Source organism: Mytilus trossulus, chromosome 6 (genome assembly GCF_036588685.1).
Source record: "Mytilus trossulus isolate FHL-02 chromosome 6, PNRI_Mtr1.1.1.hap1, whole genome shotgun sequence".
Lineage (NCBI taxonomy): Eukaryota > Metazoa > Mollusca > Bivalvia > Mytilida > Mytilidae > Mytilus > Mytilus trossulus.
In genome coordinates, this window is record NC_086378.1 from 28354117 (window position 1) to 28642474 (window position 288358).

Here is a 288358-nt window from a genome sequence, read left to right on the forward strand (position 1 = left end):
CGTTTTCCTTTTTTGCCATGTCAATGACTCATTGTCGGATTTACTCGTCTTATTATACGAGCTTTGAATGTCCATTGGTATCTCCCGCCATTTAACAAAAATGATTTTTCCTTAACCAGTCTAAAGGAACAGAAAACCGGTACCAACAGAAGTGCATTACTAGCCCATAGTAATGGAATACTGATACTATTAAAACTGAACAGAAGTATAGACAAAAAATTATAAATAGACTATTTAACCAAATCAACTGATGATCGCAGTTACTGAAAGCAACCTCGTGGATGAATGCAATATTATTTCAATAACAAAAGTACAAAAGGTAACCAAACCAAACCAAGAGCAGCAGAACTTCAATGTAGAAAAACCAAAAAAAAAAGAAGGCATTCTTGAACTATAAATAAGCGATACAGCACATGTCAACCCTCAAAATATAACCAGAGACTACTATAACAACACTTTGAGTCTCCGATGTAACTATATATATAAGATTAGTTTTTAAATTATTTTTTTTAATGATTTTTACTAGTATATATGTGTCACTGCCTACTGTAAAACTTTCACTGATTCAGTTAAGTTAAACAAATTCTATGTTAAGTGAAAATCGAGACATCACGGTCATAAAAGTTAATCAAGAAACGGAATATTAACTATATGAAAGACTGAACAGAGTCGTCCCGTTTGTCAGTATCTTAGCCTATGGCGGCGTAATATAAAGATTACCATGATAAATACAAATATATAAATATAAAAAAGACATCCGTCAATACCAGTTTCTTTGATTTAGCAAGAGTGTGTTGAATTGGATATATATATGCCATTGATGAAACCTTGAGCCATACTGTGATGTGGCGCCGTCTCTGTGGTACTCGGTTGGCTATTTCTACATATTTGCATGTAACTGGTCTTATTCATCAATCAAGTGGTGTTTCAAAAGCTTTTTAAATTTCGTCATTTACATACAGTCAGGATTCTGCTTCGTTAAAATTATCTCCCGATTACGCCAGTTCATTTATACAATCGTAGAAATTGAAGCCATTGTAGGGATGACGCTCTACCAATTTTGCTCTTGGAAACCGATACATTTATCCATTGCGCCATTGCGATCCTTATATGTCAGTTGTATTTTAATAGACAAATGTATCAACTCGCTAATGTGCATCAGTTAATGATCTTGTCTGCATTGATTCAACTGAAAAAAAATATTGTCTGATCGGTTGTCAGGTGGAATTCTCGAAAATTCATAAACATTTAAAATAGTTCTAATTAAATATTTCGTGGAAGGGCAGACTAGATTTGTTTAGTGCGTGAAGTCTATAAACTCTTGTTATCACACACAAAAAAATCGAATTTTTCGAAGATTTGCATTTTCATCATTCAACTTGAAAGTCTGTCGTCAAGTACTTTCAGTAAAAAAAAAGAGCTATTCGAACACACCATCTCTGTTTTTGTGACTCATTAGATAGGTATTTCACTTGACCCATATATTTCATCTTTTCGTACTGCATTTTTTGTGTGTTTTAAAGTCAACCTGTAGCTGTAATATATAAAAATGATAGAATCTGAAGCGAGACGATGTATGAAATATTCTTACTTTGTACGACATCAAGAAAACATATGTTACTCAAACACGCCCTAACACAAAACGGTGCACTCGATTCTCTCTTTTCGATACAATTGTTACCCATTTTTGGAATTTTTTCTTCAGTCACATAATGGAAGGGCAGACACGAAAATTACTAAACTTATAGATTGATATTTTTTCCGTCCGTGGTAATTTTTTCGAAAAAATCGGAGGTTATGCATTTTCTTTATCCAACTTGAAAGATAGCCCTGTCGTCGACTTGATATCTAATTGTTCTGCTTAACTATGTACTTGATAAATTGAAAATTTATGCAAATGGTGTTTTTAAAATGAAACACCTCGTTATTGAGAAGAAAATTGCAATTTTGCTTGTTTCTATTAACTTTTAAATATTTTGTCACTATAGTAAACAATACAGTAAACATTTATCGCCTTCTCTAACAAAGAGCTTCGATTCTTTTGTTCTATTTCAACCGGGTTCTGACTGCATAACAGTTAATATGTTAAGGTTTATGACCCCTTCTGTAGCTATCATGAATTACGAAATTTTCAAACTGCAATAGTATCAAAACAGCAAAGATAATCATGGAATAGGATAGATAGGCCATTTCGTACATATACCAAGGGGAAACGTCCTTGAAAGCTTTATTTTTTTATTGTTTCGTTGCACTAAATAGCAACATTGGATTTTGTGGCAAATAAATCCATGATTTTTGTAGAAAATCCACAGCCTTTCTCCTTTTACTTTCATATTTGACAATTCGGTGCTTGATAAATTATTGCATGCAGGCTAGGCTAGCAATGATTATGATTTCCATAAAACAAGTCTTTAAATTAAGATATTTGTTGAAACAAATATAAATATGGACCATTTCAAGTACACCTTCTAGGATGCGCTCGACTTTAGTGATTCAGAACGATTTTTTTTAATTTAAGGCACACCATAGAAAAGCAAGTGGGTAATCTATGTTTAAAATTTTTTAACTAAAATTTCTGTATTAAAGTCTTTGGATTTTTGTAGAAAATCTTGGTTTTATTTGCCACAAATCCCATTTCTATCAAATGCAATTAAACCGAATGCAAGATAAGGCTTTGCATAATGCAGTTTCCTCTTGGTAATAATCTGTACAAAATGAGCTATATGTATTATTCTTAATCTTTGCTCTTTTGATACTACATGTATTGCAGTTTCAAAATTTCGTAATTAACTTCGGCTACAGAAGGGGCCATATCCTTAAACTGGAAATTGGAATAAGTGGGAGCACACAAAGGCCCATCGGAACACCTTTTATATCATGATAATTGGTAGACAAAACGAATGATGAATAGAACACGACAGTACCTAATGACTTTAATCATTATATACTTGTCCGATTAGAGTACTTTTTGTAAGTCGTAAGTGAAAGGCAATGTTTTATTTCATTCCTGAAAACTCTTGCTTTGAAAAAATAATGCAATCTTCGGATTATTTTTTTTGCTCTAATTTTTATTTCTAGTTGTCAATAAACATTGACCATGCAATGCCCCTTAAAGTCGATAAAAAATATTAAGCAAACAAAAAATAAACAAAATGTTTTCTTTTCCATTTTGTGCGAAACTGTTATTGTAGTTCTCAAATACCAATAATCATAAATCAGTCCGCGAAATCCATGTTGATTTTGTGTTTTAACTCGCAACAGAATAAAATATCATAATTGTTTTAATGATTGAAATATTTTCCAACAGGTAACATATATTTATTTTTATTCATACGTTTAAAACCTGGAAAATGTGAATTCCTCTAGGCGAACTTTTTTTACGCGTACTCCAAACAGGTACCTGTTGTGTTGTAAGGCTCAAAAGAAGAAGTGAAAATCTCAAGCTTCTCAGCGATAATCGAAGTTTTTAACACGTTATCCCAAGAATCTGGCGTTTAACGAAACATTGCAAAACTTATAAACATCCAATATTCAATCTGTATGATTTGACATTATGTGCAACTAAATTACAAACACACAATTATTGGCAAACGTCTTACTCTACAGTATCTTGCAAAATCCTTGGATTAACATCCTCAGCATCCAGAATATTGGTGAAGATTGGTGCAAGTTAAAGGTCATCGATACAGTCTTGATGCTGTAACAGCTTCAGAGCATGTCCTTTTCAGACAGGTTTGTCATTGTGAAAACTTTTATTTGTACATTCATGTAGCGGGTACTTCAGGTACACAGCAGGAAGTTAGGGGTTCTAAAAAAGTAAACACACCTTCATTTCAGGTAAAATTGAGAATATTTAATCAGTTATCTTAGGTCTTGTGTTTTCTTGACAGGAAAATAAAGATCTACAGTATCTTGCTAAATCCTTGGACTAAAAAGTAGAGAACAATGCTCTACTACAAAAATCAAGTTTACGTTGGTATTTCCTAAATACTAATTAGACTTTAAAAAATAAAATAGGACACTTTAAAATACAGTTTCATACCAAATACCATCAATGACTGAAACAAATTACCACAGGATATTTTCATCAAGATTCAGACAGTAGAAGAACCAACTAAATCCTTAAGCGAAATTGTAAGGTGAGCCCTATTTGAGTAAATTACTTGATGCACACATACATGTAGTGTATTAATATCCTTGGATGTATCACTGTACTCCTATTTGTATGAAGATCAAGATTATACTAATAGTACATTTTGCAGTAATAATCCTGGTTGTTTGCACACTGTCACTGAGTTGTTTTGCTCGAATTTCCATAAGCACCTGCAGCGCTGGCTCTTTCAAACTGATTTTTTTAAGATTTGCTTGGTGTAGAATGCATACCTTATCACTATTCCTGACTGACCCGTGAATCTGTGCCACTTGAACTATTGACGTTATACAACAAACACTTTTCCATTTTGGCGTCAGATATTTTGTATTATGAAGTCAAAATTGTATGGGAACCTGTGTGATGTCTAGTAAATAGCGATAAGGTGTATTGTTCAATGTTATACATTTACTTTGTACAATGACCAAGAATATTTACATTTTTTAAACAAATACATGTACAAAATCAGTTGTGGATTAAAATCGGGGCCCGCTACCTGCAACTGGACAATACGCAATCAACATTTTGAAGTTAATAGATACAGTAAAAATTTAATTTGCAATTAGTAAAAATACATTTTTATTGTACCATTCTTATCTAGTGTGTTTATTTGAAGACAGAAATCTGTTATATCATCTTTAAACGTGTAAAATGTGCCTGGTCTAGGACACTAATGTCTTATCTATTTGTATTACTACAGCTCTTCGCTAGAAAACGCTACTATAAAAAGCAGTCCCTTTATTCATAGCAGGATTGATTCTGTAATCAACGATATCTCCTTTATTGTAATATTTGTAGCTTGTCATATCGTCCAGGGAGTTTTTACTAAACAATTCCACAGGATAAATTTGTTCACTATCAAAGTACTGCTTGATACATGTACCAGTGTTGACAAATGTGGACTGGCTCTCGGTATAATAATACATTTGTAGAACCTATCTAAGTTTTTACATGATGTCAATCAAATAATGCATGAAATATTTACCATTGGACGTTATGATTAATCGTGTGTCTTAATTTATGATTTGATGAGCTTTTAAAATATCAGACCTGTTGAATAAATGGAAGTAAATTTTGCTGAACGATCGCCGTCGAACTGATATAAAAGACATCACCGGAGTTTATAATACACAATTAATTTACAAAGTAAACAATTAATTCAACTACCTTTAATTTTTTGTATATGTTCGCTATTAATGAGCATGAAATACTTGCAACTGGACAATAAGCAATTTCAGTCAAAATTTAATTCATATGATACAGATTTAATTTACAAAATCGACATTGAACAAAGTAATGCTAATAAATGGCTACCTCATGAATTGCTTCCCTCTTAATAGAATTGCCGTAAACGTTATCGATTTCATTGAGGACATCCATGTATTTGCGCTGAAAGACGTGAGACGTTCTGGCGTTAAATATTGGACACGTTTTTGCGAATAACAGTTATCGGACACGTTTGGGGGTTCTGAAATCGGACACGTTTGGGGAATATTGAATATTACGGACACGTTTGGGGAGAATAGACACGTTTGGGGTAATCGGACACGTTTGGGGGGAAGGACACGTTTGGGAGTAATTAGTTTTTACAGATTGATTTTTTAATTTCATTTATCCTCTCTACCAACTTTGGTTGATCTAGTGACACAGGAAGTACTACACACATATGGCACATGTCATGATGCTCATCATGGTAAAGAAAAATTGAGATGGTACATGTAAATAAGAACAGGATAATGGCTATTAAAATTGAAACATTTCCATGGTCAGTCCCGTCATCTACAGAGACAGACAAAAAGTTTTCTGTCACAATGGCAAGTTATTGACTAAGGGGGTAGATTCCGGGGGTTGGAACCCTACTTGTTTTGAGACGATCGATTCATTTGAATGGGGACATATACAATGTATGGCTTGAATGTTTACATATCTCAACATGTTCATAAGTGTTTGAACGTTCTAAATATACAGTGCAGGAAACGCTTACCCTTTGGGTGCACCTGATTTTACTCTTGGTTTTTAGTGGAGTTTGTGTTGTTTCTTATTTATTATTTATAACTGTTGATTTAAATGTCTTTTGGTTTTGTGAGTCTTTGTTTTTAATACTCCTTGGTTTTGATTGTTATTGTCCCCTTATAACCATGCAGGATTAATGTTATGTGTGCATCTTTAGACTGCTTTACCTAGACCAGTTTCAATCTAACATAAGAACTATTGTTGTTAATGTGTTATCTGGACACTGCAGTTAAATACATCTTGCACCATCCCTTGGTCAGCCAGGTCAAGAATTTAATAGGATGAAAAATTATCAAAATTGATGGTTTTTGCACCTGATGATCAACTTTGGGTCAAACTAATTCCCATCCATCCACAACCTGCTCACCCAAACTATCTCCTCTACATACATTGTATAATTAATATGAATAAGGTAAAATTACTAGTTTTGAAAATGATAATCTTGAGCTCTATCTACATGTACAATTTCAATATCAAACATTGTGGAGTGTAGACAAACCTCACTGAATCAAATTTTTCTCGTTCTTTGTGCCTCTGCAGTGGCGAAGTGGTCTATATAGTTCTACTACTGTTATCATTAGCCAGTCAACACTGAGGTTGTAAGTTAAACTCCTGCTGGTGTGGGTGAACTTCACTCTAATCTTAATTGACTAGGATTGTTGGTTAGTTTTCCTATCAAAGAGTTTTCTTCAGGCGCTCCAGCTTCCTCCACCAATAAAAACTGGCTGCCAAGAAATAGTCATTAGTGGCGCTTAAAAGAGATATTAAAACACCAACAATCAACCAATCAATCTCCTATTTCTTGCTTATTGTACTCAGACCAAACCCCTCTCTGGCCAGTTCAATTTTGCAGAATAAAACTGAGGACTATACAAATCCCAATTCAGTTCTTATTAATTAAATCAACAGGGCTTTAATCAGTTGACTAAATACAGGAGCTATTGCCCTTGAATATGATTTTTTTACACATTTGTTTAATTTGAGGAAACTATAACAGATAGGGAAATCTGTAAACAGGACAAAAAGACAGCAAATTAAGACCAACTAAACACTGACATGCCAAAATCAGCATTTGACTCTTGATAAGGCCAAAAAAATATACTTGTCTGTTTACGCTTACCTGACCGACCCTATTTTAAGCGCTGACTCTAAGCCATTTTATTTCCGACGTAAAGTGAAAAATAAACTAAATTCGTCTATAAGTGCTGGCCCTCTGACTGCCTAAGAGGGGGGCCACTCTTGTCACGCTTCATAGATTATCTATAAAAACCAACCAATTTTTTCCCTCAATAAGGGGGGGGGGGGGGTCCCATGCCTCCTGGGCCTCTCCCCTAAATCTGCCTCTGGAGTTTTTTTGGTTAAGTTTGTTTCTTTGCTATAGGTCAAATATCATGATAATGTTATTTTGATTAAAGAATTTTACCATAAAATTACATCATGCTGACATGGACAGACAGGACAGTACAACGGCTTGAATTTTTAGTGTGTGTACTCTATTTATAGTTAATTTATGTTTGTGTTAAAGAATGAAATAAATGACACTGTATACTGCTCTAGACATTTGAGATGATTTTTGTTTGATTTGTTTTGCAATGTGGATTATGAAATATAATATACATAATAATTAACCCCAATGGCAATGTACATGTAATTACATTCACTGAAAAGTGTTGTGTAAACAAGATTGAATTGTCTCCCTTTAGCCAAAATAAATCCATATTAAACAAAATAAGTTGTAGAAAGGCAGAAAAGAAATATAAAAATCATTTTGATATCAAAATTGATTAGACTAGCAACTTATAAATCATAAGCCCCTTTGTCAAACCTCATCCAGTGTAATCTTTTCATCTAGTTTTTCATGGTAGGTAAAACAATACAGGGGTGGAATCAGATTACAAACAATCAACAGATTGAAAAGATTGTCTGCCAATTAGTGCTTGAAACTTTAAACAAATTCTATTTTACACCCTTTTCTTTGTTTTTCTGTATATTTTGCAGATTTTGATATTTCTGTACATTCATGTACATGTATGTTTATATTTCGTATTCACAAACACAGTCCTGCAGTCAGTGCACTGAATGAAAATGGAGTAAACTGGGTCATATTTTGAATTTGAATGAAATTTATTAATAGAGAGAATATATGATTCAGTATTGTTGCTTGGATTTATTTAGGTCATAAATAAATATAGTCTGCAGTTTATGATGACCTTCAAATATCATTGAAATAAATACACATCTTTATTTAATATTATGTAACATTGTTGTTGTAAATCATGATTAGATTTTATTTACATTTGGATTGTACAAAAATATGGGCTTAAAACTTATTGATTTTGTTTACTAAGAAGAAAACAAACAAAAAAGAGGCCACATAACATTTGTTGGAACATTTTATTTCTTTCTCTCTATCCTCCTGACTTGCTTTTATTTCATTCACATCCATACATATTATGATAACCACTGTCCCAATGAGTGCTCTGCTCAGTCTGTCCCATTTAATTTGGGGAGAAATTCAAATCATTAAGTCTTCCAGAAATTTGATTTCAAGCTCTATGTGAGCACGCTTTATCATTTTGCATTTTTATTTGATCCCTCAACAACTTTTTTCAAAACTTTCAACTGAATCATGGCATGTCTAAAATCTTAATACTGCATTTTTATGAGGAACTAAACATTAAATCTTAATGTACTAATTCATTAAGTAAGATTTTAGAGAACAAGGCTAATTCTGATAAAACAGTAACAAAAGGAATATAATACTGTAAGGACTTGGAACATAATAGTTGGAACTCTGATTGATTTTCCCTGACATAAGACTCTATCTCCTGTCCTTACTTTCCGTGTGAAACTTAGAAATTTCTGTGGATTCATTATAATCATAATGTTTGTTGTATTACAATTTTCACGGTCGTGGGTAGAAGGAAACCATGAATTAAAATGTCCAACAAATTTCAAATGTTCCATAGAAATATATGTTTTCTAAAACGAGACCATGAATTGAAATGTCCACAAAAATGATAGTTTTCCTCAATTTATGAAAATTGGTAGCCACGAAAATAAATAAATCCACAGTAAACAATATATGGACCTGAACTACATGCAAGCAGTATTTGACATTGATGAGCTTGTAAGACATTGTTGAAAATTGTTGGTCATAAAGGTGCATTTGTAAAGCCAGACATTAAAGGCAACATACTGGACTTATTCTGCAGTATGTTGTTAGTCTCAGTCATGCAGGTTTAAAATGTCACTAACCACCTCTTGGGTAAATGTCCTGTAATAAATAATGATGATAATTCAAAATAATGACATAATATAAGCTGTGTTTAGCTTTTAACTGACATAAAACCCCTATGAAAACCAAATTTGTGACGTAAAAATAAAGTTTAGTTGTCATATTGGTGATAGTACCGTGATACGTACAGTATTAAGCAATAAAGGGGTAATAACCTTTCTCTATTGAAGCATGATACCCAGGCTATTGAATTATTTAATTTTTAGAAAGGATTTGTAACACAACATTGAATTTTAATTTAAGGAAAGCAGCACAACATTTTATACAGGAATGTGTTTACGTCATTCTTTTTATAGCCTATTTTTCAAACTGCATTTTATGTACCTATACAATTTAATTTACAAGCTGTACATGTATCTGCAAAATATTATAATAGCCTCATTTCATAAAAAAAAAACACCTTCATTTTAGTGAAAATGTATAAACCATTTTCAACTGAATTTTCAATTACTTTACCTCATTGGAGGTTATTCATCAAAGACATTTTACACCTTAACTCTGTATAAAGTTCAGGTTAAATGTCAGATCAGGTCATTGGACATATTCTACATGCTTGACTGATGAAATGTAACATTACATCTGTATTAAACTATATTCGGTAAAAACTGAAATATCCTATTTTTCTTCATATTTTGTCGAGAAATAGAAAACACCTGAAGGCTACAAATTTTTACACAAGATATATTTATGTCAGGTGACATTGTTTCTCAATGTGACAGTCCTCTTGTGTATTTGTTTTTATATCAGTCATTCACAGGGAATATTGATTTCGATTATTATTGGATTAGTCAATATACCTTTGTAAAAACGGATTAAAATATGTGTGATCAACATTTGATATAATAATATATTTGTGAATAGGATGATAAGTATGTAACAATAAACCATCAGTTAATCATGTCGATGGGTTTAGTGGATGTTGAAGGCTTTTTCGAGAGGATTATCAATTATTGAGGAAATTTGTATCCAATTTGAATTTGAAATTTACAGAAAACCAACCATATTGCGACTAGAAAATAATTACATAAAACATGTAATCAAGTGCATGATGATTGCATATGATGAACTATAAGATTTACTGTGTACACCTTTCTAATTAATTTACCTGATGTATGATAAACAATAGAGGTCAGAGGTCAACATTAATCTCAGCATGGAACAGACAATGTGAAATTTTGAAGGTCAATTGTTGTTGAATATTCATCTACATGTAGTTAATTGAAGATTCAATCATACATCACATCTGTTATATCAATAGAAGATGCATCTGTCCTCCATTAAAAAGAAGGAATCTATTTTGCAACAAGTGCCTGAATGTTTCTATTCTAGTTGATTGATGTGATATTCTAGACGTACGGAATGTATGCTGAACCATCGTTCATGTGTTTGTTTTTAGCTTCTTTTCACCTTGTATATCTTGTGTAGTTCTGTTCAGATTTTTTTTATGTGTATTTTCATATCAGTTATAATATGCATTTCCTGAAGGAAATTATTCTAAGTATTGTTTGAATGGTTTTTATAGTGTGGCGTTATTAAGAGGAGAATACAATTTTGAAGATAAATATTGTAATTGCTTGACAATATTTTTATTACATTAAAATGTCTCTCAAAAAAGGAATGAAAAAGAAATGGCGGTCTATGGATGTACTTTTCCGTTCAGGATCAAAAGAAAATTTGAGTGGATTGTTACGAGGATCTAGGGAAAATCTCAGTTCTATAAGTGGATCACGGGAGAAAATAGATAAAATAGGTCGTCCAAGTTCTATAGAAAAATTAACGGATTTAGATTATAACCACAACAGTCCAAGAAGCAATAGAAGCTTTAAGTTCAGGTTGGTAAATAAATCACTGGTGCTTAGGGGAAGTCCTTATGATGTAGGTCATTCTCCTTGTAGTAGATTGACTTCATAGGTGTATAGTGCAGGGTGAAGCCAGAATGACGTCAGACATTAGCAAAGAAACACGACATATACATGTATAATGTACAATACAGCAAACCATAAATATTTGACAAAACTCATAGAATATTCAGATACAGCACATGATATAGATTAAGTTTAAGTTTTGAAATGTAAGAAAATTAGTTTTTATTTGGGGAAATAATATTTCAATAAAAGTTCCCTTTTTTGTCCGTAAATATTGTTTCACCCATTATGGCATATTGAGCAAAAGTTGAATTAGTCCAATGACTCAGCATTATTTTTCTAGGAATTGTTGACTTCGTTTTATTTTGTTATCAATCATTTTAAAGATGTTCAACATGCATGCATTTGACTTTTATTAAAGTATTTTTTTAGTATGAGTGGCAATTGAAAATTTGTATTGGTTGGGTTTTCTTTAAGGGTTGGGGGGACGGAGGCTGTGAATGATAATTTTTTTCAAAATAAAAAAAAACATATTTTGAATAGTAAACTGGTCTCTATTCCACAGTTCCTGTCGTGATCATTGATTCAAATTGAATAGCTATTTTAGCACATCCTTCAAAAATTTAAACTTGACATCAATTGTTTTACACAATTATGCTAAAATTGTAACAACTATTGAACAGGTTCTGGTCTAGTTTTACCTTTTTACAGAAATATGTCTCAAGTCACCTGGTACACATTTTTCACCTTTTCAAGCATAACTATTCATAGATTTGTATGATTTTATGGATCTTTAAATGTTTAATTTTAAAAAAAATATCTTATAGATTTGTATTGCATGTTCTTTGATTTCCTATATATTATTTGGGACCTCAGTTTCCAAGTGGTCTATGTAGTCGAACTACAGTAAGTCTACTGTATCACTAGCCTGTCATAACATAGAGGTTGTGTCTTTGAACATGTTGAATCCAGCAAATGTCAGGTGTGTTTGACTTCAATCTTAATTGACTGGGATTGTTAGTTTTCCTACCTAGGGTCATAACGGTTCTCTGCAGGGACTTCAACCTCATCCATCAATAAAAAAACCCAACTCTCACCCTAATCATGGACAGTGGTGTAAATGTATATTGTAATTGTTTTACTTTCAGTATAGAAGTAAAGAGATATATATACATGTTTAACCCCGCCTCATTTTTGCGCCTGTCCCAAGTCAGGAGCCTGTAGCCTTTGTTTTGTCTTGTATTATTTTAATTTTAGTTTCGTATGTACAATTTGGAAATTAGTATTGCGTTCATTATCACTGAACTAGTATATATTTGTTTAGGGGTCAGCTGAAGGACGCCTCCGGGTTCGGGAATTTCTCGCTACATTGAAGACCTGTTGATGACCTTCTGCTGTTGTTTTTTCTATGGTCAGGTTGCAATCTCTTTGACACATTCTCCATTTCCATTCTCAATTTTATAACCCAATCCATCTAACCCTTTCAAAAATGAAATTAGGTATTGCTGATTATAGTGCAATGTAAGTTCCAAGAAATAATTTTGGAACTTAAACAAAAAGATAGGAATTAAATTAAGTATCAGACAGCACAACAGGCCATAGAAAGCACCATCAACGGAAACTAGATGTACTAACAGAGAGACACATACGTTGTTTTATAGATAGCCCAAATTGTCACTTTTGTACTTTTACCTGTACACACCTAGAAATTCTTAGAATTATCCTGTTGGTTTTTCCAAATTTGATAGCCTTCTTTCAGTTGACCACTATTTGTTTTGAGATTTACCCCATCCATATCTTATCAGCTGTTGCAATATATCTGAGATACTCCCTAAACATCTTTATCAGCAGTTGCAACCTTGTTGCCATGGTATTTTGACTTAAACATAATAAAATATGCATTTAATATGCATTTTCTGGCATTACATAATTTTAATCTGTGGGGTAAATACTAATGACAACAACCCAGCAAATTAAATTAGCGGGAAAGAGAAAAATCTGAAATGTTTATATTAAATACTTACATGTTTTACCTATATATTGTTGATCTTGCTAATAGTACTAATAAGTTAGTTGTACTTTAAAAGTATCTGTGACTAGATATTGATCTGCGTAGGTATTTTTGTGAATTAAAATGTAAATAAAAGGAAATACCTATGATTATTAGCATTAGACAGCAGTTTGGTCTGTTTTGATAGAAATACCTATGATTATTAGCATTAGACAGCAGTTTGGTCTGTTTTGATAGAAATACCTATGATTATTAGCATTAGACAGCAGTTTGGTCTGTTTTGATAGAAATACCTATGATTATTAGCATTAGACAGCAGTTAGGTCTGTTTTGATAGAAATACCTATGATTATTAGCATTAGACAGCAGTTAGGTCTGTTTTGATAGAAATACCTATGATTATTAGCATTAGACAGCAGTTTGGTCTGTTTTGATAGAAATACCTATGATAATTAGCATTAGACAGCAGTTTGGTCTGTTTTGATAAAGTTTTTGGTTGAATTGACATTCCGTTCTTACTTTTACCCTTTTGATTATGTTAGTACATGCAATTTCTTATAATATTGATTATTCATACCATTGTACAGCTTTTATAACTATATTACTATCATTTCAAAATGTCTATCATTAGATTTGAAGTAATAATTTCAAGCTCTCTTAAGGAGGTAGCAAATGACTAGTTATTGCATACTAGATATTGAAGTAGTTGACAGTTGGATGATAGATGCAGGGGGAGATCCCTTTATACTTCCTGGAACTTTGAATGGCCTGTTGTCGTTACAATTTAGCAGTGGACTAGAGGTATACCAGTTAATCCTGTCACTGCTTATTAGTCACCTTAATTAATCCAAAGAGAATATATATATGGAACTTGTATATGTATGGAACTCGTATATACAACTCGTCTAAACATCAGCCAAACAATGTTAGAACTGTAAATTTGCTTTCGCAAATTTTTGTTCTTCCTCGCTGGGACCCGAACCAATGCTTCTGAGATATTGCGACACCAAATCGCCTGCACTGTAGCCATCCCGCTAGACCACACAACCACCTGGGCTTCATAAAAATGAAGCTTTCCTTGGCCGGGTGTTACCTTTCCACGTCAGTTTTAATCTAGCGTCGTACTACAGTACATGATGGATTACTCGTAAATTAAGAAATAATTCATGGAAGCCATAGATTATTGGAAATTTACACATGGCCTGGGCCGTGATATTCGAATTTTATCCTGAGCGTTAGCGAGGGATAAAATTAACGAATAACACGGCCCAGGCCATGTGTAAATTTCCAATAATCTATGGCTTCCATGAATTATTTCGATTCTAATAGGACAAATACGATCATTAAAAAAACTGAAGCGAGCGTTGGTAAAGCTGTGTGTGTGGCTGTTCTTTTTTACTCCCTGTTAGATAAAGCTCAAACATTCTAATAGATCCGTAGCTTGCATGGATTATTTCGTAAACAACCGCTGAAAAAAATTTGTTTCATTCTCAAAACCAACAATTGTCATTTTGATTTATATGTTTTCCTCGTGAGCTACCGTCAAATCTAAAGTAGACATTTCGTAACTAAGGAGCCGCCATGTTGACATGCTGAAACCAGTAAATATGCGAATAATGCAATCGAAAAGAAAATCAAACAAAACCTATCTTGGTAATCAATTTTAATACAATAGTAAACGACATTTTAATAGTTTACGTAACAGAAAACTTTCAACTCTAGCGTTTTTATTTGTATGACGTCATGTTTTGAAATGACTTAAATGCGCCCAAAACATTAATAGACTTTCGCGGAGTTTTATTTTATTTTTATTTTGTTGGTTTCTCCAATCTCTTGTGTATTACTTCTTTTTATGATGCATCCGAATAAGAATAAAAGTGATTTTGTCTTTTTTTATTTGCAATTTTAAAAACAATAAAATCGACAAAGGGTTTGCAAATAGGTTTCAATACATGTGGATTTACGTGGGAAGTATATTAATGTAACAGCCATTATTATGTACACCACGGAGTCTGCGCTAAGTATAGATATATCGAGAATTTTATCACAGTGTTGTTTACAAAGCGAAAGAAGCACGTCATATTAGAATATAGATTCTTACATTGATACCAGTGGATTATCGGATTTATCCAATCGAGATAGTTAAATTATCAATTTTAAAGTTCGAGCCGCCTTGGCGAGTACTTAAAAATTTATAATTTAACTATCGAGATTGGATAAATCCGATAATCCACAAGTAACTATGTAAGAATCTGTTTCTCTAATGATTAAAAAGACATTTTCTTTTTTTGTTTACCGAAAATCTCCTTAGAATGCCTTTCACATTGCACGAAGTTGTCAATTTCATTAACACCTGTTATCATATTTTGGTTCATCCAGTCAGCCAAAAAGGTCATGACCCTTAAAATCATCCAATGATCTTCTGAGATCACCAGCAACCACACGTTGATTAAATCTTTTTATACAATGGGTTCGAAAAGGGATAAATTTCCATAGAATTATATATATATATCAAGGGGTACAATCAAAATCACGTGATGGATATACATACACCGGAAGTCACAGTCGAACTCGCCGCTTGAAAGGTTAGTAGTTGCATTTTCTTGTTTATATCAATTAAATTTTGATTAATAAGTTGGCACACCGAATGTCGGATAGTATGTAGTTTTAAAATACACAATTGTTTTTGCTAGAAAGCGTGCAGTTATTGCAAACACTTCGACACAGTTATCTGGTGAAATTTTGGAACTGTGTCGAAGTGTTAGCATTAACTGCACGCTTTCCAGCAAGGATAATTGTGTATTTCAAAACTAAATAGTATCCGACATTCGGTGCACTACCTTATTTATTAAATTCATTGATATAATAAACAAGTAAATACGACTTCTTACCTTTCAAGCGGTCTGCTCGACCGTTACTTCCAAGTTCCGGTGTGTGTATATCCATCACGTGATTTTGATTGTACCCCTTGTATATAACTGTGACATTTAAATTGAGTCAATTAGAAATAATTTGGAATGTTTCTAAGAGTACAAAAACATGTAAAAAAAAGCATAAGTTAAGATCAATTAGGGCCTCCGTGGCATGTAGTAGTATAGTCCGTTTGATTTCTATTAATCTTCAGAAATTTTAAATTCTTAAAAATTCATTTTTACTAATTAATATTATGGTCATGTGATTACTGAGTTTTCTGTTTGCATGCTTTTGTATTTCTCATTGCATACAGAAAGCTCAGTAATCACATGACCAGAGTTATTTAAATGAGTAAAGTCACATGGTATAATAAAACAGGTTTAAAGCACATGTCTAATGTTTTTGTTTTGAATGGAAGGCTGATACACTACTCATACTTACTCCATTGAGTATTTTATATTAATTTGAATAGAAATAACATAGAGACCTAATGAGTAACTCTTTTGATTATTGGTTCAAAATTATGATTTTCATAGTCAGAGTTCATATATATATATATATCACACATTAACACACATGAAGAAAAAAATTATTTATTGGTAAAAATGAATTTTTAAGAATTAATTTCTGAAGATTTATAGAAATCAAACCCACTATACTACTGTAATCATAAGTGATGTTTCAAGTTCAAACCCAGCTCTTGCAGGTGCACTCCAATCTTAATTGACTAGGATTGTCAGTTTTCAAAGGTTGGTGGTTGTCTTCAACCACTGGGGCTCCCTCCACCAATATAAACTGTCTGCCATGAAATAGCCAAAAAGTAGCGGTTAAAAGTGGCTTAAAACACCTGCACTCAATCAATGCAACCATTATAAGCTCAATTAAGACAAATTATAAAATATGTTTGAAACAGTTATAAAGGTGGAATATTAATGAATATTTAGGTAGTAGAGTTATCACAAGAGTGGCGTTGTCAAAATAATCTTAAAACCATTTCTTATGTATAATTAACTTGTGGGATGTAAAAATTTGCTGCCACATCATTAAATCTGATGCATATAGTATCCTGTTGAGAGAGTGCCATGCTCTTTGCATGCTATGAAACTTTGCAACAACTCTGAGCAGTCCGTAAACCGTAGTTAACTTATTGCAATGTCAATTTTCTGTCCCTTTCTAATTTACCCTCATTTTTCTGTGGCCGTCCAAATTCCCCCCCCCCCCCTCCTGGACTATAGGCAACCGTCAATCAATCAAGGAATCACTGAAGCATGACTGGAATGGGCCCCCCTTAGGTCAGTCAGCGGGCCCCCCCTTAGGAAAAGTTCTGGATCCGCCACTGAAAACAAACGTCAGCTGGGAAATTTATTAAAGGGCAGTAGCTAACTCGAATAATTCAAGCCCTTTCCGTGTCCGATTTTCTCCCACACGAGGGCTTGAACTCCTTATGATAATTGGTCTCGTCGCCTGCTCTCTGTGAGAGAGAGCCAATCGGTGGCGATCAGGATAATGAGTCTGCGCAACTGTCTTGTAATTGTCTTACCAAACACGAGTGTTCAATTAACACAAATCCGATAATAATTAATTAACATCAATTAACATCATTTAACATCAATTAACATCTGGAACTCCTCCTTCCTTAGCTGCCAATTTAAATAAAAATTCCCATGTGGCATAGCGGGGTGTATTTTCCGGTTGACGGTCTTGATCGAGGAAGACGTTCAGGCGTTAATGTAGCCTTCATAGATCAGCGGAATATAACGACTGAATTATTCGGGTTAGGCAGTAGCAAGAAGGCTGATTTCTGTGAACAGCTTAAAATTCAGTCATATGCTAGTTATGTGTTACGTAAAACATTTATCTGTTTTTATCAATATATGAAATGACATCAAACAGAACTTAGAAAATGGACCTTATGCTGTTGCATAAGTGCTAATAAATATTTATCTGTCTGTTTATATTTATTTATTAATATTATGATGTGATTGCATAACAATCAACAGTTTTTCTGGGTCATTTTCTGGGTCATATTCATTTATTGATATTATATTTAATAGATAGTGTCCCGTTAATAATACACATGAAATGTTGATCAAATATTCTATAAGAATTCCATATAGTATGTAATTTTTGTTCCCATGGAATTTTGTAGTTTTTAAAATACATGTAAAAATTCTTTGTATAAAATCTAATTTTAAAGTTTGAATAAGTTTCATGGGCATAAATTTGGCAGCTTAAATGTACCTTCAAACATTTAGGAGAAACATATTAGTGAACATGTAGACATTTATTCAAATAATTTATGCAGAAACAACATATGCACCTAGACAAACAAGATGATATATATACATGTATAATATCTAAAGAGAGAAAGTAAAATATTACAGATTTTGAACATGGTAATTGAAAGTATACAATGTATATATATATAAATGTCAAGTGTGAATCATTCTTTTGATAAATGGAAAGTGACAGTATGTCTCACTGTCAGAAAATGTGTATTGTTTTCATAATCAATTTCCTGGATGTACTTATCTACACATTTCAAAATGATAATTGATAAATGTGGATCTGAAAAAATATGCTGCATTATCACATTTAACATAGCTTTACTGATGGAAATACATTGTTTTTATGCCCTATCAACAGTAATAAAGGGGTGGTGGTGGTGGGGGTTGGGGTGGGGGGGTTGAGTTGTGGTTACAGGTTACAATACACCATTAGATTTTATGGGCGCAGCCATTTTATGAGCATAACATGGTATTCAGAATTAAGAGTATGGCGAATCCTGATTGGTCGATATGTGCTCCCGTTATTTTTTATTTTTAGAGACTTCGTGCACTCTGCTTTATACAAAAGGCAAAATAAAAATTATTCCGTAGCCCTAAAGGCACTGAGATGACTTTTCAACGCTAGGACAAGACCCGTATTTTTAAGGGCAAAATTGATAGGCATGGGAGATAAGTACAAAATACGCTAAGAAAAGCAACGCGACCCTATATTTTTTAGACCAAAAAATACTGTCCTAATAACTTTTCTTTGATTCTAGCAAGGTTTCGTCAAGAAAATCAACTTTCTAAAGTCTGTATCTCGAAAAAGGCTACCATTGTCGCCTATGGGGAAATTAATTGTTTATTTCAATCTATACAGCATCGACATTTCTTTATAATAGTGCTCAAAAAGTGTCAAAAACAGTAATTTTACTTGACATTTGATGTGAAACGGTATTTTTTGGTGACAAATGAAATATTGATTATCTAGTTTTTAAGCTATAGTCTGTTTCATATTGGTATTGCATTTTACCTTAGAAACAAGGGTGGGCTCGACTTTTGACTTACTGTGGAACGAATATGTCATTTTCTGAAGTTCTGCTGATTTGTTTGAATAGAGCAAGTACACGTCTAGAGTTTGTGTATATAAATCAATTTTTAAACATAACAATCTCGACCCAAGTGCTGTTATCGAAATTACCAAATTCAGCGAAAATGTACGGAAATGATCTACTTCGAACATTGAAATGTTCACACGAATATCAAACTAAAAGAATAAAATAAGCATGCCATTTTGTAGTTAACAAACAGTTATCGATGTCAAAACACAAATATTAACGCATATTCCATATTTTGAAATGCTATAGTCTGTTTCAAAAATGTACTTTTTTACGAAAACGGTTTCATTTAAAACTGTTGTTCAAAATTCACCGTAAAAGTTATATATTGGATTGGTTTTGTTATCAATATAATCAGTACTTGATGATATATAAAGAATCATTGGAGAAAGTGGGCATAATATTCAGTCCCTTTTTAACAGAACCGCATTTACTCCAAAAAACTGATTTGTTTTCTTCACATTTTTCGACTGGGGTCACCTCCGATAAAAAATTCTGAAAATTCAGAGCGTAAAGCCAGAACGGTTTGAAGATGATTTATTTGTGGCATATATATTTGTGCATCTAACGCACTATGAATTGCACGATACAAGAAAGTATTAAATACCGTATAGGTTACAATACACCATTAGATTTTATGGGCGCAGCCATTTTATGAGCATAACATGGTATTCAGAATTAAGAGTATGGCGAATCCTGATTGGTCGATATGTGCTCCCGTTATTTTTTATTTTTAGAGACTTCGTGCACTCTGCTTTATACAAAAGGCAAAATAAAAATTATTCCGTAGCCCTAAAGGCACTGAGATGACTTTTCAACGCTAGGACAAGACCCGTATTTTTAAGGGCAAAATTGATAGGCATGGGAGATAAGTACAAAATACGCTAAGAAAAGCAACGCGACCCTATATTTTTTAGACCAAAAAATACTGTCCTAATAACTTTTCTTTGATTCTAGCAAGGTTTCGTCAAGAAAATCAACTTTCTAAAGTCTGTATCTCGAAAAAGGCTACCATTGTCGCCTATGGGGAAATTAATTGTTTATTTCAATCTACATCAACAAAGAGTTAGTGCACAGGTTTATTTCCCCATGTGTACTGTTGTGTGGGTTGCATAGGAATACTGAGTGACCTTCAGGTCTTGTTAGCACTCTAGTTGATTTCGTGTGTACAATTCTGGTCTTATTTTCATGAAACATACTTATATCATTGGTTTATATTAAAATCTGATCACACTTTAATAGTTTATACCCATAGACGGATCCAGGGGGTGTGGGCTCCCTTTGGTGGGAAAAATTTGGTTGATTATATAGGGAATCACTGAAACATGACTGGAGCCCCCCTCTAGTGAAAATTTCTGGATCCGCCACTGATACCCATTATAATAAAGCCTATTGAAAAATTAAAGACTTAAATTGGTATGTGTGAGAGAAACAAATATTGAATTATGAAGGTAATACAAAGAACAACTTAAAGATAAGTTGTCTGTGCATAGTCATCTTATGAATCCAACCCAATACTACCAAGGGTAACATTTGCTCACTCATCAGTGTATTTAGTAAAACAAATGACCTTTCTGATGTTTGGTTTGAGATATGATACATGCCTTGCTTCAAAATTACTGCCTTCCCCAATAGTCTTGCTTTAAAATTTTATGCTGAGATACAGCTTGCCTTGTTTTAACTTACTGTGGATTCATCATTATTCGTTGGATACCAATTTTCGTGGATTTCGTGGGAATAGTTGAACCACGAAATTAAATGTTCAACGAATGACAAATCTTCTCATGGCTTGTACGCAGACTTTGGCAAAACCACGAAATCAAATATCCACGAACATGTAAGTTTTCCTCAATCCACGAAAATTGGTACCCACGAAAAATAAATGAATCCAAAGTATACACTTGTCATTGGAAAAGTTGTACAAAATGTTCTGTTATCATAAAATATGTGGTATAAGCAAAATTTCTGCTTTCTGAAAGGATAAACTATTTACCTTTGACTATATTGTATATTTCAGACTTGGTAGTCTAAGTAATGTAAAAGAAGACCCAGGATCACAGAAAAGGGATGAAGGTGGAGGTGTCAGTGATAAAGACCTCAGTAATGGTTGGTATCAAAATAAAATGGGGTTAGAATATAAAAAAAAAGGTCCAGACTTGGAAAATACTATAATATTTCTGTAAATTCAGAAATTATTGTGAGGTTTTTATTATTGCGAAAAATGCGACAGTTGTAAACGCAATAATTTAAACTCGCAGTTTGAAATATTTTATATAATATAATTAAACAGAATTTTTCTCAAAATCCTAAAAATTAAAATCGCATTTTAGTCTTAACTGACAAAATCGCAGTAATAAATGCACGCAATAATTTCTGAATTTACAGTATTTGATTGATAGATCTATTGTCAGCACATTTAAGATGCTGGATGATAGTAATGGAATATAGCAAATTCAACACATACAGTGTAAGCCCTAAGGGTCACTATCCTTGTGGTCATGAGTATGCATGATATCATTGCATTAAGCCAATACAAATCTTCATTGATCTGGTTTCAAATTCAATCCTAAACTGGTCGAAAACTACTCTGACAGTTTGGTATACCAATGCAATGTCCTTTCTGTCTGTCTGTCTGTCAAGTCACAATGAATCAAATTTGCTTAAATCAATCTTAATGTAATTTAACTCTATATTAGATATGACAAAAGGATGCTAGCTGCCTTTTGATTTTGAAAATTTTCCATGTTGTCCTGGGATTTCAACTTTTTGAAATAACCCTTTCCTCAATGGAATTTTTCTTTTTGCATACTTGATTTGCATAGGATTTTTTCAATAAAATGCTAAAAATATGCTTAAAAGTATTAATGCATTGCGAAAATAAATATTTCAATAAATGAATTTAAGTCAGATATTTCTATGAATATCCTTTTCATATTGGATACAAATTTTATTAAGTCTGATGCAGATATTTGGTGGACAGAGCATTTCAACTGATGTACTACACAGGCGTCAAAAGGCGTTATTATGGAGTAAAGGGGGTGGCGTCAATAGGCGTTATTCTGGAGGAATGGGTTACGGTAATTTTTCCCAAATCTGAAAAATAACTAAACTGACTAGATTGATTTCCTCAAAGCTTTACATTATTGTTTGGATTTATAAAATCAAGCTCCTGTAATTTTTTTCAATTTTCTGACTTGTTTGTTTCTGAGTGAGAGTAACGAACATTACATTGTTTTACAATGATTCATCTTTCATCTATTTCGTTGTGCTTAACTTGCACATTTGGATGAAAGGAGATGTGAAGTATGTATATGTCTATGTGATAGGAACACAATGACACTAATAACATAACAAGACTGTTCTACATCAAAAGTTGATGTCAACTCTTATTTATGATCAGACAAATTTCACGGTTTCCCTATTGTCAAACAGGAGTTATCAAAGTGTTTTTCTAGATCAGAGTTTACCATTCAGCAAATACATCTAGCAGTTGCAAGATCGGTTTTGTAACATACTGTGGTTTCAATTATTTAGTTTGTACATGTACCTATATATATATATATAGCTATTTTTCAAGGATTAAGGAAAATTTGCTTGTTCGTGGGTATTTATTTTCATGATTTTGCTTAAGTCTGCATACAAGCCTGTAGAAAATTTGTCATTCATTAAACATTTAATTTCTTGGTTCACCTGTAGTGTACCCATGTAATCCACGAAAATGGTATCCATCAAATAAGAATGAATCCACAGTAGAAGCACCAATTCTACAAATTCAAGTACTGTGGATTCATTATTTTTCGTGGGATACCAATTTTCATGGTTTTCATTGGTACTGGTGAACCACGCATTTAAATGTTCAACGAATCACAAATTTGCTATTAGGTTGCATACAGACCTGGACAAAACCGCGAAAATGCAAGATTTCCTCAATACGCGAAAAATTAATACCCACGAAAATAAATGAATCCACAGTAGTTAGAAATGCTTTTTGTACAATTTATTCTTAACAACAAAGTTATAATGTTCTGATATGGATCTCAGATGATAAACAGTCTATGTTACAGTGATTGTTTAACTTGGCAGCACACTAAAGCATGCTGATTACAGTACCTAAACCACAAAGTTACAGGAGAATTATTATAGGTGTAATTATTATTGTTAATCAGGGATAATTATCTAAGTCGTTACTGGCAGGTGATTGTCTTTGTATAAATGTAGTTTCTAGATCTTCAATGCACAAACAAGAGGGGTCTTCTCGATTATTACAAGATAATATTTGCCAAACTTGTGAAGTGATATTAACTAGAGATAAGGTTAAACTTTTGTTTTGTTCATAGAATCAGGAACAAAAGTTTCATAAATGATATTCAACAGTTAGCATTTAAAGGCATGTTTTCAATTTATTTGTTGAAACTGAAAAGGGACTGATTGGTCTAAGTTATCATTTACAGTAAATGCTAGCCTATATGTATCAACACTGATTGATTGTTGGGGTTTACCATCACTTTAAACACACCCGGCAACATGTGCATAGCCAGGAGCTGATCCAGCCATTTTAATAAGGGGGGTTCCAAGTATATGTCCCCATTCAAATGCATTGATTGGCCAAAAAAAGGGGGGGGGGTCCAACCCTGACACCCCCCTCCCCTGGATCCGCTAATGATAGCATGGCAGTTGAAATGAAAAGTTTTATCAGTGGAAGAAGATGACAATACTCAAAAAGAACAATTGACCTACAGTAGGAAAATTGCAATCACACCTTTGCCTAACTAACTCACAACTTCAATGTTGATAAGATGGCATTCACTGTAAATGGGGTCAATAAGTAGGTCACAAAAGCTATACAGCCTTATTTTCCAAGAGGTATCCACATGTTTTATAGGATAGCAATCACTGCAAATGGGGGTCAATAAGTAGGTCACAAAAACTACACAACCTTATTTTCCAAGAGGTATCCACATGTTTGATCATTGTAGGTATTGCATATGAAATAAGTGGCTGAAATTGCTAAAAGTTAGTACATTTACAATGATTTATAATCTGTTTAGATCTTCTTTTTTTTTCTTTCGGTTTTTTCATTTGATAGATATTATTGGTACACAAATTCTTGAGCATGTGGCAATGAAGTCAAAACAGCACCACTTATTAAATTATGGATTGATAAATTTTCAAAGTGTTAATTGACAGAAAAATCAGGTTAATAGAACATTAAAGTAGGTGTGAAGCTGCCAAACGTGATAACAAGTAAAGCATAAGCTAAAATTTGACTCTTTTATAACTGTTTATCCGTCTCATAGATACAAATACATATTTGTTTCAGGTGGTTATATACAGAGGTGTGTTATAATACAGCGTGATGATAAAGGATATGGTCTGACAGTTAGGGGAGATAACCCAGTCTATGTAGAATCTGTTAAAGCAGGCAAGTTAAAAAAATAATTTTGCATAATTAAAAAAAGTAAAGTTGTATTTACTGTTCATATGCATTTTGTGTTTTTTGCTGTGCATGTACTGATTTGGCGTCATAGATGGATTCATCATTTTATTCTCTAACGTACCGGTACTTGTTATGAGACCTACATCTCGGTCTCCATATATATGATCACTGAAAATTGATGTCAAATGGCAAATATTTCATACATGTACAGGATGAACACCAAAAATGGGTTCTAGTCAAAGGGTAAATGAACTGACCCAACAGGGTGTGTTAAGATAAAAATCATAATAGATACAATGTCATTCTTGGTCATGTAAGGAGTTCTTTATTTCTATAGATCTGAATATGGTTCTCAAGTGAAAGTATTTGGAGAATATTATAAAAGCTAACTACTGCTGCAGAATATGGTTCCCAAATAATTGTTTTTACAGAATATTAAATGTTCATTTAATTATAGCTAGAAGATTCTTACAGTTAGCCTCTGACACAGTTTGATTTTTTATTCCCTGGATGTAAAATTATTGATCTATTCAAATTAGAATGAATTGCCTCCCTTTGAATGTAGACTTGTAACAAATTGTGTTGCACCTCTAACTTGGCAAACATCAAGGAATTTATATAAAAACAACTTTTATGTAAATGAGATTTTCTTCATGTTATACATTATAAGAGACTACAATGCAAAAGTAAGCCATGTATAATTTAAAAATCAAATAAGGAAAGGTTGATAACTTACATATCACAGACATGTATATTTATAAAACGTGAGTTCATTATTCTGTCATAGGGCAATAAATGAATTACATAATATGGTTAAATCTAAAGGTGTTTTTCAAGTCAGGCATGAATGTGCATCAATACAACAATTTATAATCATTATTAAACAGGTATATCATTTTAGTTTTATATTGTTTGGTTCAGGTGTGGTTCAGAAAATATTGAAATTTATCTTTCCAGTTTTACTTTTAATTAGATAATACTTATAACTGTTGTGTGTCTTTACCCTCATTTAACTGATGAAAAACACCTGTAAACTCATGTCATAAAAAAAAAGTGTATAAATATCTTTCTTGCAACTTGTTTTATAAACTTCCCTAGGCTTATGTCCTGTACTTTAAAGTATTATCTACGTTCTATTTGAACATCACAGGAGTAGTAGTATTGCTGTTAGTTTGATAACACCATTTTGCTCTATATTTTACAAAATATTATAAATTTTGTGACTAATTTATTCAAATGGTAATTAAGATGTTTGTTTATTTACAGATGGGGCTGCTGCAAGAGCTGGGGTTCAACAAGGGGACAGAATTGTTAAGGTTTGTATACATTGGATTTGTTTACCATTTTTGCTTTGTGTCCTGTGGCAAATAGTTGTGCATCGTAATTAAGGACAAGAACAAAAAATGAACACCAATTTGATTTATTTCCAGGCTTATTACAGACTGAATTATTGTAAAATGTTAATATACTTTAGAGACGCAATGAATTCTCATTTCTTTAACAATATAAACCAATGTGAAGGGGATGTGTATGGGATGGAGTTCTAGGTGATTTAGCTATCAACACCAAAGAACTTTGGGGTAGGAACTTTTTCAGGACGTTGGGATCAGGTGTTTTTAAGCTCAGGATTTTGGGATTGATCTTTTCGGGATCTGGGAATTCTTTTTTCAAAGCTTGAGATGTCGGGGATTTAAATTTTTTTTAATTTAGGACTTGGGTTTAATGTTTTTTAAGACCAGATTTCAGGATCAGGTCCCCTCTGACCCCTCCTTACCGAAGTAGAATCTGTTATTGTTGTCTGTTGAGTGTTGGATATTCAGTTTCAGTTATTCAGAAATTTTATTTGCACCTAGAGGACTTGCAAATGAATGTTCACTTTTTTGTATTTTGGGAAGTTTTTACAACTATACTGGTCTAAAGTGAAATCATTACTGTATCTGAGGAATCATTTAGTCATAATTCCTGAAGGAATTAATTTCTGATCAAACTGATCCACCACCCAAATTGCACAACTGTTATATATAATAAATCATTATCAGAAAGTGATTGTTGTTGTTTGGATAACAGTTATCCTTTTCAAATCACATGATAATATTTACAATTAATGATATAAACAACTGTGAAAGATTGATCAAAGATCTCATTGGTTGTTGTTTAGGGGCGTGGTCAGACATGCTCATGCTGCAACAGAAGATAATAGAACTTGACGAATTTATAGAATCATCATGATCATAAACATATCTTGCATTAAAGTTTTAAACAAAAACCTGGATTCATGTCAGATATTTTGTTTTAAGGAATTTAATCTCTGTTTTCCATCGATATCAGTAGCAAGATTTTATGTCCAGTTTTACTCATCAATGTGTTGCTCTAGAAATGGAATAAAAGTTTTACACTATACTCTTGTATGAAGACATACTAGTACAAAGAATATTATTTTATGAGAAAATGTACAGTACTGCAGGTGTTGAGGCAGGTTACACTGTAGTGTATTTGATCAGCCTCTCATCAGATCATTATAACATCTGTGAATTTGAAGTGATTGGCTTCCATTCAACAACTGCAATAAACTGTCAGTTCTGGGTTAATTTTCTCACCTGGTCTGGTTAATTCATTTTCAACTTACATGTAAATCTTTCAAATTTTCTGTTTTGTTTCAGACTTTCAGTAGAACTTGCTGATGAATAGTTCTTCACATTTCACAAAAATTACGAAATATCCTTTACAATTCTTTGTAAGGCAGTTTATTTTTTAGCCAAACTTAAAACTTGGTCAATTAATTTCAATGGAAATGCAGTCAGTTCTTCATAGACCTTTCACCATTTTTGCCCTTTGAATATCAAGCGTATAAATACATTTTTCAAAAACACAAAACTACTTTTTTAAGGTTTTAATTATATGGTAATGATCAACAAATTTAAGGAGGAATAAGCCTTGGCCTCTCTTCTCTGTTAGGTCCACATACTGCATAGCATCAACTTGTGTGAATAAAATAGGCTTGACGTAATAACCACTTCAGTTAGCAGGCCCTAGTGACGCCAAGGCTTGAATTAATAACCACTTCAGTTAGCAGGCCCTAGTGAGCCAAGGCTTGACGTAATAACCACTTCATTTAGCAGGCCCTAGTGAAGCAAAGGCTTGACGTAATAACCACCTCAGTTAGCAGGCCCTAGTAAGACCAAGGCTTGAAGTAATAACAACTTCAGTTAGCAGGCCCTAGTGATCCACGGCTTGAAGTAATAACCACTTCAGTTAGTAGGCCCTAGTGAAGCCAAGGCTTGAAGTAATAACAACTTCAGTAAGCAGGCCCTAGTGAGCCAAGGCTTGAGGTAATAACAACTTCAGTTAGCAGGCCCTTGTGAGCCAAGGCTTGAAGTAATTACCACGTCAGTTAGCAGGCCTTAGTGAAGTTAAGGCTTGAAGTTATAACCACTTCAGTTAGAAGGCCCTAGTGAAGCCAAACATTGGAATAGTAAAGTATGTGACAGTAGGATCAACTCTCATGCCGTCTTCACCATTCCTTAGAAGTGCAGACTTAAAAAAAAGGATGAAAAATTGACAAAAATTATGTGCTTTTCCAAAGATGTTCAACTTTGTTTACAACTGATTATTGGTTTGTCCCATCCTGTCTTCATTCAATGCTATATTATTTTATCATCTCTGTTATAATGTGATCACAGTTTGTAGGGATTGTGATTTAGATATTGTCCTTGTCCAATGATAGAGACTACAGTCATATCTACAAAGTAGATGTTTCTTTTGTGGCTAGCTATTAACCCCTAATCAATTAGGTACTGAGGAAATATTTTGTTATCTTTTAAGGTACAAGAGAGGTATGTGACAAAAGTTGAACGTCTTCCTGTGGAATAAATTACAGTGAATATTTATAGAATGCTTGTCACAGATATATTTTACTGCTTTTAAGGAAAAAACATGCTTCCTTGTACATGTCTGTTCTAAGAACTATTTTATAAATTTTTGGCAAGTGAAGAGTAAATTTTTATTATAACTGACAATTTCTATTTTAGGTGAATGGGACCCTTGTGACAAACTCCAATCATATAGATGTGGTGAAGCTGATTAAATGTAAGTACACAAAATTGTTTTATTTTCAGGAAGTTCGGAAAACAAATTTATTTTAACTTTCTGTGTTTTGAACTATCAAATGAATTGTATTACCAGTGATTGTGTATTAATGCATAATTTATATATAAACAGGTGCAGGTAAGTTTAGTGAAAACAATGATGACCTTGGCAGTGTCTCTGATGAGTTAGCTGTATACTATTTGTCTGTCTAAACTCATCAGGATATTGTTGACTGTCTTGGATGTGAGTAAATCTAACATCTTGACTCCAATTTGACCATTGTGAGTACGATTGATAAACTGTTTAATTTTCTCAAAGGTGAGCAGTGAAAGAATTTCAAAAAGTAGAATCCAGATGATGAACAAAAAACAAGGATGCAGAAAAATTGGAATATAATTATTTGTCTTTTTCATAAGTGAATGTTGATAACTGAATATAGTCAAGCATAAATAGTAAGTTCTCAGATAAAATAAGAAAAACGATAAGGATATGTCAGACACTTCATCCTTGCTGTTTTACAAAAATGATCAAAAGTGAACAAATGTTCCATCCTATTTGAAGAACTTTGGTAGGGGCTGATCCAACCATTTTTAAAAGGGGGTTCCCAACTCGGGATAAAGAGGTGGTTCCAACTTTATGTACCCATTCAAATGAGTTGATCTTTAAAAAAGGGGGGTTCTTATATAAATAAAATAGAACAAACAAAACTTGATATTACCGTGGAAGTACAAAGGTATGTTAGTTTGTAAGTAAATGATCACCTATATAACTCATCCATTACTTTCTTGAATACTGTTGGCATCGTTGAAGCTACAGCAGAAATAATAGAATTGTATTAGAGAAAGATGATGTATAGTTATTAGCCTAATAATTCAAGCAGTACATTTTTAGTGTTAGCTGAAAATCCTATCTGCCAAAATCTGAAGGCCATATCACTTCTTCAATAGTCTATAATTCTTCTGTTTACTCATTTTGGCTCTCCTCTGTGAAAACCACTTTCTGTAGGTGTCCTTCAGGGATAAAGGAAAACAAGGTAGGGAGAAAATGGCAATGAGATGTAACACTTTATTCTTATTCTTGCTTTGACCTTTGCAGTAAATTATTCTTTGATTTCATTGGTTCATTTGATGGTTACTTTAAAGGTTAAGTTAAGGAATACCAATAGTGTTATTCATTTTACTTTGTATGGTATAGGACATCTAAAATAAGAGGTCTTAGTATTTGTTAGGATGTGGCATGAAATGAAAAGAACAGCTATTATTAGAGAGTGGCAGTAGGTAGACTCTTAGGCTTTCATGAACTCATTCATCATCAATGTTGGGGGAAATCTGGCATTTCATAATTTTGCAAACAACATGCAATTAAGCGGTATGGGCTTTGATCATTGTTGAAGGCCATACAGTGACCTATAGTTGTTAATTTCTGTGTTATTTTGATCTCATGTGGAGAGTTGTCTCTTTGACAGTCATACCACAACTTCTTTTTTTGCACCATTTATGGGTATTATGTTTTCTGGTTTATGCATCCGTCCGTCTGTTTGTCTGTCCATCTGTCCCTCTTCAGGTTAAGTTTTTGGTCAAGGTAGTTTTTGTTGAAGTTGAAGTATGTTCAACTTAAAACTTAGTAAACATGTTCCCTATTATATGATCTTTCTAATTTTAATGCCAAATTAGAGATTTTATCCCATTTTAAAAATGGACAATATCAGTTAATTTTGCAGCATAATTTGACCTAGTAGGGTTGAACATTGTAACTATATTTCTTTTTCATTCAAATATTTTCTTGAAGTGAGAAAAGTCTACCAAGTTGCATTGATTGGCAGTATATGAGTGCTAACTGTCTTGCTTTTGATTCATTTATGGCAGGCCTTGTCAGCCAAATGTTTTAATTTAACAGATAAAATTGAGAAAGAAACATTGTCCTATCTTTTACAGAACTGCAATATTAATGATCTGGCCATATAATACCTCTTTTTGTAAAATATCTAAAATTTTGGACGTCCAGATGTCAACTCAGCTCAACTAGGGCAGGGAAAAAAGTATTTAGGGCCATATTGGGGAAAACGATTGGCTGTATAAATCACAAATATAGTAATGATGGCAGATCATCCACAATTGAGTAAAAGATCATTTGTTAATTGTTACATTTACAGATATAGATTAGTCTTTCTATAAATATAGACATTATTTCTTGTACATTCATGGTAAATACTTTGAACAAAACAGGTTAAAATAGTCTCTTGGGTGTATGGATTCTTATTTCGGCTCTAATTTGGCATAGCACATCTCCCAAAGAACATGTGCATCACTGAACATTTAACTGGTATAAATTGATGTTTACCCATAGTCTGTTATTCACTTTACAGGCAGTATTGATGTGTACTGCACTTTGATTGAAGGGATCTTTGGACATAAATCTCTTGATCTATTGCTGAAATATTGATGGATTATTTCAACTAGTATTTTTTTAAAATGTACCAATGAACAATTTATAAAATGAGATGAATTGATAAGAACCTTTTCTACACTAAACAATATGATGAGTTATACAGATACATCTTTTGTCTTCTTTGGATGGATGTGTTTATCTGATATACACACGGTAGAAGCTATATCTCGTGTGATTTATAACGTTGTGTAATAGTGTTTGATCTATAGATGGGCCCTTATGTAATCATTCTGTTAAACCTATTTTACAACTGCATTTAAACTTGAGAAATCTTTTCATCCTTGTAGTTTATGATTTCGATGTCAGCTGTTCAAAAGTAGGGCAGGTTTTAATGTTTGTATATAAAGTTTTCACAGTATAGTTGGGTTAAGTCTGGTGATGTTAGCTCTGGAATCAGGATGCTCAAATCTTTGTGAAATTTATAGAATGTGTAATCAAGATTTAGTTATGTCAAGTGTTATTTTGCAGAAAAGCATTTTTTTTATAACAAAACTTCGAAATATAGTTAATCTTTTACAATTTCTTTATTTTTGCATAAGAAAGCATATGACTGCTTTATCTGTCTATTCTTTTGTTCCTGTTCATCCTTTAGTCCTTCTGTCCACCTGTCCCCCTCTGTCCATATGTTGGTCTGTCCATCCCTCTGATGGTGTGATGGAACCAAATGGTTTGTAACTTTAATTTAATGTTTGCTTTATTGAAATGAAATTTATACACATGAAAGACACAAGCAAGGGGCAAAATTGTATCTTCTTTGGAGTGAATAAGTCAAAGTTCAAGGTTACTAAGAAGTCTAAAAATAGTAATAGGTAAATAAAACCATTGGTTTCCTTGGCTATGTGCCCCTACACATGGTTTCTTAGCCAGGACCAGTGAAACCCCTGTAAAGTAGATGTGCCAAAAGTTTTTTTCTGCATGTTTGGGTCTGTCAAGGAGGAAGTATTTAAAAGGTACATGTAGCATCTACTGACAGTGTCAAATTTTCACTTGTTGGTTTTATAATTGCTGTGCTCTGATTTATATACAATGTAGTACAATAAGCCAATACACATAGATGCCAACCATTACGATTTTTGCATAGTTTTTCCGATTTTGCGATAAAAACTACGCTATTACGGTCAAAGTCGAATAGTTACGGATTACCAATCATCGTCGTTCAATTTTGTAAAACGTGGATTTTTATCATTACTTTTCCGTCCTGGTCCCGTATTTAGAAAACGCCAATATAATGCTTCTGGTTTCTCGGGAGTTATCAACCTATTGTTGAGTAACTAACTGACTTCCGAAAAGACAAACTTGCATTTCCCCCTTTCTCTACCTTTCCTTGACAAAACGAAAATGTTCGAGTCGAGAACATCTGAACAATTAATTAATGGAATACATACTACAGACAACATGTTAAACGACAAATTTTAGTGCACATCACTATGCAACCACTCGTCAGTAATTTTTATGGATAAATGCACGTTTATGAATGATTACTGAAAACATTTCAAAAATACGGAAAATTTGATAGCTTGTTACTGATTGTGTCAAAAGGGGGTTGGCATCTATGCAATACATTAGAAATGAGAACATCTTGGAAATATATATCAGTATAGAAATTAGCCTTGTCACTTTCTTTAAATCAAAGTTGATTTGATTTTCAATGCTTCCATTATGAACTTGAAAGCTTTCCTAAGGTCAACATAAACACCATTGATTTCAGGATTTTAGATCAGTATGTAATTTTATGTCACTTATGTCTAAATGTTACCCAACAAAAAACTTATTGGAAATCCTATTAATTTGTTAATAAAAAGGGATCCTCTTATTCATTTGGAACTCCAAACTATTAATGGTGTCTTTATATGATAGGAAACAAACTAATAACAAACACTATTTGATTGGTATTATAGAAAACATTAGTAATTAAATGTACAATATCAGAAAAACATTGACAAAAACATTTCTAACAATTGGAACATCAGGTGTAATTCTCGTTACCCATCATGCACTAATTGACACAGTGGTGGATCTTGTCTATTGCCAAACTGCAGCAGTAAAAATAAGTTCAATTATTTTCTACTTGGATGTTGTTTAGATGCCAGCTTCCGCTGATTAAAGTCAACTTTTTGTATAAAATGGATTTATAAACAGTTCAATATGGAGTGTAAGTCAGATTTTTTTTTTATCATTTTTGGAAAACTATATATTTGCTGTTTATATATTTAAAGTTCTCTGATTAGGTAATTAATTTGTATGAAATATAATGGGTTTTTTTTGGTTATTTTTCTTGATTCAGCTTCTACATTGTATTATTGCACTTAAAAATAAAAGCTTTAGATATTTAAAATGAATAGAATTCAAATTCTTTATTTGAACAAATGTATCAAGACTTTTTCCCTCAACCTCAAATTTTAAGAAATAGTGGAAAACAGAAAAAAAAAGGAAAAACAAAAGAACAAACATATAGAGAAGTTTCACTGAAGTCAGAATAAATGTATTCTTAGGTTTTGTTTTTAACTATTTATGTGGATTTCCTTGTATTGCTATGTTAACTGAATGAGTTTGAAATAATGTACACAAAAGTATACCCTAATGGTGTATATGTATTGTCTAATAAGATGGATGAGTTTTGGGTTGTTTTGGTAAATACATTTGGATGATGCCAATAATGAATTTAACATCTATTGCACTATGACGTTTGAAGGGGTATATTTTTGTAAAATAATCAGCCATTTTCTCTATCTGTGCCAGTTTGTTTGTATCAATGTTTAATTCCTGGTTTACAAGAATATAACTTTGATCTCTTGTCTTATTCCTGTGACTTACCCTTATGAAACACTTGGTCAATACAGGATGCTTCATGTATCTGGTGATGCCTCATTTTATGAAATTTTTGTCGGTCATGTGTCCATTGACCATGTGTCCATTGACCATGTGTCCATGACCTCAATTAATAAGTGCTGTTCTGCAACTTTAAAAAAAAACCATTTTTGTTTGTGACTGATGTGAATTTCAAACTCATTACAAGTACATTGTAGTAGTATAACTATAGTTGGTATATGGATTCCTTGTAAGATTTACATGTCTGTCAGACAGGGTTCACCTGAGCTTGGCCTTATTTAAGGGATCAGGTTGAAGCTAGATATGTGGCCAAATCCATATCTCAGATACTATAAGATCAACTCTATTTGGTGCATGAAATGATTTTAAGGTGTTTAAGCCTGTTTAGAAGGGTTCATCTGAACATTTCCATGGTTCTTTGTATAATTGTAAAGTTTTCAGCGAGTGCACTCTTGTCTTGACCTATTGTGACAATTGCAAATTTAGTCTAACTTGATTTTGTGTTAATTCTTGGCCTTTATAGTTAGTCATGCTGTATGCCTTTTGCTGATTGTGGAAGGACTAAAGGCAACCTATAGGTGCTAATACCTTTGTTATTTGGTCTCTGGTGGAAAATTGTCTCATTGACATTATCATTTTTGTTGCTTTAAGACCTGTGATGGTTGTTCATAGCATTGCCAGGACTTCAGAAGTTATGGCTTTTAGTTTAAACACATTTATTAAGAGTGGATTGGGAAACCAGTTATTGCAACTTATATTAATCCCTTTTCACTTTGCGAGTACGAGTGCCTCCTTGTAGCGGCATAAGCCTGCTCTTTTTTGAAAACTTCAAGGGTATCTTACATTCAAGAGATATGGCTCTTTCTTTTCAGGGGTCAACCGTTTATTGTCCCCTTCAGACTGACTATCATTGTTTCTTAAGTCCATACTCGCAAATGATGTTCAGGGAGTTGTGGCTTTTATCTTTTATATTTTTATTTTTGCCAGACAGTAAGAATTCAGATTAAAGTAGGTCCGGTAAGGACCGATTTTGGCCTCAAATTTCAGTTTCATCTGACGAAAGATTTTGACCACTTTTTAAACACTTAAGTGTCTATTTCATATGATTCAATTAATTTATGTGCAAGATTTTAACTTATCTAGTCATTAAAAACAATCTGATTCAAGCTCAAATATGAAAAATCTACCAAATATGTGAAAAAAATTACACTTTTCAGATGTTTTTTGTCAAAAACGAAAGTGGCCGCATCCGTGTTCATCCTCAATCTTTACATATGTTATGTATTATCATCAAATACCACTTCAATTCCAATATTTTGGATAAACACAAATGCGGCCACTTTCGTTTTACCCGGAAACCGTCTAAAATTTAACTATAATGCTGGAATTGTGAAGATTTCAGTAATTTAGCACGACTTCATGGTGCTAGTACCCAATATATGTTCGTTGTAATGTCAAAAACAGCCCATATTTGTGTAGCAGAACCATTCTATTATCCAATAACTAAGTAAAAGTTTACATTTTGACAATTTTGTAAAACTGCTATATTTTGGGGTCAAAAAGAGGTCTTACTGGACCTTCTCCTTTCCTTGAAATAAAAAAATACCTTTTTAAAAAGACTGATTTGTCCAATAGTTGAACTTTGGTGTCTTGGAATTCTGGCAAATTACTTAAGATATATAAGGAAGAACATCTTTTACTCAGGTAAAAATCACATGCTTAATTTTAAAAGAACCATACATGATAAACATCACATGCCTCAGTTAAAAGAACCATGCATAATAAGATGGTTTAGAATTCAAATTAAATTTTGACATGCTTGATGAACAGTTATTTTACTACTATTCATGTGCCTTTTTAAAAGCTGTATAATTTTTTCCCTACTATTTAAGAATTTTAAAATGAAAAAGATATGAATTTATTTATAGGTCTGAGTATTTTATTCAGTCTATATCATTTGGTTTCTCGTATCAATGGGGCTCTTAAGGGATTGATAGAAAATTAATATCTTTGATAAAGATGAGAATAAAAAAATATTAAAAGTTTAATTTAATTTTGTTTAGTAGGTCAGTGTATTACTTAAATTTTAATCTTTCAATTGAAGTAAACAGATTATATAGTTGTTTTGAAGACATAGTTTCTCCAGGTAAGAAGGCAAACACCTTTGAAATGTTTTACCTGTATGTGTATTGCATTTGTACAAAATAACATTCTGTGACGAAAAATGATAGATTAAATTTTTTTTTATTATCTCCTGCTTGTTTACAAAAGAAGAGGTAAATATCTAATAGAAATTTACAATTTGAACACATCAAAAACACTTTTGCTTAGTTTTATCATCTATCTTAATTTGAGATAATTATAAATTAACAGGTGCTCTAATTATGTCATATAAATAGGATTTAATGTCTTGTGGGTCAGTGCATGTGCATTTATATGACCTTGTCAATGAAACACAGAGGACTGAACTACTTGTCACTGTCAGTGTTGTCATTTAAATTGTTTATCATTAAAAAAATAACTTTACTTGAACATGCATGCCAAAATATATATACATTAAGTAAAAACATAGAGTTATATTCAGCAAGTCAGTACAACTACATCCAAAAGGTTACCTTTGATAAATAAAAAAAAATAGAAATGAAAATTCACAAGACCAAAAGTTTCAAACACTAATTCAAAATCCTTATGTAATTTTCCAACATTCACAGTGTTCTAAACCCTTACCAGGTTGGGGCCGTAATATTACTGTTGTACCAAAAACACTGTGTTTTGGCTCTAATGGCAGTTCAAACATTTAGAGGTCGTGTAATGCCATTTATTTCGAAGTGTATACATGTGTTTCCTCAATCTTACACTATTTATTTTCATGTTTCTCAGTTTTTATGTTCATTTTGAGCTCAAATACAATTTTCAGAATTGAAATCTTTTAAAATTGTTATTTTGAGAGGTTGGCAGGACCCTTCATGATTTGACACACGAAGTTCTGAGGCCTAAAACTTTTGCAAATAGTGTAAACCCGTGTTTATATAGCTACTGATGGTGTTTATTATTGAAAATCACATTGTCACAGACTATTTCTAGTTGCAAGTCCAATTTAAAATACAAAGGCTTTTTGTACCTGAGGACCAACATTGGGGAAAATTTAAACTTGTGCAGTAAAAAATCAGTAAAATAATAACAAAATATCATGTTTTCTTTTGGTTCTAAAATTGAATAAAAAATGCAGTTATTGCTAAAAAAAATCACCAAAACATGTTTTTGAATGGAGGACAAATTTAATTATTTGTTTGTAGTGTTGAAGGACAAAGTTATCAGACCTTCTTGTCTAGTACTTTGACATGAAATGATTTGTCATTGTATGTTAAAACTTTATACAACTAATTTGTACTTACGAATACATAAAAAACAATAAATGAAAAGAGAGTGTTATGTATGTTTTTTTCTGATGACTTTTATGCAATTTTACGATTTTCTATGAATATTTTTGAGAGAAAGGTAAGCATTGCTTTGCTACTAGTATATACCGTCTTCAAATACAAGATTAGGCATAGGAGTCATAAGTTAATTACCTCATGGAAGCATGATATTATACTTCTGAGTTTATTTGATAGAAAGAATTTTTGCTTTATCCATTTGCACATATTCCTTAGATATGAGAAGATGTGGCATTAGTGCTGATGAGACAACTCTCAATCCAAGTTACATGCATGTTCAGGAAAGTTATTTGCAACAAATGTGAAACCAGTTGTAACAGGACTGACAATGTGAAACCAGAAGACCATGTTTGAGTATGACAATGAAATTATGTCTTTTAATAAGTAAACTGGATTTGAAAAAACAAATAAGAATAGACCAAAAACCATAATGATAAGTAAGTAAGACAGATAGCACCATGATCAAAAAGCACTGAAAGAAACACACAAAACTTAACACTAAAATCATCCTAGGTTCTAAAATTGTGAGTTGAAAACTAGGAATTGATAATCCTTACTTTTTGTGGAAATGAGCTTGTTTTAAGAACTTTAATGTTAATAAACAGAAAAGTGCATTGAAAATTAGTTCATAGACAAATTATGATACTTGGGCATTCTTCATCTTAAAGTATTAAACAATACCTTCAGCTGCAAATACTATAACTCCTAACATCAGTACAACAAAGTATTCCAGTGATCAATACTTTTTTATTGTTGTCCATCTGCTCGATTACTATTGATTTGTTTAGCTGGACAACTTGTTTATTTCTGTTTTACGATATAATTTTGATTAAAATCCCTTTTCAATTAGAACTATGGCAACAATTATATTCCTGTAAACCACATGGTTTGGTTAATTCGTCTGTTTAGAGAAGTTTTGACTAGTTTTCCAGCATTGTATGCATGGTATAATTCATTTATTTGCCATGTTACATGTAGATAAGTCATTCACCCATGCACACATGAGGGCGTTAGCCTGATTGGGACTCTTCAAGCAATTATGTCTAGGAAAAAAAGATAAGTAAAAGAGTATATGCAATTACGTTAATGACATCTTGGTGTAAATAGGTTAAATTGCAATTGTACAATATAACTTGAAGCTCTGACTTCTTTGATTCGTAGACATCTTGTGCATCTTACTTTGTTCTGAAAATAGACAGTTTTAAAGTTATATAAGAAAAGAGATTCTCCTTTATATAATCTGTGTTGAAGACTGAACTATGATAGTTTACTTTTATAAATTGTGACTAGGATGGACAGTTGTCTCATTGGCACTCATACTACACCTTCTTATATCTTATTAGTAACTCTTATTTTCTGCTTCTAATAAAGCAGTCAGTGTTTTGCCTCAGTAAGGTCAAAATCATGCAAGCAAGTGTGATGTAAAAAATTTATGCACTTTAAAAAACTTGAGAACATGTAGTGGGTTTAAAGGTGACTATGTAGTATGGGCTTTGCATATTGTTGAAGGCCGTACAGTGACCTATAGTTGTTACTGTCAGTGTCATTTCGGTCTTTTGTGGATAGTTGTCTCATTGGCAATCATACCGCATCTTCTTTTTTATATATATTACAAAGATTTGAGGGATCATTTTGATTCATAAAACGGTTTTTGTGTGTAGATATCCACCCAGCAATGAATAAAAGTTTCTGACATTGTTCCAATTCCATTCCAAATTTTTGGAAACTGCTGAAGACAAGTCTAAAAATGGTACTTTGAAGGTCTAAAAATGGTACTTCGAAGGGCTAAAAATGGTAATTCAAAGGGCTAAAAAATGGTACTTCAAAGGGCTAAAAATGGTACTTCAAAGGGCTAAAAACACAAGTTTACAATTCAGGGTTTTCATGTCAATTAGAGGAGCTTCTTTCTTTAAAGTGTTTTGTCCAATGGAATAATGACTTTTCATTAGTAAGGGAAAAAAAGAGGAAATTGTCTGCACATCTCAATTGAAGTATATTTAACAAGTTTCCTTGCAATTAAAACATGAAGAAAATGCTTCTAAAAATTTGGCAAAAAGCCTGATCGCTGTCAGAATGAAAACACCCTTTACTGCAAAAGCAATAAAATCGTCAAATTAGAAAATAACAGCTATCATCAAACTTACCTGATGTTTACCCTGAATATCTATAAATAGATAATCTTTTACCTGTAATATACTGTTGAATGTTTACTGTTCCCTTGATTGTTACTGATATTAGGTTAAAAAGAGATAGTTTATTTTATCAAAGTTCAAATATTGACTTGCCTCTCCAATAACAAACCCTATCAAATTTCACCTATCCATAGATTAGGGAAGATATTAGTAAGAAGTTTATACCTCCACTTCCCCTAAGACTGGAACAACAGGTGACAGGTATACTAGTTTGGGAAATTATCTGGGACTTCTTTAGAATTACTCAAGATTGCCCAGTAATCTTTGTAACATAACAGTGAAAATTATTCTTACTTCAAAAGTGGGCAGTGACCATTTGTGGATATTTTTACAGAACCAGTCTATATAAGGTTTGAATGTAAAATATGTGTTATATTTTTGCAATTTGGGTGTGTGTTTTATGTTGTCAATTATGAAAAGTTGAAGGAAATGTACATGTATCATGCAAAGTTCATAAACATGCAAGACTCAGAAATGAAAGATAGGCATGTAAATATGTATAACGCATTAATTGTTATGACCTTATGAATATGACCTTAGAAATCAATTTTTAATTGTACTTATTTACATTTTGACCCAAAATGATAGGAAACAAATATATTAATTGTCATTTTAACAGGAAACAGACAGTTTTTTCCAATTTTTTTTTCAAAAATATTTTCAGAAATGCTTGTCATAAATTCAAGGCGTTAACATGTGGATATGATTGTTTGTTGTATTTATCTTGTATAGTACAGTTTCTATTGTGTGTGTACTGATAGCAGATTGATAATATGGTCAATAACAAGTCAGAAGGTGGTACAAGGGACTAGGTACATAGGAGATTGTACAATTTCATGAAAGAATAAATAAACTACTTTGCTTGGAAATATAAAAATTAACCCACTGACATGGCAGCATTGGCAAATATGTTTCAGCTCAATAATTTGTGCCTTCACTTTATTTATAAAAATGTATTTGTTTGTTTAGTGAGCCATGAATTCTTTATAAGTTATCAAATATATACATTAAACCAAACACATTATAAAAAAATACAAATAAATAAGCTAACTACAGTAAAATCGGTTTGTAAAGGTCACTATGAGAAATAGAAAAAAACTCACTTTATTAGAGAGATGACATTTGAAAAAAGGTTCAAAAAGCAAAGTTATTTCTCCAGTGGGACAAGAAGTGGGTGATCTGCCATTATACAAGTGTATGCTTAAAAGAGGTTGCCATTAAAGCCAGTTTGACTAGTTAGGTCAGTAATAGAAAGTTTTGTTTATTTCCAATGGACTCAGTTTTGTAGTTAAAAACTTGTATGTTTGATGAGATTATAGATCCCCCCTTGAGGACGACCCCCCCTTGAAACCAAATAAGTTAAAGTCTACGTTCTGTTCAAATTGTGACTGTTAAAGTCGAGTTTGTGAGTCCAAAAAACACCCTTGGAAATTTCTGGCTATGGGCCTATCATCATATAGAAGAAGTGATTAACGTGACGGTACCCAAATTGCACCTATTTTGACAGTTTTTTCACCTACGTTTTATTATGATAAAGAAAAAAATATCCAAACTGTGTTTATTTTGAAGCCCTATCCTTCTTTATTGTTTAGGTACACCAATTTATTTTTTAATCCATATTGAGTCATAAAAAATGGGTTTGAATCAACCTCCAAACCTTCCATGATTCTGTAATGAGGAGTACCCAAATTGCATCCATGCTTAAATTCACATCGTCAAAAGTCTAATAACCGAGCTTTTGTTTAATTTCTTCAAATATTTTGAATAATTTGATATTAGTCCATGCTCACTTTTCATATTTTTCGAAATGTATAATCATAACATATTGTATTTGCTAATTTTAAAAGGATGACGTTTTGATGACGTCGCATGGTGACGTTAACGTACATTTTGCTTTTTCAGTAAACAGTCCATCTGTTGATGAATACTGTGAACGTTTTGTGTAAATCTAAATATGTTTACCTATGTTGAAAGACGTGCATAGTATCAAATCATAAAAATACAAATTGTTTAGTCTCTAGGAAATCTTGTAAGAATACCATTGCTATTTTTTCTAAATAGGTGCAATTTGGGTACTCGGTGCAATTTGGGTACCCTTACATTATATGTATTATGGATTTTCCTATGTGAACAGGTTTAGGAAATCAGTAAAGAGGTACAGAGACTGATTGTTTGTTAAGGTTTAGAAATATGTAGTTCATAAATTTATTGCAATATTAAAGTGTCATCTTGTCTCTGCAGTTTATCTGATTCTCAGTAATGTTATTATTTGTAAAGCTCTTGAGAAAGAGCAGTTAAATTATAATGTATACATTTAAGTAAATAATCAATTATATTTAAACATCTGGTTTGAACTGAAATATGTGAATTCACTACAGTATAATTTAGACATAGATTCTTTTTGAATTATTCTTATTTTATATATAGAATTGGTGATAAATTTAAATAGCTTTTTGATAAAACATATCTTCCAATGACAATATAAGATCCTACTCACAAAAGTTATGAACTTTTAGATTTTGAAACTTGGATTATTCAAAACCTTGCCAAAGATATATGGTATATAGACAAATAAGCAATGAGATCAGATGCCTTCTGAGGTAAAATAAATCCTGTAGGGTTATGATTGTGCCTGTATTGGATGTTGAAACAGGCGTTGCGGTCATAAAACTTTTGAGTCAGTTTTTTTGTACTCGTACTCGAAAATCCACCAATCAAAATGCTGGATTTCATGTTTCGAGCATGATTTTTGTGCTCCAACCACTGAGCAAAGTTTAATGACTTCAACCCCAGGGCTCTCGGTCATAAAACTTTACTCAGTACTCTGAGTACAAAATAAGTGCTCGAAACACAAAATCCAGTATTTTGATTGGTTGATTGTTGAGTCTGAGTACAAAATTTGTGCTCGAAAGTTTTATAACCGCAAGGCCAGGTCTTGATTATACTAAGACACCTTTTCAATTGCTATCAATCTTGCATTGTTGTCGCTATAATGTGATGATACAGTGTATAGAAAACACCAATCAACCAATATCTAACATTGAGCATTATCATTTTTCATGGAACCCACTTTATTGAAACAATTCAGGCCCGTAGCCAGGAAGTTCATTGGACTCACAAACTCGACATTAACAGTCACAATTTGAACAGAACATTGACTTTAATAGTCAAATTGAGAATGGAAATGGGGAATGTGTCAAAGAGACAACAACCCGACCAAAATAAAAAAACACAACAGCAGAAGGTCACCAACAGGTCTTCAATGTAGCGAGAAATTCCCGCACCCGGAGGCGTCCTTCAGCTGGCCCCTAAACAAATATATACTAGTTCAGTGATAATGAACGCCATACTAATTTCCAAATTGTACACAAGAAACTAAAATTTAAATAATACAAGACTAACAAAGGCCAGAGGCTCCTGACTTGGGACAGGCGCAAAAATGCGGCGGGGTTAAACATGTTTGTGAGATCTCAACCCTCCCCCTATACCTCTAACCAGTGTAGAAAAGTAAAAGCATAACAATACACACATTAAAATTCAGTTCAAGAGAAGTCCGAGTCTGATGTCAGAAGATGTAACCAAAGAAAATAAACAAAATGACAATAATACATAAATAACAACAGACTACTAGCAGTTAACTGACATGCCAGCTCCAGACTTCAATTAAACTGACTGAAAGATTATGATTTCATCATATGAACATCAGGCACAATCCTTCCCTTAAGGGGTTTAGTATCATACCATCATAACATATATGAGAAGAACATAACCCGTGTCATGCCAACAACTGTTTTTAGAATAAATGTGTTTAGTTCCGACGCAAAGACCTTATCAGTGACTCAATATTAACGCCAAAATATGCAATCTTTAATGACTTGACAACAGTATCGTAATTATATCCCTTCTTAATAAGTCTATTCAACGGTTTTGTAAGTTTATGAGGTGAATACTGACACCTTTGTGCTTTATAAAGAATATTTCCATAAAAAATTGGATGTGAAATACCTGAACGTATAAAAAGTCTGCATGTTGAGCTATATTTACGAATGATGTCTTTATACCGATGATAAAATTTAGTAAATGTTTTGACTAGTTTGTGATATCGAAAACCCTGGTGTAATAATTTTTCAGTAATACATAAATTTCTCTCGTTAAAATCTAAAACATTGTTACATACACGAGCGAATCGTACAAGTTGAGATATATAAACACCGTAAGATGGTGACAAGGGAACGTCACCATCTAAAAACGGATAATTAACGATGGGAAATGAAAAATCATCCCTTTTATCATAAATTTTAGTATTCAGCTTTCCGTTAGTGATATAGATATCAAGATCGAGGAAAGGGCAGTGGTCATTGTTAGTATTAGCTTTATTTAAAGTGAGTTCACCAGGATAAATTTCATTAATATACATACTGAAGTCGTCATTATTGAGAGCCAAAATATCATCCAAATATCTAAAAGTATTATTAAATTTGTTTATCAGATGTTGTTTTGATGGGTCTTTGCTTATTTTTGTCATAAATTGTAACTCGTAACAATACAAAAAGAGGTCCGCAATAAGTGGTGCACAGTTAGTGCTTATTTGTTTTCAAGGGGGGTTTGTCCGAACCCCCCCTGGCTACAACTCTGCAATTGAGCACACATTTACCAACAGTGCTCTACCAAGGGTCCTTATTAGTACTGTGGTACCCTGGTGATAATTGATTTCATGTATAAATACATATTTATTAATGTGGTGCATTAATTTTACGAAAACAATGCTATTTTTAAATGGCATGGTGTTAAATTTTCAAATTATGGGGAAGAAAAGTGACTGATTTAAACAGTTTAAACATGGGTGATTATATTACAGTGAACCTTGTCAATATATTGTAATTTTTGACAAGTTATTATAGATAACACCTGTATAAAAGGTGTGCACTTCCTCAAAAGGGTGGAGACCATATTAGATGAGTAAGATCGGGACAAAAGGCCTACATATGATATATATACATATGACAGTTATAAACATTACACATGATAGTCCAACTATTGTACTCCAGTGAGGCGGATAATTTTAACTTTTAAACTTTAAATGGAAACCCCTAAATAGATATGGGTGGTCAGATTTACAACTTTAATGATGAGAAAAGTTAAGAAAAACTTTCAAGGATTTGTACGACTTTTAATGTGGTTAAAATTTGATAAATCAGGATTTTTGCTTTTGTTGGTAATGTTTCCTATTATCGTTATTTACCAATTTGGCAAGAATTGGGACTTCCTGATTACCGTGTGTTTTGTTCCCTCCCCTCCCTCATTACTTAATGTTACATCACATGTGTATAACATATATCAGCCTCTAATTGAAGGCTTTGTTTATGTTTTTAATCAGTAATGTGTTTTTCTTATGTCTATTATCTATTGCTGGTATAGACAAGTGCAGAAGAAAAAGTAACCAAGGTTAATTTTGCAATTGAGACTTTTTGCCATGTAAGTATGTAAGTACCAACTGTACTGAGTTTAACATTTATATCAGAATTAGTAGTGAATATGATGCTACACACTAAGCATTTCAATTTAAAGGATTTCTATATTTTTGTTATCTTAATTTGAGGATCCTTAATTCTCCCATGACACAGTTGTTCCATTGAAGAAATTTGTCAAAGGTTTTAATTGGTTCCCTCTCTAGTTGTCATAGGCAATTCATTTCCCATGATGAGACAAGAGGCTAAAAGATTGGAACAGTCTGATCATGGATTCCCAAGAAACTTCATTTAGAATAAATTAGGGTTCTGACTACTTTTTTCAAGTTCAATTTTGAAAAATACTCGAAAGATTTGATACATAATTTAACAAAATCTTAAGTGTTGATACAATTTATTGAAATAATATGATTTAATTGAAATCGAGGAGTTGATATGATTTAGTGGAATCGTTGATATCAAGATTCTTATAAAGTTGTACGAGGAAAATATATTAGCTCACACAGATATTTGCTGAAGCTAACAAACTTTGAAATTATATTCATTGGTGGTACACTCAGTATTGTTAATCAATTAACTTGTGTATTCTATTAAGAAGCAGAATAAATATTTTCTGACTTTGAAACGATAATCAATTATGAAGGCATAAAAATTCTTAATTTCTTGAGAATATTCAAGGTCAAAAAGAAGATATGTGGAAACATGTGACCTGATTTGTCTTTTCTGAGTAGGTCACTAACCTCTAGATTTCTTTGAGAGTTTTACCCTGAGGTAGTTCTTCTTGCCAATATACAAATGACATAAAATTATGGAGGCTTATACAATTTATACACAACTAATAATAGTGTGCATGATAAATGTTCAAGACTTTGCTAAAGTTTATTGTTTTTCCTGACAAATGTTTCTCCTAGCATTCTGATCATGATAGATTGAGCAGACGGTCCAATCGGAAAGGCAATTTGATACATCCATCAATAGTATTTCTTACTGGAAATTTTATTTTGTATCAAGTTTGAAACATGAATTTCAGATTTTATCTTTGCTGTCCAAAGTTCCTGTTTCAAAAAAAACCTTACTGGAAATTTTATTTTGTATTCAGCATGAAGCATAACTTTCGTAATTTATCTTTGCTGTCCAAAGTACCTGTTGACCTGAGATAATTACCTGTATAAATTTACCTGTAATGACAAAAAGGTCAGGTGTTTCATGATACCTAATGACAAAGATATTGACATAGTAGAAACAAAACAAATAACTACTTTATAGACATCTTTTATGTTCTCTACTTATGTAAAGTGTACTGATCTATTAACAGTCATTCACTTACTTTCTTCTATTGTTCAACTCCGTTCTGGGAGGATATAAGCTAAAAGAAAACCCAGTCAATATCCAGATGTACGTTTACAATAGATTTTAATCTGCATCAAATGAAAACAGAGGTGAATTTAGGCAGGATTATGTAGGTTGGTAAAGTTAAACATTCTGTTAAAAGTTTGTGTGTACACACAGAATGCATGATAATAAAATACTTAGAAGTTAGTTCTAATTGACCAGTAAATTGACTCTTTAGAAAGACTGGTTAAAACCTATTTCCTTGAACTGGCAGATATCAGCTGTTATAATTATCCTCAAGGGGAAAACTATATTGGTCATTTTACTGGCATAAGTTTGGAGGAAAATTAAAATCGACTTCAGTCAGAATAGAACAATGGGACTTTAATGTGGTGAAGTCTAGGAGACACATTGTGTTGATACACACAAGAAGACCCCTTGATATCTGGAGCCATTTAAATATCTACTGACCAAAGAAGCTATTATCATTACAGTTGTATATCAGTCTATATGCCAAGTTCTCAAGTAGTTCTAATCAGATGCAAACAAGCCTAATACTTGTGTTACATTGAATTTAGGATCATCTCGGGTTTTATCTTACAATTAACTTGAAATGATCAGGTGTAACTCCACTATACTTTAATGCCAGTAGCCATACAGTGTTTTAATGTTACGCTCTATTGATCAGCACTGTTCTACCAGTTCGATACATGATCTCTTAGTGAAGTGTTGTGTCCAATTCTGATATAAAAAGAAGTTTACAATTATTGATTCCATATTGGAGGCCTGTGTATAAAACCTGTTGCCGTGTTACGGGATTAAAATATGTGTAATAGTTAACAAATACAATTTTATTGGGAAAAAATACACTACTTAATATTATAACTTGAACCACACAATGGATGCATAGAGATGGAGACTGATTAAAATTGAGATATTTTCTTAAGATATCAGCGTTTGTTTAAACGTTGCATTGAACCTATCACAGTTAATTGCACAGTTCCGATAGAATTTACTGTTGAACATGGAGAATTTGTTGATGAAATATTTATTATGTGTTATAATGTAGAGTTCCAATACTTGTTCAGGGAAAGTTAGATATTTTATGGATTAATTTAAACGTTCACAGTGTTGAGTATGAATTGAATTATTTCCAATATTTCAGAGGAAAACGAAATTTATTGCAATATATTTGTGTATATTAGTGAGATAGCTATATAGATACTGATGGGAGTACATATGTTTGTTACATAACTTGGTATTGTCTAAGATATGACATGATGTATTATATCTTTGTTAGAGTGGGACGTTCACCCAAATCATATCTCTGTTAGATAAGGATGTTCAAAGAAACATTCCAAAAAAATATTCAAGTGTTTTCAATTTGTGACTTGGACTCTATGTAAGACTGCACACCATGTCAGTTGGAGAATTACTTATAGTTTCAGAAAGTTGAAAGACATTGTATCTTCTCAATATTGTATGTGAATAAGAATCATTTGAGAGGTTTTATTTAAGTACTAAAACAGTTTCGACTTTTCGACATAACCATATGCTATCTTTAAAAATGAAGTGAAGAGTAAAATCTTAATACTAAGAAACAATACAGGATATATTAAAGTGATTATTGTTAATCATATTTGTCCATAATTTGTTGGCGATATCTATAAAAATTAATTACTGATTCATTGTGTTGTATCATGTGCAGATCAGGGGGAATAACTGTGTAATATTTCAGGAAAAGTCATCATATTTTGGAGAAAAATGATTATATAATGAGAAGAACTGTGTATTGCTTGTAGCTCTGGATAATGTGGAAACCATAACTAAAGGGAGATAATTTACACCATTATCGTGTGATTCTTTGAGATTTAATTTAATTATGTAGAGAAAAAGTGCAGGTTTTTGATGCTATAATTGTGGAATTTGATCTTAAATTTTGCTGGCTCAACAAGTATGTATTTAGGTGAATATTCCAGAAGAATTTAAGTGGAAAAAAATGTGCTAAGAAGTGGAAATTATGATTTGATATTTGTATTGATAACACTATGCAGTCAAAACAAAAGCTTCGTAGGAAATCTAGTTTGTTTGGAGAGAAAACAAAGGGTAAGTCTACATGTGATGGATGTGTACACATCAACTAAACACACAACCTTCATTTTATACACTGTATGTGTGATATGTGTGTGTTTGATGAATGGTGTGTATTATCTTCACCATGGGTTTGATTAATAAATAGAGTATTAATAATTAATCCTACCTAATAATTGGCTCAGTATATATTGTTGATAGTGTTCATGTCTGACCTTTCGTGACCCTCATATGTGTTTGTTGTTGTATGGTGTGTAATATTTTCTTCTGAAAGGCATTGGTTTAATAAGTAAATGGAATATTTAATTCTACCCAGGAATTGGCACAGTAAATTGTTGATATCTGTCTGAACTAGTAATTGTGTTCATGTCTGACCTTTCATGACCTTTGTGTGTGTTTGTTGTTCTTTGGTGTGTAGAATTATCTTCTGAAAGGCATTTGTTTCATTAGTAAATGGAATATTTAATTCGTTACAGGAATTGGCTCAGTATTTTGTTTGTATCTGTCTGATCTAGTAATGTGTTAATGTCTGACCTTCAATGACCTTTGTCCTTGACATTTATACCGGCATGTTTTTTATAATGAAAAATGACCATTCCCTGTGTAATACACACTTTTAGACAGCTTTCATTTATTAAATTCTCACATTATTCATTTCTGTTCATACATTTTTCATATGCAACTTGGAAGTTAAATATTTGACTAGATATCAATTAATGCATTTGTAATGGTACCAAAGACATGAAAGAATTGTGGTCCAAGAAAGACAAAAGAATAGATATGTGGATTTATAATCACTAAACGTAGATTTAGACCCTCATCATTGTTTTGGTTGTCTGTTTGTTTGTTGGTGTTAAACACCACCTTCAAGTATCCTGAGGCCAGTTTGTATAGATGGATGCAGAAGGTGTATTGGGAGAACCACAGACTTTTGGCAGGAAAATTGGCAATCATTGTCAATTAGGATAGAGCTGAACTCATAACCTCAGGTCATTGTGCTGTATTAATCTGGCAAATATTGTAATGTTGCATAATTCTAACACCTTAGTATCATTACATGGAACTTTAGGATTTTTTCTGAATAATAACACAAATTTGTACAGTTATCTACCCCAGAAATTCTTATTTGACAGTTCTTGTTAAAAAAGGAAGATAACTCTTATTTAATTTACTTACAAATATTTCATTATCTATAATTTTTAAAAGTTATCTTATTTTCTTTTTTTTTTTATTAAAAACAATGCCATCTCTCCCTGTTGTTATAACAGACATTGATAAAGGGGCAGCTTAAACCATTATCTTGTTAAGTAAACAGTAAAAGAAATCCTTGGTAGCACCCTCTAACTACAAAGAAAAATTATCTGTTGAAGAAATCGCCACCATGATTAATTCAATTGTTTCCCCTGCACCAAGAAAACAATCCAATATTTATTTAATTATTTATTTTTTAAAGATCATCTCGATAAAAATAGAAAAATTTCATTTATCATTTAAATCATGTGAAAAAGTTACATGTGAAAAAGTTAAAGAAACAGGATAATGTATATGTATTAGATGAATAAGTAAATAAGTAATAATCTTTGGGGTTCCCTAAGGGAGAAAATAATTGACGTGTTACCTGTTTAACAAATATGTCATTTATACCTGTGCATAAAATCTGTACAGGAAGTTGTTAAATCCTCCCTGATATCCTGACTAGTAAGTGATAGGGATGAAAGATGTGTATCTCATAGGCTACTATTACAACAATTGAATATAAACTTCACAAGAAGGTAAGGGGTGGGGGTGTAACCAAAGTACAAATTGCCCTGCAGAGACAGGTTTTTCAGTTTGTAAACAAACATGATTCATATTTTAAAAACTTATCATTTGTGTTTTTTTAATGAATATTTAATATAAAAAATATACATTGTTGATTAAAGAGAGATGTTTTCTTGGAATATTAAAATATGACACAGAGTGTTAAATGTGTAATAATTAAATATTTGGACAATAGGATAGGAGAATCTGGACAGTCATTCAATTTTCTCTCTTTTCAGACTAGTAAGAAAAAAAATGTTGATTGAAAATCTTACAATCATAACAATAATGGGTCAAGTTGTTTTGTTAACAAAATTATTAGATAATTATTGGTGTTAAAGACATTTATTATGACACTTTCAAATTATTTGTAAAAATAAGTAATTCCTGGTATAGTATAAACATTTGTACTCTATGTTTTGAAGTTGTCACATACATGTACCTACGTGAATGTTTACCATATATACATTGGATGGGGGACCATGTGACAGTTTGTGTAGTATCTGAGATCCATATAGTTTTTGGCAGACGACTGATCAAGCTGAATGGCCCATTAACTATACTTTAAGCCAATTTGACAAGAACTGTTTGTTATAATAGTAAAAGATATCAGTCTGGTCATTCTGAAATTCACAGAACCCCTCATTTTTATGTTGTGGTCCGAGTTACTCAGTCTGCCACTTTCTATGTTGTGGTCCGAGTGGCTCAGTCTGCCACTTTCTATGTTGTGGTCTGAGTGGCTCAGTCTGCCACTTTCTATGTTGTGGTCCGAGTGGCTCAGTCTGCCACTTTCTATGTTGTGGTCTGAGTGGCTCAGTCTGCCACTTTCTATGTTGTGGTCTGAGTGGCTCAGTCTGCCACTTTCTATGTTGTGGTCAGAGTTCTCAGTCTGCCACTTTCTATGTTGTGTTTATTAGAGACAAGTCAAACAAGCATGCATTATATAATGATCATGAATTTCCAAGTAACTGTCATGAAAGATTTCTTAAACATGTGTAAATCATAGAAACCAAAAAATGTGCCATACTCTAAGGTAGTTATAGAGCTAAAAATAAAATATGATTGACAAAAATATAAACACATGGATGTTGACAATGACTAAGATTCAGTGAGATTCTGAATAAGGCTTTGCTCACTGTTGAAGGCCGTACGGTGACCTATAATTGTTAATGTTTGCGTCATTTTGGTCTTTTGTGGATAGTTGTCTCATTGGCAACCATACCACATCTTCTTTTTTATAAGGACTTATATATATTGATAAATACTTTGGGGGAGTGTTTGTTATGAATATACTATCAGTTAGTGTTTGTGAAGAATATTTTCTGATGAATATACTATAACTATCAGACTGTTTTTGAGATGACTATACTATCAGGGGGTGTTTATTCATGTCTTGATACTAGTAATCCTCTCAAGGTATACACTTATCTAAAAGTCCTGATAGTTATATAATTTGATAGTATTTTTATCTCTGACTGATAGTATTATTATACTTAAAACAAGGTGTCAATGATATCACTTCCTGTCACAAGTTTAGACTTTCAGACAACAATGCTGAGAAAAAAATCCCACAATGAAGCTACTATCAGCAACCCTCCCTAATAATGCTAATAGTTAACATGGTTAAGGACATTGATTGTGAAAAGTCACACTTAAAAAGTCTTATATACTTTGACTGCATATAATTTTACCACATTATATGTTCATTTTACAATCCTTAGTTCATTTGGTTGTTAATCTCCACAAGAGACAAAAACACAGAAATTAACAACTATAGGTAACTGTATGGCTTTCAACAATGAGCAAAGCCCATACTGCCCCCCCTTTTCCCACACAAGAGACATTAAGGTCTCTCTGGGTACCATACCTTTCTCCCCAAATAAAAATTGGCTGCCATTATAGTCAAAGAGTGCAGAGGGAGGCATTAAATACTAACTGTCAATCAACCCATACCTTTTGAAATAATAAGGTGTACAACACAAATCTTTTATTGACCCAATGTTTCATAACAGTTATAAATGGCAGAGAATGAGAAACTAAGAAAAGATCATCATTTACTATATCATTGAACAACCTTCACACAACTTATCTGTTTGATAAGCAATTATATATTATTATGACCAACACCCTAGTGAAGTAATTACTGATGAAGAATGACCTTAGACATGAACCAGATGCTAGCCTAGCACCTTGACTTGTTCAATAAAACAATGTAATAATTTCTATAGAAAATCCTCCTATTAGATACAGGATATGCCATGTATATAACAAAAACAATGTTTACACTGCATAAAACCTTGAATACAAGCCAAATCCTGCTCACTTATCAACATGTATCATCTTCTAAATATTCTCTGGCTTAAAGAATGGTGTGGATTTACAGTTTTCTTCTGTCTTCATACACTATATATAAGCTTAAGATATGTTGTTGGTAAATACAAATATCAGCTTTATATTTGTTTGTTTATGATGGACCATGATTAGATGGGTGTTATATTGACAATGAACATTGAACGATTGTGTATCCACATTCAAGTTTAAACCCTACCATATTCTATAGATGTCTGTCCCCAGTTAGGAACCTGTATTTTAGTGGTTGTTTTTTGTGGCTATATATTATGTGTTTTTTCGTTTATTGTTTTGAACATAAATCTGGTCTTTAGTTTTCTCTTTGAAAGTTGTCTCATTGGCAATCATACCACATCTTCTATCTGTTTTGTGTATATATCAATCCAATGTCAATAATCAGCTTCCTACATGTAGACAAACAAATGTTTTACTAATCATCACTTCTCTCCATATCTTTTTATAAAGCTTTTGCACCATGATTGCTAGGAGATAAACATTTAGGCACACTATTTTTATGCCATGTATACAGAACTGTACTATAACTGTGCATCTAGGATAAGTTTTATGCTAAAGTCTGCAAGCTCTTTTCACAAAAATTGTAGAACTCAAATTGGTAGTAATTATACGGAATTTGTATGACTTGCAAGTACTTTTACTGTATGATTTTTTGTGAAATGCACAGAAAAATGAGGATATCTTCCTGGTGACATAAACCCATTATAAGAAACTCTTTGAACCCAATGAAATATTTGTATTTTTATGCTTTCAATTATATTTTTTGAAGTGGTTATGGTAATATAGAGATGAATTAATAATTGTTGTGATTGGAAAGTACATACTTGATCAGGCTTTGGAGGGGAAGTGATTAACCATAAAGAAAAGTGCAGTTGTTTGATGGGTTATATGAGAGATGACTGGGAGATGAACATACAAACAGCTACAGTACAATCATACTTAACAGAAATATAATAACTGTGGATTTATTATTATTTGTTTGATACCAATTTTCTTGGGTTTCGTGGGTACAAGGGAACTGGTATTCAAATGATCAATGAATTACATGGTTTGTATGCAGAGTTTGGCAAAACCATGGAATCAGATATCCTTGAAAAATGCAAGTTTTCCTCAATCTGCAAAAATTGATTCTCACAAAAATAAATGAATTCATAGTTACAGTGGCTGTAATATTTACAGAAAGTCTTATAGGACCCTCCAAAAAGGGGGATACACATGTGTTGAGAGCAGAACTTAGCCCCTTACACTTCTATTGTCTGACTACTTGAAAGTAATGACAAAGCTTTTAAAAACCTGCATATCTATAAGTAGGTACTTCGTTGTCCTTTATGCACTGAACATTTTGGATACTTATATTAACATTATCAATAATAGATTTAAGCAGGAAGTGAATTTCCATTTTCAGAAAATGAACAGGGTTTGTTACCTGAAATTTTGTGATCACCTGAAAGGGTATCATGGTGGGATATACACATTTGGTAAGGGAGATATTGACAACTGTCTTACAATGGAAGGCTTAACAAGCTTGAAAACAAGTTCCTAACATCTTCTCTATAAATCTATAAATACCTGTACCAACTCATGAACATGATCATTGTTTTTCCAAGAGTTCCATTGCCATTTGTTTTTTGTCTGTTTTTATTGACTCAACCTTTTTTGTGTTAACCTTGGAGTTTTGTTACTACTTTATTATTGATTAGGCCTATACCTGTTCAATGTTATCAAAATTAAAACATTCTGTTTTATAGGTCAAATAAACTTCCTTGTTAACAATGACCTAGTTTTGCTCTCGATGGAATGTTCAGACAATGGTGTCCGTTTTCACAATGAACTATAACGGACTACTTTTCCTTAAACTACTGTTGTAGGCCAAAATGTTTATTATGATTACACTGTATATTTTCACTCAGTTTGTGGGTACTTGGAATTTGTTTCCTGTTTCGTGATCACAATAGAAGAAAAAAAATATTAACCGAAATGATGAATAGTAACGAAAATTTTGACATCCCTCGTTTAAGAAGGACTAGGCCAATTAAAAGGAAAAGACCATCTATATTGGATATGGACTGTAAGTTAAAAATCAATCATTTTATTGGATGGTATTGTATGATTTATCAAACTTCTGTTGTACTTTGATCTTTAATGGCCCATGTAAGTATATGTAATCCATTATGGGGAAAACCCAAACTGATTCCTGTACTGAGTGATTTATTTACTCTCCGGTTTTTATATTATCTGTAACAGCTTGTCTAACTTAGCCTGTTTATAATGCACACACATGCAGTAGTTGAAAATCACATTGATTTCACACTTTATACCAGATTTTGTCCTTCTCAGTCAGTGTTTACTAATCCCTGTGTTAGTTACTTCCTCACCTAAAATTGTTACTGTTTCCTTGTGTGAACACCTAATTGCAGGTGACTTTCAAGTTGACATAAAAACTAGCTGAACTTGCTGAAGTTTAACTTGTAATGATTCTTGTGTTTCTTCCTTGCCTTGATAAAATTTTCCTTGGTCAACACCTAATTACAGGTGACTTTCACATCCTTAACCATTCACATGAAAACTGGCTGAACCTGTGGTAGTGTTATTGCATCTTAACTTTTATGAGAAATTAATAGTTTGATGTTCTTGCTGCAACAAACATTGACAAATGTTATTCTGAAAAATTCCAAATGCTATCTCCCAAAATTTCATGCTAAGAAAACTCCCAAAGCTTCTCTGAAATTTTCATACTAAGAAAACTTCATATGATTCTCTGAAAATTTCAGACCAAGAAAACTCCAAATGGTTCTCTGAAAATTTCATACTAAGAAAACTGACCAAGGGCCTCCTAGCAAATGTTTAGTCCTGCTGATTATGTATAACATACATGTTGTTTAAAAAAACCCACAATAAATATCTAAGTTTTCAGATGTTTTACACATCCTGTGGTATATGTACAATGTACATGTATCTGGAATGTTTCAATTACTTACTTTTGAAATCATTGGCTTGTTTCTATAATAAACCTGATATATGTAATATTGCTTTTGTGATGCAGTTTGGTTGTTTTTAACTTTAGCTACATAGGCTCCTAAAACCCTGATACAGGTTGGTTTGTACCCACACAACTGGTGTGCTTGTATCAGATCAACTACTTTTAGAAAGGGCCTAGTAGTATTCTGTTCTAGCTTTAATATTTCAGACCATCATGTTACTGATGGTGTAAATAATAAATTGAATTTTTGTTAACCCAGTTTCATATATATGTATATATATCGCTCTTTATACTTCTAACAACTCATGTGAATTAGATTTTTGAAATCTCACCAGAAATGTTTAAAAATATCATATCACTCTTTCTAAAATAAAAGTTCTAATTTTACTTAATGACTTTAACTTAGTTTTATTCTAAAAATAAAGAATTGTTTTGCTATGTCTGTCAGACATAAATGACTTTAAACTTTATTGAGATAAAAGAAGAATTAGATGGCACCCACTGTCTGATTATGTAATTGTGATACTTCCTATGAGGTAAATTGTTTTCAAGTCAAATTGAGCTGCACTGTTGATGGATGAGAATATGTAAAACAATCTATAACAGCAAAGATGCAGATGTGAAGTTTTGATTCTCCATTGACCATCACCAATTCTTTCCATTGGATTTCCATTGACCATTGCCTTGACCATTACATTTCTTTCCATTGACCATTTTCTTGACCATTACATTTCTTTCCATTGGATTTCCATTGACCATTACATTTCTTTCCATCGGATTTCCATTGATCATTATCAATTCTTGCCATATGATTGCAAACAAAACAAGTGCACAGTACCAATTTTTACAAATTTTCAGACCCTTACTATAGTATTCCTAAGGTCAAGTAGATATCAAGATCTCTGTAGTACTATAATATATTTTGTGAGATTGCTGTAGCTAACATTAGAATACAGCTTGCTGTGTTCCATTCATTAAAAAGTCATTTTCACAAAATGGGGGTGGACACCACATCAGTATCTTCACTTTGTTTACTTAATTATCATGTTATAACAGTTTTGCAAGGAAGGGGTTAAACTCCTTTGAATCCTTGAGTGCAATACATCACCAGTATTAGAAATCTAATTCTAAGAAGAGACATTAATTAATTCCTAGAGTCAGATGTCATCATTATTGTTGACAAGATATTTTATGTTGCGATAAAACTACTTTTCCTGGAAGTGAAGTCCAGTTCATACAGTATAGCACTGGATATTTTCCAATAGTATCTCATTGTTCCTGTACAAACAATGTAGAGCAGTAATGATACTTCAGACATGATAACGTTGATTACATGTGTACTTGTTATACCCATTGATGTATATGTATACATATACCAGATATGGTTCAGAATTTTTGAGATACAAAGGCAGGTTTCTCAAAAGATCATTTTGTTGGTAACTTTTGTAGGGTATGAATTGTGATTTTAAATATTGTGATAATGAAAATGGACAAAATTAGTTTCAATAGATAAAGGCAGTATATTGCCTTCTTGTTTTCTTTTGATTGTTTTGTCATTGGGTTGCTGTCTTGTCGACATAGACCCCCTATCTTCCTTTTTTTTTATGACAGTGTCGAGGCTATTGTAACATAATTCATATTGAGAAGAATTCATGTATTAAATATATGCATCTTAAATTTGGTTGAACATCTAACACAAGAAACATAAACCACTGAAACCATCAATAATACAAGATTAGTCTAATGTGTTGACTTTATCTTTTATGTGGTCACAGAGCTTAGGGAATGTCTGAACCATAAACTGATCTATTATCTGTATTAGCTTTGAGTAATATGTACTATTAACTTAGAAAGTTCACATGACATCCTGGTCAAATTTTCCAAATACACTTTTTTGGATAAAATCTATATGATCAGGGTAAGTAAAGTATTAAACTGAACTTTACAGAAAATAATTCTTAACAGGATTAAGGTAATTAGGTACCATGAGGCTGCATCTCTGGAGGAAAACATCCTGTTTCATCTGGCAGGGACTTACCTTTCTGGAGCACCTGAGATCACCCCTAGTTTTTGGTGGGGTTCGTGTTGCTTACTGTGGATTCATTATTATTCGTTGGATACCAATTTTCGTGGTTTTCCTGGGTACAAGGGAACCACGAATTCAAATGTTCCACGAATATCATATTTTCAATAGGCTTTGTATACAGAGATTGGCAAAACCACGAAATTAGATATCCACGAATATGAAAGTTTTCAGCAGTCCACGAAAATTGATACCCACGAAAATAAATGAATCCACAGTATTCTTTAGTTTTCTATGTTGTGAGATGTATTCTATTGTTTGTCTGTTTGTCTTCTTTCATTTCTAGCCAGGCGTTGTCAGTTTATTTTCGATTTAGGAGTTTAACTGTCCCTCTGGTATCTTTCGTCCCTCTTATAGATTTGAGGGACAATGAAGTCTGTTTGGTGTAGATAGTAAATCAGGCAATGGCTGGTCTTTTGAATGGAAAGAAAGGATATAACTCCACTAATTCATGAAGCAAAATCCCTACACCCACTTGAAATAAAACAAAACACAGGTACAACATTTCTATTGCTGTTCTTTGTCTGAGGTTAAAGATGTCTTCAACCCAAAGCAAAAGCTCCTATCTCATTGCAAGTTGAAGAATACTAAAGCACTTGTTGAAGTATGTACAAGAAATGGCTACTGCTACATTTGTTTTATTATATACCAACCTATCAATGCTATGACTTGTCTTTTGAGATTAACTCAAGTCTGTTGCAAATGGGTGCATTTTTTCACCAGTATGTAACACAGATTGTCAGTTTCCACACCAATTGCGTTTACTGCTTCCTAATTTTTCTCTGTCAGTATATCACATCGCCATAAAATTTGGCATTTGTATAGAAATTGTGTAAGGCCCCAACAAACAAACATGGATTTCTTTGAATGGTAAATCCAAAAACTTAATGAATTCTCGTGATGGCATGTACATGTATATATATATGCAATTTACTAGTTCAACATGTTATACAAAGGATTTTGTACTTTCTAAAGATTATACTGTAAATTCTATTTCAGATTTTTATTACAGATAAAACAGATCTAAATATACTCTGTCACAATCTAATTTTAGCTGTAAAGTGATTTGATAAGCTTCCAAATTGTTGAGATTAAGTGGTTCATTCTTCTTTTTCAGCTGGTTCTTTTGTGGCCTTAACCTTACTAAATAAACCAGCAACAGGAGGGGGAGCAGTACAAGCTAGTGATCAACCACCAGGAGGTGTCTCACGGAGAGTAACAGCACCACTTCCTGTTGATGTATGTATCATTGATGCAACAGAAAATAGAAATCGGAAAGAACATTTTTGTTTTGTTTTCTTCCTTATTTGAATACCAAGAAAATATTACAAAAATAACCAAAGTTACAACAAGATATCATGTTTATGTTCTTCTGAATCTAACTGTTAAAATAAGCATACTTTGGTCAGATTTTTGAAAACATCTTAAAAAAACCCTGTGAAGAGTAGACTTAGATGTGATTTTAAGCCTGATCTATGTGTTTGTTTGAAAAACACCCCACACTGCATGTTAATGAGCCTTTATCACTTGTATTGATAGTGTATAGGGGTCTATAAAATGATGTTCCCCTGTATATATGTGTTAGGAAAATACCACAAACTCTGCATGTTAGGGGTCGATAAATGACCGGTTGTAGATGCATGTTTAAGAGCATTAAATATTTGAGCCAATGATATTAACATCCTGGAGGGGTCTAAAGATGAGCAGTTGTAAAACAAGATATCTGGTTTGAAAAAGAAAAAGAAAATTCCAGTGGCAGTTGAATTTTTGTGCCCCTTTTCTACCCAATAACAACAATAATAGAATGGACCATAATGAAATTTGACCCAATATTTTCATCAAAATGCCTTTTTTACAAGAACTAACTATAGCAGTTTCTTATGGTATTATCACAGTTTTATAGGTATACATACATAAATCAAAACCTAAATGCACTCTATAGAAATGTACTGTGCTTCATCAACATGTAATTGTGTGCCTTGTTACCAGTACAAAACATATGAAATCTATTTTAGTTCTGTTATCATGTACTTAATCAAGAAAATAAGGTTGTTGAATTCAAGCAATGTGCTGCTGTTATTTTAATAATATAAAGCGAATAGTTAGTAGTGCATGTTATGTAATACAATTTATGTATTGTTGCACACACACACACACACATATACATACACAACAACCTGAGGGACGATAATTATGATTCATTTAAATACGATTTTTTTCTGTCAATTTCTTTTTAACTGTTTAGCATATGACATTTAAAGATTTATACAATATATTTATAAACCTGTTTTATTGAAAACTAGTCTGTTTACATGGTTGTGAAATTTACTTCAATTCAAAAGATGGATTGAATTTCAACATAAAAAATATATTAGTGATTTTGTTTATGTTGTTAGATTTATAAGATAAAAATACTCCAACTGAGGATAAGCTGATTTTTATGACAGCATCGTGTCTCAAGTTTTAAAAGTTTACAATTTGACAATAAGGTGATGACATGGTTAATTTATGAAAAGAAGAGTTTATGGTGAACTTACATTTCTAACATCTAATAAATAGAACTTATTTCATTTAATTTTGTATATGCCACTGGAAAACTAAGCATGTAAGGGTGTTTTAAATAAAATTAGTAATCTTGTTTTACACCTGATTATATATTTATAGTGTATTTGCCAAAAATATGGAGGGGGAAAAGGGAGGGGGAGGTTGTTATTTTTTTCAGGCACTCCACTCCATTTAGTGTTCTCCATCTTCCTAAAGCAGAAAAATGAAAAGTTCAAACCTTACAACAAAACTAACAAATATAATTTACTTCGGTTCATCTAAATTTCATTATATAAAGTTGAGTAATTGCATATTCATATTTTATACAGTAAACAAGCAGATAAAGATTCAACTTGAATTTTAATGAATAATTTTAGTGATTTTTTATAGTATTTAATGTGTAAAATTTTAAAATTCCCACAGATTTTTCCCAAGGTAAGAAGATAACCTGCTTCCAACCAGTCTTAAACTTGATGTCTAGGGGCAATACACCAAAAAGATGAACATGTATATAGGTTTAAATTAGTACATGGAACAGATTCCTGCAGTATTATCACAAAATACGTAAACAAATTATGTATGATATGTGCACTTCATTTTTGCTGGTGTATTGCCTTTAGATGCAAGACATAAATAAAACAAACTTTGACAGTTCTTGAATTTAACAGGGCAAATTCTGGTAAGGTCTCTCTTGTCAGATTCAATTGTTATCTGAAACTGTAGCACTGCAATACTTATTTCCAAGTTATTCACAGTTCTACATTATATTATACAGACCTGCATGAAGAAGACATACTTAACTTTCAGAACTGCATGTACGAATTAATGAAGACTAATTTCTCAAGTTACCTTTGGCTCATTGTTTTTCTAATGTTTAATCTTTACCAGTATCAACTCTTAACTTATAATTTTTAGTTTTACATTTCTTTATAGAAGTCACTTTTCTATTGGTTAATATAATGATCACATGACTATCTGTGTCTTTCATATGTCAGAATTAAAAACCACTCATAGATATACTAAGTAGCAATTTTTGGTTAAAATAAAGTCTGAATGTTTACGCCAATAATTATGGTTGTAGTAAATCATAAATGTAGAAATATGAATAGAAAAATGATGTTGGTATATAGTAATGCAACGACTATCCAGTTCAATGGTAAAATTTTAGCAATTGGTTATTGATTTTGTGAAGGATATAAAACATTTAAAAAAGAAATATTTTATGTTTTGTGGAAAATTTTTCTACATTACTGTTTTTCGTATGGCTTGTTGCTTTCAAATTTGCACACAGTGCTGAAATCTCTCAAGATCTTATCAAGTTCCATTAAAATGACATCCATCATTTTGGTTAATGTAGTCTAAAACCCTTTCAGATCACATTGTCAAACTGCTAATTGTTTTCCAAAGATATATATGGTCAGTTTGGGAAAGTATTTCTTGAAGACTTGACTTTAATAGATTATATCACCTTATATGACCATTGTCCAAGGACAAATGTAATGGACCGTCACTTATTCTTCTGTTATCCAAATTTATTCCGAATCTGATTATTCATGTACTAAGAATTGACATTTTGATGTGTTTGTGGTCTTTGTGGTCTAATACATTTACATACTCTCTTCATATTGAGATGACATGTACTAGAAGTTAAGTCTGGATGCCTGGAAAATCTTAATATGGATTGGACCGATTTTCTCTGACACTCAACGGAATGATTGAATTATGTGACACTTGATTTCAGTTGTAATTAGATTGATAAAACACATTAACTTATAGAGAACAAAGTCAGCAGTTAATTCTCTATTAATAAATCCAATCTTTCAAGTTTTAACATTTTCTAAATGAAATTTTATTGTTGCTTTTGCTTATGTTCATAGTATTAAATACAGTAAAACCACATATATAATGTAAAATCAGTAAACTCTATAACAACAACAGCTAATGTTGAGCTCCTGCTTAATAATGGAAAGTTGGGTGCTTAAAGTATAAGCTAAAATGATATTCAGAGACAGCCGCTTGTGATAGCTTAAGTTCTTTGTTGACAGGAATAAATATATGAATCTGTCATTACTAATTGGAAACTTTATAAACTTGAATTACTTGTTCACAGGAAATTATAAATATCAAAAATCTTGATTTAGTATCTGATAACTTAAGTTGTTGTTTGATTTTTACATTTGATATAAATAAGGAGTGTGGTACGATTGCAATGAAACGACTAATTTTCAAGGTACAAATGACGTGGATGTTAGCTACTATAGGTCACTGAACAACCTTCAATAATGAGCAAAACAACTAGCAAATAATCAGCTATATGTGAAATAATTAAAAAAAAAAACCAATTGCCCTATTAATGACAAAGCTATTAACTAATTAATCATGTTAAAATATATCATCTAAAACAATAGATTAAAGAAATCTGTCAATGAGACAGCAACCTAACAGTACAATTCTATAAACCACAAATGAAGTCAAGAGATTTTATGCTGCTGAAAGCAAGGGACTATTCAGATTAACACATCTATGCAAATACTGTAAAAAAGTTACTGTTGTTGGTATCAGACATTACAACAAAATGTTCATATCATTGTTAATTAATAATCGGTAGAAATCTGACATGGTTTATACATGTTTTGATATTATTTATCGTCAGACCTATACATTTATCTACGTCATAGTATGGTTGGTCAAAGAAAAGACATCTTTTATTTTCTATTTATATTCGCAGACATTAATTCATATATTCCGTATCATTATTTCATATAATTTCAAGTAGAAAGATGTAACAAAGAAGTAATAAGATGTTGTGGTCATATCTACTATGGACTTATTTTTTTAAGTGGAGTACTAATTTTAATGTTTTCACTTGGACATATAAATTATACATTCCAGATTCTAAATATTTACAGTAGGTTTTCATTATACATTGCATAATATGGGTTCTCATTGAGTTAAATACATGTCACATGATGTTATTATATGGCTTTCATATTGTATGAAAGAAAGTTTTTTTTTTGTGATTTGAATAAAAGGAGGTGTGGTGTAAACACCAAAGTTTGGAGACATCAATCCAATGACACAAATAGCCAAATACTTCTGTAGACTCTTGCATTAACCATCATGGACAAATGGTGGATGTTGTGCTGATCAAAATAAAATAAATTTTTAAATGATTTCTTATCACATTTATTTGTACTGTTTTATTTGTTTACCTATAAATAAATATGTAAACATATGGAAATAAAAAAAATGATAATTGATTATAATGAAAATACATATTACATGTCATATAATTATGCTTTATTTTGTGGTAGCTCATGTTCATTATATATGCAGTTATATTTATCAAGATGAGTCTAGGCACAGATTAATGTGAACCATTAAGAAAGGAAGTTTTACATATTATTTTTTTTGGTGACGATTCATATTGACGGCATGCTACATGGACCACTAACCATCTGTGCAATACAATGAGACATTGACAATGTAATTTATCAAGTAAACAGTAAAAAAACTTCTATCGTTGATGATTATGTTTAACAAATTTTGAGCGAATTTATATGTAAACAATTTTATAAATATTATTCATTGGTATATTTTGTTCTTTTTTCAGGACCGTAAATCCAAAGAATTAGCCTTATCTAAATTATCAGAGTTAAAGAGATATTATGACTTGGCTTTAGAAGATCTACAGGTAGTATTAGCAGTTTATTTCCAATCATTACTCCACCATAATTTAAATAGGTTGTCAGTCCGTCTGACCGCCTCATGATTGTTTTTTTCACATTTTTCTGAGGAACTACATTATAAGGATTTCTGAAATTTGGTTTTAGGGTTTATATGATTCACTTATACCGTTTGATGGATTTTCAGATTTATCACTCACTAACTTTCTGTTTACCATGTTTACTGAACACTTGCATTGTTTTACACATTACATTCAAAGTTGAAAATTTTCATCAAATTTTTCTCAGGAACTATATTATAAGAATTTCCAAACTTTGGTTTCAAGGTTTATATAAGTCAGCTTTACTATGTGATGCATTTCAGATTCATCACTCAACAACCTGTTACCATCAAGTATTTGGGAGGGGGTATTATTATTGAGCAGTAACTAGTTTCACTTGTTTCATTTTGAAAATCAAAAATATTATTCATACTGGCTGACAAGGTGCTAATTTTCCTTTTTTATTTACAGCAAATTAAAAAAGAATATAACAGAAATCCATCAGCCAAATTAGGATCACAGATAGTAGACAAAGAAAAGACTGTCAAGAAATTAGAAGAGCAGTTAAAGGTTCTTACTCCTCTTTCTGTTACTTCTCTGTCCCATGTAAGTCCGTTCTCATAGAGAGCATGACTCGCATGGTGAGATACCCTTCATACTACATAGTGCTTATATTTGTGGTAGAAAAAGATAAAACTAAAACAATCTCAAAAATAGAGGCATTGGTCATTATAACAGTTGAAGTTTGGAGACGATGGGGTTAAATACAGTGTAAACTGTGTTCTGACACACTGGAGAATCAGAAAAAAATGTCCGATTAAGCAGGGTGTTATAATACTCAAGTTTTATCTGCAAGGATAGGCATATTTTGGGACCATGAAATTTGTCTGTTAAAGCTGGATGTTGGAATTATACTCAGGTGTTGGATAAGGCAGGTTACTCTGTATCATGATTCAAAAAAGAAAAAAAAGGATGCAGTTCAAGGCAATCAGCCCAGAGGATGAGAGAAAAAGATGAATCTGAAAACAATCTTTCCAAAATGAGAGGAAATCAACATTAGTGTATCTACCTAATCTCTAACATCAAGGATTTAAAAATGATTGAATCCAGTTTTTATTCATCTGGAATTAAGTGACACTATTCTGTATAAAGTATGGCATTTCACCCATTGGTGACCTTTGGCTGTTATCTGCTCTTTGGCCAGGTTGTTGTCTCTTTGACATATTCCCCATTTCCATTCTCAATTTTAATGGAATACAGGAGAAAAATAAGTGGCAAAGAAGAACATTGCCTCTATTTTGGAGATGTAGTTATAGAGAATATATTATATTATGAATAGTGTTAATGGAAATTCATCATGTCGAATGAATGATTAAGTAGAAAAATAATAAGCTTTGGTTTATACCAAAAATTAAGCACTATGTAGTATAATTTTTTTTATGGCTGAAAATCCCATTGAACAGTGGCTGAAAACAGATCACTGCCACATGTACCCTAATATATATACATATACATCCACCTTTACACAATGCATGGCTTCTATTTGAAAGAAAATGGAAGATGTTGAATAAAACAGTTACTGTGGATTCATTATAATTCGTTGGATACAAAAAGTTTTGGTAGGTTTCCTTGATACAGGTGACCCACACATTTAAGTGTTTAACGAATTTCTAATGTCATATGTATGCCTACATTGGTAAAACCACGAAATCAAGAATCTGTGAAAATGCAAGTTTTCTGAATCCTTGAAAATTGGTATCCACGAAAATAAATGAATCCACAGTATATGGTATTGATGAAACATGAGATTGAATAATCCTTTCCCATGTAAATATCCATGTCCACATATAGAAGTTGCATGTCCACCAAACCACTACTGTTTGACCTTTGCTTCAAAATATACAATAAATTGATAAGGCATATTAGTATTTGAATGTTTAATATTTTTTAAAGTATTTTGATAGTTGAATTGAGGTTTTATAATTACAGGGTTCATGCTGCCACCGAACAAAATCCTAAATTGTGGAGAAGCCTAACCAATTTTAGCTATTCAAATAACTTTTATTGCTGTTTAAAAAACTAAATCTATTTTTATCTTCCAATTGTTTTAGGATTTCAGTTCATTACCTGTAAACCTTAGGAATATCAGGAAAACTTCAAAAAATATTCTGGTATTGTCTCTTTTCAAGTTGACAATGATACTTTTTCTGCCAACATTTCAAAACACTTATAACGTTTTTTTGTCATGTAAGACGATAGGGGAATTATACCTTTTTTCGATCAAAATTGCAAAATTTAAGACATGTAGATTAAAACTTCATGATGAATACCACTCTATTTGCAGACTTTGCAGACTTATAGCATTCACTCCCAAAATCATAATTTATAAATCACTTCAGTTTCAAAAGTATATTTTTATATGGTAAAGAAAGCACAGTTGTAATTTTATATATTTAAAATGTTCAAGCTTTAGAAAAAGAGCAAGTCTAAATAAGAATTAGAAGATGTAGTAAAATTGCCAGTGAGACAACTCTCCACCAGAGACCAAATTTACAATTATAAGTCACTCTACGGCTATCAACAATGAGCAAAACTAATACCACATAGTCCCCAAAATGACAAATTAGAAACAATTTGAATGAGAAAAAAAACAATTGATAGAAAGAAACAAGACACAAAATTTGGAATTGAAAAGTCAGAGGATGAATAGTTAATAAGGCTTAAAAGGGGAGAATGATACTTAAGAAAAATCACGTACAGTGCATATATATTTATTTGTATTTTACTTTGAACAATGGAAATAATTTGTTGTTTCAGGTCCAGCATTCAGATTCGGCCCCAGAGTTAGGTCAGCTTGATCCGCAGCCAGTCTCTTCATGGGTAAATATCCAAAATATTTTATTCCTTTTTCAGTGATAAAATATGTTTATTTAATGGTTTTTAGGTTTTCACATGCTTTATATATTTGCCATTAGTGATTTTTTGTTTTTAAAATTGAATATGTTATTTATTAAATGAAGATTTATTTTTTATCTTTTATATATGTACATGTATCATTGAAATGGATGAAATTAGATTTTTTTTTTTTATGTCAAACTGTTTATTTTACCCTTTCCTCCATTTTATGATCTTTTATGATCTGAGTCTTATATATTGATACTGTAAATGATATTTAAAGTCACGAGGGACTTATCCTGTTTAAGATTGTACTTATTTTAATGACAGCAATGAAGTACATTTGATATAGTCTAATCCTGATTAAATGTCTTTCAAAAAACCTGTTGAATTTACATTGTTTTTCCCTTAGCTACCTAGTGGACCCCTTCATGTTAAACAAAGGTCCACACCGGCTTCTTTTAACAATAAGCCGAATCTTGGAGTATCAAGATCAATGTCAGATGCTGGCACTCGCAGAGCCAAACTACAATTACCACGCCATCACTATAGCATCAAATCAGCTGATATAAGCCCGGAGGTAATCCCCCTTGTCATGCTCACTAGTTTACTGCACTAACTCCATGACAGATCCAGTCCGTTCCATGAACACTATACATGTATATGTTTTAGTCAATTTCTGCATAAACTTTCCAAAAAGTAGTTAAAATATTATTTTTGCCATAATTTTAGTTTGAGACCAACTCTGAAAATATATTTGCATTCAATGAGAGATGATCTGTGTTGATCTCTGATATTTTGTTAATGTGATTTTTGTTTTTGATGTTTTATTGAATTGATATGATTTTTAAAAGATGAAGATTAAGACTCACAAGAATCATACTTCAGTTACTCCATGGTAGAATTATTTTAAATTCTGGCCTAACATGGAGTATTAACAATTTAAAATGAGGTTATGGAGTACCTATCCTACCCATGCTCTTGCACACAACTGTCTTTTGCATGCACATCCTATAAATAAAGTCCCACAATAACTAAAATTTGAAATTTGACTTCCATGAAATTTTTATTAAGTTTTGTAAATGCTAGAAAGCAAAGGGTGTAAGGTTTGCAATAAAAAAAGTATTGCACTCATAATTTATAAAGAGATTCTCCTTCATAAAATTTTCACAATTGCATTAAGTAGGTTTTGCATTTTTGACAGAGGTCAATGATTTTACATTAATAAATGCACACATTAATTTCTGAATTTACAGTACATGAAATACTGTTTTTCCTGGCAGACAAAAATTACCAGAAAAAAATTCAAGTAGAAAAACAACCAAAAATCATCTTAGAAATGTGTTGTCTGAAAAAAGGGAATCAAATATGAAATATAAAATGTCGTACTCTTTGTCAGTTCTTCTTGTGACATAAGATCTATGGCTTTCCTATTATAGTTACAAGAAACCTTCAAGCTTACTGGCCTCAAAATTAGTTTTTCACATCTATTTGGCTTAAACTCTTCTTTGAAGATACTTTTTAGTGGTGCTACTATCTTCACTGGCCTATGCAAACAAATTGCTGTTGTTCATGTAGAATGCTTATGTTTATGAAGCTATATTCACAACTACTAGTAATATTCTCATTAAATAACTACTGTCAAGATATTCAAACATAACAGATTTAAAAGAACCCCACAAAGAGTACGTTATTCTATACACAACCATCTTTAATCAAGGGATGAACAACCTGTCCAATCCCCCCTTTCAGAATCTAAAGGACTATGGGTAATCTAGTTGTTCGTACACCAAAATGAAAACAATGTTACATCATTGGTTGAATTGCTATATTCATCACGTTTTAAACCAATCTCAACATTTTGGGGTAAGCTTTAGAAAATTTTACCCAGAATGCATTAGATTCTGAAACGTCCAAATTCCTGGGTATCGGCTAAATAGATATAAGAATTCTGGATCTGTCGCACTTGTTAAATTGCACGGCATACATCATTGACAGCAAACTAGATTTAACCATGACTTAAAACCAGTTTTGTTTCTTTGAAAAATATTTTGTTTGACTTTATTGAGATATTTTGAGGAACATGAAATTTGAGAGTTATTTTCTGTTTATTTAAGAGTTATGTTCTGTTATTTGAGAGTTATTTTCTGTTTATTTGAGAGTTTAGTTGCCATAACAAATGCAGGATGCTTTTCTTTTAATTTGGAAACATATTTCATCAATTATTGAATTTTGAAAAGCATGAGGAAATATTTTGTAGAAAGCATTTTAAACAAATGAGCATATATATATTCTTAAGCATTTTAATGCATTAGCAGTAAAAAAAAAGCTAATTAATAATTCAAAATTACATAACTGTATGTAGATGAATCCCCAATTAAGATTCCAAAATTGAACTTTTGACATTAAAAAGCAACTTTTTTCACATACTATGTACCAATGAATGATAAGCTATGTGTTGATAAGCGTGAAGCATATTATTTTCTTCTAAAAAAATTCCATACAAAAGAATATCATGAATAATATCATGAGTATAGAAAAGACTTTGACTAAACAATTGTATATATAGAATGGGACCAAGAAAGTTTGATGGTTTTAAGCTTCTTGTTTTATGATAATTTTAGAATAAGATATATTTATTTGAAATTAAATTTATATTTTACATATTCATATGTGTGATTACTCTGCAAGAATTTATATATTGATGATAGTATTTATATTATTTTGCATACAAGATTTTATATTGATCACACATTTTCCTGGAAAAGTCTGAGTGAATGGTTCAAATTAGTGTAATGAAGATTTTTCATTAGTTTCAAGTTTCCTGGAATATTTTATTTTCCAGAGGAACTTGGGACTGCAAAGCTATAGGTGTAATTTTTTGAAAAGAATTAGGATTTGCTTATCATTAGGACGTATGTTTAATTAACCTTTTGTTGAAATTTAAACCATTACATAATTACATGTATATGTACATGTATTTGTACCAATATACAGAGCTACATGAATGATAAATAACATACCTATATCTGATTGTCTGTAGCGATATGTGATTCCCTTTGTATCCAAAAGGAGGTATGCTGTTAGAAGGGATAGTAGACCTATTAATTACATTGTAAGAGGTTCAAAACTTAACTTTCGCATTGTTTTAAGACATAATGATGGTACTGGAAGATGTTCTATAATTAACGTCACAATGTTTTTTTATGTTCATGCACAGTGTTAATTGTTATTATTGAAATATTCACATGAAGTTATTTAACTTTAAATGCAAGACTGACTTATAGGTTTCATATCTCTGTTAAACAGAGTTAAAATAAGATTTGGTCCATAAGACTTGCAAATCAATTTGTCTTTCTGCATTTCACATTTAAGGACACTGAATGCTCCCTTGGATAGAGTTATTTAACCAAAGAAACTTGATAAGTTAATGTTACTTATAAATGATGTAAATATTGTGATTGGTAATGTTATCCCCCCCCCCAATTTATAAAAGTTGAAAAAAACCCTGTCAAATCTTCTGTCTATTATAATGATTGTTGTATTGCTAAAAAATCCAACAAATATCATTGTTTGTATTTGATGTACAAAATAAAAATATACTACCACACACATTTCTGCTATTATATTTCCTTGTTTTTGGTGGGAAAGGAAAAGCCTTTTGTCGTTCTATGGATTTGATAACATTTCTATCTGTATTCAATCAGTAAGTAGAAATAAAGTTGATATCAGTATGCTCTTAGTCAGTGGCTGTATTGAAATTATTTATTTTAGTAAATTGAATGTCAAATCATAGGCAAATATTCTAAATGCATATATATTTCAGCAAAAAAACAAGTAGAATTTTAATTCAACAGTACTTCAGTAAAAAAACATTACGGTTGAATTGATTATACACATATTAAATAACTTATTTCACAATGAAGTCTTTTTATTGTGGGGTTGTTGTTGACTTATTGTTATATACCCTATCTTTTTTTTTATTGATATCAGAGTATTTTAAAGTCTTGTATCCCCAATTTTAATTATAAATTACTGTTGTATCAACATTAAACTAGGCTATACTGGGTTTTAATTTTCAGGTAAATTAGAATAAGTTGATGCTGAGTAGATAAATTTTATGTAACACTTAGGCCACACTTAAAAATATTTTGGTTTGCCCAAACCCTACCCAAAGGTTGAGACAGTGGGTAGGTAGGTAGGCATTTTCTTTTTTTTTTTTGAAAAAAAAAATTGGAGTATCAGATGTTTATTAGTCTTCATGCCTATTTGATTAAAAAAAAACTTCTTCAAATCAGGACAATAAAAGAATTTGAGTAGGCAGCTTTTTTTTGGGTAGGTAGCGTTTGGGCAAACAAACCTATTATTTATTATGGCCCTAAGGGGGTAGACCATGGTCCAGGGAGATAACTCTTTAATTCAGTGATGCGTTTGTAATAGTCAAGTTTTATTAATGTATTTTAAGCATTTACCTGAAACAGATTGAAAATATTCTGTGTATCCTAGAAGCTTAGAAAGTATATATGAAAATGTCTGACACAAACGTACTGGTGATTTTAAGAGTTATTTCCCTTAACCTAGGTCTACCACCTTAAATTTACAGAAAAAGGTATTTTTAGGAACTTCTATTTTTTTCAACATTAATTTAAAAATATGTAGAACATATTGTGTGTTATTGACTTTTTTGAAATTGTTAATGAGGTAAAAGAAAATTTGTATTCTAAAGCAAACATGAGAAAGTTAACATTATTAAATAAAAAAAACTATTTTCATGGAGCACTACAAGTGAAAGATAAAATTGCAAAGTTATATGTTTTTCTTATTCAATACTATTACTTTTATAGTATTAAGAGAATACAAGTACTAAATTCACAGAATTTAGAAACAAATTTTCATGTTAAATTATTTTTCAAACAATGAATTAGTACAGTGTGTCTAGATTTCAATTCCACAGCCCAGAGAAATTTTTGAGAATGTAATGGAAGGCACCAAGTTTTACTGAATTTTTCTCCAAAGAATTCTTTAATTATATCCTGCTTTGAAAGTTTATAATGTGAGTGACTCATTTATTGTTTTGTTTCAGCCTACAACAATTTTAGACGGCGGTAATACTTCAGAATCTCCTACAATTAGTCCAAGTTCATCTCCCACACCGATTCACGCACGAAACTTAACTATCCAAAGTGAAGACAACGATTCGGTTTCATCTGGTACCACTAAAGATTCAGGTTATGATGTAAGTAGCTTAAATATACCATATATTTAGTAGACATCAGCCAAACAACTAAAGGTCACTAAAACAAACATTTGGAGATCATCGCAGGTTTTTCAAAGATAAGCCGGTCAACATGTGTTTAAATATATCTAGGTTGATTCCTACACTTTTTTGAAATGCTGTTACTCCAATTCTTTCTTTCTATAATCAAGTAAGAGTCAGTATGTTTATCAACTCATGATTTTCAGATAATTAAACTCAAAGGTGTAAGTATTACTTGCAAACAACCTTAGGTTTAATTCACAACAGTTAATAGTGGATGTCCTGGAAGACAGTTAGATAGGTTCAATGTATTACACACTTGAATTTGCTATTTAGCCACTGCCTTGAAGTTTCTCTTTCCATTCTTGTCAATTCCATTAAATTGCAAATTTAAAAAAAAAAATCTGACAGTGTTTAAAAATTGAAATATCAATATATCTATCAATACTTTAAAATTTGCATCAATATTGCAATATTCCCTACCCTTTTGATTGTAACATAGACATTTTACAGTTCGATTGAAATGAATATTGAAAAAAGTTTGGTCAGAAAAAATATCTAGACTAGCTATGAATATGGATAGATCACAACATCAGCAAGACTTCTATATTATAATTGTCAATAGACGGGATAAATAAAAAAAGTCATTTGATTGGTTTTGACTATTACATCACAAAATATTAAGGTGTTTAGATTACTCACTTTTAGATATTTTAAAAATAACACTGCAATATTAATTTATACTGTTTTAAGAAATTACAATTTAACATGTGACATGAATATTTTTTTGCAGGAATGCACTCAAGCTGGTTCTTTAGGAGGTAGTGGTAAAGCCCAGCAAGACATTATTGCTATGGAGGACGATGAATTTTCTGACGAAGAGCCACCAGGCACAGTAAGTCTAGCTTGCTTGAACAAAAATAGCTGTCAATATTCAGAGAATCTAAAACAAAATGTTTTCCATTCTTAACAATATCCTCTGCAGTTTACAGCCAATTATATTCAAATTATATTTTTTTGGCAGAACGGGTCATTGTCAAAAGAAAGAAAAGGGAAATTTATTGAAATAGTACAGTGAATTATAACTGCTTTCAAGCTTTAAAATGCTTGTGCAATAACTGTGTGATAATATATTTCTGATCATTAGTAATTATTGCACACATTTTCCTAGCACTTCACAACTATTCATTGAACCGCTTTATGACGATTAATCTACCTTGAGAATTTTTTTTTCAAATTCATTAAAGTAGTTGTCAATGGCAGAAAGGAAAAAAGGAGATTAGAATGATATAGAAATTAATAAAAGATAAGATAAGATATGACATTAGCCAGAGATTTTAAATATCACTACTGCTACCGTGAAATACTTTTCACATATGATTGCCATAATTACTGTAAATTCAGAAATTAATGCGAGGTATTTATTATTGCGAAAAATGCGACTGAGTTGTAAACACAATAATTTAAACCTGCATTTTTAAATATTTTTATATGAATTTAACCGGATTGTTCTCAAAATCGTAAAAATTAAAATCGCATTTAAGTCTAAAATGACAAAATCGCAATAATAAATGCACACAATAATTTCTGAATTTACAGTACTCACAGCTAAAGATGTTAAATAAGTCACATATATTACTGAATTTTCTACATTGGAAAAGTTTATGTGGATTTACCTTATTTAAGAACACTCAAGAGTAATACTAGTGTATGTCTCCAGGATGTATTGTACATAGGAGAGCTACAGAATTGACACAATAGCCATAACTGTTTGTCAACTATGTCTGAGAGTTGGAACCTAAGTTCCTGCTAAAATTAATCAACAGATTGTTTGTGTGTATTTTACCAAAAACATAGTTTCCTTTATTCGAAGACCAGTTCTGAAAAAATAATTATGGCATTACCAAAACATTAATTGTGATAATGCTAAGATAAGTTATTTGTCTAGTTTGATATTACATGGATAATATAATTACATTTTTGTTTACTTCTTTGAACTAATATAGAATTAATTTTTATGGAATCTTTTAACTGGCTTTTACTTTTAAAATCATTGAAAGCTTATAAAAATTGATTTTGACACTGCTTTGGTGATGGTTTCAGTATATGGAGAGAAGGAAATCATCGAACTCTAACGCCTCTCATTTCCTGACACGGTTACAGAATTTAGAGGTTTTATTTTTTACTTTGTAGCACTAACAACCTCCTATAACTACCTCTCTAAATAACTCCTGAGTGATTGTCTAAATCAAAGAAAAAAAGGGGATACTGATCGATGTTTAGATATTCATTCAGAGCTTAATCCAAAAATGCCACCTTTTATGATATTTTATTTGTTAATGTTTTGAATTTGACATGTCCACCATGCTGTCAGCAATCTTCAAGGTCTCATTCATATCTCAATTATTTTAATTGCTGGTTTACACGTTTAAGAATAAGAACAGTATTTAGAATCATTTTGATTCTTCAATTTATTATTTTGCTCTTGTTAGGACAGACACAGGATCAATATCTTAAAGACATTTAAGGATTATATTTTGATGTCAAACGATGTCTTGTTTAATTGTGAATACTATTGATGAATTATACCAAACAGATTTTTAAAGAACTTTCCCCAATGTTTTATACTCCATGAACTAAGAATAGAAAATTAAGGTAGAAGTTTTAGTTCTTATATGAGATGTGTCCAAATTCAAGAAGAGTAATCTCATACATTTTACATATTAGTATGAAACTCCTTGTTTCAATAATTCACTACTAGAATCACTGATCATAAGTCCATTGTCTAAATAATAATTTGATTGGTTATTGTTTTATTTTTTGACACTTCAAGACCACCAAAACAGTCACTTGGGTAGTTAGTTTGCAGCATTTTTGCCTGAATAAAAGGGTCATAGGTCAACTATATATTCATATAACTAGATTGAACGATTTGTGTATAAAGAATACATTATATTTATTTTTTTTATCTATGAAGACTTCTTGTTTACAAAAAAGGATGAAAAAAAAGATTATTAATAGCTTTTGTTCTTATAAATAGTAAATGCACCCAGTTTAGATGCTTTGATATATATTTTTTATTGCTTATTTTAGTTTTTCCAACCTTCATTTCCACAGCTTTTAAAGTGCTCTGTCAACCCTTTTCCAAATATTTATTTTTTTCATTTCAAAATAAAAGAAAAAACCAACGTTTATAAGTGTATTAACTGGAAGGTGTTTATTACATCTGTTGCATGATAACCTAACTTTTAATAAAGAAATGATGAGTGAAAATTTATGCCATCTATAAAAATTGATAATTTATGATATAATTGTATAATGTATAATTATTTTATGGTTAGAGAATATCCTTTAGAATGATTTTTATATTGCATGACTAAATTATTTTCCCAATACACAATGTACCAATAAAAACAAATACTGTTTTTCTTCAAGCATTTAGGTATATTGGTATATTAAGATTAAATACTTTCAATTAGAATATACTGTTCTGGGTGATGGGGTCAGCTTTCTTATGCTTTTATAAATCCTTGCACATGAGGATTTGAAAATTATAAATATATATGCATTTATGGAAGATCAAACGATTTCCCATGCATTTAGAATGTTTAAAGTATTCATTGTCTTTTGTCTTTTTTCTTTTGAGTCAGTAAACCTAAAAAGAAATTTAGATAGTAATTTAAATAGAAAATAGTTCTGTTTGTGGATTATATAATATATGAAAATATCAGATTTCAAAATTTAGAGATTTATTTAATATCGGAAAATAAAACAAAATACTATGGAAGGTAATGCGTTCATTGAAATAAATCATTAATGTTATTTATTTGATAAGCAAAGTGATCTATATTTGTAGAATTTACATATATCATGCTTGAAAATTTTTCTCTATAGGAAATGTTTGGTTGTACAGTGGTGATGTGATCACTGTCAAATCAATCATACCTCATCATCGAATTATTTTACTGTCATGTATGAATGTGTTTCACCGATCTTTGTTTTGTTCTAGGTTAACAATGGTGCTTTCAGCAGTCTGAAGTTGCTTGAAAGTAGACCTCCACACCTGGCTGTCTTTCTTAATTATGTTATGACTCAGAGTGAAGACCCATCAAGTCTGGTAAGTCCGGGTCCCAACCGTGCAAGGGCTGTTCAACCACTCAAGGTTGTTTAAAACTTCAATCATCGAATCCAGGTGTAAGGTGTAAGAAAAGTCAAAATCACTTCCATGAAGTTAAAATTTTGCTGCTGTCATAGATATAAGAAGATGGGTACCAATGAGACAACTATTCATCTAAGTCACAATTTGTAAAAATAAACTATGATAGGTCAAAATATGATCTTCAACTGGGAGCCTTGACTCACTGAACAGCAAGCTATAAAGGGCCCTCAAAATTACTAGTGTAATACCATTCAAACAGGAAAACCAATGATCTATGCAAATCAGGCATATTTCACAATTTTATGAATTGACCTAGTTGGTTCTACAAAATATTTTGAAATTATAATTGATGTGGATGCTCAATATTTCAATGAAGATTATTTGACCCTATCCTTTGTTCATGGTATATTGACTTTGATGATTGTGCTTAGTTCATATGTTAAAAGTTCTGAGATTCAAGTTTCAACAGTTGCATTATACTATCAAAAATGCATACAGGCAAGACATGTATCTGTGTCAACAATTTTTTATATGTTTAAATACACAAGCATGTTGTCGTATGTTGAATTACACACATGTTTTGTTGAATGTTCAATTACACAAGTTTGGTTGTATGTTGAATAACACACATGTTTTGTTGTATGTTTAATTACACAAGTTTTGTTGTATTGTTAATTACACACATTTGTATTACAGTTATTTTACATAGTGTCTGGTTACTATCGGACTACTCCTGGTACGTGTAAAGAATTAAAGAAATGGGCCTTCGAAATTTATTCCACGTTTCTTGTGGCAGCAGGATCGGTAAGTTTACACAGAAATGAAAACAATAATATTTTATGTATTTAAAGTGAACATATTTAGGGGATGATCAGTTTTTACCACAGTAATCCTGATTTTTTTGGGGTAAAAATAAAAAGATACATTACAAATATAGCAATGCCTTTTATTTTACAAACATTTTTTTACAAGTTGATTCAAAGAATGAAAATTATCACCAACTTTACTGAATCCAAAATGATATAAAGATACAAAAGAGACCAAATGATATAGAGGTTCACAACTATAGGTCACCATACATCCTTTAACAATGAGCAAAACCTTTACAGCAAAGTCAGATATAAAAGCCCCCAAAATAAAAAATGTAAAACAATTCAAAAGAGAAAACTAATGGCCTGATTTATGTAGAAAACAATGAATGATAAAGAACTATGATATACAGCAACAAACTACAATCACTGAATTACAAACTCCTGCTAACACAGGCACATACAGAATGTGGCAGGTGGAATAATTTCCTGGCACAAAACCCTCCTTTCACCTTGAACTGAGTACTCACTGTTACTGACGGCTAGTTCAAAGCTTAAAAAGAACTTATAAAAAAATCATGCATTTAAGACTAAGTTATTTTGTTTGTTTTTATCACTCGATGCATTTGAATACATATACTTTTTCACAAATGATTTTTTTGTTGTTGCTGATACTGCAACTTTTTGTCTAGCAACAGCTAACATAAATGTTTCATCCTTATTGTCACTGAATGATATTGTATAACTATGGATTCATTTATTTACATGGGTACCAATTTTCATGGAAATTTGATTCTTTGGTTTGTCAAAAGTTATCCCACAAACCTACAGACAGTTTAAACTTTGTTAAATAATTAAATTCTTGGTTTCCCTGAACCAAAGAAAAAAATGCATAAAATTGATCCGCCAAAAATAATGATAACGAATCTACAGTATCATATTTTGTTCTTATTTTAAATATTTAAATATTTCTATATATTCTGATCTGATTTCAGCCTTTAAAACTGAATGTGGATGAAAGTATAAGTGTAGAAATAGACAATGTATTAGTGTATAGAAATGATAAAGAGGATATATTACGGAAAGTGTTCGATCATGCACGAGCTAGCGTACAGACAGAGTTACAAAACATTCTGCATGATTTTTGTTCCAAAAAAGAAATAGGTAAGACAATTACTAAGGATTGGAGGTTGAATAATTACCATTTATATGTTTAAATCATTAAGGGCCATTCCATTAAAATGTAAGCGAGAGTGTAGGAAGGTCTTTTCAAAATATCCCTATAAACAATGATGAAGAAAAGTCATTTCTAGATTAATTTTGCTTAACGGTAATAGATGCACAGGTAATAGATGCACACTGAAAAAGACTCATTCAATAATTTAACTTCCCTTCCTACCTTTCCACATACACTCAAATTGATTTTGCTAAGAAAAGATCAGACAAGTTCATATAAAGTTTATTGTCAACTATTTATGAATTTAAAGAAGAGTGGTTTGGTGTCAGAATTTAATATTTTTTTTGGGTGAAGATCACACAAGATACAGCCAAAGGCTAGAATGATTTCAAATCGATCACACACTTGTAATTTGTGAGTACACACAAGATAGTGTGTTTAGATGTGCCAATGAGACAACTATTCACCAGAGTTCAAATGGAGTGGAGTCGAGCAACTATAGGTTATTTTTATGACCTTCAACAATGAGAAAATATATTTTATAGATAATGATAATAATAAAGAATTCTTAATTTGAAGAAGGTCAACATAGTAACTAGCAGGACATGATCACCATTGAGAATTACATATACATTATAAGAAAGAATAATTGTGTACTCATGTAAACCCTCATGTAAGATATAAGCAAAACAGATCTTTATGCATATAGTCCCTCATATACATTACAAGAATGAATAAATCTGAACACATGTATGCCTTTTATGCATATAGTCCCTCATATACAATACAAGCAGCAATTAATGCTAACATGTGTAGTCCCTCATATAAAATACAATCAAATCAAATCTTTAAACAAAACAGTTTAAAACAAAGGTCAGCTTTGCATGTTGGAGTTGCAACCTTAGCTAAGGTTTAATCGAATATCTTATAATCTGAAGTTTGAAATTAGATATAAGTCCTGCCTGTCAGTATTACATCCATATTTTTATCAACCTCCACCTACTTCGTCTTTATAGATATATTTGCAGAATTCAATGTAGGGTATATATTTTGTAATTTGTTGATGTATACTTCACACCTCTCATTATTCATATATAATAAAAGTATTTTGATGTTTTTAGGGTTTGGTAATATGTATGGCATTCATGAGTTAAAAGACATAATGAAGAAAAATGAAGAAATAGCCGTTGTAGAAAAATATGTAATGCCTCATCTAGATAGGTGCTTGTAAGTACTTAGATAAGTAGACAAACAGAGTGGTTATGTTCTTATAATGCCTGTATATCAATGATATATCAATGATATGGAATATCAAAACATTGTGTTAGAATAACTGAAAAAAGATGAAAGTAGCAAAATATGAATTTATAAAACAAAACAAATTTATCTGTAAAAGCAAATTTATATCAGCTATTGGACATTATAATCTTCTTTCAAATTAGTTTAGGTGTTTGTCTCTTCATTCTGATAAATCACTTTACAGATACCTTAAGTTACATTTAAATACTGTAAATTTAGAAATTATTGCGAATATGTGACAGAATTATAATCGCTATAATTTAAACATGCATGTTGAACTTTTAGGTATGAATTGAACAAGATTTTTCTCATTAATGCAAAAATTATAACCGCATTTTAGTCTAATGACAAAATTGCAATAATAAATGCATGCAATAATTTCTGAATTTACAGTACTTTGTTCTCATCTTGATCAACTCATTCAAAAGAACCCCCCTAGTACATTAATTGTACTTTTTTTTGATAGATTCATGCATGTATAAATTAGAATGTTCTATGTTTTCATGTCAATTTTTATTACTATTTTGCAGCAAGGGAGATGGTGGAGAAGATACAATAAAATCAGAACGAGAATTAGCAATGGGCTGGGCCCTCAATACATTCCTACGTAATGTTGGTGTTAATAGACACAACTCATCAATGGACAGAGTCCAGAGTTTTATAGCCAAAGATAAACGATTATTAAAGATAGGACAACAAAAGAAAAAGGTAAACAAAATTTAAATAAAAAATAAGATCTGTTCATATAATGTCGTCAATATTGCTGAGTTAAAAAGTAATCTTTTTGATCTGAAGTAAAAAGTAGGCTAGATAATTGGATTTAAAAGATCTACTAGAGAGTAAAAACTATCAGAAAAACTCTTTAAATGAGAGATCTGAATAGTATTCTTTTGTATGGAGATTTGTTTGTGAATTTAAAAGGAACTTGTAATTTACCTGATATAAAAATGTGAAAAAGAGGCTGACCAAAAGTTAAAGAGATCTGACAAAGTCATGGTAAAAGTACAAAAAAAGATGAAAAGACGAATAATGGTTAAAAAAAAATACAAGATAATAACTAAAGACTGATGCTTCTAAAGAGTAAGAAGATTCTGTGCTTGATGTGGCACCCATGTAAGAGGGTAGTAATGCCCTTTACCCGCAGGCGTCAAACGGTCATTTTCAGCTATCTTTAGCGTCAAATTGGTTAAATTTTTACTGTGATTCGTCAAACTATAGTTATTGTTATTGGTCAGAGGTCTCAAAATAATTATCGTTACCGTCATTTTTGGGGAACATTTAAAGTGATTTGTCAAAATCAGTCAATTTTCTTATCGTCTAAAAGAAAATGTACATTTTATCATCATGCATCAAAAATTACCGTTAACGTCACTTGGCAAGATTTTTACCGTGAATTGTTATGAAGGTACCCCCATTACCACCCTCATGTAGATAAGGGAAAAAATTATTGGTTTGTTTAGTCAGTTCCAATCTCTTCATAAAAAAATGACTAAATATAAGGTGTTGATCTTATAAAAATCATTTGGGTAAAGATTAGACAAATTGGACACAAATTCCCATAGTTCCTGACTGGTTACCTATATTTCAAACTTATCTCTTCTGTGTATTATGTGAGCGAAAGGAATAGTGAGATAGACTCTGATAATAATGATAATAAATTCTTTATTTAAAGAAAGTCAGCACAGTAAGTAGTACTAACTTATCATCGATGAGGACCTCAGATACAATAAAAGCATAAACAAATCTTTTCACATATATATAGGCCAGCATACTGAATACAACTACGAGCAATTCTTTTCACATATAGGCCCTCAAATGTTTTCAAATATACAATAACTGCTTACCATGTAAGAGTGACAATCTTTCTTTTTATGATTAAATATAAGATTTGGCTAACTTAGCACATATTTACTACATTTTATACTACATTCTTTTTCATGGTTTTTGAAATAACTATGCATGGTTGGCTGACCACAACCGAAGCCCTTACAGCAGATTTTATGGTCAATGCCTTTTTCGTCACAGTTCTTGAAAACTTTGTAATCCCTCAGTTCTCCTTGATGAAAATCTGCTGGTTCTCATTGCTCTTCCTATTGCAAAATGCACACATTGTATTGGTCCTTTGTAAAATATTGGTAGCCTGGACCTCTCGGACCACAACTTTTTGAGAATCGCTTTCACTTGACTAAACTTTACATAGAATAATGCCCATAAATATATGACCCATGATAGGTTTTTGTTATGAAATGATTTTATAGTCTGTGTTGATATATAATTTTTTATGCACAATTTCATATGGAGTCTTTTGGTTATGGCTTTGTTTTAATGGTGTTGAGAATTCTTGTATTTTGGGGAAATTAGAAGACACAACAATTTGATAAAATGGTAGGGATTTAAGTTTCCTCCATCTTATAGTGTTAGTGATATCCATCACTATATCAAGCAATTGAAATGCTAAAAAATTCCTCAATATTATTAGGAATAAAGTGTCAAAAAGTAAAACCTTCTTTTATGAACAAAGGGAAATAACTCAATCAGAATATTGTCAAAATATGTTTCTTTGCTTAATACAATGCTAAGTTTACTGTGCGAATTGAAATCAAAACCCACTTAATGCTTTGATTGAATAATTAGTCTAGAATGAAATTCATCCTTTACTGTTAATTTTAAAAGATTTTGGAAAAAATTGTAAAATTGAAAAAAAAAAAGAATATTGAAAAAAAAAGAGAAAAAAAATGTCATGAAAGTGCTTTACATGTTTATCTTAAAAAAAATCCTATGAACTTATCTATTTGTATGCTTGCTCAGAAATAAACTGGCTTGCTATTTGAAATTATGATATAGGTTGCATGTTTCTATAAACACATCACTGGAAAGTATATTTTTAGGAAATAAAATCATGTTTGAGGATTTTTTCCATTTATTTAAAAATAAATATGCAGCACCGATTAACATTTTTAAAATTTCAGTTTAACAAGCTTCTAATGCAATTATCTCAATATCTAATGAAACTAAGAAATTACGTATTTGCATGTATAATTCAATATTTTAACAGATAATTTCTTATCAAATATATGATTATGGTTTAGAAATAAGATTTAATCAGAATGGTAACCTGTGTAAACAAACAAATTGATTTTTTGGCCTTTTGTAAGAAAACTGTAAAATTACAAAAATACTGAACTGCAAAGAAAATTCAAAGACCTATATCTCAGCCATTAGAGTTTATCTTTTGTTCTCTTGTCATTGATTTTCCCATGATGTATACAATGAGATAACAAAGATATATATGTCAATATTTAAAGTTTGATAAACTGTAGACTTCCTGTTGCCCTATAGCTGTTTTTGGTGATTTGTAAGTTTACTGTGAATTCAGATATTATTGCAATGTTTTTATAAGTGTGAAAAATGCAACAGGGTAATAATCATTATAATTTTAACTCGCATTTGAAATTTTTTATATGAATTAAACAGGATTTTTTTCTCAATTTCTCAAAATTGAGATAGCATTTTAGTCTAAAATAACAAAATCACAATAATATATGCATGCTCTTATTTGTGAATTTACAGTATACTGGTGTGTTATTGATGTTAATCTTACATTCTTTTAATTTATATTATCTATTTTTTACAGGTGCAGCAACACCAGTTTCAGTTACAGCATTATTATAAAGTAGAAAAATGTATTCACTGTGATAAAGTTATTTGGGGAGTTGGTTACCAAGCATATCAGTGCCAAAGTAGGTCACCATAGCCCAATTATATATTATCATTGTTATTTTTTATGCCCCACCTACGATAGTAGAGGGGCATTATGTTTTCTGGTCTGTGCATCTGAATGGTTGTTCGTCTGTCCATCCGTCCATCCGTTCGTCCAGCTTTAGGTTAAAGTTTTAGGTCAAGGTAGTTTTTGATAAAGCTGAAGTCCAATCAACTTGAAACTTATTAAACTTGTTGCTTATCATATGATCTTTCTAATTTTAAAGCCAAATTAGACTTTTGACCCCAATATCACGGTCCACTGAACATAGAAAATGAGAGTGAGGTTTCAGGTTAAAATTTTTGGTCAAGGTAGTTTTTGATGATGTTGAAGTCCAATCAACTTGAAACTTAGTACAGATGTTCTCTATGATATGATCTTGCTAATTTTAATGCCAAATTAGATTTTTTACCCAATTTCACGGTCCATTTAACATTGAAAATGATAGTGGGAGTGGGACATCCGTGTACTTTGGACACATTCTTGTTTCCTAATGATGTAAGATAAAATTCATAAATGTTCCTACTCTATATACTCTTTTATGATCTGCAATTAGGACATTTATATGACATGATCAGGCATGCTTACTCTTTTACATAATGTCTTATGCAAAATTAAGATTGAGGCTGAAGAAACTTGACAAACACAAATGAAGAAAGAGAACAACTGAGTCACCATAATGCAGAAAAAGAAAGATCAGGAAAGAATTAACAAAAATTATCAGATGAGTCAAGGATTTTCTAACCATGTCATCTGTAATTGTATAGACAATTAATAGCATGTCAAATAGTTGAATCACTTCCATTGTGGCATGTAAGAATAGCATTAGTGAAATAGTCAATAACTTTTCTCAAACATAATTATTTCAAACAAATATGTAGGTATGTAAGATGGAAAAAGTGGAGGGAAATTGTTTCAAGCATCAAACTTAATTTGAGGTAGAAGGATGTATATTTAATTGTACATAAAAGGATGTTTATTTTGACTTCTTTTTCAGCATGTGACTTGAGTGTACATAAAGCTTGCATAGATGAATTGGATGAGCCGTGTAAGAAGCAAAGAGGGAAAAGTAAATTTCGTAACTTCCGGCCAACATCTACTGCAGGTAAAACAACCATTGCCAACTTTAAATGTGCTTTAACAGTAACCTTTGCCCTTGTATACTAAAAAAAAATAATCTTGTAAACAAAGGGAAAGGTTATTTCTTTTTGAGAAGTGAGAAAAGATATGTTAATAATAATAAGCAGAACTATTGCTTGCATGGTTAAAGATGTTCTTATAGGCAAATCAGTTATCACATAGTTATATTGCACCAACAGTAGTTTTAGTAAGGCCTTCAAGATTAGATGAGAAACTATAGGATATCAGTGAGATAATTAGATAGAAAATTTAGGATAAATTTGAATTGCTTTTAAGGTTCAATTCTTTATATGAAATTTATATCTGTTAGAATTGCAAAAACTGTCCTGTCAATTTTCATACCATTTACACATTCCTGCCATTTTCCTTACAACAATAATATTGATTTTTAATTTTTATCCTATTGAAATTTTTACATCATCATATGCAAAACTTATTAGTTCTGGCCAAACCAGGTTTAATCATTTGTTGACATTATTTTAGGTGGAAATGCTTTAGGTGGGGTCGTTAAAATGGTCATACCAGATTTATTGACAACAGGTATTACAAACGTAGTCACTAAAACTCTAGTCATCTACAGTGTAGTTGTCTTCTGCCACATAAAATCTGTTGCTGGTTTTTTTATTGTAGATTTGTTCGCTAATTTTATGAGCAAGGGTATAAGGTCCAGTTACATAAAGTTCCTTTTTTGTTTAAACACTTCTTTTGTTACACTCTATTCCAAAAAGTTCATTTGATTGTATATTCTGTAATTTTTAAGGAATAGTTTTTCTATTCAAAAGTTTAAAATTTTCTGGTCATACCAAATTTTTCCTATAGAAAAAAGACAAATTCCTAAAATTTGAATTCTGAAATATTCTTAATACATACATTGGAATAGTAGTTGCAACAGAATGTGCTCTCAGTTAATACATTTATTAAATACAGAGGGAAGCATGTAGTTATGAATTATAGCCAGAGCTTTGTGTGTCTTAGAATATATTTTAACTCCATAGAAATATTAGAGAGAAAAGTTAAGGTGTAATACTAGAGTTATAGTGATGTGGATATGGTTTTTGCATATGCCATTTTAATTAAAACTAACATTCTTCCCAGTTATATAGCATTGACATGTATCTATAAGGGTCACAACACTCAATCATACTGTTAGTGTTATTGACCAGTTATGACGGGATAGATATTGCATATCAGTGTGGAAAAAATATCTCCTGCCAATGTGTATTGATATATATTTCCCCACCCATCATAAGCACTAACAGTACCATAAGATTGCAGGAGTCCTATTATATTCCCAAAGCTTTAATATATTTTTATCCATAACTGACTACATTTTCAGAATCGTAGGAATATGGGTGATTTCTTTTAAACTAAAGAAAAATAATGTTAAGCTTTGGTTGATAAACTTTAGTTTTGATAAGATGTTCGTAATGTTGTGTAATACTCTATGAAAATACCCAAAGTTCTACTGATTCGGAATGATGTGTTTCACAAATATGAATGCAAGTCACTTCTCTTATTGCACCACTCAACATTATTCATTTTTTCTAAAGATAATTGTTGTTTTTTTGTTTTTTTTAGAAGTGGATATAAGCTAATCAAAAGCTACACAGAGCTTTGTAGATTCTGAGTAGATCTTAGACCAATTAATTGTTGTTTGTTTCAGAATACTCTCCCTTCTCCTCCAAAAACAGATACCAACACCAGTTCTGTAAGGAAAACAATCCAATTAGTTTTACACAGTATAAGCACCTAGTTGATTTGTTCTTATCCCTAACAGACACTTTGTAGTAATTCAATAATACTCCATGTATGTACTGTCTTTGACATAACCAGTGTATAGAGTAGTTGTTCTCTTTAAAACTGACTCTGAAGCACAAATTTGATTTTTTTCTGAAACTATTTGTCTTTCTTTACCAAAATTATAAAGAATTTTAGAGAGTTTTGAAAATGTAGGATTTCTTCAGATTTGTTGAAAGATTTTAGTGTTAAAATCTAGAACCAGTTAAGAACACTTATATGAGATAATGCTCTGAATCCAATGATTTTCCTGTCAGATAAAAACAAATCTTATTGCCTATGGAAACATGGAGTGTTTTTGATGCTATGAAACTGTGGTATAAATCTGTATTTAAAATATTTTGGTGAAAGTTTCATTTAAGATTGCTTAGCTTGTTTTTTTCCACAACATATTTCTTTGATTTTATATAAAAAAAGACCACACCAAAGGCAGTAAGTTAAGAACAGAAGAATACTTTTAATATGAGATGTAGTATGTTTGCCAAAGATGATAAGGTCCATATTGGAACCTGTTAAACCAGAGTCTTAGGTGTTCCTTTGCAAAAAGGTGTCCTGGTTTGTAAAATTGATCACCAAAGCCTTAGCAAAAGCAAAAGTTATGTATAGGTTGACCAATCCTTTGACACATGACATCTTGAAAATTGTTAATTGATTTATTCTTATTTATCAACAGGCCTAAAAGGTAAAGATATGAAGGGGGAGGAGCAATCTGAATGTAAATGCTTTATTCAAAATAATGCTGATGCAATTCTGCTAAAAAAAATTAACTTGCCATAATAGACATTCTGACATGTGTCACTTGGCCACTATCAATATTAATATTTCTGCAAAAAAAAACTTGCTTCAGATTGCCTTAAACTTTCTGACAATTTGTCACTTGATCACTTTCAAAATTAATATTTCAATAACTTGCTAGGGGGGCATTAAGAATAACACTTGTCTATACATATGTATGGTCCTCTATACATTCATTATAATTTTACTACGTGTTGGATTTTAATCAATTTCTCAAAGACAACTTAATGGTTTATGAAGGACATCTATTAATTCTAGTAAAAAAACAATAATCAACAATAATACAAGTTTTACTGATCACCATTTAATTGATGTGTTTGACTGCTGAAGAATGGATATACATTGTTTCTGCTTTTCTATCATCACTTTCATTGATATTCATTTATCTGACTTCATTTCAATGAAAATGTTAAAGAATCTTTTAATACTTTACTAGATTTATTAACTTTCTATTTTATATCTTTAATCAAGAGGAATTCTGGGGATTTTTTTTTTTTTTTTTTTTTAATATATATACAGATAATGGACATTGCTGTATCTATACAAATAGGAAGCAGAGTTATGATATTGTGATCTTTAATGTTTTGGTTAATTTTGTCAGAACATTTCATTTCCATGCCCATCTTACATGATACAGCATTATTCAGTTTTATTAAGGTCACTATAACCTATTCAGTTTTATTAAGGTCACTATAACCTATTCAGTTTTATTAAGGTCACCATGACCTTTACTTTATTAATAAATTGAAAAAAGATTTGGTATTTACGTACATGCAGAAGTCTGTAAGGTTTTTGAATGAAATGTTATTGTTACAAATCTTTTATATCATACAAAACAATATTTTTCATTTGGTTAAAAAAAAGACCTACATTTTTCATGTTTGATCAAATTTGGATAGATATAACTTTTAATTCTGTTTTATGGACATTTTTGCCCATTAATAAATTTAACTATATGTTTAATTTTTTTTTGCATTAAAGTATATGTTTCCATGCTCTGCTCTCCCAATTTCAGTTATACATTTAGAGTGTGATGGAAGAAGCATTTTCCAACATTTTGAATATTTCAGGGCATCTGTGTCTGACAGAATCTTATTTATCTATTTATGCTTTATCCACATTTGCTTTTACTAAAACTTGGTTTATGGTCTATGTTGCAATTATTTTGATTTGTTACAGTAAAACAAATTATTTATGACCTAATTTGCCTTTTCAGAATCTTAAAAGGACTATGGGCATGATGGGTAATCTCATTGTTCATACACCAAAATGGAAATAACCTTACGTCATTGGTTGATTTTCAATATTTTAGAATGTTTGAAAAACAATCACAACATTTGGTGTACCCTTTTGAAAACATTACCCAGAATGCATTAGAACCTGAAACAGTGAATGACTTGTGGAGATTAAATAGAAATATGAATATTTTGTTTAATATAATTTTAATGTTAAAATACTAAATTTAATAACAGATTTTCTTCTTAATGATTTAGAACTTTGCATTGTGCATGTTACAAATAAGTGTGAAATTGTGGACTTACAGAAAAAATAGAATATCTAGATTCCAATGTGAAAAAAGTTGTAAATCATTACGTCTAAACCATTTTGGCTCAGGGTGAGTATGAGATGTGTGAAAACCAGATGATATTAACACTTGTATATATAATTGCTGCAGCTTAAATGTTTTTTATACCATGTTGTTTTTAACTTTCAGCCTATCCACCAGCAGCTGACAAAACAGATACATTGTCGCCTAGTCCCAACCAGAATACATCTTTTAATATAGAACCACCTAATGACGAGGATAAACCAGGTAACAACAGACTATCAAATAGTCTGGTAACGTATCCAATATCATGTCTTAAACAAAGATGTCCAACAATTTGTATCGAATGTTTCATCAATTTCAAAAGAAACTTAATGTAATTTCTCATTTTGATTCATGGCATATATTGTCATTTGTGTGATTTAAAGGAGAGTGAATTCAAATATACATAAATAAATCTTTTCTGAAATGTAGTTATAATTCATCATAAACAGAACCTTGATTTTCTGTTTCAGTCTCTGATAATCATGTTTAGTTTCTGATTAACAAATGTTGAGCCTTGTATTTTTCAGAACATTCAGTAAATCGATTGGTTCAAAACTTTGAAGATTTACAGGGTGATAAACGACGAAGTCCAGGCCTAGAGCCTACTGAACCTCAAAAGTATGTAATAGGGAAGAATCCACCTAAACGAAAGTAGGTAACAGGGTTGCTGTTATGTTTGGTAGTTGTGTTTTAATAGTGTTCGATGTTCTCCTTGGTGTCGACATGTCTGTTTTATGTCCATTTCTGAAAACAAAAACAAAAACAGCCCCCATTTTTTGGTGTTTATTTTAACCTAGAATGAAAAAAATAACCAAATTTTAGGTTTTAGATATTTCCAGCGTATGAATTATAAATATGCAAAATTTAAGCTGTAAAAAAAATTAGTCTGCTTTTGAAAATCTTTTATTACAGTATTAATACAGATTCTTTGTATGCTGGTTATTTCTAAATACCAAATTTATGATATAAAGATTTAGATAGTGTTTAAAATTTTGTAATAGTCCCTCAAATAAAACAAAAAACATGACAAACCAAGGAATTGTTAATAAACTTACTTTGTTTCAGATGCATTCTCTTTATTTTATCCCACCATTATAGCTTTTGTTATTTTATAGAAATATTATTTATATTATTTTCATGACGGTGTAGACATAACAATTCTAAAGGAATTCAGTATATTGTTGGACCTCATTTTAATACGTGAAGCATGGATAGAGTAGATAATGAAGACGGTGAAGTCAGATGCAAGTCAAATATTTCTCTCTTTTAAAAATTTATTTACAAGAATGTATTTTGTTTAAGCATAATTAATGTTTTGTGTTTCTTTTGAATAAAATCAAGTCTATTGGTTAAAAGAATAGGCAATTATATGAGAAAATTTGAACTAACTTTTCTGTTGAATACTAAGCCACAATCCTAGACAAATTCCATCAGCTTTAATTACTTGCCAATCAAATTATGTTGCTAATGTGTTTTCTTTTGGTTTTAAGGAGAAATGTTCAGATAGAATTTGATCATTAAACATGTTAAAAAAGATACTGAAGAGATCAGTTCAATAAATTGAACATAAAAAAAGGATATTTTGAAAAATGAATATGTATTTGCAAATAGGAACATAAATAAAGACATGTTCATTTCTAATAAGGGAAGATAGTTGAGAAGGTTACTTGTAAACATTATGTTAAAGAAGACCATCTAAAACAAAAGCAACCACTGAATCACTGTCAGAAATTAGATGGTTAATGAAAGTTCTACTATCATAATTATGTAGGGATAAGAAACTTGGGCCCCAACTTTGTATAACTGGTTTAAAATGTTTAAGAAACATGATGAGGTAAGACACTTGGGCAAATACTTAATAAAACTGGGTTCAAATGTTCCAGAAACATGGTGGAATAAAAAATCTGGGCCCTAAGTTTGTAAAACTTGGTTAAAATGTTCTAGATTCATGGTGGAATTCAAAACTTGGGCTAAAACTTTGTAAAACTTGGTTAAAATGTTCTAGATTCATGGTGGAATTCAAAACTTGGGCTAAAACTTTGTAAAACTTGGTTCAAATGTTCCAGAAACATGTTCAAACAAGAAAGTTGGGGCTGAATTATTTGGTTGAAATGTTCCAGCAATAAAGTGGTGTTAGAAACTTTGTATAATTAGGTTTAGATATAATAAAAGATTTGACATTACATTAACTCTTTGAATTGAAGATCTGCAGCATTGGGCCTTATCTACATCTTCTATGGCGGTTACCTTTGCATAAAAAGGGGTTGGGGGTAAAGGTTCATCATGATGCTCCTGTACATTAAATCTGGTACTCGTCATACAACTATGGCATTGAATATTGTTATTTGAACCTATGTAATTTTCTGTTTTCAGTTCAGGTTTAAGCCGGTCCCAATCTTTCCTCTATGTCAAAAACAACATGTAAGCAACAAACAGACAGCATTGTTAAAGTAGTTCAGAAAAATAATACTGCATAAAATCAACATATGCATGATTAAATTACTACTTTTAACTGTGTGGGTTTCTTCAGATTATGCATTCCATTAATATATACATTTCAAAAGTTCATATTCATATAAATTTCTTTTTTCTAATTTCTTAAAAAAAGATGTCAGAGTAAAATTGTTATGAAATTTTCAACAGTTAAGCAGAACTGTAAAGTGACTGCTTAACTGATAGCTGATGAAGAGAACTAACCATGATTTTTATCTTACAACGGACAGCCCATTCAGTTATCTTTGCTTTCTAAAATTAATTTTTGTTTGAAATGTTTACATGTTGAATTTATTTGTTTGCTAGATAAAACATGGAATTTATTTGAGAACAATCTGTGTTAAGCAAGCTATTGGCTGTCTTGTTGAAATTCTTAGAATATCCTCCAGATATATACAATAATGACCTTTTATAGTTGCATTAAGAAAATTTCTTTATCTTCCAAATTTTTTACAAGTACTGTGGATTCATTTATTTTCGTGGTTACCAGTTTTCGTGGTTTGAGGAAAACTTGCATATTCATGGATATTTAATTTCGTGGTTTTGGCAAAGTCTACACTCATTCCTTTACAAAATTTGTATTTCGTTGAACATTTGAATTCGTGGTTCTCCTGTACCCACGAAATCCACGAAAATTGATATCCAATGAATATTAATGAATCCACAGTAGTCCATTTCTTTAGGAATTTTTGCAATAATAAAGACATTGCAAAAACTTGTGAACAAACAGTAGTCTGTAATTGATCAAGTGGAAAGAAAATGACAGATATTTCACAAATGAAATAAGATAATACCTTGTATGAAAATTGTTGATGGTGGGATAAAATAATATAAATGAATGAATATGAAAATTTTTTTTTTTTGTGTTTCAACTATTGATATCAAAGCAGGAATTTGTATTTTATAAAACATGAAATAGAAATTATATAAGCAACCCTGTTAGCTAATATATGTAAAAATATAAGCATGTTTCATGAAAAGCATGGATATATTCATATACAATACTTTATTTAATATATACTTAATTTGAGTGTGTATATTTATATCTGAATGACAGTGAATATTATTTATAGGAGTGTGAATTTACCTAAGTACATATATATATTCATATGCAGGCTATAATACAGCAAGCACAATATGCTAAATATGAATAAATGAGTGTTTCCTCCAGCCCTCTGTATTAAACAGTTATGATTCCCAATTTCTGTACAGCATTGAAGCTAACATGTTACAAATCAGTTATATTTTGCAGCCATTAATATTTTCCCCACCTTTTTCTGTTGACTGAAAGAGCATTTTTGTTTTGTTAGTCAGTCCTGTCTGATCTTCCCAAACAATTACTAATATTGCGGCTTTTTTCATGCCGTCTAATTAAGAAATCCCTTACAATACTGCTGATTGCTTTTGCTTTTGAAAATAGCTTCAATCACTTTGCTCATGTAGAAGATTTCTTATTTATTTTATTTTATAAGTTCAAATCTTTTTTTGCAAGTTTTTACAATGATATTAGAAACAGGCATTGCTTAGAATCAGTTACCTACCTTGCTTTGATATTGAATGTTTGGTTTGCATGTTTTGTGCATGTCAAGAACTTTATGCATGTTTAAGATTATAATGTTTTAGTTATTATGTTGATTTGTTTTTGTCGATTTCCAATTGGATTTTTAAAAACACAATATTCTCCAACTGAAGAATAAGACAACACATAAGTTTTTTTAAATAACTTGTTAAAAATAAAGTTGAATGAAACACTGCAAAAATATCACAGACGTTTTTCCATTTGTCAAAAAATCCAAATCTAGGTATAAGATTGGCTTAATGGAACAAGCCTTTAAAACTGATTATTGTTTTTGAGATTTGAAGAGACAAAAAATTCTATCAAAAATTAATCTGATGCAAAGATGACTGCATTGAAGAAACTTGATTTTGTTTTACCTTTTATACCCATAAACCAGAGTAATTTTAGGGTAAAATATGTTAGTTTGCAAATGTATGGAAATGTAAGAGTGATGTTTACTGCTGGATTGCTTTGCATACTTAACAAATGAAATATATGCATTGGTGCTGATGCCGTGACTAACATGCATAGTTAAATTAGAGTTTTATTAAGATTCATGAAATTTACTGTAAATTAGAAGACTTGTTTATGTTATAAACACATTTCCATTGAGATTTAGATCTTAAAATGATAATTTATTCTTTCAATTCAAGGTTTTTTCTATTGATAATATTATAAGGATTACAAACTGTTATCATGTATTAACTTGAATTTACTTTTTTTTTATTACACTTACCATTCTTATTTAATAGAGAAAGACACATTTCATTTCCTTCTTTCCCGCCAAAATACTTTTTAACATTTCCGCTTATAGATTGTACTTTTATATGAATAGATGTTATCTGTGTTTTTCAAACCTCTTGAGTCTTACACAATATTTTATTGATATTGAACATTCAGATGCTTCATAAAATTCATAAAATGATTGAGAGAATTCAAATGAGTAGAGAAATTTCACAATTTTTACCATTCACAAAAAGGGAGCTGTTGTGGTAGCTTTGCGACCTACCAAAGAGCCTTTGATGCACTTTATACTAATTAACATGCTATCTGTGCTTAGGCTACATGTTGTAAGGGATTTTTATATGCTAACCAAACTTTAATCTAATGCTATAGGAAAGGATCAGACCTGGGAAGATCAGAAAGTATGAAAAGTCGTGGCGATTCTAAAGGTGATCGGCCGGCCAGACGGGCCAAAAGGTAACCACATTTTGACGTGAAATGGCATGTTCTAATTTTAGTTGATGTTTTTTTAACCAACTTGTTTGTGTTTTTTTGGTTTGTATCACAGTTTGCATGGTTAAGGGAGATTCACAATTGGAGAAAAAAGGTATTGTGTCCGATGAATTTAAAAGCACTGTTTTATAGCATTTGTATGATTAAGGAGGCATGTAACTTTCTGAAATATAGCAGTCACGCTTCAATGCAAAGCATGTCTTTGTCAAAAGGGATTTCTTGTCATTCTTTAAAGCAAGTAGCAATATCCCAAAATAGTTTTAATGTGTTATTAAGAGTTATATTTAGGACAAGGTATTTGTATAGTCCCAACACTCTGTAAGTCCAATATTAATTCAAACCATAAAAGTAAGAGTTATGAATAATGAAATACCTTTAGAATTGATACTATAAAGTATAACTGCACCAAAACTATAAGAGCTTTATGCTAAAAAGCTTATTTTGCCTTTCATGCAGTTTTTATCTTAGAGATCAGCAAACTGTTATAGTTTTTGCATGTATCTCTTTCCCTCTAAGTAAATCAGGTAGATTTTTAGAATTTATTTACTCTTTAGTACAACAATCTAGTAGATTCCTAAGTACTTTAAATATTTCAAACAAAACACTTTGTTGTCCAGTTTTCTATTGACTGCACTGTTATTTTATTGGTTTCTACATGAAATCCTCAGTATATAATTCAAAATTAAGAAAGCAAAACTTGAGTAAAGGGTAGATTTTGTAGGTAAAACATAAAGTATCTAACAGAGGTGATAAGTTAACAACTAATTGACTGGACGGAAAATTAATTTCTAACTTTTTTGATAGATTGATTTCTTAATTGTTAATAAATCAATTTATAGATACTGTAAATTCATAAATTATTGTGAAAATATGCGACGTGGTTATTAATCGCAAAACTTAAAATCGCATTTTGGTTTAAAATGATGAAATCTTGATAATAAATGTAAGCAATAACTTCTGAATTTACAGTAGTTTAATAAATTAATTTATAAATAGTTAAATAAATTAATATCAAAAAAGGCCCCTACACGGTTAGTTTGGCCATATTGGATAGGGGCAGATTTTCATAATGAAGGTAAAATTGTGTGAAAAATATAAGAAAATATCCTTAAAACAGAGCAGATGCTTGGAAACTTGAATAGGGTTCCCCATACTTTCATACTATTTTCACCTCTTTCAAGAAAATCTGCCCCCTATTCAATATGGCCAAACTAACTGTGAAGTAGCCTATCATTTAATAAATTGGTAAACAACTAACTGAAGTAGTCAATAGAAATCTAGATAGCAGCCAGAAGAGTTTTGTTTGAAAACAAATCTTAAAGATGGTAGGTAGCTAACTTATGTGTATTAATTATTCAGAAAGCTCTCGGCAGGGTAAGTGTAACAACTCTGGTGATGTTCTATAATTACAGCTTGTGTATAGTTAGACACATGTACTGATAATAAGGGAAAGAAGTGAACACGGTAGTCTCAAAATTTTGGCCGATCAATGCATTTGAATGGGAGCATATAGCTTGAACACCCCCTTTTATTCTGGGTTGGGACCCCTCCCCCCTTCTAAAAGGGCTGGATCCGCCCCTGCTTTTGCTGTCAAGATTTACCATAGGTATGTTGAGTGCAGCCTGGGGTAAAACTAAAGGACTAAATGGTCTTTTGATGGTTAAATCACTTCCAAACTCTGACTGACATCCATTATTTTGATAGTATACACTTTGTTCACAAAACACATTGTGTGTAGTTGATTTGTGACAATGATAGAACATCTAGCATTTTACCTTGCTTTCTTAATTTATATGAGATTTTTAGCACACTATATTAGAATACCTTACTCACAATGTATTTTATAATGCCTTTTAGATAATATATTTTTGTCCACCATAGATAGAAATGTAGGGACATAGAAAATCCTGTTTATTCATCCATCGATGAGTCAGTCTTTCAGTCCATTCTTATGCATACAGTTCTTGACAGATTATTAGTCCCCAACCGACAAAATTAATGGGGACCTCGGTTTGAAAATACATTTAAATAATCAGTTTCCACATTTGTATTTGTCACGCTTCTAAATACTGACTTAATATTTGTTATATAGTTAACATCAAAGGTCAGGAGTACATTGGTTAGATCCTTCATGAAAATAATTTCTTACCATAGGCGGATCCAGGGGGGCCCTGGGGAGCACAGGCCCCCCATTTTGTGGGGAAAATTTGGTTGATTATATAGGGAATCACTGAAGCATGACTGGAGAGGGCCCCCCTTAGGTCAGTCAGCAGCCCCCCCCCCCCTCCTTTAGGAAAAGATCTGGATCCACCACTGCTTACTGAATATCCTGTTCACTCCTGGGGCAAAATTTGGTTATGGTTTTATATGTTTACATTCCTGGCACACACAGTGCAAAGCTTTTAATAGCTACCAACCCCATGATCTTAGGTCTTTATGACATTTGGTAATATCATAAGGACCTAAGAGCTATGGGGTCTGCAAATTGTCAATAAATATCATAAGGACCTTAGAGTTCAACAGCAAGGCTTTCAAAACTTTACACTGAATTTTCAAAGCCTATGGTTTTTGAACTTTGTGTGTGATAAGTTAAGCAGAAAGATAATCTGCGATGATGATGTATGTATAATTTTCAGACTACCTGTTCATTTCTTCCCCTGAACTGATATCAAAGTGATCATTTAGTTTGCTTTCTGGTCTGTTTCTTTAAAGATATCTTTTTTTATTATTACTGCATTTTATTTTATGTATGTATTACAATTTGTTTGCTTTCGATCTGAATGAGAGGTTAATAATATAAGCGAAAACACATTTTATAAGTTTTCAATTCTGTGTATAGTATGGTATAGACGCATTACAAGACACTCCTATCATTAAAATATCCTTAAATAATTTGAATAGACCCTTCCAAGATATTTACAAGCATTGTCAGTGTTTAAATGATGGAATGAATTTCTTTGTAAAACATGGTAGAAGTTTTGAAACTGAAAGTATTACTAAACCCATCACCATTAAGCACTGAGAATGTCAAGGTAATATATTGGCAGGGTCTAAAGCATGGTACTAATATATTATCCTTCCTTTTATAACACCCTCCCTGAAGGCCTGGGTACCTGGTATTGTCTTTGACAGGAAGCACAATTCTGTTTTTTTTCAGAACCTTTTTTTTTAAATTCTGGTGAATTTATCAAAATCATACTCTAATACGCTGTTATAAGATACAAAAAAAACAAAAAAACCCAATTAGAATCGTATCTTTAAATAATTTCACTGTTCAATTGAAAATCTGTGAATCTTCAAGGAAAGATTTTAATTGTTTAGTGAAGAATCATTGACCTTTTTGTATTTGTGTAAATTTTAGAATATATGGTAAATTTTCTGCAGAACATTTATTTATTTATGTATTCTGGCAAATTTTTTATTGTCTGCATTCTTTACTTGACCTCTGTCAAGGGTCAGGGTACAGAATTCTGTCTGAATATCTATATTTGTATATTTTAACACAATTCCCATTTATTCTCCTTTTCATTTCAATAGCATGTTCCAGAACAATATCAAATTAAATTAAGACTTGAAGTATTTAAGTCTTTTAATGTTGTCTGCACCATTAGCTACTAGTCTGATGTCCAAGACCTGTAAAAAGTATTATTCTGACTAGTAAGCATTGGCAAAATTTTGTTAAGGCACATAAGGAAATTATAGAAAATATATTGTTGGCCGTGCAGACTGTAAAGAAACCATTTAATGTTGTGGGATAGGGATTGGAGAAATATAGATTCTACAACTGCAATAAGTGTTACGATATTTCTCCACTAAAGATATTTTTGATAATTAAAAAGTTCAATGCTTGCCACACTATTAAAATAAATAAAATTTAACTGTCAAGAGTGGAGAAATATTGTTAATTTACTTTTCTTTTTTTATTATTATCAAACTTTTTTCAAATTGAACAAAAACCCCAAAAAGCAATCAGTTTTATGTTGAAATTCCTTAATCTGTGCTTTAAAAAAAAGAAGCATATACATACCTTAGAACAGGACATATATATATATATATTTCGGAAACCCCTGAATCATATTCATACTCATCTCATACCAAAGTTTTATCCCTGGATATGTTAAATAGCTATAGAAATGGTGATGAAAATTAATTGATTGAATTTGTGTTATTTTAGTGATGTTGATGTTGACGAGAATCTAACCCGAGTTTTGAATTCTGGAAGTTCTTCTACGTCAAGTTTAAAGTAAGTGCAATGGAATTAACAGTATAAAAAAGAAGATGTGGTATGATTGCTAATGAGACAACTCTCAACAAGAGACCAAATGATGCAGAAATTAACAACAAGTCTGTATTTTTTGCCAAAGACTTTTTTTGCCATCTTCAGTGAAGTAATCTTCTTAAATTAGTTGAAAAAAACCTGGAATAAGACAATATTCATGTATCTTTCATTTGGTAAAATCAATTTCAGTAATTCACCGTTTTTTTTTAATTTTAGAAAAATTGTCAATTATAGTTACCAACATTTTTTAAAATGCATTTCCTTGTGTACCAGAAAATGAAAATGTCTACATTTTCCAATTTTGATGTATGTTTGTAGTTAAAGAATTTATAGGAAGATGCATCAATAATTTTCTTGATTCTAAATGTTTTGTATTATATCACAGGAGTGCTGAAAGTCCCAGTAATTCAGTAGAAGCTGTGAACAACATCCCACAGAGTGTAGAGAATGATTCTGATTTTGAGGTAGAATCAGAGTTACCTCCTCTAAAGGAAGTGCTATCGGAGGAAGTATATAGAAAGCTAAAACCAAAGGAAAGAAAGAGACAAGAAGTTATAAATGGTACATACAATACATAAAAGGAAAATAATGGATACAGGGTTTCCATCCATGACACAAAATCAGCACACGCTCAGCAAAAACATAAAAGAAAAGAATCAGAGCTTTTATTGCAGTTCATCATCTCAGAGAGGGGGTAGGAGGGGTCCTGATCCCAAAATCCCAGGTTTAAAAGCACAAAATCCCAAAATCCCGGACTTAAAAACATGAAATCCCAAAGTCCTGAAAGTCCAAAAAAATAATTCCCGGATCCCCTAAGGGTCAATCCCGAAATCCCGAGCTTAAAAACACCCGATCCCGGAGTCCCGATAAAGGTCCTATCCCCCCTCATCTCAAAGTCACATTGTGGCCTTCATGAAGTAGCAAAAGAATTATCACCTCCATGCAATATTAAGACTGCCCCTAGGACCCGTTTGATTTATTTGATTCGAGTTTCACTGATGAATGAGTCTTTTGTAGAAGAAACATGCTTCTGGCGCAAATTCAAAATCTCAATCCTGGTATCTATGATGACTTTATATGAGCCAAATGTTTTGAAAATTGACGATCACGTCACAACAGTGAATAAAATAACAAAGCCATGAAGTTTATCAGTAAAATTAGTCTGTCAAGAAATCAAACACTATAGTCTCATAGTAAATTTTAGATTAGTTAATTATCTTTTAGTATCTGCATTTTAAACTGTTTCATTTGTTAGTTCTTGTAACATGTTCTGAAACAACTCAGAGAAAGTGTTTTGTCTATATTACATCAGAAAATTGTTTAACAGAATATTGTATTTCCTTTTGTTCACATATAATTATTTTCTATTTTCAGAATTATTTTACACAGAAAAGACGCATGTTAAGAATTTGAAGATATTAGAGATGTTATTCTATAAGCCTATGATAAATGACAATGTCAATGAAAATTTGACCAAGGCCTTGTTTCCAAATATTGAAGATATTCTCAAATTACACAGTAAGTTTGTATAGAAAATATTTATTTTAGAAAGTATACAATGTTTCTTTCACTTTCATTTTAATGTTTTATAAGTCAATGAAAGCTTAATGAGTTTTTATACGACTGCAAATTTTGAAAAAATTTTCGTCGTATATTGCTATCACGTTGGCGTCGTCGTCGGCGTCGTCGTCGTCGTCATCGTCGTCGTCGTCGTCGTCGTCGTCGTCGTCGTCCGAATACTTTTAGTTTTCGCACTCTAACTTTAGTAAAAGTGAATAGAAATCTATGAAATTTTAACACAAGGTTTATGACCATAAAAGGAAGGCTGGTATTGATTTTGGGAGTTTTGGTCCCAACATTTTAGGAATTAGGGACCAAAAAGGGCCCAAATAAGCATTTTCTTGGTTTTCGCACTATAACTTTAGTTTAAGTTAATAGAAATCTATGAAATTTTGACACAAGGTTTATGACCACAAAAGAAAGGTTGGGATTGATTTTGGGAGTTTTGGTTACAACAGTTTAGGAATTAGGGGCCAAAAAAGGGCCCAAATAAGCATTATTCTTGGTTTTCGCACAATAACTTTAGTTAAAGTTTATAGAAATCAATGAAATTTAAACACAATGTTTATGACCACAAAAGGAAGGTTGGTATTGATTTTGGGAGTTTCAGTCCCAACAGTTTAGGAATTAGGGGCCAAAAAGGGACCCAAATAAGCATTTTTCTTGGTTTTCGCACCATAGCGTTAGTATAAGTAAATAGAAATCTATGAAATTTAAACACAAGGTTTATGACTATAAAAGGAAGGTTGGTATTGATTTTGGGAGTTTTGGTCCCGACAGTTAAGGAAAAAGGGGCCCAAAGGGTCCAAAATTAAACTTTGTTTGATTTCATCAAAATTGAATAATTGGGGTTCTTTAATATGCCGAATCTAACTGTGTATGTAGATTCTTAATTTTTGGTCCCGTTTTCAAATTGGTCTACATTAAGGTCCAAAGGGTCCAAAATTAAACTTAGTTTGATTTTAACAAAAATTGAAACCTTGGGGTTCTTTGATATGCTGAATCTAAAAATGTACTTAGATTTTTGATTATTGGCCCAGTTTTCAAGTTGGCCCAAATCGAGGTCCAAAATTAAACATTGTTTGATTTCATCAAAAATTGAATAATTGGGGTTCTTTGATATGCCAAATCTAACTGTGTATGTAGATTCTTAATTTTTGGTCCAGTTTTAAAATTGGTCTAAATTAAAGTGCAAAGGGTCCAAAATTAACCTAAGTTTGATTTTAACAAAAATTAAATTCTTGGGCCTCTTTGATATGCTGAATATAAACATGTACTTAGATTTTTGATTATGGGCCCAGTTTTCAAGTTGGTCCAAATCAGGATCTAAAATTATTATATTAAGTATTGTGCAATAGCAAGTCTTTTCAATTGCACAGTATTGTGCAATGGCAAGAAATATCTAATTTCACAATATTGTGAAATACCAATTTTTTTTTTAATTAAGAGTTATCTTTCTTTGTCCAGTATAGTAAGCAAGAAATATCTACAAGAATTTTTTTTAATTGGAGTTATCTTTCTTTGTCCAGAATCAACTTAAATCTTTGTTATATACCATATACAATGTATATTCACTTTTTACTACCAACTGATAAATTTAAATAATCTTTACCATTCAGTGATAACAAGCAGTTTTTTTACATCTTAATATTTTATGATGTATTTAAATGAGTAGTTATTGTTGCAAACTCCATTAGAATATTTTAATTGAAATTAGTTTTGGAATAAGGGAAAGGGGGATGTGATTAAAAAATTGGGTTCAATTTTTCTCATTTGAAATTTCATAAATAAAAAGAAAATTTCTTCAAACATTTTTTTGAGAGGATTAATATTCAACAGCATAGTGAATTGCTCTAAGAGAAAACAAAATTTTTAAGTTCATTTAAATACATTCATTCTGTGTCAGAAACCTATGCTGTGTCAACTATTTAATCACAATCCAAATTTAGAGCGGAATCCAGCTTGAATGTTGTGTCCATACTTGCCCCAACCGTTCAGGGTTCAACCTCTGCAGTCGTATAAAGCTACGCCCTGCGGAGCATCTGGTTATCCAATTTTAAAATAAGAAACATATTTACAATAATACTGAATACTGTAAATTCAGAAATATTGCGTGAAGTTATTATTGCGATTTTGTTATTTTAGACAAAAACATGATTTTAATTTTTGCCATATTGAGAAAAATCCTGTTTAGTTCATATGAAAAATTTCAAAATGGGAGTTTGAATTATTGTGATTATAACCTGTCGCATTTTTCACAGTATTAAAACATCTCAATAATTTCTGAATTTTCAGTAGTTACTTTCTTACATTTGTGGAATATATTTGGTATAAGGTTTGAGGAATGTTTTAATTTTGTGAAGTTTTTAAAAGTCAAAAAGCGAGAAGTATTTCCAATTTAGAGAATCATCTTGAGTAGAGAAGCAGAGAAAATGGTTGGGAAGATATTTAAAGAGACACATTTTGGTACACAGCTGCTTCTGTTATCTTTTGGTAATGTGCTCACTCAAGTGGAGAAGATTGTTGGGTATATCCATCGTCAGGACAAACACAAAGACTTGAAAATGATATTTGCAAATTGCATTTAGGAGTAAGAGTAAAAACTGTTCAACAAAGAGTCAAAATAATATGTTCGTAAGGAACATATCCTTAAAATATCAAGTACCTTCGAAAATACAATTTTTATTCGTTAATCCACAAAAATTAATACCACCAAAATTCAATAAATCCATAGTATATTCTGAGTCTTCTACATTATTCTTTATTTAAGCTTCATTAAATGATGAAATGAAGAGAAAGAGAAAAGAAAATCCAGTAGTTGGAGATGTAGCAGATATTTTAGTGAAGAGGGTAAGGTTTGATCAAGTGGTGTTGTTATTTGATTTTGCCATGTGATTATGGACTTTCCGAATTGATTTTCCTCTAAGTTCAGTATTTTTGTGATTTTACTTTTTTCATCATGATAAGTTTTAATGCCACGATTGCTGATGAGATATCTTTTAAAGCTGCTTTTATATTTCAACTTTTTCTGTTTTTTGTTGTTGTACCACGTCAGATCAGCACTGTAAAATTTCAATTACAAATTTTAATTTCAAACTTGGTTGTGTAAATTGTCACTATCAGGTGTAGTTACAATATATGTACATTAAACAGTTCTAATAGGAATAATTAAAAAAACAAATTAAGAAATTATTGAATATAAATCAAGAAGTTATTGAATACAAATCATATCTTTATTTATGAAACAATGTAAAATATCATACTGTCGGCTGAAATCCACAAGAAAATGAGTAAGTGTACAAAGGAAAAACACAATTTTATTATTATCATAAAAAAACAACTACATAAAGATACATCGACATCAGACCAGAATTACGATACCCAACACAGTTCCTCTAGGATTTCTTTAAGCCTTTCCAGGCAAAGCAAGAGTTGCGTGCCTGGGTCTGTAATACTTTGTGTATTGAGTTGAAATATGGGTATTTAGAAATATTTCTCTGGTCCGACTGACTTCGAGATGATGAGAGTCGACTGTAGAGTATAATCCCTTTTCATTTCAGTTTGACGCAGAGGAAGGTGAAGCATTCCGTAATGGCTGTGCCATATATTGTCGTAACCAGTCACATGCTTTAGAATCATTACGATCTCGGCAGAAGAAAGATTCTAGATTATCAAGTTTTCTTGCTGTGAGTATAACAAACTTTTATATTATCTGTTCATTGTACAGTAAAACATGCATTAATAGGTACTTATTTAACTTTTGCATATGAGAATGTATTGCCAAGGTTTTAATTTGATGATTTTAATATTCTTTCATTTGAGGATTATTAAAACTATTATTCTGGCCTATATCTTTCTAAACATGCATGCTATATTTCCCACTGAACTTAAAGCAACCAAAAATCAATCAGTATCCTCCTGGTCTTCAAAATACTGCTGATGACAATTTTTGTAGGAAATTTGAAATTTTATGCTTTTGGGAAAATTTTTGCATTGAGTTTATATCAGGGAAAACAAAACAGCCTGCTCATGCTCAGATAGTCATGACACACAATGATGTTACACTTGTCAAGAAAATTACATACCTTTTGCAGGAATCTTATATATATGTTTTAAAATTATAAATGATGTCATTGTTAAAATCATCATTTTAAATTTGAAGTTATCTTCCTTTGTCTAGAATTGTTGTAAGATCAATTGCTACCTATGCAATATTTAATTTTACTTCCCACTGATAAATTGAAGCAATCTCTTTACCCCTCAGTGTTTACAAGTACTTTCATTTTTATTATAGGCTGCTGAGAGTAGTAATTTAATGCGACGTCTCCAGTTAAAAGATCTCATTCCTACTCAAATGATGCGTCTAACTAAGTATCCATTATTGATAGAAAGCCTTATGAAATATACAAGTGGTAGGTTATTCTACTGTTGTATTAATTACTGGTACTTATTAGAGTGGTCAAAGAATCAATTCTAAACCAAACTGTACAGATATGACGAACATCATTTGTAGAGTTTCTTCTTTTCAAAGTAAAATTCGATGGAAAGAAATATTTATGTATTTGCTCCTATTGCATCTGGACTGTACTAAATAGTATAGAATATTGTTCAAAAAGGACCAGATATTTAAGTCTCAAAGGAGTTTCTGCCAGGACAAACAATTAAACATCAACTGGATCAAGTATATACTCATATATAAGTATGAGTCTGAAGAAAATAATAAGCAGAAAATTCAATTGGTACCAGATAATTGAGAACTGATGATGCTCCACACAAAGCAAAAAAAAAAGTGCAATCTGAAATAAAAAAAATAAAAATATACATGAGATTCATGTGCAAAATCTTGAAAAATCATTAGAGCTAATTTCCTTATGCTTGTAGATTAAAACTTTGGTAGACTTGTTTGCTTTATTTGCTCAGAGCTGTATAATTTGTAAAAACAGATTGAATTGACAATTTAGTGACCCTTTTGGTCTCATCAAATACATAGATGTGTTATCAATTTATTAATTTTAAATTTGAATATTTGTTGCAGCCCAATCAGAAGAACATACTAAATTAGAGAGAGCCTTACAATGTAGTAAACATATCTTAGAATATGTTAATCAAGCTGTGAAAGAATATGAAAATCATTATAAATTAGAACATTTACAACGCAAAGTGGAGAAAAAGTTAGATGGTCTTTCAACTGAGGAATTTGATTATAAAAAAATGAAGGTAAGTACATGAATTACAGAATAATTGTTAAAAAAAATTGTTCATAAGACAGAAGTATTTATATTTTTGAATTTCTGATATAATTATATTGAAGATTTTCATAGTTTCACATATAAGCCATGATTTATTTTTCACATTATTTCCAAATGGTTTACAGTATTTTAAAGATATTATGAGAATGATGAAGTAATGGACAACAACAATTCAAACTTGTCACTTTTCTGTTTAAGTCCCTGATCATGAATAACTTGATGCAGGTCATAGAATATATATTTTTAATATCTTACAAATAAGAAACTTTTTGTGGATTTTAGCAATAAAATGTAATCATTTAAAATCTATTATCTGGTTAAAAGCAGAAATTTATTTTAGCAATTTGATATAAAAAATTAAACTTGTCATTATTTTATATTTCAGGAATTAGATTTAACGAAACATAAATTAGTGTATGATGGACTTTTGACATGGAATATAAACCAAAGAAAAACTGTTGATGTTCATGTTGTTTTGTTAGAGGATGTATTAGTGTTATTACAAAAACAGGATGAAAAATTAGTGTTAAAATTTCAAAGTACTCAGCTTGTGGCGGGGAAGGACGATAGTAAATACATGTTTAGTCCATTGTTAGAATTAAGTTCTGTTTTGGCAGCTAACAGTAAAGCAACAGGTATGTAAAGAGAAGTTTGTTTACCTGTATAAATTTAAAAGTTTCATTTATGAATGAAAAGACAATGAAATCTTAAGATATTGCCTCAACTGGGCCAATTCGCTTCAGAATCTAATGCATTCTGGGTAATATTTTCTAAAGTGTACACCAAAACGTTGTGATTAGTTAAAAAAGTTCTAAACAATAGAAATTGAACCAATGACGTATGGTTATTTTCATTTTGGTGTACAAACAATGAGATTACCCATTGTCTTTTAGATTTTGAAAAAGCGAATTGAGCTATATTTTGTTGATGTCATCACATTTTTTTATTCAGCCATGTTGGATCTATGTGATATGAAGAATTTTTGTCAATGATTTCTTATCTTGATATCTTCCTTAATATCGATATACTTTATAGCTCATTTTAGCTTGAAGAGTGATTTGGTTCCTATAGCCTGTAGTTTGGAATGAAGTTTGGTCAACTATGGAATTGTTCAATATTTAACTACAAAACAGTAAATCAAATGAAAATTAAAGTTTAATTTGAACGTTTCTATTGTGTAATTTTGAAAATGTCTAGAATTTCTGTTCTTATACTTATATATGTCATACTAGTACAGAAACAGGAATAAGTGCAGTGTCTATGTTAAACACTCAACAATTAGCACACGAGTAATAAGTTGTGCTCAATATATTTCACAACTAAAATTAGTGCTGACTTTATGCTTTTAATGTAAAAGACCAGGTGTAAATCATGAGCAGGTGCTTGCTTGGAATATTGAAGTTATATATCGAGAACCAACACCTGAAGTAGAAATAGTCCTGTAGGGTAGTAATGAACAGTACTGTTATAGTTTTAATAAAAATCTTGATATAGGGAATGTCTAAATTTATAGGTGTAAACCAACCCTTTCTTAGAACAAAGTTCATAAGTTCATAGGTGTAAACCAACCCTTTCTTGGAACAAAGTTCATAAGTTCATAGGTGTAAACCAACCCTTTCTTGGAACAAAGTTCATAAGTTCATAGGTGTAAACCAACCCTTTCTTAGAACAAAGTTCATTAGATATACTTGAGACTAAACTTTTGTAACCAGAAATATACATGATATATAACAAAAATTGAGAAGCTTAAACCCGAAGCATCAACAGAATAGCTAAAAACACATAGTAGATGTCCATTCATAGAGGTTTTCAGCGAATATTCCTTCCAAAAGAAATAAATACAGATTGTTTACACAATACACATGTACCTGATCATTTTTGTTGCATTGAAAACATCACTAAAAATTTAATAGTTTATCAAAAAATCCTCTGATTGAATTTTCAAATGTATATTGTATATGTTTCAGATAAAAAAGCCTTTTTTGTTGTGGCTAAATCACAGATTTATGAGTTATCAGCTCATACTGGGGAGGAGCAAAAAAAGTAAGTTATACAATGATCTATTGTAGATAGCTTATTAACCAATGAAAGTAAGAAAGGAAATTGGGAGCATGATTAATTAAGAAACAGGGATCCATACGCGCATGTATTCAGCAATTTTTTGTAACCTGTTTATAATATTGTACTTGCAAGAACCTTAGGAATTGTGTAAGGGATATCAAATCAGTAGAGTTTCTCTGCCCAAGCATGGAGAAGACCCCTCCAGTATATATTGTTAATACAGGCTGGTGCTTTAACTTAATGTTCTAATTTTGCCCTTCATATATTTCTTGGATCAATTAAATTTCATTCCCTTAAATTATTTCATCTAAAACTGGTGTTCATTTTGTATTAATCACATTGATTTATCCTTTTTACCGGTATACTGTGTGGCATTAGACATCGAACAAGCATTCAATAATTTATGACATAAATTCCCTGATTAGAATTCAGTAACACAAAGTTTCTTCATGACAACCTTAATTACATGGTTGGCCCTTGCATACTTTTTATGCCCCACCTACATTAGTAGAGGGGCATTATGTTTTCTGGTCTGTGCGTCTGTTCATCAGTCCGTTCTTTTGTTCCTCTGTCCTGCTTCAGGTTAAAGTTTTGGTTGAGGTAGTTTTTGATGAAGTCCAATCAACCTGAAACTTAGTATACATGTTTCTTATGATATTATCTTTCTAATTTTAATGCCAAAGTAGAGTTCTGATCCCAATATCACAGTCCACTGAACATAAAAAATGATAGTGTGAGTGGGGCATCTGTGTACTGGGGACACATTCTTGTTTATGACATGTCAACAATTGACAACAAAAGAAAAACAAACAGATGGAAGCATGAAATAAAGTTTGGGGACAAAATCATAGAATCTGTTTTTCTGTCCTGATAAGTCCATACAGCAAAGAGGTGTTTGATTTCATTTCTGTTATTAGTACTACTGAAGAGAAGTGATGGAGTTGTTAAAAGGTGATTGCAATAAACGTTAGTGACTCAACATGGTCAAGTTACATAAACAAACATTTCAATCAGATGAATTGATTGTGTGCATAAATCATGTAAATAGTGACACCCTTTCCTATTTATCTTTGCAGGTGGATAAAATTGATCAAAGAGTCTGCAGATTCACATAAGAGAAATAAATCAACTGCTAATCAACTCAGACCTTCCACAAGTCCTGGCAGGTAAGATAAACCCCTGGAAAAGCATGAGAAGATGCCACTGGTGTTGGTAAGATATGTGGCATCATATGTGTAGCATAAATGACCAACATGTGGTAAACTCAATATAACTTTAATGGTACTGACTTGCTATCTAAATCTTCCTAGGTTTATCACTACTTCTGAGATACAGAAAATATAGTGCATGATCATTGATCATAATATTCTAAACATCCTATCCAAACATTTCCAGAAAGTTATGAATTTTATGATCAGATATTCAAGTTACAAAATTTCCTTCTTGTCAAGAAAATTACATAACTTGTGCAAGGTGCCGGAATCTTAGATCTGTTGTCACTGGCGGATCCAGATATTTTCATAAGCCCCCCCCCCTAAATCCGCCTCTTGTTCTGAAAATATCAATGATGCCATTGTTATAGTAATCTTTAAAATTGGAGTTCCTTTATACAATGCAATGTTTAATTTTACCTTCCATTGATAAGTTAAAGCAATTTTTACTATCTTCTGGCTTACAAGCCCTTAGATTTTTATCAGTATTATGTGCAATTATTGTTAAATTGTAAAAGAGAGGCAAAGGATACAAAAGGGACATTCAAACTGTATCTGTTTATTACAAAAGGGACCTTCAAACTGTATCTGTTTATTACAAAAGGGACCTTCAAACTGTATCTGTTTATTACAAAAGGGACCTTCAAACTGTATCTGTTTATTACAAAAGGGACCTTCAAACTGTATCTGTTTATTACAAAAGGGACCTTCAAACTGTATCTGTTTATTACAAAAGGGACCTTCAAACTGTATCTGTTTATTACAAAAGGGACCTTCAAACTGTATCTGTTTATTACAAAAGGGACCTTCAAACTGTATCTGTTTATTACAAAAGGGACATTCAAACTGTATCTGTTTATTACAAAAGGGACCTTCAAACTGTATCTGTTTATTACAAAAGGGACCTTCAAACTGTATCTGTTTATTTGCAGACTTGAGGAGAACAAGGAACCCACAAGGATCTTTTCTTCTGATATGGTGGCTCAAGCAGATGAAACTCAGGAACCTGAACTAGAACAACCTGATAAATTAATTATTTCCAGTCCTGTTACTTCTGTAGCGGAACCAGTTCTCACACCATTAGGTACCAGTTATATTATTTTTATTCTGATTTAAATTTGAGACTTTATAAATATCTATATTTGATTGAAAAATTGTAAAAAAAAAAGATTATGTTATGAAAGCGACAGATGGAGTAAATTAATAAATTTATCTTTCTATGAAATTTTCTCTTTTAGATTCTCATAATTTTTTCTTTTAAATTTAGTTAAAACTGAAAAAAAACTATATTACTTAGAAATTACTGATGTCCAATAAAAAGTAACTAAGAAACACAGTTTTGCACTCTTTGAAAAAAAATAAAAAAAATAGAAGTTTGATTATCCTGCAAATAATAGAGCCAATATTTTACCATAGCTTCTTTTCATATGGAAAACAACTCTCCTATAGATGTTTTTGTTGTTCTTGCATGCAGTTAATGATTCTCAATCTCAAATTCATGTTAAAGATGAAAAACTTCATTTTTGTTTTCAAATGTCAAGAAATATTCATAATATTCATAAAGTAATGCTCTATTTGATGTCATAGTACTGAATATTCAGAAAGGAAACCAATACTAACATTTTAAACATCAGCATGCTTTAGAAGCAAGCCATTTGTGAGAATTTGATAATCCGTGTATGTTATAACGTTAAAGTAAATGTAGATGTATAAAGTAGAAATTTAGAGTAACTGACGTGTAGAGAAGTGTCTTTAACACATGCAAACCTATATCTGAACTTGTGCGAGATGTTACATTTGCCAGAAAAAAAATCAGTTCTGAATTGATAGCTCACAACTTCGTTGTTCCTGTAATTTTGCCTTTTGGTACACAGATAATTTAACACAGGTGATTTTCACTCCTATAAATAATCATGTGAAATTATGTGAATTTCATGTAAAACTTTATAAATAGTTTAAGTTATTTTTGATTTATTTGAAATACTGTATCCACAAGAAAATTGATGTCTGGATTTTAAGCACCCATCAATTAATTGATCATAAAGTTAATGTGAGTGAAATTTGCCTGTGTATATATAGTATTAAACTTCTTTTTAAAGTTAGATATGTTATATTTTAAGCATTATATTTGGCCAAGTATTTTTCTAGAGCCATTCGTAATGTGAGAACATGATATATAAATATATCTATCTAAAGATAGAAGGTGTTGGTTTTTCGTTCAACTACTTTCTGTACTGTTAATATTGTTGGTTTGTAAGATACCATTCCGTCACATTTCTTTAATATTATTTTTTTTGTTACCAGTTTGTTTTTAATTAAAAAATTGAGTTACAGGAAAAAAATATAATGAAATTTGGAACCCTCTGAAAAAAAATCAAAAAAATCATCTCAATGAAACAAATGCAAAGGTAATGAGATAAATATATATAAAACATTGTTATTATGTTTTTCAATTGCTGCAGTAACTGGCTTATTTGGAATTTTCAAAGTAGCTTCATATTTTTTATTGGGTGAAGTAGTTGAAAGAAATGCAAACACACGATTCATTAAGAGCATGTTGATTTCCTTTCCCCTGCATGATATGTTACATGCTTGTTTTTAACCTGTCTAGAAAGAGCACGGAGATTGGATGAAGCAGTCAAAGAAAACTTGGAAGAAAAACGAAGACTGGTGGCACAAATTATTAATGATGTTGATGAAAGGGATCGTCTAGAACAGGTCAGTTTTGGTCAGAATAAAGTAAAATCACAAAAATAATGAGTGCTGAGGAAATTTTAAAACGGAAAGACGCAAATCAAATGGCAAAATCAAAAGCTTAACACATCAAACGAATGGATAACAACTTCCATATTCCTGACTTGGTACAGGCATTTTCCCATGTAGAAAATGGTGGATTAAACCTGGTTTCATGTTTTCGTAAAGAATTGATTTCAGCTATATTTTTCTTAGATCAGACTACCTTTTTGAATACGTAATAGTGAAAATCTTCTATAATTTTCTATTTTTATCTACTGCGATTGTCTCATGTGAGGTTTTAGAGTCTTTGTCTGGCCCCTTAATATTACATAAACCACCTGGTTAATCCATCTTTACTTATATTTACAAGATAAAACAATTTCATTGGATGAAAGGCAATATAATAATAAATTTAATCAATATATTTTGAAGTTATTGGTAATGGCCTTTATAGAATTTGAACAAGTCAAATATGAGTAGTTTGTTCCATAAAAGATGGAACTTTAAATGTTATACTTTGATTTTTACAATGAAGCAAAGAAAATCTGAAAATTGATAAAAATCAGATTCATGATATTTTTGTGTCTTAATGGATAAGTTCAAATATTTTCTTTTCAACAGATCTCTATGTCTCCTGAAACAGAATCATTACACAACACCATCCAGGAATCAATGGAGGAATGCTCCAGTTTTATAATTGAAATTTGTGATAGAGAATGTATGTTGTCACTACTAACATTGTCAGAAAAGTTAACTTGGTCACGGCACCAAAATATTTATATAAAAACCTATGAAGAAACAGGTTAATTCATTTGAGTACTGCATATATTGATATTATTATGATTATTAACTTACTTTTATTATTGACATATGGTGCAGCAAAGTTTTTTTTTATAAGAGATTAATTACAACTTCCAATTTGAATATTTTATAGAAATTTACATTTGAAATGTTTTTAAATGAATCAGGTAAATGTAACAAAGAAGTCAACAGCATGGATATTGCACTGAACAAAGCATGGTGTGTATTGATAAGCATGATCTTAACAAAACACTAACTCAAAAATTCTTTCTGATAAATTCTTACTTGTGTTGATATGATGGATCCTGGGTAATTGATAAATAATTGTTTAATCATTGGTCTATTGATATTTTCAGCTGGTCTAATGCAAGAGAACATACAGATGCCTATACCTATGGACAAACTGAAGGAAATGGCTAATAGAATGAACCAGATACTTACAAATTTGTTGGTAAGAAATGGCATCCTCATATGTTATCGTTTCATTGGATAAAAAACTTGTTAGGTATAATAATAGTTTGACTTCTTACTTTATTATTGGTAAAGTTTGGATGTCTAAAAAAAAGTCGAAATAAACACTGATTACATGTTAAATCTAAGTTCCTTGTATTCTTTTGTTAAATGTTAAAGGTTGTATCTAGCTACTTAGAATTTTTAATAAGTAAGAATACAAGTATAATTGATATAGACCATGTTATCATTTATGTTTATCTCTATGTACCTAACAAGTTTATAATGAAATGGTATCACAATCTTTTTAGCTGTTGCAAAATTGAGTAGCTTTCAATGTCAATGTACAAATTGTCTGATATGATATGTCAAAGTGTTAAATTATGTTGTACTGGTAGTTTATATTTATGAATATTGAAACATGTTAAGGAAAAAATCAGAGGACAAAAAAAGATTTTTGTTTTTAAGAATGTTAATGAAAAGGTACTTAAATTTTAAATCAACTTTAGAAATGCTCCATTCATTTACATAGAAACAGGATTTTAGTTTTGAAACAATTTTCAGAAATTTTTTCTGTTTTTGGAAATCTGAAATTTTTCAATTGTCTAATGTCAACTGTCACTAAAAATCTTATTAGCTCAACATTTTATAGCTAAAATTTATATGTATTGTCTGAGCCTAACATTGCAATAATAGCTCCTCACACAAATGTTACTTGTTATTTAACTGACATGCTTCATTGATGCTAAAGCTATGACTAAGAAATACCATGGGCTATTTTCTTTGTCAATTTTAATTTTTTGAAAAAATGTCCCAGGGAATGAGATTTTTTATAAAATAAAAATGTTAATCTGATTCTTCTATTAAAAAAACCTGCAACTGAATTCAACATGTCTTGCTCATTTTAAAACAAGGTTTCAAAAATATGTATATGAGAGATTAGGGCCTGTGGATAGTGTTGAATACGCCTTATCGCTAATCCTGGCTGATCTGGCCCCTTGGAACTTTTGATGCACACAACAATCACTTTTCCATTGTGGCATCAGACATTTTGTTTTATGATGTCAAAATTTTGTGAGAACCTGTGTGATTTCCAGTAATGGCGGACAAATAGCAATAATGTGTATATGGACCTTTCATAGAAGTATGTTGGATTTTACAAGATATTTGGCTTGGGTAAATAAAAAAAGATCAATGAAAAAAATGACTTTCAAAGAGGAGAGGTAAAAAAAGGAAAGGAATAAATTATAAATCTTACTAAGAGTCTGAAAGGGGATGCTCCATGCATAAACTTTGTCTAGTTAAATGTATATTGATAGTTTACAAACAAACTCTGATAATTTGTAAAGTTAAGAGGAATTTTTGTCAGATTTAATGTTTTCACTATTCAGGAGAAGACAAGGGCTTATCATGCTCTACGGGCAGCTGGACAGAATGAATCGGGCGTGAGTGATCAGCATTCAAGAATTTGCGATACTAATTATGATATTTTATATGCAATATTTGAATAAGTTTATATTAACACAATAATATTTGCAACAATGGCTTGCCTATTTTTATTTCATGTTGGCATGCTTATGAAATAATTGGTAAATTTTACATGACGGGAAAACTGAAGTATATTCAAGAGAGACATCCCTTCATACAATCAAAATTTGCAGTCCTGAATTTTTTTACTTAGGCTATCGCTAAGCTTGACATGGTTTAAAAAAACACCTTTTTGTACTTGACCAATTGGCAATTGGAAGGAAATAGATTAATACAAGGCAACACTTGTATTTATGCGGTATTGTTTACGTTACTTTCCATAAAAAGGCCAGACCTTATCAATAGCCGTCTTTTGAGTGGTTTTAAATATAGAATATTTATTAATTATGTGTTCCTTTTGTCCATGAATTTCTATTCTTGTTCTGAAACTGCTGTTTCATTGTCAAAGCTTCTTTTAATATTTTCTTTTGCTTAGTCTATTGAACAATATGTCAGTGTACAAAAGTATCACTACAAAACAATGTGTCACATGCCATCTTTTAGTCATATATGACCTTTGACCTTGAGATCAAATTGTTGATTTTTTGTTATGGCGTATTAAAGGGACTGGAACTGTTCATCTTTCCATATATCTTTTTAAAGGCATGTAGATGTAACATATAATAGGACAATGTATGGTATACAAGGGAGAACTTCATTTGACCTTACCTTGGATAGAATTTTACATCTTTTCACCATATAATAGGACAATATATGGTATACAAGGGAGAACATCATTTGACCTTACCTTGAATAGAATTTCACATCTTTTTACCAAGTTATGCAATTTCTATTTTTTTTTTCATGTTGATACATCAATATTCAACAAAAGGTTGAATCTTACACTTGACCTTCATAGAAAAGTTTTGTACTATAACAACCTAGACCTTCAGATTAAAGTTTTGTAATATGAAAAAGTTTGATATGTGACATGCAGGTTAAAAATTATGTTTTATATCTTAAATTTCAAATCTTACCTTCAGGTAAAATTACAATTCATACTTATTTAAAATTTTATAAGGGAATATTTTTTTGTGGGCTAAAATACCTTACTCTTTGACATCCTTTTGAGTGATTTCACAAAAATGCATTTTTTTGCCCCACCTACGATAGTAGCAGGGGATTATGTTTTCTGGTCCGTGGGTCCGTCTGTTTGTTCGTTCCTCCGTTCCTCCGTCTGTCCCGCTATAGGTTATAAAGTTTTTGGTCAAGGTTATTTTTGATGAATTTGAAGTCCAATCAATTTGAAACTTAGTACACATAATCCCTATGATATGATCTTTCTAATTTTAATACCAAATTAGAGTTTTTACCCCAATTTCACGGCCCACTTACAATAAAAAATGATAGCGGGAGTGGGGCATCCGTGTCCTATGAACACATTCTTGTTTGTACCTGTGTGTGTCAGTCATGAGTACTTCTATGAACCCTGTATCTGTAGATCAATTAGAAAGAGGCAACAACTAGTTGGTTTGTCAATATAAAAAGGAGTATTGAATAAATGATTAAATCAATGAATTAACACTTGGCATCAGCAGGGTAAATCTTAATTATCAATATTTATAATTTATTAGAACACAAGAAAATCTGCATGACTTTTATTTCCTGGGTGGTTGATTTTTGAGGAGTGAAGTTTTTGAATTATTTTCATTTTCTGGAGTACACAGTTTATTATTTGAAAAAAAGTTTCTTTTCTCCCATCTTTGCTTTCTACGGATACTTTTGAAATAATTCATTTAGTTGCACATATTTTCTCTAACCATGTTTTTTTTTTAACTCCCCCCTTTTTTTCTGAAATATTATATTTATAATTTCTATAGTGTTAGAAAGGATTTGTATAGTATTAATATACGAATCCTGTTTGTTAGTTATTCAACTTGAGTTTTTAGAAGTAGATGGTCATTTAAGATGGAAGCTTAACAGCATTCAGTCAAGATTTATTTTACATAGAATAGTGTAGATATTACAATTTATTTTCATTTAAAGTTTTTCTAAATAATCAGCATGCAATTCTATATATATAAAAGGACTTGTAGAAACTAAAATTGGATTTAAGTTATCACAAAACTCTATTATTTGAATCAATTCAGTACATGTTGTCAGGTTTGAAAGAAAATAATGTCCTTGTAGTTAGTCATGATATTTTATCTCTTTAATGGATGATTTGAATAGTTTGAAGAAAAAAGACCAAGTTTGTTATAGTCGTAGTCAGTGTTTGAATATTTATACTGCCAATGATTAAGAAACTTAAAATCTGGTAGGATGTTCATAAGCTTATCCCTATGTGACATGTGAACTTTTTTTTGTTTATCTTATTCCATTAAATATTCAATAACTTTTACAAAATCTTCATAAAGCATCTACATGGCCACCAAACACAGAAATACCAGATACTGTTGCATTGTATCAATTTTATGCAAAAAAGCCAGTTGAACTATCCAGCCTTCTTAGAGCTTCTAGTTTAGCATAGTATAAACATGTAGATTTATCCCAGTGTATTCTAGAAAAAACTTTTAAGTTAACAATTTTGATCAACTGTTGAAAAGAATTCCTGTTGGTTCTAAAGAAAATACAGAAGATTAATTTAAATTTTGTTAAGTGGTCCTTTCAATCTTTTCTTTTAAAACTTTATTTGATTGCATTTGTTTTCTACCAAATTTTCAGGCAGTAGTTGGAAATCGTGATGAGGAAAGAGAGAGGTTAAGAATGGAACTTAAAGCTGCTCAAGATGAACTGAACATGCTGAGGGAGATCCAAAGAAAAGTATCGTCAACATCTCCACCAGATATAGTGGCACCACTAGAAAGTGTCAAGCGGGAAAGACCTCAAAGTTTGGTGTCAGAGACATCAACGTTATCTTCAGATGATGGCACACCACAGCAAAGAGATGAAGGTAAGATTGAGAGATTGGTTTATGAAACTTTGCCATCTAAATATGTCTGTTAATTTCCTTTTTGTTATATAGTATTCTAAGCTATCTTGCACAATCAAAATAAGGAACAATATGTACAAAAATTTAGAAGGCTTATTTGAGTTCGGAAATCTTGAATTGTTAGTTTCATACTGGACTAATCTTTATTGGAATTCAAAATTGGAATATGAAATTCAATATCTGAAAACGCTATAATACGAAAATCTTAAAAGTAATTTAGCTATATAGAAATTATATTAGAACAAATGGAAAACAATTGTCATATTCTTGACTGGGTACAAACATTTCTGTATAAGATATGCTCCTAGCCATAAGTTTGAAAAAACGAATGCTGCATAGAAATGTTATAAACTAGTTCATGGAAAATTTATTAATTTAGTACTGTTGATTCATATTAATTTGTGGGGTGCAAATATTATTGATTTCATTTGTTTAGGCAAACAATGATTGAAGACGTTCAACACACTATAAAATTTACATAGTATTGTTTGCAGAAGTAAACAATTGCCTGAAAATACAATTTTCTACCAATCCACAATGGTAACAACGTAAATTAATGAATTCACAGTATTTTTTTTAACACCACATCAACAGTGATATATTGAAACCTCCCTCATCAGTTCAAAACCTTGTATGTCATAATTGTAATGCCATCTTAACTCATAAACACAAAGCGAACACACTTGCAAACATAAACATCAAAGTAAAATAGCATATTTTTTTTTAAAGTTTATAAACAGGAAAGGTGCATTAATATCTTTATAAAAAAAAAAAACTACAGATGTATATGAATTATAGGTAAGTTGCAGTTATGAATTGTTTTGAGTCTGTATATCTTGAAGTGTCAAAGGTCATGAATTAGCACCTTGATCATCCAAGGCACAATTTGTAAAAGTAAACCATCATAAGTCAAAGTACGTTCCTCAACACAGAGCCTTGGCTCATACCAAAAAGCAAGCTATAAAGGGTCAGTCACAAAAATGACATGTATCAATAAAGAACATCTTTATACTTACCCATTATTTCTAAGAATAATACTGACAATATTTTATTTCAGCTGAATCGGATAGTACTGAAGATATCCCAATGATGGAAGAATCCACAGAACTTATTGAACCGGAAGTTGCCATAGCAACTGAAATCCCTCAGTGCATAGACACAAGTGACCTTCAAGAAATTGAACCCTCAGATGAAGAGACAATAGAGGATTTAGATGCTCCCCAAATTCCAGAAAATGATTTACTTCTCGATGCTGAAGTGCTGCATATATCTAATGTTCAAACAGAGTCAGAATTAGTTGAGGAAGTTCAAGATTTAGACTCATTATCTAACGACAATAAACAAGAATCAGATTCTTTAACAGAAGAGGTTAAAAACAAGGACAATACTACAAATGAAAGCTGTGATATTCCTAAAGAATTCCACGACAGTGATCATAAGTCGCTGAATGACGATGTATCGACTGATGTCGATGATACAAATTCTGACAGTGAAACAATATCAAATCAGCCAGATATAGAAACAGAAAGAAAAGAAGAAAACAAATCTGAACAAACAACTGAAGAAAGTAGTGACAATGATTTTGAAAAAATTGAGAAATCAGAAATACCTAAATCAGATGATTCTGAAATGCATGGTGAAACACAGGATTCAAAATCTGAAAACATTTCAAATGAAACGGAAGAAAGTAAACAACAAATCCAAGAACAAAATGATAAATCTCAGGAAAATAATACTGTCACTGAAAGTGAAAGTGAAAGTAGACTCAATGGTGAGAGTAGCAAAATATCTGATACAGAAAAGTCAGAAGCTGACAATAATGAAAACATAGAAAAAAGTACTGATGCAAATATTAGTGATAGCCAGACAATAGAACCTTCTTCATAGTCTTATGTCACATGATAGGGTCACATGCTGGTAATGTGTTTTGGTGCTTGTCATATGACACAAATTTTCTGTTGTTTGTCAATGCCACTTAAAGCCTTGGTATAACATTTTTTCCATTTTTCTGTTCTTGCTGAAAATGCTTCATTTAAGCCAAAACTCTAACTGTAAGTCTGGTTTCCTTAAATTGAACATGTTATGTGTTTGAATAACACAAATGACGTTTAATTGACTTGGAAAGAAAATTGTCAAAGAGATCTTCAGTAAGATGATATAAAAAATATAAAGAAAAGCTTGCCATTAAGAATGGTGAACAAAACAATTACACCATACAAAATGTTTATAAGTATAACATAGTGCTACCAATCCATTTATTATTATAATATATATTCATTTGGTTTTTGAAGAGTGCTTAACAATTAACATTTGTAGATATTGAATGGAAAATGTATTTGAAAATGGTCTCTATAAATGAGTTCATCGTAAAAACAAGAAATAAAACATGAGATCATAAAATCATTTAAACTTGCTTGACAGTGTTGACAAACAAACAGACAAAATTAAATGAATTGTCTCCCTTTTTTCCAAAATGATGATTATTTCCCTTTTTTCCAAAATGATGAGTTTTAGAAGGAGCTTATGTGTTTCTACTGATGCAATAGTTGATCATGTGATAGATTTTATAAATACACGGATCAATCATACGCATGTCCTCATGAGGGACAGTTTTTGTTACTGTTTTACAAAGTTTGAATTTCTGTAGCATGGTCATTATGTTTATCATATGTTTATTTATGTGTTAACAATTTTGACAATTATTTATCCATATGTATATTTGTATCATATGTACAATAGGAATTTCAGACTTGAGACTTTATTGTTATACTGTTTTAAAATTTCTTAGAAGTTACTCACTGTTAGCAATTTATGTGATTAATATGTCATGCAAACCCTATTTTCTCTTTTGTTTCAACATCAATTATGAATTAATTTCACTTTAAAAAGATTGATTACTCTATAACAGTGATGGATCCAGAACTTTTTATAAGGGGGTCCACTGACTGACTTAAGGGGGAGCTCCAGTCATGTTTCAGTGATTCCTTACAGAAACAACTTAATTTTTCTCAAAACAAGGGTTGGCCCTTGACCCTTCTGGATATGGCCATGAATATATACCTTTATTTTAATGAATAAAGTGCATCAAATGAAGTTTTTGGGAGACTGGAAAATTTGGTCTGATTTCTTTTGTTATTTCAACCTGAGAATAATTTTTTTATAAGTGTAAGTTTACTTATTTAAAAGTTTAACCTTACCATAGTGATACCCAGTTTCGATTTTGCTTTAAAAAATTATGATCTTTTCATCTGATTATTTCTCATAATGATATCATAGGTAGTTTAAAAGACGTTTTATATCATACATGAAAATAAAATCATTTCAACAACTTAATTTAAGTATATAAGTCTATTATTATAAAATCAAACTTTTTGAAGCATATATCCCTTTTGAATTTCTGTATCTTTAGTTTTGTTTGTGTGATTTTATTAAACCACTGCTAAAGATAATGATGGTAGTTTGTTTAAGACTAGTTGTACTGTTTGTCATGTGATTATTATTTTAATGTCTTTCATTTAAGGCCCAAACTTAGTTGAAAGTTTTCTATTGCAGTAGAATAAAGAACTTGTCTGAAGGTTGGCAAACGATTATGAAGGTTATTTATGTACAAAGCATTCTATTTGAAAATTTACCAAAATTAAAATCTTGCAATAGGAAACATTTTTTTTAGTCTAATGTTTTTTTTTTATATATTCAAAGATCTAACCTAGTTATGGTTGTGTTTTGATTAATGATATATCAAGTTATAATATTTTGCTACAATTTTTCGTTAATTTCTAACTTTTATTTATTTATATCATGGATGATGATTTGCCCTAATGTCAGCTATTTCTTTTTTTGAGGTTTAAGAAATGGAAAATTAGAAATCAGGATTAAATTTTTAAAGGTCACATTACTTTCAAATATTTATTTTCATAATTAACATTGTTCATGGATTTAAAAAAAACAGTCTTTTTGGTGGACAGTAGTTTTTTTGTAGATTTAACTGATTCTACTTAAAACATGTTAAAAGTGTATATTGAATTTGTACTCTGTTTAACTCATTTAAACATGCAGTATTAAATTCAAACTACCAAATCCATAAAAATTAGTACCCCGGGAAAAACTTGGAATCAGCTATATATTTAAAATTAATTTCTTAAAACCTGGTTTGTTTACAAAATTTATGTTATTAGAAATACATAGCACAGTATATTCTGAATTTTTATTTTAGTTTTAATTAAATTATTTTTATAACTTAAAAATGTTACAACTATTTGGAAAAGGATATATATTTTATATATATTGAAACAAAACAAAGCTTTATATCGGAATCAAGCTGTTGAGAATACAAATTATTTTCGTGATAGTTTATTGACATGGGAGGGACAACCTCTTAATTTTTTTTTAGAGTGAGTTTTATCATCCATTAATTGTGCAATATGTGACCAAACTTTATACATCATTATTTAATCATTACATTAACGCTACAGGGAGCACCTGTTTATAATACACAGGTATTACATTGGACAGGTAGTTCCATTTCTGATTCTGTTTGACTTGTTGTAATTCATTAAATGTTAATTATGAATTACAAAAAATACTGAAATTATGTTGATTTTCTTATCCATATTTAAAATTGTGCATAGTATGAAAGCTTTGATAATTAATCCTTACCATTCATTAGCCTTGAACAAACAATATAATCTAGTTCTTTATATTATGTAAACTGGAATAGCTCTATACCTTTAGCTAGAATGTAGAGTTAATGAAAGGTTTTTATACTTTAAAAACAAGTACTTAACATCATTTAACAAAACAATGTCAATCAAAATTATATTTCCCAATATAACATTGGTTTTAACATGTTCTTACAACTATTTCATAAGATAATGTTTTTTAAGCTTTTTCCCAGTCAGTATTTTGACTTTTTCAAACATTCTTACTTTAATTGATTCTCCAGTCATTTGATTGGTTGAAGAAATGTTCTAGTGTAAATTTTTGCTGCTGTTAAGTGTTTAGAGTAGAATATGACTAAGGTCTACTCAAATATATGACTAATGTCTTCTCAAAAATATATTGAAAGGTCTACTCAAATATATGACTAAAGGTTTTCTCTGATGATGCAAGGTTAAATAATGTATATGATTTGTTAGACGTCTCTCTTTGTACAGTTGTATATAGAAATAATATTATTGTACAGACAAAGAAATAATGGAAAAATAAAATACAAATATTAAGTAAAACAGGCTTTTTATTGATACTTCTAATAATGAACAGGATTCTTTAATTAATCTGTTTACTGTAGAATGGGTTATGTCTACATTAATGTTTAAATTTCGTGATTGCAATGGCATAAATGTTTGTAAAGTTTTATTTTTGTCCCGTATTGTGAATAATATTAAGTAGGTGGTCTAGTTTTAGTGGCCAGGTCAAACCAAAAACGTTAAAAATTGATATTTCCTGCTTCTCTATCCAGCATGCAGCTTTAAGGTTTAATAGCAAAGACTGGTCATTCCCAGTCAGAATAAAGTGTAAGGATAGGGTGATGCATCTTTCAGTGAACTGTGTTACCTTTTGTACTGGCACATTAAACATTAGATTTGGCCTATAGGTACACAGTCTAGTACAAAGCAGGGTTAATATTCATATTTCATCCTGAGTATTAATGCTGTTAATATGTATATCAAGAAAGGAGTCATATTAGAGCATCATTTAGAATTTTGAGTGGTGCACCTGAGATACCCTGCCCCCTCCTCCTCCCCCTAGTTTTTTGTGGGGTTCGTGTTGCTCAATCTTTAGTTATCTATGTTGTGTTTTGTGTACTGTTGTGTGTCTTATTAGCCATGGCATTTCAGTTTATTTTTGACTTATGAGTTTGAATGTTCATTTGATATATTTTGCCCTCATTTAAGAAACGTGTAGATATTTTTCACCTGAAGAACTATTGTCCTCAGTGTCTGATAAGAAAACACAATAAATACAGTACGGAAAAAGTTCTGACATCTAAAAACAGAAACTTAATAAGTCAAACTTGATTCGGATTTGGTATACTAGTATTAAAAAAACTGCAGCTCTGATGAACTTTCCACCAAATAGAAAAACATGTACGGATTTTAAATAAATAATTAATTTTAAAACAATACTGTGAAACGACTGTGAGGTGACCTGGTAGCATAATGAAACCACGAAATTCATATTGCAAAAGCAAGCTAGTTTGAAAACACGAAAATGGGTGGTCATGTATCAAATTATTTGCAAACAATACATTAACAGTCACAACCACTCCTTTAACTCCTTAAATGAACAAAACTTGTAAATGTTTTCAGTCTAAAAATGCCCAGCTTGACATGGAATATCAACAAAACAGAAAAGATTTCTTACAATCTGTGATCTTTCTAGGATTTTAATGCATCTTGTAGTAAAACATCTTGTAGTAAAACACAAGAAATCAAAATTTTCCGGATTTTTTAGGTCTTTTATCCTATTTGCTTTAAAGAGTTTCAAATGATTATTTTTAATCTTTTACTCTCTTTCTTGTATTTATTTTCTAGCTAAAGAAGTTTTCCTCTGTACTAAAATTCTTTCCCAATCACCAATTTCTTCACTTCCCATGATACAATGTTTTGGTGAAATTGAAATGACAAATGTTTTCCAAAGGGTTTTCCATACATCGAGGACCAGAAAGTCATCAGGATTTCTAGCATTTTATTTTCACTGAACCACTCGATGAGCATTGAGGGGGATAGGACCTTTATCGGGACTCCGGGATCGGGTGTTTTTAAGCTCGGGATTTCGGGATTGACCTTTTCGGGATCCGGGATTTTTTTTCAACTTTCGGGACTTCGGGACTTCGGGATTTCGTGTTTTTAAGCCCTGGATTTCGGGATTAGGACCCCTGCTACTCCCTCTCAGCATTTGATGCAAATGACTGTGTAATGTAGATTTGAGACTCATAGACAGAACTGCTGGAAGACAGCTCACTGCTTACTTTAATTTGTTGTTTTCTGTATGAAAAATACAAAATGTTTGGAAACACATTACTTTTATATTTCTTGGTGAGGGTTTCACTCTTGTCGTCCAGTAAAATTAAAAACGTATACCAAATAAACTACCAGTAAAATCTTCAGAAACGCATTTTTCTAGATTTGCCTTCACCAGGAACGATAACACTTCAAAAGTTGCCATACCTAACACGTGGATAACTTTAAGATTGAAAGGATTAAAGGTAACGGTAGTATACCTCTATTCAATAGCGAAAACAAATTCGGGTCCCAAACCAAAAGCGCGGGTAACATCAACTATTCGAGGAAAACATCGTAATAACCAAAACAATAATCTCCTACAAAAATAAAAAGTCGACATACATAGAAAAGGACTTTCTGATAACAACTTTCATATTCCCGAATTGGTACAGAACATTTAAATAAACACTCATCTGAATTTTACCATCATCAGGGAAGCTCACTCAGCAAACGTTGAAAGAAAATGCCGTATGACTAATAAAGTGGATAGCTTTATGACTAAAAAGAGTCGAGAGAATAACCAAACTAGTTCAAGGTCAATATTGCCTGAGGGGGTAGGCACCTAAGTTTTTCTAAATGATTTCCTAATTCATCAACGGACAATAAGTTTCACAAAGTATGTTATAAATCAAATCAGTGTAATAAGTTTAAAATTTCGTTAATTTCATTTCTCTTAAATGGGACGAGGGAAGTATTTTTTTCTAAAATTAGCAAAACGCTACAATGCTAACTCCTGCTTTCCTTTAATTGTGCAGATTCTGAAGGCCATGTCATTTCACAATAACAATTGCTAAAAAGTTTTACAAAAAGCGATGAATCAAAATTACAATCCGATCATTTTCTTTTTTAGAATTTCACTACAAAGGTGTGAACAAGTGCACTTTAATGAAACTAATAATTGCCATCCAAATCGATTTTTTTTAAGGATGCTTCATTAAATTGAAATACGACAATAACAATCAAAACCAAGGAGTAAACAAAGACTCATAAAACCAAGACATTTACATCAACAGTTACAAATAATAAATAAGAAACAACACGAACTCCACTAAAAACCGGGAGTGAAATCAGGTACTCCGAAAGGGTAAGCATTTTCTGTACCGTATAGGGCAACCGTCGTGTTATTTCTTTTTTCACTTCAGTAATGATGAAAGATTATTATGATTGAGGAAGAATATCAGATATGAATTCTGACACACTTTTGTCATAATGGCAAGTCAGCTCATGATGTGGACTTAAATTATAATCCTGGTACCTTTGATAACTATCAATGAAAATAAGATGCTGGAAATCCAGATGAATTTCTGATCCCCTATAGTTATACGATGATGACTGATGTACCCATATTTTGACTATTTTATTAATTGTGACTGTTTATTTAAAAGAAACGCGCGTCTGGCATACTAAATTATAATCCTGGTACCTTTGATAACTATTGACATATAAAAACGTTCCGAATATTGTTAATTCAAGTAGGTAGCATTTTGTAAATAAAGACAACAGTAGTATACCGATGTTCAAAACTTCTAAATTGGTAGATAACAAAAAACAAAACCAGGTCATACACCAAAACCGAGGGAAACGCATTAAATACAAGGAAATGACGACACATCATTAAAATGTAACACACACAGAAACGAACTAAGCATTAGACAAAATCCGATGCGAATAACAAATATAACATCAAAACTAATTAAATGAATTTGGGATAGAAAAGTACCGTGACACCTCTTATAATAATGTGAATTCACACTCAATTATAAGTGGAAACAAACGACACAAAAGAAACACAACGTTTAAATGTAACACACTCAGAAACGAACTATAATATAACATATGACAATGACCATATTCCTGACTTGGTACAGTACATTTAAAAAAAAAAATGGTGGGTTGAACCTGGTTTTGAGGCATGCTAAACCTCCCTTTTTATGGCCATGTACATGATGTAAAATATAACATTAAAATGACAACATAACATAACAGGACTACAATACCGGAAACGAAATATGTATACCTACACAAGCCTACACAAGAAATTCATTGATTTCTTTCGTACAAATTAATAATGTGGATATTTTATTTAAATATGTTATTAATCATGGTTGAAATCGCAGGGCAGTGATTGCATTGCAATCGTATCTGGTAACTATGTACATTGTTTATATCTCCTGCGCCTCTACATCATAACTTGTTCATATTGACCAATCAGGATGCAGCATAGGTACCGTTGATATGTCTGGCATTTCATATCAACCAATCAAGAGCTAGTATTCATATTTCCCGCTTCATTATTTAGCCAATCAGTTTGTAGGTCAATTAACATCGTCTGGCATCATCGTCAGGTTCAGCATTCAAAATAATAACTTGCAGCAGCAAACACCTTGTTTAAACTAAGGCTAAAGATTTTTATTCTCATACTTATTAATTATAAGTTTAACAACCGAAAGTGGACGTTCTATACAGTACGATGGAAAGCTTTCATTTACAGTACTATGTGATGAATTTACGATACTAACGAAAGTTTGATATCATCTGTGAAAAAACTTCTTGATAGGAATACGGTGATCAATCCGAGGACGTCAAGATAATCTCGCGTGGTACAGCATAATAGTTACCGATGAAACAGTTTGGAAATTCGCAGAATTGTATCGCATGTGCAAACCAGAACTTTTAAAGTTGATGAGCATTAAGCTGGAACGTTCTAGACATCCCAATGGATAATACCATACTTAGCGTAACTCCGGAAGCTGACCTGGAAATCATGTTTTTTGTGCAGTAATCAACGACTGGATTTATTAACTTTGCTGTGATATTGTGTAGTCAGTTAGCAAGATGACTTTTGAAGGCTCAAGCTCCAAAACCATGACAGACGTGGAACGGGTTTTGACCTGGGCAGATGCAAAAAAGCTTAGCGAGGCAACGGCAAATGCAGTGATAAGTCTAGGATTTGACTCAATGGAAGCTTTGGCGCTTTTAGAAGGCGAAGATCTTCAGAAGACCAAAATACCGATTGGACAACAGAAGCTACTCCTGAAGAGTATAAGGCAGTCATTTAAAGCAGAAACTGAAAACGCGCCAAAAGGCAGTAATGGTGGACTTCCGGCATGTCCGACTTCAGAAGATGCGTGCGCACCGGAAATTACAGACATCCAAGATGGCGGCAACAATAACAATAACAACCTAACATCCGGTTTGACAGACACATGTGTTGGCAATGTTTTAAACCAATTACAACAGCAGCAAGCAGCATCCGGTGTCATTAATCAAGGTAGTGCTTGTTTTAATAACATTCAGTCCTGGCAGGACCCACAAATATTTATTAAGTCATTAGGAAATAACAAAACTAACTCTAATTATTTAGACATTGTTGATTTTGTCATGTTATCAGGGGTAAACAGTGGGGATAACGATGAACGGATTGTATCCGAATCAGGTTCAGGTCAGTTAATTTTAAAATCTGGACCTTCTAAACCTAAGCTTGAATCGTTAAATGTAAGCCAATGGTCAATGGCAAACTTGGCAATTTTATATAAGTTATTAGAAGAGGGTCATCTAGTCCAGAATAACATACTGGACTACCTATCATATGCCACTCGTACGTACCAGTTGTTTCTTTCACATGATGTTACATCAGTTTTCTTTTATGATAGAGAGTATCGCAGGTTGCAAAAGTTCAGATGGGGAACTGATGTACCACATATTCAAACTGTGTTTTTAAAATCAAAGGGTAGTAATTCTACCAAGTTTTCCAAACCTCCAGTGTCTACCTCTAAGGGTTTCAAACCATTTTCTTCTCACACAGCTGGTGGGAAAGAAATATGTAAAAAGTTCAACTCCAGGCTAGGTTGTTCACTTAGTGGGTGCAAATTTGAACATGTGTGTAATGTCCCAGGTTGTGGACAAAGACACTCTGGCTCAGGGCATCAGTCTAGCTTTCCAAAAAACGGATAGGCCCAGTAAAACCTCTGCGTGACCTTCACCTTGATGCTTGGGTTACTGAACTAAAGTATGACTTTGACAAGGAATACTTACTTCATGGTATAGAATTTGGGTTTGACATTGTGACCTCAGCAGCTAATGAGTTACCATCAGGAATAGTTGGTAAAAACCACCCATCCGCTTCACCTAACAACCCCCTTTACGAAAAAGCTCATTTGCAAATTCTAAATGAAATAGAATGTGGCAACTATGTTTTTGCTGAAAAAACTCCCCGCATAATAAGTCCATTAGCAGTTATACCTAAACCAGATGGGGGAGTTCGTATTATTCATGATTGTAGTAGACCAGAGGGGTCTGCAGTAAACTCCTTTGTTGGCGAAATAGAAAAACAAAGATTTCAAACTTTAGATGAAGCATCAAAATTAGTTACTCCTAACTGTTATATGGCTAAAGTAGATTTAAAAACAGCTTATAGATCGGTGAACCTTAGCTCACAAAGTCAAGAAGTTACTGGTTTAAAATGGACCTTCCCTGATGGAACAGAATATACTTTTTATGATACAAAGCTTCCATTTGGATCAAAATTGGCACCCCATATTTTTCATAGGCTATCCCAAGCTGTCCGTCGTATGATGTCACGCAGAGGTTTTACTATCATCGCATACTTAGATGATTTTCTTATTTGTGAAACAACAAAGCAGCGTTGTATTCAAGCATTGAACATTTTACTCGCCCTTCTTCGCAAGTTGGGTTTTATGATAAATTGGTCAAAAGTGGTTGACCCCACCACTAAATTGACTTTCTTAGGCATAGACATTGACTCTACTGCAATGGAGTTAAGGCTTCCAGGGGAAAAGCTTTCCCTACTTAAGCATGAATTGGCAGAATTTAGTAAGCGAAAAAGAGCATCAAAAAAGCAATTGCAATCTATAGCAGGCAAACTTAATTGGGCATCAGCAGTGGTTCATGGCGGGAGAGTATTCCTTCGCAGAATTATTGACGCGATTACCCCTTTAAAGCATGATTGGCATAAGGCAATCCTCCATGGCGAAATATGGCATGATATTGAATGGTGGAAAAAATTCCTAGAGACCTTTAATGGAAAGTCCCTCATTTTAGAAAAGATCCCCTTGTCATCAGTATACACAGATGCATGCAAGGAGGGGGGAGGGGGTTTCTTTGGTTATGACTGGTTTTATACGAATTGGGAAAATGATTTCCCTGTAGTGAAAAATCTCCATATCAATGAGCTTGAGGCTCTTGCAGTAGTCTTGGCAGCGCAAAGATGGGGGAAAGATTGGGAAAATAAAAAAGTTGTTGTTTTCTCAGACAATATGACCACTGTTGCATGCTTGAATAAGTGCACTTCACGCAGCAAAATTTTGATGTCTTACCTAAGGGGCTTGTTTTGGCTCTCTGCAACATATAATTTTCATATAACAGCCGTTCATGTGCCAGGGAAAGAAAATATTATGGCAGACTTCATATCTAGGTTACATGAGCCAAAGGCGTTTTACCAATTTATGAATTTTTATCTTCCCAAACCACTGTTTGTAAGGCACTTGGAATCCCATATGTCTAACCAAGCCCTATCCTATCTTTTATGTAGGCATTCCAAGTGCAGGGCAGGTGCAGGAGTTGGATAGCCTGGTTTTGTTTTTCCAAAGCAGGATGTTTGCAGACTCAACAAAAAAGACATATATGTTGTATTTTAGAAGTTATGAATCCTTTTGCAGAGGTTTATTAATTCCTATGGTCCCAATTAGCAAAGACAATTTGGCCAGATATATTGTTTTTCTAACGCAAAGGCTTTGTTATAACTCAGTTGTCAATTATTTAAATATTGTGCGCCTCCTGCATGAAGAGGCTGAGTTACCTTACCCTATTGATACACATTTTGTCAAAGGTGTCTTAAAAGGGGTTAAAAGAGTTCTAGGGGCTGAAAAACGCCCCAAATTACCCATAACTCCTAAAATACTGTCTGGCATTTTTACCACTATAGACTTAAATGAAAGTTTGGATATAACTTTTTGGGCAGCTTGCTTAGTAGCATTTTTTTCCTTTTTCAGGAAATCAAACCTTTTTACACCATCTTTACAGGAATTTAATCCTGATCGGCATTTAAATAGGGCATCTGTTAAGTTTTCGAAGGAGGGGGCCACTTTAACACTCAGGAAAACAAAGACCATACAAAATAGGGAAAGAGCTCTCGAAGTACCTTTACCTATAATTCCAGGTTCCCCCTTCTGTCCTTGTCAAGCTTTGAAACTATCGTTTGATATATGTCCTTCCACTCATAATTTGGTGTCAGCTTTTATGTTTTCCTCCAAGTCCAAGTTAATGCCCCTTACATATAATGGGTTTTTAGCCAGATTGAAACAGTCTTTAAAATCTCTGGGATATGACAGTTCTAAGTACTCCGGGCACAGTTTTCGTAGAGGCGGGGCAACTTTTGCATTAGAATGTGGCGTCCCTTCTGAAATTATCCAAACACAGGGGGATTGGAAGAGTGATGCATACAAAAATTATTTAGATCCTTCTTTCACTAACCGACAGACTGTCATGAATGTCTTTGCAAAAGCACTTCCCAAAATGGTATAAAATGGTTTTCTAATCATAAATTTTTTAATAACATTGATATCTAAGTTTTTATTATTCTGTGTACAAATATTTATATACTATCCCCTACCTCTAAATACAGGTTTGGATTTCTATTTTGGAGAACCACAGTTTTTATTACACATCATTTATCTTTTGTATTCATGCATTACTTACATTTTGTATTTGCCTTAATTCATTTAGCATTATCTTCAATTATTGTATAATTGAAATAATTACATGCATACTTAATAAACTGTGGTTAGTTTTCCCAAACCTGTCTTTGTTCAAATATATAACCAACACTGCCTTATGTTCTATTTGGCCGCTGAATCCTTCGGGTGTATCCAAACTTGATATGGGACGTTATATAAGTCATACCATATCAAGCGTTGGCAGGGAGGCTGAAAAGAGGCAGTGTTTAACATCATTGGCAAAGGGGGGAAGGGTGGGTCCTTATTTTCATAACATAAGATTAATGTGGATATTTTATTTAAATATGTTATTAATCATGGTTGAAATCGCAGGGCAGTGATTGCATTGCAATCGTATCTGGTAACTATGTACATTGTTTATATCTCCTGCGCCTCTACATCATAACTTGTTCATATTGACCAATCAGGATGCAGCATAGGTACCGTTGATATGTCTGGCATTTCATATCAACCAATCAAGAGCTAGTATTCATATTTCCCGCTTCATTATTTAGCCAATCAGTTTGTAGGTCAATTAACATCGTCTGGCATCATCGTCAGGTTCAGCATTCAAAATAATAACTTGCAGCAGCAAACACCTTGTTTAAACTAAGGCTAAAGATTTTTATTCCCACCCTCCCAACCCTCATTCATGTATTTATGTAATGGCAATCAGTTCATGAACTGTCTTTTAAGTTTGTATCTTGTCATGTTTATTTTTTTTTTTGTACTGTTTATTATATAATATTGTATTCATTGTATTTTCATGTGTAGTTTAGTCTTGATGTTTGAGAACCACAGTTTTTATTACACATCATTTATCTTTTGTATTCATGCATTACTTACATTTTGTATTTGCCTTAATTCATTTAGCATTATCTTCAATTATTGTATAATTGAAATAATTACATGCATACTTAATAAACTGTGGTTAGTTTTCCCAAACCTGTCTTTGTTCAAATATATAACCAACACTGCCTTATGTTCTATTTGGCCGCTGAATCCTTCGGGTGTATCCAAACTTGATATGGGACGTTATATAAGTCATACCATATCAAGCGTTGGCAGGGAGGCTGAAAAGAGGCAGTGTTTAACATCATTGGCAAAGGGGGGAAGGGTGGGTCCTTATTTTCATAACATAAGATTAATGTCAAGATTTGGACTGTTATTTGCACAGACTGATATTCTTATTGTTAAAAACATTTACTATCTTCTATCATCTTATATTTCAGAGAATACAGGGAGAAAACTAAAATTTTAAACAAATGGTAATGTTTCTGATTAACATTACGATGACATACAGTGGTCAAACAAATGCAGATTACACTTTATAAAGCTATTGACATTTTGTTTATATCAACCTGAAGACACACCTTTGATAACATTTCAAGCATATGCTTATGAAAACTATCTCATTGATGGTTGTGTTCTCGATAACTATGTTCACACTTCCGTGAAGTGTAAAACATTATAAGTGGAATAATTTAGTTTAGAGGTTTTTTTTAATTTCAAAAGCCGTGTAAGAACTATGTAGTACAACAAGTAAATCACACAGAGTTTAAAACCAAAGGAAATCAATTTGTGTCGTGAAATTCTTAAGACATCTAGGTTTAAATTCCTTATGGTAAAGTTTACCTCAGATGATTGTTTTCAAAATTATCAAGCTAGTGGTCACGCAGATGGTAGCAAGACTGTGTAGGTGTATATTTATCTCTATGGAAGTATGATAATCTCGGTATTATAATTTAAAAATTGTTATACGATGATGACTGATGTACCCATTTTGACTATTTTATTTATTGTGTCTGTTTAGTTAACGCATCAATGTAAATATAACGGAATTTGATGAGACTGTTATCAAAGTTAGAGGATTACCGCTATAAAACCAGGTTTAATCCTCCATTTTCTACATTTGGAAATCCCTGTAACAAGTCAGGAATATGACAGTACTTGATTATTCGTTTTTAATGCGTTTTGTTATTTGATTTTGCCATGTTATTATGGACTTTCCGAATTGAAGTTCAGTATTTTTGTGATTTTACTTTTTACAACTGTTAGTAATCATATACAATTTGTCAACTGGTACCAAGTTTAGTATCTGCACCATGTGCTCCACACTTTGTTGTCTGTCGTCGTCAGGGTTTTTACCATAGGAGTCGAGTGTTGATGGTTGGTTGTGATGTTCAACTTTTGTGGTAACTTCTGTATTCGTTTTTATGTGTATGTTTGTATTACCATTATCACCTCATATATATATATACCCTGCACTTGGCAATATTCAATTCCAGCCTGTCAAATATTAAATATTCTTTGGTATTTTGAAGTTCGTTATACAATCAAGTAATTTCACACCTAATTATTAGCAGCACCTTTTTATTGAGCAGGTGATTTTTAAGATTATGTAAAAAATGACCATTTTATAAATTAACTTTTAAATCGAATCGATTTAAGATTCTTTCATATTTCCTTAACACTTGATAAAACGTGACAAAAAAATCATAAAAATACCAGGCTTACAATTAACAGTTTCACCTTTGTATCTAGGCCAAATAATAGAATGAAGATGTAGAGCATTTAGAGCCAACATTTAAAAACAATCTAATGAACATAAAAATAAAGAGATGTAGTATCATTGCGTAATGACAAATAACCACTGACGTGCTAACTGCTGGGTTGGTGAAAACATCGAAAGCGGAGGGTAAAAAACACAACAGTTTCAGGATGTATGTGAAACTCCTTAAATTGTAAGGAATTATACAGAATCAATGAAAATACTGCCTGTTTAAACAATTCAATTGTCAATAAAGGTTTGAAAATGTTCTTTTCCTATCTAGAATAAAAGGTTTCACTAAATCTTGACTGATATAACGGTTTGAATTTTTTTTTGACATTGTAAGAAATAAAAGACATGTTTATAAGACAAATATTGCAAATTACCGTTATGAAGTTTGCTTGATCCAGTTTGGATTATTTCTACTGTAACACAATCGTCATAAACCTACATAAACAGAGGAAATTTTAATCACAATTTTGTTTTATTCCAGAAAAACCACATTTTGTTTTTATTTTAATCCTGTCAGACACAGATGAGATATATATTATAACCACTGTTTAGATAACATGTCCATATTAATAACAATTAGAGTGCTATTGGAAGAATAAATAAACTCAACATATATAGGAGAATTAAATTTTGAATTTGCGCCATACTCGCGTCTACAGGGCCGAGTTCAATTCAAACTCTCGGAGCTCACTCTCGAGTTAACTATACTTACTCGGGTTTCAACAATACGATTTTATTTGAACCACTCGAGTTAACCCCTCGTACTCTCGTTCATACCCTCAGCGAGCCAGGGTTAAACTCGAGGAACTCTTGAATGACGTCAAACCAATGAAAATATTTTATTTTCTAATGCTTGGTCAGGGCCTTACCCTAGAGTTACTTAGAGTTGTTCCGAATATCAACTCAAGTGCGTTCACGTGATAATCTATTAACTCTGAAGTCGATTGTAGAGTTTGAAGTGAACTCGGCCCAGAAGACTCATCAGTGACGCTCGAATAAAAATATGTCAAAAGGCAAAATAAAATACGAGGTTGAAGAGCATTGAGGACATAATTTTTAAAAAAGTATACTTTTAAAATAAAAGTAAAATAAAACTAATGTTATCTATTCCTGAGAAAGAAAATAAACTCATCATAGATACCAGGACTAAATTTTGTATATACGCCTGATGCGCGTTTCGTCTACAAAAGACTCATTAGTGACGCTCAAATCCAAAAAAGGTAAAAAAGCCAAATAAAGTACGAAGTTGAAGAGCATTGAGGACCAAAACTCCTAAAAGTTTTGCCAAATCCAGCTAAGGAAATATAAGCCTTAGTATTTCAACAATTCTAAATTTTGTAAAAATATAACTTATAAATATAACCATATCAATGGTTATTCATGTCAGCACAAAAAGTGCTGACTACTGGGCTTTTGATATCCTTGGAGGAAATAAATCTCCACCAGCAGTGGCATCGACCCAGTGGTAGTAAATAAACTCATCATAGAAACCAGGACTCAATTTTGTATACACGCCAGGCGCGCGTTTCTTCTACAAAAGACTCATCAGTGACGCTCGAATCGAAAAAGTAAAAAAAAAAAAGCCAAATAAAGTACGAAATTGAAGAGCATTGAAGACCAAAATTCCTAAAAGTTTTACCAAATCCAGCTAAGGTATCGCATTAGTATTAAAAAAAAATCAATATATGATTATGATCATATCAATGATAATTCATGTCAACATCTATAGGACTGAAGATACCCTCAGGGAATAAAAACTCCAACATCAGTAGCATCGACGCAAAATTGTCTTTTAAATATTCCCCGATTTAAATCATTTAATCTGTAAAAACTCCTCAAAAATACCAGGCTTATCGTAAACGCAAGACTCGCGTTGCTGCTAAATAAATGTCTTATGTAATAGAAACTTAAGACGGTTTTTAATAATTTCAGTAATTTTGTCAAACCCTTTGTACAATTAAGTGATTTTGAAAATCCCTTATCATTTTAGTAGTGATACAATACTTCTGAATCATTGGAATCATTGTTTCATTCAATCCAGTCACGTCTCAGTCATTACAGCTGAACGGACGTGCTGGGCCAGCTCTCCTTTACCCGCTTTCTTCGATGAGGGTTTACAGTTAGATATCAACGACTTACTACTTAAGATGACAGAAACCAATCCATGCTGTACAGAGAGACGTAGTAGTAGGTGTACCCGCGTTAACATGCACTCCAAAACCATTGTATCATGGGGAGTGTCATGCCGATTAACGTCCGAGGGCTGTATCCTAGACTGTTGGGTGATACGACCTTCATTTCACTGCCTCACGGCTTTGGTCCTGATAACGCTTCCTGTCATCTTTTGAACTACGTCCGAGATCATCTACCAGTACTCCATCATCGAGGCTAGCGGGCTGACAAGCTGACCAGCTGACCAAACTGGCCCTGAAAGCAGCCGTTAGTGAAGAAATAACATCAAAATAGTCAAAAAGAAAAATCTACTCACCAAAACCAAGATTGCGGCCTACATATTGCGACCTCCACTACTTGTTCCTGACCCATGGCATCAAATCATTTAAAGCTCACCAAACGCCTTCGGGCACCGAGCCGACCGTGCGAGGGCTGAAAAGCCAGTCAAGGTCGTTAAACACTTCCATATATAGACTTCTGAAGCTTCATTCATTTTAAGAAATCATTATTTGTAATGTATAGGTCTTATATTTACCAAAATAAGGGAACTCATAATGTATGTTTTATAAGTATATTTACAGCTATCTCGATGAATCAGTTGTCAGAAATATCATAGTAAGTAGTTATTCACACCATTTTAGTATACGATGAAAACAAATATAATTGTCCTTCAAATCTTTCACGGTTTTGGTTATCGTTCACTACTGTGCCCATCTTTCAGCTTAATTTTGTCTTTATATGGTTTTGAAAAATTGTAAAATATTGTTTTGGTCAATGAATGAAGTAAACAAATACAACTGTCCTTCAAATCTTCCGTGTTATAGAATTACATTCAGTACTATTCTTCTCCCACCTGTCAGTTTTTGTTTCTGCCTTGATGTGGATGTTGAACTTAGAAATTCCTTTTTTGGTAAAATGAACATTAAAATTGAATAACTTTAAAGACAGTAGTATTTCCATATGTTAACTGTTATTTAAATTAACTGATATTTTAGGTACAAAAAAAATAGTTTGAATAACAGATGGAATCGTTTATAAAGCTGAAACACATCAAAAGAATTGACATCAACTTTTATATTCCTGACTTGGTACAGGTATTTTCTTATGTAGAAAATGGTGGATAAAATCTTGTTTGATTGCTAGCTAAACCTCAAACTTGTATGACAGTAGCATGCAATTGCATTATATTGACAACAATATGTCCTTTAATTTTTTTGTGTTAAAGGGACTCATTCAGTACTATTCCTCTTCCACCCGTCAGTTTGTTTCTGTGTTTATATGGATGTGATACGTTAAATCATTCTTTTTGTACATTTAAGGAATGACTGTAAATGTTGTCCACACTGAACAATATGCGTAGCGGTTTTTCGTAAAGTGTTCATCACATTTTTTTAATGTTATTTTGAATACCCGGTATACACAAAAAATATGACAGTCATCACTTATTATTTAATTGTAAATTCCATTTAAAGTAGGATTCAATCTTGTAAAAACGATGAAGAGAGATTACCCCCTGTTTTTGTGGGGTCGTGTTGCTTATTCTTTAGTTTTCTATGTTGTGTCTTGTGTAGTATTATTTGTCTGTTTGTCTATTTCTTTTTATAGCGATAGCGTTGTCAGTTTATTTTCGATCTATGAGTTTGACTGTCCCTTTTGTATCTTTCGCTCCTCTCTTTTATGTTGATGAGCTGATAGACAAAACACTGTCAGCCAATCCATTAGACGTGTAATACCCAAAATTAAATTATTGAATGATAGAATTGAATAATTCATGACCAGTAGTTTTTCCATATATCAATAGTTATTAATTTTACTAATTATTTTGATAGCAAACACATATTTTATTATCATATTGAATGATATATAAAACGAGCGGTACTCGTTTTAATTTCGGGCGTACTCTTTATTGTAAGTTTATAAATATAAATCGTATCGGCCAAGCCATTTGTGAAGGGAATCGTGAAAAGTATGTAGTGTCGATTTCATTATTTTTTTTCTCATAATTAGAAATAAGATTTGGTATGAGTGCCAATGAGACAACAATCCATCCATGTCACAATGTATAAAAAGTTAACAATTAATAACCATATTAATAGAATGTATATCTCATGATCACGTATCTTAAATAGTAATTATCGAATTCCATGAAATTCCAATGTAGTCTCAATTTTTATTTGATAATACAATTTGTGAGGACAATACCACTAACAGCTTATTAGTGTCTTCAACTGTAATAGAATTTATGGAGTCAATCTTTACCGACCAGCCTTCAACAAAAACAAACGCGACAAAGATCCCGACAATTTAATGAAGATAGGATGGTAATTAAAATAGCTCTATAATAAGTCAACATAATGTTTAAATACATTTGTACTAACATCTTGGCCTTCAGATATTTGACTTTTAGCTTTCCTGATGAAGGTAAACCATGAAAAGATTTTTTGACTCATGTTTGTTTTCATTTTTGTTATGAGACATCATTACACCTCTTGGCATTGATAACTGCTATTTTTTTTAAAAACATCTTAGTGCGTGACAAAGTCTGGGTATATGCAAAAAATATTGCTCGTATTGTTTTTCTTTGTTTTTCCCTCTCTTATGAGTAACCCTATATAGTAACCAGCCCAATATTCTTTAGGACACCCTATATCAAATTTATATAGTTACCACGTGTAGTCCTTTAACCAATCACATCCCCATAAATTCATAGGAGGTTGCTGAACTATGCAAGTTATTTTTTTACCTAACCAACATAAGGACGAGGCAGGAAAATAGTGTACCCACGTGAAACTGATTTAACCAATACACATTCAGTGCTGGAACAAAGTTCAGCTATCTTCGCCATACATTATGCTTTATTGCTTTCATTAATTTGGAGTTTTCTTCACAAAAGTGGGATGAGGGTCCGACTGTTGAGGTTGGTTTAAGTGTGATCTATTACTTTTTCTAAAGGAGAAGGTCCGGTAAGAACTGAAATGGCCTCAAATTTCAGGTTCATCTGACGATAGATTTTGACCATTTTTTAAACACTTAAGTGTCTATTTCACTTGATTCAATTAGTTTATGTGAAAGATTTTAACTGATTTAGTCATTAAAAACCATCCGATTCAAGCTCAAATATGAAAAATTTACCAAACATGCCGAAAAATGTGCTTTTTGCCAAAAATGAAAGTGGCCGCATCCGTGTTCATCCACAACCTTTAGATATGTTATGTATTATCATAAAATACAACATACATTTCAATATTAAGGATGAACACGAATGCGGCCACTTTCGTTTTACACAGAAACTGTCTAAAATTTAACTAAAATGCTAGAATTTTGAAGATTTCAGTAATTTAGCATGACTTAATGGTGCTACAACTCGATATATGTGCATTTTATTGTCAAAAACAGCCGATATTTATGCAGCAGGAGCATTCTTCTGTCCAATAAATAACTAAAAATCTATAATTTAACAATTTTGTAAAACTGCTATATTTTGGGGCCAAAAAGTGGTCTTACCGGACCTACTCCTTTCTAAATTATCTTTTCCTTTTTCTGTATACATACATGTACTTATAACCATTAAACTCTTATGTGTGTACTTTCACCTGGAAACACTCAACTCCAGTATTTCAAATTAAATGTTATTTTGTAGAACAGTTTGTTATACAAGTGATTTATTTCATTCCTTATAACTAACACCTTACTTTATCGAGCAGATATTTTTATGATTTCGTGAAAATTAACCTTTTCATAAGTGAATCTTTAAAATTAAACGGATCCCAGCTACATGTACTTCCATCTATTCTTACACAATGCAAAAACTAACTAAGTAAGAACCTTTTCCCCGATATTTTCCTATATAAATAATGGTTGTAAATAGTATTGATTGACCGGACAATATCTATTTGTATATATCATAATGTGATTTAAACTTTGTAAACAAAACAAATGAAAATCATGTGTTTGTTAATTTAACAATGCACAGGTTCTTCTGTACTTATAGTAAATTTTTTGAATGTAAACACCGACATATTCTAATTTCTTCTAATGAACCTTAGTTATTTTATTGAACCTTTACCGGCTGTTTAATTTGTCCTTCTCAGTACTGTACTGTATGTCAGGTTATATGCATTGAGCCATCAGGTTCATGTGGATCCGTTGGCTAAATTGATGTTAACACCACACAATTAACTCTGCGTGCAGACATATCTGGACTGTGCTGTTCAATTTGTTCAGTCCTGTAGAAGGTGCTAAACCTCAAATGAGCATTATTGTATATTGAAACTTGAACATGGCTTCCGTAGAAGTCGAAAGAAGTCATATTAAAATGCATTATATGAACATTGTATAGGTTGTATGAATATGATTGTGCAAGCTGTTTTTGCTGAAACTTGCCAATTTTCAGAGAGAAACAGAGCTAGCAGGGGAGTATTTTTTTTATTACATTAATCGTATGTTGTAGAACGGTGAGTCACACCTTTTGTATTGCTCATATAATTTATAGGATTATGTAAAATATAACTGTCTAAGTTTCATTTCATAAATTAACACTTTGAAGTCATATCGACCTATCGATGCAATTTCACAGGAAATCATATAAACACATTGAAAAACATTTGTGCATTGTCTTATTTTCTTGCGAATTTTTAATAAGGCTCTTGTTTTTCAATAGTCCGTTTTTATTTCTGGCTATGTTTTTGTTCGTCTTGTGTCTCAACTAAGCGCCGAGTTAATCGGTGCAATATTTAAAAACAAGTTCACTACATTTATTAACTGAACTGTTTTTGAAATCCTTAACTTTTTTCTAAACAGTACTGAATTAAATAGTGGATGAATAAGAAACTGAAAACCAAACCGATCTGGCCAGACGAAAATTACTAATCAAAACAGACACAAGATACCAATCTGACCAGACAAAACATTAATGTGGTCATTTTTATAAATTTCCTGTTCACAAAACTTTGAACTTATCGAAAAACTAAGGATTGTCTTATTCCAGGCATAGATTACCTTAGCCGTATTTGGCACAACTTTTTGGAATTTTAGATCCTCAATGCTCTTCAACTTTGTACTTGTTTGGCTTTATAAATATTTTGATATGAGCGTCACTGATGAGTCTTATGTAGACGAAACGCGCGTCTGGCGAACTAAATTATTATTTACCAGAAAAAAATATACCAATCCGACAAAACAAAAGATACCAATCCGACCAGACAAAAGTTACTAATCCAACCAGACAAAAGATGCCAATTTAACCAGACGAAAATTACCAATGCAACCAGACAAAAGACACCAATTTGACCAGACAAAAGTAACAAATTATTCACATACAAGTGAATAATTAATCATCAATGGTTTTTAGTTTATTTTAACAGAATTACTGATAAAAAGCGAATTTTTATTTTACAATTTCACTTTCATAAATGATTAAACCAAACAACATCATATTTGATTTTTTTTTATTGATCTCGTAGACCTTTAAGGGTTTTACTTCAATCAATCCATTGGTTTTCTGTTAACTTTGATCACATTCTGGAACCTCTATAATTTACGACACGGTATGGATTAAGGTAATGATTGTAAACCATTAGGTGACTAATAGCCTATTAACGTATTGTTATGCATTTACTTTTCTACATAGGCTAGAGGTATAGAGGGTGGGTTGAGATCTCACAAACATGTTTAACCCCGCCGCATTTTTGTGACTGTCTTTAAGTCAGGAGCCTCTGGCCTTTGTTAGTCTTGTACTATTTTAATTTTATTTTCTTGTGTACAATTTGGAAATTAGTATGGAGTTCATTATCACTGAACTAGTATATATTTGTTTAGGGTCCAACTGAAGGACGCCTCCGGGTGCGGAAATTTCGCCTCATTGAAGACCTGTTGGTGCCCTTCTGCTGCTGTTTTTTTTCTACGGTCGGGCTGTTGTCTCTTTGACACATTCCTCATTTCCATTCTCAATTTAATTGTCCATTTATATTGGTCTTTGCTGGACAGTTTTCTATTGGGCCATCATACAACTCGTTCATTCTTTTTCGTCTATTTGTTGTTGTTGTCTAAATCGAGTTCGATTACTAAAGGAAAAACTCGAATGCATATCAAGCCGTAACTCCTATGTGTTACTTCCATCAAAGTATGTGTAAACATAAACTTTTTTTCAAATTATCTTTTAAACCTAAAAGTAAATAAAGGCAACAGTAGTATACCGCTGTTCAAAACTCATAAATCCATGGACAAAAAACAAAATCGGGGCAACAAACCAAAACCGAGGGAAACGCATTAAATATAAGAGGAGAACAACGACACAACACCGAAACGCAACAGCACACAGACACGGACCAAGCAACAGACAATACACCACGAGAATAACAAATATAACATCAAAACCAAATACATGAATATGGGATAGACAAGTACCGTGCCACGTCTTATCTAAAAAATAAGAGAAAACAGAAACGACTCAACGTTAAAATGCAACACACACACAGAAACGAACAATATTATAACAATGGCCATCTTCCTGACTTGGTACAGGACACTTTTAAAGGGGAATAAAAGTGGTGGGTTGAATCTGGTTTTAAGGCATGCCAAACCTCGCACTTTAATGGCACAGTTAAATATAACATTGAAATGAAAACAAAATATTACAGGACTACAATACAAATAAAAAGCAGAACATATTAGACAAAGAAAAGCATGATTAATAGATAACAAAAAGCATCAGGTTTAAAATTCAATACGCAAAAAACGCGTCTAGTCCACACGAGACTCACCAGTGACGAAAAAAATACAAAATTGTACAGCACTGAAGATCAAAAGTTGAAAAGGTTTTACCAAATACGGCATCGTTTGTATGCCCAGGATAAGAACATTCATATTATATAAAACAAAATTCACACTATAGCAAACAGTAAATTTTAACAAATGAATATGAAAGAGATATACATAATGAAACTGAAGTAAAAACTAATTATAGAAAACTAAACCCGAATACATAACGCCCAGATATACAAGATCGAAAGTGAAAAAAGTACAAAGTTGTAAAGCACTGAAGATCAAAAGTTGAAAAGGTTTTGCTAAATACGGCATTGTATTATGCCCGGGATAAGAACACTATTATATAGAACGATTCATGCTATTGCAAACAGTAAAACATTAATCTTTACTAGTACTTGACTTTCGATTCGAAATTTAAAAGATAACCTTGAAATTGATCTCGGGTTCTAGCTAGAACTTGGTTCTTTTTTGAAACTGAAAAAAAACCAGTCGTCCTATTTTCTCTATCTTCCATTGGATTTGGGACATATTATTAGTCCAAAATCAACTAGGGACTTTCAATAGCTATACCAGCATTGGTAAAAATTTCGTTGTTATGAAACATGTTGTTACACACATTTGTTTTTTAAACTTCTTATTTATAATAGTTATCATAGGTACCAAGATTATAATTCAATACGCCAGACGCGCGTTTCGTCTACAAAAGAATCATCACTGACGCTGAGATCAAAATAATTATAAAGCCAAAACAAGTAATAAGTTGAATACCAAAAATTCCAAAAAGTTGTGCCAAATACGGATTGATCTTTTCCAAGGATAAGAAAATCATATATAAAGAGCAATAGATAATATGTATATTTTGTATTTCATTTTATTTGGTTATTTAGAGATGTCATCCGTACAATAGAATGTCTGGTTTTTGATATAGATGTCTCAGAACGACTTAAACGTCTTATACTTCTTTTAAATAAATGTTTGAACCCATGTCTGTATTTTTTGTTAACCCAGAAATACAATAATGGGTTTGCTAAACAATTGGCGAATGTAAGCCACTGGAACACACACCACGACATGTACACACTCGTTGTTTTGAGAAAAAACGGATTCTCTTCACCTATAACAGTTAGTATCTCCATGGGTAACCATGACACAGCAAAGGTTGTTACCATAGACACCAGTATTTTCACACTCTGTAATTAGAAAAAAACTTATATCACGAAAAATTCCTATAGCATATTAGTCCGGAAGACACCAACAATTATCACTATGACATTGTATTAATGTATTTTCAAATACTTTAGGATACATAATTAATAAAGGTCAGAAGATTATTTTCAAGGAAAACTTAGAAAACAATAAAACTTTTAATCCACTAACTTTCGAATTGGTAATTTTCAAGTTTTTTATGTTCATGGCCATTTCATACTTTTTTCATTGGCCATTTACGAGTTATCTATGTAAATATCAATCCAATAACTTTTTTAATAGGTCATTTTCAAATGATCTGTGTGAATGGTCAATCCATTTTACTCTGTCGGTATTTTTGAAAAAAATCCTTGAGAGTTTTCTATGTCGGTTACTTGGAAAACAAATAATAAAGTTTAATCTCAATTAAAAACCTTAACTGAAAAAGTACTTCAAATATGTAATAGAATTTGACAGATAGCTGAATTAAGCGAAACACTAATAACTGCTTACCTTTCGTTTAGAAGAAGCTATCTTTTTATCTCTTTTTAAGTCTGCTTCACCAGGGGTTTTCTTAGTAAGTAATGTATAAGCTATATGCGTGTTGCAGATAGTCATGAACATTAGTGGTAGGTAAAAATGAAGGAACATTAAACTGTAAGTATAAAGCTTCCTTCGAGACATCGATGACCATATTTCTGTACAAATTCCTATAGAGTCTCCCTTGAACATGACAAATACCACACTCGAGGTTGATGCTGAAGGTAATGCAATTATTCCTGCTACTATATACGTGAATAACACGATTATCTGGGCTTTTCGCTTACTTAATCTCCGTTTTAATGGTCGTGCGACAATCAAATGTCTATCTAGTGTTATTGCCGACATATTAAACGACTTTTGTAAGACTAATATCCATTGAATATATTGAATCATTGAGCATGCAAATGATCCAAAAGGCCAGCTTCCTATGAGAATGGTACTTATTTTGGTGAACGGTACAGAACAAATTATCATTACAATATCACCGATGGCAATGCTTGTCATGAAGAAATTACTTATTGTTGTAGATTTACGTTTCACGGAATACTTCAGAACGATGCAAAATCCTATATTTCCCAAGAATGCCATGGTGAATGTCAACACATATATAATTATCATCACTATAACAAAAGTATATGGCACTTGGTGATGATCCACCATACTTAATTCATTCTCATATAACAATTGTAAGTCAGACAAGTTGTATGTAACATTTGATCCGTTGGGAAAATCCCAGTACAGATCATCCAAAGATATGCCATCCATTTAGAGTAACAATCGTAAGCTGTTTAAAGATGCTGAAGCAACCAAAACTCACACATCAGAATGTGTTACATGTTTAGCACATTTGTGTCAAGTGTTAATTGAGAGTGGGCAAAATCAAGATAGGCACAATTTTATCAAACTGAATTTACACAAAGGTTAGGATGTTTTAAACTATACTTTCGTTTAATCTTCTTCCCTGTTCTTTTTGACAATGAAAATAATGTTTGCAAGTAGCATTAGTGGTACCATTTAAAAAAAAATTAAACTAGATGCGCATTTGAATATTTAATATCTCTTGAGTGGTGCTCGAGGCAAACACAATCGAAAGAACAAACGTTGTAGAATTGATACAACCGAAAGAAGACAAAAAGTAGAGCAACGGTTAATGGAAGCAAACAATCAAGTGTTACGTAACATGTGAAATTTTTCCCTTTCTTCGAGTATTTGGTACCCATATTAAATGTAAAATCTATCCCTTTAGTGAAGTTTTTTGGTTCACATATTACATGTACAATGTATATTTTAAGTTGAGTTTTTGGTACCAAAATAACATGTAAAAAATCTATCCGCTTTAAACAAAAATCATCACATACAGTATAAATTATTTAGCCAATAACCGTCCATGCCTCTCATTTACTACGGAATATTTTTGTATTGTAAACTTTTGAAATAACTGTATTATATTCTAAATTCGAACGGTTGAGAAAGTTATCCACCTACGACGAAAAATCATGGAAGGATGATAACATTTCTAAGCTTAGGATAATACCTTGCGATAATAATGTGTATTCTTTGGTAGTCTCTTTGAGAATATTATCGGTGTACATTTCAGAAGGACAAAACCTTTTGAGGTGTAATCTTAACCGATATAAAATTTCTTCTTGCTTGTACGATGTGCTAACATTTTAATTGGCCATGGAAACAACGCCAGCATGGTACATATGAACATAAAATTTTCTTGCAATAAGCGATATATCACTTTATCTGCCTAGTGTTGCAATATGAATATTTACGCGCTCTTCTTGTCTACTTATATGTCTAGTGTTTAACTAAAACTCTTTCGTATGTTATGTTCTTTTATCGTGTCCTCCTCGTGAACAGGTACTTATATATTTCTAGTGTTCAACTAAAACTCTTTCACATGTTCAAATGCATTTATCGTGTTCTTCTCGTGTTCATGTACTTATATATATCTAGTGTTCAACTAAAACCTCCCACGTGCTTTTATCATGATCAGATACTTATCTACCTAGTGTTACATTAATAACATTAACGGTACCAATTTTCCTGCAACAGATGCACATTTTGACAATACATGTCTCTTCAGTGATGCTCGTGGCCAAAATATTTGAAATCCAAAGCTTATATAAAAGATTAAGAGCTATAATCCAAAAGGTCCATAAAGTATAGCCGAATCCGTGAAAGGAATCAGAGCTTTGCATGAGGAAGATACATTCCTTAAAGTCATATGAAATGAGTGATTGGTGAATTATAACGTTATTCCAATTCTTGAACCAATGCATGTATATATCATAAACCAAGTCCTCTGTGCACGATTTTTTATTTTTTATTTACGTAAATATATCGTATAATCGTCAATGTTTTTTTCTCTCTGTCTGTTATGATTTAACAAATATGGCTGCTCATTAAATGCCGTGTTTTAGTACCTTTGATAACTAATTAAAGCCGAAGTTTACCGATTGTCACCTTATAGTAAACAAATAACAAAAAGCATGGGCATTGAGCACATGTTTAACATGTACAATCAGATAATTGTTTATTTTAATGACAGATCCATGCGTATTGCGATCACCGGATTTTTACGAAGAGGGTTACGCTCAGGTCACTATGCATACGGAAAATATGTCGGCGAATTGCTTCCTGGAAGCAAGCAATTAAAAATAAGTAAACTTCTTCTAAATGTGGGCAAATTGAAGAATTGAAGAAAAAGTATATGTGCATTAGTTTTATAGTGAAAACAATCCATTTTGTTATATAAAAACATGTGCATATTTTTTTTTTAATTTGAGGTTTCTTATGACTTTAATTTATAATAATTTCTAACATTTTGTAACAGCTTATTTTAATAACACCAAAAAAATCCGTATTTTCATGCCAGTACCGAAGTACTGGCTACTGGGCTGGTGATACCCTCGGGGACTAACAGTCCACCAGTAGAGGCATGGACCCAGTGGTAGTAATAACATTAACGGTACCAATTTTCTTGCACCATATGAGCATTTCGACAATACATGTCTCTTCAGTGATGCTCGTGGCCAAAATATTTGAAACCCAAAGCTTATAAAAGATGAATAGCTTTGACAAGCAACAATACAAAACAAGCTTCACAAAACCTAGTATTTACTGGGTGTGGATCTGTGGTGCAAAATACACAAACAAACGACCAAAGGACATTTTCATTTATTATGTTCATAATTGTAAATATTGTGTCTAGCTAACCATATAAAACTAGAGTACATGTCGATTCTTTTAGGTGTAAATCGAAATATAAACAGTCTACGTTTGAATATGTATGATCAAAGTTTAGATGCATTAACGGATACATACCTTTAATTATTGTATCTTGCTGATAGTAATGACACAAGTACTTCAGTGGTAGTTTCAACTGGTTATAAAGCATTGAATGCTTAGGAAATCGGGTTCAATACCAATACTACTGCATCTTAAAACTTTGTATTATGGCAACACCATCTGTCCCATCGAACTAAGAAATTGTCATATCCTGTCTTTGTCTTGACATTGTCAATGATGGTCGGTTGAGCACAAAATTTACTACAAAAAAGATGATTAAGCTTTACCAATTGTGAACGTACTATCTTTATGTAACAAAATTCCAGCAGCGTCTGCATATGGAATATATATATCCCTGTTACTATTCCATAGCTTTCATTGCCTATTATGATTTCATCGATAAAGTGTTGCTGCTTACAAGAAAGTAATTAAACCAAGGGCTCCAAGTTATTAAGTTGAAATCACCAATTCGAAAAAAAAAAAAAAAAAAAAAAAAAAAAACGCCATCACAAGTTGGTTGGCTGTAATCAAATATCTGTTTCAAAGATGGCGACGGATCTGAATCAATTGTCGCTACAACAGTCTCGTTCTGTATTCCACGAATGTGACTTACTACTAGGTTTGTATCAACATAAGCAACACAACGAGTGTCACATGTGGAGGAGGATTTGCTTACCATGCATTCAAAATTTAATTTTTGTTTTAGAATCTACTTACTAATTGCTACGAATTTGGTGATGTATTGTTTTTTTCTCTATCAATTTATGAATTTTGAACAGCGGTATACTACTGTTGCCATTAGATTGAAAACGAGTCAATAACGTATCCGCTATTGTATGATTCCTTATCAGTAGGTATAGATGAACTATTTTGAAAGAGTAGCACGCTGGGTCTGACATATCGAGCAGGATCTGATAACTCTTTCGAAGCACTAAGTCTAAAGAGGAACATAATTAATTCTGACGAACCAGATTTGTAAAATATATACGTTAGAACTATCCTGAACTAATTGCAAATACTGAAAAACCTCTTTTGCACCCGTAATGATAAAAAGGTTGCAGTTTTATTCTTTGTCATATTCATTGACCAATTTTTTATTTTCTTTCCTTATGCTGCTCTTGTTGCACACAATTTGTGCCTTAGTATATTAGTAATAAATATGTTGACATTTTTGGGATGACTTTTTTTTTGTTGGGATCGTGTTGCTCAGTGTTGTGTTTTGTATAATGTTGTGATTCTTTTCATCGTGTTTGTTTATGCATTGACATTGTCAGTTCTTTTTTCAACAAATGATTTTGAATGTCCCTTTGGTGTCTTATTTTGTTTAATCTTTTACCTGTACTACTAAGATTAAATTATAGAATAATGCAACACAAAGTCAATAGAAGGTTTTGAAAGCCAGATTAAATGCCTTCTTAAAACTTAATATTTAGGCTATAACAAGATACAAGACTGAGAGTTCCTGTCATATATATGGGAATTATGGCATACCTCAATACGAATTAAAACGTTACAAAATTTACTGGAAATTTATGCCAACAGACATGTTGATGCCTTCAAATTAAAACAGCTCGATTAAGAAGATGAATTTAGATGAAACAGTTAAAAAAAATGAATTTAAAAAGGCAGAATTTGATAAGAAATTAATATTAGAGAGGAGAGCAGAAAAGACAAAAAAGTAGATGAATTTAAATTAAAACAGACAAACCACCTTTCCTAATTCAGGAACCTGATGTTAAGTGGTAGTCGTTTTCTTGATACAGTTCATAAGTGTTTCTCGTTTTTTGTCGTTCTTTTAATATATAGATCAGATCGTTGGTTTTCCCGTTTGAATAGTTCGACACTAATAAGTGTATCCCATTATAGCTTGCTGTTCATTGTGAGCCTTCGTGCTGGAGACCGTTCTTTGACAAATAATGATTTACTTTTATAAATTGTGACTTATCGGGGCCTTTTTTGCTGTCTATGCGGTATGGGCTTTGCTCATTGTTGAAGGCCGTACGTTGACCTATAGTTGTTAATGTCGATGTCATTTCGGTCTCTTGTGGACAGTTGTCTCATTGGCAATCATATCACATCTTCTTTTTTTATATTGGAAGGAGATTTGTTTCATTGGCACTCGCACCACATCTTAATATATCTATTGAAAAGGTTAGTATTCAATTCTCAATATTTAAGGAACGATTCAGTTGAGTTTGCCATGTAGCTATGGGCGAATACCTCATAATACTGGCAAGTATTGAAAATAGAAGGTCGTCAAAATATCAACAAGTAATGAGTAGATTTACCCAGTTATTTTACTGACAATGGTAAAAATGTTCAGATAAAATGTGTACAATCTGTCAATTTCGTGTCGAGTTCACCGATGCGACACAAAATTACAAGTGCCAAACAAACAAAAAAGCATAAAATGCATGGACTCGTTATAAAAGAGGGACGAAAAAACCCAGAGGGACAGTCAAACTCATAAATCGAAAATAAACTGGCAACGCCATTGCTAAAAATAAAAAGGAAAACAGAAAAACAATAGTACACATGACACAACATAGAAAACTAAAAAATAAACAACACAAGCCCCACCAAAAACTAGGAGTGATCTAAGGTGCTCCGGAAGGGTAAGCGATCCTGCTCCACATGTGGCAGTGTCAGTGAAGTTTTTATAGTGATTACATTTTGATCTTTATGAGTTTCTTGACATTACCTGATTTCAAAGACTTATTCTAGGGAGGTCAACACATCACTTAAAATGACCTCTCAAGTATAATAACACAAAAGGGAAACATTCAAAGACAACGTACTAGTTACGTTAATAACATTAACAAACTAAGTTAGAACAATCGTAATACACAGGACAGTTTGAAACAAGGTATCTAATACACATTCCAATGACCAGCTTCCCAAATATCGGATATTATCCCAGATATAATTAAAAGAAATTCATTTGCGATTACTTTTTTTGAAATTTGACAATGAAATTAACACTTGCGAGTCAGGTCAGTTTTTTTCTGAATTTCAAAATTTTGTTTGTCTTAACCTTAATTGTAGACTAAAACAAGGAAAATCAATGTTGTATTCTGATGTCAGTTTAATCTTTATTGCTTTTCGCGTGACACCTTTAAATATAATGTGTTTTTCTTCATGCCAACATAATTATATTTGTTAGTTTTTATAGGAGTCATTTTCTACTCTTTTTTTTTGTTTGACAATGGTATATCATTTGTAATGTTTGCCACATATTTCAGTACTTGCTAACAGAGAGAAAGATACAATATTGAAGCTTCAATCAAGTAAGATATATTGATATTGACATGATAAAGAACATAAACATTTGACCAACAACGTCACAACCATTGTAAATAGCATTTTTTAGTAAAAGGTTCGGCATGGTTTAACAGAATGACCATTTAACAAAAACCATAACCTTCTTAACTAAGAGGTATAGAATTTTAAAATTATTTATTATTTAGAAGGATTATATGAGATGACTTGGAAAGCATTGAATAACTGGATGATAGCAAGAAGAATAAAAAAAACGACACAAGCATGACGATGAAGAAAGAAGATAAAAAGTATCGAAATCAAGCTAGAAAATGTAAGGTATATTTTTTGAAACATTAAAGCTAAATATGTTGTCCAGCTTCTTGTAGTTTAGTACGGCATGATTAAAATCAACTAGTTAGGTATGATGATCGAGTTTGCTTTGAGTTACTACTAGCATTTTTTTATGTCATTTGTTCTAAAGTGATGCTTGTTAGTGTGTATTTGATTTAATTGTAACGTGATTACAAGTGTGCCTATTCTGCATTGTATTATATTGGTCCTACTATGTACCTTTTTAAAGTATACTGACTGGTATTGAAAGGGCGTTGTGGTTGGTTACCCTTTTCAAAACATGTTAATCAGGTGTATTCCAACTCTATCAATATGTTTTCATAATATCCAGTACTTGTTATACACAAAGTAAACCACTAGATTAAAGCCAAAATAATTAGATGAAACAAACTTCTTGACACACATTTGTAACATCTGTTAGATGAAGTTGCATGACATCCTAATGTCAATTTTGAAAATCTCTTAGTGGTTGGTTAACCTTTTAAAATGTTTATCACGTGTATTTGAAAAATATAAAGGTCTTTTTCTAATAAACTTGCTATACACATTTTGCTACAAAATTACTATACAAACTACTAGATTTTTTTTTTATTATTATGATCTCTAACATGACAGTTATTTGTTGATAAAATCAAACCAATTCAATTAGATAATACAGATTTCTTAGTGGTTAGTTACCCTTTTCAAAAGACTGTTAATCACTTGTCTTTTAAACCCTTTAAATGAAAGAGACCAAAATGACACAGAAATTAACAAGTATAGGTCAACAATGAGCAAAGCCCATACCGCATAGTCAGCTATAAAAAGACCCGAAATGACAATGTAAAACAATTCAAACGAGAAAACTACCGGCCTTATTTATGTTTAGCTGTTAATATCTGTGCCATTTAGTCTCTTGTGGAGAGTTGTCTCATTGCCAATCATTCCACATCATCTTTTTTTTTCATAGTTAAGTATAATGAGTTTGCTTTCAGTTACTGTGATTGATATTTTTAACATCCTTAGTTCTATTATAACACTTGTTCTTGTGGTTTTTTTTTCTCCATCAATTGTGCCCTCATTACAAGTGTGCATTTTATTACATTGTTCATTCAACTATGTACGTTTTCTAAGTACCTTGAATGAGATTGAATGAGAAGAGGGTTGCGGTCTTAGAGAAATACGTTAACCTCTGCACCTATTTGTAGGACACAAATTCTCTTCGATGGTTTTATCAAGTCGTATCTTTAATTTATTTGTCCCCTTTGTGTTAAAGGCGGATATTTGATAAACTGTAAATTTATGCGAAAATTGTCTAGACATTTCGAGTATCACAATTTGGCCAATTGTAAAGGCATTTGTAATTCTTTGAAGACCGGACACTGACCTCCAAATTTCATTTGTATTGTGCCGGTCTTTTTGTTGGTTCATTGCCGTAAATCTGAAATATCCTGTTCTCTTAGTGGTTTGTTACCTTTTTAAAAAAAATGTATATTACGTGTATTTAAAACATATAAATGTCTTTTAAGACAGACAGACAGACAGATACCATAAACTTATTGACATATAAACATGCCAGCCAGAGTTTGAGCTTGTTTTGCTATATCTATAAAAACAAGATTGACGAAAAAAGGTCATTTATTCAAAATCATAAAATGCAAAAAATTACAATTTGCAAATAAAACATTTGACATAAAAGTTCATAATTAATATTAATTTATTTTGTTTTAGAATCACAAGTTATCAAGACGAAAGTTAATGATAAAAGGAAGTGTACACATGGCACGTTAACTTGTGCTGACCCCGCAAGATCATTGACCAATAAGAAGTAAGTGAAAAAGTGTTATACAATTTAGACAATTAATCAAATAATCAAATAGCAATGTTATACAAATCTGACCCACTGGTCACTTCAGAGACATCGTAAAATTTACAATATAAAGTTCTCATTCTTTACATCAGTTAAAGCTATAAAACTACAAAATTAATCTTCCCTGCTGTCTTAAATCATTTTATTCCGCTTCTTAATTAGCAAATAAAATTGTTTTTTCAAATATCTAGTTATCTTGTTAAGCATAATGCAAACTAAATTCATTTTCATTTTTATATTTAACATGACAGTGTTTTGTTAATAAAAGCATAACATTTAGATAAAACACATCTCTAAGTGGTTAGTTGCCCTTTTAAAAAATGTTAATACATGTATTTAAATCCTATCAAAAATATATTTTCCTAATATCAAGTACTTGTTATATACAATGCAAACTTCTAGATTCCTTTGCATTTTAATCTTTAACATGACAATTATTTTTTAATAAAATCTAACCAATTAGATGAAACAAAGTATTTGACACATATTAGTGACATCTGCCTAGTGATATTGTGTGAAAGTTTGATGTCAGTTTTGAAAGCTGTAAAATGCATATTGGCCCCTTTTTAGCTCACCTGGCCCGAAGGGCCAAGTGAGCTTTTCTCATCACTTGGCGTCCGGCGTCCGTCGTCGTCGTCGTCGTCCGTCGTCCGTCGTCGTCCGTCGTCGTTAACTTTTACAAAAATCTTCTCCTCTGAAACTACTGGGCCAAATTGAACCAAACTTGGCCACAATCATCATTGGGGTATCTAGTTTAAAAAATGTGTGGCGTGACCCGGTCAACCAACCAAGATGGCCGCCACGGCTAAAAATAGAACATAGGGGTAAACTGCAGTTTTTGGCTAATAACTCAAAAACCAAAGCATTTAGAGGAAATCTGACATGGGGTAAAAATGTTTATCAGGTCAAGATCTATCTGCCCTGAAATTTTCAGATGAATCGGTCAACCCGTTGTTGGGTTGCTGCCCCTGAATTGGTAATTTTGTGGAAATTATGCAGTTTTTGGTTGTTATCTTGAATATTATTATAGATAGAGATAAACTGTAAACAGCAATAATGTTTAGTAAAGTAGGATTTACAAATAAGTCAACATGACCGAAATGGTCAGTTGACCCGTTTAGGAGTTATTGCCCTTTATAGTCAATTTTTAACCATTTTTCGTAAATCTTAGTTATCTTTTACAAAAATCTTCTCCTCTGAAACTACTGGGCCAAATTGAACCAAACTTGGCCACAATCATCATTGGGGTATCTAGTTTAAAAAATGTGTGGCGTGACCCGGTCAACCAACCAAGATGGCCACCACGGCTAAAAATAGAACATAGGGGTAAACTGCAGTTTTTGGCTTATAACTCAAAAACCAAAGCATTTAGAGGAAATCTGACATGGGGTAAAAATGTTTATCAGGTCAAGATCTATCTGCCCTGAAATTTTCAGATGAATCGGTCAACCCGTTGTTGGGTTGCTGCCCCTGAATTGGTAATTTTGTGGAAATTTTGCAGTTTTTGGTTGTTATCTTGAATATTATTATAGATAGAGATAAACTGTAAACAGCAATAATGTTTAGTAAAGTAGGATTTACAAATAAGTCAACATGACCGAAATGGTCAGTTGACCCGTTTAGGAGTTATTGCCCTTTATAGTCAATTTTTAACCATTTTTCGTAAATCTTAGTTATCTTTTACAAAAATCTTCTCCTCTGAAACTACTGGGCCAAATTGAACCAAACTTGGCCACAATCATCATTGGGGTATATAGTTTAAAAAATGTGTGGCGTGACCCAGTCATCCAACCAAGATGGCCGCCACGGCAAAAAATAGAACATAGGGGTAAACTGCAGTTTTTGGCTTATAACTCAAAAACCAAAGCATTTAGAGGAAATCTGACATGGGGGTAAAAATGTTTATCAGGTCAAGATCTATCTGCCCTGAAATTTTCAGATGAATCGGTCAACCCGTTGTTGGGTTGCTGCCCCTGAATTGGTAATTTTGTGGAAATTTTGCAGTTTTTGGTTATTATCTTGAATATTATTATAGATAGAGATAAACTGTAAACAGCAATAATGTTTAGTAAAGTAGGATTTACAAATAAGTCAACATGACCGAAATGGTCAGTTGACCTGTTTAGGAGTTATTGCCCTTTATAGTCAATTTTTAACCATTTTTCGTAAATCTTAGTTATCTTTTACAAAAATCTTCTCCTCTGAAACTACTGGGCCAAATTAATCCAGACTTGGCAATCATCATCTTTGGGGTATCTTGTTTTAAAAATGTGTCCGGTGACCCGACTATCAAATCAAGATGGCCGCCACAGCTAAAAATAGAACATAGGGGTAAAATGCAGTTTTTGGCTTATAACTCAAAAACCAAAGCATTTAGAGCAAATCCAACACGGGGTTAAATTATTAATCAGATCAAGATCTATCTGCCCTATAATTTTCAGATGAATCGGTCAACCCATTGTTGGGTTGCTGCCCCTGAATCGGTAATTTTAAGGAAATTTTGCTGTTTTTGGTTATTATCTTAAATTTTATTATAGATAGAGATAAACTGTAAACAGCAATTATGTTCAGCAAAGTAAGATTTACAAATAAGTCAACACGACGGAAATTGTCAATTGACCCCCTAAGGAGTTATTGTCCTTTATAGTCAATTTTTAACAATTTTCATAAAATTTGTAAATTTTTATTAACATTTTCCACTGAAACTACTGGGCCAAGTTCATTATAGATAGAGATAAATGTAAGCAGCAAGACTAGTAAAGTAAGATTTACAAACACATCACCATCACCAAAACACAATTTTGTCATGAATCCATCTGCTTCCTTTGTTTAATATTCACATAGACCAAGGTGAGCGACACAGGCTCTTTGGAGCCTCTAGTTGAATATTAAAATCAAACACAAAAAGCAATACAAAAGTCTTTGTGTATTTCAAATGTTAATCTTCATTAACAAAATGTCCTCAGATGAATGCATATTAGCAAGTCAATTGCCAAATTTACAATGCAAAAAATCTAGCTACATAGGATCGATAATGTGGAGAGGTACTAATGAAACACTAAAATTAATAATAACTTATAAAAAGGCCCTAAAGGTTTACAGTTGATATGCACAATGCTGACACGTTTGTTTACAATTAAAAGTTATTTTGTTTAGTTTCTTTTATTACCAATTCTGACACTGGACTCGATTAACTGATTTTTATTTTGCGTATGATTGTGTGTTTGTTTTTCTATTTTGGCTAGAGATAAAGGGGAAGGATTGAGATATAATAAACATGTTTGAGCCCGCCGCATTTTTGCGCCTGCTCTAAGTTAAGAGCCGACTTTGTTAGTCTTGTAAAAAATGTTAATAACATGTATTTAAACCCTATAAGAAATAGATTTTCCTAATATCAAGTACTTATTATATACAATGCAAACTTCTAGATTCCTTTGCATTTTAATCTTTAACATGACAGTTATTTGTTAATAAAATCTAACCAATTAGATGAAACAAAGTATTTGACACACATTTGTCACATCTGCCTAGTGATATTGTGTGAAAGTTTGATGTCAGTTTTGAAAGCTGTAAAATGCATATTGGTCCCTTTTTAAATATTAAAATCAAAAACAAAAAGCAGTACACAAGTCTTTGTGTGTTTCAAATGTTAGTCTTCATTTAACAAAATGTCCTCAGATGAATGCATATTAGCAAGTCAATTGCCAAATTTCAAATGCAAAATATCTAGCTACATAGGATTGATAATGTGGAGAGGTACAAATGTACTAATGAAACACTAACATTGATAATAACTTATAAAAAGGCCCAACAGGTTTACAGTTGATATGCACAATGCTGACACGTTTGTTTACAATTAAAAGTTATTTTGTTTATTTTCTTTTATTACCAATTCTGACACTGGACTCGATGAACTGATTTTTACTATGCGTATGATTGTGTGTTTGTTTTTCTACTTTGGCTAGAGGTTAAGGGGGAGGATGGAGATCTAAAACATATGTTTGAGACCGTCGCATTTTTGCGCCTGCTCTAAGTCAAGAGCCAACTTTGTAAGTCTTGTATGGATTCTTTTTTTTTTTTTTTTTAATTTTTCGGAGTTTAGTATTACGTCCATTATCATTGAAGTAGTATACATTGTCGTTTCGGGACAAGATGAAGTACACCTCCGGGTGCGGGAGTTTCTTGCTGTATTGAAGACTCTTTGATGGCCTTCGGCTTTTATCTGCTCTTTGGTCGGATTTTTGTCTCTTTGACACATTCCCCATTTCCATTCTCAATTTTGCATTGTAGTAAAATAAGATACTGCCTTGGTATTTATTATGATTTCAAGTGATGTTTCAGTAGACAATTTCAGAGGTAACACTTTTTGTATATAACCATGTGGACAGGTGAAGAAGACGGATGCTCGCTGTTATAAGATCTACGGTCATGACATTTCAAAAGCCTGTGATATTGGGTAACTTCATATATATTGAATCTGTTAATGTCAAATATATATTATTTTTCGAGTATATTACACATATATGTTGCTAGTAATTTAAGGCTATGGGCAAATACTACCAATTTGTTTTTGAGATTTGATTATTATCTAAGATATGTTTCAGTTACACAATCTGAAATTTGTAATATATAAAAAAGCCGAACTCTGATGAAAATGCAAAAGAGAACTCTATCATCAAATGGCAAAATTAAAAAGCTCAAACTCATCAAACGAATGGATATACGATCCCTTTATAAATTTGCTTGCTTGAGTTGTAGATGTAAAACTTAACATGCTTTAAAACTAATAATTTCATCATGTGCGAATATATATTCAAAACTGCCACAGCGGAATTCAACACTTCTCGAGGGATAAGTTTTATTCTTATTTCTGAAATTGTTTATGTTTAGTTACTTTTAAAGAAATATAAACTTAATATAATTTTGCAATCTTAGGTCAGTTAAATCTTTACCCTATATTGATTTTCGCTCAATACTTTTTACTTGTAATTCGTTGTATGATGACATGCTCACATGATGGTAAATAATAAAATTGAGAATGGAAATGGGGAATGTATCAAACAGACATTAACCCGACCATAGAGAAAACAACAGCAGTACATGATGGTAAAGATCAGTTGTACTTTAAGATATGTTAACAAGAACTAATAAATAACTCTATTTTGTTTGTCATTTGAGTAGCATAACTTATAACAAATATTTTGCCCCTTGTTTCATCGTACGCAGTCAGAGAGATAAATAAAATTTTGAAGATTCATCAAGTCTCGTTATTTTGGCATTGTGATCGTCACGAATAACAAATTATGACCAACACCGTCACAGCCATAGTATACAATCTTGTGAGGTGAAAATACGACATAGTTCAGCAGGAGTACCATAAAGTAAAAAAACACAAAGAAATAGGCGAAAACAAAAGTCAAAAATGGAGAGTCCTCCAATTAAAAAAAAATCTAATTAAGTAACATAAAAATCTGAAAACTTAGGTATTGAATAACCCGATGATACAAAGCAGAAACGCAAAACGACAAAGGAGTGAAAAATAAAGAAAATATAAATTAAACAGAAATCATACTAGAAATGATAAGTTATTTTTCTTTTCTTTTTTAGTTATTGTCCATCTGATTTATATAAACATTTATCAAATATGTGCAGTTTTCTCTCACTAACCGTGAACAGTATTTCATAAGTTTTTAATTTATTGGTGTAGAAGTATGATTTTTATAAACGTTTACTTGTCATTTGGTATGAAAATTTTTGGTGGTAACAGCTGATTTCATGTCTTTATCGATGTTCATTGTCTATAGATGATCACTCCTGAGTCACATTTTTAACAAAATCGTATAAAGCTCTATCAGAATAGGAATATGTGATATGATTGTCAATGGGACATATCTACAACAGACCAAATGACATGCACGATATCCACCTTGTAGTTCTTTCTTATGGCTTTTCTTATTGTTCTTTTTCAATGTTGCAATCCAGACATTTAGAACTGGGTCTCCTTTCTGTTTCGTAGGAACGTCTATTATATCCATCTGTTGAACATTACAAATACTGTGTATATAGATTGTAGATAATTTGTCAAATACAATCATAAACTTGTTTTACAGTCTGTGCACTTTAAACCAGTAAGTAAAAGGTTTATTAACACTCTGCCTTATTAAGACCGCAATTAGCATTGGTTATGATCTTATTTTTTCTGTCTTGTCCTTTGTAGAGAACAGTTCCAATTCCATTCAGACTTGTATCATTGAAATTAATTTAGCCCCGGCACATGTTCATGTGCCTATCCAAAGTCGATAGTTGTAGGTCTATCGTTTTTATGTCATTTGGTGTTCAAGTAGGATCACTGAAAATCTAATGTTTCATGACTGTACTGAGAAGAATCTGAGGAGAATTACAAATTAATCGAAGACCTTTCGGTGACCACCACATATTTGTTTTTTAGTCATTAGGTACATGGACGTATATCTGACATCTCTAGTATTTGCTATAAACAAACTCAAACTATTAGTTGTCTATTAACTTGAATGTTTGCACATAAAAGTTTTTTTTAAAGTGAAAGTCAACCGATTAGAAAACACAAATAACTTGACACATAATTGTGCCATCTGCCAAGTAAACATGTGCGAAAGTTTGATGCCAGTTCTGGAAGCTGTTTTACGCAACTACTATTTTTTTCACATCATGAAAATAAAAAAAGAGAAAAAAAGCAATTAAGAACCAAGGTCAACTATTTTCACAGGAAACCTTATAGACGCGAGGAAATTCCCCAAAAACTCATAACATACGTCGAGCAGCAGCTGCACCCACGGCGATATCATCAACGATAAGGTCTTAAGACACAAACAACCAAACTAATATGTTATGTTTTGGAATTGCACATTCTCAAAATATTTTATGATTTGAAATAAAAAATTGGATAAAAAACCTAAGTGACATGGAATCGCCCAAAGATTTAAAATCTGACTATTTTACAAATTACATTATATTCTCATTAAGTACTTTATTTATACACGAAACCTTAACGATAGTAACCCTTCCTCTATTGCTACATTGAAGATAGTTATCAAAAGTACCAGGATTATAATTTTATACGCCAGACGCGCGTTTCGTCTACATAAGACTCATCAGTGACGCTCAGATCAAAATAGTTAAAAAGCCAAACATATACAAAGTTGAAGAGCATTGAGGACCCAAAATTCCAAAAAGTTGTGCCAAATACGGCTTAGGTAATCTACTCCTGGGGTAAGAAAATCCTTAGTTTTTCGAAAAATTCAAAGTTTTGTATACAGAAAATTTATAAAAATGACCATATAATTGATATTCATGTCAACACCGAAGTGCTGACTACTGGGCTTGTGATACCCTCGGGGACGAAACGTCCACCAGCAGTGCCATCGACCCAGTGGTGTAAATAGTTATCAAAAGTAAGAAGCATTAACCATTGTCCTTCAGTAATTATAGACACAATTCCGAAGTGGTCTGTTAAAATACTATACAAGGCTCGGGCCTATTCGAATTATCTATCAGAAATGTCGTATTTTTTGTTATTTTATTCTTTACAGAAAGTGATTCAAATTGGTCGAAAAAATAGGTGGTCACGGACCTTTTAAGCTCACAATTTAACTTTTAAACAGGTATGTAAAAGGGACAATTTTTCAATATAATGATAGGGAAAAAAGAGGTGTTGAAATATTTTTATCGGAATATCAAAAAAATGTTATATGACACTTGGTCCAACACTGTAATATAAAAAGCTGAAATATAGCTTAAAAATAATGAGTAAATAAAAAACATAGGTAACCGATAAGGAAACAAAAAAATTTGCCTTAAAACCCAAATTTTAGCGGGAAAATGGTGAAGATGGGTGAAATGTCATTTTGACTCTTTAACAAATATGGATAATAACGGAAATATTCTATTATTTACATAACTACAATTATTTAACATTTCCAATCAATCAAAATATTTAAAAAAAATTATATCGAATTTACCGCAAATACTTTTGTAAATCATGCATAAAAATAAGCGCTGTCGAATAGTCCAGAGCCACCATAATCGGTCCGCATTGCTCTTTATACTTTATTTGTTTTTTTTACTGTTTCGATTCTAGTGTCACTATAGAGTCTGTTGCGGACGTAGGTTTGTCGTACACAATTTTGATCCTGGTATGGACTACGAGTGTATTCACATTTTCTTTTCTTTTTATTTCCCCCTCACACTTGATCTGTGTGGATGGCGATCTTCTAACAAGATGTCACGTATACAAGGTCAATGCATTCAGAAAAGTATTGTCGAATTACAGTATGGGAATTCAATAGTTTAATAGCAGTACATTTTATGAAGATTTTGATAAGATAAAGTATATTCTTTCACATGCAAGTCCCCGTACACTTGTTTTAGATTGAACATTCTAGTACATAAGGCATATTCAACTTTTTATTTAAATTGGAAGTATCATATGACTTTATAAGGGAGTGTGCAGATTTTATGAAGCAGTTTTTTTTTAACTTTAATTGCATGATTGGATAAATGAAATTATCAATCTGGCCAATGAAGCGTTTTAACTGAACACCATTTGATTATTATGGATTTTTTCTTGAAATTAAAAACAAACAGAGAAAGTGCATTATTAATCACATATGAACAGAAAAGTTATGACACCAAAACCATTCGATGCTAATCATCTATTATATGATAGAATTTATTGCAATTACCATGTTATCAAGCTAAGTTCAAACTTATTGCATATGAATTAAAATATACTGTTTTTTTAAGTTAGGTCTAATAAAGTTCAGTGTCTAATTCGAAACTCTACAAAAGGCATCTGGGATTTTATGACTGCCTATGTAACCCGACAGATGACCACATGTACCAGATGTTTTAAATGAACAACTATATGAGATTAATGAAATTTCACACAATTAAAATACGTAGTAGATTTCTTGATCTTTCTTTTATCAACAAATCAAGTGATAGGGCATCATGCGAACTTTCTCACCTATCTATGCAATTGACCGAACAATTTCTGAAAAAAGATAAACATTAAACAGCTATCGAAACAAAGAGATATCGATGCAGAATAATGGAAAAACTGAGATCGTGATTTTATTATGCTGTTTTTTGTGAAATGTCGTAGACTATTGTATATATTTGTTGTAATTCAGTGGATAACATGTTGAAATATACTATTATATTATTTTTTTGTGTATTTCCCTGTCCTGAGTGTGCTTGCATTTATTTGTGTTATATTCCTGACATGTAATAATGTCATTTTAGTGGTTTATCTAACATTGCTATAAAGCGTTAGGTTTGGCTAACCACAAAACCTGGTTCAACCCAACATTTTGTCTTTAAATGTCCTTTATTAAGTTCGGAATATGGCGGTTGTTTTTTTATAGCTCTTTTCTATATATGTTGTATTGTCGTTTGTTTTTTTTGCACTTTAGTGTTTCTGGTTTTTGTAGTTGTTTTCCTTTCGATGACCACCACAAAGATGATTCTGTGTTATTAGGTACATTGACGTATATCTGTCAACTAAAGTATTTGCTATAAACAAATTCAAACTATTAGATTTCTATTAACTTGAATTTTTTGCACCAAAAGGTGTTTTTTTTAAATGAAATCAACTGATTAGAAAACACAAATAACATGACAAACATGTGTGAAAGTTTGATGCCAGTTCTGGAATCTGTTTAACGCATCTGCTGTTTTATTTTTACATTATAAAAAAAGAAAAGAGAGAAAAAAAGCAATTAAGAAGCTTGCAATTGTTGAATGTTTAAAAAAATGTATTCTAAACGATAGTGAGAACGAAGGAAAGGTTCGGGATCATCAAAACTATTCAAAATGTTCATATGTAAAATTACATCTTTTATTTTTAAAAATTTGTAAGAATATGCATTCTGTTCTAAATACAGACAAAAATTGTCAAAATTGACAACATGTTAAATTTGAAAACGAAAAAGCATCAAAATACGATAAATCTGTCTTTTAATAATTAGTTATCAAAGGTACAAGGATTATAATTTAGTACGCCAGACGCGCGTTTTGTCTACATAAGACTCACCAGTGACCCTCATATCAAAATATTTTTGAAGCCAAACAAGTACAAAGTTGAAGAGCATTGAGGATTCAAAATTACAAAATTTACCTTTAGTTTTTTTAGTTGAATTTTTTCAGATTGGTCCACTTCTTCTTTATGGAAAGTATGAACAAAAATGTATTTGTGAAAATTGGGTATTTTCAAAGGGCCGTAGCAAAAATAGAAGTGCATCACCATATGATTTTTGTTCATCAAATTATCTTTTACAGTTATTAAAGAATCAAACACAATAGTTAGACTGTTTATAAAACCATTTTCCTTAAGTAATGATAGACACAAACTCGAAATGGTCTGTATTAAGGATTACGATACAGGGAGAGAAAGTCTATTTTGTTTTATTGAGAACAATGGTTGGTTATACCCATTATACAATAAGGACACAAGAAAGTGCTTCATACACAATCACGTAAAAAGAGGTAACTGTCAACATATAATTCAATTGTATCTCTTTATTTTTTATTAGCTTGACAAATTAGGGGGGGGGGTGTGGTGACTCAACAACTACTCCAAATGATATTTGTTTATTATTTTTTTATCTCAGGAGAAGTTTCGTAAAAATGTAGTTTATAGATTATAATTGTTTCACATTATCTAATCGAAGCCTGTTATAGCATATAAAACGATCTGCGTTTTTATCATTGTTAAAGGCCGAACGGTTGCCTTTAAGGGTTTAAATCTACTTCGTTTAAATTCTAGTGAATAGTCTCCTCATAGGTCATCATACATCTCTTCATTCACATATATATTTACTGTCCAAAATTTCTATACAGAGTTGTAGTAATTTCAAATAATTCGTTAAAAACGAGTATATGTTTAATGATCGACTTAAAATTACTGAAAGTTGAAAATCAACCTTTGTTTTTTTTCAGGAACAAGACGTTATATAAACTTTAACAACAAAATATATTATCTTGAACGGAATGTGACGGAATGAATAGACAAATCACATACAAGTGCTAATTTTGAATAATATGGAATTATTTGGAAGATGAGTGTGTAAATATATAAATTATTCCTTATGTGAATATGAAAAATACAAGTTTTGTTAAAAAAACCTTACAGCTAAATAATTTGTGTTTGTAGTGTTGAAAAAATTATCGAAGCTATACATGCATTGCTACCAAAAGAGGGACGAAAGATACCAAAGGGACAGTCAAACTCATAAATCCAAAACAAACTGACAACGCCATGGTGCCATGGCGTAAATTACGTCCTCATCAATGTATTACTGACAAACAATATTTCATTAAGTGATTGTTGATTGCAGGTTCCTTTTAAAACTATACTTTTTTCATATTTTATATGCGATCTCATTTGTTCATTATATTTTTTATATAACAGTTGCTAAATGATTTTTTTTAAAGTTGTTTATTAAGAACACATGGACATTTTTTTGTCTTATGTAGTAGGTGTAACGCGCGTATGGCATACAAGATTGTAATATCGGTATCTGTGATGATATTATGTTCAACCAATAGGTCAATGCAGCTAATGATGGAGGGTTCAAAGGCGATCACCAGTCATGTAGTCATTACGTCTATATTGCCATGAGTTATTATTGAAATGGTCATTATGATAACTCATTGTTAAAAAAACTTTTTTTTAAATACTAAAATTTTTCGTTCGCATTAACGGTCCCTCATTTTTCTTCGCGTTTGCACTTATTTCAAGTATCACGAAATTGTCTTTTGTGAGTTTTGATCCTTATATCGATGATGAGAGTAAAATTAAGAGTGGAAATGGGGAATGTGTGAAAGAGACAACAATCCGACCAAAGAAAAAAAACAACAGCAGAAGGTCACCAGCAGGTCTTCAATGTAGAGAGAAATTCCCGCACCCGGAGGTGTCCTTTAGGTGTCAGACCACCAATTACTCCCTCCAATTTAGAATGTATGTAAAAGTAGCCCTACTCTGACACAAAATAGTGCTTTTGATGTCCTTGTTTACTTAAAATAACCAACAAATTTGCAGAAATGAAACTTTTGGTGAAAGAGAAATATATCTAGATCATTTTGAGCCAAAATTTACTTGTCTATGAGTTTGCATTAAAAATTGAGGATTAATGCGCTCCATAGTATACTAATTTTAGATTTCCAGAAAACCAGTTTTTTTTTTGGAGTACCTCTATTTGGAGGTCAGTTATTTTGTTAGAAGGCTTTAAAGGTATGGTGAAAATTGGCATGTAGAAAGCTGATACATGTACAATTAAGGATATACCTGGTTTCTATGAAGTTAAACTTAAGGTAAAATATTTAGAAAGCTGTGAAAATTGCAAAATTTGGTTGAACAGATAGGGATTTTTAATTGGTGGTCTGACACCTTTAAGAGAAATGCGGTGAAACCCAAAATTCAGAAAACAATTGATTTTTTGGTCTTAACTGATCATTTGATATAATAGTAGCCACATTTTAATCTTTTTTGGAGCAAAAAGTCACATATTGCAAATTTAGAGCCTTAAACCTGAATGTGTGCTATTTTTAGCTTTTCCCACCCTGACAATATGCTTTCATATAAAAAATGTAATAAATTGTTATAAATGCACAGTAAGTTGTTTCTGTGGTGTTAAACATTTAAACCTAGGTTGATTGCTACCCCAAAAAAATTGTCGTCATGAAGATTTGATGAAATTATTTGATTTTTACCCCTTATATCATTGCGGCATACCATGTATATGGCAGTTAACATAGCCTGATATAAACACTGCATAAACTCACAAAAATCTCATTTATTATCCCAAATGAAAGTTTTATACTTTAAATTTTATTGACTGATAGTACAGAAAACAGTTAAATGACCATGACTGCACTTTTGATCAGTTAATAGTCCCATTACTGACACCAGGTGTAAAAAAGGGGGGTCAATATTCCTTGACTCTTCAATACCTTGGATTTTTTATTAAACTCATTGTAAAAATTGTGGAAAGTCTTTAAAGCAGTAGAACAAACAAGGAAAAATCAACAAAAGCAGGTCTTGATATTGAAAGTTTATGTTTCTCTAGTCCATAATGAGATTTTCAAGTATTTTCTATCAAAGGCTTACATTACAGTCAGTTTAAATTGAGCTGTTAAATTTGTAATATGAGTCGCATTTTGCTCAGAAAGGATGTTTTTAACTTCAAATTGACTAAGGATTAAGAATTAACAAAACAAAAGATTTCAGATCAACTTTTTTTGCTCTTTAGGTGTCAGACCACCAATTACTCCCTCCAATTTAGAATGTATGTAAAAGTAGCCCTACTCTGACACAAAATAGTGCTTTTGATGTCCTTGTTTACTTAAAATAACCAACAAATTTGCAGAAATGAAACTTTTGGTGAAAGAGAAATATATCTAGATCATTTTGAGCCAAAATTTACTTGTCTATGAGTTTGCATTAAAAATTGAGGATTAATGCGCTCCATAGTATACTAATTTTAGATTTCCAGAAAACCAGTTTTTTTTTTTGGAGTACCTCTATTTGGAGGTCAGTTATTTTGTTAGAAGGCTTTAAAGGTATGGTGAAAATTGGCATGTAGAAAGCTGATACATGTACAATTAAGGATATACCTGGTTTCTATGAAGTTAAACTTAAGGTAAAATATTTAGAAAGCTGTGAAAATTGCAAAATTTGGTTGAACAGATAGGGATTTTTAATTGGTGGTCTGACACCTTTAAGAGAAATGCGGTGAAACCCAAAATTCAGAAAACAATTGATTTTTTGGTCTTAACTGATCATTTGATATAATAGTAGCCACATTTTAATCTTTTTTGGAGCAAAAAGTCACATATTGCAAATTTAGAGCCTTAAACCTGAATGTGTGCTATTTTTAGCTTTTCCCACCCTGACAATATGCTTTCATATAAAAAATGTAATAAATTGTTATAAATGCACAGTAAGTTGTTTCTGTGGTGTTAAACATTTAAACCTAGGTTGATTGCTACCCCAAAAAAATTGTCGTCATGAAGATTTGATGAAATTATTTGATTTTTACCCCTTATATCATTGCGGCATACCATGTATATGGCAGTTAACATAGCCTGATATAAACACTGCATAAACTCACAAAAATCTCATTTATTATCCCAAATGAAAGTTTTATACTTTAAATTTTATTGACTGATAGTACAGAAAACAGTTAAATGACCATGACTGCACTTTTGATCAGTTAATAGTCCCATTACTGACACCAGGTGTAAAAAAGGGGGGTCAATATTCCTTGACTCTTCAATACCTTGGATTTTTTATTAAACTCATTGTAAAAATTGTGGAAAGTCTTTAAAGCAGTAGAACAAACAAGGAAAAATCAACAAAAGCAGGTCTTGATATTGAAAGTTTATGTTTCTCTAGTCCATAATGAGATTTTCAAGTATTTTCTATCAAAGGCTTACATTACAGTCAGTTTAAATTGAGCTGTTAAATTTGTAATATGAGTCGCATTTTGCTCAGAAAGGATGTTTTTAACTTCAAATTGACTAAGGATTAAGAATTAACAAAACAAAAGATTTCTGATCAACTTTTTTTGCTCTTTAGGTGTCAGACCACCAATTACTCCCTCCAATTTAGAATGTATGTAAAAGTAGCCCTACTCTGACACAAAATAGTGCTTTTGATGTCCTTGTTTACTTAAAATAACCAACAAATTTGCAGAAATGAAACTTTTGGTGAAAGAGAAATATATCTAGATCATTTTGAGCCAAAATTTACTTGTCTATGAGTTTGCATTAAAAATTGAGGATTAATGCGCTCCATAGTATACTAATTTTAGATTTCCAGAAAACCAGTTTTTTTTTTTGGAGTACCTCTATTTGGAGGTCAGTTATTTTGTTAGAAGGCTTTAAAGGTATGGTGAAAATTGGCATGTAGAAAGCTGATACATGTACAATTAAGGATATACCTGGTTTCTATGAAGTTAAACTTAAGGTAAAATATTTAGAAAGCTGTGAAAATTGCAAAATTTGGTTGAACAGATAGGGATTTTTAATTGGTGGTCTGCCACCTTTAGCTGGTCCCTAAACAAATATATACTAGTTCAGTGACAATGAACGCCATAATAATTTCCAAATTGTACACAAGAAACTAAAATTAAAATAATACAAGACTAACAAAGGCCAGAGGCTCCTGACTTGGGACAGGCGCAAAATTACGGCGGGGTTAAACATGTTTGTGAGATCTCAACCCTCCCCCTATACCTCTAGCCAATGTAGAAAAGTAAACGCATTACAATACGCATATTAAAATTCAGTTCAATAGAAGTCCGAGTCTGATGTCAGAAGATGTAACCAAAGAAAATAAATAAATGACAATAATACATAAATAACAACAGACTACTAGCAGTTAACTGACATGCCAGCTCCAGACTTCAATTAAACTGATTTACATTCTTTCATCATGGTGTCCCCCTCGCACTTGAGCTGTGCGAAATTCTTACAAGAAGTCATGTAGATCAGGTCAATGTATTCGGAAACGTACCGGTTAATTATGGGAAACCCATAGTTTACTCACAGTGCATTTCTGAAGATTTTGATAAGATATAGATATGTCCACGTACACTTGTTTTAGATTAAACCTAGCATTTTAAATACATAAAACATATTCAACCTTATTTTTGAAATCAGAAGTATCAATTGAATTTATAATAATGTGTCTAGCTTATCTGAAAGGAATTTTCATTATTACATTGGTTGAAATGAATTGCATTGATTTTCCAGTTAGATAAAAATCGATAATTTCACATGTGAAATAAACGCGGTTATTTCACTCTCTGACGTCATACAACAATAGACATTGTCAAGACGTCGGATCGAAACAAATTGTGAATGCGTAGGAAAAAATATATAGTTCCTAACATCTTCTACAAAAGTTTCGTAAAAGAAAGACATTTGCCAATGTAATAAAAAGAATAACTAATCAAAGAATTCAAATATCGAAAATACGCGCATTCGTGAATTAATGTATTGTTCGGTCACTCGTTGAATATTTTTCTCTATTTGAATTCTTCAATTAGTTATTCTATAAGTATTTATTTTGATCCAATTATTAAATGTAATCAAATGTGGACAGCCGTGTGTAACTTCGGTTAATTTATTTCTCAAATTCTTGCCTAATTTTAACTCGGGAATAACATATATGCAAACTGTTCTGAATAAAACAGGAAGGTTGAGTACCTATATATTAAAGTGATAATATGACATAAAAAGGCATAATCAAAATAGTTTCGTATTATTTGCCACTAATGTATGTGAATTTAAAAAAGTAAAGTCACAAAAAAATCCGAATTTTACGAAACTTCAAAAGCGGGAAGTTGCAAATCAAATGGTATAAAAAATTGATAGCAACATTCATATTCCTGAATTGGCACATGTATTTTGTTATGCAGAAAATGGTGACTTAAACCTGGTTTTATAGCTAACAATATTTCTCACTTGTATGACAGTTGCATAAAATTGATTATACTGACAACAATGTATGAACAAAACAAACAGACATAATGGTTTAATTTTTAAATTGTTATTTGGATGGAGAGTTGTCTCATTGGCACTCACACCACATCTTCCTATATCTATATAATAGCTAATAAATATTTGTGCTGAATAAGACATAATATTGTCAATAATGATTTCATGTGTATTTTTAGACCAAAATTTTAATAAATATACTTCCAACTGAGAAAGAATAAGAGTACCATGTCCAACTAATTAGCATAGCATAATATGTAACACTGCAATATATATATTTTTAAATTATACATTCTTTATTGAAAACTTTTACATTTTTTGGTATACAACATTAAATAAATTTAGCAAAGTTGGTTTTCAATTGTAAATATTTCAATTGTAAATAATTCATACCAATACAAAACAGTTGTTAAAGAATGTACATGTTATTTTAGGCATAAAACAAGAACAAAATAACACATATACTGGAATATTTTAATACTTATACATCCATTTCAGTTTTGAAAAACTGTTATTCGTCTTAATTTTTATGGAACTACTTCAAATAAATTAAATTAATAACTAAATCAAAATATGAGTAATTTCTCATACATTTGAAATTACTACATATCAGTTTAGTATAATAACATTAATGGTACCAATTTTCCTGCACCAGATGCGCATTTTGACAATACATGTCTCTTCATTGATGCTATCGGATTTAATGAGACATATTTCGAATGAGACAATCCTCTATATATTTTACTACAGATCATACAAGCAAACATGCATACAACGGGTAATAATATCAGTATGGGAAACCATTACCTGTTTTGCATGCAACTTGTACCGCCCATAGTTTTGCCAGTTGATTCGGATTACTTCTATGTTATCTATCCAAAACAGCATTAAGTATATTTAAGTACAGTTAAGGTTAAAACAATTGAGAAAATTCAAATGTGACATTGAATTCAAAATTAAAGAATTAGTTATCAATTGATATGTTGTCAAATCAAACAAATTTGGTTATTGTCAGCCTTGCGTTCGCAATGTTAACCTTAAATATTGTAGACCTGGCAAAGTAATATCTTATGCACTCATTTTAGGGAAATCTAGCCTTATAGTGTATTGTTTCCTCTCTCTATACTTTTTGTCATTTTTTTTTATTAAATCCAACAGTCTCGTTCATATTGCTGCTAAGGAACTTTATTTTATTTTTTCCCCTTAGGATAGACATTTTTTCAAATGCAATAATAACACAAGGAGATGTGTGAGACAAATGTCCAGTAAAGATCAAGGACGCCCATGTGACCATAGAAAGGAAGCAACCAGACCTTCAAAAATGCACTTGAAATATGAGGCTTGTTAAACGTCAATGTTTGGTACAAAATGTGTTTAATAACAAAATTGAATAAGTACTTAATTTCTCACTTTTAGTGGGAGTTTTCACATGAACAGAAAATTTTGCAAGGTTATAATTTCATCATTTTATTAGATTTTTATTTAGTTGTATAAATAAACGAATTTTTACAGACTTCATATTGAAATGGAAATACAAATGTAATGTCAGCAATGCAGTTGAGAGGAAAGTTAAAGAACTGAAGGAGGCCAATGGCCGAAACGTCTTGAACAATTGGTTTATTGATATAATTATACATAGTATATACCCTATTGGAGTTTTTAAAAACCAATATTTTTATTTACCAAGGCAATTTCAAATACATTTTTCTTATTTCTCTCTGATTATATAAATGCAAAGCTTTACATGAGAATAACATTTTGTATAACTTTTGATGGTCCGTTTTGTATAACTTTTGATGGTCCGAGGTACTTTTTACCTTATTAATTGCTTAGTTTATCGTTTGGAAAAAGAAAAAGAAATTAAATACATTGAGATCAAAATTAAATCTATATTCCCCTCCTGATTTAATAATTACATTAGATGCATTTTTCATTATAATACGTTATTTGTCTTGGCTAAAAGCAATCTCGCGCCATTCTGAAATTAACACACATATCAAAATGAATTGTAACATCCATGATGACACACAGGTAAATATAAGAAAAACCTTGATTGTAAGCGTGTTCTCAAGATCTTAAAGAAATATTTAATTATAAGTATTGAATCTTTCGTTAAGTAATGTCCTAGGGTTGTTAAACGTTGGTCATGCGTACATTTTTAGAATGAACCGCTTCCGCATTTCATGCAAATGTACTTCGGTCAACGCTTTAACACCCCAATGAATTTACAAAAAGAAGCATCTAATTCTTAAATGGAAAATGGTTCAGTCAAATAGTCCATACAACTGTTTATCTGAACAGTTTGAGTATGAATGATCTGTTTTTGAATGTTATGCTGGAATTTTCCTAAGATTACTGACTACATTTGAGTAGCATGCCGACTATAAATTATTAGTCGTGTAACTGATTTATTTTTTTTGTATTGGAGGATTTGATAAATTTGGTTCTTCCAAAGCACTTTATATGATTAATCTTCATCAGGAACGCAAACACCCACAATTTGAAGGCCAAATATCCTTTGTTGTATATATAGATATACATTGATTCCTGTGATCTTTAACGAACAGTTGTCTCATTACCAATCATACCACATCTCATAAATTTGTCCTTGTTGAAGACGTAAAGAACTACATGAACCTGACCAGAAGACAAAAACAGAATAACCAATACTGTTAAGGGCATACGATAAAGTTGATGACTTTGCGAACATAGCATGTCCTTTTTGTGACGTCAACCATGACTTATCGAAAAAATGTGTCATTTGTTTCTATAACTAGCACACGCAGATATATATTTTAAAACATATTTATAGTGTCTATGTGAAAAATAGCTTGTATGCAAGTTTTCGTAATGATTAAAAGTGCAAGTTTTCGTAAGGATTTAAAGTGCAAGTTTTCGTAATAATTTAAAGTGGGATAAAAACTGTATAGTTTGCCCTTAAGTATAATTTTGCCTTATGATCGAAAAATAGTACACAGCGAACAAAAAGTCAAAAACACAAATTACTGATCTTCGTGTCCTCGTAGTATCTGAGGGAACCGCACCAATGCGTAAAAGAAGCGGGACTACAAGGGAACACTAGTGAAACCATATTTTGCCAAAGACCGTGCATGCCATATCGACAATCAAATCTAATATCAGTAACATGATCAAAATTACTGGATGATACCGTTATAACAAATTGGTTTCGATTCATTGTGGTTCAAAATAGAAAAAATATTGGTTTTCCCGAATGTTTGTAAAAAAAATATCATAGTTCACTTACGGTTTAACATATCTTAAGTGGTTGCAAGTGAATCGTTGGAACATTCCTGAATTTTCTGCAGTGGATATGTCTGAAAATTTCCTGAAAGACTTAAAATTTGTAAAAAATATATAGTTCAGTCATGTAAGAGCTGTTTGATTCCAACATTTCAGATTAAAATTGGTTTCTTAGTGTTACAAATAATCAAGTCTTTAAAAACTTGTTTCTTCTAGTCAACAGAAACAATTCGTCGCTAAGTCTTGTGAATTGCTTGCAATGCCAGAAACATCAAACGCAAGTTTGAGTCAGTTTACTAATAAAGAGAAGTTTTGTTATAATCCACAAGATGTCACTGTGGATAACGTTTTGTCATTTCCGCCGATGAACTCAATTCCTTCAGTATTTTTTCAGTACGATGCCAAATTCATGTTGCTTCTAACTTGTCATCAGCTGAAGATATGCATTGGTAAAAATATTGATTTTGTTATCAATAAGTTAGAAGAAAACTAAATATTATTGTTATATACATATACAAACTCATAGCTCCTACCTGTAGATACCTGAATCTTCGCATTGCACAAGGTCATGTTTTTCCTTGACTGTTAATGACAAAATCAATATTTTTACCAATGCATATCTTCATCAGCTGATGACAAGTTAGAAGCAACATGAATTTGGCATCGTACTGAAAAAATACTGAAGGAATTGAGTTCATCGGCGGAAATGACAAAACGTTATCCACAGTGACATCTTCTGGATTATAACAAAACTTCTCTTTTTCTATGTTGTGATGTTATGCTATTGTTTCAGAAAAAGGGAGAAGGTTTGGGCCCATTAAAACGTTTAATCCCGCTGCAAATGTTTGCACCTGTCCTAGGTCAGGAATCTGATGTACAGTAGTTGTCGTTTGTTTATGTAATATATACGTCTTTCCCGTTTCTCGTTTTGTTTATATAGATTAGACCGTTGGTTTTCCCGTTTGAATGGTTTTACACTAGTAATTTTGGGGCCCTTTATAGCTTGTTGTTCGGTGTGAGCCAAGGCTCCGTGTTGAAGGCCGTACTTTAACCTATAATGGTTTAATTTTTAAATTGTTATTTGGATGGAGAGTTGTCTCATTGGCACTCACACCACATCTTCCTATATCTAATTAGTCTCATCTTGTTGTTGGGATGTACAAGCACCTTCCACATCCAATAGGTCTTTTTGTTAGATGTATTGCAGGGGTTAGGTACCCGCCGACATGGTATGTTTACATACCTAAAGTCAGGAGTCTGTAAAGTAGTGGTTGTCGTTTGTTGCTATGCTCTTTGTTTTTCGTTCATTTATTTGTACATAAATTATGCCGATAGTTTTTCGTTGAAATATATTTACAATTTTCATTCCGGGGCCTTGTATAGCATACTATGCAGTAATGAATTTGCTCATTGTTGAAGGCCGTACAGTGACTTATGTTTGTTTATTTCTGTGTCATTTTGGTCATTATGGAGAGTTGTATCATTGGCATCATAAACAATTTTCTTCTTTTTCGTTTTTTTTTTTATATCAAAAGCCAACTTTAATCGTCTTTAGTTTATACATGGTAGCCAAATATTCATAAGGTATACGCTAAACCCATTTACATAATATAATTTACGGTTCACAATGGTTTTATTTTGAATATAGATGCATTCACATAGTTCGTGATGCGTTCGGTATTCACTTTCGAAACGTTTTAAAATAGGTTTAATCCACCATTTTCTACGTTAGATAAATACCTGTATCAAGTCAGGATTATGACAGTTATATGCGACTTTTTGTGTTTCTTTGGTTCTAATAACGTGACTCTGTACTTTAAAAATTCCCGTCAGTATGATTTTGTTCTATTATATGTCATTGTGATATATTTCTATTATAAATTAGACAATACGTTGAACTTCAAACGTAAGTTTTTTTTAAACACGTAGTGGAATGAACTTTTTGTGGGATCTTATAAATTTTATATAACTTTTTGATTATTTTAAATCTTTGTCCATTTCTGAAATTAATTCTTACATACTTTTAATTTTTAAACACTGTGTTTATCATTGCCCATGTGAAAATTTTAAATTGTTTGTATATACATTAAACGACAAATATATGTGACGTTTCAAATTTTCTGACGTCAGACACGCGAATCAATGAATGTGTTTGTAGATAGATGTTTTTGTGTTCAACCAAATTTTTCCCTTTAAAATTGTTACACGATGATGACTGCTGTACCAATATTTTGACTATTATATTTATTATGTCTGTTTAGTTAAAGCATCATTGTAAATATAACGGAATTTGATGAGACTGTCATCAAAGTGATAGGTTTAGCGCTATAAAACCAGGTTTAATCCACCATTTTCTATATTTAAAAATGCCTGTACTAAGTCAGGAATATGACAGACTTTCAGGTAAAATTTTCCTCTCAATTCAGAATTTTGTGATTTTACTTTTTACTATTCATTCGTTTGATGTGTTTGGCCATTTGATAAGGAACTATCCTTATTGATTTTTTTGTCCTGCCGATGCACCAGATTCTTTTATAAGTAAATGCGACCCCCAATTGTTTGTTTATGATACCTTGATTTTTCTCTTAAAAATCAAATAATGAGATAAGAACATCGGTAAACTAGAGTGTCTCTGAGTTACATCATACAAATGATCCAAAACATATTGGTTTAAAAAAGAATTCACAATATTATGTTTTTTTATATTTTACTTTACTAGGCGCATAGGTTCATGTTCTTTCACTAGCAATGGAGTAAATGTTATACTTAGAAATAAATGCATCATAGATACCAAACTTTATATTTAACACAAGACAATGGTTCTTGTAGTATAAAAAGTAAAATAACATAAAAACCAAACTTAGAGGAAAACTCAAAACGGGAAGTCCCTATTAAAATGGCAAAAAGCGCAAACACATCAAACAAATGAATAGCAACTGTCATTTGACAGTCTTTGTACCGGCATTACACCTTGTTTTGTAGCTAGCTAAACCTCTTTTTTGTATGACAGTTGCATAAAATTGAAACTTTGGAATATTTATTTATGGATGTTTTCATTTTAAATAAGGAGGTGCAAATCTATTTTAAGATTTGTTGACTACTTTATGTTATTATTTCTCCTTAAATTATCAACTCTATTTTTTTATTCTGATGTTATTCGGTTGAATTGTTGGCGATGGTATTACTCATCATACAAGTACATTAAAGGGAATACGGTTTGTTTACATCAAAATGTTTACTGCCCACTATATATTAACAGTTTAACACATATCAATGAGTGGTTGCGAAGCAGTCTGTATATAAGAAAAAAACCGAAGTACTTTAGTTTTAATACACTTGTATATTCCACGAAGTGTCATATTTAGTATGGAACCGAATTATTTCTATGATAGCTTTTGGTTTCTCAGTAACGAAACAGAAAATTATACGTATTCATATAATACGACTATTTATGACTTTGGTTCACTGAGAAACAATGCGAATATCCTACCAAATCAACTTGTGGTTCTCATAGCGGTATTGTACGGTTTTATTTTTATTATTGGATTAACCGGTAATATATGCACTTGTTGTTATTTATGTTTTTCAAAAAAAGGAAAAACTAAAACTATCGGAAACTTTTTTATGATGACAATAGCCATCAATGACATATTAGTGATAACATTTTGCATTCCATTTATCAAGCTTAATAAACTTTTCTTCGACTCTTGGAAATTTGGAACCGTTTTCTGTGGAATAGTGGGATATCTGCAGTGGGTACTTATCTTACAAAAATCGTTTAATATTGTTGTTATAATCTGTGATAGACATTTCATTGTTGCAAGACCATTAAAGCAAAGGCTTTCGAAACGGACATCACAGTTTATTATATTCGGTACATATGTTTTAGCAGCTGCGATTGCCCTACCAACAGCTTTACATACGCAGGTAGTAGACGTTTCATTTGGTACAAACTCGTCAAGAATCTGTACAGAACTATGGTCTTCGATTGAATCTAAACTTGCGTATACCTATTCTTTGATGAGCCTTCACTTTTTTATTCCACTTATTCTGATGGTCATATCCAGTCTCCACATAGCTTACATCTTACTTACCAGACAAATTCCAGGCGAAGTTGACAAAAGAAGACAAGAAGTTATAAAATCATCAAAGCACAAGGTAAACATTTTAATAACACGTTTTGTTTTGATCATTTTGCATTTTTTTTAAGGATTTAGTTTTTTTAAAATTTAAAATGTATCTATTGTTATAGATTAAGATCTGGAAACTTACAAACGCAAGAACTACCATATCACTAACTCATTGTGGAAAATATAAAAAAAGAACTTCGGTACCAGCAATTGTAAATGTAACAAAACCTCATTAAGTAGGTAGTTTATATATCTACATATACAGAAAATGATTGTCAAACAAACGCATTCGCACATGGCACGAGAAAGATTGACTCCTGTCTGATTAGATTGACCGATCAAACAATTTTTACAATAAGCATAGACTTCATTGGATAATTTTGCACTTTGATTTGAGAGGATAACAATTACACAGCAGTCATAAGTAAATAAATACCTCTATCGATAAGACACATCTAAAATTAAGACTTCTAAATTTGATTAATATTGATTTAATATGAAGACCGTATTGCACCGAAAAAAAAAGTTTACGTTTTTTTTTAGATTATTAATTTCCAGTTTACATGATTCGTATTTTATGTTTTTTATTCAATCGATATAATATTCGTTTTATTTTTATTTTTTCAGAGCGTAAAAGTGCTGGTTTTTATGGCGATAACATTTGCCGTGTCATGGTTACCATTAGCTGTACTTACATTTATAGCAGATGATATGTCTAAAAGCCCAAACATGGGAATGTTATTGATAATATGTGAAATGTTGACATTCATGAACTGCATTACAATCCCAGTGTTGTATTTTTGGACAAACAGACGGTACAGAGAAGTACTAGGCGAGTTTAGTATGAAGATCACAGGACATTATCATATCAAATTCTCAGTTGTACATAGAAGTCAAAGCAAGAACTCAAACTGTAGCATGAAATCAAACTCTTCAGTTGAAATGAATAATTTTTTATCAAATATACATTAAAAATTAAAAAAAAAAATGGAAGCATATCGACTTATATATGACATGACACTGTTTATCACTTCTGGTTACGTTCTAATGGTAGTTCATTGTTCCTTAAATCTATATACCTGATATCACTCCCGACGTGGTAATTTCCTATTATGAACCATATGTCTTCATCCTTATTTTTCTGTATTATATACACCAGGTTTTACTCCTGACACTACAGGCTCCTATGATATATGTATATGGTAAGGAGATGTGGAATGATAACCAATGTTGCAAATATTCCCATTGGTTCAAATGAAGTAGAAGGAAGCTATTATATTCGGCCTTCCACAATTAGAAAAGGGCTTTAAAAGGATAAAAAATGAAAACAAATATGAAAAATTCAATTGGAAGACTCAAGGCTTATTTTATGTCAAAACAAAATTACAAAAAAATAAATATGACATATATGCAGCAAAAACGAACTAACCACTGAACTACATGTACCATACATAATGTGTCGGGTGAAATATGTGTGTTGTAGCTCAAGCCTCTCCTTATCTAGAAAAGTGGTGTGACAGCACACTATCAAAATCAGTTCAAAAAAGGCATCACTCATCAGATCGGCACAATGTAGAAAACATTAAACATTAAACTCCGTTCGGACGTGACAGGGTATTTATCCATCCCTCATCCCTAACAAACAAAAAATACACGAAGCACATATTTGAGAGCATGTACTTTTGTATTTGACATCGAACTTTTCCGGGTAATGTTTCTAACCTCATTCAGGTCAGCTCATAAAATTTTGAAAACCCAGCACTGAACGCTATTTAATGTTACACACTGTTTACAAAGACTCGATAAAATTGATATGATGATAGAAATATTTAACGACCTTGATTGACTAAACATCCCTCATACGGTCGGTACTATTGCTATTCACAGTTTGGTACATTATGAATCATAGTGATATGTACCCTCATCAACTCCAAAGTGTGGTTCAGTCCGTGTAGTTGTTTCATTAAACGTTTCGTGAAAACTTGTGGAAAATATCGCGTTTTAAATGTCAAAATATTATACAATGTTATTCAATTGAATGTATAGCCTTGATTTAAATAAATCAATAAAAAGAAATAACTGCTAATCAGTAGATATGATATAATGCAGGGAACTGCAAAATGATTTCTGTGCTAATCTCTGGCAATCGAAATAATTAAAAGCACCAACAAAGAAGTCAGGTCTTGATGGTATGATATGGTATATTGTTCTGTTAAATATTTAAACTAGGTTTTGCTATACTATGCATGTATTTTTACAAATATTTAAAAATGTTGAATATCTTTAATATGGTCAATTTGATTTCGATAATTTTTTACAAGAAAATACATAAAACACGACCATTGACTGTTAAACAACTCTTGATTTACAATAAAACTGTAAACCCAGCAATCAACCGCAATAAAAAATCCGTCTTTTTCGTCTGTGATATTTAGAGAATTACTACGATTACAATCATTCGCTTATAACTAATTACATCAATTTCACACAAAATCGTATAAAGAACGATATATAGCTTGGTCGTCAAGATGTTCGACCTACCATCTTTCTAAATTAACCTACTAAATCTAATAAAATGTGTGGTGCAAGTGAAATTATAAGTTTACAGAGATTGAGGCTTAATTTCTCAAGATAATACACTTACAAAAGAAATTTCTCTGAAGTTATGTACAAAAAGTCAATTATCTTTTTATGCGTTTTTCTGTGCAAATAAACTCATCATCGATACCAGGACTAAATTTAGTATATTTGCAACGTGCGTTTTGTCTACAAAAGAGTCACCAGTGACGCTCGAATCCAAATTGTTCTTGCATTTGACGATAATAAATTCATGTATTGTTGTCATTTTGACGATCCTTTTTTGCCAGATATGCAGGATGTTTGGCTAGCTATATTTGTATGTAAGTTGATGATTGTTTTTGTTGAACATCAAATTTTCTGTTTTTTTATATCTTTTGATTAGCGGTATACCACTTTTGCCTTTATCGAAATGTGTTTGAAAAAATGATTTAACCTCTTTGTATTTACTCACATTTTTATGTGTACTAACATAAGGATATAAAATCCTATATGGGATATTGTAAACCAGAATTAAATTGTATAAAGGAATTTATCAATAATAACATAACTGAAAAACAGAATATCAAATTATCACCAATATTGACATGTTTTAAAGTTGCAAAATAACGTTTACTTATATAAAAGAGTGGCGAAATATACCAGATGGACAGTCAAACTTACAGATCGAAAATAAACAAACAACGAGGTGACTAAATTTTAAAAAGACAAACAGACAAATAATTGTGCAAAGAGTATATTAATAAAGAATATATAAGTAACACAATTGTGCAGTTTATAGGATGGTAATATATACCAATACCAGTTACAGGTAGATAATTAATAGTATACTGCCAAAAATGTCTATTAGTTACAAAATACAAAAAAGGCGAAATCTACACAAGGTATAAAAAAAAATCATCATAGATACCACAATTAAATTTTGTATTTACGCCAGACGTGTGAATCAATCGTGTGTTGAATATTAATCTCAGAAATGCATTCTTAACAAGACAGACGACACCATAATAATCATTAAAGCTATCAAACCTATCAAACAATGGAAAAATGCATTTACTCAAAATTATAGTAACATACTTTGTAACCTCACCGGAAGATGTTATTTCTCATTATATTTTATTGGATTTAAACCATCTTCTATCAGTTTTTAAAGAGGGGCGAAAGATACCAGCGGGACATTCAAACCCATAGTTGATTAATAAACTAACAACGCCATGGCTAAAAAAGAAGACAGAAAAAACACAAAAACAATAGTACATAAGACACAACATACAAAACTATTGACTAAACAACACGGAGGTGATTTAACTTGCTTTCAATAAATGTCAAGATAGTTGTTAGATTTATAATATGAAGCATTATAGTCTAGACATAAAGCCAAGGTTAAAATAAATGATTGTGACACTGCAAAATGGAAATCGAGAGGGTAAAAACATAACAAACATCAGTTGCAAACACAAATCTGGGCATAATATGAATATAGGAAGATGTGGTGTGAGTGCCAATGAGACAACTCTCCATCCAAATAACAATTTAAAAAAAGGTAAACCATTATAGGTCAATGTACGGTCTTCAACAAGGAGCCTTGGATCACACCGAACAACAAGCTATAAAGGGCCCCAAAATAACTAGTGTAAAACCATTCGAACGGTCTTATCTATATAAAAAAACGAAAAACGAGAAACTTTACTATACTACATAAACAAATGACAACTACTGTACATCAGATTCCTGACTTAGGACAGATGCAAACATTTGCAGCGGGATTAAACGTGATACATGATTACGAATAGCTAGCCTAGATATCAATTACTCTCAGAAATACGAACATTTTGTAAAATTTCAAAATGTAACTAAACACGTGGTAAAAACCTAAAACAGCATGCTTACTGAAAACAAAAGTACATTAATTGTTTCCAAAATCATATACGCATAATTTTTTAAATGACAGCTCAATTAGAATGCCGAAACTTACCACTTACAACATTTCACTAAAGTTTGACTTGGTTGTGAGAATAGTCAAGAATACGAATAAATTCATCAGAAATCTGATATACCGTCACTAACGGCTCTATACAAAAAGGTGAAACCAAGGGTTTCAAATGGTTAAGTTGAAATTATCCCTTCGATATCGCCATCACGAGTTGGTTGACCATTTTGAATATCCGTTTTGAAAATCATATCGGATATGTTCATTATGTCCAACTACAATCCCTTTCCATTTTCACGAAAGTGACCTACCGAATAATACTAGTTACCGTGTTTGTAATAGCATGAGCAACACGACGGGTGTCACTTGTAGATCTGCTTACCCTTCCGAAGCACATGAGATCATCCCCAGTTGTTGTAGGGTTCGTGTTGCTTGGTATTTGGTTTGCTATGTTGTGTCTTCGGTACTTTTATTTGTCTGTGTTCCTCTGGTATCTTTTGACCTCTTTTAATGGCAATTATCATAACCTTCTACTCCTTTGAAAGAAAACCGGACGTAACTGTACATATTCTTTAATTGTATTTTCCCAAAAAATGTTTTATTAATTATGAAATATAAAACTAACTGACTTCTTATAAATACGAATTCACTGAATAATTTTCATCGTTATTAAGTGACTCTCACATCAAAATTAAGTATAATACTATTTGTCTGACCGAACTAAATGCTATTTTTTATCTATTTTCCTTACTGTTATTATTTCTAATCTGAAGTCCTATGATCTTATACTAAAAACTGAATACAAAAGGGTGATCCTTGTATCTATTCAAAACACCCGTTGTTTCAACGTCCATTGGACAATGCTAACATTCGTGTATAGTTTCAAAACAAGAGTGGATTCGCATTAAGCATAATAAATGCATAGCAAATATCGATTCCCCAGTCGACATGTCCGGATCTCTTTATTTGTAAACGTCATGTGATTCAATCACTTGATATAGCTTAAATGAGTTTCTTTCAAATGAGTAATGTAATTGCACCGCTGAATATGAGAAAACAAAATATTTCGACGAGAAAACTTTGCAACCGACTGTATTTTTCAAATATATCATAAAGATCATAACATTCAAACACTCTTCTTTATTTTATGCATGTTTCAAAACATAAAGAAAACAGCTGAAATTTTTTTAACAAAAACGTATCAATGAAAAGTGCTAGGAAAAGTACTTTAATTAAAAAAACGTGATTTCCTAAAAATGCAATGGTCTGAAAGTCATTCCAATACACATTATTGTAAAAAACAAAAAAAAATAAAACAAAAACAAAACCGAAACACAATCTTTGTTAGAAACTAGGCCTATAAAATAACAATGAACTATATTAAATAGTCAAAACAAAACCGTTAAGATTGTATTATAGACCAAAGTAAGACAACTCAGATGTTCGAAAGAGCCTTGTCTCTCGCAACAATAACATTAACAGTTATCATATACGTTTAGAATACAAATATGTGTGCGATAATTATCGAAACCAAAGTTACTTTTGAGTAGAGGTTTTGTCTACAAAGTTAACGAAAAATATTTAGCAAAATGCAAAATAAAAAGGAAAAGGAAAATAAGGAATGTGTCAATGAGACAACAACCCGACCATAGAAAACACAACAGCAGAAGGTCACGAACAGGTCTTTAATGTAGCGAAAAATACCCGCACCCGGAGGCGTTCTTCAGGTTGCCCCTAAACAAATATATACTAGTTCAGTGATAATGAACGCCATACTAATTTCCAAACTGTACACAAGAAACTAAAATTATAAGAATACAAGAGTAACAAAGGCTAGAGGCTCCTGACTTGGGACAGGTGCAAAATGCGGCGGGGTTAGATATGTTTTATGAGATATCAATCCTCCCCCTACACCTCTTGCCAATGTAGAAAAGTTTTCATTAAGGTGTGCAGAACAAACTCTTTCAAATTTAGTTTTAAATGAACTGAATACCACCGAGATAATTCATTATTTAATTTTTATTTCAGCATACTCGACTTGTTTCACAAAGAGATTTTTATAAGCACAAATAACATAGAAAAAAGGATAAAAAGTAAAATCACAAAAAAAGGGACCTCGAGGAAAATTCCAAACGGAAAGCCCAATCAAATGGCAAAATAAAAAGCTTTAATAAATCAAACGAATGGATAACAACTGTTATATTCCTGAATTGGTACAGGCATTTTTTATATATAGAAAATGGTGAATTAAACCAGGTTTTGTAGCTAGCAATACTTATCACTTGTATGCCAGCCGCATTATTAAAATTCCATTATATTGACTATGCTGTTTAGACAAAACAAACATATATGAAAGATAAAAATAAAATAATTAATGATCATTGTGCAACTATATCATACCTGGGAAGGGTACGACAATAATTTTTAACTTTTGCAAGTTAAGTATTTTAACAACCATTAAAGTTGTTATTAGTATTTTACTTGACGGCTGTAATAACCATTAGAATTTTTTTAACTGCAAAAACGTTGAAGCATATTTGATAATGTCTCGATTCGAAATCAAATAGTAAATTAAGTCGTATCTTTTTGAATGTTAAAATAATTATTGTCGACCTTGGAAGAACTAAGTTTGGGATATTGTAAAGACTCGTTGTCCAAAGCTGAAAAATATATTGTCTTTAGCAAAAATGTTAAGTTTTATACATTCTTTGGTGTATAAAAGAAACAGCGATAGTTATCATTAAGTTGGAGTTCATCATAACTTTCGATCCTTAAACAAGACACTTTCCAAATTCCTCATTGACATGCCAATAACTCTGGCTATACAAAATGAGATAAATATCGGCCGAGATATTATATGTTTGTCGAAAGGATACTTTTGAATTAAACAGTCAGGAATATCGCAGTTGTTTTCTGTTTATTGTCTTTCAGCTTCTGGTTTTATCATATTACAACGTACTTTCGGTTTTGAATTTTCCTTGGAGCTCGATATTTTTGCAATGTAACTTTCACCAAGATTGGTGAAAATTCCCTGAAAATTGCGTATTCACTGTACTGTGAATATCGATATATACGAAGGAAACTTCAATCAAAAACTGTAAAGGTATTCGTGATACAATTTTTAATAATGAAATAAGATTTTGAAAAATGCTCCATTTTCATCTAGATCTGTTATCGGCATCAAGAGTGTCGGCGACATTGCAATTGTGCAAACAAATGGTTACCTTTTACTGCAAACCATACTACTTTGGAATAGTAGAAATACAGAAAAAAATCAGATTTTAACCACAGCGATCAGTGTAAAAGGCGATATTTTAGAAAATATACGGTATGGCTTTCAAATAAAAACACATAGCGACCTAATAGTGCAAATCATGTTTGAACAGACAGCCAAAAGACTAAAAGTTCATTTAAGGATTGATTTTGGAGATAGTGCCGCAAACGTATAAATAAAATCATAAATGGAGACGGGGAATCTGTAAAAGAGACAACAACTCGATTAATGAGCTAAAACAGTGCAAGATGACCACCAATTGATCTTCAACTAAGCGAAAATATCTAAAACCCGGAGGCGGGCAATCGTTGGCTTCATGACAGTAATAGATACTCGTTCAGCCAGGCAAACACAATATAAAACTTTGAAACAATACAAAATCACACAAGACTAGAAAAGGCTAGAGATTCTGATTTGAAATTGACTCAAAATTTAAAGGGAGTAACTTGTATATCCCAACTCTTCACATAGCCAATGAGAAAACAAACACACAACAATACGAATAGTAAATATCAATATGAAACGGTATGAACACTAGTCTTATTGTAATAAAATTGGGCTACAAGACTCTAAAACAAAATGAGTTGTCATCCTTTGTCCAAACTTAAATAGAACGTTACGTTTTGTTTGTTGAGTAACTAAATATACATTGATACATTATAAATATTGGTTACATCGTTACCTTGGGCTGGTGGACGTTTAGTCTCGAGGGTATACCCAATGAATAGATTGCCTTTGTCATTGCACAATATCTTTCAATTTTCAATTTTGTATTTCATGTTGTCTTTTAAATGTTTTGAAGCCAACTTCACTAATGAGTCATATGTTGACAAAACACGCGACTGGCTAACCACATTTTTATAAATGAGATTTCCGGGTTTTTCTTGGGGAAGAGGACATTAGATACGCAGTAGTTCTTGTCTCTTTATCATTCATTTTGTCTTTCGTAACAAGATAATTGAAGGTCTTTGTTAAGTCTAAGAGGCATGATTTTTTTATAAGTTGTTAATGACTTTGAACTAGCTGTCAGATAACTGCGAGTACTCTCAGATCTGTTTATTGTGTCTTTTAGTGTCGGGATGTATAAGTACCCGGCCACCTTCACTTTTATTTTTTGTCTATCTGATGAGTTAAGCCTTTTCAACTGATTTTTATAGTTCATTCTTATGTTGTACTGTTATACCACTGTCCCAGATTAGGGGGAGGGTTGGATCCCGCTAACATGTTTAACCCCGCCACATTATTTATGTATGTGCCTGTCCCAAGTCAGGAGCCTTTAATTCTGTGGTTGTCGTTTATTTATATGTTACAAATTTGTTTTTTCGTTCATTTTTTTTACATAAATAAGGCCGTTGGTTTTCTTGTTTGAATTGTTTTACATTGTCCTATCGGGGTCTTTTATAGCTGACTATATGCGGTATGGGCTTTGCTCATTGTTGAAGGCCGTACGGTGACCTATAATTGTTAATGTTTGTGTCATTTTGGTCTTTTGTGGATAGTTGTCTCATTGGCAATCATACCACATCTTCTTATTTATACTTATCATAATATATATCTGTATACTTTTCGATAGCTTAAGCAAACTCCGTTTTTTTTTGTCCATGGAGATTTAAACAGCGGTATACTACTGTTGCATTTATTTATTCATAAACGTCAATACAGTTTCTTATTATTTTTACTGTTCATTCATTTAAGTGCATTTTGCTATTTGAATTCAATTTTAAAATGACCAGATGTATAGTTTTTGTAATACTTAAATAGCTTATAAACGAATAATGTAGTCAATTGTGAGTTTAACTAACTTTTTCGATAATTTTATACAAGTTGAGATGTTAGATGCATGTGGTTAGACAAGATAGATTTTATAATGAAATCCTTGATATATGTCCAGGAAAAATTCTTCTGCAAACAATATCCTGTTTATAAGGACAGGATATGTGATCATTTAAATTTAAAACATAAAAATAACATAACATTCCTTCAAGGATCTTTATTAAAATAAAAAAAAATATTGTCATGCATAATATATACATCACGCATCAGCTACGTTACAGATAAGACATGTTGAAGAGCAGATTCATATATCCAAAGTTATTTATATTTAAGCGCTGTCCAATGCAAACCATGCATTTTCTCTTATTGCCTTCGCAAAGACAACTCATATTGTTTTTAGAGTCTTGTAGCCCACTATTATTACAATACGACTAGTTTACAGACTGTTTCAAATTGATATTTTTGATTCGTATTCCTGTCCACTGAATATAGTTTTACAGATGGTATTGGATATGTTCCGTATGTCGTAACTACAATCTCTTTCCCTTTTTACAAATGTGACCTGATAAAGTATTTGTAATAACATGAACATTGTGACGGGTACTGCGTGTTGAACAGAATCTGCCCATCCTTACACCAGGGATATTCCCCAATGTTTTGTGGAATTCGTGTTGCTCTTGTATCCCTATTTGTGATTGTGATAGTTTTACCTATTGTTTGTTTGTTTTCTTCACATGTCGGTGTCCCTATAATTGAATTTGATGCAAATGGCATACAAGTGGGAGATTAAGCGCTTTAAAAAGTTTAATCCACCATTTCCTACATTTCAAAATGCCTATAGAAATATGACAGTTGTTGTCCATTTGTTTGATGTGTTTTATCATTTGATTTTGACATTTGAAGGGACTTACCGTTTTGAATTTCCCTCGGAGTTCAGTATTTTGGTGATTTCAGTTTTTTCTCATTGTGGCCTTGTGCATAGAAGATTTTGCCTCAAAGTAGATTCATGGTATACCACCGTCTTGGATTGTACTATTGCAGTACACAATCAGTCTAGTTATTTGTCCAAATCTGCAAAGGAGTATGTTCGATAAGGTCCTAAAATGGCCCCCTTTTTAAGCGTAAATTTCAAATTCGGATTTATCGACCAATATCACGATAAATTATAGCTAATACATTGACTAGCTAGGATATAAACCATTTTGTTGAAAATTTTCCGTTTCTGCGTTTCATTATGACGTCACAAGTTGTACTAAAATTGATTTTTCACGAAAATATCAAAGAAAATTGTTAAATTTCCATAGATTATTGCACAGGAAACATAGAGCGCATACATCGACAACAAAGATCTTTTAAAATAATGTGTGTGAAGACATTTTATATGTCTTATTTGAATCTTAAGCTTTTCAACGCCTGCGCTCTATGTTTCCTGGTCCTTTATGTGGTTGAAATCTCGATGATTTTGTCAAATTCACCAAAATCCATTATCTTGACCTTTTGTGGATGTAAAAATCAACGTGTTCGAATTAGACTTTGACAAAAACAGTTCTGTTTAACTTTCTTAGATATAGGAAGATGTGGTGTGAGTGCCAATGAGACAACTCTCCATCCAAATAACAATTTAAAAATTAAACCATTATAGGTTAAAGTACGGCCTTCAACACGGATCCTTGGCTCACACCGAACAACAAGCTATAAAGGGCCCCAAAATTACTAGTGTAAAACCATTCAAACGGGAAAACCAACGGTCTAATCTATATAAACAAAACGAGAAACGAGAAACACGTATATATTACATAAACAAACGACAACTACTGTACATCAGATTCCTGACTTAGGACAGGTGCAAACATTTGCAGCGGGATTAAACGTTCTAATGGGCCCAAACCTTCTCCCTTTTTCTGAAACAATAGCATAACATCACAACATAGAAAAACATACGATAAAATATCAATTGGCAGACTTAACTCAATCAAAAAACGTATGATTACACAATGAACGAATAAATTTGATCTGCGATATCTGAATACAAATGCACAGTTAATTAAATATTAGAGACAAACATTCATGACCAAAAGGCTAACAAACAAATTCAAACACACTGAGAAATATTTAACCAATCAATGTTCACTTTAGAAAAAAACCGTTTTTTTATAATCTTGAAGTTTATACAAATGTTGTAAGAATAAGTGAAAAATTGAAGATATTACAAATAATCCAAGCTGGTATACAGACAAGATCCATATAAATAAAAAATGACAAAAAAGCATTATAAACAGTATCAACAGGTCGAATTAACAAGAAAATACGATTTGAGAGTACTCGCAGTTACTGACAGCTAGTTAAAAGCCAAAACCAATTAATAGTAAAAAATCATGCATCAGAGACTAAAATCGACTAAAACACATCACAGGGATTTAGTATTTTAACGTCATTAATAGTCAAAGAAGACATGACTTGTGCAATGCCAAAAATAAATGTATCGACAGGTAGTAGTATAGTGAAGAGCGACTTCTATAGAAATAAAAGTGGCTGTGTCCCCTATACATCTCGCCTCAAAAGATAATGAAATTTAGTTATGTTTTAATTTGCTAATGACAAAATCAATATTAGTGCCAATGTGAACTATATTCAGAGATCTAATTACAATATTGGTACGATAACCCTTACTCATAAGTTTGTTTAAAGGTTCGATGAGTTTACAAGGATCACATAGTGATTTCCTCGCTTTAAGTACAATATTACCATAAAATTTAGGATGAGAAATACCATTTTTAATAAGCTTTCTACAGGTATAGCCAAATTTACTAATCAAATCTTTGTATCTATGAAAGAATTTAGTAAAAGTTTTAAGTAATTGATGGTATCGAAATCCCTGACACAACAATTTACCAGTGATGCATTGATTACGTTCGTTAAAATCTATGACATCAGAACACACACAGGCAAACCGAACGAGTTGCGATATATAAACACCGTATGATGGAGCCAAAGGCACATCGCCGTCTAAAAAAGGAAAATTAACAATAGGAAATGAAAAATCGTCTCTTTTGTCGTAAATTTTAGTGTGAAGTTTCCCGTTTGAAATTGAAATGTCTAAATCTAGAAAAGGACAACTGCTGCTGTTTATGTTAGATTTAGTTCAAGTAAGTTCGTTTGGGTAAATTTCTGAAGTATATTTAGAGAACTCTGGATTATTCAACGAAAAAATATCATCCAGATAACGGTAGGTATTTTTGAATGTTTCAACCAAACGTAACAATGATGGGTCTTTACATGTCTTTATGGCAACTTTAAACATTTATTGTCTTGTAACTATGAATTTTATAATTGGGGCCAAATATGGCCCTTACCGAACTTACTCCTTTATAGACAGATGTGCAATTTAATGTTTAGACTGTTTATTCATATAAAGAAAAATTTATTGCATTATACAAAATATTTAAACGAATAGCAAACATTACTGTTTTAGAATCGATTTTTTTTTCAAACAAACCATTTAAGCTCTTTTTAGTAACCAATGTAATTCTGGATCGATAGGGAATTTTTTTATTTTTACTTGTAGCAAGAAAACATGTACGGTAACACCCTTTTTTCTTTTTATTTTCTTATAACATATTATAAAACCTATCTTTTTACAATTTATTTTAAACTTCTATCTCACATTTTCTTAATGCACAAAAATGTGTTTTCTCATGATCATTCTATGCAAATTTATACAATTTTCAACGACTCATATCTTAAAAAATAATTCAATTATCCATCCTTTTTATTATCTATACTATTAAACGAGAAGACCTCATTTTGGGTGTCGCCTCTCTTCTTTCCACAATAAATAAATCAACACGCCTCTGTGTTCTATAGGTACAGTGCATAGTCGCATTTGTCACCCATTCATATGATTATTCAGATTGAGTTATTTTGGGAGAAAAATGAGAAAAAAGGCATCCGGATATGGTCCCGTCTTTGGAATAAATTTTAAGTCAGGTTAGACTTCCGGTTTGCGTTTTTCTGTATACTTTGAACATACATGTACTACGAATAAATATTCCCTATTCGTTACCAATTCGTTACCTATTCCCTATTCCCTATTCGTTCCCTATTCGTTACCTATTCGTTACCTATTCCCTACTCCCTATTCGTTACCTATTCCCTATTCCCTATTCGTTACCTATTCGTTAATAATTTGATTTTTAATATCCTTCCCCCTTTTTACATGTACTACGGATAAAGTGTATATTTAGAATTCTATTTGCTATCATTTTCAAGTTTACTATCCATGGTGGTCACAGAGTTTATTAAATAGAGTGGGTCTGTATACTATATCAATGAACACCATGGATCGATTAATAAACTTAGAATTGAAAGTAAATACACTTTATTTATTTAGTAATGAATGTTCATAACATACAGATAAGCGCTAAAATTATTTATGTGACTTTATGATACCTTTTCCGAAATTCTCAAGTCATTTGATATTTTATAAAATTCCTTGATTACAAAAAAATTGGTGGTATGATTGCCATGTCGAGACAACTCTCCACAAGAGACCCGCACAATGACACAGAAATGAACAACTATATGCCACCGTACGGCCTACTCAGCTTTAAAAGTCCCCGAAATGACAATGTAAAAAAAATCAAACGAGAAAACTAGCGACCTTATTTATGTACAAAAAATGAACAAAAAACAAATATGTAACGCATAAACAAACGACAACCTATGACTTATGATACTTTTGCTGAATTTCCCCAGTCATTCAATATTTTACAAAATTCTTCCAACAACACCTTACATACTTTAAACTACGCTCTGAATGCCCGCGATTTCGCAGGTGTGTTCTAAAGGAAACAAATATTGCGTCTGGCGTATAAAATTATAATCCTGGTACTTTTGATAACTAATTGGACTTTGGAAAAAGGGAGATACCTTTTATGTAATTAGCCATACATGATATTTAAAAAAAAATCATCCTACAACATAGTATCCAACCGGTTAAACATTCATTGTGTTGATACAAATCATAACTTTATCTTTAACTTATCATGGTGTCGACTATAAAACAAATATCAAGTAAAAATCTTAAAACATAACAAAACAGACTGGTTAAAAACTGACTATTTAATGAATTTTATAAGCCCAATGACCATTAATCTGCACAAAAGCATCAGACCGGATAAAAAATTAACTTTATCTGTAACTTGTCATGATAAAATAATAAACCATATATCAAATCAATATTTTCAAGCATGACAAAGAAGACAGGCAGATTGCAAACCTAAAGTATCCTTTGTCTTCGTTGATAGGGTATAAAAAAGAGGAAGAGGCATAATTCAAACTTTAGGCACTGTTCTTTAAAAAACCTATATAAACTTATAAACTACGTTATTGCCACTTAGGATTCCTATTGGATTTATGATACTCCAATTATGCATCAGAGGAATACCACATTTCAATAAAAAAAAAATATAAAAAAAATATTCTCAAATTAACTGTGAACACTTTTAAAAATGTGGTTTGCTCATAACCAATGGATGTGTCACGGTCGAAGGCAATGACTGTCTGCAAAAAACGCCAATAAGATTTCCGATTTTTGTTGAGCATGTTTTGATTTCTAAATTGTAACTTCTGATTTTGCCTCTGTCCCATGTATTACAGTGTGTGTTGGCAATTAAACAGACTAATTTCTAGTGCTGAAAGTAGTTTTTTAGTCGATTCTTTGCCATTTTAGTATATGGGAAACATTTTTTTGGTGTGAATTTGCCTGTCATGGCACTAGGTGACTAGATTAGCAGTTGAGGTTGAGGCAGTAAATCTGTTTCGCAAATGAAATTGTATTATCAAAATTATTGACTGGCGATGTCACTAAACATTGATCTTGATCTGGTCATTGGTGCTCAATTATCTACAACCTGTACCTTTATTGTATGGACAGTAAGATGAGTTTCTGACGTGAAATTGTCTTGGAACAGTATGTTCACGTATTTCTGTTAGCTACATTTTTATGACATGAATCAGATTATCATTCCTCCGTCCCTGCAATATGGAGCTGTAACATTTTAATATTCATTCATGTTTGGGTAAGAATTGAATTTTTTTTTCACAAAGAAAAAAAACTGACATAAATATCTATGGGTTTAAAATTTTATCTTTAGAAATTATTGCGACTTCAATCATCTTGTATGCTCAATAATATATAAAAACATGTACATGTATAGTTAGTATAAATAGAAGTTATATGAGCATTAGTCGTGATTTGGGTAAAACAATCACCAAAATGTGTGCTGCGTTTCAAATGTCCGCCAGTAATTGTATACTTTGTTAATAAAACATTTATACTTTGTAGTAATCTATATAACAGAGGGACGAAAGATACCAGAGGGACAGTCAAACTAATTGATCGAAAATAAACTGACAACGCCATTGCTAAAAATTAAATATACAAACAAACAATAATACGACATTACATAGAAAACAAAAGAATAAACAACACGAACCCTACCAAAAACTAGGGATCCGGTAACTTAAAGGTCCATATGCAAAAGTAATAGAAATTTCTACATTTTTTTTATATCTGAAATCAAATATTTAAAAAATAATTTCGGAATTTTGACCCATGAATCTTGAAAAGACATTAACAGGTAATAAATCTGTCAAATAAAAAGCATCAATAAATTTGAGAAGCAGTTAGTTAGAACAACAACTCAATGACACCAAGCCTTATTTAGCTATCTTTTCAAAGGAATTGTGGAGTAAGGAAAATTTGCATGCCGTATCCATGGTAACCAAAACATTTCAATAAATCAAAGTTATGTTTTTCAACATATATTAGGAGGTCCTTCAAATTTATGTTGAAATTCAAAAAAATATGCAACCATGCATTTCCAGCTAATTTTGGTCATTACAGATAATTGCTTTTAAGGAACTTAAACAGTATTCAACAGTAGACGTGTACATAGTTTGTACAAATATTTAATAAGTTATATAAAAGCAACTCATAAATTTATTTCTACATTGATTTTTTTTTATTTTGTTACAAGTTTAATTCTTGCTTTAATTGAATAACACAGTTATATTTTGCTTATTCAAAAAAAGTTGGTCATTTGAAGGCAAATGACATCTACACCAAAAGTCACTTGAATTTGATAATTGTGAAAACAATTTTATTACTATGCAGATCAAATATCAGTTTTCTACAGTGTGAAATTGAAATATTATCACCTTTTTCGTAGATGACGAAACAGTTGCTTAGTACCCATGATTGTAGCAGATATGTGTTTCAAATTAATTTGTATGTTTATTATGTTTAATTGTCTATGTTTGTTTTGGTTGCTAATTTAATATAACAAAATCGTTAAAAAATGTCATACAAGCGGGAGGTTTAGTTTTTTGCTTTTCAAAAATGCATGTAGTTAGGAATATGGCAGTTATTTGTATACTCATTGCACTGATTGATATCATATTATTTTGTCAGCTTTGATAGACTTTCACTTTTAAATTTGACTTTGAGTTCGGTATTTTAGTTCTTCTGTTTATGGTTTGTGCATACAATTTGACATGAGACTTTCTGTTTGATGCATTCTCCAACTTACTAATCAACTTTTCCCAAAAAATTGGAAACACTGTGACTTTACCGTGAATCTTGTCGAATTTGCATATTATATACGTAAGCGCGCCCTTGTTTGGGATATCAGGTGGTGTCTGTAGTTGATTGAATATATTCGTTGTGGTTCTGCGTTTTGTATATTAATGTCAACTATTACATCATTTGTTTATGCCTGTCTTTGTAATAAAAGTTATTGAGTGTGTTTGTGTTGTATTTCTGTCACGTAGCGTTATCATTTTAGCGATATTTGTTAAAACTGTCAAAATTATCATGACAAAAGTGTGTCAGAAATTATATCTGATATTCTTCCTCAGTCATAATAACCTTCTATCATTACCGAACTGAACAAAGAAATAACACGACGGGTGCCGTATACGGTGCAGTAAATTATACCCTTCCGGAACACCTGATTTCACTCGCGGTTTTTTAGTGGAGTTCGTGTTGCTTCTTATTTATAATTCATAACTGTTGATGTAAAAGTCCTTTGGTTTTTTGAGTCGGTTTCGATTGTTATTGTTTTGGCAGTTATGATTAAATAGTTCTTTTCAATGTATGTTGGCGTTTGTTTTTGTTGCAATTCTGATCATCTGTTTTTCCTTTGTTTTCTCTTATAATTGATGTATATCCCTCGATTTGAGGTTGTTTTGATTTCTAAATTGTAACTTCTGATTTTGCCTCAGTTTAATGTATTACAGTGTGTGTTGGCAAGTAAACAGACTAATTTGAAGTGCTGAAAGTAGTTTTTTAGTCGATTCTTTGCCATTTTAGTATATTGGACACATTTTTTGTATGAATTTGCCTGTCATGGCATTAAAATTGAGAAAGGATATGGTGAATATGTCGAAGCGACAACCATTAGGTGACTAGATTAGCAGTTGAGGTTGAGGCTGTAAATCTTTTTCGCAAATGACATTATATTATCAAAAATTATTGACAGGCGATGTCACTAAATATTGTAACTGATCTGGTCATTGGTGCTCAATTACCTACAACCGGTACCGTTATTGTATGGACAGTTAGATGAGTTTCTGACGTGAAATTGTCTTGGAACAGAGTGTTCACGTATTACTGCATGCTACATTTTTATGACATGAACCAGATTATCATTCCTCCGTCTCTGCAATATGGAGCTGCAACATTTTTATATTGATTCATGTTTGGGTAAGAATTGACATTTTTTTTTCATTTCACGAAGAACAAAAAACTAACATAAATATCTATGGGTTTCAAATTCCGTCTTTAGAAATCAATGCGACTTCAGTCATCTTGTATGCTCAATACTATATACAAACATGTACATGTATGGTTAGTATAAATAGAAGGTATATGAACATTAATCATGATTTGGGTAAAACAATTACCAAAATGTGTGTTGCGTTTCAAATGTCCGCCAGTAATTGTATATTTTGTTAATAAAACATTTATACTTTGTAGTAATCTATATAAAAGAGGGACGAAAGATACCAGATGATGAAATAGACAAACAGACAAACAATAATACACAATACATTACATAGAAAAACTAAAGAATAAACAACACGAACCCCACCAAAAACTAGGGATCCGATAATGTCCATATGCAAAAGTAATAGAAATTTCTACATTTTGTTTTATATCTGAAATCTTGAAAAGTTCAGACATTAACAGGTAATAAATCTGTCAAATAAAAAGTATCAATAAATTTGAGAAGCAGTTAGTTAGAACAACAACTCACTGACATCAAACCCTATTTAGGAACTTAAACAGTATTCAACAGTAGACGAGTACATAGTTTGTACAAATATTGAATAAGTTACATAAAAGCAACTCAAAAATTCTCTGCATTGAATTTTTTTATTTTGTTTCAAGTTTAATTCTTACTTTAATTGAATAACACAGTTATATTTTGCTTATTCAAAAAAAGTTGGTCATTTGAAGGCAAATGACATCTACACCAAAAGTTACTTGAATTTGATAATTGTGAAAACAATTTTATTACTATGCAGAACAAATATCACTTTTCTACAGTGTGAAATTGAAATACCATCACCTTTTTCGTAGATGACGAAACAGTTGCTTAGTACCCAAGATTGTAGAAGATATTTGTTTCAAATTAATTTGTATGTTTATTATGTTTATTAAGTTCTTGAGTGTGTTTGTGTTGTATTTCTGTCACGTAGCGTTATCATTTTAGCGATTTTTGTTAAAACTGTCAAAATTATCATGACAAAAGTGATAATTATATCTGATATTCTTCCTCAGTCATAATAACCTTCTATCATTACCGAACTGAACAAAGAAATAACACGACGGGTGCCGTATACGGTGCAGTAAATTATACCCTTCCGGAACACCTGATTTCACTCGCGGGTTTTTAGTGGAGTTCGTGTTGCTTCTTATTTATAATTCATAACTGTTGATGTAAAAGTCCTTTGGTTTTTTGAGTCGGTTTCGATTGTTATTGTTTTGGCAGTTATGATTAAATAGTTCTTTTCAATGTATGTTGGCGTTTGTTTTTGTTGCAATTCTGATCATCTGTTTTTCCTTTGTTTTCTCTTATAATTGATGTATATCCCTCGATTTGAGGTTGTTTTGATTTCTAAATTGTAACTTCTGATTTTGCCTCAGTTTAATGTATTACAGTGTGTGTTGGCAAGTAAACAGACTAATTTGAAGTGCTGAAAGTAGTTTTTAGTCGATTCTTTGCCATTTTAGTATATTGGACACATTTTTTGTATGAATTTGCCTGTCATGGCATTAAAATTGAGAAAGGATATGGTGAATATGTCGAAGCGACAACCATTAGGTGACTAGATTAGCAGTTGAGGTTGAGGCTGTAAATCTTTTTCGCAAATGACATTATATTATCAAAAATTATTGACAGGCGATGTCACTAAATATTGTAACTGATCTGGTCATTGGTGCTCAATTACCTACAACCGGTACCGTTATTGTATGGACAGTAAGATGAGTTTCTGACGTGAAATTGTCTTGGAACAGAGTGTTCACGTATTACTGCATGCTACATTTTTATGACATGAACCAGATTATCATTCCTCCGTCTCTGCAATATGGAGCTGCAACATTTTTATATTGATTCATGTTTGGGTAAGAATTGACATTTTTTTTTCATTTCACGAAGAACAAAAAACTAACATAAATATCTATGGGTTTCAAATTCCGTCTTTAGAAATCAATGCGACTTCAGTCATCTTGTATGCTCAATACTATATACAAACATGTACATGTATGGTTAGTATAAATAGAAGGTATATGAACATTAATCATGATTTGGGTAAAACAATTACCAAAATGTGTGTTGCGTTTCAAATGTCCGCCAGTAATTGTATATTTTGTTAATAAAACATTTATACTTTGTAGTAATCTATATAAAAGAGGGACGAAAGATACCAGATGATGAAATAGACAAACAGACAAACAATAATACACAATACATTACATAGAAAAACTAAAGAATAAACAACACGAACCCCACCAAAAACTAGGGATCCGATAATGTCCTTATGCAAAAGTAATAGAAATTTCTACATTTTGTTTTATATCTGAAATCTTGAAAAGTTCAGACATTAACAGGTAATAAATCTGTCAAATAAAAAGTATCAATAAATTTGAGAAGCAGTTAGTTAGAACAACAACTCACTGACATCAAACCCTATTTAGGAACTTAAACAGTATTCAACAGTAGACGAGTACATAGTTTGTACAAATATTGAATAAGTTACATAAAAGCAACTCAAAAATTCTCTGCATTGAATTTTTTTATTTTGTTTCAAGTTTAATTCTTACTTTAATTGAATAACACAGTTATATTTTGCTTATTCAAAAAAAGTTGGTCATTTGAAGGCAAATGACATCTACACCAAAAGTTACTTGAATTTGATAATTGTGAAAACAATTTTATTACTATGCAGAACAAATATCACTTTTCTACAGTGTGAAATTGAAATACCATCACCTTTTTCGTAGATGACGAAACAGTTGCTTAGTACCCAAGATTGTAGAAGATATTTGTTTCAAATTAATTTGTATGTTTATTATGTTTAACTGTCTATGTTTGTTTTGGTTGCTAATTTAATATAACAAAACCGTTAAAAAACGTCATACAAGCGGGAGGTTTAGTTTTTTGCTTTTCAAAAATGCATGTAGTTAGGAATATGGCAGTTATTTGTATACTCATTGCACTGATTGATATCATATTATTTTGTCAGCTTTGATAGACTTTCACTTTTAAATTTGACTTTGAGTTCGGTATTTTTGTTCTTCTGTTTATGGTTTGTGCATACAATTTGACATGAGACTTTCTGTTTGATGCATTCTCCAACTTACTAATCAACTTTTCCCAAAAAATTGGAAACACTGTGACTTTACCGTGAATCTTGTCGAATTTGCATATTATATACGTAAGCGCGCCCTTGTTTGGGATATCAGGTGGTGTCTGTAGTTGATTGAATATATTCGTTGTGGTTCTGCGTTTTGTATATTAATGTCAACTATTACATTATTTGTTTATGCCTGTCTTTGTAATAAAAGTTCTTGAGTGTGTTTGTGTTGTATTTCTGTCACGTAGCGTTATCATTTTAGCGATTTTTGTTAAAACTGTCAAAATTATCATGACAAAAGTGATAATTATATCTGATATTCTTCCTCAGTCATAATAACCTTCTATCATTACCGAACTGAACAAAGAAATAACACGACGGGTGCCGTATACGGTGCAGTAAATTATACCCTTCCGGAACACCTGATTTCACTCGCGGTTTTTTAGTGGAGTTCGTGTTGCTTCTTATTTATAATTCATAACTGTTGATGTAAAAGTCCTTTGGTTTTTTGAGTCGGTTTCGATTGTTATTGTTTTGGCAGTTATGATTAAATAGTTCTTTTCAATTTATGTTGGCGTTTGTTTTTGTTGCAATTCTGATCATCTGTTTTTCCTTTGTTTTCTCTTATAATTGATGTATATCCCTCGATTTGAGGTTGTTTTGATTTCTAAATTGTAACTTCTGATTTTGCCTCAGTTTAATGTATTACAGTGTGTGTTGGCAAGTAAACAGACTAATTTGAAGTGCTGAAAGTAGTTTTTTAGTCGATTCTTTGCTATTTTAGTATATTGGACACATTTTTTGTATGAATTTGCCTGTCATGGCATTAAAATTGAGAAAGGATATGGTGAATATGTCGAAGCGACAACCATTAGGTGACTAGATTAGCAGTTGAGGTTGAGGCTGTAAATCTTTTTCGCAAATGACATTATATTATCAAAAATTATTGACAGGCGATGTCACTAAATATTGTAACTGATCTGGTCATTGGTGCTCAATTACCTACAACCGGTGCCGTTATTGTATGGACAGTAAGATGAGTTTCTGACGTGAAATTGTCTTGGAACAGAGTGTTCACGTATTACTGCATGCTACATTTTTATGACATGAACCAGATTATCATTCCTCCGTCTCTGCAATATGGAGCTGCAACATTTTTATATTGATTCATGTTTGGGTAAGAATTGACATTTTTTTTTCATTTCACGAAGAACAAAAAACTAACATAAATATCTATGGGTTTCAAATTCCGTCTTTAGAAATCAATGCGACTTCAGTCATCTTGTATGCTCAAAACTATATACAAACATGTACATGTATGGTTAGTATAAATAGAAGGTATATGAACATTAATCATGATTTGGGTAAAACAATTACCAAAATGTGTGTTGCGTTTCAAATGTCCGCCAGTAATTGTATATTTTGTTAATAAAACATTTATACTTTGTAGTAATCTATATAACAGAGGGACGAAAGATACCAGAGGGACAGTCAAACTCATTGATCGAAAATAAACTGACAACGCCATTGCTAAAAATTAAATATACAAACAAACAATAATACGACATTACATAGAAAACAAAAGAATAAACAACACGAACCCTACCAAAAACTAGGGATCCGGTAACTTAAAGGTCCATATGGAAAAGTAATAGAAATTTCTAAATTTCTTTATATCTGAAATCAAATATTTAAAAAATCATTTCAGAATTTTGACCCATGAATCTTGAAAAGTTCAGACATTAACAGGTAATAAATCTGTCAAATAAAAAGCATCAATAAATTTGAGAAGCAGTTAGTTAGAACAACAACTCAATGACACCAAGCCTTATTTAGCTATCTTTTCAAAGGAATTGTGGAGTAAGGAAAATTAGCATCCCGTATCCATGGTAACCAAAACATTTCAATGATTCAAAATTATGTTTTTCAACATATATTAGGAGGTCCTTCAAAGTTATGTTGAAATTCAAAAAATATGCAACCATGCATTTCCAGCTAATTTTGGTCATTACAGATAATTGCCTTTAAGGAACTTAAACAGTATTCAACAGTAGACGTGTACATAGTTTGTACAAATATTGAATAAGTTACATAAAAGCAACTCAGAAATTTATTTCTACATTGATTTTTTTTAATTTTGTTACAAGTTTAATTCTTACTTTAATTGAATAACACAGTTATATTTTGCTTATTAAAAAAAAGTTGGTCATTTGAAGGCAAATAACATCTACACCAAAAGTCACTTGAATTTGATAATTGTGAAAACAATTTTATTACTATGCAGATCAAATATCAGTTTTCTACAGTGTGAAATTGAAATTTCATCACCTTTTTCGTAGATGACGAAACAGTTGCTTAGTTACCATGATTGTAGAAGATATGTGTTTCAAATTAATGTGTATGTTTATTATATTTAACTGTCTATGTTTGTTTAGGTTGCTAATTTAATATAACAAAACCATTAAAAACTGTCATACAAACGGGAGGTTTAGTTTTTTTTCTCTCGAAAATGCATGTAGTTAGGAATATGACCTTGTGATAAAAGTTCTTTAGTGTGTTTGTGTTGTATTTCTGTCACGTAGCGTAATCATTTTAGCGATATTTGTTAAAATTGTCAAAATTATCATGACAAAAGTGTGTCAGAAATCATATCTGATATTCTTCTTCAGTCATAATAACCTTCTATCATTACCGAACTAAACAAAGAAATAACACGACGGGTGCTGTATACGGTGCAGTAAATGCTTACCCTTCCGGAACACCTGATTTCACTCGCGGTTTTAAGTGAAGTTCGTGTTGTTTCTTATTTATAATTTATAACTGTTGATGTAAATGTCCTTTGGTTTTTTGAGTCGGTTTTGATTGTTATTGTCTTGGCAGTTATGATTAAATAGTTCTTTTCAATGTATGTTGACGTTTGTTTTTGTTGCAATTCTGATCATCTGTTTTTCCTTTGTTTTCTCTTATAATTGATGTATTTCCCTCAATTTGAGGTTGTTACCTGGATTTGTTTTCTCTAGATAAATTTTTAACTTTTAAACACCAGTATACTACTGCTGCCTTTATATAAAACCATGTTCAATATACCTTTTTCTAAATAAGAAAATGTCTATACCAATCATGAATATGACAGTTGTTATCCATTCGTTTGATGTGTTTGATGTGTTTGAGTTTTGATTTTGTCATTTGATTAGGGACTCTCCGTTTTGAATTTTCCTAGGAGTTTAGTATTTATGTGATTTTACTTTAAAAATGCACTTGATGATCGTGAAAACAAATTAAACTTTGCGTGTGAAATAACAAGTTTCTCTAGCGTGAAATGTAATTTATATCATCCTTCAATTTGTAAGTGTTATAGAACTTCTTGTTGGTAGACATTACTCTAATAGAGGGAACATTATTATTTAATTAAAAATTTTCACTAACATATTATCGTAAAATCTATAAAAAAGACAACAACTCGATTTATGAGTTAAACAGTGCAAGACGGCCACCAATTGTTCTTCAACTGCATGAAAAATCGGGCTATCGTTGGCTACTTAACAATAATAGATACTCGTTCAGCAAAACGAACACTGTATTAAACTTTGAAACATTACAAAATCATACATGACTTAAAAAGGCTGGAGGTTCCTGATTTGAAATAGGCTCAAAATGCAGAGAGAGTGAACTTGTAAATTCCAGCACTCCACATAGCCAATGAGAAATAAACAAACACACATCAATACGATAAGTAAAACGCAATATGAAACAGTCTGCAAACTAGTAGTACTGTAATTAAGAGTGGACTACCTGAATCTTAACACGAAATGAGTTGTCTAACTTTGTTCAGATTTAAATAAAACTTAACGTGTTGTTTGTTGAGGACCTAAATACTCATTGATACATTACAAGTATTGGTTACATAAAATTGAGAATGGAAATGGGGAATGTGTCAAAGAGACAACAACCCGAGCAAATAAAAAATAACAGCAGAAGGTCACCAACAAGTCTTTCGTTACCATCGTTACATCGTTACATCGTTACCACGGCTACTGGACGTTTCGTCTCGAGGTATCATTAGCCCAGTAGTCTCAACTTTTTACAATAGTATTGCTATGATTTTTACATGAAAATTATCTGATTTAATAATGTTGAATTTCCCGAGATACTAAAGTTTTTTTTATACCCAATGAATAGATTACCTTTGTCATGGCATAACATTTTGAAGTTTTGAATTTTGTATTTAATATTGTCTTCACTGATGAGTCTTATGTTGAAATATGTTTAAAAAAGAGTATATAGTCCAGTCAATCTAACATAAATTTTACCCTAAATCGAAAGTAATTGCAACAGAAGATTTTAAAGTTTTATTCTTTAGCTTTATTCCCCAAATATACACAGAAAAAAGTCCCACAAAATCCAACTTGGGGGAAAAAAATCACCATTTAAAATTCCTATTGAGATTTGCTTTGAAAAGGGAGATAACTCTTGAAAAAAAGGCAGAAATATCAATAAAAATGTATACAAAATTACAACTTTACCGCTTCTATTCATCCGAATGTATTGATTCCTAATTTTTTAGCGGTCTTTAGAGTATAACAAATTACCCTAAAGATGTTTTCATATCTTTTATCAACCTATAATCTAGATTTTTAAATTCATAAGTTGACCATTTATTGAATTTTCAACATGTCAAGGTAAAGAATCTGAAATTTACTAAAAATAATTAAGCATGTAATCTTTTCTCTGTGGTTTAAAGTTTCTTTAGATAAGTATGTTGTTGAAAAAATATAATATAAAGATATAAACAATATCAAATTTTCACATTATTTTTTTCAAAATGATTAGATAGCTTCAAATTTGCAATTTCTTTAATGAAAAATGCATGAAAAAAATAAAACTAGCCATAACACTGCGTTTTGTAAATTTCATTAGCAGGATATTATATAATTTAGTCATATACAAACTTAAAACCCCATCATACATAAATTTCAAGAAAAACAACAACAAACTGACCAAAAAAGACTCAATTTAGCAAGGGTTATCTCCCCTTCCAATGTTAATTTCCATAGGAAATTAAAAATGCTGATTTTGAGTTTTCCTCAAGTTAGATTTTATGGGACTTTTTTCTGTGTATATAAAGGGCATACTACTTTAGTTTAGAACTAAAACATTTTTTGTTGCAATTAGTTTGAGGTTAAATCTTAGATTGACTGGACTAATAGTTATCATAATATATATCTGTATACTATTTAAATGATTAAGCAAACTCCTGTTGCGAAGCATTTGTAGGAATGTTCCATTTGTATATTCAGCGAAAATAACAAGTGTTTACGTTTGATAAAGAACACCTCAATCGTCATATCATACTAGTCTAAAAGAAAAACATAATGTGGATTCCTTATTATTCGTGATATACAAATATGAATGTAGATCTGGGATACAGGTGAATAATTAATTTAAACGATATGTCGGTTACCGCTTTTATGGAATTTTATGCAACTATCATACATGTGAGAGGTTTAGCTGGCTATTAAACAAGGTTTTAGCCACCATTTTCTACTTACGAAAATGCATGTACCAAATCTGGAATATAACTGCGTTATCATCCATGCGTATGATGTGTTTAAGTTTTTGATTTTGATTATGGAATTTTCGTTTTGTTTTTCTCAGAGTCGTTATGTTTGTTACTTAACATTTTTATTAATTTACAATGAATTTTTTCTCTAACGTTTCTGTTATTACAAAAATGTCATCAACGTCAATACATTTTTTTTTTATTGTCATTTTTTTGGCGTAATTTGTCCTTTTTCGATTTAAGTAATGATCAAATGGATAGTTTTAATAATACTTAATAGCTTTTAAACCAAGTATGTAGTCAAAACACTTTAATCATTATTCCTTTTTGATGAACTATAATTATAAGTTTCAACTTCAATTTTTTATGATTTTGCTTTTGTCCCAGTATCATTGTGATTTGGCAATTAGACGGATTACACTTTAGTAATGAAAATAGTTATTTGCAGTCGATTCTTTGCCATTTTAGTATATAGGAATTTTTTTTTGTATGAATCTGCCTGTCATTGCATTCGGCGACTATATTTGCGGTTGACGTTGAGGCCATAAATCTCTCTCGCAAATGACGTTGTATAATCAAAATTTATTTATGTGGCGATTTCACTAAATATTGATTTTGATCTAGTCATGGGTGGTCTTCAATAATAACCTTCAACCTGAGCCGTTATTGTATGGATACTAAGACGAGTTTCTGATGTGAAATGGTCTTTTAACAGTATATTACATTTTTTAGGCATGACTCAGATTTTCATTGCGCAGTCTCTGCAATATGGAGATGTAATATGTTTATAGTGATTCATGTGTGGGTATGAATTGACAAAAAATGTTTCAAGTAAAAAAAAATCATACAACAATATTTATGGATTTCAAATTTCGTCTTAAGAAATTCGTGCGACTTCAATTATACGGTGTACTCAATAACCTCAGGTAATTCAGTTATTAGATTTTTTATAAACGGTAAGAAGTTTTGTAGGCATACATAGTTGGTATATAAGCATTTATCATGATTTGGTAAAGCAATCACCCAATTGTTTGTTGTGTTTCAATAGTTCCACATTATGCTTTGTTAATAAAACATTTATATTTTTGTAGTAATCAATATATTAAAATATACTGCAAAATTCAAAGTTTGTGAAACAAATCATAAAAGACGACACATTCTTATGATTGCCAATCAGTTCCAATATAGGTATAGGTCAAGAAAATGAAAAAAACCTACATTTAAGGGGGCTCGCGCTTCTTTATAATTTTCTGTTATTTAATATAGGATTTCGCTATATTTTTCTATAAATGAACTTCATCTCATACTTAATAGAAAATAAAATAAAAAAAGGGGATCACCATTCATTTACGCTCACAATCTGCCTTCTCAAGAAGCATACAATTTGTTCATGTCCTTTTTTCTGTTGAACAAATATGAGAAAAAGCGGTAATATCGAAATTAAAAAAACCCTAAATTACAGAAATTGCTTAAATTTTACAATTATCTAGTTTATGTTCAGCTTATTCGAAAATAACAATAAAAAATATAGGTCACCATATGGCATTTTTGTACCAAAGGGATATAATTTGGAGCTTTTTCAATGATATCTACATTTTAAAAGTCACCTGCGGTCAACACGAAATGATTTTTTTGTACTATATGATAAAGTTCCAACTACTAAAGGTAACTAATAAAATTAATAATGAAAAATAAATGTTTCATTTTTTTTTCTGAAAATCTTAAACCTGGAGCCTTCTTAATTCATTTCTAATCCAGGTAATTGCCACGTATTTGACAAAAGATTTTTTAAAGATAGTAATGGAGCAATTTTCCTTCAACTAGGGTTTGATAAATCATTTTGTAAAACGGTTACGACTCTATGAAAATGGAATAGCAATTTCATCATACTTTTATATCTGAAATTAAATATTAAAATATCACATAGACTTTCAACTCATGAATCATATTTTACAAAATTCAGACATAAACAGGTAAATAGAACGAAATTCAAAACAGTGTGGCTGTGGCCATTGATTGACACATTAAATTCATTCATTGACTAGGACAATTTAGGTGAACGTTTGTATGTAACAACCACTGCTCACTTTGCACTTTCAAAAGACTCTTAAACTATGGGGTTACCTAAGGTTCTCAACACCTAAATAAAGTAATTCAAAAAATTAATCAGTAATAACACGATGTTTTTTATTTATATCATTTATATAAATCAAAACATAAAGATTATTCCTGATTAATTTTTCGAATTATTTTATTATTAAAGGCGTTTAGAAACCTTTGGTGACCCCACAGTTCAAATGTCTATCGTAGGTACGTCGTGAAAAGTGGTCGTTACAGACAAACGTTCACGTAAATTGTCCCAGTCAATCGATGAATTTAATCTGTCAATCAATAGCCACAGCCACGCTGTTTTGAATTTCATTCTAATCTGTCAAATAAAAGGAATCAATAATTTTGGATGCATTTAGTTAGAACAACAACTCAACGAAACCAAGCTGTACTAATAAAAATAAACAGTCTCCATTGAAATGTTTTGTTCAAAAGTTACATTTTGCTTATTTACAAAAGTTGGACATTTGAAAGCAAATGACATCTACACCAAAAGTCACTTGAAATTGATAAATGTGAAAACAATTTGAATACGATGCAGGACAAATACTAGTTTTCTATAGTGTGAAATAAAAATGTCATCACTTTTTTCATAGATGACGAAGCACTTGCTCTTTGATGTTAGTACCAACGAATGTAGACGATATTTGTTTCTAATTAATTTGTATTTTTATTATGTTTTACTGTCTATGTTTGTTTAGGTTGCTAATTTAATATAACAAAACCATTAAAAGCTGTCATACAAGCGGGAGGTTTAGTTTTTTTTTCTCGAAAATGCATGTAGTTACGTGTATTTCTGTCCCGAAGCGTTATCATTTCAGCGATATTTGTTAATTTTTTTTACAAACGGGAGTATTTGCGAGCAATTGAGCCAGGTTCAATCCACCAATTTTTCTAAATAAGAAAAAAATTTAGGAATATGACAGTTTTTATTAAGACGTTTGATGTGTTTGTTGTGTTTAAGCTTTTCGTTTTGAATTTTCCTCGGAGTTTCACTTTATATATGCACTTGATGATCGTAAAAACAAATTAAACTTACGAACTTATGCGTAAGAAATAACAGGTTTATGTACCGTAACATTTAATTAATATCAGCCTTCATTTTGTAGGTGTTAGAACTACTTGTTGGTAGATATTACTCAAACAGAGGGGAAATCATTATTCAATTAGAATTTTCACATAAATATTTTCGTCGACCTTCACCCAAAGGTTACAATGCATGTATCCGTTGACCATTGATAGCAAAATACCTTATAGAAATGACTTTTCTTTAGAAGATATATTTTGAAAAATTAGTGATGATACTCAACTTCAAAAATATAAAGCAATATTGCCATGTGACTCATTTTGAAATAAAATTAATGTTCGTAAGAACTCAATATTTATAATTGGGGAAATATAAGTTACAAAGCCAATTCAATATAAATTTAAATTTATATAGTTAATAAATGGTTTGGTGAACAAAATTTATTTAACAATGGATAAACACCAATTTACTATTAACGGCTAGATTGGGCGTTTTCACATGTGCGCTATAGCAGATGTTGGTAGCCAAAATATTATGAAGTTATCTACTGAACATTGATTACATGTACATATTAATTCTCTGTTTTGCCTATTTTTCTTCTCAATTGTGTTCTACTTCATGTAATAACTATGGAATAAGAATGGATTATAATGTGTTTTTATTTGTAAATTTTCATCTGAATTACTTGGACATTTATATCTTGCGTATAACATGATTCAGTCGAAAAATTACAAATAAAAGCGAATTATCGTGGATTGAAACATTGAGTCTTTTGATTCGCATTAACAATATGCCAGCTAAAAAAAATACTCGTTATTGTAGTAGAATATATAAAGAAGAAGGCATCATATTAGATGAAAAAAGTAGGTCCGGTAAGGGCCGATTTTGACCTCAAATTTCAATTTATCTAACGAAAGATTTTAGACATTTTTTAAACAATTAAGTGTCTATTTCAGTTGATTCAATAAGCGTATATAAAATATTTTGACTAATTTACTCGCTAAAATATGAAAAAATCTATCAAATATGCCCCAAAATATCACTTTGCAGTTGGTTTTTGTCGCAAATGAAAGTGGCCGCATCCGTGTTCATCCTCAACCTTTATATATGTTATGTATTATCATCAAATACAACTTACATTTCAATATTAAGAATGAACACGAATGCGGCCACTTTCATTTATGACGGAAACCGTAAAAAATTTAACTAAATTGCTAAAATTTTGAAAATTTCAGTAATTTAGCATGACCTAATGATGCTTGTACCCGCTATATGTGCATTATGTTATCAAAAACAGCCAATGTTTACGTAGCAGAAGTATTCTACTCTCCAATAAATAACTAACAGTATATATTTTAACAATTTTGTTAAACCGCTATATTTTGGGGCCAAAAAGGGGTCTTACTAAACCTACTCTTTTGCTTACAACAGAGATCGTAGAGGTTGAGAAGTTTTTCTTGCTTTGTTCTGTTTCCCCAAAGAGGTTTGATTTAAGGTTTTTGATTTGAACGTCACTGCTGAGTCTTGTTTGGACGAAACGTGCGTCTTCCCTACAAAATTGCACACCTACGTGCTATATTTAATGAGTTTTATGTTTTCGGAGGTGTGAGCAATGCAATGTTTGAAAGTGTGATAAATTGTTTGTAGATAAGATCAATGTTTGGAGGTGTGATTAATATTTAACAGCAATAAAGTGTTATTTTGAATTGTGAATCGTGAAATGTTCTTCGCATTTACAGCTGCTGCATTTAGTCTACGAGCACTTTACATTTATATGTTAGCGTTTTGTTGATCATTATTTCATTTTTAATAGCGATAGTAATTGCTGCATACACCTGACTACTCAAAGCAAATGGTTTTTTTTATATTTAAGTCATTTGAGACTTTAAACTTAATTATAATCTTTTAATACAACAGGAGCCGACTAGAAACGGAAAATCATAATTAAGATTAGAGCCCAATTCACGTACGAAAATCGTACTCATAACATGCTAACAATACAGTTAAGTAGTAGTTTCACTTTTTTACCACTTGGTAAGTGATGTTTCTTAACTAGCTTCTGATTAGCTAAATATGAATGAAGTATTAAAAAACCCAAAAAAATACTCTATTCCAGGACCTTGTGTTTTCCAAATAATTAATATTACCAATGATTTATAAGTTCCAGATCGACGGGTACAGGGGCAGATAAAGGGGGGGGGGGCTTTTTGGGAAAAAAAGTTTATATAGGGAGTTTCTAAAGCGTGACTGAAGCGGGCCATCTCTTAGACAGTCAGTGGGCCCCCACTTATGAACATATATGGATCCGCCACTGGGGTTCAGACAGAAAGAGTTTGAAAGCAAAGAAAACTGTGTATCTTATAATCGACATGACTTTATCAGATGACAATACCAATACTAAAATAAGGCTTACGTATAGTTATATACTTTAATTTAGTCACGGACCCTCGATATCATGGGTGTGTTGTAGTAGGACTTAAAGATTGGACATGAGGTTCCACAAACCCACATGTATTATTCCTTTTTAGGTTGCTATTTTATTCTCTCTTTCATTATTACTATATTTATTAAGTTTGTCAACAATAGAAGTCGATTCTCTGTCTGCATGCATTGGCATCTGTGGTTTAGTAGTTGTCATTTGTTCATGTGGTTCACATTTCTCATATGATTAGATCTTTGTTTATCCATTTAAAAGGTTTTACACTAGTGATTTTTAGGGGCCCTTTATAGCGTGCTGTGTGGTGTGTGCCAAGGCTTCGCGCTGAAGACCGTACATTGACCTATAATGGTTTACGTTTATAAATTGTGACTTAAAAAGAAGAGTTGCCTCGTTTGCACTCATACCACATCTTCCTATATCTACTTAACATGATTTACGGCCCTGAATTGAGTTGTCGAGATAAAAAAATAACCATATCGTAATTGAAGTATCACCTGGTGAGGGTCCTGACTTGTGTCAAACATATGGGTAGTTGGTTACAATAGACAGATAACTGTATTATTAAAACGAACAAGAATTCAAGCATGGTCATGTTAAGTATACACATACTCGTATTTCAATTTATCAAAAAAGTGTTTACATAAGAACAAAACGTAAAACAATAAAAACATCAAACTCAAAGTAAAATTTAAAACAAATAGTCCATTCACAATTGTCAAAATCAGAAGCACAAATACATAACACGAATGGAAATCAACTGTCATATTCCAAACTAGGTACATTAACAAAGAGATTATAATGTAACCCCTCTCTTAAAGAGATAACGCATTTACTTCTATAATACCAGAGTAAAAATTAACTACAGTAAATAAAATTATCATAGAAATCAAGATTTAAACTTTGTATTTGCGCCAGACGCGCATTTCGTCTACAAAAGAGGGACGAAAGATACCAGAGGGACAGTCAAACTCATAAATCGAAAATAAACTGTCAACGCAATGGCTAAAAATGAAAATGAAAGTCTACAAATGTCTCATCAGTGACACTCGAATAAAAAAAAGTTAAAAAGACCATACCAATGATTCATAATTCATATCACACAAAGTGCTGACTTCTGAGCTGGTGATACCCTCGGGGAATACGAACTTCAAAACCAGTGGTTGTAAATAAACTCATCCTAGATATCAGGATTAAAATTGGTGTTTGTATGCATGATCAATATACTGTACATGTTAATTGGGTATCATGCCTCTGCTAGACTGATATATCAGCGGCGACAAATCGGTTGCAATCTCGGCAGGTGCTAGTCTGACAATATCTTGTAATGCACAGATATGGTATCGAAAAGAAGAGAAAAAAAGAAAAAAACTACCTTTTTCCTGTTTCGAACCATTAAAATTAACAAATTATTTCAACTTAGGTAAGGTTTGGTATGAGTGCAAAAGTAAGTTTGTTAATCCCCGAGGTCGACTATTGGCCCGTGAAGAAGCCAAGAGCATACGTTGTGTCCAAAGAGACAATAAACCTACTGGTATATGAAAATCCAGTCAGTAAATGTTTTATTATACCAAAAGAGACATCAGATACAAAGTTATGCCAAGGACTGAACGACACAGCTGTTCAAAATTCACAGACACATATTAATGTAAATTATCTGATTGTTTATACCCATTCAAATACCAAGCATGCAATTGAAAGTTCAAAGTTTATCAGAAGCCGAATAAATTCAACAAAAATAACTATTTCAACGAATTTATTTGATCTGTTATTTCTTTGTTAAACTTTAAGGTAGTCGAAAATAATCTCAAAATAACAAAACAAAATAACTGTCATATTTCTGACATGGAATAGGCATTTATTATATATGAAATGGTTGATTACACCTGGTTTTACAGCTAGCTAAACCTTTCACTTGTATGTTTTCTGAATAAACATTAAGGAGGAATACACACAACGAAAGATCAATAAACGCAAGTAGCAGTAGAACCTTATGGCATACGATACAATTGCTGAGATATGACGTTACGAACGTAAAATATTACTTTGTCGACTGAATTTTGTCATGTTAAACTAGTGCATGACCCCTCTTTTTTATAATGACATAATGTTTTTATGAAAAAATACCAATGCATTATTCAAATCTTCAGAAAAAAATCCATTTTCCCTCCTTAAAATCATGACACTTTGATAAAAAACTAATGACATACTTTCGATATCAAAAGGATTAAAATGAAAAAAATACTAGAAGTTTTGAGAAAATGTCTACAATTTTGACCCCATGTATCTCTTAAAGAAACAAATTAAGGTTAATTTTTCATAACAATAGAAAAATATAGGCTGCATGTGAATTTCATAAAAGAATGACCATGGCCTCAAAATCAATTCTACGACCAAAGGGACAAACAATACATAGCCTTTTCTACTTAGATGTCAATTTTGACTTTAGGTTTTAAAAGACTCAAATTTATCTTTTGTTGAATGTTCTGATCATGTATTTAGAAACTAGATCTAATATATACTGCATGATAAGCCTTAATTGAAATTTACTAACTGCAATCGGATTTTTTCTCGATGACTAGATTATATATTTTTTTAAATGTTTTGTATTTTTAGTTTCAGTTTTTATATTCACGCTTTTGTTAGATTTAACTTAGATTTACTTGTGAAATCCATACATTCATAAGTCAAAATGAATATAATGACTGTTTTCTTAATATTTCAAGCCTTTCCATACAGATTTTTTAAATATTTTTTCTACTATTAAGATTACACTAATAAAAAGGAAAACAGATATAGCTCATTATCATTCTAGATATAATCATTATTTTGCCAGCATTTTGTAGAAAATTTTAAATGATGTTTAGCACTTCTTTATTTCAAAAATATTATTATACTTACTATCTTCGTCCGATGCGTTATTTCGAGGCTGCAATTGTTCAGACATTGTTTGCAATGTAATTAAATTTTATGCAACTGTCAAACAAGTTAGTCAAGTAAAAGGTTTAGGTGGCTAGAAAGCCAGGTTTCATTCGTCCATTTTCTTCATAAAGAAATATGTAACAAGCCAGGAATATAATAGTTATTATTTTGCTACTTGACAAGGAATTTTCCGTTGTAATTTTGTTTGAAGTTCAGTATTTTTTGTTAATTTATTTTGAACTTGATATTTTATCACAGCAAATAATTAACTCTACTGCTATTTTCCTTGATTACTGGATCATATATGTTTGTATTTTCACTTATATTTCATATACTTCTAGGTTGGATTATGTCTTGTAGTATTCGTGTATCTCAAAAAAATTGGCTTGAAAGAAAACATTAACCATCATAAACTATATGTTTTTCATAGTCCAGGAAATAATTTTCTTGATATTTAGATTGTCTAGTAAAAACTAGTAAAAACTAGTTGAAATAAATGTTAGTATGATATGTACTAGTACCTTTTAACTTGATCTTCAAAGAAAAAGACTCCATGTAGCCTTTGATTTTTAATTTATATTATATTAACCTTATCTACTTTTTACCAATGTGTCAAAACTTTGGTTATGACATTTTAATGAGTCGTGGATTGTAATGAATGTGTGACTTCGTCAAGAAACAATGACATATGATATAAAGTAATCAGGACCAGGATATTATTGCAGTCAAAATCATAAGCAATTCTAACTTTGCATGTAAAAAGCCTTAAAAACTGTAAACTTCGCATGTAAAAGTTTAAATAACAACTGTAAACCACCCTTGTAAAAACACATAAAGACTTAAAAAAATGTAAAAAAGTGAATATAGTTTTGTTGAGTTACGATTGTTAGTTTATTCTTAATTTATCATTTTGATGGTGGAACTGTTCGACATACGAAAGTATGGTTTCCCTATAAAGGGTGTAACGATCCAGAGAAAAAGAAGAAGAAGAAGAAGAAGAAGAAGAAGAAGGCAGTGGTGGACCTTCGTATATTCTGTGACAGTCCCGTGTTATATATAAACCTTACGTGCTTTACTGCTGGTGACCAAAACTACGATTAGTCATACATTTGTACTTTTTTGTTTTGCGCCTTTATTTGGTTTTCAATTGAGCTGACCCAATCAACCCATTATTGAACTGACTTTTCATTGTGATCTTAAGGTTTAATTGCTGCATAAATAAGTGTAAGGGGTCATTCTTGACATAACTTCATACGACGTTATGAAGTCTAGACATTTTAAAAAGTGTTATATATGAATATTGTTATTCGAATTTCATCTAGAATGTTTACTTTATGGTTTGAAACGTCTTCTGCTTGATACAAAACCTCATAGAAATATTGAAGAGAGGCAAACTATACTAGAACGAATATTCAAACTCATAAGTCGAAATCTGACCAACTTTTTATACATTGTGCCTTTGATAGAGAGTTGTCTTATTGGAATTCATATTACATCCTCTTATTTATATTAATAATGTCATGGCAATAAAAAACGAAAATACAGTACAGAAAACTCAGAAAACAAAAGACTGAACAACTATGCTTATGATAAGATCTTGTCATAAACACCAAGATATAAGTATAATTCTAATTCTATTAAAACGTGCTGGTTTGTTTAATAATAGTTTCATGAATATGCAAGATCAATAGATATTTTATAAATTTTAGTTTCCTTTAAATCATATGGATGTCAGTTTATTTTCTTCAATTGCTAGTAGGATAGGGTGAGGGTTGAAGTCTTTAAAATATGTTTAACCCCGCATCAATTTTGCGCCTGTCCCAAACAAGGAGTCTCTTGACTTTGTTAGTCTTGAATGTTTTTTTTTAATTCATTTATATGTTGATGACTTTAGTATGACGTCTATTTTTAATGGACAAGCACACCTTCGACTGTTATCTGGTCTTTGGTCTCTTTTGTAACCCTAACAAATAAAAGAGTTTGTGGTTCTCTATTTGCAAAAATGATACTTCAACCATATTTAAATTCATAAGGTATTTTTCAAACTTTGATTTGTCCTTATTTCAACAGTTTTCCTGCCTTCTTAACCATATCATTGATAAAACGTTAAGCTAACATTAAATGAGCCACATTCATCCAACCAGTTTCACCCTTACAAAAATGTACATTATGGGTTGATCATGTTTTATCTTAACATAAGTTAAATTCCACTACCAGATTATGAATTAACGAAAACAAATAGTTCATTCTGCAATACCAGAAACTATATTGGGCAAACAATCTCATGGGTGAATATAGTACAACAAATGGTGAATCTAATAGTGCTAAGTAATAAAATGCAAATTCGATTTAAAAAAATAGTAACTTTCAATAAAAATATTTATATTTCATGTTTCAATTATATTGACTGTCCCTCTGGTATCTTTAGCCCCCCCCCCCTTTTTTTTAACCAAACCTGCTGTGATCTCTGCAACCTCGTCTTTGATATATTTACTTATATATGAACCCCTTACCTCTGAAAAAAATAGATTTTAAAGGAACACTTGATTGATTATTTAAAAAATAACGTCTCGGACAGTTTTAACTAGCCATATAATAACAAATATGTGTATGTCATAAGAAAAAAATATCTCAATTCCAAATGGATTAAGTAAGATAGTGCTTTCATATATTTTTACTGCGCGCATGTACTATATTTTTTTTTATAAGATTGCAGAAAGTAATCCACATCTAGAACTTTTTCCTAATGAGCTTTGTCTATATGCCTTTTTGTGCATCTTTTTTACACATTTTTTGTTTTTATAGTGATTAAGATTATTACACAATGTTGACTGCTGTACCCGTATTTTTTCATATTTCTATATGCCTTTTTGTGCTTCTTTGTTACAAACTGATTGTCTTTTATAGTGATTAAGATGATAACACAATTTTGACTGCTGTATCCGTTTTTAGGATATTTCTATATATAGATATAGCAAGATGTGGTGTGAGTGCCAATGAGACAACTCTCCATCCAAATAACAATTTTAAAAGTAAAATATTATAGGTTAAAGTACGGCCTTCAATACTGAGCCTTGGCTCACACCGGACAACAAGCTATAAAGGGCCCCAAAATTACTAGTGTAAAACCATTCAAACGGGAAAACCAACAGTCTAATCTATATAAACAAAACGAGAAACGAGAAACACGTATATATTACATAAACAAACAACTACTGTACAACAGATTCCTGACTTAGGACAGGTGCAAACATTTGCAGCGGGATGAAACGTTTTAATGGATCCAAACCATCTCCCTTTTTCTGAAACAATAGCATAACATCACAACATAGAAAAAAACACGATAAAATATCAATTGGCAGACTTAACTCAGTCAAAAAACGTATAATTACACAATATATGCCTTTTTTGTGCTTCTTTGTTACATCTTTTTGTGTATTGATAGTGATTGAGATTTTAAAACAATTTTGACTGCTGTATCAGTATTTTTCACATTTTTAATTTTGTCTGTTTGTTTTGTTCACACATCGTTGTCAATAAAATGTAATTTGATGTGACTGTCAAACAAGCGAAAGCTTTAACAAGCTTTATAACCAGGGGTACTCGACGACTTTCTACATAATAAAATGGCTGTACCAAGTCAGGAATAGGGCAGTTGTTATCCATTCGTTTGATGTGTTTGAGCTTTTAATATTGCCGTTTGATTAGGGACTTTCCGTTTTGAACTTCCTCAGAGTACAATATGTATGCAATATAACGTTTTATCCTACTCAAAATATGTAAGATGCATAGAAAGATTTAACTCATGATTGGTATTCCTCTGGTTTAAGCAATTTTTTTAAATCCTCCGAACTACTCTGTAGTTTTGTAATCTGCAGCCATTTTACAATTGTTCAGGAGACATACAATTAGTGCCTCTTATCCCTTGAAAAGAATGACCATTGACCACCTCATTGTTAACGTTATTTCTAGTACAACATGCATATTGTTTACTATATATTTTTAAAAATTCTGTTAGAAGACAACGCAATGGAAAACTTTAAAATACGTCTTAACTTTAGTGCCATCAATAAAGGCAACAGTAGTATACCGCTGTTCAAAACTCATAAATCCATGGACAAAAAACAAAATCGGGGCAACAAACCAAAACCGAGGGAAACGCATTAAATATAAGAGGAGAACAACGACACAACACCGAAACGCAACAGCACACAGAAACGGACCAAGCAACAGACAATACACCACGAGAATAACAAATATAACATCAAAACCAAATACATGAATATGGGATAGACAAGTACCGTGCCACGTCTTATCTCAAAAATAAGAGAAAACAGAAACGACTCAACGTTAAAATGCAACACACACACAGAAACGAACAATATTATAACAATGGCCATCTTCCTGACTTGGTACAGGACACTTTTAAAGGGGAATAAAAGTGGTGGGTTGAACCTAGTTTTAAGGCATGCCAAACCTCGCACTTTAATGGCACAGTTAAATATAACATTGAAATGAAAACAAAATATTACAGGACTACAATACAAATAAAAAGCAGAACATATTAGACAAAGAAAAGCATGATTAATAGATAACAAAAAGCATCAGGTTTAAAATTTAATACGCCAAAAACCCGTCTAGTCCACACGAGACTCACCAGTGACGAAAAACATACAAAATTGTACAGCACTGAAGATCAAAAGTTGAAAAGGTTTTGCCAAATACGGCATTGTTTGTATGCCCAGGATAAGAACATTCATATTATATAAAACAATTCACACTATTGCAAACAGCAAATTTTAACAAATGAATATGAAAGAGATATACATAATGAAACTGAAGTAAAAACTAATTACAGAAAACTAAACCCGAATACATACGCCCAGATATACAAGATCGAAAGTGAAAAAAGTACAAAGTTGTACAGCACTGAAGATCAAAAGTTGAAAAGGTTTTGCTAAATACGGCATTGTATTATGCCCGGGATAAGAACACTATTATATAGAACGATTCATGCTATTGCAAACAGTAAATTTTAACAAATGAATGTGAAAGATATATTCATAATGAAACTAAAGTATTAACTTATTACAGAAAACTAAACCCGAATACATGATGCCAAGTTCAATACAGCATAGACACACCAGAATCAGTCCAGGCGTTAACGCAATTAAAAAAATGACGTCACATACGATGGCGAAAAGGCAAACGTTATGCTACATTTGAATTTATAAAATTCAGAAACAGCATGACGTCACACATGAATCCTGGTACTTTTGATAACTATGAAAAACTATAATTTAAAAGTGAGCTAGAATTAGGATTGCTTTAAGATTATATTAAAACTAAATACTGATAATTCATTAAAACAAAATGCATATTGCAATACTTATTAATAGCAATTAACTGTAATATATATATGTCCAGTTTGTTATGAATCAAACTTCAAACGTAATTAATCGAACAAAATTAAATATAATTAATAAAGGCGGTGATTAATTTTTCTATCCGTAACACCTAAAAATAATAAAAAGACGTCAACACATTTGACAAAATGAGAAGATGAGAATTACAAATATAACATTAAACATATAAACTAAATACATGAATTTGGGATAAACAAGTACAGAAACACGTCTTATAGTAATACGAATTCACATACAGCAAAACAGTCACAATCGGGAATAAGTCACGTTTGGTAATTAAAAGATAAGACGACATAATGACAAACCACAATCTACCATGTGGTTAAAGAGACATCATATGGATCCACCAATTCGTGATGGTGTCCATAAAATTTACGAAGTGTCAATTTTTATCTGTCTTCCTCATAACTTTGTTGGAGCAGTTTCTGCGTAAGGAGCACACTCCTGTATATGAAGTCCGTATAGTGTGAACAAGCACGTGAATAACGTATCAATTGTGATATGTAAACACCATACGAAGGGGCAGAGGGTATGTTACTGCTAAGAAATGGGAAATTGATAATTGGGAAGTTGAAATCGTCCCGTTTATCATAGATTTTCGTGTGAAGTCGTCCATCTACGTCAATATTTAGGAAAAGATCAAGGTATGAAGCAGTCCTTCTAGTATCAGTAGTATCCTTAATTTCAAGTTCACTAGGATATATGAGATGTAAGTATTGGCTGAAGTATGGGTTGTTCAATGATAAAACATCATCAATATATCGGAAAGTAAAATTAAAGAATTTCGCAAGGGGCTTTTTCTTTTTATCTTTTAGAAGGTTTTGAATAAATTCTACTTCATACGAATACAAAAACAAATCAGCCAGCAGGGGTGCACAATTAGTACCCATTGGAATACCGACTGTCTGTTGAAATATAAATCCTCCAAACTCAACAAATATATTGTCGATCAAAAAGTCCAGCATTTTAATAATATCATCTTCAGTATATTTTCTGGAAGATTCAGTGTGATTTTTTACAAAATAAGAATTATTGTATCCCAAAACAAGAAATTTGTATCTACGATTCCCATTTTTATAGAAAAAGCTCTGTTTTATGAGATGGGGAAGTCGATCTTTCAACTGAGCATGAGGAATAGTAGTGTATAGCGTAGAAAAATCAAAAGTTTTTATGTTGCTGCAAAATTGCAAAGATTGTGATCGAAGGTTAAGCAGTAGATCTTTCGAATTTTTGAGAATCCACATCTGGTTGACACCACTGGTAGAATATATCTCCTCACAATATTTTTGCAGCCCATCTTTAACTGTAGAAATAATAGTAGTCAATACTTTAGAAAGATGTTTAGTCGAACATTTTGAAGACCCAGCTATGTATCGTTCTTTATTTGGAGTTTTGTGTAATTTAGGTATCCAGTATAATGAGGGCAAGTTTTCTTCGTTTTCTTTGATGTTTATACCAAAAGAAAGAAGGACAGATTTATGATTTTGTAAAATTTCATCCTTGGTAAATGATGTTAAAGAATATGTAGGATTACCAGTAGTTTTATCAATTCCAAGCTCTGTAGTGAGACATTGCAAATAATGTTTTTTTACATATGAAGACAATATTATTGGAGGCTTTATCTGCCGGAACAACGACATATTTGTCATGCAAAGAGGATAAAGCATCCACAATACCAGCTTCTGCCGTTGATACCTTCTTTTTTAAAATGAAAATTTTCTCAAACCATAACGTCATTTAAAACTTTTTAATTGGTTCAAGACTGATACATGGATGATAAAAAAAACTTGTGTAAGCACATACATTGATATTGTATACGGCAGGTTTTGTCCAAAAATTAAAACTTTTGACATATTAACGGACATTCTATTTTAATTAATTTTTCTAAATTTCTTCAATTTTCTGTGAGTCATGCTAAGTCCACGTAAACTTTCGACTTAATTAACTTTTTTCTTGTTAATCAGAATGACGAAAGTACGGTCATGAAATTTGATTTTGTTTTGGTTCCCAAGGTGGCTGATGTATACTTTACAAGGAAAAGATTGATGAAAATCAGGACAGTTTTAATAAACAAATTCCAAGTAATCTTTATCTTTTGGTTGGATTAAAATGATTCTTTTTCTCTCTACTCGATCTGTTAATAAGCATGACGAAACCACTTGTATCATATTTGTTAGTATCGTGGTTCCCCAGAGAGAACGTACTCTACACGGAAAATATTAATTTGATATATAAACAGCCTTGTATACCAAAGTACCTGTAGTACTTGAAATCAACTTTTCATATTCAGTAATATATGTTGTTTCTTAAATTTTAAAGTACTATTTAGGTACCTGTATTTTACAGTACTTAATATGTACTTGAAATTTAAGTACAATATATTTTTGGTTAAGCCATTACATTTCAAGCATTTTATAAGTTTGTCTATTTAAAATCTCTTAACGTTATGATTTTCAAATGTGAAAATTGTGATCACTGTTCTAGTTATTTCTATGCTAAACTTTTCAATACAAATCAATTACTGAAAAAATACAGGTACCTAAATAATACAATAATTTTAAATTAAAAAAAATAGTACTAAATATTAAAAGCAAATTTCCAATACTTCAGATCTTAAGACCAGAAATAATACCTCTGCAAAAGTAGCATTGTACTAAATCGAGTTTGGTACGATATTTCATTCGATTTAAAAGCGAGCATTTCCGAGCGTTTTGAATACTTTAAATTCAACTCGATAGTGGATACATATCGTATTGCACGGGATTTGGTTCTGAGATACTGTGGATTCATTTATTTTCGTTGGTTTCAATTTTCGTGGATTGAGAAAAATTTACAAGTTCGTGAATATTGGATTTTGTGGTTTTGCCAAATTATGCATACAACACTACAGAAAATTTGTTATTCGTTGAATATTAAATTTCGTGGTTAACCTGTTCCAACGAAATCCACGAAAATTGGTATCCTACGAATAATAATGAATTCACAGTATATCGTTATAATGATTTTGATATGATATGCAGACCATTTAAACCCTACTGGAATGACTTGCTGAAAGATGGGACATCACCATTAGGTCGAATTTTTTCATGACACTACACTAGAAATTTCTAAAGAAAGCAAGCACATTTGACGTCACAACACAATTTTGACTAATGAGATCAATCGAACCACATGTTGGTAATTATAACTGCTAGTAGTCAATTTCTTATTCATGTATCATTATCATTTTTTCTTAGTTTCTATTGTTACCTATTCTGACATCGGACTTCTTTTGAACTCTATTCTGACATCGGACTTTTGAAATGAGTTTTACCGTGCGTATTGTTGTGTATATTTTCTACAATGGGTTGATGTATTGGGAGAGGGTTGGGATATAAAATAAATATGTTTAACCCTGCCGCAATGTATCGCCTAGTATGGAGACTGTGGCCTTTGTTAATCTTCTATGATTTTTAATTTTAGTTTCTTGTGTATATTTCGGAGTTAAGTATGACGTCCATTACCAATAACTATGATACTTTTTTGTTTATGGACCAACTGAAGCACGCCTTACGGGTGCGGGAGTCGCATTCAAGACCCATTGGTGGCCTTCGGCTGTTGCTTTGCTCTTTAGTTGGGTTGTTCTTTCTTTGACACCTTCCCCATTTCCATTCTCAATTTTGAATAAAAAATCACCAACAGGTAAGGGTAAAGATACATTGAGTTAAATATAACGAAATATATAGATTAGTGATTAAACATGATTTAATCTGCGTAGGAAAACAGTTTTTTCTTGATTGGACTTTTTAGCACCAAGACCACATATTCTTATATCTATTATAAGTGTTTGAAGTTAAATTAGTAATTGCGATTATTCTAATCTAAATATTAACATTCATTTTATTTGTCTGACCAGGTTTTCAGAAGGTTTTTTTTTAATCGTGGGTGTCAAATGATTGAAAATAACATATTGATAATACAATTATAACAAAGTAATAAAATATATCAATATAATATTATTTGGACAATGAATCTAACCGAACCGAAAGTTGATAATGTCTCACTCCTTTCTTTCCTTCGCTTAGTAGGAAATTGGTAAACTTTGTTTGATATTTGAATTGTGATTCAAACATTTTTCTTTGTCTTCAATTTTTGTATTGGATAATGGAGATGAACTTTAGTGGAAATCAAGTACGATTATAGAGACATGATGACTCAAATGAAATCCACGTAACGTCTTAGACTTGTCAAAATCAAATTAACGTTTCTTCTGTTAATCGGTATGACGACAGTAAGATTAGTATATAACCCTGGTAGGTAAATCCTCTAATATATAACCTTTGTAGATATATACTACACCAGGGAAAGATTATATATGATGTATGAAACAGCCTTGAATATTATATATTCGACAGTTTGACAGAAGTTGACCTTATATAACTTGTGTCAGGTAAAAGTATTTCCATCAGCGAACTTCTATGGATTTGAAGAAAGATTAATTTCTAAGTACTATGATTGATATATTAGTATCTTTTGTTTATCTCTAAGTGGTTTTAAGCATCAAAATCTGATGATGAGTCAATGTATATCACATGATTTCTTAAAGTGTATTCTCATATATTGTTCTGTTACATTCCTTCCAAGGGTTGACTTTATTGTATATGTATTTTATGAATCGCTGCACAAATCTAAATATAAGAAAGTGGTACGTGGTATGATTGTCACTTGTCACATTTTTGACTATTATGTCAGTTTTGTTTTGGGCACGTATCGTTGTCGATATGATAGAACTTTGTGCGACTGTGGGTGGTACAAAGAGAGGTTTGGATAGCTACAAAACTAGGTTTAATGAATTCTTTTCTACACAAGAAAATGCCAGTATCAAGTTTGAAATATGACAGTAGTTATCCATTCGTTTGATGTGTTTCAGCTTTCGATTTTGATATTTGATTACGGACTTTCTGTTATAAAGAGTTTTCGGAGTTCGGTGTTCTTGTTATTTTACTTTGTACAGGATCCTCAATTTCGGACAGGCACTTACACAATGTGAAAGGGTTAAAAATATCAAGAAAAAAGTGCACTACTAGTCACTTGTTGCCAAACAGTGCACTGCATTGCATTTAGTGTTAATAATGTTTTTACTGAATTATCATTTTTTCAAAACAAACATTGTTGAAGGCCTCTTATTTTCTCCTTAGCTGGGTCGCTGGTGTAACTACACATCACAATAACAAACTAAAAAATATGTGAACTGTATTTATTGGTTTCCTAAATTTTTTTTTTTTTTTAATTTGTCAAACTTAAAATATCTTAATATCGAACTCACTATTAGCCGCCACTTGGATACTGATTGTAAAAAAAACCTATACCAGTCTCTTTGAGAGAGGAATTTTATTGATATATTATAATATGTACATAGTTTAGTTCCTTTTTGACATACTTTAAATTTACCTTATCTTGGACATTTAGTTTATTAAAAATGTAATAAAAAACCCAGTTTATTACGTCCGTATTCCTTTCTAAGTATTCATGTTTGATTTGGACATGTTTATTTTCCTTTTTGACATTTTTGTTCTGATTAGTACTTTAGTCATAGAACACATTATCTATGCAATCAACTGTTTTAAGTTGTTTTTAGCGGTAAACTTGCTTTCAGCAGTCGCAAGAACTAAGAAGGGGATACGTGTGTTTTTTTTTTTTATATAAATACTATTAAATGAGTAAAGCTAGTTTTAAATGATCTTCAATTTTTCAATAGCTCTCAATTGTTGTGCTGAAGCATGTTATTCAGTACAAGCATAAACAAACTGATATCGTGTTATTATAGTTTACTGATATATTAAACAAATATAAATTAATTAAGGAATATTTAGATATGTCCCTCATGCAAGACTTCGATTCCTTGTCCGAGTTTGGCTGTAATTTTTGTTCACCTAGGTTTATAAACTCTTAATATTTGCAATAAGTTATGAATTTTCAAATATATTGGCCTCGAGCATCAATGAAGAGACATTTATTGTCAAAAAGAGCATCAGGTGCAGGCAACTTGGTGGCATTAATGTTATTGTCATTAATCCGCCATTTTTTGTTAGAATTGTTTTATATTTTGTTTGTTTGGAGGCTTTTTATACATGAATATACGGTATGGGTTTGTTCGTTGAGGAAGATGCCTATAAGTACCTTATTCTGCTTCATTTGGTTAGTTGTCTCATTGAAAATCTCCTTATTTTATTTTTTTGTCAAAAGAATAATTGAATATTTTGAACTATTGTTGTTTATATGTTGTTCATTCTGTGTGAACATGTTTTCAGTACTGAATTTGTTAAATCAAGGGTGTCAACTCGACGTAAATATCATAATGAGTCATCAATTATAATAAAATAATAAGTTACAAGTGTCAATCAAAATTATCGAGAGAATGCCTCGCTTTCCTGCCTTTCGTTAAGGTGGTAATAAGCAATTTCCTCAAATGCGAATTAAATACACTTCTTTTCGTCAAATTTTCGAAGGAAAGAAAAAAAAATAGCACCGGAGTATACATAGTTATTAAAATAAACTTAAAGCGTAACATAACAGAAATAGAATAACCTTAAGGATTTGATTTAAATAAAATTAACGTTTCTCTTGTTAATCAAAATGACGTAAGTACGGTTTTGGTATTTGTTAGTGTAGTGTATACCAAGGTGCGTGTGTTCCCCAATAGGAAACAATTAAAGGGTGCTATATTATACAGCCTTGACTAGTGTATAAATTAAAAAAAAGAAGATGTGATATAAAAAGGCACCAGTAGTATGCAGCTTCTCAATAGCCAAAAATTGATTAAGCGAAAACAAATCTATTTTAAAACGAAAATCGATGAAAACACATCAACTATACACATGGAAAAAGTATTGCAACACCTAGATTTTTCAAAACTTGAAAAATAAGCCTCTTTCTTTGGATGAAATATAATAAAATATGTGTATAGTATTATAAAACATAGTTTATGATAACATTGGCATTGAAACGAACAAAAAATGTTTGAAAAAAAATGATTTATATAACCGCAATTTTAATAACAAAATGAAGGGTTTTTTGTACAAAAAAATGCATTTTACAACTTTACTGTAGTCGAACTTTACAATGTCAGACATTTCAAAATTAATCTTCAGATAACTGTTCACATCATGGTTGATCGTTATACGCCAAAGAATTAGTACTTTGTGCGCAGCCTCCATTCAAACGGATAACAGCATCTTAACGTCTTCTGATTCCTGCAATAAATCGACTAATATGTTGCTAAGGTAGCAGCAACCATTTCTGATGAAGGGCATTGTTTATTTCATGATGTGTTTGAACTGGTGTATCCTTTCGCGCACTTTCCGGCCAACAATGCTCCATATATGCTCGATATGGTTCAAATCCGGGCTACGATCAGGCCGAATTCCATTTGAACATTAAATCTTCCTCCACGATGCTAATTTCCAACTTTGGCGAGCTCTGCACTACATTGGATACGGAAAACTGTGTGTCTGTTCGCAAAAGTCTTCGAAATGGTCTTATCGCACGATAACCAGTAGCGATGAGTTGATCGCGAACAGTTCTTGTTAAAAAGCTCCTGTATGGCCGCCATTCTCTTTTTATGATTGTTTTGTATGCAATGGGTTTCCTTCTTACCAACCTTCATTATGCTTGATTTCATCTAGCAAATGGTATAGGGGGTCTTCATTAACTCGGAAGGTCTTTAACAGCGTTTATTACCTGATTTTTTCTCAAAACGACTTACAGAAGAATGGTGATGACCACCAATACGTGCAGTTGTTACAGCGATATCCCTGCTTCTCTTATGCTGATAATCTGCCATCTTGCTGTAGTTAAGAATTGTCAAGGACCCATTACAAGGTGTCGATCACATAAATTTAAAAACTTGTTTATTTAAAGTCTTGAAAACAATGAGGATAAAAACATCTGTTTTGCTGTTCACGGGTACAGTAGCTGCATGTGCAGATAAAAACTCTTATTAAACTCAGGTGATACTTAAATAGTGTTTAACTAGTTCTATTTTACCAAATTATATCACAAAAAAATATAGAGTGTTTTTTAATTTCAATTTCAATTTGGTGTTGCAATACTTTTTTCCATGTGTATATAAGAGGATTACAATGGAACATAAAAAAACAGAACTGAAACAAAAAGAAGCGCCAAAACACATAGAAAAGAAACATTTGATAACATCTGCTATATCATAATTTGGTACAGTACATTGTAAAACAAAAAGTGCGTTTGACCTGATCTAATGGCTAACCAAACCTCCCGCTTGTAAGGCAATGTTCAAAATATCGATAAAATGACAAGATTACGTGACAGTAAGTAGTACGATACCAATAAACGCAAGAACACTCCGCACAGAGGTATACTGAATAGTACATACAAATATATAAACCATAAAATAACAACAGTCACCTCACATGAGTTTACAACAGAACACGAGCACACCACAAGCGATGTATAAACTGTGCGTCATACTAGTTTAAAACAGTATAAAAAGTGATATCTTGGTTAGTACGATTGCTAATGAGAAAAGTTTCTACAAGAGACCAAATGACACAAAAACTTTATTATTTTGGACAGTTTGACAGAAGTTAGCCTTGTTAAAATCTAAGTGACTAGAGGCATTTTTAATAGTGGACTGATAACGGTTGAATGTAAGATCAGTTACTGAGATCTAAGATTAATATTATTTGTGAACTTTGTTTTTTCTGTAGGTAGTACTCTACTTCATAATGAGCTGATAAGTCAATCATAATGAACTGATTTCTGTCAGTGTGTTTTCATGTTATGCTAAGCAGAGAGTTGATGAACAGGGATAATGTCAAGAACGTCCTGTCCTTTTTCCAAAATAAGTTTATTGGAAGATACACAACATTGTTGATGTATACTCTGTATTAACTTCCCAAATAAAACATAATAGTCATGGAGTACGAAGTATTGGTGTTAAAGTGTTTATTGTTAAGTCCTGTTTTGCTATTATCATTTTAGTGTGACTCAGTATTTACAAACGCCCCAGTGTGTTATTGTGCTATGGTCATTTGTCGTTTTCTTTTTATTCATTTTTGGTGTATTTGCTTTGTCTTTATACCATTTAGTTTTCCTGTGTTGACATATTTGTTTGTTCGAATGTGATTAAGAATTTTTGACTGCTGCACCCCTATTTTTTTTTTTTATCTATTATGTCACTTTGTTTTGATTACATATTCTCGTCAATATAATGGAATTAGGATGAAAGACCCTTTCAGTAGCCATGTGAGTTACAAAATGACCACAGTGAAATAACTTAAGGCCTCAGTAGTATACCGCTTTTCAAAGTTCATAAAAACGATTGAGAGAAAACAAAACAACAAAGATCATGAATAACAGAGATATGCAATTTTGTACATATATCGAAGTGAAACTTGATCAAAGCAATATTATTTATTGTGTTATGGCATTAACAGAAGATTCGGATGTTGTGACAAATATGGACAAGTTTTTGTTATAAAATTCTAAACATACATTGGTTAGAGGTATAGGGGGAGGGTTGAGATCTCACAAACATGTTTAACCCCGCCGCATTTTTGCGCCTGTTCCAAGTCAGGAGCCTCTGGCCTTTGTTAGTCTTGTTTTATTTTAATTTTAGTTTCTTGTGTACAATTTGGAAATTAGTATGGCGTTTATTATCACTGAACTAGTATATATTTGTTTAGGGGCCAGATGAAGGACGCTTCCGGGTGCGGGGATTTCTCGCTACATTAAAGACCTGTTGGTGACCTTCTGCTGTTGTTTTTTTATTTGGTCGGGTTGTTGTCTCTTTGACACATTCCCCATTTCCATTCTCAATTTTATTAACTTCTTGTTTGTCACTGATGTTCTAGCGTTGTTTGTTTTCAAATTGTCTTACATGTTAATATGCTTTACATTCCCAAAAAAACTTTAGCACATAATACTTAAGGAAATACATGTCCAAGACTGTTACAGTTATTTTATTCGTATGATGTGTTTTAGCTTTTGATTTTGCCATTTGATAAAAGTACTTTCCGGTTTTGATTTCAGCCTGTTAGCTAATAATATAACAAAAAAACACAAAAAAGCAAATTACAATTGACCGAACTCCGAGGAACACATTATAAGTTTCGTCTATAAGGGATTCATTAGTAACTCTCGACAAAAAAGTAAAAAAGGCAAAAAAAACCTACGAAATTGAAGAGCATTGAAGATCCGAAATTCCTAAATATATCTGATTCATTTATCATGTATTGTCCGTTGTGTGTTAATCGCTTAAATACCAGTTAAACCTTATATTCATGTCATGATCTGCATCAATTATATTAAAAAAGAGGGTTAACTACTGCTTTTAGTTAGTATTGTGAAATGAAAATAACAATAGTACAAGTGTTAATTAAGGTGGCGTCTTGTGCCTCTTATATTTTTGATAAAACAGTTTTTTCTTAAAATTATTCATGTGAGGAACAGACAATCATTCAAAACTTGATTATAATTTATCTTTGGGTGTCTGTTTTTTATTAGGTCTTGACCAAGTTTCTCAGTGGCAAATAGACGGAAATAAAATGGTGTAATTGCAATGCATATCCAAGGTATTGATAAACATTTTAAATCAACTGTAGAACGAGGAACGAGGAACTGCATATGCATGCTGAACTTGTTTGTTTATAAAAGAAACCTTAATACTTGTACCAGCGGTGATAAGATTTAAATAACATTCCATTGAAAGAAATATAAATGTAAAGCATGTAAATATCTGTGAAAAAGACCTTTTTTGCCTATTTTTGTTTCATCATCAATACTAAATTCGTACTATCACACATCGTTGTCAATATAAAGGAAGTGTATGCGACTGTCATACAAACAAAGTTTAATCCACCGTTTTATACAGTCAGGAAGATAACGGTTGTTATCCATTTGTGTGATGTGTTTCAGCTTTTGGGTTTGCCATTTGATAAAGGAGTTTTAGTTTTGAATTTTCCTCGGAGTTCAGTATTTTTTTCTTTTTTATAGTTAGCGTTCAAGTTTCTACGTTATAAATCATTTAAGTGTATTTGATATATAACGAATTAAAATAAGATTTGATTCACTGAGTGGACACATAATCAAGCTTTACTTAGTTTGTCGCACAGTGAAGATTGTAAACTTATTAATACTCAATAAACACGTTGGTTGAAACCCTTTTAACTTTATCCGTAAATTGCAGTGGCAAATTACATCATTTTAAAATTTTTAGTATAACCTTTTTTTTAAAAAAGTAATCATATAATTTAATGTAATATTTTCCATGTATTCGCGAGGAGTCCAACGAATCAACACTCGAAGCACATTATACTTTCAAATTTACGTACGGTACTCCTCCATGTGAAGGATTGTACCCTTGCATAGGGAGGACTGTGCTCCACTTTTGAGAACTGTATCCCTCAACGGGGAAGGCTGTAACATGTAGACACTCATTGGGACACTCAAAATCAGGATTATCGCGCGATTGACCAGTCTTTTTCTAATTGTAAACAATGTGTTTACAAATCCCCATTTTTCAGCTCATTTGGACTGATTTTGAATGCAAAATGATTGACACCAACCGGGTTATATTTCGACTAAATTGCACATTCGGATGTCAAACTGTTTTTTGTAGACCTCAATTTAGAGTCTTTATTGGACACCGTAACTTACGTGTAGAAAAATGAGGACACTATCTTGGAGAGCATCTGGCTGCTGTAAAATTGCCTTTGAGGTGATAATTAAAACTGACAGTCTGTTCGTCCTTATAAGGTTGTAAAAATAGAAACGAAGGTACTTTAAAGTTTGTTTTTATCCAGTATAAAGCTGTTAAAAAGAGTTATCACTTCAGAATACATTGCTTTAACATGTACAGCGGAACTATGATATGGTCATAAAAAAGTGTTCCCATACTTTTGACAGTATTGATATATAATACATGGAATGAGTGTAACATACATTCAAAAGCAAGTCTCACCGTATATTCTTGCCTTTATATTTGGAGTTAGAAACTTTAAACAGTGTGGTGTTCGCTGATAACAACTTGATTCATCAAGTCTACAAGTTGGATCGACAATAAAAGGGGCGATGGAGGAATTATATATAGATTTTAAAGAATCTGAAGCATATTTTCTAAACGGAACAGCCAATTTCACTTTCAATTCTTCGTTAGTTATTGACCAATATGCACTACCGTTTACCGTGAGCCTCGTAGTGATAACTTTATACGCAATCACATTTGTCGTCGGACTATTAGGAAATATTGGGATTTATTACATTCTCAATGTCTGTAGAAGAAAAAAAAGTAGAACCATTAGTAACATTTTTATATCTAGCATAGTATTCAATGACATGTTTCTTATCGTTTTTTGCATTCCTTTAACAAATCTTCATATTTTACTTTTTGATTCATGGCCGTTTGGAGCCACTGCATGTCCTTTGTTTAAATACATTCAATGGAGTTTGTTTTTGCAGAAATCGTTGAGTCTGGTTGTAGTTAGTTGTGATAGATATTATGTAGTTTCTCAGCCGTTAAAAAAAAGAATAAGTAAACAAAACGCTCAGTTTGTAATCTTAGCTACGTATGTTTTAGCTGCATGTGTAGCATTACCCATAGCATTCCGGACAAAGTTCGTGGAAGTTTTATATGAAGGACAATTTGTAGGAATTTGTACTGAGATTTGGTCATCGTCTCAATCTAAGACAGTATATACAATCAGTTTACTTTTACTTCATTTCATTATTCCATTGATGATAATGACAGTTTCAAACATTCACATAGTTCATATTCTGTGGACAAAGAAGATTCCTGGGGAGCCAGATGAGAAAAGAGATAGAAGAGTTGCCGGCTCTAAACGGAAGGTAAATAACTATTATATATGCCAAATTTTAATGTTCCTTTCTAAGGGCCGTTTCACTTTTAATTCATTTCATATTACCTTAGCATGTGTGAGTATGTTTTTGTGTAAGTGTGTCTTCTACATTATATGTTAATGTTTTGAAGCAAGATATTCAAAAGAATAAAAATGTAATTTTCTTTTAAAAATGCTGAATCAAAAGCGACATAGTCCCTGTATCATTTAATGTTTGTTCAGCATAATGTTTGAATATGTACTATTGTTTTTCTATTTCATTATTCTATATATCATCATATATCTTCCGTTCATTATAGAGATAACCTTAATGCAATTTTTTCTACATTTGAAAATGCTTGTACCAAGTCAGGAATATGACAGTTCTTGTCCATTCGTTTTTGATGCGTTTTGTTATTTGATTTTGCCATGTGATTATGGACTTTCCGTATTGATTTTCCTCTAAGTTCGGTATTTTTGTGATTTTACTTTTTACATATCTTATTTTATCAAATAAGGTTTTTCTCTTCAGTCCATAACCAACTTTTAACTTCTACGTCATTGGGGATATGGTTAAGAGTCGTACTACATTTTCCTATTTTTTTTTAGATAAAAACCAATTGATATTTTTATATTCTGATATTTTCACTTTTACGTCATTAGCTATTTAGTGGAGAGTCGTACCACATCTTCCTATTTTTATATTTTAACCAATTAATATTTTCTTATTTTGATATTCTCATTTCTACGTCATTTTGTATATGGTGGAGAGTCCTATTTTTATATTTAAACCAATTACTATTTTCATCTTCTGGTATTCTCACTAGTCTAAGAGGTCAGACGTTACCAATATCTAAAAGTAATTTGTCTAGTCAAGAAAATGCTAAGAACGTAATTTGACCTGTAACGGTTTACTCGTACAAATTGTGACTTGGATGGATAGTTGACTCATTGGCACTCGTACTTGATTTTCTTATATCTATTAACATCACTGACCTCTTCATCAGAATATCACTCTAGCTTTTAGGGATGGTAGTTTGTCTGAAAACAAGGTTATCCACTATCGTATCACTAATTTTTGGTGTTTTTATGTGCTTTATATGAAAATAATAATGTATCTTTTATATTTTACAGAGTGTGAAAATACTGGTATCTATGGTGATAATATTTGCAGTGGCGTGGCTACCTATGGAAGTATTAACCCTGATCGGAGTAACTGACTATGCCTTGCTAGACAACAAAGTTTCTTATTTGTTATGGACATTTAGTCAATGGTGGACTTTTATAAACTGTGTTTCCAGTCCCCTATTGTATTTTTGTTTTATCAAACGTTATAGAAAAACTTTTAAGGAAATATTTGCAAAAGCAAGAGGTATACGACTGTTAGAACTTGTATGTTGTGTGAGAAAGTCATCAGTTCATTCAAAAGAGGTCGACATATTTCTTTAAAATGATAATAATGGTTAAAGCAAGGAATATAAACTGAAGATATCTTTCCTAATTGATATATTTTAAAACCAACACTGTTAACTCTACAAAAAGCGTAATATAATGATTAAATTTCATAAAAGATAATTTTTTGATTAGTTTTCAGTGTATTTTCATTTTATATATAACATCTGCTTATAGCTGCTGAACAAGTTTATATGTGTGCGCTTTATCAATAGTTTCAAGAATTCGACAAGTGACCAGTAAATAACCAACCTTTAAATCATCATTCAATCTTTAACAGCCGAAAAACGTAAGCAACTTGTGAAAAAAATATTACTTTCAAGTATTAGTTATCGGGTTTCTTTGTTCATAATAATCTCAAGGGTTATTTATACGTTTCAATAAAATATTTCTTTGTTCTAAGTTCTGGAAGTAATACAATTCATAATATATAATAGTGATACATGTTTTATATTTAAATACATATTATATGTAAAATAATAGACCACAAAGGCGGATGCATATCAATATAAGTTCAGTGAAAGAGAAGGAGGTCAAATCTTCTAAAATGATTATTGCACCAAGATATCTTTTCAGTATATGATTATATTTAATAAATAAATGAATACAAAAATAGCTCTTGAATGTCGTTGTTGTTTTTTGAATAAACAAGATCCTAATTTTAACAGAATCAAAACAAATAATAAAAGAATACACATACAATTGACATCCAATTCTATTCAGCGCTGAAAATTTTGCTTCTTCCGTTTTCATTTCTACATTTGAGAATGTCTGTACTTAGTCAGGAAAATGACAGTTGTTGTTCATTTGTTTGATGAGTTTTGTCATTTGAATTTGCTATTTGATAAGGGTCGTTTTGAATTTTCCTCGGAGGTCAGTATTTTTGTGATTTTACTTTTTTCATAAAATACTTGATAAAAATCCGGTCTTCTTTATGACTGCCATTGCAATAGTTCATATTGGTGTCTCCGTCGCTGTGCCCTGTATTAAAAAAGATTTTTTTTTTATGAAAAAGTTCGATATTTAACAGGTATTTAAATTATCAAATTATGTAGTTACGCGTGAATAGTAAACTTCAGAATAAATAACTATGCGTAAAATATAGTTTAATATAAATTAGCTACAAAAAATGTAAAATGATCGCTCACACTCTTTTCTCTTCTTATTCACATAGTTCAAACAGAAAACCATTGAATCTTTGCGCAAAAAAATGAAGCTACAAGTGAGAGAGAGAGAAAAGTTAAGAGAGAAAAAAGATAGATAGTTATTGAGAAACGAAGACTTTGTACCCTACCAATACGTATTTAAAGTACTGCAATTGTAGTATGAATATTATACTTTGAATAAACAATTGCCAAAGACATTTAATCGATGTTGAATATTTAATTATTTCAATTGACTGTTTATCATTTACAATCCATTGGCGCTACATCAAACATCTTTTGTTAAAGGGCATTGTTTTATATTTTATTTTGTAAAATAAAAGAATCCTTAGACCATAATTACACTGTAAGGGGAGATGATCTGATGGTATGTTTATTTTATTATTATTGTTTTATCAACCTTTTACACTAAAGTATATTATATAGAAATATTAAGTGAAATGGGAATGGTTCACGTTATATAATGTTCTTGACTGCACTCAATGTATCTTTAAAATTCATTATATATATATATATATATATATATATATATATATACGAGTCTAAATTGAAAACTACGTTCAAACCTATGACTGCGTTGGATAAAAACCGCAATTTTTATACGTGTGCATGTCAAACAAATTTCGTTGTAGAAGGGTCTAAAAACAGCACAAACAACATTTTCCAAAAGACCAAAAGAGTGAAAAAGTATATTTAAACAAAACGCATTTGACTAACAGGTCGAACAACTGATGTTCTTTAACCCTGCTGACTGCCATTGACGATTGCCAAATAAAATTGATCACAAAATGTAACAAACTGGATCTTAATATAAATTTAATACGTCACAGAAAAAAAAAAATTGTTAACTTGTGGACAGGATGTTGTGCCACAAACATTCGGTGTCAGTATTTCTTTAGTACACCATATCCGGATTTCGACAATAAATGTCTCTTCAGTGATGTTAGGGATCGAAACGGTATTTGGAAGGCCATATAAAAAGTACCCTCATTTTTTAGAGAAAGTACCCTCATTTTTAGATTAACTCTTGAATTTTAAGAGTCAATATATAGGATGAACGGATCATATAAACCGGAGGGAAAATATGATACATGCCCAAACAAAAAAATATAAACGAGTCTAAATTGAAAACTACGTTCAAACCTATGACTGCGTTGGATAAAAACCGCAATTTTTATACGTGTGCATGTCAAACAAATTTCGTTGTAGAAGGGTCTAAAAACAGCACAAACAACATTTTCCAAAAGACCAAAAGAGTGAAAAAGTATATTTAAACAAAACGCATTTGACTAACAGGTCGAACAACTGATGTTCTTTAACCCTGCTGACTGCCATTGACGATTGCCAAATAAAATTGATCACAAAATGTAACAAACTGGATCTTAATATAAATTTAATACGTCACAGAAAAAAAAAAATTGTTAACTTGTGGACAGGATGTTGTGCCACAAACATTCGGTGTCAGTATTTCTTTAGTACACCATATCCGGATTTCGACAATAAATGTCTCTTCAGTGATGTTAGGGATCGAAACGGTATTTGGAAGGCCATATAAAAAGTACCCTCATTTTTTAGAGAAAGTACCCTCATTTTTAGATTAACTCTTGAATTTTAAGAGTCAATATATAGGATGAACGGATCATATAAACCGGAGGGAAAATATGATACATGCCCAAACAAAAAAATATAAACGAGTCTAAATTGAAAACTACGTTCAAACCTATGACTGCGTTGGATAAAAACCGCAATTTTTATACGTGTGCATGTCAAACAAATTTCGTTGTAGAAGGGTCTAAAAACAGCACAAACAACATTTTCCAAAAGACCAAAAGAGTGAAAAAGTATATTTAAACAAAACGCATTTGACTAACAGGTCGAACAACTGATGTTCTTTAACCCTGCTGACTGCCATTGACGATTGCCAAATAAAATTGATCACAAAATGTAACAAACTGGATCTTAATATAAATTTAATACGTCACAGAAAAAAAAAATTGTTAACTTGTGGACAGGATGTTGTGCCACAAACATTCGGTGTCAGTATTTCTTTAGTACACCATATCCGGATTTCGACAATAAATGTCTCTTCAGTGATGTTAGGGATCGAAACGGTATTTGGAAGGCCATATAAAAAGTACCCTCATTTTTTAGAGAAAGTACCCTCATTTTTAGATTAACTCTTGAATTTTAAGAGTCAATATATAGGATGAACGGATCATATAAACCGGAGGGAAAATATGATACATGCCCAAACAAAAAAATATAAACGAGTCTAAATTGAAAACTACGTTCAAACCTATGACTGCGTTGGATAAAAACCGCAATTTTTATACGTGTGCATGTCAAACAAATTTCGTTGTAGAAGGGTCTAAAAACAGCACAAACAACATTTTCCAAAAGACCAAAAGAGTGAAAAAGTATATTTAAACAAAACGCATTTGACTAACAGGTCGAACAACTGATGTTCTTTAACCCTGCTGACTGCCATTGACGATTGCCAAATAAAATTGATCACAAAATGTAACAAACTGGATCTTAATATAAATTTAATACGTCACAGAAAAAAAAAAATTGTTAACTTGTGGACAGGATGTTGTGCCACAAACATTCGGTGTCAGTATTTCTTTAGTACACCATATCCGGATTTCGACAATAAATGTCTCTTCAGTGATGTTAGGGATCGAAACGGTATTTGGAAGGCCATATAAAAAGTACCCTCATTTTTTAGAGAAAGTACCCTCATTTTTAGATTAACTCTTGAATTTTAAGAGTCAATATATAGGATGAACGGATCATATAAACCGGAGGGAAAATATGATACATGCCCAAACAAAAAAATATAAACGAGTCTAAATTGAAAACTACGTTCAAACCTATGACTGCGTTGGATAAAAACCGCAATTTTTATACGTGTGCATGTCAAACAAATTTCGTTGTAGAAGGGTCTAAAAACAGCACAAACAACATTTTCCAAAAGACCAAAAGAGTGAAAAAGTATATTTAAACAAAACGCATTTGACTAACAGGTCGAACAACTGATGTTCTTTAACCCTGCTGACTGCCATTGACGATTGCCAAATAAAATTGATCACAAAATGTAACAAACTGGATCTTAATATAAATTTAATACGTCACAGAAAAAAAAAAAATTGTTAACTTGTGGACAGGATGTTGTGCCACAAACATTCGGTGTCAGTATTTCTTTAGTACACCATATCCGGATTTCGACAATAAATGTCTCTTCAGTGATGTTAGGGATCGAAACGGTATTTGGAAGGCCATATAAAAAGTACCCTCATTTTTTAGAGAAAGTACCCTCATTTTTAGATTAACTCTTGAATTTTAAGAGTCAATATATAGGATGAACGGATCATATAAACCGGAGGGAAAATATGATACATGCCCAAACAAAAAAATATAAACGAGTCTAAATTGAAAACATATATATATATATATATAAAGTGCCTAGAAAATCAACCTAACGATGTTAGAGTAGATTTGATTCGTAACTTCCTCCCCGGCGCCGGGGCTGGAACCTGTACTTTATTTCTAACTTCTACGACAACACCGCCTAGCATTGTGCAGAGACCTTATCCCCTCCTCTAACTCTAGCTTATAAAAATAAGCTGTCGTTTCGGGAGGTGTTACCTGCTCGTAGGAATTAAACAAGGATCTCTGATACAATACACGAAGTATTTATTTTTAGTGTACAGAAATGATCATCTACTCATCTCTTCAGTATAATTGCAGGATGCTAATCTATTAATAGAAGCATACAATCACTGTAAATATATATGTGTATATGTATAGAAGTTAGAAATAAAGTACAGGTTCCAGCCCCGGCGCCGGGGAGGAAGTTACGAATCAAATCTACTCTAACATCGTTAGGTTGATTTTCTAGGCACTTTATACATATTCTAAGGCCTGGTATTTCTTAATCATAAGAAATCCGATGGACAAGGTATAATTTGCAGTTGTCACTACACACAGGCAGACATATACACATATATATATATATATATATATATATATAACTCAACATTTTTTAATATGATTTAAACTGTTAAACTATTGATACCGTCATTTGTTATTTTATATTACTTTTACCTTCTTGGTTGAAAAGTTCAATTGAATATAATATATTAACAGCATTTATATCATGTTTAATTATGAATAAATGAAAAAGACAATGATTCGGAACTCATTTTACTATATGAATAAAATGAGATACGGTTAACAAAAATAGACGAGCAACCCCAAAACCAAATTAAACTAATAAAGAACATTGGAGGTCAATATACGACATTTTCAGTCATACCACACATAGATTGAACATAACGTTCGTATATTGTTCGTTTCTGTGTGTGTTGCATTTTAACGTTGAGTCGTTTGTGTTTTCTCTTATTTTTGAGATATTGAGATAAGACGTGGCACGGTACTTGTCTATCCCAAATTCATGTATTTGGTTTTGATGTTATATTTGTTATTCTCGTGGTGTTTTGTCTGTTGCTTGGTCCGTTTATGTGTGTGTTGCGTTTCGGTGTTGTGTCGTTGTTCTCCTCTTATATTTAAATCGTTTCCCTCGGTTTTAGTTTGTTACCCCGATTTTGTTTTTTGTCCATGGATTTATGAGTTTTGAACAGCGGTATACTACTGTTGCCTTTATTCGTCGCGCTACAATTATTCCACATACTCATAATTTATACACACTGGAAACTGAAGATTGTCTATACATTTATTCATTTAGCTTTCACACTTAATTGAATACTCATATTCTGATTCAAGTTGTATTCATTTCTACGAAGCAACATCACATATAAATATTTACCCCAGGTGACACTATTCTTAGGGGCTTTAGACTCATGTCATGCTATTCTTATAATTTGGTCGATGCTTTCAAGGAACTTTTGACTTATTCTTGACCACTATTGTTTATTCTTTGTATTGATGTAGATCTGTAGTTTTGAGATCTATTAACTTCGTTGGTCGAGGTATCGTTTTTCTTTAATCGAAAGTGTTGTTTATTTTTTGCCGTCAATTTTATCCCATTCTCATTGGGTATCATTTCACCCTTTATCATAAAACAATCACATCTAAGAGCAAGTGTTGTAAATATTGAAAAAACCAAGTAATTGGTTACGAAAAAGGTCCTCTCCTTGGATAACTGGTTCAGGGTTGAGAATGTGCCCATATGAGTGGTTAACCTAAGGTGTAAACAATGTCAAATGAAATGAATATCGTGATGAAAGGAGATGCCAACGAGCAAATTGAAATTTTACTGGGACAATTCATACACATGGTGTGTACAACACTTACTATACATATATAAATAAGAGGATGGAGTATGATTGTCAAGAGACAATCATAGAAAATAAAAAAAATCATAATCTTACTTCTTAACACTTCTGACACATCTGTCAGCTGTCTGTTAAGATTACCGGCTCTTTAAGAACCATGGACTTGACTTAATTTATATAAAAAAAACATTCATAATTTACGACGGGTCCTTCATGAAAACATTTTCATGAAGTTTCTTCATCAGCTGAAATGCATGACCGTCCTAAGCAATCTTTGATTCTGCTTTATGAATGTGTTGACAATGAAGATAAAAAATTCCTCAACACCTCATCGAATGACCTGATGGCTCTGGTGGCATGAAATATCAACAAAAAGAATTGTATCTTTTGTAAATCTTTAGGCCAATTTTTATTGCTAGTATACCTTATAAAAATCATGAATCAATGTACGTACTATACACCGATTTTAAATTGTTTTGAATTTTCTTATATTGAACAAAGTAAAACTGGCATTGGCAAGCTCGTATTCTTTTTCCTCAATATTAAAGAGAAATATTGAAAAATGCGTCACTACAAAATGGTAAACATGTCGAAAGTGATATAAATGACTCCACATGGTATATCTCATACAAGGTATTTGAAAACTAATTGTATGACATGTGCAAAGATGAGCGACTGATTCAACCGAGGCAGTGAATCTTTGTTTTCGAAAGCTACAACGAATAATTTTATGTTACGGATATCTATAAATCTTAGTCTATTAAATTTTCAACTACTATGCTTGTATATTCTGTAGAATTTTAAGTTTTTCAGTTGTTTTTATCAACTTTTAGGTTTCATCACATGAATATAGAATTATGAAAAGAAATTTCACATTTCTTTTCCATTTTAAAACAATTCTACTATAAGAACATGCATTCATAAGTTAAACACTATACCTTTTATGTTCCTGTCACTTTCTTTGTCCAATTAGTTTTACTTACGGCTATGGCTTATGACTTATTTACATAATATTTGCGCAAGTTACATCTTTATCGTAATAGAAGAAAACCACAGACTTCATCAATATCACCAATATTATCTCTGAGGATAATACTCTCATATATACAAGGATAAATGACGCTCTAATCAATTTTAAATATAAGATCCTGGAACAACACTTTTTTGGAAGCTCTTCTCGATGAGTAGTAATTTTACAACAGAAAATGGCAAAATGGACATTCAAACTCATAAGTTGAAAATAAACTGACAACGCTATGGCTAAAAAAGAAAATTATCAACAGACAAACTAAAATACGCAAAACACAAAATAGAAAATTAAACTATAAACTAATCATCACGAACTCAATACCAAAATGTGGGTGTAATATGGTGCTCCGGAAGGGTTATCAGATCCTCCTTCACGACTACAGCTATCTAGATTATGATGTATTAGTTGATAGATTAAAAAAGTATTTGTGTAATAAAATGTACAAAATATCTGTACCAAAGCAGCTGCTCGGTTGTCTCTATGGACATCTCGCAAATGAAATGAGCCATTGCCTGAACAACTGGTTTGTTTTAACGCCAATGAGAATACTCAATGCTTGACCAACTGATATGATTCAGATGTAATTGTTTTTACGTATAGTAAATTACAAACAAGGCAACTCTGGAAGTATGACGATCTTTCACACAAATATATCAAATATGAAGGTTGCCATTCACTTCATGTCTCAAAACTTTTAAGCGACAATGCAATACCTGAAATAAGATTACATAGAATATTGTATTTTTTTAATTTTTTGTATAAAAGTAGAAATATGATTAAAGTTGTTTCTTTAACATACAGGGTCTTGACAAAGACATTCATATTTTTCTTACTTTTAAATAGAATCAAACATTTATTTCAATTCACGTTTGACATAAAAGTTTTACACAAATTGTATAACTAAACACTGTATTTCAGGTTGTTCGCTTATCTTGTTTTCAAATTTTTGTTAGATATTCGGTATTCTGGGGTTTTATCCATGAAATGCCTTTAATTCAAATTTGCCTAATTACCCCTATTTAAAAAACAACTTAATCCTTATTTTTTATTATAATGTTTGAGAGAAAAAGAGTGTCTACGTGAAGTGTATGGATAATCTAGAGATATTTATTTCCTGACAAATTTTCAATGAAATATTTCGAAAACACGCACACTTCATTTTTTTCGACTTTCTCTTTTTGGTTCGTTTATTTATATACTATCAATTTATAAATAAAGGCAACAGTACTATACTGCTGTTCAAAATGCCATCAAATGATTGAGAGAAAACAAATCAGGGTTACAAACTAAAACCGGGAGAACACATCAACTATAAGGGGAAACAGTCTTTTAAAAGCTTGTCACCTTAAAACAGAGAAGCAAGCGTTCTTTAAAAAAATTGTCACCTTACAAAAGAGTAGCAAACGTTCTTAAAAAGATACCCCATCTTCTACAAAGGATAAAAAGTTGTTGTCAAATTTGAAATAATAAAAAAGTACTTTGTTTTTCAGGTTTTTTTTTGGTTTTTTTAGATCTTTGAGGTGTGACATGAAATCTGAACTATCTTCTTTTTTAGAAAAAGAAAAACTTTAAAGATGGATTCGTTTACAAAGGGACTGAAATTTTTCATTGTTGCTTTGAATTTCATATTACTGGTAAGTATTTCAATTAAGTATAAAATATCAAGAAAAACTACATTAATATTATTGATAATTATACGAAAATCATAGTACCAGTTGTATTTGTATACAGAAGCCGTAAGGGGACACACAAAATCAGAAAATATTTTTTTTAATTCGAAATCACGATAAACATTTCCGTTTTACCGAGATCGCGATAAAAAATCTATCGTTATCTCGATAAAACTAAATTGTTATATCAAGAATAAGGATCGTCATATCGTTATCCCTATTTATTATATCGAGATGTCGGGTTATTATATCGTTATCTCGATTTATTATATCATTATCTCGATAAAACGAAACTAATATATCGAGATCCCGGATTATTATATCGTTATCTTGATTTATTAACCGAGATCTATGTTTATCAAATCGATATGTTTAATATAACAAGCACTCTTTTGTTTATTGTGCCGCAATAACCATAGCACGGGTTTCTGTGGACCTAAATGCCAAAATACGTGTGATAATTTAGATATAGCCAATTTTAAATAATGGAATGGATATTCTGAATAATGGAATGGTCTGCTGCGACCCTTTAGTCCCTTAATACATGCATACCGTATACCTCATTCTGAAGCTTATTTATATAGAACAAAAGTTATATAGTTAATATGTTCCCTTTTAGAGGTTTAACAGAGAATCTACATGTCGCAATACGCGTTAACATTAAAAAATGCTTTTTTTTAATAATGCAATAGATATTTTGAAAAATGGAAAAGACTGCTGCGACCCGTTAGCGCCTAATAACATACATACCTTATACCTCATTCGAAAGATTATATATATATAAAAAAGACATGTAGTCAATTTGTTCCGCAACGTCTATTAGAGGACTAACACAGACCCTTTGGCCCCTTTATACACTACTTTAAAGCTTATAGCAAAAGTGATAAAATGGTATATTAATAAGCCTTCGAATGAGGTAGAATGTATATTTGGAATTAGGGGCAGAAGGATCGCAACAGTCTATTCCAATATTCAAAATATCCATTCTATCATTCGAAATTGGCTATTTATTTCAGGCGTATTTTGGCATTTATGTCCTCAATAACCCCACTAATGGTCATTGCGGCACATATTACTTATAATCATTTTGATCCTCTATAAATAACATTTTATATGGTGTATAAGGTCTTCTTAATTTGTGGCTTACGAGTCGCAGAAGTTCATTCCATTATTCAAAACTAGCTTTTCTATAATGTTCACCCTTATTTCTGTTTTTAGGTCCTTCGTAACTCCTGTAATATGCGTTGCGGAACATATTGACTATATACATTTTGTTCTTCTATTAATAGGCTTTCGAATGAGGTAATCTGTAATTAAGGACTTCTTCTTAATTTTCACACGTACTTTGCATTAAGGTCCTCCGTAACCCCTCAAATGGTCATTGCGGTACAATGGATATGTTATATCTATAAATATGGGATGAAAATCTGCAAAATCAAGGTGAAAAAATAACGTTGAGTATTTTTATGCATATATATTTGTTTTGGTATTCAGGTCGTCCATACATTGAACCAAGTAATTTCTGTTAAAAAAAGTTAGGGAAATCTACTAGTTTATTCTCCGAAACTAAATAAACTAATGAGTTAATGATATAATAATCTGTGATCTCGATATAACAGTTAAGTTTTATTGATATAACGATATAATAAATCGAAATAACGATATGATAATCCTAGATATCGACATATAAAATCGAAATGACGATAAATGAAATAATCCGATATCTCGATTTATTGAGATAACGATATAATAATTCGAGATCTCGATTCAATGATTACGGTTTCAGTATTTGTAAGATATATCCGTCAATAGTAAGGAAAAACATTTATAAAAAGGTCACATATTGATGAAAACGAAATAAATAAAAGCCTTTTTGTTTTTTCTCAATCGATTAATGACTTTTTAACAGCGGTATACTACAACTGTTTTCATCAATGAGGAGAAAAAATGAACAAATAAAAACTAAAAAAAAGAACGTGATAACACGTTTTAGATTAAGTGTGCATTAAGTCGTAGAACTCATTAAAAAAAACAAACATATTTTTTAATATTGACGATAACAGCATAGAGTTTTAGTAACTCACTATATCAAGAATGAATAGGTGTTTGTGAATGATTATTAAAAAGGATAAAACAAACACATTGACTTTTAAGAGCTCCTTTCAAATTAAGGAAAACAAAAACAAGTATAGTCTGACAAAATGCCAAGACACTCAATTTGCATTTAAAGATGTGCGGAAAAGGGTTTGTCGCATTAAAGTGCAATAAGGTTACCTTTGGTTAGACATAACTGGAAGTTTCAGGAATCATATGATTTGATTATTTTTATCATATTTGTACTAATACTGATTTCGTTTATGATAACTTAAAACATGACTCAATATGCATAACAACTAAACAATATATAAATACTTGGTGGCATTTATTATTAAAACCTTTGATTTTCTGCGCATAACACTACTATTCCAAATGCTCAATCGAAAGATCGATTTCATCATCTCATAAAACAGAGCTTTTTCTATCAAAATAGTATATATATACATCTTGTTTTGGTTATAGTTATTTTTATTTTGAGAAGAGCCTAACTGTTCTGTCAGAATATACACTGAACATGATCTTATCTGCTGGACCTTTTTAATAGTCAATATATACTGATTTCGTTTATGATAACTTAAAACATGACTTAATATGCATAATAACTATACAAGTATAAATACTTGGTGGCATTTATAATTAAAACCTTTGATTTTCTGCGCATAACACTACTATTCCAAATGCTCAATCGAAAGATCGATTTCATCATCTCATAATAGAGCTTTTTTTTTATCAGAATAGTATATAAATACATCTTGTTTTGGTTATAGTAATTTTTATTTTGTGAAGAGCCTTACTGTTCCATCAGAATATACATTTAACATGATCTTATCAAAATGCTGGACCTTTTTAATAGACAATATATAGACAACATGGAGTTTGGAGGATTTGTCTTTTAATAGACAGTCGGTATTTCAACCGAGTACTTGTTCCTTCTAGAAAAGATGACTTCTGGCGGATTTGTTTTTGAATTCATATGCATCAAAATTATTCAGAACCTTTTGAAGGATAAAAAGAAAAAGCACCTTGTAAAATTCTTAAATTTCATTTTCAGATATTATATAAATGATGCTCTATCACTTAAAAATCCATATGTTACACAGCTACGTTTGCCAAGGAACTATTTCTGTACTAAAAATCTGTACTGGAAATTTAATTTTAATATTCAGTACTATTTTGATACTTTAAAATTATTGTAATATTTAGGTACCTGTATTTTACAGTACTGAATTTGTACTTGAAATTTAGGTACTACAGATTCTTGGTTACTACTGTGACATTATCAGCATTTTGAAAATTTTTCTATTTCAGACCTCTTAAAGTTATGATTTTCAAACATGGAATATTGTATTATTTCTGTACCAAAATATTCAGTACTGTAGAGTACAAGTACCTAGATATTACAATAATTTTAAAGTAAAGAAACAGTACTAAATATTAAAAGTAAATTTCCAGTACTACATATTTTTAGTACAGACATAGTACCTATGCCAAAGTAGCTGTGTAGTCAATACTTTCATCTCGTATATCCCAATGAATTAGAAATAAAGGAAACTGTTGAAACAAGAAGGGTTGCTTAATATCTTTATCGGTTCCTAACTGATGGACGACTTTATACTTAACACCGAGACAAACGGGATGATTTTAATATTTCTGACTTATCAATTTCCCATCTCACTACATTGTTCCTGTTGTTCCTTAGTTTCTCGTATAGATGGTTGATGTGTTTAATTGCCAATGAAAATTATATTATAAATCAGTCTAAATGACATGGATGTAGGCAGGTATAGGTCACAGTACTGAATTCAACAATGTGCATAACCCTTAAACGAAACGTCGGTTAGAAAAGCGCCCGACCTAAAAAATAAAGACTATAAAACAACTCGTACGAAAACGGTCTGTTTTACAGGCACACACAGAATATGGCAGGGGTTAACATGTTTTTGAGCACAAAACCCTCTCATTCACTAAAACCTAAAACAAAATAATACACAATATTGACATCCCACAAGTTTTCATACATGTAATGTTAACATATACCTATGTTTTAATTTATATAAAAAAAAGCAGATGAAAATCATGTTACAAGATCTGACTTTGGTGTAAAAACGTTATTTGCTGTGATGAAATTTTTATCCAAATTCAATGTTCGTGCAGTGAAAAACTAAACATATCTTTATTGACTGCAAACAAATAGTCTGAACAGAACTGGATTTTATGCAATCATGTCCTGTAAATTGGAAGAAGGACTGAAAATAACGTAATAATTTTCTAATCAGTTGCAAAGATGTAAAACATCAAAATGACCATTTCAGATAAAAAAAAAAGAAGATTTTTTTACATAATTCGTATGGACATATAGACCAATTGTTGACAAAGTAATAAAGGCAAATTTTATGAACTATGATATAATTATAATGTATAGGTATCAATGAAAAGACAATAATTAATTGCCTTATGAGCAGATAAAAACCCATATAGAAACAGAAAAAAGAACTTTAGATTCAGTGTGCATGATACCGAGGAAATCATTCATAAAAACCGGTCGAGATTGTTTTTGCATATTTACTATAACAGCATGCATCCTGTTTTTTTTGTATAGACTTGTTAAAATCACCATAAGTAAGAATATGTGTTAATGAATGATTGTTAAAAATTACAAAACAAACACATTGACGTTAAAGAGCTCCTTTAAATTCAGAAAAAAAACAAAAACAAGTTTAGTCTGACAAATGTCAAGACACTCAATTTGCATTTAAAGATGTGCGAAAAAGGGTTTGTTGCATTAAAGTGCAATAAGGTTACCTTTGGTTAGACATAACTGGAAGTTTCAGGATTATATGATTTAATTTAACGTTATCTAAGGAATAAGAGTTTTTCTCATATTGTACTAACATTGGTTTCATTTTTAATAAATTTAAACATGACTTGATATGTTTTATACTATAATTACTGTATAAATATTAATACTTACTGGTATATATCATTAAGACCTTTGATATTTCCACGATTTTCACTTCAATTGTAGACGAAACGCGCGTCGGGTGTACTTAATTATAATCCTGGTACTTTTGATGACTAATTTCACTTCTATTCCACGTGCTCAATTGAAAGATCGACTTCAACATATCACTAAACAGAGCTTTTTTCTATAAAAACTTGAATCAATAAATATTAAAAAAAAATCTTGTTCAGTATTTTACTAAATTTATTGTTGTGAAGAACCTTACTGATTCTATCATAAAATACCACAGTTTGACTGTCCCTTTGGTATCTTTCGTCCCTCTTTTACTGATTCTATCACAAAATTTATTGGGGATGATATTATCAAAATGCTGGACTGTTTTTTACCGACAATAGATTTGTTGAGTTTGGTGTATTGATATTTTAATATATAGTCAGTCGGTATTTCAACGGGTACCCCCTGTGGCCGATTTGTTTTTTGTACTCGTACGAAGCAGAATTCATTCAAACCTTCTAAAAAACAAAAAGAAAAAGCACCATGCAAAATTCTTTAATTATACTTTCAGATACTAGTATATCAATGATGTCCTATCACTGCATAACCCATTGCTAAGTCAGTTCTTGCATCTCATACATCCCAGTTAACATGGAATTAAAGAAACTACCGAAACTAGAGAACTGCGTCATACCTTAATCTTTTCCGCAATATTGACACAGATAAGACGACCTTAACTCAACAATGTGACAAATGGGTTGATTTATATTTCCCACTTATCAATTTCCGATTTCTTAGCAGTAACATACCCTCTGCTCCGTCGTTTGGTGTTTTTATATCTCAGTTGATACTGACTGCATATGCATGAGTGTGCTGCTGACGCAGAAGCAGCTCTAACAGTTATTAGGAGGAAAGATTAAAATGATACTCCGTAAATTTATCTTCACGATGTGTCTGTGTCTTATCTTATTGATGACGTGTTTTATCACGTCTAACAGGGTTCTCACTAAGGTGAGTCCATGAGTCCAGGACTCACCAAAATCTGTCTGGACTCACCATTTTCAAAACTGGTGAGTCCACAGTTGCATCAAGATTAAAATATTTTGTATAAACTATATAGCAAAAGTTTAAAAGTGATCTGAATTTAATGTCATTGCATTGCTCTATTAGGAAATGGAGACTAAAATATTACATTATATTGCAACATATTTTTTTTCTTCCTCCTGTTGGACTCTTCATGGCTAAAAATGATGAGTCCCTGGACTCGCCTTGAAAAATCCTAAGTGAGAACCCTGGTATAAGATTTTTATTTGACATCTTGTCGTGATCCTGCTAAGTACCGACCGTGACTAATTCCCAGATATGAATATTATACCGAATGTGATTTTGAATAGGCAAACGATTTACTATTTTGTACATCAAACATTCTGTTTTTATTTTTGGTTGGATAATGTGTTACATGTATGTCTTATCATTTGTAGTCGGAATGATTATTAAAAACAGCCGTTCTCTAATTTTTGTGCTATTTTCACATTTCCTGACCGGTGTGAGAAAAATATTTCTCCTCACTAGTGAAAAATCTGTTTTCGGCAAATGATTAGTCGAAATTTGATTATGACGTCAAAATGTTTTGTTTTCTTCCCAATTTTCCTATTGTGACGTCATGAAAAAAGGCGACCTTGCCTGATGACGTCGCATATAAAGAGCACAATTTTCTGATTTTTTTTGAAAAAGAACGATAAAAAGCATTAGAGAAACAGATTCCGACACTATAACTCGTGTATTACGATATTTCTCCACTCTCGACAGTTAAATTTTATTATCTAAAGGGCTCGGCAAGCCTCGCGCTTTAAATAATAAAATTGAACTGTCTCGAGTGAAGAAATATCGTAATACACTTGTTGCAGTGTAAGAATCTGTATTTCAATACTATCAGTGAGTGTTTATTCGATGAAAGAGTTTGAATATCCCTCTGGTATCTTTCGCCCCTCTTTCAGGCAAAGTTTGAATGTACAGCAGCTTCTATCTGTCATTTTGATAAATTATCATATGAGCCAGTCCATGCGAAAAGGTACAAAAAAGTCCTTTTAATAAACTGTACAGGACACGTTATCAAAGTTTGTAATAACATTTTTGAAAAACGATTTTATCCGAAAACTATTATATTAATGTAACCATTATAAGAGTGTCAATTCTATCCCAAATTTGTCAATTAAAACAGAAAAAGACGTAGAAATATCTGAATTTTTGGTATTTGAGCAAGTGTAAAATTATTTGTTCCCCGGACTAATGCTACCGACCAGAAACTTAAAATTTTTCGACACTACAAAGACAAAAGTCAATAATTTCCTTCAGTTCTATAGGTTTAAAGAAAGTGACACAACATTAAAACATGAGGGAAAATACAAAAACTTTGACATCTTGTGTTTTAGAAATTTAAATTTAATTTAAGTTAAGTTATTTAATATTAAGCTATTTAATATTATATAAATTAACCGTCGTTGCACGGGATTCGAACCGTTGCCCGGTTTGATTGCATTGATATCAACATCGTAAGCGAGAGTCTTATCCCCAATGCTACCGGGGTTAACATTACCAATTGGCAAAGCGAACCTAGAATTTCGTAAATTTTTCGTTTTTGTACCTTTTCGCATGGACTGGCTGGCTCATATGTTTTTTGAGATCGGTGGTTCATTGTTAGTATGACATTAGGAGTTAGGGGGATTTAACTTTACTAAGTATTTTATTCTAAAAGAACCACAAAGATGGTCGAAAATAGCCGTTTTTCCTGCTATTCTTAGAAAAAAAAACTGCATTTGCAAGAATAAAATCAACAATAGACAGTATCAAATCCTTATATACAGTGACAACAAATAAAACCCTTGCTTTTCTTTTCATTTTACAAATATTTGACTCAGCTGACCAAATGTTCAAGGAATAATTTATTAGATTTTTCACGTATAACATTTTTCTCCTTACAGTTCGGAAGTACTGTATTGCTGGTATTTGGAATCCTGTTTCATACTGGAGCAAAATTGGACTTTATCGAGGCATTGGAAACCAAGACCAAGGATAATATCCGTGATTTAATCACAACGACTGGCATTGGTGATGTGGACAACATTGATAGATTTAGTTTTACTCAGCTCCTGGGTGGATGGATAGCGCATTCGATGATAGGTGTGGCGCTTTGCATGATCGTTCTGTCGTTCAGTGGTTGTTGTGGAGCTTGGTACAAAGTTAGAATTTTCTTGCTCATTGTGAGTATTTCAGTTAAACTCATCACAATACAACTAAAATATGCATCGATAGTTAGTACAGCACGTACAATTTACTTATCTCATTTTATAAGAAACTATTAAATGGACAATACTCCTCTTTCAAATTTCATTTTCAATCATTCTATGTTTTTTACACTTAATGATAGTGAAATATATTATCTGTTATTGCAAACTCGCTACTTGAAGTTTAAATAAAAGTGATTTTTGAAATTTTTCACACCAAATTCAGTTTATTAATTCTTAATTTGTCGAAGACGGCAGGCAACACACGTGTTCTTCCGGAAACACACATTTAAAAATTATTGACCATCTCTAACAGCATCTTACTAAACTTATGATTTTTTGTCCTAATTTCTTTTTTTTTGTCATAATTTCTATATAACTGAAATGTAATAATTACACTTAACCGAACTACAATTCTGTTTTAAAGAATAATGCATTATGAGTTCGATTTTATCCATTGATTTCGATAATAAATCTACCAAATAGAATCTTTCCGATGTACATAAGACTTACAGACATCAGTGTTTATGTTTTTATATTAAATGTTCTATATTTTGAAAGGGTTCAAACGTTTTCCATTTTAGTGCAAACCTTTAAAAAAATTCTCAAGTAACCTGATATTGAAATCATGTCACTGACATAGAGATAAAAAGCCTTCATTCTGGCTACAAAATATATTTTGAAAGAATGTTTGGACTTTAACCTTTTTTTTATTCGAGCGTCACTGATGAGTCTTATGTAGACGAAACACGCGTCTGGCATAAATATAAAGTTTAATCCGTGATTTTCTATTCAAGGAATAGATTACACGATCTGTATTTGGCAAAACATTTCGGAATTTGCGGTCCTCAATACTCCACAACTTTGTGTTTATTTTTCTGTTTTATCGTTGTTGATTTGAGTGTCTTTGATAGACGAAACACGCACCTTGTATAGAAAACTTTAATCATGTAATCTATAAAGAGTTTTTCTATATTTAAATGTGTGAAAAATAATATCTATGTAAGGCCTTGGCTTTTATACATTTCACTCGAAATCTAGGATGAATATTTTAGATCAAGCAATTAGATTCAGGATTATGACTTATAATGACATCAGAAGAAACCTTTATACTCTAAATTTTCCGGATTATGTATCAACATGTTTATTTTTAATGGAATTTCAAAAGAAATAAAGGCTTAAATGATATTTTGTTATGTAAGACATTTACTTTTACCTTCTTTCCTCAACAGTTGATATAAAAAATCTTATTTCTAATTTCAGTATATCATAGTGCAGAGTGTTATAATGTTTGTTGAAGTACTTATTATAGTGCTTATGTTTACAGTACCATTAACTGTAAGTATAAACAGTCACTTTGATACATGTGTTTGAAGTCTATATCGTCTGAAACATAAGTAATAAGTCAATGTTGAGGTAACTTCTGTCACTGTATTTGTTTCGTATATTTTAGAGGCTACTATCTTACAAGCTACGAATATGGATAATACATAAGTTCCAGACAAAACGTACCATTCAGCTTCCCCCTTCTTCCCTGTTTCAAAATCATGGATCGATTGTGGCATTATATAATGTTTAACAAAAAATAGTGTTTCAAACAAACTTATGACATACACACGCGCACTACGTGTAGTTGTGTTCTATTGTTTGTTTACTTGTTTGTATGAAGCATATTGAATAAAGGTGTGATAAGGACACTTAAATACGTTTTGGTCTGCTTGTGTTTTTTTCTGGTCTAAGTTAGAAGTGTGGGTATCCAATTTTCTTACATCTTACATCTACAATAAAAAGAATTTTATTTGGATTGAAGCATATTAAATAAAGGTGTAATTAGAAAACTTAAATACGTTTTGGTCTGCTTGTGTTTTTTTTCCTGCTCTAAGTTATAAGTGTGGGTATCAAATATTCTTACATCTTACATCTACAATAAAAAGAATTTTATTTGGATTGAAAAAAAATGACAATTCTTATCAGTATAACCCTTTCTTTTACATAAACCCCCCCCCCCCCCCAGGTTTTTTGTTTGTGTTCGTGTTGTTCAGTCTAAAGTTTTGTCTAATATATTTTGTAGACTGTTTGTCCTTATGTCCTTTTTTGATTTTGAACAATTACCTTGTCAATTTGTATTTAACCTATGCATTTGAAATATCTTTTGTATCTTTTGCCTGTCTTTTACAGAAAATGGAGAAAAGGCGTTCTTTATTTCGACAAAAGCTCTTATGTAAATTGGCTTCTGTGTTATCGTAAACTCATAATAACCCAAACTTTAATACAACATATATTTTTTCTTTTAAATCTCAGATATTAAATTCTTTTATTTTATTATAACTCAAACAAGACAAGCCTTGCCCTTTTGATTTTTTTAACCGCATGGCTTAATATCAATATTACCAAAAGGTTAAAACTAAATATATGTTGTTATATACGTATGTGTTATTACCTTTTGACCCAAACAAATGATTCACCAGTACTACACTTTGAAATTCCAATATTAAGACGATATCCAAGGGGTCACTGTCATAGATACATCATATGTAATACATTTAATATTAAATGTCATGCGTGTTTTGTAATTTTAAAGATTCAAGGTCAAATTAAAAGAGAGATGGACTTTACAATAGCAGGCTTCCAAGGATTGGCGGGAAACAATGACAGGACACTAGGATGGATGTTTCTTATGGACTACGTTTGTATTTTTTGATAATTAGAAATATCTTATGTTTAAATAAATCACGTTTATAAATGTAAAAAATATTTGATCGTCAAATTCTAAAGGTAACAATACATTTGGATAAAAGGGTCCTCGTTGGTCAGTTGGTATAAGTACATGTAGTTGCTACTGTTACCACTAGCTAGTCAAACACTGAGATTGTGACTTCGAACACCGTTCATGCGGTTGAACTCTACTCCAATCTTAATTTATTAGATTGTCACTTTTCCTTTCGGAGGTCGGTGGTTTTCGCCGGGGACTCCGGCTTCCTCCACCAAATAAAAAGAGCTGGCGGCCAAGAAGTAGCTCAAAACCTGTGTTTCAAAGAGGCATTTAAACACAAAAACATCAAATCAAATCAATTCAAAAATAAAAACCGTATAACAGTTTCCACTAAAATAGTTACAATGCACGATTTTATCTCGCTTATTACTGATGTCAATTGTTTCTGTATTTAATATGAACATCATTTAGTTTGTACTTCGATGTTGATCTCAACAATTGCCGAGGATGTCAAAAGTGAAATCGAAATTACTTTTCAAACATTAATTTTACATTATCATAGAAATAACTTATTTTGTGATACTTGTATAAAATTTAACCCAGCTAAACTCTTAATTCGTTGAATCGTTATAAAATATATAATGGTTAATTTACAGTATAAATGCTGCGGAACTGAGACATACAAAGATTTTCAGAACGAAGCAACTGTTTGGGATAGGACTCCAGGATCTATTTCCACCATCATCGATGCTCCTTTAATATGCTGTAAGACTATACCTATAGGTGGCGCTGATAACGACGTCGGTTGTGCAAGAGAGGCTTCAAAAGATATATATACTGAGGTTATCATTTTCGTAATAAATATTAAAAATAAATATAATGATTTAGCTAATATATAATTCGTCTAAACTTGACATATATACTTATGCTTTTTTTTTTTAATAATAATATGGATCTTGTTTATATACCAGCTTTGATTATAATTATTTGGAATATCTTCTAATTTTGACTTCTTCTTACTACATTTGTATAAACTTCAAGATTTACCTGTATTATTAAAACCAGTTTTTGTTCAAAAGTGATTATTTTCGAAAGGTTAAATATTTCGCAGTGGTGTCTGGCCATGGCTTTGTTTGAACTTGTTTGTTTGCTTTTGGCCTTGAATGTTTGTCCCTAATATTTCATTAACTGAGCATTTGCATTCAGATGTCGCAGATCAATTCTACTCGTTCATAGTGTATCAATTTTCGTTTTTTGATTGAGTTAACCTGCCAATTGATATTTTATCGTGTGTTTTTCTATGTTGTGATGTTATGCTTTTGTTTCAGTAAAAGGGAGAAGGTTTGGTAGCATTAAAACGTTTAAACCTACTGCAAATGTTTGCACCTGTCCAAAGTCATGAATCTGATGTACAGTAGTTGTCGTTTGTTTATGTAACTTTATTCGTGTTTCTCGTTTCTCGTTTTTTTTATATAGATTTGACCGTTGGTTTCCCCGTTTGATTGATTTTACACTAGTAATTTTGGGGTCCTTTATAGCTTGTTGTTTGGTGTTAGCCAAAGCTCCGTGTTGAAGACCGTACATTGACCTATTATGGTTTACTTTTTTAAATTGGTTTTTGGATGGAGAGTTGTCTCAATGGCACTCACACCACATCTCTCTATATCTAATCAACAACAGAAGCGATTCTAGGCGATGCATTTTTTTTAAAAGTAGTAAAAAAATCCTCAATTGGTTTAAAAATCCACAGACTGTGGTTTTCTTAATATAAATAGTTAGCAAATACACAAACATTTTTATTCGTCATTTTATATCAAAAACGACTTGTCTCTTGTGGATAGTTGTCTCATTGGCAATCATATCACATCTTCTTTTTTATATTGTCACCCACAAATTTAGAAACCAGTTTTAGAACTATAAGCAAAAATAGAAACATTAACATGCGAATATGCCCTTTGGTATCTTTTGCATTTCATCAGAATTGTATATATTCAAACTTTCGTATCGTTCATTATTTAAAAATTGATTTTAATTTGCATTTTTATACGCAACCGAACCTAGTTGTGTCTTAAATTGAAAAGTATAGATCATATTTCAATATGTCAACGAGCAAGGAAAAGTAATAAAAATAAACAAACCCAGAAAGGTATAATTTGGAACACTTGCTGGTCGAAACCGAAAGTTCTTTGTTCTGCTGCAGTTACATTTTAAGAAAATTTTTATATAACCGCCTTGAAAAAAGTACTTACACGATAAATAAAAAAAATTAAAATTAGAACGAATCTAGATGTGGGAAATTAATTGGTAACACACTCGTCAGGAAAAACACGGAATTCCTACACAATTGCGACTTTGAATACTTCAAGTTAAACGAATGAGCCAACGTATCGTAGCAAAAACTAGTTTACCACTGTTTTGGAGTATCTTATTTTGGAGAAAAAACTCATAACTGATGCATAGTACCACAGCACTTTCACATATGACACTTTACTCTTGTACTTATAGGGTTGTTTTGATGTTATCTGGAACAAAGTGTTAGAGAAATCAATGTATACTTATGTCGTGATTGGCAATGTTTTTCTTCTTCAGGTAAGTGATTGAAGGTGAAGTGTACAATTATTCAACCAAGAAATTAAATATTTTTATTGTCAAAACAATCTATTCATTGCTCTTTGAAGTAACTTATGGAAGATACAAACGTATTATATCACGCATTTACATTGCACAAGCAAGTGTTTAATCTTATTTTTATATCTTTGATTAGTTTCTTGTCTATACCGAAGGGATGTTCAAAGTGGTCTGTAAAATTGTATTCATTATAATTGGCTTTGAATTTGCACACAGAAATATAAATGTAAATGTGCAAAACAACTGTGTAAAAGGGATAAATCGTACATTATTCTGAAAAGGTGTAGAATAATCGTACGTAATCGAGTTATTATTAATGTAACTGATGGATAAGATCAGTCCAAATTCAGATAACGTAGCACTTGCAATATTAATGACGTCATTCTGTTGATTGCAAGAGGGAATTCGATAGTATCATGTAATGTTGTTTTACCCTGAAAACAATTCATCCATTCACTATCTTAATCAAAAGGATGGAAAATTGGCAAATTAGATATCGGGGTTTTTAACTGCCGACTATCGAATTCCCTCTTAAAATAAAAAAAAAATATATCATTGTTATCATTTACTTTATCTTTAAAACATGTAAAAACAAGATATAATCTTTTATTATAGATTCTGTTGCTTCTTTCTTCAATAAAATTTTATAGAGATGCAAAAGAAAAAAAGAAAGTCAGACCATTGAAACCTATACTGAAGAAAACAAAGGATTACAATGGATATTAATTCTGTTTCTTGTTGCTTATTCTAACCAGAGCTGTGTGTTAAAACTGATGTCTGCTAGGTTTTCTTTACTACAACGGAACATATACATATATCCATTCTCAATTTTATAAATAATTCTATTATGTAAAGACATAATGTTTATATCAATACTATCATTGTTTCGTTTTATAACATGAATCCAGTGAAAAAGGACATTGAACTTAGTTAAAGGTACATAAACTAGTAATAATTTGAATGTTGTTCAGTGTCACGCATTATTAAACACCTGCCTTTTTGTACTTGTCAGTGGTATCACAGCTTTACATGGAACTGTATGTGAACCTAAAAATGTATTTACCGCAGTTATAGCCAAGTGATAAGATTAAGGTATTTTTTAAAGTTTGAATAACAAAACTACTGAACTCCAAAAAAATGCTTAACGGAAAGTCTTTCATCAAAAGCCAAAAGCTTAACTCGCCAAAAGCCAAAAAAACATCAAATGGATACAAAACAACTGTTTTATTCCTGACCTGCTACAGTTAATTCCGTATGTAAAAGTGGTAGATTTAAACTAGTTGCATAGCTTGCTAAACCTCTCACTTGTATGACAGTTAAATCTTAATAATGTGACAACAATGTGTGAGCAAAACATAATCGGTAAAATGTCAAAAATGTTATTATTATCTTAACTACAATAAAACACACAATCTTGTTTAAATATACATCATTCGATTGTTCTATGTGTATAAAGAAAAATGGTCGGTCAAAAATATATGGTGCAGTGTTTTTTTTTTTAAATTACAAAATTCTTAAATACCACTTAATCAGAAGAGTGTTGAGAACTTTTTTTAATTGTTTACCCTGTTTAATATTGCATTCCTAAAGGATAAAATCAACATCAATTAAGGTTGCATATTATTGCGTACATTCACTTCATTTGAACTTTGGTAGATATGTGTCTCATTGGCAATTATATCACATCTTATTTTATAGATTCTCTGTTATTTTATGTATCGTTGTCATTTATCTTAATTTATTTTGATAAGTATTCTGTCATCAGACTCGGACTTCTTTTAAACTGTGTTTGACTGTGTGTTTTTGTTTATTCTACTTTGGTAAAGGTAAAAGTGAAAGATTGAGATCTCACAAAACATGTTAAGCCCGCTGCATTTTTGCGCCAAACACAAGGAGCATCTGGCCTTTTTTAGTCTTGTTTGTTTTTATTTATATGTTTTGGAGTTTAGTATAAAGTTCATAACCACTGAACCAGTATAATTTTTTTTTATTAAGAAGCCAACTGAGACCTAACTCCGGATGCGGGATTTCTTCACTACATTTGTGGTCTTATTAGCTGTTATCTGCTATTTAGTGGGGTTGTTGTCTCTTTGACATATTCCCCATTTTCATTCTCAATGTTAGTTAAACGTTCCAACAGCGCCTGCATGCGGAGTTTATATCCAAAAGAGATACGATATCCGGCTTGTATTGCATATCATGATTTCAATGAAATAGGATTACTGCTTACAAAAGAGGGACGAAAGATACCAAAGAGACCGTCAAACTCACGAATCGAAAATAGACTGACAATGCCATGGCTAAAAATGAAAAAGACAAAAAGACTAACAATAGTACACATGACACAACATAGAAAACTAAAGAATAAACAACACGAACCCCACCAAAAAGTAGGGATGATCTCAGGTGCCCCGGAAGGGTAAGCAGATCCTTCTCCACATGTAGCACCGGTCGTGTTGCTTATGTGATAAAAAATTGGTAAATGGTATAATTCGGTAGATTACATTCATGAAAGGGAATGGGGTTGTAGTAACGACGTAAGAAACATATCCGATATTATTTGTGATACGGTTATTCCATAACGGTCAACCAACTCATGATAGCGTCCGTAAAATGTTTACGAAGGGATGATTTCAACTTCACCATTTGGAACTCTTGGTTTAATACATGTAGCTTCCTTGTAAGCAACAACCATCTATCGAGAAAATCATGATAGGAAACGCAAGCACGGGAATATCGTATCAATTGGGAGATATATATCCAGTATGCAAATGCTGCATGAATGTTGCTACTTAGAAATAGAAAGTTCATAATTGGAAAGTTTAAATCATCATTTTGGTCGTAAATTTTTGTTTTCAACCGACCTTCATTGTCAATTTCTAGATGTAAGTCAAGATATGAGGCCGACTTAACTGTTTCTGTAGTATCCTTTATCTTTAGTTCGATGGGATAGATGCGTTCCACAAAGTCAGCAAATTTTAAATTATTTGGTGAAAGAACATCATGTATATAGCGGAAAGAAGAGTTAAAGGACATCGCTAACTTCTTATCTTTCTTCCTAAGAAGTTCCTGCATGAAGACAGCCTCATAATAATTAAGAAACAAGTCGACCGACACGTAGAGGGGCACAATGTGTTCCAATTGGAATGTCGACAGTCTGTTGAAAAACACGTCCTCCGAATGTAACCTTGTAGGATATATCCCTCCCTAAGACAAGATACTTATATCTACGTTGGCCATTCTGTTTAATGAAGCAAAGTAATACCAACTCTTTCAATTTGTCTTTTTGTTTGGAATGTGGAATACTTGTGTAAAGAGAAGAAAATTCAAATGTTTTAATACTGTTACAAGATGAAAGAGGATTAGATTGTATGTACTCTAAAAGATCTTTGGAATTTTTAAGTATCCATTCTGATTCACGCCACCTCTAGAATACGCATTTTCACAATAACTTTGAAGCCCGTTTTTGATTGCTGATAAAATAGATGTTAATAATTTAGAAAGAGGTTTCGTTGAGCTCTTCGAAGACCCAGCAATATACCGTTGTTTGTAAGGACACTGTATCCAATACATTGATGGAAGATCCTGTTATTCATCTTTGGTTGAAATTCAAAGGGAACATAGAACAGACCTATGGTTATCCAGGATTTCCTCTTTGGTTAGTGTCGTGAGGGTATATGTTGAGTTTCCAAGTGAATTGTCAATACCTAATTCGTTTATCAAGCAGTTAATGTAATGAATTTTACACACAAAAACGATGTTGTTTGGGGCTTTATCTGCGGAGTCAACAACATATTTGTCATGGAGAAAGGATGAGTGTTTTGCAACATTTGGGTCTTTAAAGATTGACGTAGCATGCGCATCGATAGACCCATTTAGTTTCTTAATTCTGATTTGTATCAACGACCTCACTACCTAAATCCATTCGGAAAGAGTGTCTACGTCTTCCTTCTTAATCGATTACCTGGCATAATCCTCGAATGAACCCTTCAAAAATTTAAAGTTGTATTTCAAACTGATGTATTAAGGCTCACGATATTTCAGACCTTTCGATAATACAAGGATGCTTTTATACCAAAAGTTCCAAGTGTTGAAGTTGAAATCATCCCGTCCTAAATTTACGAACGTCATCACATGTTGGTTGATCGTTTTACGGATGATAGCGGACATGTTCCTTAAGTCGTAACTACCGAATTTGACTTATTGTAATTACCGAGTTTGTACTACCATGATCAAGACGACAGATGCCACATTGAAGCAGTATCTGCGTACTCTTCTGGAGCACCTGAGTTAACCCCAAATTTTGATGGAGTTCGTGTTGCTCAGTATTTCATTTTCTATGTTGTGTGAACTATTGTTATTCATTTTTTCCCCCTTTTTAATCATTGCCTTGTCAGTTTATTTTCGATTAATGAGTTTGAATTTTCCTCTGGTATTTTCGCCCCTCTTTTAAAGAGATTTATGAGAAATTTACACCGCCTTTTACCTTATTTGAAAATAATGAAAGTTTCCGTGGTGTCAGTTAAAATTTAATGAAACAAAATAATAATGAATTCTATACTGGAACACTATACAACGTACCAAAAAACGGTATGATATGATGCAGACTTTTTAACTTATCTGACAAAAGATAATATAACAAGATAATGTACCTTACCTGTGTAATTGCAAGGTTCTTCTTAAAGAGGGACGAAAGATATCAAAGGGACAGTAAAACTCATAAATCAACTAAAACAAACTGACAACGCCATGGCTAAAAATGAAAAAGACAAACAGACAAACAATAGTACACATGACACAACATAGAAAACCAAAGAATAAACAACACGAACCTCACCAAAAACTAGGGGTGATCTCAGGTGCTCCAGAATGGTAAACTAATCACGTAGATAACAACAGGTATAAGGTTTCCAGATAGTCGATAAAAACACTTGGCCATTAGGCATTGCAGTAAATAGTTATCAACGGTACCAGGATTATAACTAGTATATTCTTCTGATTACACACTCCTGATTTGATCAAACTGTATTTTACAGTTTTAGACAATAGACTAAAGTGACAGATGTTGTGGATTGATTGTGATAATATATTTAAGGAATGAATGTAATATTTATTATGTCTATGAAGAAATAACATAAAAAAGAAGGAATTTGATGCGACCGTCGTACAAGTGAGAGGTTTACCTCCATTAAACCAGGTTCAGTCAACCATTTTCTTCAACATTTGAAAATGCCTGTACCAAGTCAGGAATATGACAGTTGTTGTCCATTTGTTTGATGTATTTTATTATTTGATTTTGCAATTTGATTAGGGACTTTCCGTTTTGAACTATCCTCGGAGTTCAGTATTTTTGTGGTTTTACTTTTTACACTCGTAATAACCTGCGAAGCGGGTTACTTTAAAGTGTGCAACAAATTTTTTATGTTATTTTGAATAGACAGAAAATATATTTCAATCATTTCTTAGAATTTAATTCAAGTTTCATTTTAAACCGAAGTATAACATGAAAAAGGTTCTTGACGTCATGGACGTATGACACAATTATGTCTATTAGCTGCTTAACTAAATACTGTCAGCTAATCAGAAGACAAGTTACGTCCAAAGATACACTACTTATTGCTTTAATTAAAAAAATTGCAAACTTTCTATATATACTAAATGATTCGTTTCAATACACGTAAACGTATACAAACAAATGTAGCAGATAAATGAAATCGAGAAAGGAAATGGGGAATGTGTCAAAGCGACAACAACCCGAACATAGAGCAGACAACAGCCAAAGACCAACAATGGGTCTTCAATGTAGAGAGAAACATGGTTGTGATAGTTAGCTCTTATAAGATAAAATTAAGAATGGAAATTGGGAATGTTTCAAAGAGACTCAACCCGACCATAGAAAAAAACAACAGCAGAAGGTCACCAACAGGTCTTCAATGTATCGAGAAATTCCCGCACCCGGAGGCGTCCTTCAGCTAGCCCCTATGACTGTTTCAAAAACAGATTGCTGGAATGTCAAATATTTATTTATAATCATATGCAAACCTAAGTAATAGTTTTTTGACACCAGGAAAAGAATAGACGTCATACTGGAATATAAGTTGCGGATATTTAATTATGTGGGAAAAAAATAAGAATTAGACAATTTTTTTTGTAAAATTAACACTCTGGTCTGATTCATTTAATAATCATTTAAAAAAAAACCAAGCGGTATTGATTTGGAGAATTTGTCTTAATGTAGGAAGAAGTATATTAATTTACACTTTTATAATTTCCATTTCAATTGAATCAATAAATCAATTATAAAACATATGAATTAATAATTATAAGTTTTAAGATCTGAAATTAACACCAGTTTCATTATTAGAAATCAAAGATCGGAGACAGTTAAAATATTATAGAACGTCAAATTGAAACAGGTACGTTTTATTTTCGATTATATATAACCTCCTCCATTAATATGTTGCTATCATCATATTGCTTTAAATTTACCTTAATTGTATATGCTTTGGTGAATTTTCGTGTTAGTTATGTATGTGCCTTTCTTGATGGTGTGTTTAGTTTTATTATATTTAGTATAAAAACAAGGAAATGATGTATGATTGCCAATGACACAACTAAAGTTAACACCAAAATTAATTTGTTTTGAATTAAGTATTGGTTAATATCAAAACTACTAGTCTTAACTTATATTTTAATTCATTAGGGACGATGCTATTGGGTATTATAGCAGGTACTAAATTGGATACTTAAAAATATTTACCTAAAGTCGTATATTTGGTGTTCTCCTTATAGATGTTCTTATGTGAAATTTAAAATTGATAATATTATAAGTCGAAAGATCATAAGTTAAGGATCGAAATAAGCTAAAACTATTGAAAAGTTTTTGAGCCTCTTTCGAGATATTTGAGTTTTAAAAAAAAACTGACTCAAACTTGTATCTTTATATTTACATTGGTATTTTATGGGAAACACCAGTAAACTTAATTTGCGACCATCAAATCCCAAATTGATGCCGTCGGAGCTTAAAATCAAAGACAGTTATCTCATAAACAGTTTTCAAAATGTATACTTTAAAGTAAGATAACAAAAATACCGAACTGCAAAGAACTCACAATGTGAAGTTCTTAATAAAATGACAAAATCAAAAGTTCAAATAGATAAATCGAATGAAGAACAACTTTCGTATCTCTGACTTTTTTGAAGGCATTTGCTTTTGCAGTAAACGGTTGATTAAGCCGGGTTTTATTAGTTAGTTTGTATGAGAGTCACAATGAACACCATTATATTGACAACACTGCGTAAGCAAACCAAACAGACATAATAGATTAACACATTAAAATTTAAGGTACAGTAGGAAACATATAAATATAATCTTAATTACTATTAAAACATATAACGGTTTCACCTGTTGAGGGAGTCGCTTCTAGGTTTCAAAATAATTAACTTTTCAAAGCATTAGTATACCTTGATAGATGATAAATAACGGTATCAAAGGAGCAAAAAAAAATAGGTCATTGTGCTTGTTTTCGAGATATTAGCCTATGAAATCTTGGCAAAAATGTTCTCTATTGACTTTTCATAGCTTTATCATTCACAAGTTTAAGTTGTCAAAGACTATTTAATAATAATTAAATTTTCATAAGACCTTTACAGATTGCTTATCATTATACATGTAAAAGATAAAAGAAAAATGGGGGTCAATGGGCAATTTTTTTTTAAAGCATTCAAATGGAAATAAACCAGAGGATTTCGAAAATCTAACAAAAATTCGAAAACATGACAAACGAACTCTATAAAAGGATACTATTGAGTGATGAGGAGTGGCATTTTTTGATAAACGAGCTACACGGATTATAACAAACAAGAAATTATTTCAACACAAGACATGAAAGTATTAATGATATATTTTTTAACGATTTTACTCTCCATCATATCTGTGCTAGAAGAAGTCCTCTTTTTAGGATAAATTTCTAAAATATAGAAAAAGAGGTTCACAATGCAAGACCTTTGTATAATCCATTGAACTTTCCATATGCCATGGTCAAGTTCAGAAAGTTCACCATTAAAATGATACATTTAAAGTTTATACAATGTAATGTTTATAAGAATATATTAACATCTTCGCAACTTATTGTTTTTTAATTAAATGAAAAATATAATAAATTATCGTCACCTTTTGGTAAACGGTAGTATACAAATGTATTTTACCACCTATTTTGAATTGCACCTGGAATTGTTTAATTCCAATCGTAACGACATGTTTACTCTTCTTAACTGATTTGTACTCTACCATACTCTAAACAATATTTTCAAGTAAGAAGTAATACTAGTCCATTCTCCAACAGTCTTTCAATAAGATGAGAAGATGTAGCATGATTGCCAAATAAATATTTATCCACCAAAGTTCAAATGATGTCGATGTGAAAATTTAAGGCAACCGAATGGGGAACATCATGAGAAAATCATTTACCATTTTCGACCATATAAAAAAGAAGATGTGGTATGATTGCCAATGAGACAACTATCCACAAAAGTCCAAAATGACACAAACCTTAACAATTATAGGTCACCGTACGGCCTTCAACAATGAGCAAAGCCCATACCGCATATAGTCAGCTATAAAAGTCTATTTATATTATTTGAGTCTTGATTTTATGACTGACTGTTTTTTTCTTGTTAGTTTAAAACAAAACGCAATTCATACTAAAATTATTTTTGTTTGCTGATGACTACAAGAATAACAACAGGTTTTATACACAATTATTTACATAGATAAAGGCTTGTACCTTGTAAAAAACCTGACACTTTGTTAACTGAAAGGGACTCCGTTTATTTAGTTGTTCTTGCCCTTAACATGAATTACTCACTAGGCGATATCTACAAAGAACAATCTTTAAATCCTAAATATTTTCTAAAAGGTCAAACAATGTGATTTACATAATGAAATATACCAAGTTTTCTGAAACATATATTGTTCTGGTATAAAATGGAAAATAAAGGAATCCAAGTCAGAATAAACACAATTGGTAGCCTTGGAATATTGGCCTTTTTAGAAAAAAATAGAGGACGCTAGCATTGTCGTAATCTCCATGGTTTTTTTTTAGAAAACAAATACCACTACATTGTCGCAAACTCTTGATCTTTCATAAAAACCGTTAGAGCTACTGTAACATTTTCGTCTCCTCTTGGTCTTATAGTAAAACTAAAAGGTACGATAAAACTGTTGCCATTTTGGTCTTGAGAAAAAAGCAAAATAACATTTAATATGATATTGTCGTCATCTTTTGATCTTTAAGAGAACGTCAGAGGTACCATAACATAGTTGTTATTTCTTGATCTTTTATATGAAGTGTAAGGTAGTATTCAAATGTCAATACCGATTAGATGATTCGGAAGACTAATCGTGCTCGGTTTAATTTAATTTCACATAAACAACATAACAAACAAATGCGAACATACACCTCATATAAACTACAAACTAGTGATCATCTGCAATGGGAAGTACTGGTTCCCGAATGTGTTTATTCTTACACGATCATTTTGTGAAGTCTGAATTATACTGGAAATAACGTAATCAAAATATAAACTTTGCTCGACTTAACTAATCTGCACTTGACCATAATCTGAACAATGCCCATCCAAAGTAGTGTACTGTAATCTGTATAATTTGTTTTCTTTAAATCTTGATTTTAACAGTTTCAATTTTCGTACATTTTAACATGCAGTTAGAAAATACTTTAACTCATTTAGAAATTGTATCAAGATTAGATAACTCATCTTTTCAATACTATTAATTCTGTAAGAGAATAGCCCAATGTGAAGAAAACAAAAGTACAGGAAGCATAATGGTAGACTAAACTCTAAAATTGCTAACCGGTCAATTAAGATGTCCTAATTGTATTTAGATTTTACAGTCTGGTTGAACAGAATGTAACTGTAAAAAGCAACGCCTATAGTCAAGTCACAGTAAAGCAATATGTGAAATGCTTGTATTGTAGTATTTTATAATTTTTTTCTTTGATGAGTTCAGCCTTTTTTAACAGTTTGTTATAGTTCGTTCTTATGTTGTACTGTTACACCACTGTCCCAAGTCAGGAGTCTATATTTCAGTAGTTGTCGTTGTGTTACATATTTGTTTTCTGTTCATTTTCTTGTGTACAGAAATAAGGCTTATAGTTTATTCGTTTGAATTGTTTTACTTTGTCATTTTGGGGTCTTTTATTGATTACTATGCGGTATGGGCTCTGCACATCGCGTTGAAGGCCGTACTTTGACCGTTAGTTTTTAATTTCTGTGTCAATTAGACTCTTATGGAGAATTGTCTCGTTTGCAATCATACCACATCTTCTTTTATATATATCTTTTATTTTCAGCAAATTTGAGTCATAACACGATCGTTATATCTTGGCCTAACCCAAATGAAAAAGGTTACCATAACATTTTGACCTTGACAAAAGTTACCATAACATTTTGACCTTGACAAAAGTTAAAGTACTCGAATGTAAGGGTTCTTTCTAGAGAAATTTGAAAAAGGTTAAATTATTCTGGAAATAACTAGTCCCCAATCATAACGGTTCTCGGCGTGACTGATCTGTACTCGATCACTATTTGTTCCATACCTTAACTTCTGAATTTGAAGCTGGTTTGAACAGTCATAATTAATTTTTGACCTTTACTTTACCCGTAATGAACCTGTTTAGAGGTCTCACCCATTCCAAATCAAATGCCTGATCAATTTTTAGTAATACTCGACCAGTTGATTTCTATTTCAGGAACCTAGATCTTGTGAATTACTATATGTTTACATTTTCAGTTGATAAACGAAGTGTAATTAAGTTTGGCATAGATAATGTTGCTGATTTTTACAAAAATGATACACATTTTGATTTAAAGATAAAATTGTACACGATTATTTTACGTGTTACAATATATCTGAAATTTCTTCATCCTCATTCACAACTAAAAAAAGCTATTGTTTATCTTCGTGAAAACTCAAGATTTTTCTTAAATTTTGTTGACAAGCAAAATAATGATGAAAATTTTCAATTCACAAATAAACTTACTAGGAACGTTTTGAAACCAGATTCAATCCACCATTTTCTACATTTGAAAATGCCTGTACCAAGTCAGGAACATGAGAGTTGTTGTCCATTCGTTTGATGTGTTTTATTTACTATTTGATTTTGCCATTTGATTAGGGACTTTCCGTTTAGACTTTACCTCGGAGCTCATTGTTTTTGTGAATTTACTTTGTAGATTCTAATTCAGAAAGTTTATTATTTATATAACATAAATAGATAACAAACTTCTGGAATGAAAGGGTAAATAAAAATAGTAGAGTAAGTGTTGATTAAATGTATAAAAAAGATCAAATTTCAACAACAAATATCGTTCTACAAACAATTGTTTATAAATGTATCGTTAAATATAAATATACCTAGATATTTCAAATTGAACAATTCTTAAAGTTTCCACACATTAAACGTCAAGCTATTATTTTTTCTTAGCATGCAAATACATACATTCAAACTTAGTAATTAAAGAGATATAAGATTTAAGAATGGTTACTGTAGAAATAAGATTTTGTTGTACACATATTTCTTTTTTATTTTATGTGTAACAAATATGCATCGCAAATATATAATACATATATAACATAGAGAATAATACATGGCAAAATCCGTATCATATGCCGTATCATCCCGAGATACCAATATCAGCCAGAGGGCCTTTAGGCCCGAGGGATGATATTTACCGAGGGTGATACGGCGTGTGATACGGATTTTGCCATTTATTATTCTGTTTATCATATATTTTAAAATTAAAATCTAAAAAAAAATGCATTTATGAAAAAACAAACTTCACGGAAATTATGACCAAATAAACAATAAAACTTCAGATATTTCGATTTTAGTTGAAATGATAGGACGTTTTTTTTTTAATAGAAATCATTTTTTTCCCTACAGAGCCTAAAAATGCAGCAACTGAACGTCATAGGTCAAACGTTTACGTTATTCTAATTATGACGTCACGCCAGGTATGCGATACGGATTTTGCTATGCGATACGGGGTATGCGATACAGGGTATGCGATACGGGTTTAGCTATGCGATACGGGGTATGCGATACAGGATAGGTGATACAGACTGGAAAAAAGAACCTTTATTAGATATACAAAATTGCTGTATTTTGTACTAAATATATATAAAAACATCTATCAGATAGTAACAATAAATATATTAAAGACAGTTCATATTCAGAGTTATAATTGTAAAATTATAGAGAATAAATGTATTTAAGATAAATAATGTACTTATGATAAACAATGCCTAAATGACAAATAATATATAAACTAACAAAATTATAAATATACTACTTGAAGATAGCCTGGTCTCAAGGTACTAAAATACAGGGATCTTTACTGAAATAGCTGTACCAGTGAAAAAAATCTGTTAACAGCATGTGATATATTGTTGTTGAATAAAAAAAAAAAAAACAAAAATACAAGTAAATGTGACACACAAGTACCCTGTTTATGTAATAAAATCGTTAAAATAGTTTGGTACAAATATATATTTTTTTTAATAAAGTTGGGCTGCAGGTGGAAAAATATATTGATAAAGATGTTGTTGTATTAGATACATTTGCATAGTCAAAATAAATTTCAGGAAACAGTATAGGTAAGGTGATAATTTCATTGTTTTTAACAGACTTTTCGTTTGAAATATTTTATATTGTCATTGCGGGGCCTTTTTAATAGCTGACTATACAGTATGTGTTTTGCTCATTGTTGAATGCCGTACGGTGACCAATAGTTGTTAATGTCTGTGTCATTTGGTTTCTTGTGGAAAGTTGTCTCATTGGAAATCATACCACATTTTTTTTTTTTTTTTTTTTATCTTTACGGTACTTTTGTTTTTATTGTCAACGCTGTATAATTTTATGTTGCATATGATTTTTTTATGACAGTTCTTATTAGTTTTTAACTTATGCAGAAACAAATCATGTGATAACTTAAAAGCTGTTGATATGGGGAATGTAATTGCCACAGTATATGATTTTTTTTAATGTAAAAACATCATGTACAATTTTATACATGTTTGCTTTGGTTCTATATGTAAAAAGGTATAGTACTTGTATTCATCAACATCATATATAGTTTTCGATCATATAAAGTATCAAAATCAAGATTAATTTAAAAAAAAATAAACTGAGTGAGTACTGTCGAGGCATTGGCCGAGTATTGTTAAGGAATTGAATACAGGCAAAAAATGGGTTTAGAAAAGGTCACGAATGGGTTTACAGTTAATTGATGTGGTTCATGAGTGTTTCTTGTGACTCGTTTTTAATTTAGAAAAGACAATTGGTTTTCCTGTTTTTTCAAACTTGTCATTTTTGGGGCATTTAAAGCTTGCTTCTCGTTGTAAACCAAGGCTCCGTGTTGAAGAAGGACGAACTATACCAGAGGGACAGTCAAACTCATAGATCGAAAAATAAACTGACAACGCCATGGCTACAACAAAAAGACAGACAAATAATAGTCCACAAGACACAACATAGAAAACTAAAGATAAAGCAACACGAACCCCATCAAAAACTCTGAGTAATCTCGGGTGCTCTGGAGGGATAAGCAGATCCTGCTCCACATGTGGCATCCGTCGTGTAGCTGATGTTACTACAAATCTGTTAAATAGTCTAATTCGGTAGGTCACATTCGTGAAAAGGGAAGGGTATTGCTGTTACGATATAAGGAACATATCCCATATCATCGGTGAAACGGTTATTTCATAACGGTCAACCAACTCGTGATGGTGTCCGTAGAATTAACAAAGGGATGATTTTAACTTCACCATTTGCAACTCTAGATTTAAAAGCTTGCTATAGAGCAGCAATCCTTTATCAAGGCAATCATGATAAGAAATACAAGCCCGGGATTATCTTATCAATTGAGAGAAATATACTCCATATGCAGGCGCTGCTTGAATGTTGCTACATAGAAATGTAAAGTGTTCAATTGGGAAGCTGAAATCATCTCTTTTGTCGTACAGTTTGGTTTTCAAACGATACCGCATAGTCAGCTATTAAAGGCCCCGATAAGACAATGTAAAACGATTCAAACGAGAAAACTAACGGCCTTATTTATATAAAAAAGACTTTATTTATTCGGGATGATTTTTATCAGACTGATTGTTTTGGTAACAGTTTTGAAATATGTATACACTCCCGAAAAAATATGTAATAGCTAAACTTATTTTACTATCAGACATTCATTTTAATATTCAAACTTTTTCAATGCCATGGTAAAATCTCAAATCAATCGTATTCATTTGGTAAGGCATTTACCATTTACAAAGCACAACTTATGTACTTAGTTTATAAAGGGGATGACTCTGGTATAAAAGACAACTCATAAAAAAGTATTGAAAGTCATTCAATTCTTAAGATTTGATAGTGTGCGCCGACGTTGTCCGGAAGAAATTACATCGATTTAGAGAGCAAAAATAGTTCTCATGACATTAGAATAAAAAAATTCCTATGTCACGTTGGCGAATATACTAAATTATTGTGTACAAAACACCTGAAAGTGAATAACAATTAGAATATTTGAATAATAATAGAAAGTTTACCCCCTCACCCCACCTAGTTGCTAAAATTTGTGGTTTTGAAGCCCATCCAAACAAACTTCAAGCATTACGGAATATTTTAACATATTAAGTAGCTTTCAAAAATAGAATTTGAAAAATGAGAAAAAAGCGGGGTCAAAAACAGGCCTTATTGTACTTTGTCTATGCATCATCAAATTTGACTCCAACAAAACAAAAACCTTTTTATTAGATTATAGACTGCTACAGTATCTTATCTATGTTCAAACAAGAAATGCTTCTAATAAAAGTTTGGAAAGACTTTTGACATTTCTAAGATAAAAACTAAAAGTATTTGTTATTTATTTATCTTGAACATAAGGGAGTAAAGAATTATAGTTTAAAAAAAGTTCAAGCGGTAGTTTCAAAGTTTTGTTTTCTTTCTTAGCAAATGGCTGTAAGTTAAATTAGTTGAAGATTCAGTAAATTTCGGAAGGTCAAATCCAATAAATGTGCCTGATTTCAACGTTCATGAAAAAATATTGTGACAGCGTTTTCCCCCTAGGAATTAAACGATAACTTTTTTTCTGGCAAGGTTTAAAGAATTGAATGTGATATCTGAAATTCCTGGATGTTTTGCCATGATCAATGATATTACAAAATATATCTATATTCAAGCTATTAATTTAGGCATGCAATTCCGATTGTATACTTAAAACAAGAGTTCTACTACGTATGTTAACAGTTATGAATACTCCTATTGAGAGTATGTGACAAACAAAATGTTTCAATACAGACTGAAGTTTTGGCCGTTTGTTCAAGGATTCTCCAAATCTATGTAATTGATTACACTGTCAAAATAGAATAAAGCCATTAACTTCAACACTGCTTTGGAAGAATGTGCATGGACCAATACGCCTTCGAAATAAGATAATATAAAAAATCAAAATCAAACCAGTGGGCATTTTGGAATATAAACGCCTTTGACTTCAATAATGAATATCGTACAAGACGGAGAACAATGAGTTTTGTATCAGCAATTATACCAAAAACATTGGATATGTCCTGTGCTTGTTTAAAAAAATCAGCAAAATAACCACCGATATTAGTAGCTTAAAATACAAGCGTAAATTGTATACGATTGTTAATATACTTGCACTATAACCATGTTAACACCTTGTGGCTTTTTCGGAAAAGCAGACGGTATCATAACGCTGCCGTACCCTTGGCATTTGGAACACGTAGAATGTAGATAAGTCAAATTGTTCTTAGTTTCCGGAAAAATTCCGTAAAGATTACTTTGAAACAGCAATGTTTTTATTTTAGAATAATAATCAAACATATTGTTAAAATGTCATTAAACAATTAAACTCAAGATCATCAAATAGTTATTACTTTCTTAAGGGTTAAATGGCAAACAGTGCAATTTACTTTAAATAAAGTTTGGTTGAGATGTGTGAAAAAGAACTCATGTGTGAAGGCTTCAAGTACTTTTGTTTAGAATCATATTGGTTTTAAGGGGACATTGTATACTGTAGATTTATAATAGTTCGAGTGATAACATTTTTTGTTCAATGAGGTCGTTGGTATAGGTAAACTTCGATTTTAAATGTTCAACGAAGAACAAATGTGCTGGTGTCTTTTGAAATATCAATAAAAATGCAATATTTCCTCAATTCACCAAAATTTGTATACACGAAAAATGACTTATCCACATTATTCAAAATGTTAAAATGAAACGTTACATGCACGTTTGGTAAAACCGAAAACAAAATATACAATAAAAGCTTTAGGGAAGGGGTTTATCAAATTTTCAAAGTTGACTATTCAAACTCATATAGCCGTCACAATTATATAATATCGAAAAAATCTCAGACTATGAATAACAGGAGACTGGAAGGCACAACGTTTCAAGATCATCGGACTGAAGTAGTTATCTACAGAAATTCACACCGCGTTATCTTGTATTAGCTAATATATTTATTCAATTATACTGCAAGGTAAATTAACCGGAACTTGTTTGGATAAGGTAGCCCAGCAATGTTACAATAGCCGTGTATCACATTAACCAATAATGTATTTGAAAACACCAAACGGTCAATATGTTTATAAATACTTTGATATGAGCGTCACTGATGAGTCTTATGTAGACAAAACGCGCGTCTGGCGTACTAAATTATAATCCTGGTACCTTTGATAACTATGATTCATATATCTAAATAGATATTTCAACTTCTAAATCCGACCTATTGTATGTTTTTTTTCTGTAATATTTGATTTTTTTTCAACTAACCCAAGAATCTGTTTCCTTATTTCTTCAGGGGTATGGCGTGAAAGCAATATCATGATGAAGGGTTTCACGTTTAAACGAACGCCATCAATAATACTTCTAATTCCTCTCGATATAAAAGTAAAAAGATATTATGATATCGATGAATCAACCAAAAACCGATTGATAACTTTGTATAAATAAAAGCAACAGTAGTATACCGCTGTAATACATTCATAAATCGAAAAACTCCCATCGAATCACTCGAAAAACCACTATCTTATCCGGACACTATACCTACATTTACTATACACGATTTTACCGAACAGTACTCTACCATAGTCTGGACAATACTCAACCAAATGTCTATTTATGTTATACAATCAGGAGAGTTTTGTATTAAATCAAGTTTAGCTAAATTTATTTAATACCATTGCCAAATCAGAAACAACAAATATGTCTTCGATTTAGACAACAACTCTTATCATGAACTATTTAATTTGCACAAACTACAAATGTATAATCTTTGAATTATAAAAAAAAATCTTCTTAAAGATCAGGTTATGTTCAGATTTCGATAATAAACAAAACTAAAAAATCTCGAATTTATAATATATTTGTATGAATTTTAAACGAAATGAAACGAAGTCAGCCAAAATACCTTCAAGGACAGATAAACATTTCTTTTTTTGCAGCAAACTTGAAACATGCAATTATCGTAACATCTTGATCTACGACACATTGAAATAGGAACCACAGCATTTTGACCTTTAAAAAAGTTTAAGAACCATAACATTTTGACCTTTAATAGAGTTTAAGGTACAAGCACATTGTCGTCTCCTCTTGGTCTTTAATAATATTATTATTTAATTGTCGGCAACCATTTGAGATAACATTATTTGTCTTGGTTTTTAGGATAAAGTAAAATGTAATACTAGTATCTTACTTAAAAAACCATACAGGTGTTTTTGAAAAACTATCCTTTTTTTTAATTAATTTTCACACATTGAAGAAATACTGTAAAATACAAAAAACAATCTAGTAAAGAATAAGGTATACGTTTGAGACAATGTAGCCATCAATGCTTGGTATTTCAAAATTAATGAAAAAAGGACAAAGGCGGTTCTGAACCGTATATTGCTCCTATAGTTTACAAAACATCGTAAATATAGAGCTATTACAAAATCAATCGTTTCTGTAACAACATTCGCTTATGCATGATATATCTGCATCGTCCCATTACATTTGGGATTGGCCGTGCAGATATATCATGCATAAGCATATGGGAATATGGGTCACGAAAATTGATCGAAACTTTGTACTCACATTGCTTTGTATTTCCTATGCAAAAGGTAAGACTATATCTGACGAGTTTGACCGAATCAAGACGGTATTTACGCTCCAGATGGCTTTTGTACTTAAAAACTGTGTTTGCTTTGAACAAACTCTACCCAGCGCCGAACTTGTTCTTGTAAAAAAAGAGAACTGTGTTGTAATGCTAATACGCGTACTGAATCCGCATATGATGACTAAGAGATTAATGCATGTCCCTATTTAATGAATACTTCAGCTAGTGTGTGTCGCTTTTAAAAGTTAACTAAGGATCATGACTGAATTTGAATATCAACGTTACATTAGAAAATTGGCATTACATTGTATAATTTGTCATCCTTCCATTAAGAAATTGACGAGTTTACTTTTTGTACCAGGATTATCCCACTAAGACAAAGTTCATGCAACAAACTGATCTAGTTTTTTTATTTACATCAACCAAACCCCTAATCAAGTAACACTAATGATTTTGTTTAAACCTCGCATTCGTCTCGGGTGACTATGGTATATTTTGTGTTATAACTGATCTGTCCAGACTTTTCAACTACACACTATGTAACAAGATACTTCTACAGCTATTCATTCTGATGAAGCTTTCTCAGGCAAAGTTGGCTATTTTTAGGCACAACTCAATATAGAATTTGTGATTGAATAATCCTAGATGGATTGGTACATTGTATTATTATGTATTGTGTTGTCTTTTTTTTTGGCTGATTTGATTAATTCATTCTAATCTGAATCTCGAATTTCAAATAGCTTTATAATTTTTTTTTCATCATATATTGTTGCTACTTTTTCCCATATAAGGAAAAGGAAGATCACGCACAAATATAAATGAAATATATAACCCACAACAAGCTTTATGATCCTAGCTCTAGTCGGGACCATTTAATACATTGGTTGTCGTTTGTTGATTTCACATATATGATTTCTCAAAGAAATTTCAAATATTAGCGGTCGTATCTTGAATATTAATTTTTAATCACGTCAATTACATTGAGTTATGCAAATGGATTATATTTTGATTTCAGGTTCAGCATTCCGTGGTTGAATCTGTTTGAATTTTATAAAATAATAAAGAAAAGCGCAAAACCTCTAAACCCTGCAAGACCGTTCCACATTGTTCCAAAATGAAGCGATAGTGTGCAAATAGATCAGGGAATTTGAGGTTCAGGCTTGAATATGACCTGTAATTTTAAAGATAATTATCAATTCCGAGTTCTTTATGATATACATGTATATATATATATGGTCATTAGTGTCGTCATCAATGCATCTGATCGTGAAATAAAAAAACAAGATATTTTTCCTAAAGGTATTTTAGAAGATGTTATACGAAAACAAAATGTAGTATTTTGGAAATACATGTATTATTATTTATGGGGTATTAATTTACGTGGATTTAGTGATTAAAGGTTAACAATGAATTCAAATGATCAGCCAACTGCAATTTTTTTAAAAGCTTTTTTGCAGACCTTAAACATGACGATATCAAATATCCACTTAAATACAATTGTTTCCAATTCCAAAGAAAATAATATCCACGATTATACATCAATCCATAGTGTTAGATTCCCAACATAAGTCCAGTATCTTGATACAATCTTATTCATTGAAAGAATCAGTTCTATTTTGAGTGACTTAAAACAGAAATATCAGTTCTATATAAATATCCATAGCGAACAGGACTCAAAACAGAGTCAAACTTTTCCTGATGATATCAAGGTTTCATGATTAAAATGTCTGTTTATGACTTAAATTCATTTACGCAAGTATTAAATTCGATAAGAGAAGTCAATTAGAATAGGACACATAATAGTCATAAGTAAGTAGTATTGGTGGTATACTTTATAAACATGTAGACAAGATCTGCCAAGTTCTTCAGTGCCAGAAATCCCTCTTGGTTATTGGTGGGGTTTATGTTGCTCAGTCTTCAGTTTTCTATGTTGTGTTTTGTTAACTAGTGGGGAAACTTGGATGACATGATAGGATAACCAAAAAATTAAGTTTTACTGGCGACGCGTAGTGGAGACACTTAAACAGATATTTGCGACCGTCAAATCAAAATTGACGGTGGCAACTATTCAACTACAGTACTGTTATTCCAATTCTAAAGCATTACAAAAAGAAAAATACGATAAAACTTGAAAAAATGTCTTAATTTGACAAATAGAAAAAAATCCGCGAAACTTCGTGATTTTTTTTTAGCACAAAGACCTCATGGCTAAACGTGACGTCATACAAATGAAAACTTACAAACTGGAGGTTATTACGTTACATGTACCATTCAAATTCGGATAAAATTACATTTAAACGGCGAATTTGAGGTAGGTGTTGGTTTATTTTCGATTATAAAGTAGTAATCGAACATTTGTTGATTCAAACAATTCAAAATGGCGGGTCCCTCCTTAGTTACGCATGGTCAACTGTGGATTTGACAGCAACTGTTAGCCAATGCAAAAACAATGTTACATCTAAATTGCAATAGAATTCTAAATTGACTGCTGTTGCTTAACGCCACTTTCAGCACTCTTGGCTAAATATAGATTCCAAAGATTTTATTTTCAAAAAGATATTTATTCTTTAAGATTTCAAACAGACTGATATTTTTGGTTAGAGTTTTAAAATATGAACACACTTCCAAAAATATGTAATAGCTGAACTTATTTTACTATCAGACATTCATTTGAATATTCAAACTGTTCAATGCCATGGTAGAATCTCAAATTAGTTGTATTCATTTGGTAATGCATTTACTATTTACTTGTACTTGTACAATGTACTTAGTCATTAAAGGGATTGACACCGGTATAAAAGACAACTCAAGAAAAAGTTATTTGTGCATTTATTGCCTAATCCGTTATTGAAACAGTGACCAAATATTTATGTTGTTTAAATTTGTCTATGCAATAAATGCTGCAGCATCTAAGGAAATCAAATTAGACTCAAACTAGATTATTGACTGGAACAGTATCCTATCTATATTCAAACAAGAAATGCTTCTTAAAAAATCATATAGTGTTGAACATTTTGGGAAGACTTTTGACATCTTTCAGATAAAAAATAAAACTGTTTGTTATTTAATTATCTTAAACAAAAAAAAATATCGTATATGTCCTGTGCTTGTATAAAAATAAAAATAAAAATCAGCAAAATAACTACAGATATGTGTTATTCGTGTGTTTCTCTGTCCGATAAGTTCTCCCATTTATTTGTATTGTAGTCGTGTTATGTAACGTTGACATTTTAATTTTTATATTTACCATAAAAGTGGGAGGTTTGGCATGCTACAAAATCAGGTTCAACTAACCATTGTTTTCTTAAACCATCCTGTACTAATTCAGGAAAATATCCATTGTTATATTATAATTCGTTTTTGTGTGTTTTACATTTTAATGCTGTGTTTCTGTTGTGTCTTAGTACTCCTCTCATATTTGATATGGTTCTCTCAGTTTTGGTTTGTAATCCGGATTTGTTTGTTTTTTTCTCAATCGATTTATGAATTTCGAACAGCGGTATATTAAAGTTGCCTTTATTTGAAATAATAGCGTGAAATTAATACAATTGTTTATAAACATGCAGTATGACCATGCTATTACCTTGTGGCTTTTAAGGAAAATAAGATGATACCATAACACTGCCATACCCTTGACGTTTATGGAAACGTAAAATGTAGCATGGATTAGTCAAAGTATTCTTAGTGTCTGGAAAAAATCAAAACAAATTACTTTGAAACAACAATTGTTTTTATTTTAGAATTATCATTACACATATTGTTAAAATGTCACCAAACAATTAAACTAAAGACCATCAAATAGTTATTACTTTCTTCAGTGTTAAATGGCAAACAGTGCAATTTACTTTAAACTAAGTTTGGTTGAGACGTGTGAAAAAGAACTCATGTGTGTAGGCTTTAATTACTTTTGTTCAGAATCATATTGGTTTTAAGGGGACCTTGTAGATTTATAATAGTTCGAGTGATACAATATTTTTTCAATGAGGTCGTTGGTATAAGTGAAATTCGATTTTAAATGTTCAATGAAGAACATATGTGCTGGTGTCTTTTTGAAATATCAATAAAAATGCAATATTTCCTCAATTCACCAAAATTTGCATACACGAAAAATAACTTATCCACATTATTCAAAATGTTAAGATAAAACGGTACATGCACATTTGCTAGAACCGACACCAAAATATACAATAAAAGCCTTAGGGAAGGGGTTAATCAAATTTTAAAACTCATGTAGCCGTCACAATTATATAATATCGACCATGAATAACAGGAGACTGGAAGTCACAACGTTTCGAGATCATCGGACTAAAGTAATTATCTACAGAAATTCATAACACGTGATCTTTTATTAGCCAATATATTTATCCAATTATACTGCAAGGTAAATTAACCGGAACTTTGATTTTTTTTGGATAAGGTAGCCCAACAATGTTACAACAGCCGTGTATCACAATAACCAATAATGTATTTTAAAAACACCAAACGGTCAATATGTTTATAAATATTTTGATATGAGCGTCACTGATGAGTCTTATGTAGACGAAACGCGCGTCTGGCGTACTAAATTATAATCCTGGTACCTTTGATAACCATTATTAAGATATCTAAATAAAATTCCGACCTATTTTTAGCTCACCTGGCCCGAAGGGCCAAGTGAGCTTTTCTAACCACTTGGCGTCCGTCGTCCGTCGTCGTCGTCGTCCGTCGTCGTCGTCGTCCATCGTCGTTCGTCGTCGTCGTCGTCCGTCGTCGTTCGTCGTCGTCGTCGTTAACAATTTACATTTTGAACTTCTCCTAGAGAACCACTGAATGGAATGAAACCAAACATGGCATGAATGTTCCTTATGAGGTGCTGACCAAGTGTTGTTACTTTGTAGCCGATCCATCATCCAAGATGGCCGCAAGTGGGGGACTTAGTTTAACATAAGACCCTATGGGAAATGCATACAAATGATTTCTTTTAGAGAACCACTTAATGGAATGAAACAGAACATGGCATGAATGTTCCGTATGAAGTGTTGACCAAGTCTTGTTACTTTGCAGCCAATCCATCATCCAAGATGGCCGCCAGCGGGAGACTTAGTTAAACATAGCGGGGGACTTAGTTAAACATAGGACCCTATGGGAAATGCATACAAATGACTTCTTTTAGAGAACCACTGAATGGAATGAAACTAAACATGGCATGAATGTTCCTTATGAGGTGCTGACCAAGTGTTGTTACTTTGGTGCCGATCCATCATCCAAGATGGCCGCCAGCGGGGGACTTAGTTAAACATAGGACCCTATGGGAAATGCATACAAATGACTTCTTTTAGAGAACCACTGAATGGAATGAAACAAAACATGGCATGAATGTTCCTTATGAGGTGTTGACCAAGTGTTGTTACGTTGTAGCTGATCCATCATCCAAGATGGCCGCCAGCGGGGGATTTAGTTTAACATAGGACCCTATGAGAAATGCATACAAATGACTTCTTCTAGAGAACCACTGAATTTAATGAAACAAAACATAGCAGATATGTTCCTTATGGGGTGCTGCCCAAGTGTTGTTACTTTGTAGCCGATCAATCATCCACGATGGCCGCCAGCGGGGGACTTAGTTTAACATAGGACCCTATGGGAAATGTATACAAATGACTTCTTTTAGAGAACCACTGAATGGAATGAAACTAAACATGGCATGAATGTTCCTTATGAGGTGCTGACCAAGTGTTGTTACTTTGTAGCCGATCCATCATCCAAGATGGCCGCCAGCGGGGGACTTAGTTTAACATAGGAGCAAATGGGAAATGCATACAAATGACTTCTTCTAGAGAACCACTGAATGAAATGAAACCAAACATGGTATGAATATTCCTAATGAGATGCTGACCAAGTGTTGTTGCTTTGTCGCCAATCCAACTTTCTAGATGGCCGCAATAGGGGGGACTTAGTTAAACATATGACCCCATGGGAAATACATATACAATTCTTCTTTTAGAGAACCACTGAATTGAATTCAACCAAATATAGCATAGATGTTCCTTTCCTTATGAGGTTCTGGCCAAGTGTTGTTATTTTGTAGCCAAAATTTTTCTTTTTTTTATATGAATTTCAAAAACCCAGGTTGATACATGTGAGCGATACAGGCTCTTGAGAGCCTCTAGTTTGTTTTTTTCTGATATATTTGATTTTTTCCCCAACTAAAACCTTATTTTATTCTGTTTCTTTACCAAAGAATATGTTTCCTTATTTCTTCAATGGTATGTCGTGTAAATATGGAAAACAGCGTATCAGGAATTTTCTAGCAATATCATGATGAACGGTTTCACGTTTAAACGAACGCCATCAATAATAGTTATCAATAATGAATTATAATTCCTCTCGATATAAAAGTAAAAAGATATCATGATATCGACGAATCAACCAAAAACCGATGGATAACTTTGTATAGATAAAAACAACAGTAGTATACCGCTGTAATACATTCATAAATCGATTGGGAAAAAACAAATTCGGGTTACAAAATAAAACTGAGGAAAACGCATTAAATATAAGAGGAGAACTACGACACAACAGAAACACTGAAATGTAACACACACAGAAACGAACTATAATATAACAATGGCCATTTTAATGACTTTGTACAGGACATTTTAAGAAATAAATGGTGGGATGAACCTGCTTTTCTGGCTAGCCAACCTCGCACTTTCTTTGCAATGATAAGTATAACACCAAAAACGACACCATTACATAACAAGAATACTGTACAAATAAATGCAAAAACATTTAGGACCGATAATAACACAAATAAACAATAAAATATAAGAAAACCAATAATGTTTAAGAAAAAGTGTTCACATAATCTATCCTTTTTTTATTGAATTTTAATCATCAGCAGGAATATAATTATTTTTTAAATAATAAACGAAGTGCTGATTTTTAAACGAAATATACAGTGTACTTGTATTCCATAATGAATAGTTTTACATGTGATTGCTTATCTGATGGATAAATTATTAAAAGCGTCAATTCGTAGATAAAAAAGTTGTTCCAATGTTTCTACGACGATCCTAACTTTTTAACACTATACTGAATTTCGTTGTAATTACTTGCTGATTTTGATTTCAGAAGTAAAACAATGCTGATTGTCCCCTCCTTTCTAAAGTGCAGCGTGCAATTTAAGGTGCAAGTATAGAAGTTTAGAAAACACATCCATCCTCTTTTGCACGATATCGTATTTCACATTAAAATAAACACAACTGGAGGGATAAGAAAAAAAAAAAAAAAGAGGTTAAAAACATTAAACGTTTAAACAGTGATGTTTTGACACAATTGATCGGTAATGTTTTACCCCGATTTTGACAAAAATTGGAGTTTGAATGGCGTGTTTTGTACTTTCAATTATTAACCAATTTTCAAAAGTGTAAGTGTGTAGTTATGAAGGGTATTTGCAGGATCAAATTGGTCATAGATACCATTAAAACAGCTTAGCCAAGGCTATCATCAGCTAAGTAGTCAGTACTTCGGAAAGAGGGACGAAAGATACCAGAGGGACAGTCAAACTCATAAATCGAAAATAAACGGACAACGCCATAAAACTGACATCATTTATAATAAACTTTTACTTCGTCAACTTTGAGTTCTATTTATTTGATGTGTTTGAGTTTTGGATTTTACATTTGATTAAAAACTTTCCGATTTGAATTTTCCTTCGTGCTCAGTATTTTTGCTATTTTAGTTTTTATGTATCTTTTCAAAATCAGAATCAAATTCATACAGAAAGGTATCACAATAAATTGACTGAATTTCTTATAAAGGTTAAAAGAGACTCCAATGTATACGAAAGTAAAATAAACGGTTTACACCATCAAAGAACATAGAATCGAGGAAATTAGTTTTGTTTTCAAGAACCCCTTCTCTTCAGGTAATTTTGTTAATATTCTTTTTTGAATTACCAATACCTTGAGCGAAATATATCCATAAGAACTAATTTGTATCGTTAAATTTATAATCGAGGAACTACAGTTGACTGAATATTTTATTCATATATAGAAAATTGAGAATGGAAATAGGGAATGTGTCAAAGAGACAACAACCCGACCATAGAAAAAACAACAGCAGAAGGCCAACAACAGGTCTTCAATGTAGCGAGAAATTCTAGCACCCGGACGCGTCTTTCAGATTAAACAAATATATACTAGCTCAGTGATAATGAACGCCATACTTATTTCCAAATTGTACAAAAGAATCTAAAATTAAAATAATATAAGACAAACAAAGGCCAGAGGCTCCTGACTTGGGACAGGCGCAAAAATACGGCGGGGTTAAACATGTTTGTGAGATCTCAACCCTACCCCTATACCTCTAGCCAATGTAGAAAAGTATATCACAGTAGCATGGGTTCGAATCCCGGCGAGGGAAGAACCAAAAATTTGCGAAAGCAAATTTACAGATCTAACATTGTTGGGTTGATGTTTAGACGAGTTGTATATACATTATGTACACAGCCATGTATCACCATCATTGATGGCGATCCGATGGATACATCTGTTGTAGGGTTGTCACTGACTCAGACGTACTTATGAATATAATTATTTTTTGTGACTGTATCTTACATTAATTTGTAGGATCCTTTACTATAGATAATTTAGCTGATCTGTAACAATAACATCTGCATTCCTTATATATCATGTACTGTAGTACGCCGCTAGATTAAAACTGACGTGGAAAAGTAACACATGCCCACCGAGGGCTCTTTTTTTGAGAGTTCAGGTGGTCGTGTGGTCTAGCGGGACGGCTGCAGTGCAGGCAATTTGGTGTCACGATATCACAGTAGCATGGGTTCGAATCCCGGTGAGGGAAGAACCAAAAATTTGCGAAAGCAAATTTACAGATCTAACATTGTTGGGTTGATGTTTAGACGAGTTGTATATACATTATGTTCACAGCCATGTATCACCATCATTGATGGCGATCCGATGGATACATCTGTTGTAGTGTTGTCACTGACTCAGACGTACTTATATATATATATATTTATATATATTAAAGAATTATTAAAAGATAATAACGGTTGCAATGCATCACTTTTTTACTAGTACTTTCACTGCTTCCTCAGATCTTCAGGTAATGTGACTTGTATATAAATATATATATATATATATGTATCAGGAAGTAATTAAACTCTGCAATACTGTATTATACACGCCTTTTATTAACCTCTTCACATTCTTTTGAACCTGTCCTAAGTAAGCCTGTTATCTAGTGGTTGTCGTTGATTTTTGCCTGTCATATCTATTTTTCGTAAATTGTTTTGTTATAAATTATGCCGTTTGAAAAATTGCAATAATCACGCTGAAATGCAATAGTCTGCACATGTCATCACCGGAGTGCAATGGTCATTTAGCAGATGTGCGATGGTATGATCTACAGTTTTCATGGAGTTTCATGTTTTTGTTAGTAAGTAAGTAAGTATATATAAAGACCAAACATTCAATAATTTCTCCAGTTTGCCGTAACTTGGCTTTTCAGGCGGGGGGGGGGGGGGGGGGAGGGGGGGGGGGTAGGGATAGAATGAATTAGTCAAATAGTACTAAAATTTTCTGGAAAGATGAGTACTTAGAAACATTTTGAATAGTCATCACATATAAAGGAAAACTTCAACAAACAATTGAAATCAAGATCATAATATGGGTATTACTCTATGAAGCGTTAATTATAAAATGGAGGAAAGTACAATTTACTTTTAACAATAAGGGTTGGTTGATATGTGTGAAAAAGAAATGGAGATGTCTAAACTTATGTGTGTTGGCTTAATAAAATTGATTTTTATTAGAATTGTGTCAGTATAAGTGGACATTGTATACTGCAGAATCATTATAATTCGTGTGAAACAAATTGTCATTGAGGTCAATGTTTACATCGAATTGCAATTTGCATCACAGACTACATTTTCTGGTGGCTTTTTGATTATCCACAAAAATGCAATATTTCTTCAATCACCTAAACTTGCATATATAGCTTATGTTTTCTTTTTCAAGAATCGACGCTTTTTTATTGATCTATATCACTGAATCCACAGTATTCCGAATGTTTAAATGCAAGGGCACATGCACTTTTGGTGAAACCCAAACAATTTACTGTGAAAGTACTTTTATTTGTGGGGTACCAACTTTCGTGGTTTTAGTGGATGACTTTATCCACGAATTTAAGTGTCCAACGAAATAAAACAACCATTGTTCGAATCAAGAAATGGAAAGATACCCTTGTAGGTTTGACTACTGTCATGGTTTAGAGAATATATTAAATAACGAGAATACTATAACACTAGTCACAGGGTAAACGCACAACTGCATGCAGGATTATATCCATCTAATCTTTAATAACCTCTCATAAAAAATATCTTTTGACGATTTCCGGTATGGTATGCTAGTATGACATGTATGATAAAGTGTTCATTTTATATCCTCAAAGTTCTCGTACATGCTGGGCTTGATTTTGATATGAATTATTTTACAATTCAAGCGTTTATAGCATTTGTTCACGTTGCAGTTGTCTTTGGGTGACAAATTTATGGCCTAACTAACACATGGTATTTTATCTGTTGATCACTTAAACTTGGGTGTTGTCACTACTATTTATACGGGTCAATGTTAACTTAGCAATTTCCTTCAATCCTCACTAAGTGTAACCGTCGTTTCTTAAGGCTTGATTTTTTTTTTAGAAAACTTAAATCCACGAATTTAAAAACCCACGAACATGTAAATATTGGTGAAATCAAGAAAATTGATAGCAACGAATTAAAGTACTTTTACAGCACAATAACAGCCATCAGGGGAAGGGGTATATTCAAAATTGACAATTCAAACTCATAGGGCCCGCCTATTATATTCCATCAAACAAATATTATGCTGTAAATAGTTGAATACCTGACGATACAACGTGACGAGATGGGTTTTTTTTCAACGGTCCTGCACTTTTCACCATACACTCCGAATTTCTCCATCAATAAAAACTAGCCAATTTGAAAAATACCAAATGTGGCGCTTGAAAGTGGCGTTAAATCAGCTACAAGCAATAAATCATTCTTTTGTATTCTGTCGTATTCTTCATTAAAATTAGACAGAGCTGATGGGGTCAAAACGACGATAAGGATTAAACATAGATATAGTATACGTTAAAATGTTGATACTTTGACACAATGATCACTAAACTTTCACTCTTAAATTTAATTTAGTTTCGATAAAAATAGATATTTGGATGGAGTTTTTTCTACGTGCAAACATTTAACTAATAATCAGATGTGTAAGTGTGTTGACGTGTAGGTTACTTGCAGAGTCAAAATGTTCAGAGACTCCATTGAAACACGTTTGTCCAAGGGTATAATCATATAGATAGTCAGTAACTTGGAACTGATATTTTTTTTTACAAACTTCTACTCTTTTTTAACTCTGTTTTCCATTCGTTTGAAGTGTTTGATAAGGGACTTTTTAATCTGAATTTTCTTTCGAGTTTGGTATTTTTGTTATTATATTTTCTATGTACCATTTCAAAATGAAAATCAATGTTATACAGAAAAGTATCAGAATTAATTGATTTGATTTTTTTTAAAGGTTAAGAATCATCAAATTGGTGTATATGAAAGCAACATAAACGTTTTACACCATCAATTGTCTGTCGTAAATGTGAATACATTGAATCAAAGAATTGTTTTTTTTTACAAGAACGACTTCTTTACAGGTGTTTTTTTTTCAATTTATTTTTAAAATCTCCATTACCTTGATTATAATATATATAAGAACAAATCTAAGAAGTATCGTTTACTGAGTGAATGTTACCTTCCTAATCGACTCAAGTTATTGTAATCTGGGTACCATTGATAACTATTTTATTAACCACCTCACATTCTTTTGGATCTGTCCTAAGTAAACCTGGTATTCCGTTGTTGTCGTCTTTTTCGTAAATTATGTTGTTTTAAATAAGAACGTCTTAATTGTGCAAAAAATGTGCTGAAATGCAATGGTCTGATCCAGATTATAGCGGTCATCTCGCTGATGTGCGATGGTCTGATCACTAATTTAAAATCTACAGATGAACAATTTTATGTTGTTTTTATTTTATTAGTTAGTATATATAAATACCAAACATACAATATTTTTTTCAAGTAGTCGTAAATATTCTTGGTAATACATTTATTTGTCGTAACTTTCAGGGGGAAAATGAAGAATAAATGATTCAAATTGTACTGAGTTTCCGGAAAATATGTCGTTATGAGTACCAAGAAACGTCAATTGTTTTCATTTTGAATAGTCATCACACATATTGGAACATCTTCAACAAACAATTAAAATCAAGATCATAAAATAATTATTACTTTCTGAAGTGTTAAATGGCGTAAAGTACAATTTACTTTGAACAATCAGGGTTGATTGATATGTGTGAAAAAGAAATGGAGATGTCTAAACTTATGTGTGTTGGCTTTATGAAATTGATTTTTATTAGAATTTTGTCGGTTTTAAGTCGGTTGTATACTGTAGATTTATTTTATTTGTGTCAAACAAATTGACATTGAGGTCTAGGTAAACATAGATTTGCAAAGTGCACCGAAGACTACATTTGCTAGTGGCTTTTGGAATGTAAACAGAAATGCAATTTTCTTCAATACACCTAAACTTGCATACATAGCTCATGGTTTCTTTTTCAAGAATCAACGCTTTTTCATTTTATCTGTATCATTCAAACGGCCCATGCACTTTGGTGAAAACCGAAACAATTTACAATAACAGTCAAAAGGGGAGGGGGAATATTTTAAAATTCACAATTCAAACTCCTAGGGCCAGCCTATATTTTTACACCGAACAAATAGTAGGCGGTGAATAATTGACTATCGGACGAAACAACGTAACGAGGTGGGCTTTCTTTTTCTTGACTTTTTCCGGGACAATTCGAATTCCTCCAACAATTAAAACTAGCCGGTTAGAAAAGGACCAAATGTGGCGCTTAAAAGTGTCGTTAAAAACACCTACAATCAATAAATCAATCTTTTATTAGATGTAGTATTCCAAATTAAAATGTGACTGAACGGGAGGGTTTAAAACGACAATACGTCTTTAAAAAAAGATATATTATACGTTTAATTGGTGACACTTTGGCACAATTGATCCCTAAACTTTGAGTTTAATTTAGTTTTGGTAAATAGTTGAATACCGGACGATACAACGTGAACAGGTGGTTTTTTTTTTTTCACCGCCCCATCACGTTTCACCATACACTCCGAATTCCTCCATCAATAAAAACTAGCCGCCTTGAAAAATACCAAATGTGGCGCTAATAAGTGACGTTAATAAGCTACAATCAATTAATCATTTTTTTGTATTCTGTCGTATTCTACATTGAAATTAGACAGAGCTGGTGGGGTCAAAACGACGATAAGGATTAAAAATAGATATATTATACGTTAAATATTGATACTTTGATCACTAAAGTTTCACTCTTGAGTTTAATTTAGTTTCGATAAAAATAGATATTTGGATGGAGTTTTTTCTACGTGCAAACATTTAACCAATAATCAGATGTGTAAGTGTATGGACATGTAGGCTATTTGCAGAGTCAAAGTGTTCAGCGTCTCCTTTGAAAAACACTTGTCAAATGGTATAATCACCTAGATAGTCAATACTGGGAACTGACATTCTTTTTCTTACAAATTTCTACTTTATTTTAACTTTGCTTTTCCATTCGTTTGAAGTGTTTGATAAGGGACTTTCTAATTTGAATTTTCCTTCGAGTTTGGTATTTTTGTTATTATATTTTTTATGTACCATTTCAAAATGAAAATCAATGTCATACAGAAAAGTATCAGAATTAATTGATTTGATTTTTTTTAAAGGTTACGAATCATCAAATTGATGTTTATGAAAACAACATAAACGTTTAACACCATCAAATGTCAAATACATAGAATCAAAGAATTGTTTTTTTACAAGAACGACTTTTTTGCAGGTGTTTTTTTTACGTTTATTTTTAAAATCTCCATTACCTTGATTATAATATATATTAGAACAAATCTAAGAAGTATCGTTTACTGAGTTAATGTTACCTTCTTAATCGATTCAATTTATTGTAATCTGGGTCACATTGATATCTATTTACACAACTTATTAATCGATTCACGAAATTTAAACATCGATGAACTACGATTGCTTTAATCTTTTATTTATTTTTTGTTTTAGATCTATAGAAAAATTATTTAGCTCGCCATTACTAGAATATAAAGGTCTGTAATCAACCACCTCACATTCTTTTGAATCTGTCCTAAGTAAACCTGGTATGCAGTTGTTGTCGTCTATTAGAACGTCTTAATTGTGCAAAAAATATGCTGAAATGCAATGGTCTGATCCAGATTATAGCGGTCATCTCGCTGATGTGCGATGGTCTGATTACTACTTTAAAGTCTACAGATGTACAATTTTATGTTGTTTTTGTTTTATTAGTCAGTATATATAAATACCAAGCATTCAATATTTTTGCAAGATGTCGTAAATATTCTTGGTAATATATTTATTTGTAGTAACCTTCAGGGGAAAAACGAAGAATAAATGAGTCAAATTGTACTGAGTTTCCGGAAAATATGCCGTTATGAGTACTAAGAAACGTCAATTGTTTTATTTTGAAAAGTCAACACACATATCGAAACATCTTCAACAAACAATTAAAATCAAGATCATGAAATAGTTACTACTTTCTGAAGTGTTTAATGACGAAAAGTACAATTTACTTTGAACAATCAGGGTTGGTTGATTTGTGTGAAAAAGAAATGGAGATGTCTAAACTTATGTGTGTTGGCTTAATGAAATTGAGTTTTATTAGAATTTTTTAGGTTTTAAGTCGGTTGTATACTGTATATTCATTATAATCTGTGTGAAACAAATTGTCATTGAGGTCTATTTTATCTATATCACTTAAACAAACCATGCACCTTGGAGAAAACCGAAACAATTTATAATAACAGTCCTAAGCTTAAGGGGAGGGGGTATATTTTAAAATTGACAATTCAAACTCATAGGGCCAGCCTATTATATTACACCGAACAAATAGTAGGCTATGAATAATTGACTATCGGACGATACAACGCGACGATGTGGTTTTTTTCCGGTCCTGCTTTTTTTTGGGACAATTCGAATTCCTCCACCAATA

General features: G+C 31.6%; 3 protein-coding genes across 3 annotated transcripts; all 3 read left to right on the forward strand.

The window, feature by feature from the left end:
- The first annotated feature begins 10462 nt into the window (after nt 1-10462).
- LOC134721051 (uncharacterized) lies at nt 10463-122450 on the forward strand. The gene is made up of 46 exons (XM_063583753.1): nt 10463-11293; nt 21653-21741; nt 24956-25057; nt 26339-26388; nt 29101-29158; nt 59300-59421; nt 64340-64420; nt 64925-65059; nt 67271-67333; nt 67761-67928; nt 70392-70463; nt 72432-72584; nt 73399-73500; nt 74709-74777; nt 76615-76722; nt 77461-77568; nt 78569-78737; nt 79872-79977; nt 80580-80757; nt 81722-81733; nt 83684-83789; nt 84807-84914; nt 85433-85489; nt 86613-86657; nt 89256-89354; nt 89660-89783; nt 91506-91553; nt 94300-94383; nt 95779-95793; nt 98594-98662; nt 99084-99259; nt 100073-100216; nt 103029-103108; nt 103819-103944; nt 104553-104670; nt 105294-105475; nt 105893-106142; nt 107475-107550; nt 108645-108734; nt 109712-109863; nt 111391-111497; nt 112137-112233; nt 112673-112767; nt 114158-114211; nt 116958-117186; nt 118283-122450. The coding sequence occupies exons 1-46, from the start codon at nt 11061-11063 to the stop codon at nt 119110-119112; spliced, it is 5739 nt and encodes a 1912-aa protein (XP_063439823.1). The 5' UTR covers nt 10463-11060; the 3' UTR covers nt 119113-122450.
- Nucleotides 122451-229525: 107075 nt separating this feature from the next.
- Nucleotides 229526-232142, forward strand: LOC134722466 (RYamide receptor-like). The gene is made up of 3 exons (XM_063586086.1): nt 229526-229576; nt 230317-230703; nt 231828-232142. The coding sequence occupies exons 1-3, from the start codon at nt 229526-229528 to the stop codon at nt 232140-232142; spliced, it is 753 nt and encodes a 250-aa protein (XP_063442156.1).
- A 9029-nt stretch (nt 232143-241171) lies between these two features.
- On the forward strand, nt 241172-255876 carry LOC134723300 (tetraspanin-1-like). The gene is made up of 7 exons (XM_063586918.1): nt 241172-241269; nt 249340-249618; nt 250906-250980; nt 252224-252328; nt 253012-253197; nt 254861-254944; nt 255599-255876. Exons 1-7 carry the CDS (start codon nt 241210-241212, stop codon nt 255707-255709), a joined length of 900 nt encoding a protein of 299 aa, XP_063442988.1. The 5' UTR covers nt 241172-241209; the 3' UTR covers nt 255710-255876.
- The last annotated feature ends 32482 nt before the right edge of the window (nt 255877-288358 follow it).

Excerpts from the sequence above, each read along its gene's own strand:
- LOC134721051 (XM_063583753.1), top strand. The coding sequence starts at position 11,061 with ATGTCTCTCAAAAAAGGAATGAAAAAGAAATGGCGGTCTATGGATGTA. Across the intron at positions 70,464-72,431 it reads GTAGACCTATTAATTACATT|CCTACAACAATTTTAGACGG; the intron begins GTAAGAGGTTCA and ends GTTTTGTTTCAG. Across the intron at positions 78,738-79,871 it reads TTGTTCCAAAAAAGAAATAG|GGTTTGGTAATATGTATGGC; the intron begins GTAAGACAATTA and ends TGATGTTTTTAG.
- LOC134722466 (XM_063586086.1), top strand. The coding sequence starts at position 229,526 with ATGAGGACACTATCTTGGAGAGCATCTGGCTGCTGTAAAATTGCCTTT. Across the intron at positions 229,577-230,316 it reads GCTGTAAAATTGCCTTTGAG|AAATCGTTGAGTCTGGTTGT; the intron begins GTGATAATTAAA and ends TTGTTTTTGCAG. Across the intron at positions 230,704-231,827 it reads TTGCCGGCTCTAAACGGAAG|AGTGTGAAAATACTGGTATC; the intron begins GTAAATAACTAT and ends TATATTTTACAG.
- LOC134723300 (XM_063586918.1), top strand. The coding sequence starts at position 241,210 with ATGGATTCGTTTACAAAGGGACTGAAATTTTTCATTGTTGCTTTGAAT. Across the intron at positions 252,329-253,011 it reads GGATGTTTCTTATGGACTAC|TATAAATGCTGCGGAACTGA; the intron begins GTTTGTATTTTT and ends GTTAATTTACAG. Across the intron at positions 253,198-254,860 it reads CAAAAGATATATATACTGAG|GGTTGTTTTGATGTTATCTG; the intron begins GTTATCATTTTC and ends TTGTACTTATAG.